This window comes from Ammospiza nelsoni, chromosome 3 (assembly GCF_027579445.1).
Source record: "Ammospiza nelsoni isolate bAmmNel1 chromosome 3, bAmmNel1.pri, whole genome shotgun sequence".
Classification (NCBI taxonomy): Eukaryota; Metazoa; Chordata; class Aves; order Passeriformes; family Passerellidae; genus Ammospiza; species Ammospiza nelsoni.
In genome coordinates this window covers 31,889,539-32,167,574 of record NC_080635.1, presented here as the reverse complement: position 1 = coordinate 32,167,574, position 278,036 = coordinate 31,889,539, and the positions used below count along the sequence as shown (strand labels likewise).

Below are 278,036 nucleotides of genomic sequence, written 5' to 3'. Positions count from 1 at the left end.
CCAGTATACTCTGTTCTTCCCTACTTGTGTTATGTCAGTATAAGTATTTAAGTCCCACCTGCTACAGAGTGATTTTTGATATTGTTTTGTGTCCAAGAAGAAGCTTGCTCCCCTGCTATGGAAATATTTGGAAGTTTTTCCATTCTTTTCCGTGAGCTCTTGGACTAGGTTCACTCGAATTTTCAGTTTACTTGTCTTATCTTTAGTGCTGAGAGCTGGATTACTATTGCTGGCAGGTATGGAGACCAGACTACATCCATAGCACAATTGTCTAGGAAATATACATTTTAAAGTGTCTGCTTAGAAGCCAGTGAGAAGGAAAAGTAGGAGTGGGATGAGACTGGTAAATAAGAGTAATACTGATGTTCAAAATCCCATCTGTCTACTGCTAATGAAAATAATTGTTCACTCATTTACAGGAGCAAGAAACACCACGTCTCACATGCTGGGAAGAGAATGGCATAAACTGCCTCTGGAGACAAGACTGAGATTCAGTGAAAAATTTTGGGTAGTGAGTCATCATTTGTTAGTGAATTCTTTTGTGTATCATAGAGACATAAATATTTCATCTAAAATAGTAAAACACCATCAAAATACACCAAATACTTAATAGACCACAAAGGAAACTACTACTTATCATTTCAAAGCTGTGCACTCCTGCATGGTGACATGGAGAAAGAAAATGCTCTTGCCCCTAAAGCAGAGGTGGACTACAAGTACCACAGCAATGCCCTTGGGATGCTGATGGATAAATACAATTCAGGAGAGCAGAGGTGAAGCTTCAGGATTGGGAGAGAAGTCCTAGTCAAGCTGAGCATGTGTTTAGTTGCAGAGGGTGGAATGAGAAATGTTGCTTATTAGGAGAAAGTTCTTTATCTCTGTGCAGAAGCTCTTTGCTAGGGGTGAGGAGCAGTTGCACGTCTGGAACAAGGCAGACTGTTGAGAGCTTGTCTCTTGACACTCTTGCTCACAGGGTCTTGTGAAGTCAGGCTCTGCAGAGCACAGGCTTCCCTCTGGGTACTACCTCTGTATTCCAACACAACCAGCTGATTTTGATTCAGCAGTGGTGGCTTCCAGAAACAGAGGAAGCGCCCATCCATCTCCAGACAGGTGCTGAATAGAAAAATGAAAGAAACTCAATAAAAATCCCTGGAAACAGAGATGGTGACAGCAAAAAAGGGGAAAGTAACTTTGTTACTCATCAGACTATTACCTTTGGGAAGGAAACCATGTAATTTAATATTCCTCTGGACCATTCATCTTCATTCTCCTAACTTGATATCAATAGCTGCCAGGTGGTGCCTGCAGAGGCCATTCAAATCAGATTATGTTATCATAGTTCTCCAGTCATCTCCAAGAGCAGGATCATGATCATGAGGAGGAAATCTAGTTATTCAGGTACATGTTACCTAATTAAAAGTTTGAGCAAAGTACATTGAACCATTATAATGGGATTAGGGTTTGAGTTGTGTTCTCAGGGTTGCCATGACTATGTGATTTTGGTACTGTGTTGTGGGGCTTGGAGAGAACAGCTCCCCTCTGGCCAACCACAAATAATCCAGACCCAGCATCACAGAGGAGTGGACACCAGCATGGACTGTGGCCAAGAGTTTGAAGCTTGTAGAAATCAGATTTATCTAGTTAAAAATGCCTGAGTCAGAGACTGAAGGAGAGGTGTGGAAGGACACCAATGCCTACTCACACTTAGCAAAGCAGCAATCAGGGAGAGGAAGAAGAAACAGCTTTGATAAACCTTCTAGAGTGTCTCTCAACACCCATTTCCAGCCTTTTCCTTCAGTATAAACACGACGCTCCAGAAATCCAGTCATTTCTCATTAGTGCCACTTGTTCTAATAGGGTATGAAAAACAGTTTTTACTCCATCTGTCAGGAGTTCAAAGGGTTTGATGTCCTCCTTCACATTCTCAGTGAACAGGAACCCACATAACAAGAGGCACTGAAAGGTGCTTCCCAGATATAGACAGTGAAGGACAAAAGCAAAGGCAAGCAGGAGCAGACTGCGACAAACATCAGCTTCCTGAGCTGCTTTTACAAAGAACTGTCCTGCTCCAGAACCAACAACACAGCATTTTTTAACACTGCTATTATTTGAATAGAACTACTACGGAGGTGAGATTCTCTGTCTAGGATCTATTCTTATAATTCAGCAACACACCGGCTTACCCAAGAAATATTATTAGCGATGACCCATGGACAAAATGGCCAGATTCTCAAAAAATCTTGTCTCAGTGTAGGGTGCAGGTCTCTCAGTGAGTCCTGAGTATATTTGAAGACATATGCCTTTTATTTTAAATTTTGGCTTTTAATTTTTCTGGTCCCACCAGACTTAAAATGGTCACTCCTCACGTTTTAGTCCTGTGACTGGTGCATAGCTAGCACAAGAGACATTTCCAACAACAGGGAAAGCAACACTTCTTTTCCAGCTACTCCTGTGCCTGGAATAACACTGACATTTTGGGACCACTTAGTAGGTTCCTATTCTTAATCTCCTGACAAGGAGTCAAAAGTACCTTGTCAAAACTGACAAGGGGTAGTTGTGGCCCCTCAGAGAATGGCCAAAGCTGACACGTCTCCACACACACTTTCCCAGGAGGGTTTATGGCAGAAGCTTCAGCCCTTTCCTGCTATTCCTGCAATCCTAAACTCACATGGCCAGCACGAGCCCAGATGTGTGCCTTCTGGCCATTCCCATCTTTTGATGGTATATATATATATCACTGAATCCCACAGAATCACAGAATGACAGGATATGCTTAGTCGGAATGTACTCACAAGGATCACTGGATCTAGCCCCTGGCCCTGCACAGGACTATCCCCAAGAGTGACACTGTGTGCCTGAGAGCATTGTCCAAATGCTTCCTGAATTCTGACAGGCTTGGTGCTTGACCACTTCCCCCAGCTCCAGTGCCCAACCACAGGTAAGAAAAAAGCAGTTTAAAACACCTACAAAATCCTCCACATTTATATATGCAACTGCTGGGTAAGGAAATGCTGTCAGAACAGCAGTGCCCTGGCAGAGAACAGAACACATCCCTACCCCTTCTCTGATTCACTAAATATGCAGAACACTTTCTCCTGACCTATCACTCCACAGCAAAAATAAGTGTGACATGTACTGTGGCAGAAGACTGCTCCCCTCCTGAATGAAGACAAACTCCTACTGTGCATCTGCAAAGTGCTCTTGGACCTGGGATTAACTCCTGGAAAACAGTTACACACTTAAAACCTTCATCTGTCATAAAGCCTTTTTTACACACTGCCACCCTGGATTGTTCTCCAAACCTGTCATGTGCTCAGGGATAAATCCCTTGATGAAGAGATTTACTTTTTTTTCTTCTTCACATTATTTTAGTATATTTTATAATCATTTTAGTCAGCATTTTTTCTTTGGAAATGCAGATTTTAGATCTTGGAGTGGTGAGAACACCCATGCATTCAAGAAAAGCAATAATTTGTGTAATGGGCTAAATGGGTACAAATATGCAGTGCAGATTTGCCTAGGACAGGACAGGATTCCCCTTTCCTGGGGACCCAATGACTCAGACAACAAAAAAAAAAGGCAAGGAGCTGCCCCACCCAGGGTCTTGGCATCAGTCCAGGCTCTCCCGAGGGATCCATTCCCTAGAGGTGTGTGGTGGAAAGAGCAGGGCAGTGGAGTCCTATGGAGATGGCTGGAGGGTGACACTCATCTCCAGTGGGGAAAGCTGGACCCATTAGGTCTGAAGAGACATGCAGGCTCCTGCTGGCTCTCTGCACAGGGCACCAGCCACAGCGGGCTTCTTTGTATGAAATCCTGGCCCTGCTCACAGACTACCATGTGTCCAAGAAAATCCTCTTTTTTTCTCATCCTCTCTCTCTCCACAAAAAAATTCTTCCACAGAATTTCTTAGAATCCCAGAATGTTGGCCATTTAGCTGAAGTTTCTGGCCGCAGCACAATTATAATTGGTCTCTCATGGACAGGCTCAGCACTGAGGCCAAAAAACTGCAAGGGTTATTAATGACTGAGTTCCCTTCTACTTCCTAACTACCAGACAGGCAGGAAAGCTAGAGGGGAGCACTTGGGGCTGAGCCACTACTCTCCTCTCATACGCACTGGACTGGTGCTCCAGCGCCTTCTTGCAGACACAAACCGTCTGCAGCACAGACACCAGATAGCACTGAGAGCTGTGAAAAGCAGGTCAGGCATTCAGAAGCCCCTCTGGCGCTCAGAGAACATTTTGGGGGCCTTCTCCCTGCAGGTGCAATGCGCATGAGGGTGCAACCTTTATAAAGGCACCTGGTGTGCCACAGGCAAGGCTGGAAGGATAAAGAGACACAGCTAGAATGGCAGACTGAGAAAACAGAGTCAGACAGAGATCCTTCTCTCTCCACCCCTCAAATAAAAAGACTGTCTCAGGAGAGGTTCAAACTGAGCAAGAATCATATTATTACAATTATTACATTCCCATTTTACAACAATCACATGGCACAGTGCCAGCTGGCACTGGGAAGCCATTGCTGCTTCGCCTTCCTTGCCTGACAAACACCGTGACAAGAATACAGTCCTTGTTAGGTTGAGAAATGAGAGAGGAGAGGCCAAAAACACCTCCTTGAACAATCACTGACAAGTAAACAGAGCTGCACTTGGGAAACACATATTTTAAACATATCTTCCCTGAGGTTTTTGGGGAGGGAAGCTTGATGCATGGGTTGGGAAGGCGAGCATGTTCACACCCAGGCATATTTCTGTGGTGTCAAGCAGGCTAGTGGCAGCTAAGAGAAGAGTCCATGATGCCTTCATTTCACAGGGGAAGATAAAAGTCTATGAAGCTGAGAATTTAGGGACTCATGCCAACATAGCAGCTTGGGTAAATTTGGACTGGCACTCCACGCTGGTCATGGCTGTGCTCAGCCTTTGATAAGGGTTTGTCTCACAGGAGCTCCTAGCAATCTATGGTCATTCCAGCAAGCCATTCTCTTATCAAAGGTCATGTCAAAAATTTGGAGGGAAGGTGGCCCAATAAATACAGATGGCATAGGGCATTGTTTATTCATGTTAATGTTCCTAAAATCATATCTCTCACTGACAAAACAACTGCATGGAAGCACTGGGGGAAACTGATGTTGTTTCATCAGCAAAATTGGGCATGTCAGTTATTTTGAGTAATTTTATACTGAGTTTTGTACAGAGGAGCTAGCACTAAAGGTTTGGAAGTAGTGGATTTCAGAAAGACTTGTGCCTAATCCTGAACATGAACCACTTGTACCAATAAAACAATCTAAATGAATTCTCACCACTGCACAATTATTAGGTTTGTCCAAATGTGCATCCTTTTCCCTGCCAGTCTGCCAGGCCAAGACATTAAACTCTGGTAGCTGAAACACTGATTTCACCCAAGCAACACTTGACCAACCTACCTGAGCAAAGCAGGACAAGATTTGGCCTGTGCAGTCTCTAGTTGGTTTGATAAATAAGACAATAGTTGTGTTCTTGTCCTGCCCTAACTTTCCAGGGCTGGCCAAGAGACTCTGTAAGGGGATGTCACACAAGGGACATTTATGTATCAATGTTTGGCATCTCCTCCCTAGAAATAATTGCCCAACTATTGTCTCTCACTGCAGTGAAGGTCCTACATTTGGCCCTGTTTCTGTTGCACTTTTTCTTTGACCTTTAGCAAATCTCTTAATTTCTGCTCCATCTGAGACAAGTTCAGCTTCATTTAAACAGGCTGGGGCTCAGATGAAGCTTAAACAGGCTGGGGCTCAGATGAAGCTCTGCCAGTCTCCTCAGACAAAGACCACTGACTGCTGTCTCTTGAGTAGCACTCCCTGAGAGAGCAGCAAACCGAATCAGTGTGCTGAAAGTGCCATGGCCCTTGTGATCCACATGCAGTCAAAAAGGCACAGACCAAGAAGGAGTCCACATCTCATTTCTAGTCTGCAAGGTTCAGGAGGCTGGTACAGCCTCCTGTATAGCTCTGCCTCTCCTTCTGTCCTTTCTTCCACATGCGACTGATTCAGGAGAGTAAAAAGGTTCTATGAAACAAGTAAATGAAAGAAAAAGATACCTCTGATAAATGTCCAAAGGGATCTGTCAGCAAAACCATTTTAGTGGCCAGTTCTGCCTCCACCATCCTCCCCAGGACAAGCATCCTTATAAAAGGGCTGCAAGCAGACTACAAATAGCAGGCCTAAGATCACAGCATGGTTGCTCCACAAAGCATGAAAGTGAGAGCAAAACGGGAAGGGAGGGTAACAGCTAATACTCTTCAACAACGTGTCCTCCTATGCTTTAGTAAAACTGGCACTGTGATTTTGCCAGGTAATAAGGAAGATAGAGTGATCTGCCACCATCCACCCTGCGCCCCTCCTATGGTAAGATTTAGACTGAGCTGTCAGTGACCAAACACAGCTGGTGAGACAGATGTAGCTCTCTGCCTGGATCTATTTTGGCCCCTCCTCTCTTCCCAACTTGCATTTCCCATATGTAATTTTGAATTATTAAAAATCAAATTTCCTTGGTGATGGATTTGCATTAATCTTGGGATATGTTTGCATTGGTATTACTCTTAGTTTCTTGTCTTCCTCAGAGATAAGATGGATAGAGAATCATTTTTGCACATGGATAGAGAATCATTTTTTCAGGCATGAGATTCAACCCAGGTCCAGCTGAACTAAAGACATTATTTTTATCAGAATGCATGTAATGGCTAGGTCACAAGTAAAAGATAGCATGGGAGTAGTGGGAGGTTGTCCAAAGCTGGCATGGGCTGAAGCCCTTTCTCCAAGCATCATAATACTCTGCAATGTGTACCACTCAGGTGGATTACACAGGGAAAGTGAGTGGCTGGACAAAAGGCCAGCCTTCAAACATGCAATTGTGGCACTCTCCTTTTGCAGCAGGAATGGCTGGTATGAACAGCTGGTTATTGTAGGCAATGTCCCAGCTTCCCAGTCTCCAGTCAAGAGTGCTGCACGCCCCAATGGATTGGCCCTGGTGACCATGGGAGAGAAGTGCAGGCTTTCTGAATGACTGGGGCTTTCTGGGTACAGCATATATTTGAAGGGTGTGGATAGAATTTGATAGTGAAGAACCTCACTTATTCAGCCCCCAGTTTATCACCTTTGCTGAGCCCACACCAAAGCAGCCGCTTCCTGTTCTACCTATGCCTGTGTCTCTTTTCCTGGTAACCAATAAATACCCATCAATAACAGCACTTACTGCTTTGTCACATGCTCTGCCTACTAACCCCAGACCAGAAAATATTTGACCCTGAGTGATGTTTTCTTTCTCCCCAACTGTACTTTGTAGTATCAGACTTCAATCTACGGCCAACTCAAACTCCAGCTAAAGAATGTGTTATTGCTAATGTATAACCAGGGAGTGTGAAGCTGCGTGTGAGAACAGCACACACCACCAGAGTGAGAACAACAGCAAGCACATTGTGCTGCTGCAGAGCATTGTTTGATGTACTTTTTGCAGGACTGTGTTTGGAGACCTCAAGTTGAAGCTAGCCCCAAATGCAGCTGCCTGCCTGTTCCGGGGCCGAAGCACATCATGGAAGAACTGAAGACTCATCCCTTCTAGGTGTTTGGTTTTAATCTGCACTGCTCAAAGATGCCTAAAATCTGACTAATACCAAATCTGTCTCCTGCCCCATGCCACACTGTCTGGAGTCTGTCTGGGAGGAGATTTAACAAGCTCCCTGCGTCTGTGGACCTGGCATCAAACCTTGCCTCCCCAAAGCTTGATTTGCTAAGCCTGCTGTTGGCCACATCCCATTCATCCCACATGCAAAACTTCTGCTGTGTGATGAGCTGAGAGACATTGAGGCAAGGGAGAAGCAGCTTCCAGGATGACTTCAATGGTGTGTTATGCACAAAAAAGGCACTTCCTACATTTAAGGATTTCAAAGGCATATGTGTAGTCATTTATCGGGAAGATTTCCTGCAGTCCCACAGAGAGCATGTATGTGAATGCACTGCATTCCCTGGTGCCAGCTAACATCACCAAGGCTTGACTAACTGGCACCTGCTCACAGTGGGCAAAGGTGGTTCAATTAAAATTCCCTTGGATCAGCTGAGACACTCCAGTTTGGCAGCTGGCATGGTAGTTGTGGGGCCAGTGTGGGTGAGTTGCAACAGCACTGCTGCAAGCAGCACAGAGGATCTCCCAGGCAGGAGAGGCTGCATAAGCCATGTCAGAGCTGCCTCCTGCAGCCACAGCAACCACCTCAGATGCACTACATGCATTTTCCATCCATCATGGAACATTTCCTAATACCCTCTGACAAACCCAGCATGCTGCCGAAGGAGAACAGAGTTTGCCTGCAGCTAGAGTGCCCAAATCCAAAATATGTGCCCCAAGCCGGCATGTGTGAGACCAGGCAGAGGCAGGGAGATTTTCCACAGTGTATCCAGAACAACCAGATGGGACAGTTTTCACTCAGAGCAGAGTGAAATTATGGCAGGCCAAGATGTCTGATGGTGAATTTGGCCCTCATACAAGGGGAATGCAGCAAGAGGAACCAGCCAGGAGCACTGAGCAAGGGTGTCAGAGGAAATGAGAATTAATTTTGTGGCTCAGGTGGTCCTAGGAGGCATCTCAGGAAGTATTCAGAGGGAGCAGTCTCTGTCCCATCGACTACTGGTGAAGAGACATCTTGCTATATACACTTGACCACAGCGCACGGCAGGAGTCCTGCTGCCTCTGCCAGGTTTGCTCTGGTTCCAGACTGTGCAGGGACTCTCTGCAGAGACTGGGCCTGGAATGGGCTCAGACTTTGACAATCTACCCAGGACAGGATGTCAACCAACCCCTCACCTCCCCATACTGCCAATTTTGGAGCTCTTCTACAGGTCAAGCCAAGAAGGGTCACACCCTGAGGTGCAAAAGGGCTCAGGCAGCAACCCTGCTGATGACTGTGGTGTCTTCAGGGCAGACAGGATTGCTTGGAAGAACTTGTATGTGTCATGAAACCACCTGTGGCACAGCAAAACACTGCTACTCTCGACACCTGGCTTCTGTGCCCATCTTTGCCATGGCCTTCACAGGGTGATGATGGGCAAGTCATATCCCTCATCTCTGCCTCCACCTGGGAAAATGCTGCTGCCTTGAGTTAGAAGGAGGATAATGAGGACAGATCTTTGGGCCCCAGGGCTGAAGGCTCCCAGAAGATTCAGGCGGAGAAAGGATGAGAACACCATCTTTGCCTGACACATCACCAGTGTGTGGTGTCAAAGATGACATCATGGCATGGCGTGGCATGTCAAGCATTTACCCTCAGAAAGAGAAAATAGCAGAAGCATGTGTAATCATTTGCCTTTCATGCCAACATACTTTTCTCATGCAAAGAGAGGCTCTGGCGGCCCTAAGGAGGCTGAGAGATGCCCGTGATCCCCTGTGAAGGTGGAGCTATCAGGCAAGGATGCCAGGCTACCCGCCTGGGTAAATTTGTGCATGCACTTCATGTTGTAATAGACTTTAGTATCTGATAACAGAGCCTTGCTGGAGTCTGGCATGAGGACAGAAGGAATCAAAGGTCATGCCATGAATTCCAGTTATGCTGATAGGCATCTATAGTCAGAGGAAGGAGCTCAAGAACAGGAACTGCAAACTGGTGGGGAGGGCTGGAAAACAGAAGCTGGAAACAGGAATGGGTCATTTTGGATCCCAGCTGGACATTTGGTTGCCCATGTTTGCCAGGGACGTGGGATGGTGTTTTCCCTGATGGAGTGAACATGAACTCTGCCATTACTAGTTTAACAAACAGACTAAGCACACAGCAATAAATGCATTAAATAGCTAGCACATGTCCCTCCAGAGGCCTCTCCCTCATGGAGAAGCTGATTCATGACACAGATGGGCTGATCAGCAGATAGGTAGCAGATGCAATTATGCAGTGTGTACCTTGCACCAGGGGAACTGTCTGCACACGGATACAGCTGAGAATGGATATGATACACTGCCTGCTTTTGCCTCATGAGTCTGACACTACCACTCACCTTGTGCCTCACTCCTAGCAGATGCCTGGTGGCACACTGCTCTGTGATGCACACTGGGGGCTGAGAGAGTTCACACAAGGAGAGAGACTCTGCAGCTCTGCACAGAGATGGTTCAATGATCCCTGCACAGCTCTGCGCTGGGCTCTGGAGGCAGGAAGAGGAGTTTTAAGTTCCTGTGGTACCCAGAAGAAAAGGATGAGATGGGATGGGATGGGATGGGATGGGATGGGATGGGATGGGATGGGATGGGATGGGATGGGATGGGACAGAAATGAAGGATGGGGAAACAGAAGAAAAGCTCCTAGCAAGTGACTGACACTTCTAGTTGTATTGCAATAATTTATCTTATTTGTTTCTTCTTATTCTTCAATGAAATTACTCCACTGTTTTCACAGTTTCACAACACTGTCCTCCAGCCTTGGACTTGATGCGCTCACTCTGCCTTTGCTTTTCAAATCATTTTCTGTTTCGGTTTACCTGCTTCATGGCTGTTGCTTTTTGCCTCATCACAGGTACTGACAAAGGCTTTGATGACAGTCTAAAGTCACTTTTGAGATGGGAAAGAACTGGCAAACAGGGAGGAGGTTGAAATAGAGGTGCAGCATAGGCAGGGACAATGCAAACTGTTAGCACATGTTATCGTCAGAGCATGTTTTCTCTTTGCTCCTCGGCCTGTTAGTGGAACACGTCAGGCAGCGACAGAAGCTACCCATGAGGAATTGCACAAGGGCTTGATTTTTAGCAACTGAGTAGTCACAGATCCAGACCACTGAAAGCTGGTCCCAGACTCCTGGAAAACTGATGGGAAAAATCTGATGGAGTTCAGGGAGGCTTGGCTTCAACTTCATAGAGAACAGCCTGAAATTGAAACAGTGGGTGTATAAAACCTCACCCATTCAGTAACTACAAGGAAACTGGACTAAAACTGATAAATTTGAGCTTCAGTGAACAGATTAAATCACCCATTTAAATTAGTAAGCAGGAGAGCTTATTTTTAAATATTAAATAAAACCTTCTTTTCCAGTTATCCTTTTAATTATTTTCCATAAAGAAAGGTTCATAGTCATCAGGCTGTAACCAGAAAGACTCTGTTGACTTAAAACCACATACAGTCTATCTACTTAATTACTGTTAACAGCAGACAATTTTATCTACACATATTTATTTACAGCTTTACATGTTTCTATTAAATCTTGATTATTACAATTTTCTATGCTGGGAAATAGTGAATTATGTATTTTTAATTTGTTATAGGATGACTGTTTATCTTTAGAACTGATTTATATCAGGCTGCAAATGGAATGAATTTGAATCCATTAAAAATCTCTAAAAACATTTATATTAAACTCTTTTCTTATTATTTATATAAACCACCTTAATTGCAAAACATAAAATAAAATTCAATATTCAACAAAAGAAGTTGTATCAGTGGCTAGCATTAAACAGGTTGTTCCAGGATACCATATACCCCAATATCGTAGACCTGCTGAATCTTTTTGCTCATTCTCATTTTCCTCATAGGTCAGAGGACAAAAACAAGCTTGTCTGTTTTTTTTTTTTCAAACTTCATTAAGTTTCTTAAGTCTGAATAAGCAAGTCACTGAATTTAAGTTGTTGAGTAAACTGAAACAGAATAAATAGTCGTCTTCTACTCATGGAAGAGCATTTGGTCTCAAAAATGGATTTATCGCTTAGGCAGTCTTGGTTCAGCTTTCTGAAATGTTTTGGCAGGAAGCATGTGTAACTTGATATTTAAACAAATAATCAAGACAAAGAAATACTTTTTATCAAATATACTAAGCATCCAAATACAGATGGCCATTGTTCCACGTTTAAATAGCTCAATTTCAAATGAGAGAAAATATATTGAACTTATAATTCTTAAAATTATTAAAAGTCTGCCATTGTTATCATAAGTCATCTGCAACAGATGTTAAGAATAAGATGGAACTTGCATTTCCTACACAGTGACTGGTCTACCTTAAGCTACTACTAGGGACTGTGGATGGCTTCAGCACCACAAATGACTGCCCCAGAGACAAAGTATCCACCTGGGAATTACAAGTATCCTCCAGACAGAGCTGCCCAGAGCTGCCAGAGCAGTCATGTCCACCTGGGTTTTTTTTCCTCTTCCATTCAGCCTGTTTTTCCGGTTACAATCCCAAAGGAAGTCTTTCTATACCGCTTACAAGACTGGAGGAAGACCCTAGATAACATGAACAGAGCATAAAATTGATGCTGATATGAGTGCTTGGATTGGAAAGGCACCTGAAACTCCACCTTGAAGATTCTGCATCCCTGGCCTCTCTTTCCACCCTAGGAAAGTAGTCTAATAATGTGGGAAAGGGGCGGCCACTCCACGAGGGGGTTAGTTGTGAAAAAGGCTGACACGTGCTGTCCTAAAAGGTCATGATAATCTTCTGTTTTATTGCCTGTTTTATTAATTTATTGGCATTAATTAATTGGCTACTGTCTTCTTTGAGAATTGTCTCAACCAAGCAGTATCTGTTTGTGATTAATACTTGGCACTTCCCTCATAAAAGTTTTTCCACTCTAACTCAGCTTGAGCAAGACTTGCCTCTTCTTCTTCATGCCAGCTTCACTGAAGTGTCTCATCTTCCTGCTTCTGCTTCTCTTTGTACTGAATGCCATGGGAGATGCAATTGGACAGTCTCTGAGCCAGTAGCCTGTCTGCTACTCCTCCATCACCAGCACTCAGTCTGTCATCTTCCCTGGTGGCAACAAACACATCACTTTTAAGAGGAATTGTTTCAGGGTCAGATGCTCCTAACCTTCAGCTTCACTGCCTTCAGTGAGATGACTCTGCGTTATGCCAGCTGAGGATCTGCTCCTTCAGGAAAACAAGGCCTATCAGAAAGGCTGCACAGGGAGGAAAAACAGAGTTTCTTAAAAGGTTAGCTAACACTGCTTTAACTAAAGCCCGCCACAGCCCAATTTCTGCAGGCTTATGGCACGTAAATCTTGGATTAACTCAATATTCAGTAGAGCTTTGCAATGCACTCGTAACATTTTCCAGTTCAGTGTGAAGAATTGGGCCTCTCATGAGCCTCTTTTCAGCATTTCTCCAAAGCTCTGGATATCCTTCTCCAGTGAGGGATTTGGAGGGGATGCATTATGAGCAGGACACTAATATGCTCCTCACTGTGGCGTGTGAGGAACAGAATCTCAGATGGCATCATACAGCATTTGATCCCTATTTCGTCCCTAGGGTAACCTGGTGGAGAACCAGGTGGTGTGCAGCCCTTTCAGCCCAGATTCCACTATTTAACTGCTAGAGATGTTCTGGTGTCAAGTTTTCACAGATGATTTTAGGTGGAAAAGTATATCTAGCTCCTAATTAAATTGAGTAGAGAAGGCAGCTTGCTGTCACTGCTGGAACACTGCTGTCAGTCATTGCTGTTCAGAAATTTTATATACACCTCAGCAGCCATGATAGAGAGAAAATCTGAAGCTCAGTCTGTTCAGGAATCATGGTGCTCACATTTTTAGTTTCCAGGTTCACTCTTTTTTTTCTTTTTTTTCTTTTTTTTAATGCCTGAGAGGTCTCCTGTTTGCAATTCAGTGCAGGCTTCTGGCTGCAAGAAACAATTAACCATGCCTCCAATCAGGACGGAAACAGAAAGGTACGGAGAGAAGATTAAGATCAAATCCCCAAACATAAAAGGAAATAAAAAGCAAAAAATTGAAAAGTGGAACGGCATGCTTCATCTCTATCATTGATAAAATATTTTGCAATCCTGGAAAACTTAATAGCTTCTTTGGCATAATCTTTATGACCTTAAAGGGGTGATAAGGAAGGTTAAAAACTGTTTCTGAAAGGTTATGCATTTTCCTAGTCAACTCAGTTTTTCCTTCTCACCTCATTCACCTCAGGCTAACATTCAAAAGGAAGTTTGACACGTGGGTTGTGTCGGAACTTGGAAGCTGTTTATTTAGCTCCTCCCAAGATATTACCTAGGGAACCTTGCAGAGCAGGGCAAGAAAGGGAGCCCTGTGAAGTGGCAACGGCATCAGAAAAGTGAAGGGTCCGTAGCTCAAATCGCTCGAGTTTATTAAAACAAAATAGGTCAGTGGAGTTGCCCAGAGGGGTTACATAAGGCAGAAAGTAGCACTCCACAGCAGAGGAGAAGGGAGCCTGTTAAAAGGCAAAGCCACTCCAGTTTGTTTATGGCCAGAGATAACTGTCTTGTGGTGTGTCTGTTCTCCATAGCTGACAGAGTAAATCACACCCTTTATCTGCACAGCAGATGAGAATTGGGACTGGGCCGTTGTTTTGTGAGCTGTGGATTAAAGCAAATGGGGCTGTTATTTATTATTATGGCTAGCATTATTATTTTGTTCTTGCCATCTCTGCATTTCAGTCTTTATGTAAGGAATTTCACCACAATGGTTTCTTGCAGGGCATGTTAGGCACCATGATAGCAGTAAGGATAAAAGCTTGATCCACCTGAAAAGAAAGGTGGCTTGGCAGTTGTATACAGGCAAGGGAAGTGATCAAATGTCCTTTGAGATCATGACATTCTCACTCTGGGCTGGAGGTCAGCCCCAAGTCAGATATGACATCTGGGAACATGGAAGTGCCTGTGGCCTGCTGACACATCTGTCCCAGTACCAATTTCCTTCTGTTCTGACTGCTCCTCCTGTGCCAGAAATCCAGCTTCCTATCTTAAACACTGTCCTCTGTGCCCCAGTTCCCTGGTCCTTGGCATAGACAGGCATCTCTTGCAAAGATGTTAGGAACCCTACAGCTCTTACACCTCAGTAAGGGTATTTTCCATTTCAGGAACCCAAATCTCAAGTATTTATCCTTCAGAAGTGGAAACCTGCTGTCCCTCTCCATTCCTCCTCTTTGGGTCCTGTGGTACATTGCTCCTTCCTTTCCACAACTTCAGCTCAGTAACGGGGCAGAGTCACTTGTTCTGAGAGCTCTTCCCAAAATCAGGCAGCACCCAGGTCCCACTGAAGCTCATACGATCAGAGATCACCTGATACCACAGAAAACACAAGTACTATTTTTCATGTTTTCAGGTCTGTAAGAACAAAGAGGAGCTCTTTGCTAGTTTTAGACTGATTGATCCAGTGACACCTACTGAGTGGGCCATGACCTAGGAAGCTTTCTCAGCAGCTTTAGGAACAGGTTCCTGGGAGGAAACATGAAACACATGCCTTTGAGCCATTTGCTGGGAGCTGGTCAGAGGAACAAAGGAGCTTTATCTTCCATGGGAAAATGCTGAATCATCAAAATCCACATTTTTCATAGGGGCACATCAATTTTCATGACATTTTCAGGAAAAAGTTTCTCTAATGCCAGACAGAAAGCAGAAGGTTCTTTTTATTTTCATTTTGGGCAGAGATTTGAAAGAGACAGACAAGGATAAAAGGCTAAAATCATATTCAGTCTACTGGACAAACAATGGGAGAGTCAGTTCAACTTTTGCTCTGCCCGTTCTAGAAGCAGGGCTGGATCTGCTCTGAGCAAACACCTGCGTGCTAGAGAATAGCTGGAGGAGACAAGGGTGTAAATGTCTCTCCTTGCTTAATTTTTGCAAGATACATTTTAAAATGCCTGGGTCTGTCCCATGTCAGAAGAGCAATTCTGACACCCTGCAAACATCTGTACCTGAGGATTTGGCCATCCCAGCCAGATGGATGGTTTACATTCTCCTACACCTCGTCTGCATCCTTGCAGCTCACCAAGCCTCAGCAGCATATGTGCCACGTGTCAGGGTCACATCCCTACAGGACAAAAGGGGATAAAACCTGAGCCCCCTCCTTCACTCCGAGAACTGCTTCCTTTTTATCCTGTGCAGAAACTTTTCTCCTTATCAGCCAAGCTCTGCCACGCCAGCATGGAATAGGGTTTTGGCTGCGAGAGCCCTGGCTTCTTTCATGCTACACCTACTTACCCGCACAGAGGATCAGGGGCCCTGCAACACAACAAGGATGCTCCCACCACAGCCCTTTCTGGAATAACCTCACAAGAGCACTGCACACTTCTCTCCTGATCTGTCAGAAAAGCATCAGCTCCTCCTGCAATATCCACCTGGACAGTAATGCTGCTCTTTAGGGTCCCTTTTTTCCCCCACCAAATCTGGCCCTGTCTTGTAGGATCTTGCTGCTGGGTGAAATGCATTTTCTTTTGGCACACAGATGCCTTTGTTTGGTTGTATATGCTCTTTTTAAGGGATCACCCACAGCCCATGCAGCTCTCACCCTGAGTTCTCTTCCTTTTTGGGGCCCCTGAAAGTGTGGCCGTTTCTGAATAATTTGCACCAAAGCTCAATTCAAAAGGGACCTGATGTGTGTCGTTTTTAGTGGGCCGGGCTTTGACAAAGAACAATCATTCTCAGGTGTGGCAGCTCTGTTGTCCTAACAGGTAGGCATTTCCACGACTAGTACAGGTATTCACTCCTCCTCACGTGTGGCTGGGAGCCTTAATTTCTGGGAGGGAAGAGCACAGCGTGACTTGTATGATCCATAGTGTTACAGGCCTTTGAAACTGCATTTTCTAGTCCTTCAGCTTCTCGCTGGCTCCAAGAGGCCAAAATTTAAAGCAGGTCTGTGCTCTAGTGAGTAACTGATGTAATTACGCTCACTTGTTACAAGGAGAAGCTTTCACAAGAGGGGGAGGAGGTGGCCCCACGCCAGGAGGTGTGTCCCCGATGACAAGCCGCGGAGCCAATCACAGCCCTGAAAGATCATCACATTCATACCAAAAAGAAAAGAAACCGCCCCAGGGTATTTATATTGAGGAAGGAAAAAAAAAAAAGAGCTGGCAAGAAAGAGAAAAAGAGGCTGAGAACGTGCAACTTTGTTAACTAACTCTGCAGCTGAATTGAAAAAGGCCAGGCTGGTCCCCCTACAAATCTTGCTTCCTATCCCCTCCCCTCTCTCAAGCATCTCTGGAAATCTGTCTGTAAACCGGAGTGAAAAGTTCAGCTGCTTGGAGCGGTCCCGCTCTCCCCCCGGTGAGCCGCTGGCTGCCTGTGGGGCTGCAGGGCCGGGCCCGAGCAGAGCGGGCCCCGGGAGGGCCGGCCGCGGCCGGCGGGTGGGCAGCGAGCCCTTGGTCCCAGCGGGGCAGGGAGCAGGGCTGGCCAGGAGCCCCCGGGATTAATAATTACCTAGCACGCTGGCATGGGCTCCCAGCTGCCCCGCGCCTCTGTTAAATAGCTAGGGAAAGAGAAGGCGGGTTTAGCTTTAACCAAGGGGTAAACGGTCAGCACTTACAAATGCTGAACCACCAAAAACCGGCCCGCCACAGGTTATTTATTCCACTTGCACAAGAGAACTGTGAGGTTCAAAGGATGAGAGGGCCCGTGGCAGCCTACAAACCCCATTTTCTGCCCCTGGCCTGTTGGATGAACCAGGGTATAAAAATGCTTTCCCTCCCCGAGCGGCGTTTCTTCCTGCCCGCCCTCTCTGCTGCCTTTCTCTGTTCTGACTGCCTGTTCCCGGGTACAGACTGTCTCTGACCGCCTTGTGCGGAGCCTCGCACAATGGGGCTGTAATATAACCTCAGCGCGAACGAGCTGCCATTAATAATAATAATAAAAACGCCCATCACACCCTACGGCAGCTGCGAATAGGGCCGAGCAGCAGCCCCGCTCCCCCGTGGGAAACCGGTGTCCCCCGGGAGCCCGCAGCCCCCACACAGCCGCCGCTCTGGCTGCCGGGGGCAGGCGCTGTGCTTTGCCGGGTCGGGGAACACAAAGGCTTTTCCCCGCCCGGGAAGCTCCGCAGCGGGCTGGGCGGCCGGGCCGGCCGGGCCGGGCCGGGCCGGGGCGGGCCAGGGCGAGGCGCGGGGCTGCCCTGCCACCTGCCGGCTGCGGGGGCTCCGTGCGGGCCGCGGGCACGGCCCCCACCCCACAGGCCTGGAACGGGGCCGGGCTCGGCGCTGCCCTTGGGAAGGGCACCGCGCCGCGGCCTGGGTCAGAGCTGCGGGCCCCGGCGCTCTGTGTAACCCTGTCCGCGTCTGCCCAGCCTGCGGGGCCGCACAGCTGCCGAGGGCAGAGGCGCTGGGGCAAGCGGGGGCCTGGAAGGGAAGGGACGTGGCCCGCCCCAGGCTGCAGGGGCAGCGGTGAGGAGAAGGCTGAGTGTTGCTCTGCTATGGTTGGTGGTGCCGCGCTGTCAGCGCCGGCTCTTTGTTCCCTCTCCTCCCCACCTCCCGCACAATCGTCTGACTGTTTCAGGCACGCACGGCTCTGGCTACTCAGCCCCTCCCCTTGCAAAAAACAGGAGACCGAGGAAACTCCTCTCCCATCCGCATCGTGTGAGAAATGGGGAGGAGACCTTTCCCGTGCCGTACGGGGCTGTCAGTGGTAGTTCTCCGTGCGGCTGGAGAACCTCTGTGACTCCGAAGCAGGCAGCGGGCACACACTGTGGTCACGCAGTGTGGTCATCTTGGGCTGGCTTTGCTGAAACACCAAAGGGCTTAGGGGTGGGGAGAGGGGACAGCAGAGTGGGCACATCCCGGTGTGGGCTTTCAGTCAAGCAGGAGGCCTTGGGGGCTAAGTGCAGTGCCTTCTCTTTTGACAGGGGTGATGACCTCAGTGGAAATATGCGGGATCAGTCTCAAGGTGCCCATCTTGTAGCAGCTCAATAGAGAGCCCGCACTGTGGGGCAGCCATGCCAGATGTCAGGCTTGCTGTCACAGGCACTTTGCCAAAGGTGGTGTTCTGAACACTGCCTCTCTGCCCTGCACCACAGTCCCTTCCCTCTCTCCCCATTAGGAGAATTAGGATTTTTCGGCTGCCTCCCTTTAGCATCGCTCCTCCCTTCTCCTCACACTAACACTGTACCTCACTCCCCTTCTCAGTAAAGACCACCCATTGCCATGGTAACATTGCCTCTTACAAAGTTGCAAGCAGACACAAAGATATGTTTCTCCCCTGCTTTATAGCCCCCCCCATCCCTTCATCCTGGTTAATAGGTCAGGACTTGGCTTGTAGGGAGGGGATGGAGGGCTCTTGCATTTCAGTTTCATTGAGGAGGGAGAAGGTATTCCAACCCCTTTGCTCCACAAGTGCTGAAGCCTCTGGTCACTGTAGGGAAAGAGCTGTCATTCACGGCCCTCCTGAAAGCCCTTGAAGGCAATGGTGCCCCAGGTGGATACTGGTAGTGCAGATACTGATCCTGCCCTGGGAAAGGGGAGCTGCCAGTTAGAGGGGACAGGGTCCATGGAAGACAAAAGAGGGAAATGAAGACCTCTATTTCATCCACTCTGAGCAGAAAAAATCTCTGCTCTGGTTGTATTCTGTTGCTGCCTCCCTGAGCAGCTCTGGTTCTCTTCCCAAAATGATTTTTTCAGCTTATAAAGCTAATTGGGCTGTGTCCAGGACTGCTGGCACCCCTTGCTGCCACAGCCACACTATGAATAATGGTGTGTGCTACTTACATGGCAGTAAGCAGGAATTTAATACTAGCCTGGATGCACCCATGGTTCACTATGACTGCACTGTGGACAACAGCTTATATTCATCAGTCTCTTGCTCACTTTTCCTTCCCTTCTTACTTATATACATCTCCCTCTTCTCTCCCAGTGGATTTGCCCCAGGCCTTTGCAACACTGAATAAAATTTTTCTTTCATCCTCCTTTTTCTTCTTCTTTCACTTCTTTTCACTTCTTTTCTTCTCTTTCACTTTGACCAAGATGTTCCTTCTCCTTGAAACCAGTGAAGGCTCTCCCACATCTCCTGACCTGTTTGTCAGTCTGATCCCTCCCAGTTTATAATTTTTGTTTTATAGTTGGTATATTGGACTGTCACATATTCTCTTACCTCCCTTTAAGTACTCCATAAATCTTCACCTCTTCCACAGCCTCTCCTCCCCTGAGTTCACCTTACCACCATCACCACTGAACTTCTCTGCCCTGACCAGTCTGTTTCACCCTGCACATTTCTCTAGGGGTGGGCTTGCACCCACAGTGTAAATCCTCAGGCCACTCTGCTGGTGTCAAGTGGTGTGGCTTGTCACATGCTACTGCAGTGCATCTGTGCCAGGCTTTTGCACCACAGCTGTGCAGGAGAGCTTGGTGTGAGCATCAAGGAGTTCCCGTCAAATTCTGTTGCTTGCAAATGTGCTGCTGAACCTGCTGACTGCCCCAAAGCAGGAGTGTGTTTACAGCACCTGAGAACTGGCTTTGAACTATTTAATGCAAAGGTGTTCTAATAAAATAACATTTTTAAAAGGTAGCTGGACTAAGGCGCAGAAGGATTGGTATCAATAATGTTTATGCTCTGGCAACCCTGAGAGAGAAAATGGCATGGAAAGGAATTATGTCTCCTAATATATTTTGCAGCAAATGGAAGACTCTGAGGGGGAAAAAAAAACCTGGTGCCATTAAAGTGAAGAAAAGTAATAGAAACCATTCTTGATACACAATCTGGACTCATCCCAGCATATTTCAAAAAAATAAAAATAAACATGTAGGCAATTCCAGGCTTTAATTAACTTTGACAAACTCCACTGTCAAAGTCCCTCTGATCGACTGCAAATTTTGCACCCTTCTGAGCATGAATGAGAATTAGGAGGAAAACTACAGTAAATGAGGCTGTAGCAACAATGGACTTTCCCAGAGGCTGAAAAAAGTCCACAGAGAGGAAAATCTGCCAAGCCAGAAGTGCAAAGGCACCCCTGACCCAACTGCTCTCGTCCCTACATGTTCCTTCCTCAGTGAGGAAAACTGTAAACTCAGCAGCACCCATGACAATCAGCAGGGTCAAATCCAAACATGATTTTTGTTTTCAAGTCAGAGCTTGGCCTAAATCCTTCTACAGTCCACCCATGTTCCAGACATTGTTCTAGTCCAAACATTTAGCAGTACTCTGCTCTAGTCTTCTGCTTATTCTCATGGTCCTTTTCTCTAACTTTTCTTTCCATTCTAATTTTTCCTTGAGATTTTGCCAACATTCCAACACACTATGTCAGGAGCATCCACTCCATGCTAATTTTACAGTCATGATCTTTTCATTACTGTCTGGTCTCCTTCACTCTGACATGGAAGCTGGAGCTCTGGCCTTCCTGCAAAACTCAGGTATTTGCCATGCCAGCTGACTTCTCCTAGGGAGAGCTCCTCCCATGGGATTTTACTGGAATACTTTGCCTGGGATACAGAGTTCTAGTAAGCACCTTCTGCCCTCCCTGTAGTCACAGGGACAAACACACACACCTCTACAAAAAGACAGACTTTAGTTAATCTGAGTATTTCTCTGGATGCTCATCCCTCTTCATTGACTACAAAGTAAAGCCAAGGGTTTATGACCCCCTTATTTTGTGAGCTGGAAAAAAAGTGAGCTGAATTCAAGATTTTTTGGACACACTATTGTTATTTTTCCATAGTAGTTTTTCTTCTTCATAACAGATAGGCCACGATCCTGTGAGAAAAGCCTCCCAAGAAAGAGAATGCTTTTTCTTCCCATCAAATGCTGTTGCTTGGCTCCCTAGTGTAGGCAGAGCTCTGATAGCTCTTGCTCTCCCAGGGCAGTGAGCCCAGCAGTGTCCAGCTACAGTACTAATGAATTTTAGGCAGGACATACAGAACATATATTTAATTTTGATGAGCTCCTCCACTCACCAGCTAGAAATTCCTTAGTGTAATCCATATTGCCCTAGAGTCCTGGGATACCTCTTGCATGTACAGAGGACAAACCTACATCATGCAGTCTGAGCCTGGATATCACAGGTCTCTTTCTCAGTTAGGATAAACCAGCACAGTTCCAGAGCCTCCAGAGAGGCTGTGCTGATTCACACTATCAAGACATGAGCCCCCTCGATGCAATGCCAGCCCTAAACTACATAACACAGATTGTCTGGGCTGTTTGGAACACTCCCTGTCCCCCTTGGGCTGCCTCCCTCACTTCTGATTCCTTGTGAGGCTGTTATGGCTGGAGGAAAATCACCACTATGAAAAGGCACATAGTACCACACAATATTCTTTCTAGCTTTGACAAACTTGTCCCCTCCTATGTTGCTCAAACAAGCTCCCAGACGTGACAAGACACTTTGGCCTCCTCTTTCAGCTTTTTCAGAGCTACATTGGGAATCTTCAGAATTGCTGGGTAAACAGCAACATAAAATATTCAGTCATCGCTGGGCAAAAAACGCTGTTCTGCCCTGCAGGAGAGAAAACATTCAGGCTGTTTATGGTAGCACCCCAAAAAAACATGGGTAGGCTGCACATCCAGCGCAGGAATACCTGTTCAGAAGAGCAGTGTTTAAAAGACCCTGATTTCTGATCCTTTTCTTTATCACCTCCTCCCATCCTGTATCACTGACTCCCCCAGAGCTGCCTTTTCTCTCTACCTTGCCTTCTTTTATGCACAGACCAGGAAAAGGCATTGGACTGTCCAAGAGTTAATTCTGTAACTCGATCCTCCAGGATAGATCAGATCATACCTTTTCCCTGAGAATAATTTTTACTGGTTTGTAACATAATCATTTGGCTTGTTCTGATCTCAGTGGCAGGTGCATTTCTGAGCAGCATGAAAAGATTTCAAGGTTGGATACTCTGATACTGCTTCTTCTGGGCTCCTCTTCACATTGAAAAAGGCCAAAAGTGCCTTTCTGTTCCCAGGCATTATCTCTTCAAATACTTAATTATGGAGATTAGGTATTATATAATAATGGAGACTTTCCTGAAGGTGTACAGCAGAAGAACAAGAAGCAACAGAACAAGTTGTAGCAAGAGAAAATATAATTAGATATTAGGAAACATTTTTGCACAATGAGGGTGGTCAAACACTGGAACATGCTGTCCAGAGATTGTGTAATGTCCAGCCCTGGAGATCTTCAACTGGACAAAGCCCTGAGCAACTAGATCTAGCTCTGAAGATGGATCTAATATAAAGATTTGCCATGCTTTGAGCAAAGGCCTGGACCAGATGACCTCTAGAAGTGCCTTGTAACCTAAATTATTATATGAGTCATGAATTTGTAATTGCGGGTGCAAGCTGTGCTTCCCTTTGTCACAGTACCCTACGCAGCACCCTGCAGCAACCTCAGAATCTTCTCTGCCAGTTCATGATGCCTCAGCCTTGAATCACTAGGAGACCCTTATTAAAGAAGCTCTGGTGACCCAGTAAAGCAGAAACTTAAGAGACTGCTCTGACAGTTCTCATTGCACACCCTCAAACCATCTGAGCAAACCAGAGCAGGGAATGATGGAGTCTGGATTGACAGCACGTCCTGCACAGAAAAGCTGTGTGGGTCATGCTGCCCATTCACACATCTCTTCAAAGGGACCACTGACCTGCATCCTTTCCTGGTGAACTCCTGTGACACTGTACTGTAGTGTTTTAGAGGCTTCTCTTCACAGGAAAGAAATGTTTAACACATGGGACACCAGGTCTCAGAGCTACCTCACTCTCAGGGTTATTTTGGAGGCACACTCCCTGATAGCAAAAAAAGAGAGGTAAAAGACAAAGGCTAAGAGCTCCATAAGTGACCATGTGGAAAATCCCTCCCAGGTTGCTCTTTACTGTTTGCCTAAATCTACTCCTCTTTTTTACCCCTCCTGCTCTTCAAAAAGGAGCCAGATCACCCCGGAGAGTTATAATGTACTACATCCCAATGTGCCTCGGATTTGGAAACCCTTAGTACCACATTTTGCTTAGGCTGCCATGCTGCAGTAAAAAAAAAATATTGTTACCCTCTCCTCAGTGTCTCCAGAGCACTTCTCTCCAGGAGCAGCTGTAGAAGAGCCAGGAAAAGTGGGGAATGCTAGATGCTTGAAAGGTTCCTTGGGTATGGGAAGCATCTACCATTTGTGGTTTGGACATGGATGCAGATGAACACACGTATGTGCAGTTATGCGTACACCCCATTTCCCAGCCAGCAGCATGTAGTACGTTTCTGCACTGCAACAAACATCCTCCTGGAAACTGTGGGTGCTGCTAAGCCAGCAGTACAGCCCCAGATAGATTATTGATGGCAATTCATAGAGGGATGTAAGCACCTAGCAGGCTTTCTCCATGGAAATTGCCTTTTAGCCACTGGCTTCTCAACCTGATCCTCAAGGAGATTCAAAGAAGAAGCTGGGGCTAGAATCCACAGTACTTCTGGATGGCAAAGCTCATCGACTCCACAAATGCACTATTGTATTACACTGTATTTCTTATTTCTCACTGCTTCTCATCCCTCGCCTTTTTACAGGTGCTAACCACCTTTTTTTCAAACTGCCCAGTTGATTACCAAACCCAAGCTAAATTCAAAACATTTGTTCTCAGCCAATCATTTCCAGGAGTTTGCTGTTTGTTGTTCGAAATTGAAATGGAGGTTTTGTGCCTGTAAGTTTTCCCGGTTTTTTTTCAAAACATGTCACTGTGTCAAAAGAAATTGGTTGTCCCTACAAGCCTATCTGCTTCATGGCTGGTAGAGCATGATGGTTGCACCAGAGCTGTTGCTAGTGCCATGGAGAGGCTGTGCTTGCCAGAGGAGACAGCATGACTCAGCTGCCACCGAAGGCAGATGAGTGAAGAAAACCTTATTTTCCTGATCAGGCCCAAAACTGTAACTCAGGCAGAGATGCAGACACACAGTGAGGAGGGAGCAGGCAACTAGGGCAAAGGAACTGCCAGCATAATCACACAACTTGGGGAAATGTATGCTGTGATGGGAATTGCTTCAGAAACAGAGGCCCTTAGCCATTTTCATCCAGCCCTCTGCCAGCTAAACAGATTATGATGGAAAAAGAAGATGACACAAATGTCCAGAAAGAAGTAAATGATCCCTGAGTGGGATAAATGAGCTGACTAAATTGTTGATGCTGTGGGATGCAATCTGTTCAGATCTGACAGAGATCAGCTCAGGGATGCCATTCAGGGCCTCCTTGCATACTGTAGAATACCAGCAGATACTAATGGGAAGTTTAATGGCTAACGTGAGATGAGCATATACACACACACACACACACACATATAATACAGCAGGACAAAAATCAGAGGTGGTGTCTGCTGTAAGCATGCACAGCTCAGAGAAGAAATCAATACATTCCTGCCTAGTCACACAATGCTAATGGCAAGGTCTCAGTACATGGTAGTCATGGAGGATTTTCATTACCATTCCTGCATGTCTGCTGGGAAATGCACAATGCTAAACATCATCCAGCAGGAACTTTCTCAAACAGCTTGAATACCATTCTCTGATTCAAGGTACTAGAAAAACATGCTAGGGTGATAGCTAAGTAGGCCAGTAATGGGACATGGAGCCTTTCACCTCGAGGTCACCTTCTAGTGACCCATGGTTATTACCATCTGATTGCTGTTGCCTGTGTGAAATGAGGTGAGGAGCTTCGACCAACTCCTCATGGCCAAGTGCCTCTATCACACAAGACCTGACACTGAGGTTGGTGCTAATTGGCCCTGCTGGTCACCAGCCTCTCCGGGAAGGCTGGGGATCCTGGCTCCCTCCTCCCTGCTGGGGGCATCCCTATCAAAGACATCAGCCCAGTGCCCCCCAGGGCTGGAGCTCCGATGTTTGGGTAGGCTGGAGCTCTTTGAGGGCCCTTTCCAGGTGGCTAGACTCCCTGGGAGGAGGGCAATTCCCTCTTTGTGAAGGGAGGGTTTAGGAAGGGCTTTCTCCTTTAAGGCAGGGAGAAGCCCTCTTTCAGCAGCTCTCCCAGCTGACACACAATGGCTTGCCACCTCCTCGGCTGCACAGAAATGATAATCAGAGGTTCAGCTAACAGGAGAGAAAGGGAGCTGCTCCCTGCCCTCCCAACCCCCGCCATCGGCGCGATTCGTGTCACACGAGATGAGGTGGCAGATGGGTCGTTAGGGCCGCTTTGGCTTTTTTAACTCCTTCCTCCCCCACACAGCCCACCCCCAGACGGATGTGTAGAGGCACACACGCAAAGCAAGGAAACCCCGGTCCAAGGGCTAGTTTTGCCTGGCGAGGAGCACAAGCTGTTGGCACGGAGGGCCACTCTGTATCATATCAATATCACAGTGTTATATTAGTTGCTTGTCTAAAAGATGGTATCTGTGCTCAGTGAGGTATTTGCTTCCATCCCATTTCAGTCAGCAGTTCTTCCAGGCTCCCACATCCAGACAAGGGAGATGTATCTGAGAGGGATGTGGGGCATCGGCACATCACAGAGGGATGGAGAAAAAGGAGTGCCTTCCAATCCAGTGGCTCCATGTCCTTTACCTCATGGCCATTATTCACACAGATTGGCAGGGACAAGCTCTCCCCCACCACCTCAGCATGGACTGCCAGTGTCTGCTTAGCCAAGTAAACTTCACTGACCTACTCCTGGTGCAGGACCATACTGTGAAACTCCTCTGGGTCTTTTGCCACCGCATTTCTTCCAGGACGCTCTGAACTCCAGCAACTCAAGGAATGGCTGCAGGAGGAAGCACCTACCTGCTATGTGCCTATTTTTGGTGGTTTCTTTTTTTCCAGCAGTGGTATGTGCTGTCAAAAAGAGAGAGCCTGGCAATCCAGGCTGAGCTCTGCTACTGATTACATTGCTTCAGTCTGATCCCATTATCCCTGACTTACAGGGACCTGGAGTTATGCCACTGTTTATTACCAGACATTATTAACATTAGAAACAATAGTTCCTGGCACAGAGGTTAAGGGGGAGTTGGGGCATCTTCAATGAATTCTGCAGCATTTCCAGCATTTTTTGGGAGTGCGATATTGTTGCTCTTTTTTTATTGTTGTGTCACATTTATTATGTGTGTGCTGCTTGTATTCAATCTGTTTGGCAATTTTAAAAGGCCACACCATGCATAGGGAGGCTGCCCAGGAGAAGGCCATGTGTGCTCTGTTAACACAGCCAGTGCTTTGCTTCTGGAGATGTGTTTGGTATAGCATTGTGAGCCATGGTTTTGCAATACCAGTACCATCACGAACAGCTGCCTTGCAGCCTCCCCACTAGCCTAGTCCTGGCCCTACAGCTCTACCCTACTTGCTCCTACCCCACAGTCCCTGCTATGCCCTTCCTCCAACTCTGCCAAAACCCTCTTCTCTCCATTGCTATAATCTTATTCAATCACAAATTCCTCATTTTTACTAAATTAATGCATAACATTAACCCTTGTCTCTTACAGCATCATCCACAAGAAATATCTGTCTGATTCTGAACAAAAAATACTCATGTCGAGTGTCTGCTTAGAAGTAGAAACCCAGCAGCATGAGGTGGCAGTTAGCAATCTCTGAAGGGCCACATTCTGCACTGTAGTTCCCATACTAAGTTACCATGAGCATGCAGTTACCAGTGGCATCTTACCCTCCGTGGGAAGCAGCAGGTACCTTGTTCCTGTTAAATGTTGAAATAAGGAGAGCCCAGGAGCCCTGATCTCTCATGGGTACAAGTTCAGTGTAGCAGGCAAAGTTTGCTGCTTAATGTGTTTGCCTGGTTGGCAGGTTGCCCCTGCTGCCTCGCATCAGGAAAGGGCTTTCTTGCTCACCCACCCCTCACTCTTTTTCTCCCCATCTGATGCTGACATGAGATATCATGGATTGAAAAGCTGCTCCAGTTTGGACAGGAGGGCCTCTCAAAATTTTGCTGTGATTTAGGACTCATAGGTAGTGCCTGCATATACCAGATGTGTAATTTCTTCCTTCATGCCCAGCTTCCCAGAATTAAAAACACAGAATTCAGGAAAGCAGAGGCTGTTCTTCATCCTTAAAAAGTTCCTTGATCTAAGCCAGTACAATCCTGACACAGTGAGCAATCCTACTGAATTAACAGACATCAGTTTTCCAGAACCTCACACAACCATCCATTTAACATACCAGTAGTATTCTTTTGCTCATAAAACCTGACACTGCCAGTGTTTCCAATCCAGAAAAGATGTGTGGGCTCAAGAATCCCACCTGATCTCTGCAGGAATCTCCACAAACCTCTGCAGCCACTGGACTGTGCTTTGAATGAGCCAGAGTCTTGTGCTTAAGGAAAATATAATGCTCTGTCTGCTCTTTCCCTCTTTCATTTGGGAGAGAATTCATCTTGGTTGGTGAAATCTTGAGACAGTAGCTCCAGCTGCATATAGGGTTTTCAATCCATTTTCTGCTCATGCAGCTTCTGTGTGAAACTGCAAGTCCCCATCAGATCATGTCATGGCTCAAAGCAGAGCAGGAGTCAGGCTTGGGTGCTTCAAGCTGCCAGCACTGCATTGGGGGGTCAGAAGCAGGCCTGGGGGTTCACCAGAGGAGCCAGATCTAGTGGGCACAGCCATGGCAGTGCCAGGTTCACAGGAGAAGGAAAGTACGGAGGCTTTCCCCTTGGGGGAGGTCTGTCTGGTGGTGATGTTTGAGTAGCCTGAGCCGGGCAGGAGTGCAGGAAAGCCTTCCTATTATCCTCTTGTGACAAAAAGAGCCTGTGAAACAGATGTGCAAAACCATTCTCTTCAGGATGCAGATTGCTCCACAGATTTGAGCTGATCAGTGAACCTCCTGCCCTCCTCCCCATCCGGCTGTACATGTGTTTCAAACGACAATTACATTTGTATTTTACAAAATACGCTGCTCATAAGAGGAGGGGAAGCCATGGTGCTCCCTGCCTCCACTCCTCTGGGCCCCCATTAAGTCTTTTTGCCTGTGATTTCTTCCAAATGACAGAGCCAGTCTGTTAGCAGTTAAGTTAAACAGAGCTTGTCCTGTAATAACCCCGTCCAGGCTGCTAATTGGTACCAGTACCTACTCCCTGCCTCCTCCTTGCTACTGGCAGGGCTCGGTCTGCTGCTCTCCTGCCAGGCCAACAAGAGCAGGGGGGTCACCTGCTGGCCTTTGCTCTGGGACAGGGCCTCTTGCCAGGGCACAGGTAGCATTGGCATGGGGAGACGAGCAAGGATGGGAAGGGCTTTTCCAGAGAAAGCAATGACCGCGTACCCACAAATGTGCTCTGTTCTCCGCCGCTGAAATTGAAGACAGCAGTTGCTCTGACTGATCTGGCCACAAAGTCATCCTAATCCTCTCCTTATGACTTTGAGTGCATTGCTGTTCAAACAATAATGACATCCCAGCATCACCACAGCAACATATGGCTTCACAGCAGGGAAGGCAGGCAAGGTACTGCTCCAGCTGGACACAGCTATGCAGTGCTGATCCCATAAGGTGCACAGCTTCCCTGGAAATGCAGCTATTGTTACTACCAGAATACTTAGGATTATCTCAAAAAAGTCAGCCCTCATATAGCACCATGCACTAGGAAGAATTCAAGTTCAGCAACAGGTGAAAATAAGGATCCTGGGAAGGAATGTTCTTGCAGCACTGCCCAGTCCCTTAGAGAACACAGATGACTGGGCAGAAGTCAAGGTTTGTTGTTTGGTGCTCATAGTACTTGGGTTCAAATCCTTTGGATGACTTTTGGGAGTATACTCTTTCACTTCCATGAGAAACTGTATTTTACTGCTCAAGATACTTCTAGCCATCACATTTCAGTCCCCTGCACAAAATAGGCAAAATAGAATTATTTTTGCAGTAGTTTGCCTCTCAGAGAACATACCTGCCCAACTGCTCAGGGATCAGCAACATCCTTTAGATGTGAGGAGCCATCCCCACTAACACACACTGAATTTCAAATATTTGCTGACAAGTCACAGGAAAAGAGATGACCAGATGTTTTCATTGATTAAATCAACAAACAAACACAAGAATGCAGGAAGAACACAACTTCATAGCGAGTGCTGTTGAGGAAAAGAATGAGAAGGCTGAATCTGACAGGCTGCTCATTGTGAAATATTTGTGCCACTCCTATCATTATTAGTCACTTGTTGTACGTTTCCAAAGCAGGTAACTCAGAAACCCTCACAGGGCCCATGGGAGGAAGACAGTTGTTGCCCATTAAGTAAAAACCCCGGCTGTCAATGGTACCAAATATTTTGGCTACATGAAGACTATCGGAAAAGAGGATGCTCTGAATTCTTGGAAAGTAGGGCTTTGCTAGGGCAGCACAAGATCTTAGAAGTTCTCATTTTGTCTGTATCCAGAGTCAGAATCGTCTGCCTGCTGCCACAGAGGCCTGCCTGCAGTAGTGCAGTGTTTCCAGGCATTGAAGGAGTAATTTGAGCCTGCATCCTTCACTAAGCACCTTTGGTAAGATTGTGCAGAGTGGTCTCAGGCCCCTAACAGAGCATCTGAAAAGCCTGGTGCTCTTCCCAGTAACTCCTGGGAATGACAGGAGCAAAGGATCTTTATCCTGAATATTGCCACATCTTTGTGTTCACTCCCCACAGAAGCAACTGGAAGATCATCCTCAGGCACTGCAGCCCTGCACAGAGGGGAGCCTGCCCAGCCCTTGGCCCTGCATGGCCTTCCCCACTAGAGTTATTCAGAGATCAGGCTCCAAGATCCCACCCTGAACACATTCTTGGGAAGAAAAGTCTCTGTTCACTGACCCAGTGCCAAGAAGTGTGTTTGTGCAGCCCCTTCTTTGAGAACAGTGTTTGATGCTGCTCACAAAGCCTCCCTCGTCCCCATTAGGCAGGGCTCCAAGCTCCTCCAGTCTTGCCCAGCTTGCAGCTCCTTGGACCTGGAGCTATCCATGGTTTGTGCAACACGCCCAGTTCTAATGTTCTTTCTCATTGCAAACATCTGACTTCATGCACAGTTCCTGTTTTGGCACCATAGTGTCTAAATCATCCCATCACATCTCAAAATTGTTCAGCTCAGAACAAGCGGCCTCAGCATTGACCCACTTTAAGATCCACCAACACCACAAACATGGAGAAGGGAGATTGTTTGTCACAATTTCTGAACTGACATTTTAATTTAAGGAATTTTAGGAATCTCTTCTGAGGAGATGAAGATCAGAAATGAGAGATGCTCTGGAGAGATACTCTTGAGCTTCAGGTAGTGGAAGAAAAACTTGATGAATTCAGGAGGTGGCAAAGACTGCTGGTGTGCGAAACTGTTCCAGAGAGTCCCAGGAACATCTCCACACAGAAGTGGTCAATGCCCTCTGTGGCTGGACCAGAGGGAAAGCAGAAATCTTCACTGGCTGTGAAGTCCAAAGTTTTTGGATCTCAGAAGCAGAAGCTATACAAAACAGCACTTTCTGTGTCTCTGAGCTAGAGGAGTAGTTTTAAGGACCTTGATACCAAAGACAGTGAGAACTCGAAAGTCAAATGGTTCTCGTTAGTGGCTCATTTTCTTGGTGTGAGGGATAAAAGCACAGAAAGAGTTGAAGCATCTCCCAGCGTTTTGGTGGTGGAGAAGAGAATAACTACAGAAGATCATCCTTTCCTCAGGCAGTGACTCTAGAGCTTGGCATGACATTGAAGCAGGGCTGTGTTGCACCGGAGAGACTTGGGCAACAAAGGCAAGGATACACCAGCTGTGCTTTGAAAAGCCACATGAGCATGGTGTTTCTGGAGCTTGTAGGCTTGTAGGGGTCTCCTGGTTTTCTGGAGATTTCTTGGGGAAGCTGATATGCCATGCTTGAATATAACCAGCTGGGAAGCATTAAAAAAAAAAAATATATATATGGGTGTGTATGTGTTTGTGTGTGTGTGTGTAACAATGTTTGCACCCATTTTCTTGAATTTTAAGAGCTATCAACCTGCCATCAAGTCAGTGGAGCACTACTGACTGAGCTCTCAGATCAGTCCTGTAAACTAACAGCCATTAGCAGGCAGTAGTCTGAACTTTTAGTGTTGAAGAACCAGCATAGCAAATCTTCACTGGTGGTAGAGAAAAAACTCATATGTTTAGAGCAGCTGCAAAACAACTGGCCACACTGACCTTCCAAATGATAGTGAGAATTCTCTGAAATATCTGAGACTCCTGGTGCCCTTGCATCCAGCTGTTTGCATGCTTAGGGCAGATCCACTGCTTTGGGACCCATCCACTTGAAATCTTTACTGTGAGGGGTTTTTCGCTCTTCTGAACACTTGCATTTTTTTGGAAAGCAAGGTGCAGCCCACAGAAACAAGGTCTAGTCTTTCCAACCACAGCCCTCTTTGAGTCCAGCTCACAGCTGTGAGCCATGACAGATTGTAAATCTGCAAGCTGGAATGGGAGAACATCTGGGTGGCCACCAGAGAGGGCTGGGGGGAGCTGTCAGGGGCACTGCCTGGCTTTTGATCAGCCCTAGGAATTGGAAACCTTCCAATCCAACAATCCAACGTTCCAACGTTGATCAGCCCTAGGAATTGGAAATTAGCAGGCGCTAATCCACTCTTTCACCAATTCTCAGCAATCAGCTTCCTGTCACAGCTGAAGGAGGGAAAAGGTACTTGATCACAAACCTGGTGTTGAAACATACCTTTAGCTTTTTTCTGAATTTCTTTAAATTATAAAAGAGGAAGGTAGGAGGGAAATACAAAGAAATATACACCAAATATTCACTCTATAGAGTAGGACTCTGGATTAACTCATGGTACATTTTCAAACAGAGTATTTGTCTCTGGGGTTTCTGCTTTCTTGAGATTTCACATCATTTGGTGAAGGGATTTTAGTCTCTTGAGATCATACAGGCAACCATCAGGATAGTCAACTGTGGCCTCCTTCTGCTGGAGGCTCATCCAGCCTGTTAGATAGCTTCACATTTGTGTGCAGCCTTCCCATATAGAATGGATAGAATACTGTTCCCTTCGTAGAGACAAGGAAGCTGAGAGCCTCAGCTCATGCTGCAAAGCTGTGGCTGAGAACTAGATCCAGATCCTATGATCCCAAATGCCTCAGCTGTAAGAGTTTCATTGTGAAATCCTTTGTTTGAGCTGTCTTTTCATTTGTATGGTGCTGTTTCTGCATTTGATGGACCACCCTAGAACACATGTTGTCTCCTCAACCCAAAAGTGGACCTATCATTTAATTACTGTCAGAGCATGAACTCTATTCACTTGCTGGGATCACAAAACTTCCTACAGAAACGCTCGTTGGCTGCAGAGAAAATGGTGCCCAGTTAAAATTTAATTCAGAGATGGGGAAAAAAAATCCTCTGAACACTGACCATTTGTATCACAGCTGTCTTGAGGGGAAGAGAGACTAGAGACTTGCTGTGCTCTGTACTTGAAGCTGCAGTCAGTTCCTAACTCAAAGATTTATTGCTCAGGCAGGGTCCCACTGGAGGCTCAGCACTCCCTGGCCTGTATGATGTGAATGCAGCCACAAGTCAAGTGGCTTTCCCAACATCATGCTTTGAATCCAGCTGGTTTAAGTGCAAAACTGAAAACCTCTGAGCTCTGTTACAGTTCCTGACTTGTGGGATAGCCCTGCCTCTCTGAATTTAATAAGTCTTTAAATGGGACCAGGTGTGCAGCCTATGCTAAAAGAGTCCAAGGGAAACCTCTCACTCACTGGTAGTCACAACCATGTTCTGTAGGTCCAACCATCAGTGTCACAAGGACACATAGAAATGTTCTCTGCTACCAAAGTATGTGTCACTGTCCTTGATCCTAAACATACAATCTGACTTTTAATTAGCAACACACGGGCCAGAAGAATGACAAGATGTGTCTGAATTTACCTCTATCTTAATTGCATCAGGAAGTTGCCTTCTGGCACTGATCAGCTCTGAAACTCTTGGCACATCTCATGCTAATGGAGTGAGGCTACAGCTGGCAGCTCCTCCCAGGCTCTCCCTGGGCTCTTATTCACCAGCCTCTGAGCAGCACCTGCTGCAGGCGAAGCCTCCTGGGAGTACCAAACTGGTCCAGTGTTCCCATGTGGGAGAATAGGATGCTGTACTGAGCCACCTCAGCGCTGGCAAGCAGAGGAGTTACAAGGCTGCAGTGGGATGGAGAAAGGGTAATTGAAAGGGTGGGAGGTTTATACAAGGATCATCCACAGGGTGAATCCCACGACTGGATTTGTCGTAGAGAAATCCCACTTGGTTATTCCAAATTATCTTGGTTCCAGTTCAGTTCTGTGTGGGTGGAGATGTATGCAAAAGTGAATGTGATACGTGTACAAACAGAGCACAGCCAGACTGACACCTCTACAACCATCTGGCTTCCCTCACACTTGCTACTGGCTCCGCTGTGCCAGGGACTGATGTGACCCCACTGATAAGCAGGCACAACTTGTCACAGCACAGCCCATTCTGCCATCCTTAATGCTGAATGGAATGCAAAATGGGAATAAAGGGATGGAGCACATCCCTTCCCCACCTGCCTACTTATTCCAGGAGGGAAGATGGGCTCTGGGGAAGCCCTGGCACACACCAGCCCCACTCCTCTCTCTCTTCAGGCTTGCTGTATTTCTTATCTCTGCCTAATTTCCGTGTGAGGGAGTGTGGCCAGCCTCACTTTCTGTCCCAAAGCAGATGTGAGGTTTGGGACTGCAGCTCCCAGGGAGCTGGGCTATGCTGTCCTGTACCAAAGCTGTGTGGCAGCCTTGATGTTGCAGCACAGAGTGAGTTCAAAATGGCAGGGAGGTACTTGTGTTGAGCACATCTCCCTTGTTATGTTATACTGGGTGGCCCAAGCCTGCTGACAGCTTTAATTTAGGAAGCTGATGGTGGCTCTCTGCACATCGTGTCTGCCTGTTGGTTTGACTGAGCTTGAAACACATCCCCTTCACTCCCCATGGCACAGCCTATTCGGGGTCACAAAGTGCCTCTGCTACCATGGGAATCACACATCCACAAGCTCCCCTCCTCCACTTGCCCTTTTCTTCTCATGTTACAGCCTAGAGAGCTTCGCAGAGAAGTTTCTGAGGTCTGAGAGCCTGGCAGCAGCAGGATGACAGCATCCCTGCCTGCAAGAGCTTCAGAGTTGGAGGGTGATATCCAGTGGCCTTCATGGAGTCCATAGCCCAGGAAGGAGGCAGCAAAAAGGTCTGCAGCTCTCCAGACAGCCCTTAGTACATGTGAACAGCCCTACTCCCCTTTCCACAGACCGGTTCCTTGGACGCAAATGTGCACTGTGGCAGAAACAGGGTCTGTGTATGGGAGAGGCTGAGCTGAACAGGCACTGGGGCTGAGACAGCCTCCTTGGCGATTGCTTTTCTTTATTTAGTACCCACTGCTGGAGGGCAGCTTAATCCTAGCACTTGCCTGTCTTCCCACATTAAATGCCATTGCTCCGACTCTCCACACCCAGGTGCTAACAGATTAACAAGATGAAGGAGCAGGGGGTGTATAATTGTGATACCAATATAGCACAGCTTACACAGCAGATAATCGGTGTGTGCCAAAAAGGCAGTGGCAAATGGCTCTCGGAGGAGGTTTCTCTCTAGAGGAGCAGCATTTCTCACCCCCAGCCTCTGTAATGAGGTGAAAACTACGCATCCTTAGTCCCAGGGATCCTAACATGAGGTGTAAGCAGGCGGCTTAGCTGTGCTGCGGCAGCCCTCAAGCGCAGCAATTTGCCTTACCCGGGGCAGTGGATACACCTCGTGCTTCCTCAGTTTGTTTTTACGCTCTTCTACTTCGAGACCGTATTTAGAGGAAAGAAGTGAGTAAATTCTGCCAAACCAAAGCGTTTGACGTTTGATTGCAAGTTTTGGGAAGAGAGATAAAACGTTTTGTTTTTTTCTCAGACATGACCACTTAGAGTTTGGTTGACACACTTCTCACCACGACAGTGCAGTCTTTCAGAGCACGCTGCTTTCTTAAGCCATCTTTTTGGTTTGGGCTGTGTGGGTTTTGTGGTGGGTCTCAGGTTTCCTTGTCAGATTTGGGAGCTGTGTGTCTGTCCTCAAAACCGCTGAGCATGTCTCACAGGCCCCCTTCCCTGCACACGTAAGTGAAGAGTTGGTTTTTAGGTATTGTTTTCTATTGCTCAGGGGCTGAGAAAATGCCAGTGAAATAGGGCAGAGCTTGATGGAGAATGAATTTCTCTGGAGGAAAGAGAGAACCGCAGACGCCTGCCCTTCTATTCCTGTTTACCTTTGCTTTCAGGAGGTCAATTAAATTGTGGGCATAAACTTACATTGTGGTTTGCAAACTGATACTCACCAGAAGGTGTTCTGGCGTCACAGAGCATTTTGTGTTTCAGTTTCTTCTTTCCCAGCTCCTTTATGGCTTGGTAATAACTTGCAACACATGTATCACAGCAACATTATTTGCACAACATTTCTGCAGCATCACAATTAAATTTAGTTAGCAAAATTCCCATGAAGATGTTACTCATGTGGAATGACCAACAACCCATTTCGAACTCGGACTTTCCCATTTTTATTGTGTGGTGCAGCTGCAGGATTTCTTCATAACCTGTGATTGAAAGTTTTTGATTCTGTGTATGTTGAGAAGGGGTGGGGGGTAATGGTTCAGGCTGCAAACATTCATTTAGCCTCCTACCCACTCAGTTATCCCCTTTCACATGGGACATAACCACCCCATGGAATTCATCGCTCCAGGATATTGTGGAAAACAACCATCTCAGTGGCTCAAACATCACAACAGATGATATGAAGCCTCTCATGGTCAAATACAGTGGTCTAGCCAAATCTCCATCTCTGGATGTGTCTGCAATGCAAGCTGTCAGGTGCTAAAAGGGTGCAGAAGGGATAAGATCCCTCTGTCAATGCCCAGTTTTTATACTTCAGTTGCTGTCCAAGCTAGGAGAATGAACTAGGTGGACTTTTGATCTGATCCAGTATAGCACTGACTTCAGATTTACATTGGCTGGGAGTCAAGCCTGGTTTCTATCACAGTGTGTTGTGCAATTCTTCTCTCATTTCCAGTGTTGTTCCCCTCTGCTGTATCCCACAGAGGTCAGTGAGTTTGTATCTCAAGGAAAAGAGAGTATTTTCTGACTGCAGTCACATTTTTTACCGCCAGGCCTTGCCCAGTTTTTCTTCTGAGTTCTTACTCAGACAACTGCTTGCACTTACTTCAAAGAAAGTGCTTACATGCAGCTGACTTTAACAGATATCCTGGAGTGAGGTTTCATCAGCGCTCTGTCCATGTGATGGCTGTCCCCTCATTTTATCATCCATTTTCTCGGTACAGGGCTCTAACAGAACCTCTCTTAGGCTCTCCCTTCCCATGGATACTGTCCTGACACAGAACGCAAGAGCTGCTATCTTAGTCAGGAGGAGCTTTTCTTTGCTGGACTAACCTAAGGAGAAGAGTCAACTAACTCAAGAAGAGCTTTCCAGCAAGAATTAATGGCATATAGTGTGTTTTTCAAATTCCCTTAGTAAAGCCCTGAAGTCAAAGGCAGAGGCTGGTAGATCTGTCAAGTGGAACTGTCTGGGCTTGTTGGGATTTCTGTCCCCTCATCATCCAGGCTTTTCTACAAATCTGCACTGTTGCATTTGTTGGCAAGTCTGTCTTTTTAGCATCTTGAGATCCCTTACATTATACAATACTCCGGAATTTCCCTGATCCTGGTGTTTAGTGTGCTTGCACCAAACCTGATAATTCTTATGCTTCGTTCCATATTCCTCCCTGGCAAGGCTCCAAAGCTGGTCAGCAGCCCTTCTTCACTGCCATGTGCTGATTGCTTTAATGATCTAGAAAGGAAGATATACAATAATCCAAGAAGGATGTGTAATGAGGTAAGGAAGATATATAATGAGATAAAAGAGATGCAAATGCCTCCTGGATAAGAAAGGACTTGACAAAGCTTGGGGATAACACCTCAGTGGTTCATGAAGAGGGACCCCTTTTACAAGAGAAAGTCAGGGTGATGAAAACAAGTAAAGGTACCCTGGAGGGAGCCCATGTCTGACATGGACTTTATGGGGCTCTAGGTGATATTAGCAATGCTCAGGGAGGAGGCTGGCACTTGTAGTCATGATGGGACCACTGCTGAGGTCCCAACACCTTTGTATCAGCTTCTGTGAGCCACAGGTCTGATGCCCCACCCCCATGGGAGATAACATGGGAGTGATAGTGGCAAGACCCTGAGCATTCCAGAATGAACAAGGAGAAAGGGAGTCATCAATGTGAGTGTGCCAGTGGTCTCAAAAGGGACAGTTGGGGACACCTGCCTTTTTCCCTTATAAGCACAAAAGTGATGGAGGAAAAAAAGTTCAGGAATGGGGAATTCCAGTGGAATACACATATTTTAACACCAGCCATAAACTCAGCAGTACTCAGAAAGGGCCTGGGTAGCCAGAAGGCACAGGGCCATTGCAAATAACAGTAAGTTATGCAATTTTTCTTCTCATTCTTGTTGCTGGCTTCTGAGAGTTGGCCTAGGGAGTTTCCCTCTCAGGGAGCAGGGGAATGTCTGACTTCAGTTATCTCTGTACCATCAGGCCAACTTCTACAATTTTGAAGGCAGTCAGCAAGGCTCAGAAACACTGCAAATAATGACCACTTGTCAGAAGGAGTATGAGTTATCCTGCTCCAGGACCTGGCTTTGGCTGCTCATTGACTGAGCTGCTTAGCTGGCAGGTATACCCATGACAGGATGAAGAGCAGAAATATGCTTACTTCACACTTGAGCCCTCCAAGCCCTGACATCTCTTCTAGGAAACCTGGTGCTGGCCACTGTTGGACGTAGGGTGGAAAGAGGGATTCATTCCATGTGTGTGTTTCCAGTGGTCCCCTTTCTTCTTTTTTCTCTGGTGCTGCAGTTTCAGGCTTTGGCTCCTGCACCCGCCATGACCTCCCATGCTTTAATGTCTGCAGCACCTGTAGAGAAACCTGGAGCATCCTGCATTTGATTGCCTGATTCCACCAGCCACAAGTCTGGGGATAACCTGGCTGTCATGGTGACAGCCTGGAATAGCACCTGAACCTTCAGGGTGTAGGAAGAGGGTTAGATAGTGTCAGAGTGCTTTGAAAGAGAGGCAAAAGATTGTCTGCCCCATAGTCACTGTGGGTTTTGTGTTGAGCCAGCTTAGTGGAATCAGCAGTTCTCAGGATGCTCAAGACTGTCATACCTCACCTGTCTGGGGACTCCAGCAATACTGAAAGCTGGCATTTTGCTTTATTAGTCAAGTGCTGTTTTCTTGTGGCTTTCTCTTCACTGCCGTTACAGCCTGTCTAGTCATTAGCAGCTCCAGGCTGACACACAAGCAGAGAGAAGACTGCTCACCATCATCAAATGCTGAGCTTGTATTTGCATGCTTTCAGTTTTTGTGCAATTTTTAAAAGTGCAAACAGATGTCATGAGATTTTTATCTCATTACCTTCATATGGTTTTTATCCCCATTAAACTTTCAGAGGAATACTACATGCCACCACGTTTTTGGTCCAGTAACTCTAAGAAGCCCCATGCAAAGAGCAGCCCAAAGCCAGGTTACATAAAAAGCCTAAATACTCCAGGACTGAAGTGTTGTACAAACGGGAGTCTTAACAGCTCAGACTGATCCAAGCTACAGAAAACTCTCTTCCTTTTTCACATGCTCTTCTTTCAATTACAGCTCTGAACATCTTGGTATGAAACTCCCTCCTCTCTCTTCGGATGCACTGCTTGCCTTCAGTGCACGTTGTGTCAGCCCAAGACATTGTCTCCTCAGAGCAGTCCTTGTGGCTGGAAAGTGCTCTGGTGATGTGCTGCAGGCACACAGAATGGGGTGGCACCCCAATAGACTCCCCATCAGGCATCAAAGGGTGCCTGGTGAGTCTGGTGTCCAGGCACCATGCCCAGCCTTTGCTGCCTGCTACACAGCCCGGTGAGGATTTGAAGTGGACTGGGGGGTCTTGTAAGAGTAAGTATGGGAAGCATAGAGTGCAGGCATCATAAGCTTGGCTTCCTTAACTCTGCTGCTCCCCATAGGTTTAACTTTGCTTACTGGAGCTCATGCCTCAGAGCAGCACCTGCAACTTTACAGGGGGCCATGCTGGTGCTTCTCTTTCAGTAAAAATACCTCCTGGGTCTTTGAGGTTGGAATTGAACAAATCTTCCTTCAAGCTGCTTTATATTGCCTCTAGTCCAGGCCATCAGCAGGAAATACTTCTGCATTTCTGCATTACTGTACCAGAAACCAGGAACTGCAGCAGCATCCCAAGGTGAGGTCTGATCTCTTCGCTCACATCATCAACTTTTACAACACCATAAAATGGTCCTGAGCCACAACAGACAAGGGGGCAAATCAAGACAGACCTCTCCACTGTTCTGCCCAGGTGACAAGCACTATTCATACAACATCAGTCTCTATGGGCTTTGACTGAGCCACACAGAGCCTCCCACAAACAAAGGGGATGAGACAGAATCCGCCATGAAGCACTCAGCATGTAAGGAGACAAAAGAGTGATGGGATCTGAGGGGAAACAAATAAAAAAGCTTTTTTTTTTCAAGATCACAGAACAGGTCAGCAGCATTAGGTAACACAGTGCTGAACTAAATACCAAAGTGCAGGTGCTTCCTGTAGGACTCCTTCTGTAGATAATTTAGTCTATTGAGCAGGTTTTGTTAGAGAAATATTTAGGAAGATGTTCACTGCTTTGATTTGGGTTCACAGGCACATCAAACATGTTGCAGCTGTGTATGGTTGGAATTGAAATGAGCAACTGACAGTGTAGAATGGGCAAATCTGTCAAACTCATAAAACCCTTTTTGATTCCCATTTCTGGGAATAAAAGAAACATTTGTGCAATTGCATGAACTGTTAAACATTCTCGCATTGTTAGGCTGTTAACTTCCTTCTGTACCAGATGGAGGAAAGGCCATTAGACCTTTATCCAATCTGATCTTTGATAAGATTCTTTGAGACCCCTGTAAATCTTGTCAGAAAAGATTCATTTGGCATTACAAAAATTGCTTAGGCGAGAAATATGGAATGTGGGGTGGTGTTCTGCACAAAGAGCCTGCCCTCCTGGAGCATCCACTCTGTGCTCAACTGTATCTGCCAAGGCAATTCTGACAAAACAGCCCCATTGCCCAGTTTCCAAAGAAAATATCAATTAAAAAATCTTTTTCTTCAGTTTTACATTCCACTAAAATATTGAGCTGGAATATTGAGAAGGAATGCACAGATTTTGCTCTGGTTATTTGCAGAGCTGTTTCACATCAGGATCACTGTTTCATCAACAGAAATGTAAATCACAGCTGAGCCAGTAGGAAAGGTAAAACAGCTAAGATGGCAGGAATCCATTGTTTCAAGCCTTTTGCTCAGAAAGCTTTTTCTATTTCTTTTCACCGACATCTCATATGTTGTTTTTTCTATTCCTTTTTTTTCTCACAAAACATAATTAACTTAATCAGATTTTTGTTAAAGAAAGGAGCCCAGAGATAGACTGAAGCCTCTCCTAAGCGCCTTTCTGTCTGGGAGGAATACGAGTCCCAAATATTGAATGTTCCAGTCTGGCATGCTGAATGTCATACAAATATCAGCTGTAGTAAAAGTGAAATGCTTTGGTGAATCACTGGACAGTGCCTGAGACTGCTAACAGTTCAGTCCCATCCTATTAGCAGCCCTGTTAAAAAAAACACAGCCTGAAAGTTACCCAGTGTAAAAATATGTAGTAAATTAATTTAGTGAAGTCCTCCTAAGATTAACAAAACACACCCTTTTACTTATTTTTGTAAACATTTGTGATCACAACTGGCCTTTTTAGAGGGTTCAGAATTTTCACCCTGGATAGGGAACTACTTAAAAAAGAAAAATTCACTGAGCTTTTTCTATCCAGACTTTATACCTAATCCACTTAGCTGCCGAGGTTTTTTTCTGGGAGCAGAGGCATGCACTACTTTCATCATCCCACAGCAAGGCTCTCCCCACTCTCCAGACATGGAGATTCCTAGGGAGAACAGAGATATCTGAGGCGACCAGAGATATTTTAGGCTGTGGACCTGTCTTCTGCTGAGCAGTAAATTGCAATATCATCTTCTCTAAATGAGAAAATATCCACTCATGCAACAGCCAGATGAACTACACTCCCTCCATAAAGGGGTGCAAATCCCACTTGTTTAAAAATCCAGAAGTGTTTATCATGCACTACTCAAGAAAGAGAAGCAAGTGTCAGGTTTAGACCTTACTGCCTAAATGACCCAACATGAAATAAAAGAAACAGCCCTTTTCAGAAAGACAGCTATCAGCATGGGTGATAATTTGGAATTTTAAGGCCAATGAGACCTACACAGTTCATGACACAGACCAAAACACCAACTCAGAAAGCAGGAGCTCAGTTATAGCCATACTGTACAGAATCTTGTACTGTGTTGGCAGGTAAAATGAATTTAAATAAGGGAGAGGCACATGGTTGGTGTCTGCTTGAGGCTATAAAGCAGTGCTTAAACTCGCAAGTGAGAAAATATAAGCCTACAGGAGAAAAATATGAAGCTGACACAGCGAGGTGGCTGCAGTCATGGCTCGTGTAGCAGCAGCACAAAGGCCATGTGCAAAAGAGTGGATGATGGAGTGAGGCTCAGTGGCACACGGATGTTTTTTTTGCTCACTGCTTGTTCAATTCATTATTCCATGTTGGCTGGTGTCACCTATCCCAAAGATTTCCAGGATGCTCCTCTGTCACAGGTTTCCAGAGTGGTTTCAGCTGTGGAGTCACTGCCCACCTTCACCAAGCAGCCACAGCCACCAGCCTGCAATCGCCTGCAACATCTGTGTCCCAGCCAAACTCCTCCATAACCACGGCCAGCCAGTCTCTTTGCTAAGCAGCTTCCCCCTGGACCCACACAATGATCATTTCCCCACATCTGTCATGCCTTCTAGCCAGGGGCCCACAGCTGGAACAGGGCTGCCCTAGCTGGGACCAGGGACAACAGCCACAGCTGGTGGCACAAGATGAGGGGTGGTGCAGACCAAGCCAGTGAAATTGCTGCAGTTCACACCAGGAACACAGATCCAGTCCTGTCACACTTGAGCTCTGTGCCATACTTTGGGTGTACACCACCTCTTTTCCCATCTCAGCATTTCTCCCACATCCATTACAGCACAGGCTTCCCCAGCTGGCCTCTGCCCTCTCAAACACCTCAAGCCAGCAGCACCCTGGCCACAGGCAATATTTTTCATTAATTTTTTGTTTGTTTTATTAAAATACTGACAGTAAATACATTAATTAGTAAGATAGAGCAAGTAGGAAACACGAGGCAGGATGGAAAGGTTTGACCAGCTATAAATAGCAGATAGAATAAACAGACAACTGTGAACCATGGGCTGTGAGGCTGGATTTCACATGGAGCCAGCACCTGCTGCCGGGAGACTTCCACCAATTTGTTTGTTTGCTTTTACAACAAAAATTATTTACAATGATGGACTCTGGGCTGAGAGATTTGCCACTTTCTGGGAAAACATTTTTACTTAGTCATCACTGGCAGGTGTTTTTTTACCTCCTGTGCACTACTTGACCCACTCTGCATGCCAGAGGCAAGGTAGGGGTTTTGGCATGGACTTCCCTTACCCCAAAACCTTGGGATGTGCTGGCAGCCTGGGCAGCTGCTTGCAGATTAGCGGGATGGGTCACAGCACATCAGCTGAGCCTACGGGGGGCTTGGGATATTTCACAGAAATGGAGATTTTGGGAAGAGAGGCATGGTTAGACAGGGCACCACATGGAGGGCTCTGCCCTAGGGGCACACAACAGGAGGGGATCCTGAAAGGTCTGAGGGAAACATGCACTTGGATGATATGGATGAGCCTTGGAAACATTTCTGAGTGGGGGAAAGAAAGGATGCAGAGGACTGTCCTGAAATGTTTGCAGAGCCTTCAGAGAAGGGTTTCCCAGGGAGTGGGGATGGTGTGTCTGAGCAGACCTGGCACAAGCTGGTGGGAGCACAGATGGGGTGCAGAGGCTCAAGCTTTTGACTTTGCGAGAAGACAGGCTGTCAGTAGGGCTGTCAGAGGGATCACCCATCTCAGAGTGGCTGTCCCAGGCCCATGTGTGTGGCAGTGGCATGTTCCTGCAGTCAATGACTCCTCCTGGTCTCTGACTCCTCCTGGCCTCAGGCTTCCACTCACAGACCACTGCCTGCAGCTGCTTCCACACAGACTAATCCTGCTTTCCCCAGGCAATAAAGGGATGCACGCTTTTCTCAGCCATGCAAACATCAGAGCCCCTTAAGAAGGTGACTGTCCCCACCACCACTCTGGGAGAGGTCCTTCGGTGAGTATGGTATTTTTCAGTCAAGTCTCCGCCTGAATGAAGAAAAGGCAGGAATTCTTACCCTGACTAATGCTCTGCCACTGAATTTCAGCCATCACTGCAGCTGAGCTCAGTAACTTGTTTTTATCTCCCAGAAAATCAGCCTGTCTGGACACCAAGCCATTAAGAGATGGTGAGCCCCACACAACCTCCACACATGCTCTGTTTCAATGTGTGCCAGCACCCCCTGTGCAACATGCCTCATTTCTTATTTACATTTGCCAGCCTTGAAACTGCAACCCCTGTTGCTTGTTATGCCTCTCTCTCCTAGATTAAAGAGCCCTAAAATGTCACCCTTTCAGTGTTATCATCTGCCCTCTGCTATTATTGCCTCTCAGTAAATAAAAGGGACTTCCCAGTCATTATTTTATACCCCACAAGGACAGTGCTTTTTCAGATCAATTAGTTTTCACTCCTCTTATCTGCATTCAAGCCTCACCTCCCTTTCAGTGTTTCCATTGCCTTCTCAGGGACCTTTCCTGTGTCTCCTCTGACCTCTGGGAGAGGAGCTGAGCTGACTCAAAGGGGAGCTTGGTGTGAGGACATCCGATCTGCTTAGGGACCAGCCAGCCTAACGTGGAACACAGCTGATGCCTTTGTGCATCTCTGAGCCCCTCACTGCACATCCTGGGCAGATAATGATTGCTGGCTTGCCTGTAAAGTTACCTCTCCTTTAGCACCATCGGCTTGCACAAGACACATCAGTTTTTGTGACTGGGTACTTATCTATAAGGACTTTCAGTGCCCAATTAGCTTTCAATAAGAACCTCTCAGTTGAAATCATCTTATTTTACACACTCTCCCTTTCTATCCTGAAATATATAAAAACATCAGGGCAAAATCTTTTTCTGCAAGAACTAACTTGTCTGGGGGTGCTTTTTGTATTTTCTCCCTTTCTCTTCCAAATTAGTATTTTTTCATTCTGGCAAGTACCCACCCTATTCCCACCCAACACACAGAAACCAGAAACTAATCTTAAGTGGGTCAGACCAACTTCATTGTCCATCTTGAGAAAAGTTTAAAATGTAAGCTGTCAACAGCACATAGTTAAAAAGCACATTGAAAGCCATCGAAGGCCAGCTTGGATTACATGACAGTGAAATCTCTTTTAAAGGATGGTACGGAGCTGTGTTTAGCTTTTAAATATAGCTTTTCAACCCCCTGCTATGGTTTTACAAAGTAGGAGCAGCATCACTGTTCCCCAAAATATCCTAACCACATCATGTTAGAAATCGAGCTTTACTACTTCACTTTGTTTCCTAGCTACCGACATTTTTTTAGCTTAGTAGTAGAGATGAGCAGTGAAATTTGGCATTCAGACTGCAACTTCATAAAAGCCTTAAAAAACCTCATGCATATATACATATATATCTATATATACATCTGTAACAATTACAGTTGCTACCATAGCTCTCTTTTCAGAAATGTTTCGGTTACTACTGCCTCCATCCTGGTTATCCACTCATTCCCGTCCTGGGGCCCCTGCCAGCCCAGTCCTGGACACCCCCCAGGCCTGCCCCTGCCTCAGAGCCCCCTCCATCCCAGCCCCCCAGCTCTGCCCTACACCCTTTTCCCACCCCAGCCCCATCTGCTGTCAGAGCATTCTCTCTTCCCTCCTCTCACCCTTTCCAGCTCTACCAGTCCCTTTACATTCATCACATTAAAGAAAACATTTCATGGTCATCTCTTTTATCTCCTTCAGTGAACAGTTAATCAGAAAAAATGCTTTCATGTTGCTAAATCAGGGCCAGTGGGCAAAGCCAGGCTGACAAGAGACATTTTCCTCTGCTACTAACCTGAGCTAAATAGTATTAATTACAGAGGCTGGGCTTTGATTGCTGGAGTGTGGTGGGGCTGGCGGAGCTGCCTCCTCCCCCTCCACTCCCTCCCAGCACAGCCCCACACTGTGCCTCCCTACCTGCCTGCCTTTTGCCAGCATCCCCATCCCATGTCACAGCACAGCTGCAAGTGGGACCCCCCAAATCTTCACCTGGGCTGCTCAGACAGTAGCTCTGGGAAAGTCAGGTCCCTGGGCTGGAGGACCAGCTGGGTGGTTGGGGTCCCTGTCCTTGCCTCCCCCATGCTTGTCTGCCCAAGGCAATGTCTTTTCCAGGACAGAAACTGCTTCTTTTTATGTGTTTGAAAGAACCTGAGTCCTGGGAGGCAACTGAGTACACATCACCCCACACAGTGCTTCTCAGCCTGTGGTCTGTGGGCCACAAGTGCTCTGTCAGATGTCAAAGGGACTGCAAAATGACTGCAGACAATTTCTTGGGACAGACATATCCATCCTCACACATGCCACAAAGGAGCAAAGACAACAGGCAGTGGGAGCAGAAAGCAAACTGAGAACACTGTGCTACAACTCAGTCCTCCATGGGGCGCTCCAAAGGTGTTTATTGCTCTTTCAAAGAAAGAAATAAAAAACCAGCCAGACTAGCCCCACAGACACAAGAGGCCCATCTCTGCACATCTCCAAGGACATGATGGAGGAAATGACTGTGCCCCAATCTGTGTTGGTAATAGTATCCCCCACATCTCCCAGGTGGAAGGCACGGCCTTCCATCCCAAAGGTGGCATCTGCAAACAACCGGTTACCAATTCTGCTGAATTGGCTTCCCACAAATTAGCAAAACAGGCCAAAACCCCAGACAAAATGAATCACAGCAGAAACATTCTGCTTTTTAGAGACAGAATGCCACTAACTTCTTTCCCCAGCCCTCTCTGAGCTGAGCAGGACTTTACAAAAGTGACCACAGGAGGAATTTTCAGGGCGGTCACTCTCTGTTTCAGAGACCTTCCCTTGGGATGGGTGGCACAGCTTGAGGCCTGAGTCAAGCTTTGGTTTAAGCTGATTAAGGTGACTGTCTCTGGTGACCCATGGTGCCAAGCCCTGATCCCATGCAGCTTGTGGGCAGCATAATGGGAGCACAGGACTCCAGGAAAAAGGCACCTTCAGATTCACTGCAAAGCTCATCTGGAGCAGCCAGGCAGGACAATATTTTGTAATGCTTTTTAATGTGTTTGGAGTGTTTGTTGCTATGTATGATGGGCTATTTCTCCAGCCAGTATGAGTTGGACTATAAGCCCAACTGGATGACCTTTGAAAGTTGAGGTTCCACATTTCCATCCTGATACTGAAGACCCCATGTCCTTCCTACTCTTCCTCATCCTCCTCCTCTTCTGTGCTGCATCTGATTTCCACAGGCTCGCCCTGCCTCCTGAGTCGATGCTTTGCTCTACCCTGCACAAGCACAGAGGGAAGCAGAAGGGGCAGATCTGGCCCATTTTTCCCCAGTCCACACTCTGATCTTCTATGTGCTCTTCTCAAGGACACGTGGATCTGGTTTTCCCAGACAGCAACAGTGGGTTGGAGTCTCCACCAGGGCAAATCAGCACAAGGCCTTGGTGGTCTGCCAGCTTGGTCTAGCCTCTTAGACACATTTCCTCTGAAAAGCAAAGAATAGGAGATTTTGGAAAACACCTGGTGTGATCAGGGCCCAGCAACCAAGACAAACCTTGATATAGCACTATCTTGCATGGATCCAGATGCTCAGGAGAAGTTTACTCCAGGTTTTTTGGGAACAGGGTGCTTTGGACTACCTGGATGTCTATGGCAAAAGACCTCAGAATTGTCAATAGCTTCATTCCCACCTCCAAATTACAGTGTATCACATAAGAGTATGAGAAACCCAAGTAACCCAACTGGGTAGTTGTCCCCATGCTACTCCTCTCTATACTAAAATGTGTTTTAAGCTTACAGTGCTGTATTTATAGAATACAGCAGTTTATAGATACGCAGTTACTGCGCAACACCCTGAAAGAGACGTTGAGGAGGCAGAAATAGGCATTTTGCTGTCTAGGAGGGCAGCACAGAGCCTAGGGGATAAACAGATCCTCAGGCAGCATGCAATAGTGAGGGAAGCTAAGGCCTGAGTGGCCATTGCTGACTTTAGAGTTAAGAGCCTGTTGATATGAGTGACAGCTCAGAGGCCTCATTGCAGCATAAATTCAGGCTACAAACAATGCAGGGGCTTTTTATATTAACTTCAGATATTTAGGGCTCTCTTCATTTAGGCCAGAAATGTGAGAAACTTTTTTTATTTTTTTTTACAGTGAAAATATAGGAGATAAGAACAGCCTGGATCAAATTAAGCCTCCATCTCGCCCAAAGTTTTCTAGCAGGCTGGTTTTTGGTTGCCTCTGAGAGAAAAGAAAGAAGCTTTGCATCAGTAGGATAATGTGCTTCCAAAAGAGTTTCTTCCTCAGAAGTTGTCTCTCTTGCTCAGAAGTTGTCTTCTGCCTTGAGGCAGGGTGGTTTCTGTCCAAAGCTACTTGATTTAACTTTGTTCTTTGTTTATTTTCAGCTCTGCAGGCTGTCACTGTGAATAATGGGTCTTTGGTGCTGGAACACAATTCTCAGATGAATATTGTCCTCCATGGTAAATTCCAGGGCCGCTCAATTGCAGAATAAATCTTACCTTCACGGAAGGGGTGGCTGGTGCCTTTGGGGATGGGACAGGGTGCCTGTACAGCACCTCCCTGCCCATGTACAGAAGTCATAGCTCCTTGCTGAAGTTCTGCCTGCGAGGGCCAGGCCCTCCTGCAGCCTGAGCTATGAGCTGGGCCTGCCTGAAGCTCTCCTGAGCTCCACACTTGGGAATCTGCTGCCACATGGTGGCATACACTCTCTCTTCCCGGCCCTAGGAATCCCTCCTTGGCTTCCAAGAGGTAGCACATGTGGAAAGAGCACTTCTGAGCTCTGCATTGCCACTAGCTCACTGAGTTTCCAGGCACCCGTTCTGGAGCTGCTAGAAGCTTTTCCAAGAGCACTGTTTCCTGTTTGAAGCAACACAAACGTACGAGGAATGCTGGCAAAAAATCTGAGAGGATCTCACATGCTTTGGGGTCAGCAGGTAGGATTTGTTAGTCAAAGACCTTTATCTAACCTGAAAACACTAGCAGTGTTTCCACCAAGCAGACCAAGGTCTGCATCCATCTCCTTGAATTTCTGCTCTGCAGCAGATGCAAAGGCAACAGCAGGCAGGAAAAGAAACTATAGAGGTCATTCCTGTTCCTGACCAAGACTGATAAGCAGAAAGGTGATTGTCACAGGAGTTAGTGGAGAGCATCACTTGCTCTGTGTGCAGCACTGTCAGTTTTCAATGCTGTGCTTCACTCCTTGAGGCCACAGGTTGCTTTGTCCTGGCTCAGGCAGCTGCATGCTAGAGGATGCATTTGCAAGGCAGCTGCTCAAAACAAGGCTGACTGCTTCCTTCCAGAAGGGTGGTGGCACCTGTGGGTGGGAAATCCCTGGGAAGTGCCCTGGGGCCACCTCTGCACTGCAGGCTGTGAGGCAGCACGCTCAGAGCCTGGTGCTCACAGGGTGCCCTGTGCACGGGGCTGGAGACGGCAGCTTGGCACGGCAGGCTTGGCTGGTGGGACATGCAGGGAGCCATGCAGCCAAAGAGGGAGGGTGGCAGAGCAAGGCACCTGACCACAGGGTCACCTCAGCACAGCCACTTGGTTTGAAAAGAACTTGGGGGAACTGGGCCCAAACCAATAATGCCTGGAGTCTGCAACAGAAAGACTGATGCCTGGCATTGACAGCATTCCTGCTCTCCTCCACATCAAGACAAAGTTGAAGTCCATCCAGCAGCAGCTCCTGGAGGCAGGAAAAATAGAGATGCAGTGAAAATGGTGAGTTGCCATGGACCTTCCTCCCATCCCACCACAACCCTTGACTAGTGGTAAAAGCTGCACCTATTTCTTCTTCCACTTATTTCTTTCTTCACCCTCGCTGCAGTCCTCTGACAGTGGGAATAATGCAGGGAGCAACACAGGATGGGCACAGTGACACTGGGAGCAGTAAAGTGTGAGAAAATAAGGATGGGAAGGTGTGGCCCCTAGGGAGGGACTGTCCAAGAAGCAGAATGGAGAAAGAAAAAGGAATAAAGATGCTGTGGGCAACATATTAGGAAACTCTGTGCACTGTGGTGGGATCTTTGTGTGGGCAGGACACTGGTGCCCAGAGGCACTGGGTACTCAGACCTGCAGAGCAGGCACTGGAAGAACCATCTCTCCTGCAAGCCTAGGAGATGCCTTCATGACACATCACAGAGCTGCCCCACCTTCTGCTTCTGCTGTTCCTCAGCTGGCTGAGCTGTAGGAGAGGAAGGGATGGCCAAGGAAGGGGATTTTGCAAATGGGACAAAATGGGCAACAAGGCTGTTAGAAGCTCAGCCACTGTCATTCCATATGGTTTGATGTGGTATGGCAGTACATGTAGACAAGAAGGAGGCTTCAAGATTACCAGTATCCAGCTGTGGAGCATGCCAGCAGCCAGGAAGAGCCCTGGGACCAAGCCATGGCTGGCATGGCAGCAGTCAGGCCACTTATTGTCGGCTGTGCCTCCCTTCCTCTCCTCATGGAGAAGGACTAGCCCTCTGCCCCAGACCCTCTGTCCTCATTGCTGCTCCCTGCTCTTGCCTGCTGCGTTTTGTTTCATGGAAGAGGATTCACTGTGTGGGGCAGAGCCCACGTGTGCCCCGGGAGAGCTCAGACAGCCGGGTAGCCCGCCTGGGGGATGAACGGTGCTGGAAGGTGCTGCCGGAGGGCTCGGGGTGATTGCCCACCGAGGCACTGTGTGAACCGGCAAACACATCAGAGGGTGTCTCCCTTTCATCTCCCTGCTCCGAGCAGACGGCCGCGGAGCATCTCTTCCAAGGACAATATGGGCCGAACTCTAATAACCTCGCGGAGCGGAGCCGTGCCAGCGCTCCCAGTGGCCGCTCCGGCGGCAGCTAAAGGGGCGCCTTCTCCGCTTCCACCCTAATTGCCCTTAATTGGCTCCTGCCTGCTGGCAGCAGAACGGCGAGGGCTCTCCAAGGATCACTGCACCACAGTGACGACGTTTGGAGAAGGACTGCCGGCCCCTGCCTTCCCCACCTCCATCACACTCTTCTCCGCCCACCAGAATACAATAACCTTTCCAAGCAGGAGATTTTTCTGTCAGTACATATCTTTTTCCTTCCAGGCCCTGCTGTGGAGGGGCCTTGCCAGGGAGCTGGGGCAGGGAGCAGGGCAGGGTCTGTGTCCTGTATCCAGAGGAAGGGGTGTGTGCTGCCCTTGGGCTAAGGGGAATGTAAGCATTGTCCTTCATACAGCACTGTGGCCATGGTGTCCAACAGCACCTGAGTGCAGTGAGCCCTGCTGCTCTGCTGTGTGCCAGGGCTTCCCAGGCAGGTGACCAGAGCTCTGAGGTCCCCCACTGCAGAACCAGCTCACAAAATCCCCATTTTCCTAGAGAGAGGTGCTGCTGTCCCAGGGCAGCCAGGTGGGAATGGGGCTGCATCCCAGTGTGATCTCCTGGCTACGGCCTGTACGGTTATCTTGGAGATGTGGGGAGCTGGTTGGGAGGGCTCCTCACTGTCCCTACTCACTGTCCCAGTGCTGAGTGAGGGCACACAAAGCAGAGGGTCCCCTAAACTCCCATTCCTTAGGAAGGGTTCTCCAGGACACGCTGGCCCTTGGCTCATCTAGCTCTGGTTTCCTGTGGCAGACCACCCTGCACTTTCCCCTCTCTGCCTGACACCCACACAAGCCATCCCCTCATGACACCAGGACGATGGGAAGCCACAACACAAAAAGCACCTTGTAGCTCTGACCAGGCCCATCCCTATCAGACTGCCTCCCTGCTCCTGCTTCCAGCCAGGACAAACCCTTGCTGCAGCAGCAAAATGTAGCCAAGCATTTCCCAGTCCCCCATGGCTGCCCGCAGCCCAGCCAGAACCAGCATCTGCAGGCAGCGGGCATCACATGAGCAACACGTTCCACGCAGGCTGGCAGGGGCATGGAAGTGCAAACAGGACACAAATTCAGTTCTGATGGAGGGAGCTGCAATGTCTTTCCCACTGAGGTTATTTTTAAACTGTTTATCAAAGGCTCACTGCTCTTGGCAGGAGGGTGGGCTATTTTTGGATGCCTGCTTCACCTCTCCACGGAGATATGCTGGCTGGCAAAGGCTTGCCCTTCTTTTGCCTGGCACCCTCAGACCGCCCGTGGTGTCTGAGGTTTGCCCTGCTATGGTCACTGCTGTTTGCTTCCTCACACATCCAGGGACGTTTTAAGCAGGAGGTCTGAGCTCAGGCACAGCCTTCTTATGAGCCCTTGTTAGCAGAGCCCCTCATCCTTTCCTGCTGTCAGTGGTGACACTGCTGCTTGGGTATGGGCAAAATACACACTTGTGCCTACTGCTCTCCTTCAGCATTGGTGGAATTTGTCCTGACCTCAGCCTGGCACCCTGGAGCTTTGCATTCAAGTTTTTTTTTTTCTCTGCTACTGGCTTTCCACTTGTTGCTGCTGCGTCTCTTTGCCCATCTAGAAGAGCAAGGCCAGGTTTCCCTACTCCCTGGGATTGCTGGGACAAGTAATTGGGACAGGGTGACTGAAAACTTAACACTGTCCTCACAGGGCTTCTCCTCTATGGATGGATGAAGGACATGACAAGTTTCACTGAGGTGCAGCATTGGCAAAGGTGGTCTGGCGAGGCAGGGCTCAAAGCAAGGGCAGGGAGGCAACAGGGGTGCGTGGAAGTGCAGTAGCTGGGTGTTGGAATCAGTGAAAGCACACACTGGAATGGGAATGCAAAGCAAGCCATCAGGCTCTGAAGTTAATAATAGGCTGTCTGAGTCTTGACTGTGTAAAAGAAAATCAGTCCTTAAAAGAAGCTCACTGGCAGAGTGCTTGGCCCTAACAGAATTATCCACAGGAGCCCAAACAAATGACTGGCCTCATTACCGACCCGCAGCCTCGAGCATGGCTTGAGACACGCTGGGCTCTCATAAAGAAATCAGCACTGTCCACACTGCCCCTGCAGTACCAGAGAAAAGGACTTGGAGAAGTTTCCCAAGAACATCAACAAATTCGGGGATTTCCTTTTGTTAGCAAAGCACAAACCTTCTGCTGAAGGAAGATTTTCTTCATTCAAATATGATTTTGGAGAGCCAAAGGTACATGCAGGCCAGGAGATTCTCCTCCGGGAATGAGGACAGAAGAAAGGCAGTGCTGGCATGTGCAAGGTTTGTACGCATTTGTGAGATCTGTACTCAAAGAGAACGGATGTGTCCTTTCTTACAGGAAGGGACTGGATGAAAAGGTGAAAACCACTTTCTTGGGCTGGTTAGAAAGCTTCAAGCTATGCAAGCACACATAATTGTACTCTCCAGCCCTGAGAGTTAATGGTCAGACTTCCCTGAAATGAGAGACCGGCCCAGGCTTAGGAGAAAATGAGGTGGAGCCCATTGTGATCTGTGACATCCACCACTCAGTCAGCTCTGTGGCCTCACTGGTCACCATCTCCATGGGCAAGATAGTCAGAGGGGACTGGAATTGCTGCCAGACCAACAGCAAAGAGCTCAGGGGAAGCATTCTCGGGGTAAGGAATCAAGGGACAAATGCCAAGGGGCAAACACAGGTGAGGGAAGGGAGATGCACCTCCACACTGCAGACTCACAACTATATCCAACAGCACCCACAAGTGCTGGAGTGTGTGTAACACTGCTGTGCCAGCACAGGGCAGTGTGTCTGGGAAAACGGGCATTCTGATTTCCAAGCAAGTTAGGAATAAAATGGGCAAGGTCACCGAGCAGCTCCTTCAGACACACACCAGGGGAGGGGACAGCAGCATGTGGGGGCCAGCACAGTGAGCGTGGCCAGGACAAGCTGCACAGGGAGCTCATGCTCATGGAGTGAGTCCCGCTAGTGCACTGGGGCTGCTGGCACAACATGGATTGCTGGCATGAGGTCTCACTGAGACAAGTTGCCCCCTGACCTCTGTGGGCATGTGGGATGTGAGCAGACATTCCCGTGGCGAGTGAAGGTGATGCCATGGGGTACAGTCAGAAAGACACTTTCACCATGAGATGGTGCAAAGAAAAAAAAACCATACCCTTGATCTTTTCTCCCAGTAACAGGGAGACTCACTGTGAGCAGTGGGATGATTGGGAAGTCTAGGCCAGGCCATGAGAACCTGAGCCTGCCTGAATGAGGGATGAGTTCACTGATGGATGAGTTCACTGTTCCCAGCCAGAGAACTCAAGAGGACAGTTTCTGAAAAGGAAATAAATGGAAGGCAAAAATGAAAAGAAAAAAGTAAGAGTATCTCATGCTGTTGCTTGTGGCAGCAGCTCTCTGGCCACAGAGAGCAACACGCAATTTTCCCAGGCCTTTCTGGGAAGGGCTGTGAGAAGAACAGAAAAGAATGATAAATAATTCTTATCTTAACCTGCTGCACCTGTCGTTGTGAACATGTGGAATGTGTTATGGAGATTTGTTTACCAAAGGGTGATTTCTTAATTAGCCAATGGTGATGGTGTTTTAATTAAAGGACCAGTTAGGTCCAGGTGTATCGTAACTGTCTATAAAAGCAATGGGTTTCTTAATAATGATATAATATAATAAAGAGATTGATCAGCCTTCTGTGAATCATGGAGTCAATGCTAATTATTACCTGTTCAGGGATGCCTGGCAGCCACAGTCCCTGTAAGCAAGATTCACAGATTAGTGAAAGCAAAACTCATAGATCCCCCTCAAGCCTGGAGTCAAAGTCCACTTGGCTGCCTTCTGCCCTGGGTCACCTACAAAGGAGAGACGGAGAAAAATGCATCAGAGGGCTTTGCACAGTACTATGGCCAAGAGCCTGCCATAGTACCTTTGCCTTTCTGAGGCCATAACATTACAGGGGTAGATTTCCCTGATATCAGTGCAAAGAACTCAGGCTGGGGGAAAATAACTTGGTGCAAGGTGGAGAAGAGACAGGAATTCAAAGGAACAGTGGGGAGAGGGACATTGTCCTGGATATCACAGGGGACACTAACAAACACAAATTTAAGCACCCCCTGCACACTACTGTTGTGCAGAAGGGTCCTGGTGTGTCCCTTTTAATCCTCCATCCATCATTTGAGTTGACAACATACAGACCCAGCATTTAGGCTAACATCTGACCATGTTTCTGTCACAGAGCTCCTCATCACCAGCCACCACTGTGTTTTGTACAATATCTTGATGGGTCAGCCACCTACCCTAAAATCTGGGCCCGGCCACCCAGCCCTGTGTGTCACAGCAAGACCCTGATGTGACACAGGGGAGGAGGGGAAGCAGTGACTTAGTCCATGCTGGCAGAGGCCCAGGGGTCCCAGCCCCACCTGGCAGCAGAACACTGGTGCTCCGGGCAGTGGGAGCCGGGACAAAGGCACAGTGGCAGGCACAGCAGCTGCTGGGAGCACGCTGCCCCCCCATGGGGGACGTGCTCCCTGCCTGGCACGGACACCGTCCGCTCCTCCTTTGTGGCCTGGAACAAAGAGCAGAAGGAGGGAAGGAAGTGACTTCTCTGGAAGCGATTGTGGCGGTGGGATGAGCACCCATCTCCTTCCAAACAGACCGAGCAGTGATGCCCGGCCCTTCTCTCATCCCCTATTGCCTCCTATTCACTGCTGGCATCGCCTCTTTCTGCGCCCTCCGCCTCTCCTTATGCAACAGGGCGAGTGGGGAAAAAAGAAGCGCAAAGAAAGCCGGAGCGAGGGAGGGAGGAAGCCGATGGGGCACTGGCTGGCAGGCAGACAAGGAGCGCGGCAGGGGCGGCCGGGAGCCCGGGACACGCGGCCCTGCCAGCCCTGCTGGGCTGCGGGCACCTACGTGCGGCCGGCAACGTGCGGCCAGCGGGGCCGGGCACACAGAGCCCTGCCCGAGCCCGGGCCGGGCTGGCAGCCGCCCTGCCCTCGGCCGGGGCTCCCTGCACCAGCCCCGGCCCCGGCGGGCAGCACGGCAGCTGGGGGGACAGCGGCTGCTCGTTCCCGGCCAGCCCCAGGGAGCCCGTGTCCCCGCACACATCCCCGGCCGCTGCCATCCAGAGGCTTGCAAGTTCCCAAGCGGGCAATGGGGTGTGCGGCTCTGTGTCACCGGCCGGGCACGGGGAGCTGTGTGTCCGTGTCATCGGCCGGGCAGGGGGGGCTGTGTGGCTCTGTGTCACCGGCCGGGCACAGGGTGTGTGTGTGTGTCTGTGTCACCAGCCGGGCACAGGGTGTGTGTGTCTGTGTCACCAGCCAGGCACAGGGGTGTGTGCGTGTGTCTGTGTCACCGGCCGGGCACAGAGGGGTGTGCAGCCCTGTGTCACCGGCCGGGCAGGAGGGTGTGCGGCTCTGTGTCACCGGCCGGGCACAGGGGGTATGCCGCTCTGTGTCACCGGCTGGCCTGCCAGCCGTGACCTGAGAGGGAGAAGTGTGACCTCCGCTGTCCCAAGGCCACACGCCTCCTCCCGCTGGCCCGTGTGCGATGCCGTGCTGGGGATCACGCTGCTGCTGCTGCTGCTGCTGCTGCTTGTGTCAGCAGTTTCAGAGCGGTTCCCAGCCTGGAACAGCTCCCACAGAGCACCAAAGCTCCTTCTCTCCGCTCAAACCCCTGCATCCTGGCCACCTCCTGCACCCTACTTTGGGAACATCCTGCCCTGCTCCCACTTCTCACCCACCAATTCGGGAGCAAAAGGAAGTCACACTTTACCCCTCACTCAAAAATGCCTCCCCAAATCACCCAACATTCATATTTCACACTCACACACAATTTCCCCTGTATTCGAAGGGAAGGGAAGGGAAGGGAAGGGAAGGGAAGGGAAGGGAAGGGAAGGGAAGGGAAGGGAAGGGAAGGGAAGGGAAGGGAAGGGAAGGGAAGGGAAGGGAAGGGAAGGGAAGGGAAGGGAAGGGAAGGGAAGGGAAGGGACTGACACAGTGAAGCATTTCAGAAGACATGGTTTCTTCGTGTGCACCTCTGTGCATTATGTCACAGGCCAACTGGGAGTGAAGTCTTAGTTTCCTTCTTTTCCTCATCTCCTGAAAATGGATGAGGTTTCCAGATATTTTGGAGACTGTTGGTGTGCCATACCCGTGAGTCAGCAACTGTCAGTAACAGCTCCACACACGTGGGTGACACTGCTGGGGTCGGAAAGTCCCTGGAATATCACACACTGGACAACAGGCACGTAGTGACTTGATTAGCCAGCCTTGGCACGACTGAGAATATCCCAACGCCACAGCCAAGGTGTCCCTGCGTCCCGGAGAGCACGTAGCACTCCAGCTCTCCAGGGAGGTGGCAACAGTGTAGCTATGCAGGGATAGACAGCTGCGGGTCACGGCTCTGCTGCCAGAGCCTGTCAGCTGCATTTCTCTGCCATTTCCATCTCCAGCTGCACACTTTCGGGATATCCAGCCCAAACAACTGCTCCTCAGAGGGGACAGGTTCCATCAGCTGAGATCCTCCGGGAGAGATGTTCACCCTGCAGCAGACAAACCCAAGGGGAAGGGGCAGCATAGGGGCTTGGGGGTAGCTGGTGCCTTTTCAGGGTACTGGGATGCTCCTGGGCAGCAAGGGACCTCCCGTGCTGGGTGTCACTTGCAGACCAGCCCAGTGGGCATTGTCACAGAGCCCGGGGTGTTTGCCAGAGGAAACACAAAAGACTGTGGGCAGGGAGAGGCAAATGCCATGGGTAGGCAGGAACACCAGTTTCTGAGCTCACATCAATCGTGCTTGTAAATATTTTATTCCTTTCCCAGTCACTCACTGTAGAAAGTTACTATCCAGCCCCTGGCTATCAGAGAGCAAAAGCATTTAAGAGCATTAAGTGTATAAGCAGGCCTGACACGTAAAAACTGCTGCGTGAAGGCAGCAATTTTCAACTTTGTGTCCTCACTGTGGCTTTGTAGCCCAGCCCTGAGGCCCTGGCTCTGCCCTGAAGCATGCCTGACTGCCACCTAGCACATCACGTACAGAGCAGATTTACAATTCATACTTCTCATCACAGCAAAGTAGGGGGTGCCAAATAATAACCCAGGTTTCTTGAACCAGATGAGTAATTATGTGTCTATAAAACTGGAAAAAGCTAGATTGGCAATGGGCTGCCACCACATTCCCTTCAATGGAGGCAAATGAGGCAGATCTAATCACATCCTTCATTCACTGCATCCTTTGCAGTGAGGAAGAGTGAGCCTTTGCTCCGGGTGGCCCAAGCAGAGCAGCTAAGATGGATAGATGTGCAACCAAGGTCCAAGCTCCTGGGTCCAAACCAGCTCTGGAGAGCTCTTCAAATGTGGGCTGTTCAGTTCTGTTCTTCTAGTGGAAAGGCATTTGGCCTGTTGGCCAAGGCATGGCAAGGTCCAACATAACCATGTTGGTCTTCATTCCAGACCCCTGGGCACAGGATTGGGTGACATGGCAACCTCTCTGCCACCAGGGAAGCAAGCAGGTCACTGTGGAAGGGGAAGAAGAGGGGCCAAGAAGTAGCAGGTGGGAAGCTGGGATGAGTTAAAAGCAGGTATGAAAAGTGTAGGAAGTGCTGTGGTCAGATAAGGGAAGGGGCAGAAAGAAGAAGACAAGTTAAGGGATAAACTGAAAGAACCAGAAGTGAAAAGGTTGTTCAAAGGGGATTACAGGGGTTGTTTAAACTGAGAATTATCTGGACCAGAGACTCCCTCCATGACTGCCCAACCTCTAGGCCTGCATCCCAAATGAGCAACAAATTACCAGATGAGAGAATTTAAAACAGATTTTAGAAGGGAGATGAATGAGTGGGAATTACCAGCATTCAGAAAACTGGTGGAGACATCCAGACCCAGAGAGGCAAATGTAGGAAAAAAGCTGGAAATGCAAAAACAGCCAGGTGTATGCCCTGAAATCCCTAACACACGGGGGGAATAAACAAAGGAAATGATGAAGCTGAGCTGGCACACAGGGAAACAGCCTGGCCCTGCCATGTGCCACCAGTGCTGCTTCAGAGCAGCTTAGCACTGGAGCACTCTGTTAGGGAAATGTCGCTCTGGAAATAGTCTAGTTGGTGGTGAGATCATTCATTCTTCTCAGCTGGAAACCTGACCCTGTTGCCAAACTTCTTTTCCAGGCTAGAAGCTGATGCTCATGGAAAACTTTGGCCCTGAGGCCCAAATAGAGATCCTAAGCTCGTCAGTGCCAGTGCTGAGCACCCAGCAGTCTGCACAGCCATCTCAGAAGTGTCCCTGGCCACGTTGCAGCTGGGTCAGTGGCTCAGCTGGGCAAGATGAGCACAGCCAGCATGATGTGGTGGCACGTCACACTCCACACACTGTCACCAGCGCCCAGGCAGCCATGTGTTGGCTAAATTTGGGTTGGCATGGAGTACTCATTGCATGACCTTCAAAGAGATCTTACAGAGGCAAAAGCCTGGCAGTCAGTGGCAAGGGTGTAAGAGGGCTCAAATACCTGGTTTGATACTGGGTCCCCTAGCTGCTGTGAAAGGGAGTTCATTTCTCCTGGATCTCTGGCAACAGGAGGAGAAATGTTTTAGAAGCCTTTTCTGGCTCCAAGCATCACATGAATGAGTGTGGATATGACAAACTCTTTCAGCCATGGCTTTTGTCACGAAGTCATGACTGCCAAATCACCATCCTGCATCTGAGGTTTCGGGCAACTCACACCATGCCACGCCAGGGAAGTGAGCCATTGCAGTGGCAGGGCACTCCCCCAGCCCAGCTCGGTGCTACCTGCTGGCCGTGCTGCTTCAGCTGCCTCTCCATAAGCAGTTGGCCTCCATCCAAAGAAAACAGCAGCAGTGGTGCCATGTGGGTGCAAATGTCTGTGGGAAAGCCAGGCCTGCCGCGGGCAAGCAGTCTTCATGGACCCGGGGGGAGGCTGGGCACGCTCCAGGCCCTGTGCCTGATATTTGCCGTCGCACCCAGATAATATTTGCAGGCGGCTGGCAGGTGCTCACCTCGCTTTGGCTGCTGCAGTATTAGAGTGTGTGGTGAGGGTGTGAATTATACCCTGTTTCAGGCACTGTGGAGCACTGAGGGATAGCCAGGGGTGCAGGCATCTCCCCTGCCTCCAGCTGGGGTCGCAGGCAAACTCCTGCAAAGCCCTCACCTCCCTCCCTTGCCTTCCCTGCAAAAAGCACTGGCCGGGGGGGATAGGGCAAACCAGGAGCCCCAAGGCACTTCGGTCTCAGGGAGAACCAAGGGACAGCACCCCTAAGGAGGAGCTGAATGTGGAGAGTCAGACGCACATCGTTTGGGACATGGAGTGAGCTGAAATGCCAGGTGTCCGGATGGAAGGGTGGGAGCTCCGAGCTCCGGCCGGCAGTGCATACCCATTAGCCGGGAGCCTACAAAGGCCGCTGCCCGCGGGCAGACGTGATTGCAGGCACAGCCTGGCTCCCGTGCTTGTGGGAACCTGGCGGAAACCCTCCCGCTCTGCCCCGGTCCCGCTCAGCTGCGCCGGCGGATTTGCATTGGCAGCAGGGCGGCGGGGCAGCTCGCCCGCCCCTCGCCCCCACGCTGCCAGCGCCGGCAGCCTCTCGCCTCTGTGAACTTTTTGTCTCCTGTGTGAAAGGGGAGTGCTCGCCAAAGGGATCGTTCAAACAATTTAAATGCATCTTCATTAGAAGTGGGCAAAGAGACACAAGGAACCATACAAGGAGCAATACCTCCAGCTTGGAAGCACACCTTTGCCCGTGCACTCCTCTCTCACCTACAGACATCCCTCCTTTCCATCACAGGTCCCTGGGAAGCTCAGCTGGCGAAGTACCCTGGCAGGCTCGGTGCCCTACAGCCCCAAGCTGCCCCAGCCCAGCCGCATGTCACGATACTGTCACGACACGCACGACTGGGTCCGTGCCCCGCCATCCCCTCTCCCAGCCTCCCACTGCTCTCCCAGCGCCAGGACCCTGCCCCCTCCCTGCCAGCCCTCGCTCCTGACCCTGGTGTCACCTATAGCTGCAGCAGCTATTCAGCCTATATCCATTACCAAAAGAAGAATCCTCTGTCGAGCAGCAGAAAAGCCCTGGCTGTACAATGTGCGCGGAGTGAAAAGGGAAGGCTGTTAACACCACTTGGAAAGGGGCCTGCATTTGACAACAAACACAGCCAAGTTTCGAGCTCCTCACTAATTAGTCTATTAGCTGGATGAGCAGAGAAAGCCTCTCACCATCCAGCGCCGCTCCACTCCCTGTCCCCTCGGGAATCCTGTGCCCCATCTCCGTGGTGCGGTGCTACGTAGGCATCACACCAGCGACTGGCCACCCGCCTGCGCCGGCACACAGGAGCCAGCCAGAGATGGCTCCTTGCTGCCGACCTTCTCCAGCGGACAAAAGCTGCCTAAGAACTGGAGCCAAAGTCCCAGGTGCTGCCGGGATGCCAGGCTGCGGAAGAAGAGAGCCCCCTGCAGTAACCCAGAGACCTGCACGGCTGCCAGACGGACACCCCCAGCCCCATGGCGCTGCCAGGAGCCACTGGGAACAGCCCTGTGAAGGTGTTGGGGACAACCCATCCTCCTGCCAAGCAGCACACTGCCCAGTCACCTCCTGTGCCTGCAGAGACATCAGTCCAGGGAAGATGTTGCTCCCTGGGGCATATTTGAGAAGGGAGCAAGCAAAACCATTGTTATTCGCCCTGGCACACACACCTCTGCACGCACAGCCTTTCAGCACCTTTCTGACAATCCAGCCAGCCAGTCCAGCAGAGAGAGGTTCCCAGTGCATCAGCAGCAGCTGGGGAGCATCCATCCATCCATCCATCCATCCATCCATCCATCCATCCATCCATCCATCCATCCATCCATCCATCTGTCCATTTGTCCAAGGAATGGGTTAAACAGCCTGTGCCCCACCCTTGAGGCCAGCCTGGGTTTCCAGGCATGGAAGGGAGAGGCTTGCAGCTGGGGATCATTACCGGGCAGCCATAAGGAGGGTGGAGGCCTTCCTCCCACACTGATCAGAGGAGCTTTGCAACTGTATGCCCTGGAGCCAAGGGATGAGGTCCAGGGCTTGTTTACCTCCTTCTGTGAAACAGGGGAGTTTTGTCCACCCTAAGGAGAACACCAGCAGATCCCACCATGAACTGATGTGTTATGTCCTCCCCAGAGCAAGGGGACCACTTGATGACCACCCAGTCTGCTCCAGTTGACTTCTCCAAATCAGAAGGCCCTGAGTTGGCTGGCCTGCCTTGGGGTATTTATTCATCTAATATTCTCCTAATATTATCCCCAGGAGGGGATATTGTGTTCCCTAACCTTTTACTCCTGCTAACAGAGCCCATTGACAAGTCATGGGAACAGATACACCTCTGCTGCCTGAAATATGGAGCAGCAAAACATCTGATTCTGTCCTGCCCTGTGCAGAACTTGCAGGAATCAAAGGAAAAGGACAGGCAGCCTTTCTGACTTGAACACAGTGCAAAACCTCCAGACACTGAGTGCTCTCTGCTCAGACTGTCCAAAAGACTTGGAGAAATTTAGCAAAATCCTAAGGGATGAACTAATAGCAGAAGAACTAAGCAGCAGCCATTTTGTCGTGGGGATGGCAGGTTGCCTGGACATCCACAGATGAATGGGAACCCACACGCCAAGGGATGCCGGAAGCACGGCCTTTTCCTTGGAACGATGGGGAGCTCCACATGAAAAGTGGATGACGCAGTCTCCTGAGCACCGCAGTCAGGCAGGGAGGGGAGGAAGTTGTGGTACTCCTCCAAGCTCAGCCCCTTGCAACAAATTTGCCAGATACAAGAATGAGACGTTATGAGGTGTTTGGCTGATGTGGCCGTTTCCCTGCTTCGTGCCCTCAAGCAGCAAAGCTGTGCTGGCTGGTAGAAATCAACAGTGTAGACACAATCTACTCAGTTTCCAACGAAAGGCAGGAATGTCTGGAGGGCCAGTCGTAGCTTCTGAGGGTTGAATGGATGTGTATCTCTTCATCCAGCAGAACTGAACCAACTGCTGGGCAAGCTTCATCTTGGCTAAGCAGGACATCCAGAGAAGGTACTTTCCAAGATCTAGTTTGTACTATGCACTGTGACCCCCTTGTCCTCCCTTCCAAGCACAGGGGATTTTGTAATCTCTGCAGGATGGCCTTATCAAATACTCTTGAGCTGCAATATAACATCTTGGAGGAAGCTATTCCCCTTGATTTCATCCTGCACCTTACACAAGTGTGATTCAGCCAAGGAGTTTGCAAGAATTATTTATTAATGGGTCATGAGATCACTTTTCTTTGAAATCACTGAGAAGCAGAAAACAGATCATTGCCCTCAGGTCCTTGAAAATCAAATAAACCTGTGGGGAATGTCTCTGCTGCAGATCTCATCTGCTCTTGACAGATATTTATACCACAGTGGCCTCTCTCATATCAGAGCTGTAATCCAGACAACAGTCAGCTCTGTCATTGCAAATGTGCCTCCATTACATAGTGTGTGGTGGGCTGGCTTTTCTGTGTCAGCCAGCTTTAGGGTCTAGTTTTTCCATGCAGAGTCCACCAGCCTCTAGCATGCTCACCCTCTAGCAGAGGCACCCACTGCTTGAGCCAGCTTTTACAGAGAATTTGAGTTTGAAGGAGAGGTTTGTGCACTTCAGCACCAGGCTGAGCCAGCACAGACAGAAGAGGACTCCTCGGGAACCAGCCTGTGGAAAAGGAAGACAGCTCAGGTCTGCTCTGGACAGCCTTTTGCAGAAGTCTGGCATGGCTCTGAAGGACTCCAGTGGGTTCACCTTCACACTGCATCCCTGGAGGACTCAGCAGCTTCATTGGGCTCTCCTCCCAAAGGGCTGCTGTGAGGTCTAGTGGAGACTGAGCCCCCTTTCTCCTGCTGTCACAAAACTTCATTCAAAGACTGTGGTTTACTCCACATTTGCAGCTTATCTTCCATTAGTGAGTTAACTTCAGTCACCACAGAGGGTAGGCTTCCTCCAGCTCCTCTAGATCTTCTCTTGTTATCCACCCAGCACCAAATGAGGACCTGTTCAAGAAGTCTTCCCATCTGATTCTTGTACACAGGAATGATGGAATAAGCCTTTCTGCTTGATTGCAAATTTAGGAGCCTCCACAGTGCAACAAAACCACGGCATTTCCCATGAAGAAGGGATAGCAGCTTGCTGTCCTCTGTCAGCTCAAGGGGAGGTCTGTCTGAATGGCAGGTTAAGCCTAATTTAGGCTTCCTGGTGTTGTGCCATGTATCCTGCAAGGCTATCCACTTTTTGAAACACAGACTATAGTGTGGTGTCTAGAAAACGTGGCAATGTGGGGAGAATCACTGTTATGCCCTTGTCACCCTGCAAAGACCAGGTGTGTTTTACCATGTAATGGAGCAGGATCTAAAACAGGGCACCTGAGACACCATCTAGCTGTATCTCTTGCCAAGGACAGATATCACTATCGAAGCAGGCCTGACAAGTGTTTGTAGCATCTTGGTTTTGGAAATTTCTCAAGAAGGAGACTGTGTTGTTGGAGTTGGAGCATCTGGTTGGAGGCCCCACCAGTGGTGTCCCCAGGGTTCCATACTGAGCCCAGTATTGTTTCACAAGTTCATCAGGGACTTGGATGAAGGAGCAGATGCCTCCTCAGCAGGTTCACTGACAACACAAAGCTGGGAGGAGTGGCTGATACCCCAGAGGGCTGCACAGCCCTTGAGAAGGACCTGGACAGGCTGGAGAGATGGGCAGAGGGTAACTGTCTGAAATTCAGCAAGGGCAAATGCAGGGTCCTGCACCTGGGGAGGAATAACCGCAGGCACCAGCACAGGCTGGGGGCCAACGTGCTGAGGAGCAGCTCTGAGAAGGACCTGGGGATCCTGGTGGACAACAAAGTGTCTCCTGGGGTGCATTTGGAGGGCAGTGCCAGCAGGTCAAGGGAGCTGATCCTGCCCCTCTGCCCAGCCCTGGTGAGGTGCACTTGGAATGCTGTGTCCAGTTCTGGACTCCTCAGGACAAGAGAGATGTGGAGCTCCTGGAGTTTTACCCTCCTGGAGGGTAAAAAAAGAGGATTAAGGGATTGGAGTGTCTTTCTCACAAGGAAAGGCTGGGGAGCTGGGCCTGCTCAGTCTCAAGAAAAGACAACTGAGAGGGGACTTCATCAATGTCTGCAAGTATCTGAAATACCCCAGAGGGTATTTCCAGGCTCTGCTTGGTGGTGTTAAGCAACAGGACAAGATGCAATGGGCAGAAATTGATACACAGAAAGTTCCACCTGAACATGAGGAAGAACTTCTTTACTGTGTGGCTGATCCAGCACTGGAACAGACTGCCCACAGAGGTTGTGGAGATTCCATCACTGGAGGTGCTCAAGAACTGTCTGGACATAATCCTGTGCCCTGTGGTCTAGGATGACCCTCTTAGGCAGAGATGGTGCACCAGATGATCCACTGTGGTCCCCTCCAACCTGACCCATTCTGGGATTATGCAGTCTCCATAAAGAACTCTGTCTTAGAAGAACAGGAGCCCTTAACGAGCTGAGAAGTTTTTCTGGATGTCTAACCTAGTCTAACCTCCTGAAGACAGAGAACAACTTGTTTGGTTTCTTTTTTAGACATTCTTTATGAATCTGAAGGTTGTCACGTTTTCCCTTTCCTTCTCTCATAAGCAGACTAAACAAATTAAGTTCTTTGAAACTTCACTCATAGGTCATGGTTACTAGGCTGCTGATCATCTTTCGTGGACTCTGATAGGCGTAGGCATTTCTTGAACTATATTGCCTAAGCTGAATATACTCAGAAAGTGTGAGGCTTTCCTAATACATCAAAAAGTGGAATGATTGCAGTATGACTGATGCTTGTGGCACTTTTGTTTATATAGCCTAGCAGCAACCTTTGTTTTTCTTCACATCTGTGTTTCATCAAGTCACTCACAGTAATGACACCCATTACCTCAATGATATCCATGTCCCTTTCTGAAGGCCTTGTTGCCCCTTTGTATATGCGTACAGCAAATTATCCTGCAGTGTGTGGCTTGCATTTGCCCTTATTGCAGAATTGCATCCTGTTTATATCCATTTCACCAGTGTCACACCCTGCCTGAGCTCCCATCCTGAGCTCCCAAGTGCCTTCAGATCAATGTCAGCAAAAAACTCACCATGAGCCAGCCATGGGCACTCACAGCCCAGAATGCCAATGGTGTCCTGGGCTGCATCCAAAGCAGAGGGCAAGGGAGGGAATTCCACCCCGCTGCTCTGCCCTGCTGAGAGCCCACCTGCAGTGCTGCAGCCAGCTCTGGGGTCCCAGCACAAGGAGGGACAGGGACCTGTTGGAGCAAGTCCAGATGTGGAGCATAAATTTGGTAAGAGAACCAGAGCACCTTCTCAACAAAGACAGGCAGGGGAACGTGGGGCTGTTCAGCTTGGTGAAGAGAAGACTGCATGGAGACCTCATAGGAGCCTTCCAGTATCTGGAGGGGGCCTACAGGAAACCTGAACAGGGACTCTTCATCAGGAACTGTAGAGATAGGACAATAATTGGCTACAAACCGAAAGAGATGGAATTTAGGTTAGATATTAGGAAGAAATTCTTTACTGTGAGCATGGCGAGACACTGGAACAGGTTGCCCAGAGAGGCTGTGGATCCCTCACCCCTGGCAGTGTTGGATAGGGTTGGGTAAGGCCTTGAGCAACCTGGTCTAGTGGGAGGTGCCCCTGCCCATAGCAGGGAGTGTTGGAATTAGATGAGCTTTAAGCCATTTCAACCCCTTAACATTCTGTGATTCTGTGGAACGTAATACATATCTTCGAAACCAACAACCGGGTTGGTCATACAAGTAGATCTCAGAGCCATCTTGCTAATCTCCAGCCCTGTTGTAGAAGGAAATTAGGCTGTTGCTAACCCCATGTGGACTCTTACTTCTCACCTTGCTCTCTTGGTCAGCCTTACAAATAGAGTCCCTATTCCAGGGCCCTTGCTGTTGCTGAAGGCAGCCTGAAAGTTCTGAAGTCCTGTGACTCCATTTCCTTTACTCCTTTTATTCCCAAATCATCTGGAACCTCACTCTTTCTTCCTAAGCTAATTACTACCACATTTAAAACCATTCCAGCCAGGATTTCTGCAGGGCCAAGTAATCTGAAAGGAAGGGAGACACATCTGAGGTCACTGACAGAAGGATGAGGAACCAGTGACTCTGCCCCATCTGTGGGGCACGTGGCTCCAACCTCTCTGCCTGCTTCAGGGAGCTGCAGGTGCAAGTCCAGCACCTCCTGTGGCACAAGGAGTGTACGTGAGCCTGCAGACAGCATCCTGCAGCATCTGGCCTGTTTACATAGCAGGGAGCTTTTGTTAACATCAGGAGGTTAGCCAACGAAGGGAAATTTTACAATTACACCACACAGCTCTGTTGACTCAAAAGGAAGAGTTAACTTCAAAGCTCCACGTAGCCAGGCGCACGTAGTCCAGCCAGCTGCACAATGGGACGTTTCAGTAGAAGGCTGGGAGTCTGCTGGATGGATGCAAGACATTCACAGAGGGCAGATAGCAGCTCTCGCTAGGCAGCTGGCAAACGGGCAGCTCCCAGGAGCCAGAGAGCGCCCTGGGAACGGGGCAGGCAGAGCAGGGAACAAAGGCCGCCGAGCGGCTGCGGGTGATGCTGAGCAGCATCCTCTCCATCACGCTGGGGCTGGCAGCTGCCTCTGGGCACCCTGGATGAGTGGGCCACTGAGTTCCCAGGCCCCTTGAGGGGTGCAGCAGCAGTTTCACAAAGTGCAGCTCTGAGCACCAGTGAAGGGGCTGCCCCAGTGTTGCCCCCCTGTCCCGGCCATGCTGTTTTTCCTTTCTTTTCCTAGACAGGACAGGCCCAAGTCTTTGGGGAACCTTTCTGCCTTGTCCCCTTACCTTTAGCCATGAATGAATTTATTCTTTGCCCTGTTCTTGGTCCAGCAGTTTTCCCAGGCAAGCCGTGAGTGAGGCAGGCGGAGGGAAACCCTGCCCCCAGCCCTCAGTGCCCTCTGCCCTGCCCGCCCAGAGCCAGGCAGCCCTGCACACCAGCAATTACTGGGCATGGAAACGCCCCGTGCCCAATATCCGGTGGGCCTGAGTGATGACAGCCCACTAATCATTCCCAGAATTTGTGACTGGGATTAAAGGGCTGGGTTTGCCTTCGGTGAGTGTGGCAAGGGCAGCTGGGGGAAGGGACCGGCCCACCTTTAGGTAGGGAAGAGACAAAGCTGTGCAGAATATTGCTGTGCTGCTGCACTGGTTCAAGCTCAGAGGTGATTTATGAGTTTCTAGGACAGAGACAGATGTCCTGTGGGACATCCCATGATAGTGAGTGGTTATAGCTTTGCTGGACACCAGTCTCCCTTCCCACTCATCACACACAGCACCTCCACTTCCAACAGCTTCATGGTCCCTCCCCACTTTCTTAATGCCTTGGAGGGAGTAGGTCCTGCCTCCACTCTGCCAGCCCTGCCAGAGGATCAGTTCTGCCTGCTGGCCTGCTTCCCCAACAAGCTCCTGCCTGCTCCCTCACTTCTCACCTGCTTGTGTCCAGGAGAAGCTTCCCACACATCTTCTCCAGATCTCTTTTTCCACTGTGCTGCTGGGGAGCGTAGACCGAGATCAGCCACTTGCTTTATCCCAGCTGTGATCCTGCCTCGCTAAATTTCCTGGTCTTCCTGTATCCCTGGGGGCTGGTGCCAGGGCTGTTGCTTGGCTGCCTGCTCTGGGAGAAGTACATCCTTGGAAGGAGCCATCTTTTATAGTTTTGTGTCTCAGCAGGACCCAGCAGCACCCCAGGGGCTCAGCTTGCAGAAGGTGTATTTGGTTAAAAATCAACTCCTGCACTCCAGACACAAGGTATGGCCCCAGTGGTACACAAGGTATGGGCCCCAGGATACCAAAGGCAAATAAAGCCTTTTATTATTACCTATAATGAGATAATAATTATTACCTACCATGAGATCATCGCTCCAGAAGAGAAGCAAGATGTGCTTGCTGACCTGGCTTGTTGCTTTGAAGCTCCACATCCAAAAGCAGCCCCAGGAGGGTCTCTAGGATGCTGCCCAAAGAACAGACCTGTTTTCCCCTGGGAACAAGGCAATGCCCAAACTTTCTCCCATGCTCCTTCTAGGGGCTTCTCTCATTTTTGTCTGAAGGTATGGGTCTGCCCTACAGGGTATGAAAAAACCCCCCCTGGTCTTTCCATATATCCCCATCCTGGGCCCCAGCTATGAAGCTCCTCTGAAGGGAGGCTGGTGGCGAAGTCCTGTGGAGACAAGCTGGAGAGCGCTATGGAAATGGAAGCCAGCAAGAGGGTGGGACGCCTGGAGGGCTGCAAAGAAACTTTTAAGTAATTGTTTCAGAGGAAGAAGAGATTGGGCTGTGGAATGGAAATTAATGAGCTGTCTGCAGCGCCTGTGCAGGACAGGCAGGACGCCCTGGGACACTCCTGGAGCAGGGCAGCCAGCTCTCCAAAGAACAACATCCCATGCAATACCCTCGTGTCCATGCTACACACAGAGCTCTGGCAGCATTTGTATTTTGGGATGAGCCTCACTGCCTGATTTCCAGATAAGGATTTTGCAGAGATTACTTGCTCCCAATTTCAAACCACTGCAGATGTAACATTTCCAAGCTTCAGGTGGCCACTTTTTCCCAGCAGCTGCAGGCAGGGCTGGGACTTCCTTCAGCAGAGATCATCAGAGCAGGCAACCTTACCTGTGTAGCCTGCTATACGCTGAGTTTGACAACCTTCTGCAGACCCTGCCTGCCCCAGCTGGGTGAGGAAGATGTTTGCAAAGAGCCTGGGATGAAATCACAGTCTGGGAGGTCTCTTATTCCTCCTTACAGCCTCGGAGTCAAGCTCAGTGCCCTGCTCAGATCTACTTTATGAGTGCTGCTGTTCGATGTGAAATCTCCATCCTGAGTTCAGGGCTTGAGACAGACACAATTAACAGGTTTCATGGAGTAACCCAGATGAAGAGGGATGCTGCAGGATGCCAGGCCAAGCCCTGCCCAAGATCATGCCAACATACACATTTGGGAGAGCAAACATGTATCAGGAGTGTGAATTAATTACCCAGGCTCATTTATCACCACCTCTCATTTATCCCTGCCTCTCAGGGAGACTCGCTTCCCGTGTCAGTGCCAGGCTGCACGTACAGGAGCAGAGCTCTGGCTAAGGCTTGCCTAGGAATCCCAGGCAGCATGCTCCCATCTCCACAGCCTGGCTGCTCCCTCCTGAGCCTGGCAGGCAGGGCAGAGCTGTGGGGCCAGCCAGGCAGGAGGGTGGCAGCAGCAGCAGCCCACATGTGCCTCTCACCTGCTCCCGTGGGCCTTGCTCCTGACTGGTGCCAGCTCCCTGCACGGCACCATCTGGGGGGCCTGTCACTGGCTAAGGGAGCCAGAGAGCACAACTGGGGGATGCTGCAGCGCTGGGGCTGTGCTGCACAGCTTCCATAAGGGGAATGGTATTTGTGGAGGGCCTGGGTGACAGCGGGGTCTTGGCAGCTGATGTAGGGGAGAGAGGACCCAGATCAGCCCTTCTCAGAGGAAAAGTAAAGCAAGGAGAGACTCCAAAGACCAAGGTGTGGCATTACACGTCAGGCATTGGGAAAGGCCTGCAGCTGCATCCTGAGGCACAGGGGCGCATTGAAACAGGGACATGTTTGCTCTGCCAGGGCCACACTGAGGGAAGGTTTCTCCTTCCAAAGCCTTTAGTCCCACTTCAGTACATCCCTGAGCTCACAGCAGAACTGGCTGCCCGAACGAACAGGACTGTGCTCCTCCAAAAATGGAGTTGGTGAGGGCTGGGAGAAGCCAGTCCTGCCGCACTGCAGGGATCCTCCCCCAGGCAGCCCCATCTCCTGGGCCCTCCCTTGGCTCCTGATGGGCTGCATCTCCTGTCACCCCACAGGCTGCTCCTCCACCATTGGCCACCAAGAGCTGGGTCTATCGGTGGTGTTTGCATCAGCCAGCCGAAGCCTGATCGGGCCAGGGATGTTACTGGGGGACTGGCAACAAAGAAAACTCTGAACCACTGCCCAAAGATCCCCCATATGCTTCAAGAGAAAAAATCCCTTTGGCTTGTAAGGAAGATGCAGACAAGGTTGTGAGCTTGTTCAGCAGACAGCACCCCGTGTTCACCCTCCCACTACCCCACCAAGGGCTAGGTCAGTACCAAAATGAGAATGTAGTATGTCCCCAATGCCTAAAGAGCCCCACAGCTTTCTGAAAGCCCTCGTGCTCTGCATACCCCACAAACCTCTGCAAGCACTGGCCACACTGGGACTGCAGCTTGCAGAAAAAGAGGGCTCGGATCTTAAGCAGAACCTGAACAGTGTAAAATTTGGGGAGACAGAAGACCAGGCTTAGATGTAAAATTATCCAAGGAAGAGAGAAAGTTTGTAACCAGCTCAGAGAAGGAAGCTTGTGGGAGGAGAGAAAGTGTGCTCCAAGGGATGTCATGGTGCAAGGCCTGCACAGGCACAGCAATTCCTGCATGCAGCGAGCTCTTGGAGCAGCAGCAGGAAAGGGATTCAAACAAGAGTCAGGTGCCTCTTACTGAGAGGAAGGGAATGGTGTAGGGGACAAACACCAGCCAGGAAAGTGGAGAAAAGGGCCTCCACCTCCTCTCCTGAAACATCGCTCTGGCCCTCACCAGGGGCTTCTGTGAGAGGAGCCAGCAGCATCCCCTAGGAGAAGGGATTTGCTCCAACTGCCCAGCTCAGAAAAACAGAAATGGGGCAGCTCCTTGACACTCTGGGTAATAAAATACACCAGCAGCCCAGGTACTCAGCTTGAGAACATGTTCTGAAACACCCAGCCCACCACACATCCCTTGCCCTCCAGTGACATCCGTGTGTACTCAGCACAGCCACAGCAGGCAGCCCTGATGGTGGGCAGTGTGAGGCACAGAGACGAGCCCTGATGGTGGGCAGTGTGAGGCACAGGGACAAGCCCTGATGGTGTGCAGTGTGAGGCACACAGACAAGCCCTCATGGTGTGCAATGCAAGGCACAGAGACAAGTCCAGGGAGTGCAGCAAGCTGGTGAGCTGCCCAGCGCAAAAAATTCCCTGTAAGAATTTACTGCAAATTTCTTGACTGCTTTGGCATCTCCCCCAAACACACAGCAGGGTACTGATGGGAGGATGGCTCTTGGGCTCAGAGGATGCTTGTCCCAGAGAGCGTATGTGCTGTCCTTGCAAATGGCATAGCATGCTGCAAAGGACTCTCTATCAGTCCTGAAGGAAGAACCCAATCTAGCATTAAATCCAGCTGGCTTGAGTGCCAAGAGCAACAAAGCTCTGTCCCACAGACTTCAATATGAGTCATTTACCCCCAGCATGGAGCCTGGACCATGTCCTTGTGGTGACTAACTATTGGCCTTGCTAGCTCAAAGGTGTCTATGTATGTTCTGTACCTGCCCAGCTGCTGTCCTTTCCTAGAGAAAAGTCATCCCTCACACGAACAGCCCTTGGGCTCTGCCACCAATGCTGTTCTGCACAGCTCCTGTCCTGTGCTGCCTTGACTGGTGGGCAGCATGGCTGGTGCTGTGGCTGCCTCAGCTCTCCCTTCCCTGGTGCTGCAGCCAGTCACAGGATCACGAGCCTGTAGTCAGTGGGAACAATGGTGACAGCAGAAATCCTCATAATGCAGTACATACAAGCACTGATGCTGGTCACTACCCTCAGTTCCAGGCCTACAACACTTCTCCTTTCCAGGTCCCCAGCACTTTGTTTTCCCTGCCAGGGCAGACTGTGACAAGCTTTGGTTATTAAAGAGACTCACCCCCAGTCAGTACAAGGCTTCCTTGGCCATCCCAGTCCCACTGGCTGGTGGGCATCTCACACAATCAAAGCACAGAGTATTTGCGGCCAGCCCCAAGTCCTGAGCAGGATGAGCAAAGGGCTCTTCTCCAGGGGCTCTCTGGTGGTTTCACCCTCCTTGAAATAATAACCCATTGAAATAATAACCTGCTGGGAAATAATAACCCATTGAAAAAGCAAAAGAATAAGTCCCCGTGTTCCCTCTGTGAACAAACCAACCCCAAAGACCCCAACCCCAGAATGCAAGACTCCAGGGGACCCCTGGAGATTCACCCACTGGAGAGAAGCAGCACAAGCGATCTGAGCCCTGCCGTGGCTCCCCAAAATCTTCTTCTTTCCCACCTGCTTCTCAACACCCCTAGCACTGCTCCAGGTCCCTTTCTGGCTCGCTCTGCCAGGTCAGCCCGCAGCTGTGCTCACGGCGGGATGCAGTCACTTCCTGACAGTCAGCGCTGTGCACGGTGACCAGGAGCAGATGTGAGCAGATGTACATAAGCAATCAGAGGAGACGGGGAGATCTAATACCGCAACCAGCAGCACATGGAGAGCGTGTCAGGCAAGGGAAGGGGGAAAAAAAGAAAGAAAAAAAAAAAAAAAGAAGGAGAAAAAAAAAAAAAAAAGAAGGAGAAAAAAAAAAAAGAGAAGAGAAGAGAACGAGAGAAGGGAAAAATGAAAAAAAAAAAAAAAAAAAAAAAAAAAAACTAAACCACAGACGGCTCAATACTTTCCATGTGGTGCCGCTAAGGAGGAAATCGCCTCCATTAGCTACGTGCAGAGCCGGGTGTCCGCACGGCGGCGGGAAGAGAAGGGAGCCTGTTTCCCAGGTGGGGAGGAGGGGCTGCCGGCGGAGCTGCAGCGGGAGGAAGGTGCCTCCCACAACCACGCGGGACCAAGGGGTGGCGGGGCCGTGCCGGCCTGGCTATGCTCAGGGACACGGGCCGGGGCTCCCGGGGTGCCCGCTGCCCAGCGCGGGGTGCGCTCCGGCGCTGTTCCGCTCGGGAATGCCGCCCGGGGCTCCCGCTCCCAGCGCCAGGGGCTGCGGGACACCGGCTCCTTATCCTGCATCCTTATCCTGTCCTGCTGCTCGGGCTGGGGTGCCGGCTCTCACCCCCCTCCCTCCCCGTGTGCATTTTCCCATCGCCCAAAATAGAGGCCAGGGGAGATGAGGACAAATTTCCCAAGCCCGCTGCGTCCCGCTGAGCAGTGTGGTGGGTGGGACGGGGGCTGCAATGTCCCCCCCTCCCTTCTCGTGACTGCCCCTCTGGCCTCTGCACCCACCAGAGTGCTGCCAGCCTGCCCGGCAGCTGCCTCTGGCTGTGCCCTGTCCCTCCCCGGGCCTCCTGCCCAGCCCAGCCCAGCCCAGCCGCCTCTGGGAGCTGCTGCCCCCATCCTTCATCCCAGCCGGCAGCCATTCCTGCTGCGGCAGGAGAGGGGAAGGATGCTCCTGCCCATGGTCCCTATCTGAGGCACGCCCAGATGCTGCTTGCGGGATGATGGCACAGGATGCAGCACCTGAGGACAACTGAAGTCCCCCTGGAATTTCGAGGGCTTATCCTGTGAGGTGCTGAGCACCTCAGAGGATGGGGAAGTCCCTTCTCTCCAGCTACTCCTCACTTCCACCATCACCACCAACACCACAGCTACCCCTTCTTCATCCAGACTTGTTTCTGGGCTGGTGCCACAAGGTCCCTGCTCCTCTCCTTGTCCCACAGCACAGCTGGACATGCTGCAAAGGCTCCCCTCCCTGCCCAGCACCAGGACCAGAGTGGGGCACACTCATTGTGCCAGCCTTACTGGGCAGGGAGCGCCTTGGGCTGAGGGGTGGCACCACATCATCTCAAGCACTCGGATCAGGAGGCAAAGTCCCTGATCAGAGATCTGCCACAATCACACCTGGGCTTTGCAAGCCAGGGAAAGTCCATGGTGTGCAAGATGAGCAAGGTCAGGTTGAGGGAAGGGGCTCAGCCTGGCACCAGGGCACAAGAAGCCCTTTGCCTCTGCTGTAGGCACCTCAGGGAAAAGCTGAGAGGTGTTTGCTGCAGCCTCACTGCTCTCATGTCCAAGCTCCTGTCCTCCACAGTCCACAGAGCTCATGGGCTTGACATGGGGAGACACATCCAAAGCATTTCTCCAGCTGTGAAAAGGGACCACCAGAAAAGCTGGGAAAATACCTCCTGCTGCCTGCAGCAAACACCTCAGCTGTGAACTGTAAAGTCAGCCTGGTTCCGGTCCAGGCTGCCTAAACACCAGCCCAGACCCCCTGAGTGCCTTCCCCATCATATCTGCAGGATCAGAGCTGCTAAGGAAGTTACAGCCCTCCCATCCCCTCTCTGGGAAGCCTTTGCTCTGTCCCAGTTTGACCCATGTCACTGGGGCCTCGCCTAATCTCATTTGCACGGGGGGGAACCCTCGTAATCCAAAGATCTGCATTCATGCCAGGTAAAGCACAATCAACCTTTAGGCCATTGCTGTTTCCTGGGAAAATACAGGATTAACAGGGCCAAGTAATGGGAAATCCATATGGCCCAATTTAGAAACTGTCTGCTACAAAAAAGGCTCTGGAGGGGAAACAATATTTTGGTGGCTGTGGAATCTTTTTCAAATTCATCAGCCATAAAACACAGGGGAGTCAGACAGTGTGTAGCACAACCCATAACATTTTGGCTGGTCCATCACTTTTCCCACACTCCTGCTCGTCCTCAGAAGACCCCATGTGATCAGTGCCACGACCCATCACGGGTTTTTGTGGGGTGCACTGGGGTACAGATCACTTGGCAAAGCCTTCGAACCTCCTGTGATATGCAGAGAAAAGCTTCGGACTGACTTACACAAGTCTCCAGCTCCCCACTGGAGAGAGAAGGAAGTTGTTCTCAAAAATGTCACTCAGTTCACCTCCTGACCCACAAGACCTTCTGGCAGTTATGGTGTCTGTAGGATACCACAGGAATCAGGATCCTGGGCAGTCCACCCCGAGACCCTCCCCAACCTTTTGCAAAGAGCAGAACTTACCTCCAAACACCTCCTGACACGTGGGACTCTCCCCATGGGGATGTCTCATGGTTCCCCTGCAATTTGTCACAGCTGGAGCCTTCCTGGGCACCTTGTGCAAAGAAGAGGGCTGTCAGGTGGGGAGGCTGCGTCCCAGCTCTGCAGCTGCCAGCCAGCTCCCGCTGCAGGGGCTGTGCAGCTCTGTACTCACCACTGTGCTTTAGCAAATGTGCATGGGCAAGAGCTGATGCTGCCCTACTGAGGAAGGTCCAGTCCCTCTGCCTGCAGGATGGGTGACCTCCTCATCACACACAGAGCTTGGAAGCAGCCCCAGTGCAACTGGGTGCAAAGCCATGAGACAGTGGCTTGGTTTTTCCTGGGAATCAATTCCTATGGTGCCCATAGGAGCTAACAGTCCCCCAGCAAAGCACAGGGACTTCCAACAGGGACCCCAGCTCATCTTCCAGGAAGGTGTAGGGAGACCACATTTTCTCCTTTCTGGTGGTGAAGGCACAGTGGGGATGATCCCACACCATGCTGCCCATGGGCAGAACACCCACTTCTACTGGGTATCTCTCCCTCTGTTGGTTCATTAATTTATTTTTCATTATTTTCTACCCCCACCCCCCGCTTCTTCCTCCTCCTCCTTTCCCCCTAATCCATGAACAAGACTCTCAGAGGTAGAGGAGAGGAGAAAACCAGCACAGCTGCAGCTTGGATCAGAGGCATGCAGGCAGGCAGGCACGCACAGCTGGGAGAGGGGAGCACGCTCTCACACACACAAAGCAGCACCAAATGGAGCCCGTGGAAGAAGGCCAGGGCAGGCCAGTGACTCACATCCCTGGCCTCCATCAGCTTCAAACCAAGGAACACCAGTAGGTGACCAAGGCTGGCAGGAGATAGCACAATGCTGGAGCCGTGCTGAGCACCCACAAGCCACCCAAGCAAAGGATGGACAAACTCTTCTGACCTTGGAGCTGCTCATCCCATCGTGGGGGCAGCCAGATGCAAAGCACCACATCATCTTCTGTGGATCTGAGTCTAAATATTTATTCCCTTGTCCAAACCCTGACATGTCCCTCCTTTCTTCTTCATTTGTCAAAAGTGTCCGTATCACCAGTGGCAAGAAATACTTAAATGGGAGAGAGATGGCACAGACTCAGCAGATTGGCAGAAAGGAAAGCACGGCTTGCTCTTTGCTGAGCACCCAGGAGATGTGGAGAGCCCTTCCCATGGCAGAGGTGGAGAGTAAGGAGAATGTTGTGGAAATTGCAGCTGCACCATGAGTTCCTGCTCTCCACCTCTTGGGTTATTCTCTCCCCTCCCCAAACACCCCAGTGACACAGCAGGGCCCGGGATGACTGCCAGATTCTCTTGCTCAGAGGCTATTTAGTCTCCCAGAGAGGAGAAAGAATGCTCATGGGGAGCTGTCAGCAGAGCAAAAGCAGTACCTCTGAGGACACACATCACCTTTGCAAAGGGTTCCCAGCCCTGTCTGCACCCACTGCAGGGTCAGCTTCTTGCCTTCCCTGTCTTCTGTGACAGCAATGGCCTGTGCCAGGGCACAGCAGGGGTGCAGGAGAGAGAGGAGGGAACAGGGCCCTGAGCTGATGCAGCATCTGCACTCACCCCTCAGTGCACGGTGTTTCAGCAGCTAAACAAGGACCTAAGGCTTCTGCCATCCTCTGCAACACCTCCACTGCTGCAGGGCAGCCCTCTGCCATTTGCTGTGGCCCAGCTGAACATCCCAGGGCTGGTCTCCTTGCAGTATGAGTTCCTCCCAGTCCTTGGCAGCATCACTTCTGCTTGGGATGCTGACTGTCCAGCTTGACAGAACACAGACGCAGCACAGACCACCAGAAGAGAAGCTGGTAAAGCACCATTTCATCCCCCTGCAGGAAAATGGGAGAGGATACTGTACTGCCCTGAGTGGTGGTACAGCCTCATCCAGCCCTGCCTGCCCCAGAGCCCCCATCTTCAGCCATTTCCTCTTACTCATCTGCACTTCCCAGCACACGCTGGTCTGTGATGCCTGGCTCTGCTCTTCCCTCCCATCCTCGCCCTGGGATAAGGATCACACAGCCTCCTGCTGATGCAGAATGTGATGCAGGACACACCATCACTCAGAGCTGCCATGAGGTGCAAGTTTGAGGTAGCTGGAAAGCACTGGTATAAGCTGACCAACTCTACTGTGCCTAAGAAATCGTACTGTCTCCACTCAAAGTGCCATCGCCGAACCAGGGCATACCACTCACAGCTTAAAGATTGGGCACTGTCATTCTGGCTTGAAGGAGAAAGAAAATGAAGGCAAAAAAGGATGAAAGTTTAAGTTTCCTTCACCCTGACCAAACATTATCACCATTCCAGCAGATCTTTGAAAGCAATGACACAAGGAATAGGCATTGCAGGTAAGTCTGCTCCTTCCCAGTGCTGTGGACCTGCAGTCACTCTTCCCATGCCAAGCGCTGTTATTCAGCTGGTTTTAACTAGGCCATGCCAAAATGTTTGGGTTGAACTTCATCTTGCTGGTTAGCTGCCTAATGCTGAAGTATCTAAGCAAATAGAGTTATAAAATATATAATTTCAGCCAAAATGATTCATCTGCTTCCAAGAACATTGTAAGGGGAAATGCTTTGGTTTCTCTTGCTTTTGTTACAGAGAAATCTGATGACCTTTTCTTTGAAGAGCTCTTCAAGCTGCATGTTTTTGGCATGCAGACTTGAAGTTTGGCAAAAGGAGAAGCAGGGAAGGCCTTTGGTTTAGTCCAGATGGACCCTTTGCTGCCGCCAAACTTAGCCAAGCCTTTGAAATGTTCCGTTTCACATGTGCTCCCCTAAGGCAGCCTTATAGAGCTCACCGGCCCAATTCCCTGAAACTTTTCCCCTTTCAGGATGAGCTCCAGCCAGGGGCTGAGCAGGATTTCCAGAGAGGCAAAGCTATGGATCACTGCAATCCAAATCACAAGCCAGGTCCATCCCTGAGATGAGGCAGCTGCTGCCACCTCACACCTTGCCCCCTCCTGGCTCAGACAGAATGAGCAGTGCACGCACAGGCATTTGGGGAAAGGTGCTATGGGACCAAGAGACAAACCCAGCAACTGCTGTGAGGAGGGAGGATTTGGGATGGGAATTTGACTGAAGGGAAACTGGACTGAATCTAGGAGGGAAAAGGAAGCTGAACCTCCATGAGGGCTCAGCATGAAGAAATGCAACCAACTGAGAGCATAGGATGATGATGCAGAGGATCCTGCAAGGCTGCAGCCCTGGAGAGGGCTGAGATATCCCAAGAAGAAATACGGAGAGGGGCAGGAGGAAGGGATAGCCAGCAGCTGAATATTTCCAGCAATAAATGAGGCAAACACTCATTTAAACCAAGAGGTGTTGGACAGCATTGCAGGCAGAGGTGACAGCCAAAAGGTGTGCAGGGAGCATAAGAGCTGACTTTGGAGGTGTCAGGGCAAGACTGCATCTGCAAAAAGATTTCTTTTAACAGGAGGTATGGAGGGGTAGCTGCATGTCATGGAAATACACTGTGAGTGCTCCTGCTGGTAGGGGGTGACTCAGTCCTGCACCGTGATGCCCTGCTACTGGAAACCAACAGAGCCCTTTAAGAGTGAGCTGAGAGTCTATGAGAGGTGTGCAGGCTCCCCTCTCGGAAGACAGAGGAGGGAATTCACCAGAAAGTAATAGACTGGAAATCAGGACAGTGCTCCCAAACAGGGAGGGACATATCCTGCATGCTGTGGTGCAAATGAAACACTCCAATGTGTCTGAGGCTCAGAATAGCACTATTTGTTTATTTATTTATTTTCATTGTGATGGCTCTGGTTTTGCTTGGAAGCAGCTGCACTGAAGTCTTCGCAGCTCTGAGGTCTCCAACCTCAGCTGTAGCCCAAAGGAGGGCAGAAGGTTTGGAGATCATCCAAGAAAACATTTGAAGCTTGTGAGCCTTGCTTTGCACTAGCATTAGGAGCCCCCTTCACAGTCATTCTTCATTAGCTGCAGGAACCAGTGCAAACAGACTTTAGCCTTTCCTGGAACCACTGTTCTCCATGAATGAGCAGTCAACACTACCAGTCTCTGCTTTTGCTTTGTTTTTTCCTTAAGGAGGAAAATTTTCCTACCACTTTCTTAAAAATAAAGACCTGCAAAAGCAACACACATTAAAAAAAAATAATAATAAAATAAAAGGCAGTGCTTACCCTCATAAAGCAGCAAAGCCTTTTCATTTTTCTCCCAGAATCCCACAGGAAGCCCAGAAGAAATCCAGTCACTTTTTCTTAGGAAGCACATCTCCTCTTCCTGATCTCATACCTAGGTAAGAGCAGGAAGTCTGTATTTGGGCTGTGTCAGCAGCATGCGGGTGGCTCATCCATCTTCCCAGCCTAGGTGCCAGCCAGTGACTCATCTGCCATGGAAATCAGGGTGCTTGAAGCAGAAGAATGGAGCAAGCAGTGGTCCATGTCATTCCAAGTGCATCACTTTGCCAGGACATGGGGTCACAGGTTCTGGCAGGCCTGATAGGCAGAGCTGGACCTCAAGCTGCGGGGAAAATTATGAGGAAAATTTGTGCATGTGAGGGCCTTTGGGAAAGGGAGCATTGGTGGGCAGCTCTCCCATGAAAGGCTTTCTGTATGGAGTGGCTGCAGAGTATCTCTTGGAGCTTTCTCTTTGTAGTAGAATATCTTGAGTCAGAAGGGACCCACAAGGATCATCAAGTTCAAATTATAAGTGTTGAGTATTGAATTTTTTATTCTGCTGTAATAGCAGGTTGTGTGTTCTGCAGGGCTCTTTTACCTTTTAACACAAACCTGAACTCCTGAAAGCTGGGCAGTCTGGCAAAATGCCCTCCCTCCCCGAGGCCTTTCCTGTGAAGAACAAGGGCTGCCTCCTGGTCCCCAGGAGTGCCCTGCCAGACACTCCCCTGCCATGGAGACTCCCATTCAGCACCACAGCCATGCCACCACATTTTGCTAGCAGGGCATTGTGGCACACAGAGGGATCAGTGCTCCAGCTAAGGTGCTGAGCCTGCAAAAGGACAAGATGGACATGAGCTATCTGGACTGTAGCTCCCAGGAGACAGAGCAGCATTGATACCAGGTCTGTGTTTTAACCTCTCTCTCTGAGGAAGGCTGGGCAGGCATCCAAACTGGGGTAGTCCTCAGGAACTGCACAACCCAAGTGGCTTTCACAGAGCATTTGGCATCAGAAGGAGGACTACATGAGATTTGGCTGCTGAGGTCCTTCTGCCCTCAACTTCTCCTCCACAGGGCAGCTCCTGCCAGCTGTTTCTCCATCTTTTCACCACAGCACTTTCAGTTTTGGCCAAGCCGAAAGATGAGCCTTTCCAGCCTCAAAGCTGGTAATCTGCCGAGGGGAGCTAGACTTTAGCAGAGATCATTTGCCTCACAAATTGATCTGAGAGCTCCTCCAAGGGGCATGGCACTGCTAACCCACCAGTTCTCTCCCCCTGCGAATCCGCAGGTGTCTGCAGAGCTGTCAGACCTGTGATGCTCAGCAACCTCAGGCATCTGCTCCACTTTCCCTGGGAGAGACAGCCAGGACACTTTGCTGAGCTCGAGCAGCTCCCACGCAGCGGGCCAGCGCTCGGTGCCAGGGGATGTGTGTGCAGAGCCAGCCGGAGGTAGAATTTGAGCCTGCTTTCTCTGAGACACTCAGGGCCAAGTGCAGAGGAAAAGGCGAAGAAAGGCTTTGCTGTCAGAGTCAGGGTTTACAACCAGCCGTAAATGGCCTCGGTCCCTAAAGTTCCCATGGTGACAGCCCTGATGGGAACAGAGCTGTCTCCTCTGTCCAGTCCCCACCAGCCCGTCCCAGGTCAGGGGGTGCAGCTGCCTAGCACAGCCTGGGTGAGCTCACCCGACTCTGGTACCCCTGAGATGGGGAATGAAGAGCAGCCCCAGCTCCAGGGCAGCAGCAGCCAGGGCTGCTACTGTACAGCATCTCTCTAGATATGAACTGCAAATACAGCAGCTTTGGGCCTTGATGCTTCTCCTCCAGCTGAGTACAGGGTCTGGTATTCACCTCCTTCCACTCAGGTTCCAACAGGCAAGAGATTGGAGTCAGCAAGGGATGGACCATCTCTCCACTGGACACAGGCACAGAAGACCTTCCACCAAGGTCAAAAGCAAGCTTTCTCCTGGAGAGAAAGGCTGTTTGCCACACATGGTCTTTGCTACAAGCTTCTCTTCATTTACTAGTTAGTTTTCTTTGCTGGTGTCTGGCCAACTTGACTTATAACTCTTCCCAAAATATGATATTCTCTTGCTTGTTATATCAATTTGCTTACTTAATCAATTCAGAAGGAGGAGAGGCCCTGCAGAGACATCAGTGTGCAGTGCAGATCTAGGTTTGCCCCCAGGGAAGGCTCTCTTTGACCTACTGGGAGACCATGGGTGAATCACTTGGTTCTTCTGTGTCAAAGACTCCTGTGCATTAAAAGGAGACATAGCTTTTTGGCTGCTCTTGCTCTGTCTTCCATGCTGTTAGAGAAAAATCTTGTGGAGATAAATGGATGGATGGACCACATCCCACCATGGGAGCTCCTCTAGATTCCCAGCAAGTGTGACTGGTCCCAGCAGACTATCCCTGCTGTGGACACTGCTGCCTGAGCCTATTACCCCTGACTCCCCACAGAGCTGATGGGAAGAAAAAGCATTTTTAGGACTTGACCGAGAGATCCTGTTTGATTCATCTACTTGAGGATGAAACAACTGATGCCCTGTAAGTGCTACTGGCTGCTCATGAGGTCCAGGACATCCTGGTGACATTAGGTGTCTCCACTGCAGAGCCTGAGACGTGGTCAGACAACTCACGCTGGCCATGGCAGCTGCAGTTAGGATGCACAGATGGTGTGGCTCCGGTGAGTGAAGAGCTGACTTTCCCCAGTCATCTCTCTGTGTGTAATTCCTCTTAAGGCAGAAGGCCTTGCCTTGGCTGGTTATGGCATCACTGTGCAATGAACATGAGTCACTGCTCTAACAGGCTGAATTACGACTCCTTGCTCGGCCGAGTTTAAAACAGAGGAAGGCAGCTTAAGCAAATGGAAGGGCCTAAGCATGTGAAAAATGTTCCCTTTTCAAAACTGCCATTAGCCAATTGGAAATCTCTGTATTTGGGTTGCAAGTCTATGCCAAGTCTCTGTCTGAGCTCAGTTCAAACACTCAGGCTATATAATCCCTTCCAGTCTGGGCTCATAATGGAAATGCCAACAGACCGTTAAGCACAGGGGTATTGCCAGGTTTTGCTATAATTAAACACACACAGGAAAAGGTATAAATAACCAGGTTAAATTAAGGCAGGGGGCTGTGACTGAAGGGATCTCTGGGAAAGCCTGAAACCTGGTTGTGCCTGTCTGGTTCAGGGGTGGTCGACAGGGGACTTGGGATTTGTGCCTGGCTCAGGTGAATGCTCTCTAGCAGATGCTGCGTATTAAAGTGAAGTCAGCTGGCAACAAGCCCCTGCAGAGCATGATGTTGCAGCCCCCAGGTCTGTGCTCCTGCCCTTGAGGAGCAGCTAAGCCTTGTCTTACAGAAAGCCAGGTGAGGGGGAAAATGGGAGCCTTGCTGCCTTCTGAGTCACACTCAACCTTGCTGGGTTTATTTGCCCTGTTGGGGGCCCATGTTTGTTGTTTGCCACCTTGTCCTCATTTCCACAACGACCAGATGAAGTGGCCTGAGGAAATTATGATGCAGGAGCCATAGATAGAAAAAGTTAAATAAATAGCAAAGAAAGAGTGGCAGAGGAGGCAGAGACCTCCTTCTGGGATGTTGGTTCCTGCAGACCACTTGGCATACAGCCTGCAGGTGCCCCAAGGGAAGCACCTCTCTGCAGCACGCAGGCATCGCAAAGTGGCCAGCAGAGACACGGCAGGATCCGCTCCCTCCTCTCTGCAGATTGTTCCCACTCTGCCATCCCAGCTGTCTGGCAATAAACCCTCCTGTATGTAAATGCTTGGGAAAGGGGGAACACCCCCAAAGGGGACACTGGATTAGGTGTGCCAGCAGACAAGTAAAACTAGAAAAAGGGCAGATTCACAAGAGAAACACTCCCAAGCCAGCCTTTCTCCTTCTGATGATGTATGTAAGTAACACCACAGGAATGCTGCAGGACTCTCAGGGAAGGCAGCGTAGGCTGCAGAATGCAGCAATGCCACTGCACAGTCCCATCCTCACTTGGGGCAGCAGTGCCACGTCCAGAGCTTTGCAGCAGAATTAGCTGCACGCACACATCCCTCATAGTTTTCCTCTTGTGACTCCAACTCAGTTTGAATGAGTTTTCTGGGCCAACTCTTCTAAATTTGTATCAGTATCCAGGGAGCTTTAGTAAACAGCACAGTAAATATTTGTTTTTGATATTGGTATTTCAAAAAGACAATGAGGCAGCAGCCACGAACCAGGACACGGCCACGCGTGCGACCTCAGGCGATCACGGAGCTCACCCCGCGGCCAAACACCGAGGCTCGCTTTTCTGTCTAAAGAAATAACTTCCCTGGGACTAATGTGAAAAAGGCCCCCTCCACTGAAACCAGATCCATGCATGTTCTAGCACATACACATCATTGTGTATGGTCGTAGATCTTTCTGACCAGAGTCGTCATGCACCAAATCTTGCACTTTCCAAAAAAAGAAAAAGCTCATTTCCAGCCTGCAAGACCAACTCTGACCTCAGCTTGTGCTTCCCCAGCTGAGCTAATAGCACTCCCAACCCCCAAAATATGGAGGCAGCTCAGAATGGAAATGTTAAAGAGCCGTAATTCCAGAGGATGTGAATGGCTAATTCTGTACATTCAGATGAAACAGAGGGGAAATATACTGAATGGAGCCCATGTATAAGATCATATGAAATGTAAAAAGACTTGTTGTTCAGCGCACACACTGCCTCTTCAATCTAGTTCTGTTTAAATGCCCATTCTTTTCGTTTGGCATCTCCTTGTCCCTCGATGGCTGAATCAAAAGAGGAACAAAATAATGACACAAAGATTTTTAAAAACTCAGCTCCAGCTGCAGCAGGGAGAAGCCTGAAGCGAAACGTGAGAGCGTACAGCTCTTTGTTAAGGCTTCCTTGGCTATAGAATATGGTATATGAAACGCCTGGCGGATCCCATTTGGTCCTATGGAGGGAGAGCTCTTAAGGTGGCTCTCTTGGGTTTGTGGAGGATTGAGGGAAGCCTTCCCCACATTTGCAGGCAGCAAGCGTCCCACCTGCAGAGACCCTAGGGCCCAGATGGCTCCCCCTCCCAGCACCCCGGGGGCCCAGGGCACTCTCTCCCCTGACAGTGGGTGGTCCAGCCTTTTTTTGTCTTTTGCTTCATTGTAGCTGCCACTTTACATCGGGAAACCAAACTCAGCACTTCTTGTTGGGAGATGGTTCCAATTTATACAGATTTCTAAGAAATAAATACATTTTATTCCATGCCTCTAAGGTATTTTTGCATGCCCAGCTGGCAGAGCCGCACATTCAACTGCTACAAAGTGCTGGTGCCAGTGGAGAGTAGCTCACAGTCCCCGGCCACAGCCTTTCCCAAACTCTGCATTTGGAAGGTGGCAGAACAGTCGATGCCCTGCAGGGACCCCAGTGTCACCATCCCAGCAGGGCTGGGACTGAGCTGGGACAAGGCTCCTGTCACCTCCGTATCTCCAGCAGCCACGGGAATGTTTGGCAGGTCCTTGCACCAGATGCCTCACCACGGCCTCCTTGCAAATGCTGCTTTCTGGGACAGGGCATCATCCAGAGCATCCACTTCTGGAAAGGAAAACCACCATGGCCTCAGCCCTCTGGCAGAGGAGAACCCAGAGAGAGATGGTGTGGTACAGAGGAGGAAGCTTCCAAGGATGGGGCCAGCTCTCCCCACTGCCACTCAGTCCCCTGACCAGTGCCATGAACAGCAACACCAAAAAACATCCAGTAAGTGCTGCGGTGACCAGCTCCCCACAGCTGAGAAACCTGGAGCCATATTGCTTAATCTAAACAAATGTTTCGTGAACATCAACAATAATTCATTTTCCATGGGCTGAATACTTTTCCTCTCCAAGGCTCTTCCAGCTGCTGTGGCTGATTTCTGCTTATGCCCACATGCCTTCCCCAGGACCCCCCACCTTCATGATGATTCCTAGCATGTCCACTCACAGACACCAGCCCTTGGCACGTGCTGGGAGTGGGCGCTTTCCAGGGGCTCCCTGGGGGACAACCCAGTGATGCTGGCATGCCCTGAGCTAACATCAGCACTGAAGGCCCAGTATGCAACCCGTGCACCTGGACAGGTATGAAAATCGCTCCTCAGAGAAGGATTCTGTGTACTCTGTGTTACTTGGGAAATGCAGCCCCTGTATATTGTGCCTACCCCACCTCTCAGCTGCTGGGGCAGCACGAGCAGAGTGCCATGCCTGGACAGGCAGCAGGATGCTTCCCTGCTGCAAGGACCACAGGTGTTCCCTGCTCAGCTCTTTGCCTGCCACGAGGATCCTTGCAAAGCACCAGGGAGAAATTTCCAAAGGCATTTGGTCACCTGAGTGCCCCTGGCTATCTTTGTTGAATCCCCGAAAGGAGGGGTGCCATGACCACTGCTGCCTACTGCCAGGGCTGCTCCCTGGCCACGTGTGCAGCCGGGGGACATCAGGAGACACGCCACCTGCCTGTCCCGGCGGCTGGTGAGGAGCAGCACGCTCCTCCACAGCCACGGAAGCCACCTCATGACGCCTGCACGCGTGGCTGCCAGAAGGCTGTCATAGTGCAGGGGAGGACAGCCAGAGGGGCCATGTGATCCCCTCGCTGCTATTCCTGGTGCCCCGTGAGGCTGGAGGACTGTCACACGGAGTGAGGATCACCCGGCTGCAGCCTACAAGCCAGGTGAGTCCAGCTGTGGTGACAGCAAATTCCTAATTCGTTCATTACATCAGACGGCCAAACACTCAGAGTCATTACCCGAGGATGGCCTACGTGCCCGGCAGGGCGTACTCCCCTGATCCCTGCTTCCCAAAACAGGACTGGGAGAGCCAGACAGCTCACCCTGGAAAAGGGACATGCTGTGTGGTGTGCCCAGCAGGCCAACAAGCTCCAGGTCCCGCAAACCACATGGGGAAAACCCAGGGAGACAAAGTTCCAGGCACGCAGCAAATGGCCTGAGTTTGGCTGTGTCCTACAGGGCAAGGTCTCATCCTGCCCTAGCATGGATGTGGAGTGGGTGTCCCCGACAGCCATGGGGACCTGAGCACGGGATGGTGCCCAGCACACCCGCTCCCATCCTGCTCTCCTCCACCTGAGGCTGCAGGCAGGCATTATCCTCTCCTTTCCAACCGCTGCCTGAGGACAGAGGTCTGGGCACGCATTTGGATGCCCCTCAGCACAGTGGTATCAGGGCAGCTCCCTGTGTGCAGGTTTGCAGAGGGATCCTCTCCCTGTGAGCTCAGCCAGACACCGTGTGAGTGCTGATGGTGGGTCAGAGCCTGCCACACACCCACTCCTGCAGCACCACAGAGCACTGGCACTGCTGCCGCCGAGGTAGCACAGGCAGGTTTGGCAGGGATTTATGTATCTTGGAGTAGCTTTCCCTGTGGTGGTAGCTGGAACTGATTCTGAATACTTAGCTGGTTTAATATGAAAACAAAAATCCCTGGATTGACAGCTTGTCCGAGCAAGGCACTGTTTGGGCTCCTGGCAGCCAAGCAGTGAGAACTAATGCTGATCACAGGGTGGAGGTAAGAAACTGCAGGCCCAGCTGAGCAACTGGGCTCTGCTCCATGCTTCATCTGGAGTTTAGATGCTCTTCTTTCCTCGAGCCAGGCTAACACAGGGTGGCAAGGTGTGCCCTCGTCCTGCCTGAGCTCCAACAAGGCCTGTGATGCCAGTGGCTTGGAGGTGCTGCAAAGTGCAAAACCAGGCAGGGACCTCCTGCCCACCACAATGTGGAAGCATCTATATCACTACAGGCTCTCCTGTCCTCCTCCTGCATCCCCTTGCAGCCCCAGGGGCACCTCACTCCACTGGATGGAGAGTTCTCCTCTTGCCTACTCTCTGGATGAAGGATCGTGCAAGATGCAGGATGCCACTGAAGCATGGACAACTTTAGAGTAACCACCTCCCAGCACACAGCAATCCTACCTAACTGGTTCAGACAAGGGGTGATGAAAAGCCCTGTGTCCTGCTGAAACCACTGTGGGATTTAGGGCAGGCAGGTGGGATCATCCAGGCTAGAGCAGGACCAAAGTGCCCGAACTGGTGCCCAGACAGTTCCAAGGGCACCACCAGATCTGCATGACACCATTCCTGGGGAACAGCTGGCTAAGCTGAAGGGGTCAGTGCTGCAGCACCATCCTTGCCCATCCCCTAAATAACATGAGTGCTGCTGAAAAATGGAGCCCAGCCACTGCAAGCACTGTGCTGGCACTTTCTGTGGGGTCCCTGGCCCCACGCCTCAGGACAGCTCTGCTCCTGCATAGTGGCATGGGGTGGCACATGGGTAAGTACCCCCAGCAGGAACTGGGTCGATGGGCTCTTTGGAAACGCCATGTTAGACCTCCTCTCCTGGAGAAGAGCTTCTCTCAGAGTCTCATCCAGAGCTCCCCTGGAGTAGCTCTGCACCTCCAACACTCCCCAGAAGGAAACCTCACCAATGCAGGCAGACAAAGCTGCCTCTGAAGGAAATTTCATTCCCCATGTGACAGAATGAGCAGGGTGCATAGGAAGGCAGTGATTGTCCCAGCTCAATCCCTGCTGGGAACAGCAAGGGCTGGCTCCTGGCACATTGCTGGCACTATCCACACCTGCCCCAGGGGGAGAGGGAAGCTGTGGGGCTGTGCTCCGTCACTTCTTCCGCTCAGTCACCCGCCCCACAGCTGTGTCAGCGAACCTATTGTCCTGGTCCCTACAGTGGGAAATCCCAGACCCAGATGGAAATGACCAACACATAAAGTCCCAGGTGAGCCTCGGAGGCCCCAGAAACGAACAAAAAAAAGGGGGCTTTTCCTCTCCTTTTATCAAGGCACCAAGCAGACCTCACTTCCTGCCTCTGCCAGGAAATATCAGGGAGTTACTCAGCTGCTTCTCCTGGCTTTCCCCACCAAAGGGGATCTCTGATGCAAGTGGTGGGTCACTGGAGAGCAGGATGTGGGGCTGTGAGCACGCCCCAGGGCACAAAGAAGCTGCAGGAGAAGAGGATACCCCGGCACTGCCCTGCGAGGCCGGGCATGGGAAAGGGCAGCAGGGACTCTGCTGACCGCACGGGGCGGCTCTGCTCCCCAAAGCCCAGCCTGCTCCCGGCACCCCAACCCTGGAGTGCCCACAGGGCACCGAGGGGCCCGTGGAGAGCAGCGCTGAGCCACGCCGGGGTCCGAAGTCGCGGACACGGCGGCAGTCCGACGTAAAACCCGCGCGGTCCCGCTCTCCCGGGGCGCGGGCAGCCGGGCGGTGCCGGTGCCGGATCCATATCCATGTCCGTGTCCATCTCCTCGAGGACACCTTAACGGCGGTGCCCGCGGGCGCCTCCCGCCGCCCGCCCCGCTCACTCCCGCCGCTCCTCGCGGGAAGCAGCTGACTCGGGGCGGCTGCCAGCGCTGCTGGCTCCTGGATCCGGCCGCGGCAACGTGCAGCCCGACATGTAAACCGGGCAGGCCTATGCTAATGGCGGGGGGAGGGAGCCTGGCGCAGGGGCGAGGGGGACGGAGGTGGAGGCCGGAGCACAGCCAGAAAATTCCCCCCCCTCTCCGCCCCCCCGCTTCTCCTTCACCACCTCCCCGTATCCATCTGCCTCCCCTCCTCCTCCTCCATTCATAAAATCCGGGCGGCACTGCCACCTACCGTAGCTGCGAGGGCCGGCCCGCCGCTCCGCTGGGCCCGCGGGCAGCCCCCAGCCCAGCCCCCGGCACCCAGCCCCCTGCCCCGGCACCCAGCCCGCGGCTCCAGGCGCCACCGCCATCCCCCGTTCCAGCAGGCTCCCCAAAGCCCACACCAGACTTCCCACGGGGCATTGTGCGCTGGTCCCTGCCCTTAACACCAAGTTGGGGTCTCTCTGCCCAGCCCAGCCTCAGGTGTGCCCCGGCTGTATTTGGGGTGGTCTCCTCGCCACCCTCGGGGTGAGAACCGCCGAGAGCTCAGCCCCACCGCCGCCCAACCTGCTGGAAATCGAAAGACAGAGACGGCAGTCTCCTACCTATGCTGTCTGCTTTCCCACCCATAGGGAAACCCCCAGCTCCTGTTTCCAAGCACCTCCTTGAAACCACAAAGCCCTCTCTCGGCACGGGGGAGATAGAGCAGATAAAAGTCTGAGACAAGTCATGGGCCTTAGGTTTCAAAAGAAGAGATTAAAGTAGCACATACCCGCCAGGAGAAGGGTGAGTGAAGCCGTCAGTCATAGTCCCTGCTCAGGAAAAAAGCCTCCCAGGGCCGAGCAACCCTCCAGGAAGAGACACTGAGGGGCAGCCCCTTTTCCTCGGCAATCCCTTTCCAATTCCCCGCTGGGGAGGGTCGAGACTCCCACCGCCCTCTCCTTCCTTTGTAGCGTTCTACTCTCCCTTCTCAGCGCACAATGGGGCAATCCCTGTTTGGGTCTGATTCCACATCCCTTACCCCAGCACCCACAGGAATAAACTCCTGTGCCTTCCCACACCAGGGGACTCTTCCCAGTCCTGCATTACTTTCTTTTCCTTCCTCCCTCCCTCCCTCTCCCCTAACAAAGGATAGACATCCCCAGTCAGTAAAGATGGCAACCCCACAGGCCAGTGGGAAGTGAGCAGCCCTGCAGGGCAGCAGGGCCGCACCTCCAGGCCCGTGGGCACAGGAACAGGAGCAGCAGGCACTCTGGCCAGGTGTCCCCCCTGGCAGCATTTCAGCTCGCACCAGCCTCCCTCTTTGTTCAGCACAGTTCCCCCCACCAGGACTAAAGCCTCGATGAAGTGGGAGAAGGGACAGGCCCAACAGAACCTGCACGGGGGTCAACGTGTGCAATGCCTGTGCAGGTGGAAGACCTTGTGCTTGAAGCTGAATGGGGAACACTGAGCATCTCTACAGGGAACAGAGGGAGGGAGGGAGAGAGGAAAAAAAATCTTGTGAGTGCAGAGTTTGCAAAATGAGCTGGTGGTAAATAGCTGGAGGATAGACAGCGTCTCTGTACGTGAGGCGCAGCACGGAGAGCTGCACCTGAGCGAGGCTGGGCCACTGCTCGCTCCAGCATCACACGTCACTCACTGATGCATCCTCCTCCCCAGCCTGCTCTCTCTGCACCAGCTCCCCCGCCTCCACCACGAAATGCAGTGGGGAAAATGGGTTCCCCCCACGCTCAGTGCAGCCACAAAGCAGAGCTGGGAGAAGCACAACCGAACTTGATTCAAGGTCCAGCAGGAGCCTGTCAAGGGAGGTTCAGTACCACGAACCTCCTGATCACCTTTTCCTGCTGGGAACCCACAGCTCCTCGGGCTCAGTGTCTCCCCACGCCCCCGCTCAGCTGCTTTCTTCCCCGAGCAATGGCAGCCGTGTTTGCCAACACTCCCTGCTCGCTAGTGCTGCTATCCAAGGCCCTTTGTTCCCCTCGCCGTGCAGCCTTCCTCCGCATTCCGCGGCCAGACGCTGAGGCCCGACACAACTCATCTCACCTGGGGTGCTCCAGACGGGAGACCACCAGCTTTCCCCTCCCTCCTCTGAAAGACCAGGCAAAACTCACACAGCCCCTGGAAAACGCGTCTCCCTCCCTACGTGGGAAAAGGAAGAGCAGGCATCCTTTCCCTGGAGAGAGGGGCGCCCAGGAGTGTGGGTGCCAGCGCACCGTGCCCCTGTGTGCCGCTTTGCGGGGCGCGCTCCCGGGCGGGCCGGGGTGGCCGGTCCAGGGCGGCAGCCGGCGGTCCCGCCGCCCGGGGCCGGGGAAGGCAGCCCGGCACCCGCCTGACACCCTGTGGCCGCCTGCCGCCTTGCAGGGACGGGGAGCGGGACGGGAACGGGGATGGGGATGGGGATGGGGATGGGGAAGCTGCGTGGGAAGGGGCACACAGGGTCTCTTAGCGGAGCAAAGCTGACAGGAGCAGGGAGGAACCGCAGACCGAGCACATGCCTGGCTCTTGCCACCCGCCATGCAGGGATGAAATGCTGCGTAATTTAATAAAGCGGCACACACGTGTCCCAGCAGTTTCCATAAGTGCCCATGGATTCAGCCCAGCACGTCCAGGAGGAAAAGAATTCCAATTTACTGCTAGATGATGCCACAGGCTCATATGAGTGTACAGGACCTCTTGCACTATGCAGCGTGTGACAACGGGGGCTGCTATAATAATGCCCCAACAGATGGGAGGCTCCTAAGAACATCCACATGGGTTTCAAGCCCCTTAGAAAGTCTTCCCTAATGCACAGCAGGGCTTTTTCCCTGCTCCTCCCTGGCTTCACTCACCTCCTGCCGGAAGGATGAATTTTTACTTTCCAAAGCACAAGGGCTGGGGTCTCTGCAGGGGCTGCAGTAAAACATTGCTATTGGCACACCACTGATCCCACAGGGCGCCCTCTTGTTGCATCTACATGTGAAGTGTGAGGGTCACAGTGACCACGTGTGGCATGTGTCCTGCCCAGGTCGGGATAGGGGACAGCCTCGTGCCAGAGTGCCACCCCTGGCAATTCCCATTGCTCAGCACTGAGCCTGCAGCAGGGTTGAGGCAGCAGCAGCAGCTGTGCCGCTGCAGGACCGCAGCCCAAGGAAACTCCTGCAGCAGCTGTGGGTGGAGCTAGCACTCACCCTTCTTAGGGAAGTGGGAGGAATGGCTCCATGTGGTCCTCCAGGGGAGTTACTGATACTGAGCAGCCTCCTCTTTGCTCATCCCTGGAAAAGCTGCCAGTACACTGGGGGCAGGGGGAGGTGAAGATGCGATTCTTGAGAGCTAAGCCTCCTTGGAGCGGGAGGCCCTTGCTCCAGATGATCTCCTAGGTAACCCAAATGAAGCCCTGCGACCTTGATAGGAAAGCTTGTCTCCATTTAGGAGGGAATCCTTTGTGTACTCTTACTAACCTGCCTCCGTTTTAGAAACCCCAGTGGAGGTCCCACCCGTTCTCCTCTCAAGGCCTTGAAGGGAGTCCTCCAAACCCCACAAAGCATGGCACATGGCTTGTTTCTCCTGCAGGAACATCAGCTGCACCCATGGAGCTGGTGATGCCTGCTCACGGCATTCATCCCTGGCCTCCCTGGGCATCCACAGCTCCGCAGCCTCTGCAGGAGAACAGCCATGTCTCATTCCCAGGCCTTCCTGGGGCAGAGCTCCCCTTGCTGAGCACTCATTGGCAGCAGGGCAGTGGAGCCATCGGCTGCTTTCTCTGCCCTGACTTTCTGTGGCTGCAGCCTGGAGAGATTCTGACCCGATACTCTGCCCTTGCATGTCTCTGTGGCTGGAACCCAGCAGGAATAAGCGGAGACATTCAGCTGATGCATCGCAGGGGAGCCATTTTAATTAAAAGTGATGCTTTGGTCAGCGGGGTGCGGACTTCTTTGGGAATACAGGGAGGAGAAGTGAGCAGGGTGAGCAATGGAGAGGGGGGTGGAGGAGATGTGCCTTGTCAGGGTTAGCTCTGAACTCAGCAGCTTGGCCAGGGAAGTGGGAAGTGGCAGGGTGAGCTCAATCCTCGGAGGCCTTACCGTGGGGCTGGTGCTCTTGGCAATGCTTAACAGTGTCCTGGAAGCCTGGTGCAAACTGGGGTATGCCCTCCCCCCAAAACTCAAAGCATTTGCTGCTCCCCAAACACCAATCCCTCTCCCAGCAGAGAATGGGGATGCCTGTGCACTGCTTACAGATGTTTAGGGGCACAGGGACCTCATGTTAACTCTCTAGCTCTGCCAGAAAAGAAATCTAAAACTCAGCAGGGCCCTGCACCAGGTGGATTAGGGCAGCAAAGTGGGGAGGCACCGCAGCCACAGGCACCTCCTGTGGGTGGGAATCACCACAAGGCCCCATGTCCTGCTGCAATCTCAGCTGCTGTGCTCACAGTTCTGCTGGCAGAGGGGATCCCTCACTGCTGGAGTGTTAAGACAGAAATTACTTGTGAGGGTGAGTATGGTTTGAGGAAGAATTAGGCAAGGGGACTCTTTCTCATGCAGAAGTGAGGAATCCCCAGGGACTGGGAGGCTTGAAAGAGGGCCAAGCCCTGGTGTCCATCCTAAAAAGCCTCTCTTAGGCTGGTTTTCTAGCTAGAGCCTAGTCCACCCTGGGCATCTTCCTGCCTTCAAATAGGATGCTCTGGGAAACACTCCCAGACACCAAACCACACAATTCTAAATTACCAGGAATGTTTTCCCATTCAAACACCCACTAGGTCTGTTTTCTACTCCTGGGATAGTCATGGTAAACCACATCCAAGCCTGCAGGCTGCACCTGCCCAGAGCCATATCCCTGGAGGAGTCAGAGGTGGAGCAGCCTCCAGCCTGGCAGAGAGGCAGGTGCCATGATGGTGAGAAGTACCACACTCCTATCCAGCAAGGATGTGTCCTACCACCTTCCCACCTTGGCTAGCAGTAGCCTGGCCATGTGGCCAGCACTGAACCCACCACATAAACCACAATTACATCTCAGGTAATGTGGGGAGCATTTCCAGCCTGCACTGCTGGTTGCTGTGAAGAGCCATATTTACCAATCAGCAATAGCAAGACAGAGGGAGCATGGCAGGAAGATGGGTGGCATAGGATGGAGGTGGGGAAGTTGTGCCACCAGACCATGGCTGGTGAGACAGCGAGGAAAGGGTGGAGAGTGACTACGTGATGCTTCTCAGGGAGAACTGATCTTATTAATAAAAGCTGCTCCTTCCCAAGGCCTTGATAATCTCTCCTGCTGCAGATTATTTACAGCTGTGGAATTTAATACTCCAATGAACAAAGCTCTCTGAAGCACAGAGGGAGCAAGCAGACTGTTAACCCTTCTGCATGGCACCAGGGGCTTTTGGCTCAGGTTTGATGTCTCAGTGTAGCTGAGCCACAGGCTGCCACAGCCCCAGCAGATCTCAGCACCTATGAGGCCAGCACCAAAACCAGGCTGAGACTTGGTAGAAAGTCAACCCAAAGGTCATTCAAACTCCTGGATTCTGTTAATTAAAAAGGCAGGCCAGTGAACAGTGCTCGGAGGCAGAACTTGGGCAGGGCTGGGGGGCTGTGTTGCCAGTGAGGTGCTGCTACATTGCACCACCAGGTAAGCACTTGACCTTACAGGTACTGGGTCAGTAAACTCAGCCTCCAGGGTGAGGGGATCCCTAGGTAAGCTATCCACCCCTGATGTTCAGTGCCAGGTGTGTGAGACCTGGGAGCCTTGCTGCGTGTCTGCCACATTGCTGGGGACACAACTGCAGCACAGCCCTCCTGCTGCCTTCCCTGGGACCACAGAGCCCATGGCTAAAGTAGATGCATTAGGATATGCTCTGCAATGTAACCCCTTCCTCAGAGTGTCTTGAAATCTGGTGCATCTCAAGAGGAGGGCATAGGAACCATCAGACTTGGCTTATTGCCTGAATGGCCCCTTAAACACAGGTGATTTGGAGGGGGAGACAATAAGGTGGGCTTGAGGCACAGCCTGGCGAAATCAGAGGTGAGAGGGATGCACAGGAAGGACTGGGTAATCTTATGGGCTTGTCCCACCAGTGCTTGGACATGGTTTGAGTGTGTGCATTGCTGAATGGGATGGGCACAAGACAGCAGCTGGGGTAAGGGGTGGGCTGACAGATGGAGAAAAAAAAGGCAAACACCAGCCTCATATGCTAAAATCCACTGACCACCCCATAACAAAGTGGCAGGATTTGGAGCCATGACTGCAGCCTGGGTTTAGTCTGCACCTCTCTTAGCATGCCTGTTCTTCAGACATTCCCCAAGGACCACACAAATTGTTGGTCTAGTTCTGCATAGCATCCTTTAAAGGGTCACAGTAGCATCCCTGCCATAAACTAGGAAACTATAATCTCTAGACATGATAAACAGCCCCTATCCAACCCCCCTAGTCCATGCAGGAAAAAGCAGAATTCATGTGGGATCTTTTGTCCCCACAGTCAGTAAAAGCCTGGCTGCTGAAGTGCAGGAAACACAGAGCTTGTGCACCAGCTCTGGAGTCCCTTGGGGTGGTAGTCCCTTTATATCTCAGCAGCACTCAGCCTTTGCACAGCACCAGAGCAGCACAGAACACCTGCCCTAAAACCTCCCAGCATTTGCCTCCCAGGTTATGCAGCCCCATTGCTCTGAACTTGAACCCCTCTCCCTGCCCTGTGATGCCCTCTGCCAAGGATTTCTCAGGGCTCTTCCCCATCCTTCAACCACCCACAAAAGAGTAGCTGGAAGTTGTAGAAAGTATTTTAGCTCAGCCTCAGGTGACCCAAAATTTGCTCAGGACAGCCCATCAATGCTACATTACCCGATTCTTAAAAGTCTTAATGTTTGTTCAGCTTCCCCCAGAAGCACAAGGTACTGCCTGCAGCCATCACTCTGCATTGGCAGTGTTTTGCCCTCGAGTTTCCCTGCAAGCAAGGCAGGCTGGCAAAGTGAAGACACCAGTGAAGGGAGCGCAGGGAGTAGGGGAAGGGTGGATCCTGCCCCCCAGAGCCTGATGGGTGTTTGGAGATCCTCCCCTGCAGGCAGGAGGGCAGCCTGGCTTCCCTCTCCCCTGGGTTCCACTGCCTGAGCTGTCAGGCCTTCCTGAGGAACCTGCCTCTGCAGGGCTGCATTTGATGCCCTGGAGGTCCCCATGTCCTCAGCCCACCCCACTGCAGGTGAGGCCTCTTGGGAACATATTCCTCCTCCACAAGGCAGAGCTGAGGCAAAGTGTGGGACGAGTGAAGCCAGTCAAACCAGCTATTTCCAGATGTTAGCATTACAAAACACGGATGGGAGGCTTCCTGGAGCTGTCTAGAGCCTCTGGAAGAATGTCCAAGATCCAAGAGTCAGGCCCTGGAAACAAGGGCAAAGATAACACCTACCACCCTACCACTTCCTCTCCTCACTTTCTACTTCTCCGAGCAGAGTTTTCTGCTGCCAGTGAAGTGGAGCCTTTCCTACCCTTCTCCAGACACCCACAGGGAATCTTGAGCATTGTTCTGAAGAGGAAAGTAAATATGATTAGGAGTAAAGCTCAGGTGGCTGGGCAGCACACAACCATTGTCTTTGCTCCAGTCAAGCACAAATACAAAACCCCAAAAGCTTGTCCTGCAGAAGTAACAGGTCCTGCTGCACTGGAGATGGGCACCACCTTCCCAAGCCTCCCGTGCATCCCAGGCAGATGCTTGGGGTGAAGTGTGAAAGCTCAGGACAAAACAGCACCTGAAGGCCCTCAGCAAGGCTCCCTTAGGGATGGCCTGAAGCACAGGAGTAAAAAATACATTCTGGTCTGTTCAGCTTTGCCATCCCTGGCGAACCTAGGGTGGTCTGGTGTTGTCAGTGCCTCCAGGGAACTGCGAGTGCACCATCAGAGTGGACTGGGCATCACTCAGCCCACTGTAGCTCTCTGTGCCCCATCCCAACATGTGGTGGCTGTTTAAGTGAGCAGCACCAGGCTTGGCAGGACCAGGACATCAGGGAGCACCTGAGCTCCTCCTATCCCCTGAACACAGTGGGTGAAACATGCCCCTCAGCAGTATATGCCACCCCTAATGTTTGACTGCTGCTTTCCCAATCCACATTACTCATTTTGGAGCCAAGAAGGGAGCACCATGACTTCCAATCACTGCATCATATTCCATCCCCCAGAAATGTGAGGAAGATTTACCTCATCCATGGTCACATCCAGTCTTACAAGCTAGAGCAACAAATCTTTTAATCCCAAGAGATGTATCTAATATGGGAAGCCACATTGTGGTGCCATAGTCACAACTGAGGGCCATCAGAGGAAGACATTTTTGTCCATGTCCTGGCCTTGGCCCTGGGGATTGGTCACCAGTGCCCCTCATACTCCATAGCCATAGCTATGAAGAGCAGCTCATTTGAGCTAGAGGGCGGGCTGGATATGGGGTGCAGCCTTGTAACAAAAGACCTTGGATGTCCTTCACAGGCTCTGCCTTAGGCCATGATGTACCTTGGGGGCTTGCATGTTTATTTTTACAGAGCTGCATTTGGTTCATGGAGTTTACAGCCAGCCTTCAGACACTTGCAAAGCAAGCTCATATTTCCAAGGCCCAAGGGACAGCCTGTCTTTGGTGTCTATGCCACAATAACCAGGCACATCACTCCCCAGTCTTCCGGGTAAGGTGTGTGTACTTTTCACACTGAGCACACTCACTGTAGCCAGCATGGAGGTGAGCATCCAAATTCATTTCGAGCTCTGTTGAGCAGTGAAGCCCTGGGACAATGAATTTCATGAGGCATCTTGTGTTTTGGGTGAAAGGAAAAATGAAAAAAAGGTAATTTTATTTCCTCCAACAGCCTGTTTGATTGAACACTGCCTCTACTGCACTTTCACAGAAGGTGAATGGATGTGCCTGATGCGTTTTCTCCACATCCTTCTTTTTATCCTTCTGTCATGAGCCCTCATTAATCTTTCTTCTTTCTAGGGTAGACACTCCTGAGCTTTCCAATTCTATTTTCTTGTTAGAGGGTGTATCTGTGACAGGCCTAGGAAAATTTCCATCCTCTATCCTTGATAAGTTCTGAGATAAGCTGACTAGCCTGGCATGCTCACTTGAGGCTCCACCACTGCAACAGCACTCAGACTAGATTCAGTGTCATTCAGCACCCGATTTCTTATGCTGTAGAACAGGAGAAACTGCTCAGAAAATGAGGTGGCAATGCTGTAGTTGGTGCTAGTGCACTCAGGGGAGAGCCCTTTGGACAGTGACCACACAAGCTGTAACTTTGGGACCCTGTCCTGGCAGCGGTGCCAACCCCACCCCCCTTCCCTCACTCCCAACTCTCTGCCCCCTTTACCCCCTCTGCATTCCCCAGTGCAAGTGTCCAGCCCATTGAGTTTCCCTGATGGACGCTCTTCCCCTGCCCTCATCTATCTTGAACAGCAGCCGCAGGACATAAACAAGTGTCCAGCTGTTTCCCTGTCCTCTTTGCTCTTCCTGGGTCATGTCAATCCTAGACAGCCCAGCCTCATTCAGATGAGATGCAGACACTTAAAAAAATGACAGCCCTCACTTGTCTCCTCAGAAGGGCTCAGCAGGGTCCTGCTGCTGCTTCTGTGTGCGGCTGGGTGGAAAATGCTGCTCAGACTGCAGTCTTGAGGCTCAGCATGCCTTCCCATCAGGGAAGGGGCTCTGGCATCTATATGGAAGACCCTAGCAAGGAGTGACAGTGCATTCTGAGGGCTTGTTTTGCATCAGGAGAGCGGCCCAGCTCAGGGCTTCGCAGGAGAGCCAGGCTGTGCCTCCCTGCTGCCCACCCCTGACTCCTGTTCTGCGGCCCCCTGCAATCCATGAGCAGCATCCTGCTGCTGTCCCTGCTCTTCCCAGCCAGCTGCCAGCCCCACGGCAGTCAGAATGCTGCTTTGCACACCGATCTTCCCAGTGATCTTCCTAGACCCTGACGCCCCTGGTTACCCAGCAACCTTCCGTGGAGACAGGGCTCAAGGGCAGTGAGAATTCCCTGGCTCTCCCCGGCTCTTTTCCCGAGGGAGGAGGGCAGGCTGGGTTCCCCCCGAACCTTCCCGCGGCCGGCCGGAGCTGCGCCGCCCTGCTGAAGCAGGGGGGATTCTGTGCTGACCCAGGGGGATTCCGTGCCGCCAGTGAGGCTGAGGGCCCGCGGGGCACGGGGCAGGCTGCCGGGCACACACGGCCACATTGCCACCTAGCCTCCCGCCCGGGAATGTGCAGCCCTGCCAGCCGAGCCTGGGCCCGTCCCCGGCTGCATCGCCCCCAGCCCGGCTGGGGTTTCAGCTCTCTCCCCCTCCTCCCAGCCCCAAAGTCACCAGCTGCTTCCCCCAGCTCTGGGGTCCATCCGCGCTGCTGGCACAGGGCCACAGCCGGAGCTGCCTGTCTCCCAGCCTCAGTCTCCAAGCAGATGGAAGACATCAGCTCCCTGCCGCATCCCTCCACGATAATCTGTCTCGCCCGCTTCCTTCCAGGGACACCTCTTCTCACGGCCAGCAAATCCACAGTGCTTGCCTGTCTTTTTCCAGGCCCCAGCCTCATTACGTATCTTTCATGGGTAAGCATCTTCCCAAAGGCCATCTCTCCCTAACCATGCAGGATGCCCTAAAAAGGACACCTCTTCCCCAACTCCCATGGAAGAATGTCTGGGCACAAAGTCCCCACCTTCACCAGCAAATAGGCACCCTCTTGGGAGTTTCAGCTGATGCAAATCCTATATCCAAACACATGGGAATGTACAGTAACCCAAAGACCCAGTTGGAACTGAATGGAGGGCACATTTGTAATGAGGCAAGAAGACTCCAGGACTCTGCCTTTGGCTTCCCTTTGCAGCACGTGGCAGCTCCCCCAGAAGCTGCACAGGAGATGAGAGAATTCTTCCTAAGCATGTGTCACCCTGGAATTTTTTTTTCTATTGTTATATAGAAGCACGTTAATGCCAGAATACTAAACAGGGACCAGGGGAGAAAGTGACCTTCTGGCAGCAGCTGAGATAGGAAGTGTTTTGGTTTTACTTCTCTCCTCTGAGGAACTCATTCCACCTGCCTGTAGCCATCCTGTAAGAAAAGAACCTGCAGGAAGAACTGCTACACAGGGAGGAAATCACATCTGCTTTCCTAGTAGGATGGATGCAAAAGGAAAAGCCTCCCATTTGGAGAGAGTTCAGCTTCAGTGAACCCCAAAGAGGGATGCCCCAAGCCAGAGCCCAGGAAACCCAGCAGCTGCTCCCAAGACAGCACTGGCTCACTGCTCAGAAGACTCTGGAACAGAGCAGAGCACAGCCTGGAAGTTGAGAGCAAACAGGTATTATCCCCTGTGCAGAAACAAAAGAGGGGACCTGGAAATGAGCATCCTTGAGCAGGGTCTGCTCAAAGGAAAAGATGGAGAGCCTGGAGAACCCACATCATCCTGGGCAAGGCTCCATCCATCTGCCCCTGCCTGCACAGGCTCTACTGCCAGAGCTCACCATCCTGCAGCCATGGCAGGGCCCAGAGCACTGGGATGGGTGGCAGCTGGCTATGGGCTCATCCACAAGCTGGACCCTTTCCCCTCAGAGAGATACTGCTACAGGCAGCACCCGGAATTTGCCAAGCACAGAGCTGTCAACATAGGCCAGGGATTTCTGCTGAGACCATATTCCTCATCAGGGGAGACAGGTAAAAACTGCAGGGGATGCACTATGAGATATGCTTAGCTTAGCTGTCTGCATGTCTGCTTATTAAGCTCTGAGATTAAGGATTTAGTTCCACACGTCTCAGTTTACTTAGAACTAAAGCATCACTTCACATTTTAATCTCAAGTATGCTGCATTGTCTTGCCCGCTTCCTCTCGTGCCCTCTCCCCATGACCTCTTCCTCAGCAAAATTCTGGAAAGTTATTAGCAAATATTATGTGAAATGTTTAATATCCAAACAGCAGGGTCTGACATCCCATGAGAGATTCATAGCCCCTATGGTCAGGACAAGAAAAACAAGGATTGTTTGCAGGCGCCCAGGTCCTGCTGGTTGATGCTTTGAGGCTGGAGTTGTTGTTAAGCAAAAATCTCACAGTAAAGTATCCCTTTAGACAAGTTATAAACCAGGCTAGGCAGGAATGAGGTATTCAGCTGGGGTGAAATCCACTTTGGCTCTACCCACAGACTGTGCACAGAAACAAAATACCCCCTACAAGTGCTACTTCAAATGCTATTCTCCAGCACTGTGTTAGTGGAAGGTATTTTCCTCTTCTCAAAAGGCGGAGCTCCTTTTGCCTGCAGGAAGGCCGGGACAGACCTGTCAACTTGCTTATGATTTATTAAAAAATTATAGAAGTATTTGTTTAGTGTTTATCAGGGTTGGAGGAGTTTCAAAAGTTGCAGAAGGCTTTCTAAAGCAAGACCTTAGAGCAATTGAGTGGCATAAACACTTACCCTAAAATTGCATAAAAGCATATATCCTTTTTCTACTCCAAATATGATCCAGAAACAAATCTAACCATGAAAAATAAGGGCAATGGACAATGTCTGAGACATCAGGCTGTGCCATGTCCTTGTGACCCTGAAGCAAAACCCACCCAAGGGAGGGAGGCCAGTCACACTTTTCACTGTGACTGCCACGCAGAGTTTGTTCACTGTCCCACTTAGAGAAACAGCATAAACATCTCTGAGCACACAGAGTTCCTCCTGGAAGTTGACTGCACTCAGATTGACTGGAAACACTGACTTCAACCAGGCGAGCATCTGCTCTGCTCCTGTGCCATTGGGCACACACCTACGGAGGAGGCAAGCCCAGGGCTTAAAGGCAATGCCCATGGGGCACAGAGGACTTGGACCATCAAACCCAACATTCCCCAGCCCCCAGACAACAGCAAACAAGGAACATGCTGCCAGCAGCATGATTCTGCTTTCCCACAGAACTGAGTTCACAGGGAAATTTTACTTAATGGGACAGTGCCATTACTTAAAGGTTAATATTGAAATTAAACCTATAGTGTAATCTTTTCTGTGATACCTGGAGTAATGGAGTTGGAGGGGGTCCAGGGCTCACTTTTTCCAGGGACAATGTGGATTTCACAGTGAGGACCATGGGGCAGATACATCTGCAAGGAGTAACTGGAGTGTGCGATAGCTCAGCACTGCATTCTTTAGACCTTCACACTGAGGCAATGCAGAGCCAAAGCAAGGAGCTTTCCCAGCATAAGAGGAAGAGGAGGCAGAAGGGCAAGGAGCAGCCAGCCACCACTGCCACCCGACCTCTGAGGAACAGGCCTAACTGCTGCTGACTGTGCCCCCTGCACCCTCTTCCCCAGCACTGCTATGTCTACGAGTGCTCTGCACTGATGTCCCTTCACCAGTCACCAGCACCAAGTTTCTCTGCTCAGCTCCATAGAACAGCAGCTCTTTGGCTCCTGGATCCCAACCAGTCCTGAAAGCAACAGAGTAGCATTTGCCCATTGCTGTGCCTAAGCTTAGGAAACTGGACAACAGCCAACCTCACCAATAGCCCACCTCAGATGATGTCTGACAGTTGTCCCAAAAAGCGGTCCAAAAGGAAGCTTCTTTCTGTGGTCCTTTCAATCTGAACCCAGCCCTTGCATTTATCTGAGAACACAGTTTTCAGGGGTCGGTCAGGTGGAGAACACAGGCTGCATCTCAGCTCACCCTCTGGCTCCCTCTTCAGCTCCCTTTCCTACCTACTTGTGCTTCCCAGTCTCTGGTATGCCCTGTTCAAGCACACACCACTGAAGGGTGTTGCAGGCCACCGTGCCCTCATTCTAATTGTTCCTAAATATTTATCTTAGGCAAAGAGAGAAACCAGTCCTTTTATTTAATGTGCCCAAAGCACCCATAATTCATTATGTATCTCTCTTACTCTACTACTTGTGAATCCGTTTTGTAGACCTCCAGTATCACTGGGCCAGGGACTGAGTCTTATTCCTGGGGAACTGGGAAAGGCAGAAATAGGGAAAAGAGAACATAATCAATACGGCACAAGGATTTTCACAGTCTCATTTTAATGATAACAGACCAGATTAACACCACAGGAGGAATAAGGGTGAAGGACTGTTTCCCAAACATACTGCAGGTGTTCTGTGAAATAAATCAACCTTCTTTTGGAGAAAAAGAAAATATTTCAATATTTAAATTAGTTGCTTGAAATTCTTAAAAGGGAGGAGATATTCTTGATGAACATCAGCTTTTTCATCTTTCACCGGCTTCTGGAAAAGGACCAAGGAACAGCTACTGCATGAAAAGATATAGAAGGGTTGCTGAAGACCTCTCAGCATTCATACAAAGTTGCGGGCAATGGCCAATACTTTGGAGAACTCGCCTTCTCTTCTTCTCAGTGTATAGGGTATTGGTGTTCTTATTCTAGTGCCTATTGGGTTCCCATTATCTTCTATGAGTACCACATTGTTGGAATCAAATCTAGGCGTCATGGTGGGGCCTGGCATCTTGTGCCCTACAATTAAAGCCTTCTTCTTTTCTCCTTTGATAGCCAGAAGGATCTTATCTCCAACTTTGCCAACTCCAGTCTTGTTATACACGTGGATACATTTTGGTGGCCGGTGGTAGGGCGTGTTCCCCAAGGCGCTGTTGTCCACCACTCGCACGCGGGTGAGTTTCTGTATTGCTCGGCACGCTCCGGTGATGCTACCAAAGACAGGAGAGAATGACAGACACATCTCCTCAATAATCCGTGGGGAGCAAAGGCAAACCCAGAACAGAATCTTGTCACTACACAAACCACTCAAAAGGCACCAACAACGAATAGATACCATATGGGTGATACACTGACTGCATTCAATGTGCTCTTTGAAAGCCAGATGCTACTTGGGGCTTTGCACACTCTTTACTAAATGTCAAATACAAAATGACCTTTCTACTCCAAAACACAACTAAAGATGGCACGAAGAGTGGCTTGCATACCATGGGCTTTTTAGCAACTGCAGATGATGATGCAGCATTAATCTACAAGCTACAAAAATGTGCTCACTTCTGTTTCAAAAAGCCTGCAGGAAGCTAAGACTCAAGTCAGGCTCCTTCAATCTTGCACACAGTACCCAGCACTAAGAACTTTTATGATCCACCTTCCTTTCACCAAAGTCTGTGAGTCTCACAGTTTATTTTGTTCTCAGTAAGACATCTGAGGTCCTGCTGTGGCTGTCCTAAGCTGTTCCAAACTAGAATCTAAGAGATCACCACCATCCCCAAGTAGAAGGAATCCAGAAAGACAGTCTCTTCTGTATGCTTGCTTTGTGGAAGTAAGAAACAACAAACTGCACAATACTAGTTATTAGGTCCTACTCTGAATATTCTTGGGAACAGCAGGAACATACTACCTTATAGAAACCATTATTCTTTTATTCAGTGAACTCAAACTCAAGGGATTTGTTGCTTGTCTTCAAATGACACCCAAACACAGACCATTGGAAAAGAAGGAAGATCCTCTCTGCTGCTAGACAACTGCTTTGCAATGAGGTACTGGAAACATGCTGGCCAGAGCAGCAGGAATGCCAACCTGCTGCCAGCCGAACTACTCAGTGACAGCATATGGAAGCAACCTAACCATTCATCTCGTTTTTCAGAAGTGTGCAATGTAAATAGGGACCATCATCCCTTCTTGAAGAGGAAAGGCCTGTATTTGCAAAGCTACCTAAAAGAAGAGCACGCACACCAAATGTGGTGTGGATGGACATCAGCTGAAGCAGGAATTTTTACACACAGTGAAGAAGGACGGTGGAGTCAATCTGCACAAGTCCAACTGCTCCAGAGGTCAAGCTCTGCCTTTCAAGATCTGTTTCCCACAGCAGAGGCCTAGTTTAGCTTTCCTCTCTCTCTCAGAAGTCACTAATCTCTGCAACCAGCCATGCCATCCCATCTAGTTCCATCACATCCTCTGGCAGGGACTGTGGTACACCACACTCTCTCTCCTCTGCCCACCATCTGTGGCTGTACAACAGGGAAAGCAGAAGGCAGGAGGCTGGAAAAAGAGAAGTGCTGTCAGAAGAAGGAGCAGGGAAAACTTTGGTGGGACCAAGTGTACAACACAGCAGTAGCAAAGACATATGGATGTGATTGTCCAGGAACCACTAGACAAGAATAATTGCACTGGGAGAACTTTTTCTTTCCCTTTTTTCTTGATTTCTGCCACAGTTTTGGAGGAATACCCCACAAAGAAAAGGTCTCCCCATTAAGTTTTCTAAAGTCCTGTTCACCTTTATGGACTGGACTTCACCTCCCTGTCATTGTCACTTATACATGCTTTAAATGTATGCTGGCCAGTGCTCTCATGCAGCCCACTTAAAGAGAAAGCCAGAAACACCTGGATACCTCCTTGAGATAGCTCCCAGGCTGTGTATCACACAACCTAGCCCATATCCTAATCCGCCCTCTAGACCACAATCCTGGGAATGACTATTCTCTCCTTTAAACTGAAGCCCTGACCTTTCAAAGAGTTAGAGATTCCCCAAATTGGCAGAGTGTACTGTGGGATTAAACTGTAAGATTTGTGCAAAGCATTGTAAAATATGAAGTACATAAATTTAAAACTTAAAATGCCTAGAGCCCGGAGCAAGAAACAAAAGAAAAATAACAAAATAGACACTGTTAAAATATGAGAAAGTAATTTTTCAGATTATTTTTATTCTAAATAAATAATAAACTGTTGAATAATTTTGAGCATTGTAATTGGCTCTGCATCAGCAGGGGCTTGTTGTTGGTTTTTTTTGCACTTGCATGAGAAACACAGACACTTTCAACTTCTACTTGCAGGCCCATGAATGGCTGTCAAAGGCCTAAAAGCCTCCTTACACACATATGAAAATGCAGAATGCTAGGAACCTGCAAATGGAGTGCCTGAGCTCACTTTTCAACCTATGAAAGGACAAGTGTAAGATTTAAAAAAAAAAATTATTACCCTTTTGAAATACAAATGCTGTATCTTATTCTTGATCAACTTAACAGCATCTCTTTCAACCATTAAACATTCTGAAGAAAACAAAAGCAAAATCTGAAAGTTACCTGAACTGTCGTTGGATCACAGCACTGCTTAGATGGGTTAAGGATAAACCAACTCGTTTATTCAAGAGAGCCATTTGGTAGCCAACCCTGCAGAAGAAACAAAAGAATTATTAACTCTGGAAAATTGACAGAATTTGGTTTGCTTTTTTTCCTTTACATGAATCACAAACTAGGGCCTCAGCAGCTATTTAGATGCTGCAATCCACAGGACACACAGAGTGGTAGCAGCAGCTGCACCACACCACAAGCAGATCTACAACCCCTGCCTGAATTCCCGAGACAATGTAATTCATACACATATACTACAAAGCTGGATTCAGTATCACTGCATTGCAGTTTCCTAGACACGGAGGTAAGGGCCCTTCTGCGTGCACTGTGAATCACCTAACAAGAAGCAGGTTTGAGAATTTCAGATGTGAACTGGTTTAGAGGCTGCAATGCCCAGAAAAAGCCACCATGGTTACTTGTAAAAGCTACCAAGGTTACCTACAAAACCAAGCAAAAGGCCAAACAACCTACAGACTGGCATCACAGCTTCAGCAAGCAATTTGCCAGGCAAGAAACAAGTCAGAGCTCCATTGGTGAGGGCACACTCTCTCTTGGCATACAAAGGTGTTAAGCAGCCTGTTACAAGACACAGTCATGCTGCTGCCAGTCTTGCCCTGTTCGGGCTGCCCAGAGAAGAGCTCCCTGTACCATTGCAGTGCTCACTCCAGCTGCTGTACACTGCACACCACCCTGAGTGCAGCAGCGCTGGGTTACAAGGGTAACCTCACTGAGAGCCACACCCTCCTCCGTGCCTACGTCTGTGGCGGATCCCTAACCCCATTCTGTCAGACTGACTGGGACCAGCTTGCTACGCAGACACAAAGGCTTATCTGAACCCAGATCACTTTCCCAAACATCATTAGGGAGCCATGACCCAGGTGGTTATGCCGGCAGATCCAAGGGAAGGAAGGAAACAACACAGACCTAGAGCCAGGCCTCTTTCAGGCCAGCTCAGGTACAGCTAAGACTTTCCACCTGACTGCAACTACCAGCATGTGACACAGCTCGCTGTGACCTTGGCAGTGTAACCAACACGTGCTCTGCTTCTCTCCTTTCAAAAGCAAACACTAAAAATCCATTGACCTCAGCTCTCTCTGACAGTTCTGATGAGTTTTGGACCAAACTATAGTAATACACTGTAAAGCCATTTTTTTAACCTTCATTTTTAAAATAAAGCTGAGTTAACTTCTCTAGGGGAAAAAAAATACCCACAGAACCTTCAAATAGACAATGCCACAGCTCTTAATACAACCAAGTCCAGCCTAAATCTTAACTCCCTCTTTTATTGCTTTTTTCTCCAATGTGTTTGCTTACCTGGGGATGTGTGTAAGTTTTAGGGTTTGTAGCTGTTCTACAAAGCAAGTGTTACCTGAGAGCACGACGAAAAGCACAGGACATGTGCACCACAGCAGTTTTGAGTGGTGCTACCTGAGCAAAGCACAGGTGCCAAACCAACTCTGTCAAACAGGCAGGTTTGGAAAAGAACAGCAACAGCCAAAGCTTACATTTATTTACTTAAAAAAAAAAAAAAAAAGCCGCTTTTCTGCGGGGTAGATGATCATCAAATGAGTTGAGGGCTTTCCCACAGTCTCCTCTCTGAAATGTGACTCCAAAAAGGCTGTGTTTATGCCACATGTCCTTACCTGTGTGATCCTAATGCCTAATGACAGCAAGGCCCTGCTGCATTTACAGTGCTCCTGGCAATCAAGGTCCAATACCTGGCCTTGCTGCTGCTCAGATTTCTAAGCAAGTTCAACTATGCTGACTTGCTTTAAGCCCACTATCTGCTTGTATCCTCTTCTGCATGTGAGTGTGCTGTCTCCCCATGTGAAAGAATCATAATGAGCCTTTGGATGCCTCTACAAAACCCAAAAAAGCAGCAGCAAGTTGGCCTCTCTGTTGTCTTTCATGGACACTTTTTGGGGAATTCAGAGAGCATTGTCACCCCATCTCTATTTCCTAGCAGGCATGGTAGCCTTGGTGGCTAGTGAAGGCGTGTCTGCTCATCCTCATCACTACATAAGACCAATAAGAGAGGTCTGTGAGCTCATGACAAGGCAAGCACAGCTGCAGGCTCTGCCTGCTGTCAAAGGGACAGCAGCACCAGGACCAGCATAGCCAGATGTGCTTAAAGTACATCTACAATGTGCTGAAGTGTTGCATAAACTCTGAAGTCACTCATCACTCCTGGGACAAGTCACTGTTTGTTTCTACCCCGTGGCAGCAGTGAAGGTTTGAAGTTACAAAACTACCAGCGGAAGCATCAACAGCATTAAGTGTCCAAGGACTGTTTATTTCTTCAGATGACTCAGTATCCCCTTCTCAGCTAAGAATCATTCCTCAGTACATTAAGATGTGTCACAAGCTAAGAAATTTCTTATGATTGATTATTTGGTATGAAGCATCCTGTTAGCAACTGAGTAAACAGGGGGGATGCTTCCAATTAGCAGGAGGGTTCAGGGTGGAGAGAAAAGAAGAATGCATCCATGGCATGAAGAACGGCATTCAAGGGTACAAGTGTGTTCACACACTTGAAGAGTGAATCACAACTTCAGCTATTGTAACATGCCAGCTTCCTTTCTAGAAAGGAACAGCCAGTAGTCCTGGTCTGACTCCAGGTACTCCTCAACCAGATCCAGTCCCAATTTGATCCCTCTGTGGCTGTGAACTTCATCTCTCCTGCCCTCAGTTTCCCCTATGGAGCTGCTAATTACTAAACAATTAAGCTTTGAAAGGCACAGAACCCGTTCACTCTGGCACACTTGGTGCTGCCCCATGAACACTCCCAAGCTGGTGCCACAATTGAAGAGCTGCTATAAATCGATGACAGCCATCAGCCCCAGTGTCCCCAGCACTTTTCTCCTTCCCAGCACACATTGCCTCACACCAGGACGCCTTAAAAAGGCTCAGAGGAAGCTGCACTTAGGCACAGGGAATGTATATGATCCAAGTTTGCTTCTGAAGGTGATCTTCTTCGCAGATCACCAGGTTTCAGTGCTCCCAGGTGTATGGGAAGAGTAACCCCATACCCTTCAAGCACAGCAAAATTTGTAGGAATTCCCAGAAGTCTGCCATTGGTACTACCCAACTGATACAGGCAGGAGCGCAGTGCAAAATAACCTGGACAGACAGAACACCACCACTTGCTTAGTACTTAGTCACTAATACACCCCTGACCAAGGATTTATCTTCAAAAAGGGTTTTGGAGGTCATCTAGTCCAATCTCCTGCTCAAGCAGGATTAATTTCCAAGTTTTCCAAGCTAGGCAGGAGCAGTATTTAAATAGACACTATCCTAAAATGAGAAGCCTCGAAGGCAACTATTGGCATAACACTGACCACTCATAGCTGCTCCAAAGCGGCAATAAAGAATCATGCAGAGGAATCTCTCACTGTTTCTGTCCTGCTGCCCCTAATTTCTAGTAGTGGCTCTATCTCATGAAAATCACAGTCATAGAGACACTTTGCCCCTCTCCACATGTCTGTTAAAAGTTATCACAGACCTCAGACAAGAGCTCAAAGTAACATTCAGAAAAAGGCGAGGAATTTGTTAATCAAATATTCACTAAAATGACCCTATTTCTACTTCACTGAATTACTTTTGAGCATGCAGTAACCTGCTGCTGCAAATACTCTTCTCAAGGACCCTTCAGCCCTACCCCAATCAATGCAAAAGACACACAGAATTCCAGCACTGCTCAACAAAGAAACTCTTCACCAGTTATAAACATATGGAAGTTATTTATCCACTGCACCATTTTCATGTGCTCTAGCTATCACCTTCAGTGGTTTTCTTTGATATTAAAGAACTAACTTGTATTTGCTGAAACCTTGATTGCTGAAATCTTTTGAATGGAGAAATTTGGAAAGTTTCATCCCAGCTAATAAAATCAGAAAACACAAAAGATACATGTACAGCATGAGTAGACCACCTCAGGGAACTGAAACAGAGCAAGGACATGTGCCAGACAAGGAAGAGAGGATTACATACTCACTTTAAATGAACATCAGGGCACACAGCACCAAGAAAGGAAGCCCTGTGTCCCTCCAACACACACTTCCATCACCTCCCTTAACCTGGCTTTAACACTTACGTAAATCAGTTTTCAGCTAGCTCAGCCTGAAGGCACTGAACCCTGCTGCAAGGCAATGTGGAGCAACACAAGACTGGGACTTCTCCCACTGGCAACCCAGCCTTATGTGGTGACAGTATCTCCAAAGAAACACCAGGAGACCTGGACAAGAAAAGAATCTCTTGTTATTTCAGCAAAAACGTTGGTGCGCTTCACAAGAATGGTCTGCATGAATCTGCTCTGCTAATACAGCCATGGGAGCACTGAAAAGGTCTGCATCTGAACACTCCAGAAGCCAGTGCAACAGCGCTGAGACTAAGGTCTTATCAGTGGTGTACACCCTAAAAAACAGTCCAGGCACCATTCTTACCCTGCCTGCATCCTAGAGTAAACGTAATTCTAAAGAGTGCTGTTACCTGGCAATCCAGGAGTACTTTCCTTTTTAAGTTTTGGAACTAACCCCTCCTCCCTATATTCCCAAGATCTCTAATTGTATAATCATTCAGCTTTTCCTTCCTTCTGTTGGCAACTCATCCACACAGACAGGCTCCATGGAAAACCAATGGATGTTGCAAAGCAAATCCTAAGGCCAACTACCCAGAGACTGCTGTCAAAGCCAAAGAAACCAGATAAAAATATTCTCACTTTTATAGCAGTGACCTGATCTGCACAGTCAAACAGTGGGGACCAACATCACCTTTATTCTTTTAAAAGATCAAAACACACACGCTCCAGGCAGAATAAAGATTTGAACTGCATCTGTCATCCAGCATTAAAACACAGGAAATAAACTCAAGGCAGCACATGCAACGCAAATGCCTAAACCCCTACTCTGCCACTGCAGGTCTATTTATAGACTGTCTGCCACAGTGAGCTGCAGGAGCCAACTGTGAACTGGGGGACTCAATCTATTCACAGCTCTCCTCCTAAAGGAAACAATGTGATTAAGGGCTGTGTGTGTTAAAAATACACAAGATATTCATTACCAAGTCATAATTGGTTTTATATTAATGACAAAAAGACCAGGATTCACACAGAGGAATTAAGTCTTTTTAAAATCAGTTTATGAGTAGGATTAGCTATTAAACAGGATATTTACTGATCCAAGCTACCAACAGAAACTCATTACAGGTATATCTGTTACAATTTTGAAGCAAAACACACTAAGCTCATTTTTCTAGACCATGATCAGGAATGGCAGATAACAAAACAGCTGCATAAAATAAAACTTACTTTTGACATTTTAAGTATCCAGAAGTCACAACTCCAAAGTACTTATGGTACTTACTGTCCTAATATCAGAACACCTAAAATCATCCCATATATTTATATTCACAGCATTGTACTAAAATAGGGAGGGGTTATTCTCAGTGCACCAGCAGAAAATAAAGCTACAGAGAGGACAACTATCTGTGCGAAGTCAACAGAAATGAGCAGTAGGGCAGGTACTGGACTAGCCCCAGAAATTCCCTGTGGGGTTTGAGGTGAAGCCAAGACAGGTCTTTCCCCTGCCTGTGCCTTTTGGGAATCACATGTGAATTCAGAGAACTGCCCACACCATTGCAATTTTACACTGCTATCACCTCTCAAAGGTCTCTTTACCGGTTTTAGAAGTACTGAGGTCCCAAAAGCAGGACAATGTGGAAAGCAACATGGCCAGATTTGGTTCCCAGCCCTGACCCAGGTGGCCAGCCCTCAACCAGTAATGGAAATCACAACCCAGACAGCAGTAACCATGCTGGGGGGAGCTGTGGCAAGGACAACACACACAAGAAGGAAGAGAAGATGTGTAGCTGTGTCTCGACCGTGAAAAAACATCAGGAACAACTGACCTAGACTAGCTGTTGGCAGAACAAAAAATGATAGTGGCTCTAGGTCTTCCTGATAAAGCTGTACCAGAAAAGGATGCCTAATGCTGTTGGAATTCAGGCTGAAGAGAAGCATGACCTGGAGACAAAGGCATGCTTGCATCACAAGGTAGTACAGAGCTACCTGTAGCTTTGGTGGCATAAGCCTCATCTCTTGCTCAGAAACTTCCCTTAACTCAGTCTCTCTCTGTCCAAAGAAGACCCTCTCAGGCAAGCCTGGAGAGCTCTGGAACCAGAGAAGCCTACAGAGCTCAGATGAGCATCTGTGTCCTGCTGTTAAAAAGGCTGGCTTGCCTACCTGTTTTTACTACAAAGATTAAGTTATTCATACTTTTAAGAAATATGTCATACAGCCTTTTCCCCCAATTGCCTCCCCTTACTCACTGGACCTCCGAAAGAGCTTTCTGGAGAATAACCAGGAAAGCACAGACGAGTGCCCACACTTCCCGAGTCCCCATGACACACGCGAGTAAATGCCACGCTGGTCAGGACACAGGAATTTTGGTCTAACTTTGCTGCATGACTACTCACACCCACAAAAGCCTAACCCCAGCATCGCAGCCCCACGCGAATTCTGAGCAGAGAAACTCTCTGAACATGCAGGAACTTCGGAAGAGTGTTTTCCCTCTCTCCCATGCTACTCCAGTGGGAGCACAGTGTGCAAGCGACACAAAGGCTCCAGTTCCCAGCTGATTTAGCGGGATGTCGCCACCCTGTGTCGCGCTGCGTGACACTCGGACTCGCGCCGCGCATCTTCGGGGACAGCGTGTCTCCGTCCCTGCAGAGCAGCAGCTCATGCTCAGGGCTCACACCTCCCCAGCCCTGGGCACAGAGCACCAGGGGCACCTGCAAGCGGCTCCTTCCAGGGCATGGGCGGCAGGGCCGGGAGCCAGTGGCCGGGAGGGCCCGACTGCCCCCGGGGCCCACAGTTGAGCACGGCAGCGGCACAGCCCCAGCGCTGAGAGGGACCGAGCCGCTCTGAGCCGCTCGGCCACAGGGCCGTGTGAGGGGCCGGCGCCGTCCCCAGGAAAAAGCCAGCGTGCCACGAGCAGGCCGGTCCAGCGGCGGGGCAAGGCCGGCTACCGGCCCTGCTGGGCACTGCGGTACCGATCTAGGCTACCCTGCGCAGCACTCCCAGCGTCCGTCCCGTCCCGTCCCCGTCCCGTCCCCGTCCCCGTCCCCGTTCCGCCGCTCGCGCCCCAGGCCCCGCCGCGCACCCCCGCGTGGAGCGCGCGCGCCCTACCGCCCAGCGCAGCCCCCGTGCGCACGCGCGGCGCCGCGGCCCCGCCCCCCCGCCGCTGTGCGGAGCCGGCGGCTGCGCGCCCCGCCCACTGCCGGGGCCCCGCCCCCTCGCCGAGCGCAGCCGAACCCAGCCGAACCGAGCCGAACTCGGCCGAGCCCAGCGGTCGTCGCTCGCTGCCGAGGGCGGCGGAGAGCAGCGCGGTACCGCAGCGCCCGGCCCGGCACGGCCCGGGGAGAGCCCGTCCGCGCTTGACACGGGGTAAGGGGCCGGCGGTAAGCGGGTGGGAGCTGGGGCACTGCGGGGCGCGGTGGCCGCGGCTCCTCTAGGCCCGGAGGGTTTTTGCCGGGGGGATGGGGGGGGTCCGCGGTGGCGCCGTACTGAGGGCGGGCCGGACCGGACCGGGCCGGGCGCGCGGCCGTTGCGCCGAGCCCGCGGTGGAGGCGGCCGGGCCGGGCCGGGCCGGGGGCGCCGCTGCCATCTTGGGGCGGAGCGGGGCGGGGGGCGCGGTGCCCGTGCAGCGGCGTGGGCCGCCCGCCGCCCCAAGGCCGCCCGGGCTTTCCTGCTGTCCCCCGGGCGCCTGTCCTTTGCCGTCCCTCGCCTCGGCTGCTGTTGGGTAACCGGGTTTGTGCATCTCGGGGGTCGCCGGACCCCCGCCCGCGGCGCGCCCGGTTCTTCTGCGGTCGGCCCTTTGTGCGTCGCTCCTGCAGGCACCGCCGTGAAGCAGAGCAGCAGGGCGGCAGGAGGGATGTTCCGAGGGTGGTGGGAGTAGCGCGGAGTTTTCTGATCCTGCCCTGCTTATCCTCCCCTGGAATACTCGACAAAGGCTGTCGGATAGAGCTCATGTCCATGGCCAGATAGCCAAGCAGTCCCTTTTTGCTCTTGTCTCGGTCGCCAACCGCTCCACATCAGTAAGCCATGTTTTTTTCCTCCTGCTGTAGAGTGCACCCTTTATGTTGCTACCTACTGGAGGGGGCATCCCTCCTGCTGTAGAGTGTACCCTTTATGTTGCTACCTACTGGAGGGGGCATCACGCCAAAAATCTGCAATGTGGCTGCAGTTACACCGGTGTTCTCAGCAGGTTTGGTAGCTCTCAGCTAGATGGAGAGCAGGTGTTTTGGCAGTTTGAGGTTCTGGGCACCTCCCTCCCTTGCTCATCTCGATAGTAGAAGTTAGAAACAAAAAGCTTATTTATCAGTGTGTGCTCAGGGTGACTAATTTAGTTGTGTATATCCTAGAGGAGTCCCTTCTCTCCTGGATTTGTCTGTTACTGTGAAAGTGCCTTGCTCCATAGTGTCGTTCTCTGGAGGAAGCACACACGGAAGGCCATGGGCTGTGGGGCTGGAGCATCCGATTAGCGGCGGTCACAAAGCTGCCGAAGGGTTGCGAGGCTCAGGCGCCTTTTGGGTGGTGCCGCCGATGCCCCACCTGAGTGTGGGACAGAGCCTTTGCAAGTGCATGGCGGGGACCAGTGCCCTCCCCTCCAAACAACCACACTGTACAGCCCCTAATAGCTTTTATTACTCTTAATGCTTCTGAGAGAGGCAGAGCTGACTACTCAGCTCTAACTGACTCCAGGAGGACTCCATTCAACCAGAAATAGCAAAGCATTACTTCTAATGACTGCAATTAGCTGGTATCTACCGAGGAAGGCCTTTTTCATCTTGAGCCTTTTAGTAGTAGGAATACGCTATCTTTATGGGGAGAGAAGTCCATTCTGCAGTCTTCACCTGGATACCAAAAGAGCAAAATAAACATGAAAGAACGTGCCTTTGAGGGGATTGGGAAGAGGCTCTGGTTTGACTCATAAGTATGTTTTGTTGCAATAAGTTTGCTCTATTTTTGTCTGTTCCTGTCTTTGGTAACCTTGGAAGGAACTGAAGCTACTGTATTTTCTGGGGGTGTCAGTTTTCATGTCAAGAAGGCATCGCCACGAGGCTTTCCAATGCTCCATTTTCTTACCCTTTGACCAGAGCATAGTGTAACTGTCCTAAATTGTTCTGAAGCCATGAGTTGAGACAAGAAAAATCCTGAGTGTACTTTGCTTCTAGTTTCTGTGGGGGTCTAATTTTATTTTTTCTTTCTGGGCTTAAAGTATCCTTGGTTATATTTTTCAGCTTTCTGCAGTAATAAAGTCTAGCAACTTGCTTGGAGGGGTTTTTATATTGTTTACATGGAAAATAAATCTTCACAAAATCTCTTCATTCTGGGAACTAGAACTTCCAGAAAATCCCAGGTAGCCTGAGATTTCAACAAAACCTTGAGAGCTGGCAGTGCCCAGGCCCTGTTTTCTGTCTGTTGCTGATGACACTTTGTGTGAGCCCCCGGTCACCGGGGACCCACAGCGTCCTGCTGGCAGCTCCTCTGCCACCCGCCCATCCACACCGAGGGGCAAGCCCAGCCTGCCTCCTCTCCTCCTTTCCTGTCCTGGAGCTCTGAGTGCCCCAGCTCCATCGTGGTGGCCAGGGTGAGGCTGTGCTGAAAACCCAAGGGCTGCAGGCAGCACCTCCCGCTCCCACCCAAGACAGTTGGGACCCGTGTCATCTGACGTGAAGCTGCGCAGCGTGCGGTGCTTGGGGAGGGACGAGGCCCTGGGTGTAGGGTACTCCGTGTGTGCTGTTAATTCCAGACAGCGCTGGCTATGGATCCTGTGGCTGATTTGCATATCAAAGCATCTGAGAGCTCTGCCGTGGGTAGGGATGGGGAAGGATGATAAGGCTTGCTGGAGGCTGGGGCTGGATCTTTTCTGTGGCTTTTTGTGGTGCACAGATGAGACAAGATGATGGGAATGTTTGGAAAATGGAGTTTGTATCCGTGTCCTTGAATGACAGATCCATAAAGGCTTTTTTAATCTAGCAGCTGCTTTCCAGAGGGTGGAAGCCAGGCAATTCTTGGTGACAGTTCCTTAGGCTGCTCCTTCCCTGCCTCCTGCTGCCACTGAGAACTTGCTGGGTAACCCACAGTGTGGAGCCCTGCAGGTGCACACACACATCCCCCCTCCCCATCATCCAGCAGCTCCTGCAGCAAATGGCCAGTGTGCCAGCCTGCTGCTTGTTCTCCACACTGCCTCTCACACAAGGAGGCAGAGGCCCTGCTTGGAGCCTCAAAGCAAAGGGGCAGATTCCCAGCTCTGCAGGGTCATTCGGGATAGTTGGTGGGGGGCGAAACAGGGAATGGCAGAACCTTGAATGGGCCATGGCCTCTGAGATACTGAATGAGTCAGAGGAGGGTTTGGCTATGTCTGGTCTCAGTAAAGCTGTCTGTTCTTCATCCTGGCTCTGGAAATGAACCTGGGGACCTTCAAGCTTGTTTGCAGGCTGAGCTGGAAATTGAAATGCAGGTTTCCAGGAAGGGAGAGAGGTGGGGGTCCCTGTGTCCCTCTGCCACTTTGATCTCAGCAAGTGTGCTGCTGGTGCTGATGCTCCAGCCCCAAAGGACCACACCATGGGGGAGGTGGCCTGTCCTGTGTTCATTGTGACAGTGCCTGCTGCCCAGAACTGCAGTCCTTGTCCTCTTTCCTGTGCCCTGTACAGCTCAGGCTCTTACTGGCATGGACCCCTCACCTTCCTGTCCATAGGGCAAGTTGATTTGTGCAGGACCTGCCTTGAGCACAGCTTTCTCAGAACACACCTTTCTGCCTGCATCCTCATCTGTCAGGAGCATTCTGGCGTGTCCAGGGTAGTGAGCTGGGGGGCTGGCCTGATGCATTGCCTAGAAAGTTGGTTAAAAGAAGAATAAAAATCAAGAAATGAGAAAGAAATGCATCTGTATGTATGCATTCTGCAGCAGAGAAGGTGAGATTCATGAAGTCACTGCCAGGCTTGTAGAGCAAAGCCTTGCGGTATAAAATGGCTTTTCTCTGAGCCTGCAGGCCTGTGGTTGGCACTGCCTTCTCACTTCATGTCCTTCCAGCATGGAGCTGGGTGTCTGCCCTCTGCTCCAAATACAGATTAGCTGCAGGAAGCCTGAGGCTGGCTTGCTCTGAGAGATGGAGAATACTTTCCTCTGCTTCTCTGCACAGTGCTCACTGCCCTTTACAGGACTATGTTTGCATGCTCCCTATGTATTCCTTGCACATGATTGCTAAGCAGTCCTGGAAAGGCTCCCCTTCTCCCCATGGCTCTTGCATGTTGAAATTGACTGCCTGCCATTCTCCCTCTTCTGTTTTCACTTCCCTTCCTTCACTCCTTCTTAAAGCCAGGTTGGGGAATGGAAACAGTTTCCTTGTATCCCAATGCTCTTGTCAGGCCAAGCTCTTGGAGTGGCTACATAGTTTATATGGGCAAAATAGCATCCTGCTGGCATAGCCCCCTACATCTGAGCAAGGTCTCCAGTTCTTGATGTGCTTTGGTCTAACTGTTGGTGCCAGCAGCCTCTGCCCACATGGTTATTGTGCTGGGAAGAGAGAGAGCTCTTCTTTTATGCATGCTGTTTTTCCCCAGAGAAACTGGCTGTTGGTAGTACAGGTCTGGCTTAAAGCAAGGTTTTGAAGATTTCCATTTCTGTTGGCTGTTTGTGCTGTTGCATTAAAGAAAGGGCTGGATCTCTTAAAGAACTGTGTATTAGAAAGGCAACACATTGCATCAGCACAGGAAAAAGCAGTCGCAGGCAGGATTCATGCTGCCTGTTTTCAGTGTGTTCTGCTATTGCTTTTCTGAGCCACCACAGCCATGCTACCTCTGAGCAGCAAGCTGAAAAATCTTGCTGCCTTTCTGTGTGTGGAAGAATGACTGCTGCAGACCTTTCCTGTGTGTCTCTTTGCCCTCACTCCCTGGAAGGACTGTATGCCCCCAGAGCTACCCACATCCCTTCCCTGGGTGTGCTCATCACCTCTACCCCTGTAATTTTTTGTGCAGAGAAGTTGCTTGCTTTGACACCCCCTTCACAAGCAATACTCTCTCATGTTTCTGTGCAGGTCTCTGTTCCCGGCCTGTTGCAGAGGATCACTCTGCAGACAGCTAGCTGCCACCAGTGATATGACCTCTGGCTCTGATGCCATGTGCTGTTGCCTGTGGGGAGGTGTTGTGCTTTCTCCTGTTGACCTGCATGGAAGAACTGTTCTGTGGGGCTCCCTTAAATCATCCACCTGTCTCCTGATGTGTTGCTGACATGGGTCAGGAGCAGTGTGCTATTCTTACAAGTGCAATTTTGCTCAAGAGCACATTTGGTGGGAGAACTGTGTGCTAGCCTGGCCCTGCTTTTGCCAGATAAACAATGGCCTTTAGGAGACTTTGTTTCAGAACCCTTCAAAGTCAGAGACAATCTTGGCATGATCTTGTACTTAGAGGAAACTCAGATGGCAGCAGGCCTTGTCTTCTGCTTGAAGTAATTATCACATCTGATGATTTCTGCTGGAGGGCAGAGAGCACCTGGCAATGACAGGGGCTGGGGAGGGTCTCTGAAGATGGCCTCAGGGTACTTGTGCTCTTGAGACAAAAATTTAGGGCCTTTGGATCCCAAGGAAAATCTTAAAAGGGATTCATCCTTCATCTCCCTGTGCTTATGGCCTACAGTCCCTTTATGTGAAGCTGTTGAGTTTTGGAGGCTCTCAGGTGATGCTGGCAAAACTGACATCAGGCATATACAAGTTGCTTTTCCTGGGCTCTAACTCCATGCTTGAGGCACAGACCTGGAAGTGAATTATTGTTGTGTGTCCGCTGAGCTGCGGTTGCTGCCCAAGGGCTCACTATTACTCACAACACAGAAAAGGCAGCTTGAGTTGGCATTAGTCACAAAGTTATAAATCTGGGAGGAAGGAACTGGGTTTGTGGTGGATGTGAAACTTGGTGTGAACTCCCAGCTATGGCAGAAGGAGCTGATGCAGCTCTTGGATAGAAGGACTTAGCTCCTGCAGGCTGTGGAAAAGAGGAACAAATAAAATGTGACAGTAAGAGCTCTGTCTTCACCTTGCAAAGAGGATTAGGGGTGATGAGTTAATTTTAAAAACAAATCCAAGGACTAATCAGAATAGGAGACAAGACTGTTTTGGTGAATTAGATGTGGTCATATGGACAAAGCCTTATGAAATTTCCCTGACAGTACTTCCAGACTAAGGCAACTTTTGCATGGTGAGCAGCCACCAGAGAAAACATCTGGTGAAGGGACCATCCAAGGTTTGATCCCTTGAAATACAGGGGAAAGGAATGGGACTACATCCAGCCTGTCTTAATAAGGTAGAATAAACAGTTAGTGTTTATTCTGGTAGGGAGGTGGGAGAATATGCCAGTTCAAAATCACCAGCATCCGTTTGACTGGAACGTAGTGCATCAAGTTGGTCAACGCCCCTGCCTCAGAGGATGGCCTGCCTGGTAGGTGAGCGGGGGCGATGGATGGATGTAATAGGTCTTGGCTTAAGTCAGCCTGTGTCAGTGACCCAAGTGTAAGCCTTGTAACACATGAGAAAGAAGTAGGAGATGGGAAGCATGCCCCATGTGGATCCTCAACTACTGGTAAAGCTGTATTCAAAAGAGTTTCTATCTGATAAAGGGACCCTAGCTAGGCAGGCAGGGGAAGATATTGGTATTGCCAGAAGTTGAGGATTGAGGATTAGTGCTCTTCTGGGGAGCAGGAAAACACAAGGAAAGCCTTGTGCCAGGCTGTGTAAGGAATGACAGCTCTAAGGTGCAGGAAGCAATTAGTGCTCTCCAAAGCCTTGTGCCAGGCTGCATTAGGAGTGAGCCTCTGAGGTGCAGGAAGCAATTAGTGCTCTCCTGAACAGGGATGAGGTGTTGCTGAAGGGACAGGCTCAGACAGAGAGACAACTCTTGGAGAAGGATGTGCGCAAACAAGAGACTATCCAGCAAAACAATAGAAATTAAGGTCTTTAGAAATATGATGTGGGAGGAAGGATGAGAAGAACTGTGAGAAGGGCTGTGTAGCCTGAGTAAGAAAAGGTGGAGGAGGGAACTTCGTGGTCTTTAAGAATGTACAGCAATGTACATTTTTAGAAAACTGTAGTTGTGATGAAGATGGGGCAGGAAGTCACTTTATCTGTAATTAGGGAGTTCAGACTTGATGGTTCCCTGTAATATCAGTTGGGATAGTGAAGCAGGAATGGAGGCTATATTGAAGGGCTTGTTGGGGAGTTGGGGTGTATATGTTAGTTTTGGAAGTAATTAGCTAAAAGTCTGCAGATCTGGATGACTTGTAACTGGCTGTACCTCAAGTAAAGAATCTTGAGAGGTGACTGTTAAGGCCCCTTCAAGACTGCCAGTTGTAAGAAACATTTTACACCTGGAAAGGCAGCAATGAGTAGTCCTAAGAATGAGACTCTATTGCCATAGATAATGCTGGGGAGATTGATATTGCAATACACTGTCTAAATCCAGTGTTGGTGCTCAGAAAAGGCTGCTGAAAAATTGAAGAGAATGAAGAAAAGTTACAGTATTAGTCTGAGGTCTGAAGAGATAGATTTGTGGTGAGGAACATAAGGAGGTGAATCTGTTTATCTAATCAAGGTGAGGCTTGGTTATCCTGCTTAAGCATAACATATCTTATGACTATGTATCATTAGCTTGGTAGAGTAGAAATGCTAGGCTATGAAGAGTGGCAAAAAAACCTGTGGTGACATGCTGATCCATGCAGCCAACTCTGCCTTCTCCTCTGGTACATGTGGAGGTCTTTGCCTGTTACTTTTTCAGTGCACCTCTGTTCTCTGGGTTTCTTCTTCTCCTTGCCTGTTGCTCCCTAGTGTCTAAGGCCTTTTGTTGTGATTCCTCTACCTTATGAGGAGATAGCTCCAGTGAAACCAAGAACTCTCCTGGCCCCAGCTTATGTGGAGTGATGCCCTGACAAACTTACACCCATTCTCTGTGCATGTGCTTCTGGGATTGTTCCCTACCTCTCCTTGTCCCATCCTCTTGTCTGCCTCTGACTGATTTATAGCATCCCTTCTCCTGTGGTGCCCAGCTGCTTTGCCAAACAGGTGCTTGGGAACAGCCAGCACCTAACAGCTCTCCAAACTCAGCACCCTAACTGGTGAAAATGATTAATGAAAGCAAAGATGACCCTTGCCTCTGGTTCCTGGCAGTGCTTTGTCACTTTGAGCTACTAGTTTATTTGGGGTCATTATGCCTGTTTTCAGTCCATAAGTGATGTTTCTTCCTTAGTCCAGTGAACAAACCTCAAAAGGGAGACTGAGTGAAATACTGCAGCAGATGGCTCACTAAAATCTTGCTACATCCACAATTTCCCTTTCACTCGCTAACACTGTAATGCTGTTAAAAATAAAAATGATCCAGTGAGCTTGACAGGATGTATCCCTTGTAAATCCCTGCTGCATAGTGCTCCTGGAATCTCATGCTCTCTATCTTCATGTTTTATTACTGCCTGGGGTAGGAGGGGAATTTCAAAGCTAGTAGATAGCTCCTGACTATGGTTTCAAGTCAGGGAAGGCAAATGCTTTGATGTGCTTTAAGCAACAAGGGGGGAAAACCCCCAGCATTTCACTTTTTTTATTTTGTTTTCTTCAAAGCTTTGTTCCATTTGATGAGAGCAGAGCTCTGGTTTGTAGGGAATAATGCCAGTAAGCCTTTGTGGTTTCATCTGGGGAGTTGAGTGCTACTGGGTGGAACAGCTGAAGTTGCTCCAGGAGAGTCTTGAGTAGGAGCCATAGCTGAGCTTTCCCCTGGTGGATATGGAGTGAGGGATGCACCTTTGCAAATCAAAGCTTTAAAACCATGGGATGGTGGCAGTATTTGAACGTGGTCTGGGCCATGTCTCTGAGGTGCATGAGGGGTCTCCTCAAAAACACCGGCAGCTTCTGGCCTGCTTGATGTGTAGGACTGCCTGTTTTGACAATTGCTCTGCCAATTATTTTAGCATAAAATGCTCCTGCTTCTAAAGTCTGGGTTTATTGCACCACCTTAAAACACCAAGAAGCAGTTTTGCCAGTATAACTGCACCTCCATCAGCAGACTTATGCCTGTGGAGACATGTTGATTGCTTGGGTCTTTGCCTCTGTGTCTGACACAGCTGTGCTTCCAGATGTCTCTGGGGGTGGCTAGATGTGAAAGATCAAATAGAATCTTTAGATGGAGCTTGCAAATCTGGGCAAGAGAAGAGATGGGGTAATTTAAGTAGAGGAGGTGGGCAGTTTTGTTGAGCCTCTTTTCAGAGTACATGGGAGTGAGTGGAAGTGTGTGTCTGGTAAACAGAGAACAAAGCAGGCTCATTCTGTCATTCTTACCATGCTCCATCCAGCTCCTCCTTGGAGCAGGAATTGGATAGAGCAGCATTGGCTGTACCAAAAGGAGGGAAATGATGCTTTGAATTTTAGCTTTTATATTTTTCAGATTCTGTGCTGCTTTAGTGTATAGTTCTGAGCTTTATATTAAAGTGTTAGTAAGCTGTCTTTACAGAGTAGCTAGAGAAAACAATTCCTTTTCTAGCTTAGGACCAAGGACAACCTATACAAGTTTCAGGCCCAAGTGCATAAACAACAATGAACTGAAGAGAGAAAATAAGAAGGATGGGTCTTCATAATCTGAAGCTGTAATTAGACAATTAACTCCAATATACAAATGGACCAAACTTATAAAAGTGTGACACCTCAGGACCAGTTGTCCATTTTGTGACCATTTTGGACACATCTTGGGTGTAGCCTTGGCCAGGCTCTTGTACTGCCCAAGGTGTATCCATTGAGGCCTTTTAATAAATACCTACTTTATTCTTTAACTCTGTCTGGCCTCTGTTCTGGGTCAGCCTTCTCAAGGCATCAGGAGAGGCTTTGCTATTTGAATAACAGCATGTATGTCCTGTCTTGTATTGTTTGCACTGCATTTCTTGGAGCAAGAAAAGAGATTTTTAAACCCTTTTGGTGAAAGTAAGCTCCAGCCCTTCCAAGCAGTGGTACAGGTAGGGCTGCATGTTGTAGCTGAGTAGGTGTGTGGGCTGGAACTCCCAGCCTAGTCCTGAAAAACTACTGCAGGGTGGTGAGCCTGTCTGGCCTGCAACAGAGATGCCCACCTGCTCTTCCCTCTGTTTCCTTCTCTTCCCTCTGGTTGTCTCCATCCTGTCAGTCATCTTTATCATCCTCTAATTGCCTTGCAGCCCATTCTAGCATATCAGAGCATCCTTTGACTTGCAAGGAACATTTCTGATTGCAAAACCTGCCCTTTCTACCAACTCCTCCTTTCTGAGCTGGCTCTGGAGACTCCAAGAGCTCTGGGCCACACTCTCTCCTCATATCCCAGCACCAGCACTTTGCTGCCTTGTTATTCCTGCTCTGCCTTCCCATGTAGACAGGTGTACATTTTCATAACTTTTTTGCCTGCAGGAGTCTCATGGCAGGTGGATTTCAGGATAAGAGGGTTTGAGATTCAAACGTGGCTGGAGAGCAGTGGTTTGGTGTTGGGACTTTTGTTTCTTGAGCTGTTTTGTTGGGTTTTTTTATCTGCCTGTACTTCTTAAAGTATGTGTGTTAGAGATGGCAGGACATGAACAGCTGTCCCATTGCTTGTAAGTGAGTGGGCAAAAGAAGGCCCAGGAGGAAGACCTGCTGGTACATGTTGCTGCCTGCAGTGCTGGGGGAGGAACCTCCCATTGCTTCCCATCCTGAGGTACCAAAGCAAATACCAGAGGGAATAGTCAAGATGTGATTTCCACTCTCCTGATCTGGTGGCTGTGAGTGCCAGGTGAAAAGAAAAATGGACAGGCATATGTGCTGTCACTGTTGACATCCCCCACAGAGCTGGGGACTGGCCTTTCCCTAACATAAAATTGAACCCTACCTCTCCAGGCAGGAGAGAACTAAAGGAGAAAATGTAACAGTGAAGACAGGTGGCAGATAGCAGGAGGAGACACTTAATAGCTGCTTGAGGTGCAGAATGAAGAGCCCATGGATGGGGAGTGGCAGCTGGGGGCACTGGGCAGGGCAGCCTTGCTCCAGCCAAAGGTGGAGGCTGCCTGCAGACAGGAGAGGCTGTGCAGGGGCTGGCATGGGGTCCTGTGACTCAGGCTAGAGATGGATGGGGAGTGTTTTATTTCCTCTTTCTCAGTTTTTGTGTTAAACTTGCAGCTTGGTGCCACTGCATGCTCCCTGGAGGGCAGAGAGATACCTGGTCCTGGAGAGCCTAAGCACTGACCTTGGATGGAAAATTAAACCAGCAGTGCAAAACTTCACAAGGTGCACTGCTGCCCACCTGGGCATCTCACTGTCTGCTTGGAGCTGACCAAGCTGGCAGAGGCAGTGTGAAGCTTTTCTCTTGCAGTTACTCTGTCAAGCAGATGGGAAACCATCCAAAAACCTCTTTGGTTTTAATCCGGTGGCTAATTCCAAGACAGGTGTTGCTTATCCAGGATAAGGGTAAATTCACAAGCCAGAGCGGAATAGGGGACAGCAGGGCAGTGACTGCTCCCTGCTGCTTTCCTGGACCTTAGCAATGGGAGCAGAGGTGAAGATGTACCCTTCACTTCTAGTAACTCAACAGGGATTTCAGCTGACTGTAGGGGAGAGTGCAGGCAGCAACAAGTACTAGTGTGCTGCTGGTATGTATCACCTGGAAAGGGAATTGTCTCTCCAGGGGCTGGAAATAGGCTGTGTTATCTCCCTGGGAGGAGCTGCATGTGATTCTGCTGAACAGAGGCATGGGGCATATCAGCAGAACACCTGTAGTCATGCAGCTGTTCAGGGTGGGATGCAGAGCACAGGCAGGTTCTCCTGTGCTGTGCATCCATGCTGCCTCACTGCTTCTCTCCAAAGCAGTGTTGGCTCCTCACCCTGTGTCTCTGGAGGGGATGCCAGAGGCAGGCTGGATGCATGGTTGGTAGCAGCAGGGAGTGAGTCACTGCTGGGGCGGGTGAGTCGGTGCTGGGAGGAGCAGGTGGGCAGGGGTGAGGATGGCCAGGAGCTGCTACATGGATGTGTGGGCAGCTGGCATAGAGTGGGCACCCAGCAGTGGGTACAGGGGTGAATCAGGAGGATGAAGGGAGCAAAGGATCATCCTAGGCATGGGCAAGGTTACTGGTGCCTTCGCCTCTGGTGGTGCATGGAGTGCAGAAGCCTGCATCCCTGTTGATCTGTGCTGAAGGGATGGTACGCAAGCGTAAGCTGAGTTGGATGGCTTATAGCCAAAACTTGTTACACAGTTGTCCAGCAGTTCCTGGACTGTATGTGTCACAATGTCCCGTGCTCCAGTCATGCCTCTGGACTCCAGGCCTTGGCTGAACATGCACTAGAAGTCAGCTGAGGCTTTCTGGTAAAGCCCCTGACACCAGCCCTCCCTTGCCTGTTATGAAAGGTTAAAAACTCAGAAATTGATCCAGCCCCTTAATGTAAATTTGCATTCCAGTCAGCCCGTTTGGGACTGGTAAGTGCAGTGGCATAGAAGACAAATGTGGGGAAGGGAGCCAGGAGGTCCATTATGAGTTTGGTAGGGTGGAAGAGATGTTGGCTATTTGAGGGCAGGAAAGCAATAACTTTCTCCAAGATGGAGAGGAAAATGTGAGGTTCTGAAGATTAGCCTGGCATCATGAGATGGCTGGATGCAGCCAGGAGGGAAAAATGGAAAATGCGGTGGTGGCTCTAGAAAGAGTCAGGGTCTGGCACTGATTGTTTTGCCTGGAGGGGCTTCAAGAATCTGATCTGCCACCATATGGGTGTGCAGTTCAATAACATTATTTGGGATCTGTTTCCAGCCATCTAGGATGGGACATAGCTTGGCACTGGAGAAAGTCTGCCAAATTCTAGGAGCCCTAGAAGGCACTCATTTCTTTCTGAGCCTTCTCTTGCTCAGGAGCATATTCTTGGACAGTATTCCAGGTTTGAGATGGTGCCTTGGGGAGCTGGGGCTGTAATCCCTTCCCTTCCCCTACCCTGCTTTGAGACCCATGGCGAACCTTGTCATGCTCATCTCTGTCCACAGCTGGAGGCTGGTGTCATTGGTGCCTCAGCAGGCAGATGTCCTTGTAGATCTTCCCAGGGGCACTGAGCAAGTGGAATAGCAGAGTGACCATCCAGAGCAGGCTGGGCAAGGATGAGCAGTGGGGGTTGCTTCCCCACCACTAGCTGGAGGGGTTGTGGTTCCTCTGGAGATGGCCACTGCCTTAAGAGGTCCTGTCAAAGCACTGTAGCAACCAGCAGTGCTTTATTGAGCTTCAAGAAGGCCCCAGGAACTGTCAGAAGGTTTTCAGAGCCTTCATTTTAAATTGGTGCTTCAACACCTGCTGGCACTTAGTGCTTGGAGTGCCTGGAGCAGGCTGCAAGAGGATGCTGGCACACTCCTTTGTGCTGAATCTGATCTCACACTTTCACAGGAAAGTGTTCCCAGAGCTTAGGAGTCTGATGTGAAAGAATAAGTGTGCCCTTGAGTCTCCTTGCATTGGTGAGGGAAGTGCAGGTGATCAGCTGATTCTGCAGCCCCCATCCCTAAGTAACCCTCCCACGATCCCCTCATCTTCCCATGACAGAAGAAAGTTCCCTTGCTCATGCTTCCTTGACTCATCTCATCCTCCACTTCCAACAGGAGTGTGTTTGGTGTTAGTAAACATCATGTTATAAAGAGGCAACTGATGCTATATTGGGAGGAGTTTTCTGTGGTGAGCACAGGCTTAGTGAGACCTGGGCCTGGAAGCTGTGGGTACAGCTCAGCCATGCAGGGACATTAGTGACCCCTCAGCAAGGGGCAGCTGTGGATGTGACTGAGGGGATGCTTCCTGAGCTCCAGCTTTACCTGGCCCAGAGATGCTATCCAGAGCCTCCCACCCCTACCAGCCCTGCTCAGCTTCTCACTCCAAGGATGTTGAGCTGCTGGAGCATGTCCAGAGAAGGGCAGTGGAACTGGTGAAGAATCCAGATCACAAATCTAATAAAGAATGGCTGAGGGAGCTGGGAATGTTTAACCTGCAGAAAAGGAGGCTAATGGGGAACACATGTACCTACCTGCCTGAAATGAGGTTGTAGGCAGATGGGGGACAGTGTCTTCTCCCTCCTAACAAGTGGACATGGATAGGACTTGGGACATATCTTTAAGTTGCGCCAGAGGAAGTTTAAGTTAGATTTTAGGAAGAATTTCTTCACTGAAAGAGTGGTCAGGCATTGGAACTGAGATATGGTGGAATTTCCATCCCTGGACGAATTCAAAATCCATATGGATGTGCCACCTGGGTACATGGTTTAACAGTGGATGCAGCAGTGCTGGGTTAACAGTTGGACTGGATGATTATTAGAGGTCTTTCCTAACATGAATGATTCTGTGAATCTGTGATATGTAGATTGATATTAGGTAGGTAGGATTGAAAGCAGGTAGGATTCAGGAGAAGGAATGAGATGCAAGTGGCTATGTTGGGCTAAACTTAGCCGTGAGGGTCTGCCTCTGTTCCATGTAAGGACTAAAGTAACTGCTGGCTGGCAGCAGTGGAGTAAAACTGGGAACTTGGTAGCTGTCAGCTTCCTTCTATTGAGAGACGGTCCCTGGCTCAGCAGAGGGTGTACAGGCAGCATCTGTGTGACTCTCAGATGAGCAGGTAACTGCCCTGGGGTGCTTTGCAGTGTCCACTGGGTTGCCGAATAGAAGGCACCAAGCAAGGGACATCTCTTTGTTTGCCGAGGAGTCACACATACACATCCCTGTGCCACTCGGAGAGCAAGTGTTGACCCTAAAACAGCCCTGCTGGGGCTGTGGATTTCTGATGAGCTGCAGTAAATGAGGCACACGCCCAGTGTGAGTGCATGAGGTGGAGCCCAGCAGAGATGCATGTGGGAAAGTTGACTGCAGAGCTCCCAGTGTTGGCTCTGACAGGACATGTCCCTGCCACCCAGGCCTGGCAGTCTGTCCCCAGCAGCCAGGGCTGGCACCACAGCCTCAGCAGAGACCCGATTTCCGTATGTGGGGATTCTTGAAGGCTTTGACTGGGATGCCAGTCAAGTGGTATAAGCAGAGGGCAGGGTGCCAGGTGTGAAATTCCAGCCTCCTCACTTACAGAGCTGTGGCAGGATTCCTGTGGCACATCTTGGGCATGAACAGGTGGGCAGGGCAGCAGCAGTAGCAGGGCTAGCCACCCAGGACAGGAGGCTGCAGGAGTTGCTGCTCTCCTGCAGCCTTGTGCTTTCCTGTTTCAGGCCTGGAGGAGTAAGCGTGGCTGTCAGGTTTGCTCTTGGGGCAGCTGGGCACTGTCCTGGCCTGGGATGTATGTTTCCAGTGCTAGCAGTGTAGGGAGGAGAGGTGATGTACCCTCCTCAGGAGGCTGTGGTTCAAGGAGGAGCTGTAAGTTGGCATGCCTAGATGGACTTAGTTAGGGGACAGCTGACTTTGCAGCTTCCCCCGTACTAAATATGAGGGGGGCTGGGAGAAAGGAGCAGCAGGCTCCCCTGGGAGCTCTAGGGAGGGTATGATGGTGGATTGCAAAGTGCAAACTGAATCTCAAAGCTCTCCAGTTTGGGAGGAGGAGGAGGAGGCTTTGCTTGGTCTGCTGCTCAGGTAAGCCGTGTTGTCTGGCCTTACTCTGCATTGTCCAGGTTGTGTTTTAAGCCCTGTAAACCTAATGCTGCCTAGGGCTTTCCTGGGCTTCCTCCTCAGAGCTGATTGGGGTGTGTTGGAAGACGCATCCCAGAACAGCCTGATTGGCATGCAAAATGCAGCAGTGTGGCTACACTTTATCCATTGATAAAAAGCAAAATGTGCTGCGAGAAGCTTCTGCCTCATGTATAGTGTGTAGCACGTGTCCTTCCCTGCCATAATCTAAAAAACAAATGTTAGGAAGCCTCCATTATGCATTAATGGAGTTTGTCTCTGCCCTTGGTAGGTTGCCTGCCCCAATAAGAGTGCAGGAAATTCTAGATCCTACAGCTGCTTGGGATTACTCTGAGGGAGCTTGAGTGCTTCAGTGCAGGAGACCTTTTCAAAATGCCCTGTAAGATCAGTGGAGGTAACAAAGGTTGTGTTGTGTGTTTGCATTTGCCAAGAGCTGATTGGCAAGCTGATTGATGTTGATGATCCACAGCAAGTCTGGTAACAAGGTTCAGGTGTTTCCCACTGTGTAAAAATGGTACAACTAGCATGTCTTAATGTTTGTTGGTATAAAGGGGAAAACTGAAGTTCTCCTTGTAGCGATTGACACTTATCAAAATACTGTGTTTATTTAATTTTTTTTTTAATTAGAAGATAAAAATAAGCCTTACTTTGCCCTCCCTCTGTGGACAGTTGGGGCACCATGGGAGGCAGCTGTGCCAGAAGGAAACGGGAAGTGAGAGGACAAGCTAGGATGACAGAGTACTGGGATAAGTGTTTATTTGGCCACGATGTGACTGAAAGAGAACCCTTTGGCCTGTCAGGCTAAGAATGGAAAGGAGTTGTGTTGCAGAGCAAGGAGGCTGCAGTACCACTGTCCTCTGGCTCTAGCCCTATCTTTGCTTGGGCACAATACATGTAGAAAGATGCTGACCACACAGAGAGACATCAGCTGTGGAAACAGTCACACTGGAAAGGTGTGCTTGGAAAAATGACAGGTGTGCAGACTTTAGCTTGAGGAAAGTGGAGGCAGGTAAGAGATGTCTTCTGTCAGCAAGAGATCTTCAATCCCCTTGCTGAGAAGAGAATATTTTTGAAGAAACAGTGAGAAGCAGAATGAAATTTAGAAGCAGAATCCTGAGAAATGGCATGCTTTTCAAGCTTGCCAAAACCATTTCCCCAGGAAGAGAAGAAAGCCTTCTGGTCTAGGATCATTTATTTAGCTGGTTGCTATGAAGTGTATTGCAAGAACATATTTGTCATCATTAAAGAAAAATTCTACTTGAACTTCTTGGTCTTTGCTGCCTCTACCCTGAGGCACCCAACTGGGGCTAGGTTGGTAACTGCTGCACATAGCCAGAGTCCAGAGAATGGTCTTGGAAAATATCTGGTGCTTGAAGCAGAGCACAGTACTCAAGTCTGTCCCTTTTTTGGGTAAACACTTTAATTCAGCCATGTACTTCTGATGACTTCAGTAAAAGTGTTTCAAGATAAGTATGTGCTTGGGAGCCTTCCTCATTTCTTTTGCATGAAGATCGTTGAAGAGAAATATCTTAACGACCATTATCCTGTACCGTTGCCAAAGATTTGCATTAGGAGAAATACTAAGCAGTAATCTCATCTGGGTTATTAATTAGTAATTTATCTCAGAAGACCATAGTCTACTAATCAGGGGATTTTTCCTCCTGCTCTTGTGTTGTGTTTGGGAAGGCCAAGCAAAGTTCATGCCTTTAAAGAAAATGCCTCAGCCACTGCTTTAATGGTTTCTTTTCATGCAATCCATCTGGTCTGTTGTCCCCATTCAGAAATGAGGTATGGAGCAGCATGTTCGCCCCTGTGAACCAGCAAAGAACAGGGGGTTTGTGTCTAAGTACCCTGAACCTTTGGAGTCCACTGGCTCCTTTTTATTTGGGTGACAGCCCCTCCTGCCCCCCTCTGTGAAGCTGCACTTCACAGCAGTCCAGCCAGCCAGATGCCTTTTCCATAGAAGGTGAACAGTTGGGAATGTGAATTCTTCATGGGTAGAGGCCCACAGCACGTTTTAGTGCATCCTGGCAGTGTTGTGCTGTGTGCTGGTAACTGTGCCCAGCAGAGGCTTAGGGTTGTGTGGGGTGACCATCAAACTTCAGGATATCACATAAGGATGGAGTCACAAAGTCAGAGATGGGTGTCACCTCAGGTTTGGGGCACATCCTGTTTTCTTTTGACATTAGAAGTCATCTGTGGAAGCAGAGAGATTGAAGGGCTTTAGGAGGGAAAGGTGGTCTCAGGAAATACAGCCAGAATAAGGATTGAAGCAGAAGGGCTTAGCAGGGCAGCAGATGTGATGGGATCACCACCACAGCTCTTCTGAGCATGTGTCTTTCAGAGCTAACTCCTGCAGTTATCCCATTAGGCTGTTCACCACTGCTTTTCCCTCTTTTTAGGGCAGTGCTTTCCATGGAAAGCAGCCTCCATATGTGCAAGCTGGCTTACAGCAGCTCCAGGCTATGAGGCTTAGCTGCTCCTGGGTGTTCAACAAACTCAAGCCCATGGAATGCACCCATGTCTGTTTTCCTTTCAGTGCCACTGCCTGGAGCAGCAGAGCCCAGGAAAGTCTGGCATGCCTGAGGAGGTTGTTAGGTGTCTGGTCTTAGTCCTTCTGTGTAATTCTGGTCTGTCTGGGCTGGAGGGCCATTCCTGCCTTCACCTCCAGCAGAGAGCTGAAGGCAGGAATGCCATAGTCCAGTGGTTGGTGTGCTCCACATTGCTTCTTGAGGTGACCTCCAAGCCATTTCCTTCATATGAAGTTAGGATTTTGGTGGTCTTAGTAGAGGTGAGCACCCTGGCTTGAGCTGAGGCTGTGCGCAAGAGGAATCCGGGTTACTAAACTGCAGTTTTAATGGAGTCTCATAGGCTTGATATTTGCTTGTGTGGAGCTGTGCTCCATGGATAAACAGTGACTCAGAGCAGCTTTATCCAGTTAAAGCACTATTTCTTTGTTTGCCCTAACATTGAGATAGAGCCTGCACGACATGAGGCTCACACTGCTGTGTCTCACAAAAAATGCAGTGCCCTCCTCCGAGCCCAAACAGCCGCCTTATCTCGCACGCCCTTATCAGCGGGTCTGGGAGCCAGGCTGCTCACCTTGAAGTACCACTTCAGTGCTCCTTGGTCTCTGCTGGATCTCAGTGCCCAGCTGCCGCTCTGTTCCCTGTGTTCCCAAGCCAGGCCCAGCTCCTCTTGCCAAGCCCAGTGGGGTGGAGCGAAACCATTGAAAAGAAGAGCCCAATCAGCATCTCTCAAGTGCTAGTGACTGGCTGAGGGCCAGCCTGGTGCATGCCAGTGACTCCTGCCTGCAGACCCCTGGCCCAGCAGTCAAAAGCAGGCAGAGCTGCCCTGAAAACTCAAGAAGAGGTAGGTGTTCAACAACCCTCATTTTTCCCAGCAGGTAGAGGTTGTTGGGCACTTGTCTCCAGATTAGATCTCTTTGGCAGCATCAGAGCAAATATCACGTAGAGAAGGAATTGGGACATCGCTGGGTCCTGATGTGCTGAGTGAGGTCCAACAGATCTCTCAGGCTTTGGAGCAAGGACAGACTCAATGCTCTGTTTAATGTCCATCTACCTCTGCTGTGACCTTTGTTATTTATTCAGGGCCCAGCAGGAGGTCAAAATTGGTCTCTTATAACATCTGTCTCTCTTACTGGAGTCCAGTAGCTGCTGGGACAGAGTGCAAAAGGGGAACTGTGCTGTAGGGCCTCCAAGTTTTTCCAGTGGCACAGTTGTCTTGGTTTGGACATGTTTGTAGCCAAGGTTGCCCTGCTGCACTTGGTTGTAATAGGTGCCATGCCAACCCTGTGTGTAGTGCCCTGGTGCCATGGGTTGGCTTGGCCGTGCTGCTGTTGCTGGAAGCCTGACTGCTGAGATTTTCCCAGTAGATGCAGAAAGCAAATTCCTAGATGGTCTCCTATAACTGTCCTGGCTTGCTGGCCACATCCAGACCTCTTGCTGTGAGAGCCCTTTGCTGATATCTGCTGTTGTTGAGGAATAATTGAAGACTTTTCTCCTGCTGTGGCTGCCAAATCTCTTTACAACTCAGCATGAAGTCATAAAGGGAGCTCAATTTTGCTTGCTGCAGGGCTGTGATTACCTTGACCTTTGGCGTTCAGCTGTGCTGTGGGTCCTTTGTAGACCAACTCTGCAAGGCAAGCACTATCTTAGGAATGCTTCAAGGAAGGTGGGAAAAAGTAAGAACATCCTCAGCCTGCAAATTGTAAACACTTGAAGCTGCAATCTGCTGAAGGACCTTGGAAAAGAATCAGCTTTTATCTGTTACAGGAAGGGTGCCGGTGCCAGGATTTGAAGTAGATGTTCTTGTTTTAGGAGCAGTGCTACAGCTGCTCCTGCTGAAGCTCATGCAGTACCCTGGCAGCTTGTCCCTCAGTACCCATGAGGGAAGAGGGTTCCCTCTAGGCTTCCTGGTTTGCATTCTGGGTGTCTGCTACTGGATGAGGGAGCCAGGCTGGTGGGCCCTTCCTTGCCAGTGCCAAGCTTCTTCACCAGTATGTGAAGGAAGGTTTTTCTATGTGCCACCATCTCCAGGGATGCTGCTCTGAGCACATGGACCCATTTTGCCACTGTTCTTGAGTTGTTGCGTGGTTTCAATTTTCACATGTCCCTGTGGAGCAATTGCTCTGGAAGGGTGTAGATAGTTGACACTGCCTGAATGCCAGGCACCCTCCAAAGCCACTCTCTTGCTCCCTTCCACAGCTGGACAGGGGAGAGAGAATATAAGGAAGAGTTCCTGAGTTGAGGACTGGAGGAGAGCACTCATCAAATACCATCACAGGCAAAACAGGCTCAAATGAGAAATATTACTTGATTTTCCTGCTAACAAAATCAGAGCAGGATAGTGAGAAGTAAAATAACACATTAAAAACACGTTCTGCCCAGATCTACCTCCTATCCCAGTAATGCGGGAAGACAGGAAATGGGAATTTAGGATCAGTTCATCAGCTGTTGTTTCTCCTGCTGCTTAGGGAAAGGAGTCATTCCCCTGGTCCACTGTGAGGTCCCTCCCACAGGAGACAGCTCTCCATGAACTTCTCCAGCGTGGGTCCATCTCATGAGCAGCAGCTCTCTGTGAGCTGCTACTGCTTTGTGAACTGAACTGCTGCTGTGAGTCCATCCCACAGGCAGTAGCACCCCTCAGACTGCTGCACCGTGGGTCACTCTTCCACAGGGTGCAGTCCTTCAAGGACAGGCTGCTCCAGCATGGTTCCTCTCTCCACATACATCTTGCAGGTTCTCAGCCTCCTCTCAGGCATTCACCTGCTCCCGTGTGCATCACCTCCATGGACTGGAAGATGATTTCTGCATCCCCATGCTCCTCCATGGACTGCAAGGGGCACGGTTGCTTCGCCATGGTCTTTACCACAGGCTACAGAGGAATCCTCGCCCTGGAGCCTGGAGCATCTGCCCTCCCTCGTTCTCCACTGGCCTTGGTGTCTGCATAGTCATTCCTCTCACATGTTCTAACCTCACTCTTCTTTGACTGCAATTACAACTGCACAATAACTTTTCCTTTCTTTCTTTTTACATATGTTATTGCAGAGGAGTTACCATGATTTCTAATTGGCCCAGCCTTGATCAGCTTTGGAGCTGCCAGGGATTGGCTCTGCTGGAAATGGAGGGAGCTTCTGGCAGCTTCTTACAGAAGCCACTCCTGTAGCATCCCTTCCAGCACCCCCATTCCTACCAGAGCTTGGCCATGCAAACCCAATAGGAAGGGGCATGCAGCTTTTCTGAAGTACCATCCGGGAGAGGTAGTGCCTCAGTCCTGTGCATGCCTAGTTTGGGGGTGTCAGCTTAGGGCAGGAGGACCGGGCAAGAGAGAAGCTCACCCCCAATAACTGCTGGCTGCTCAAGCAGCTTTCATGCTGCAGAATAAGGGATATAGGGATGCTCTCAGGGTTGATCCAGTAGGGTGTTCTGCCAGCCTCTGGTGAGCAATCAGCTGTGAAACCCTGAGAGGTGGCTTGGACTCCTCAGAGAGATGCTCATTGCCACCATTTGGTGACTTGCATCACCAAGGAGTTTCCTTGGTGGGAAGTGCTGATCATACTTCATAGGCAAGGGATTGTAATTGCACCAGTGAACAGAATTCTTGTGTCTTTGAATACTGTGCTGCAAGGAGGTAAAGACTTCTGTCATGCAGAAGAGAGGAGGAGGAGGAGGAAACAGTCAATGTGACCTTGAGAGACTAGATAAAAACCCAGTGTTATGAGAGACACACACATTTTTTGCTCAAGAGGAAAAGCTGGATGTAGATGAGAATACCCAGTCTGTGACTGGCAGGAAGCAGATATGAGGCCTGAGGAAAGATGAATATGTGGTACTCCCCTCTACACAAGGGGATTAAGATCAGAGCTTTATGATGAGGTGAGGCTACTAATAAACAAAAGAAAAAGGAATGAGAGCTGCAAGAGTGCAGAGCTCCTGCTAAAACACGCCCCTGTGCAAAAGGGACAAGATGGCATTTAGTCACTTGAGAAATGGGAGAGACATGGAAAAATTCAGAGTAAATATGAAATCACCAGGGAGATTGGTTTGTGTTTATGCCAAGCCAGATATCTTGCACCTGAACAGCTCTCCTTAACAGTGCTTGAAAACCAAAGTGGTATTTGTGCAGTAAAGATCCTGTATGAATAGTTACTCTCACCTAAAGAATGAAGTGTGGGAGAGCTAGCCTGGGGCAGGCCCACAGGTTGTAAGGAAAGTGCAGGCCATATGCAGGTAGTATAAATGATGATAATAGTCATGCAGGAGATAATCAAGATGGCAACCCATGAAGAACAGCCATTGTGCCAATGGAATCCATAAACTAGAAGCTGAAAACTACTGGTATTGTGAGGTCATGACATCTCCATCCTTGTCTTTGCTAAAAGTCTGCTGGGAATTGGTGAAGTTGCTGCTGCTGGGGTGCTTAGTGATAGGTGAGGAAGCCCTGTTATCTGGGACTTACTCCCAGCCATATGATTTGGTTGCCATATGGCCACTCTCTGCAGAATATACCGTGGGCAGTCCAACACCTCATCGGTCATGCTGCTCTGATGGTTCATTGTGTTTATTGGATCACTACCAGTGTATGCCTGCAGGAAACAAGGAAAGCCAAACAGGAAGTGGTATTCCCTTATAAAGCACAATCTGGCAGACAAACCTGATATCTTTCTGAGATTTATAGCCTAGGAACTTGAAGGGAAAGTGACAGGTAGATATGTTTGTAACTTAAGTGTTTGATTTGGTAACTAATTAACACTCAAAATTTACTGTAAATCAGGGTGGCTGTGATTCTGCAGTGCAAACAGAGAGCTGATTGATGTGGATAAGTGTTTGATAGATTGGGCTTTCTCTTGATGGCAGAGCATGAGTCCCTTGCCGTGAACTGGGACGCAGGGATCGGTTCCTGTGAGACATCACTGAGGGTGTCTATGTGGCATTGAGACTCCATAGTGTTTGTCAGTAAGCAAACAAGATGGGACTGGAGGCCTCTCCTTCATGGTGCAGGAATGCCAGGTACCATGGCCATGTTGTTCCTTGTAGCCAGGTGGAGGCAGTCGAGCTGGCTCGGCAGCAGAACTGCATCATGCTGTTGTGTGGTGTCACTGTTGCACCAAACCTCTTTGGAGGGGAAGGGGCCATCCTCAGCCCTTCCTTGGTGGCCAGGCAGGAACAGACACTCCTTGCCCAGGAGCACCAAAGGAAGTCCAAAGGGATGTGAAAATTGAGGCAGGAAGACAGCAGTGTGGGATGTGCAGCATGGGGGCAAATTGCAGAGCCAGAGAGACCTGATTGCCCTTAGGAGAGGACAGATTAGGCAGCTCTGATGTGAAGAGCATGCACCACAGCATACCAGGTTTCAGGCTGTGGTGCAGCCCTTCTTGGCGTGGTACATTATGTTCAGAGCACCATATGACTCGAAAGCACTGCCATCAGATTGGAGGGAGTTCCTGTACAAAAGAAACATAAAAAGGGCCTATCTGTTTGGAGCTCAATCCTTATCACTTGGCAAGAGAGTTTCCAGTGGGTGAAGACAGCAGGAAGTGTTTTGCTGATGTTCAAAGGCAAGGCTTTTGTGATTATCCTGGGTGATTTTGAAGGGGACTGAGTTGTGAAGTAGACAGGTTCCTGACCTTCATGAAACTCAGATCTAGGTTTTACATGGATCCAAATGCTCCCCACTGTTATAGTCTGCTACCATCCGTGCCAGGCACCGTCCCAGCTCAGGGTTACTTTTGTGGTCTGCAGTGCTTACAGTTGTGCTGGGAGCAGGAGCAGGGGTTCCTGAGCATTGGGATGTACACGGTCAGCAGTGTGCAAGCCACCACAAAATGGTGCTCTGAGCAGTGTGGGGTTAGGGCTGGCTGTGACAGGGACAGTACCTGCCAACACCAGGGCTGGGAGCTGATGTGCACTAAAGAAAGGTGCGATGCCCTTTAGTGGTAGATATTTGAGGCCTAGTGCAAAGCCACTTGGGAGGACTTTGGACCCAGGGCAAAGGTGCACTTAGTTTTTGCTTTGGAGAAGCCAAGCCTGCCAGACCAAAGCTTTGTAGGCCTGGTGTCTAGTTGGCTAGTTCATACAGGTGAAGTGTGCAGGGAGCTTTGTATTGACTGGAGGAGATGGAAAAAAGACAAAGAGTTGTAGGGTTTTGGCAGGCCCTCCTGCTTTCTGCTGATACAGGATCGATCCTTGTTGTAGGCTTGTCAGTGCTTTGCCCAGGCTAGTTGGAAATGCATCAGTAGCACATTTGCTTCTTGATGCTTTTTCCCTTGGCCTGCAGATCACGTTTCTCCTCCCTGCACCCAGCACATCAGCACTTCTCCAGCCCTCAGCTGCCTGAATGCTCTGTGCCAGGTCTGAGGCATGGTGCAGGACAGCTTTCCCACTGCTGTTTCTGCACCAAGAGTGGTATTTTCCCCGTTTAACTGTTGTACTCTGGGAAAGGCTTTGAGCTAACTTGTAGACCCCTTGCTCCCCATCTTTGCTGAGGCTATTCCCTACTTGCTTAACAGAGTCAGACTGTTGTTCCTGTGGTCTGCTTGTGGCTGCTAGCAGTTTGCTCAGAGCTCTGCTGGACTTTCCCACTTAGGTGCAGGTAACCTTGGTGGCTCTTTGAGGGGACAGGAAGGCTCGCTCAGCCTTGGGTGCCAGCTGCTGCATGAGGGTCCCCAGATCCCCAGTGCAGGCAGAGACTTAGGGTGGCACATCCTCTGGGCTCAGGTCCCTGGGGTCACAGTGTGGGTTACTGTGGTTCTTGGGAGAGACCAGGGGAACCCCAGAAGAGCAGATCTGAAAGATACAGGCCATGTCTGAGAACCGAGGCACACCTCACCTCCCTGAATGCCATTCCCAAGAGATTTAAGAAGGTTTGGGTTTCTTTTTTTTTTAGTCTGGAAATTTGGTATTCCAGCCCCGGACCTGCTGGTTTCCGGTTGCCTGTCTCTGCACCTCCAGCCTGCTGTGAGACTGTCACATTTCCCTAAATAAATGTGTCTCTACTAGAGCACAATCCAAATGTTCTAATTACAGATGGAGTTATTAACATTTACTGGTGAGAAAACAAATGAATGTAGCTTGTGTGCTTACGTCGTTCGGTCGGTGAGCTCAAGCATCCGCTTTATTGATTTATATTTTTCTGCAGGCGTTTCTCAGGTCACCTCCTTGTGTCTGGCTGACATCAGTGGTGTGGCTGGAAGGACACAGACACTTGTCTGTGTCAGTGCATCTGTCTGCCTGTTAGCTGCTGTCCAGTTCCTGCGTCACTCCTGCCTGAGTCCCAGCACAGTGTTTCCTCTATTTTCTTTCCCCCTGGTGCCAGGGGTTTGGCAGAGAACCTGAATGCTGGGTATGTGGGGCAGAGACTTCAGGGTGAGCTGGTGAGAATGGGAAATGCTGTTTGGGAAGACCTGCAGTGCTGTTTATATTGTCTGCCCTGGCCTTACAGTGCTGCAGCAAGAGTTCAGTGTGGGACAGGCAGTCTCCTCAGCAGGCACTTCCCAGACCCCTGCCTGCAAGTGGGATAACTCCACAAGCATCCTGATGCACACTTTGCAGCCACAGTCATAGCTGTGAAGGACCAAGGCATGTAATCTTGGCCTTCCCAGCCTCATCCTGCATTCTTTCTTCTTTCTCTTTGCAGTGGATAGATGGGAGCATAGAGGCTAGCCTGGTTGCTGTTTGGGCCCTCATTTGGGTGCTGACCTGCAGGCCAGGGACAAAGACGAGGAGGAGCAGTCCTACCCTGCCCTGCTGAGGCCACCAGCTCTCAAGAACAGCAGTTCTCAGGGCTGTGTTTGCACAGGGCTGAACAGGCAGGAGCTGGGGCTGCAGCACCAGGGGGGATGTGCTTTAGGGACTTCTGGCAGGAAGCTGTATGCCTCTGCTCCTGACACGTGTTGGTGAAAGCAGGGGACACTGTGGCCATGCTGGTCCTGCTGAGGATGTAGGGGCTATGCAGTGGAGCAGGGAACAGGTTTCTCTGTGGATGGGAGGAGCTGCCTCTCTTCCTCCTTCCTGCTGTTAATAGAGAAGGAGATGGAGTCCAGTATTGCTGAATAAGAGTGGAAAATGCCTTTTGGCAAATCTGTCTTTGCTGTTTTGAGGAAGTCAGCATTAATTATGCAGAGTGCAGGAGGGGAAGCCTCTGGGGCTTGCATGGAACCTGGTTTGATGTCCTGCTCTTACTGTGCCTTTGGCCCCACTCTATTCTGTGGTGACAGGCCATGCTTGTGGTCAGGAAAGTGCTTGCATACCTTGAGCTGGTTCCCACCACTCCAGCCTCACAGCAGCTTCCCACCAACTCCCTGCACATTGTCTCTTGGTGCTCAGGAGCTCATGCTGATGTTAGCATCTCAGCCCAGGCTGAACCAAACTTGCCCTGACCTACAGCCTTTAAGGGGAAGGAGGGACCAGCAAAGGCACCTTTAACCATGTTCTGGTGCAGCACAGTTTGTGTGGTCAAAGATGCTCCTTTACCTGTGGTGGCAGCATAAGTTACAAGGAAACATGCAGGGTCCTTCCCTGGAGGGAGACACTGGGATCAAAACAGAAAGCTTTGCAGAACTACCTCTGCCTTCATTGTGTATTTGAGTTGGGGAGAGCAGCCGTTGCTAGAAAACTCCCCTTATCCCTCCCACACTGCTGGAAGGGATTTCCTTTCATAATTGGGAGCTGTGCTTCTGTACTATAAGACTGTGCGTGCTGCAGGAACCACCTTTCCTCCCTGGCTGTGCTTTGAGTGAAACACCCAACATCAGCTGCCTGCAGGGCTGGCCCTGCACCTTGCAGCTCAGGACACATTGGAGCATCCCTGCCTGGCTGAGGGTGGGGGCAGAGAGTCCCCTGGAGTGAGCATCTGAGACCAAGGTGCAACCAAATGCAAGGAAAGAGGTATTGCCAGGCCCATGGATTGCACTGTGCCTGGGACCAGCTGAAAGACTCCTGGGAAAGGCCTTTGGTGAAGCATACTAGCTAGGCACTATTGATAAAGACTGCAAAATTGGTTGCCAGAGCATTTTTCTTAGTTGCCTAAATGGTGTTGTAACCCCAGAAGAACCTTGGTAATTCTTACCTAAATTGATACAATGGCAGGTCACTTCTAGCCTGCTGCCAGATCTTCTTGCAGCTGGGAGAACTAGAAGGGCACAAGTGCTCTAACATTCCTGTGAGCTTTTCCCAGCTTCCCACACACCTGAAGCACCTCTGTCTCCATGGGGAGTTCCCTGTGCTTACCAGCTGGGTGGGAGGTTGCATAACTAAAGATGATGTGAACTGCTTCTGTGCCTCTTGACTCAGCTCATGAAAAGGCAGTGTAAGCCTTGGGCACATGCCACATCTTTTCCACTGCTGGGTGTTCTGGCTGGGTTACTGAAGAGGCTGGGAAGGTTTATATCCAGTCCATCCTCTGGGCTTCACGGGAAAAGTATATCTCTGGGACTTGTCTCTCTGAAATGTGTCTTAAATTACCTATAGGCTTGCAGAATTTGTCTTCAGTATGTAATGGTTTGTATAAATAATGTTTATATAGGATTGTGGGCAATCTGAGCATATGAGCCTCATTTCTTTTAAGAAAGACAACTGGAAATGGGGCTATAAAACATACAAGAATGAGGTAGATAGTTAGGTGTCTGCAGAGGAAAATCAGAGTTCCCTGATATGTTGCAAGTCTTTCAATACTGTGGTAAAACAACAGCATCTGGCAAACTTGTGTAACTTGCTTGAATGTTCAGAAAACCTCTGAAATTTCTCACAGAAAACTGTTAACAAAACTGTCTACTGGAGGAGATGTAGAGTTCTGGCTCAAAAATCAGCTGAGGTTCCACAAACAAAGTCAAGGGGTGAACTAGCAATTTCAATGTGACAAGAGCAGAGGGATGAGGTCCTTTGCTATTAATGACCCAGAAAAGGTAATGTGCAGCAAGGTTCCTAGAATCTGCCAATACCCTGGAGTCATTCAAGAGGAAGTGATTCCAAAGTGGCACCATTTGTAGTGAAGTGCTGTGAGAAGCTGAGAAGCATGCAGCCAGGTCTATTGGAAGGAGTGATTTGCTCTGGGACATGGCTGGCTTCTAATTTGCCTTAGCTACTCTGGGCAGTGGGATTGCAGGCTGATGACAGAGATGCTTTTCTTCAATGTGCAAAGATGCCATCAGAGAAGTAAATCGTGCTCAGCCATGTGAGGAGCAGTGTAAGGAGAGATGCTGAGAGCATCAGAGTGCTGTTCTGGCAGTCAAGGTAATTTCCCTACCCAGGATGGAGTATGTGATGGAGAAAGGTTCTGGTCACCTTTCCACAGGGTCAGAAGAGAGAATGTGTTAGGAATGTGTGGGTGAGTGGTTAGAGCTAGAAGACACCTTGTGTCCTCTAGGAAGGAGAGAGCACTTAGGAGTGAGCTTAGTAGGTCTTGAAAAAGCAAATGCTTTTCTTCTTTGTCTTTTTTCACAATAGAAGAACTCAAGGCTGTGGTGTTACAGGAGAATTGTCATCTTTACTCAAAATCTGAAACTCATTGCTAAAAGTTTACAAGATTCCCAGAAAGAGGGTTGAGAGACATTTCTGTTTTTCAATCAGTTCATCTAGATTGCACTTACCATTCATGCTCCAAAGTGTGTGATATTCCTTTGAGTCTCATCCCAACATTTTTTCCCATCATTCACCTAGAGCTTCCAACTATCTAGTTAATTCAGCCAGGAGGAGTTATCCTGTCTTCCTGATTTATTCCCAACTGTGATCTCATGTCTTGGCTTGTTTTTCTCCTGCTATTCTGCTCCCTTGTTCTGCTCTAGGCAGCCCTGCTCCACCTCTGTACCTGTGAATTACGTCTTAACAGGCTGCTTTGTGGCTTTTCCAATTTGGCTGACCCCCTCTCAATGCCTGTACCCAGCTGGGCTTTTGCTCCTCAGGCTGCCCTTTGTCATGGTGCTTCAGCTGGTTTGCAGCTGTGCACCCCTTGGAGCTGAGCTGGGAGGGTCACTTTGTAGCAGAGCTCTGTAGGTCACCGCAGCAAATCACTTTGTGGTCCTTATCCAGCTAGCGTTGTGCTGCCATGCTGATAAATCTCTGCAGCCAGGCAGGAGATGGCCAGGATTATACCTGTGAGCTGGAGGTAAGAGCCCTGCATCCCCTCTGCTAATGTCACCAAACAATGCAAAGCTTGAAGGACAGTGGTGCTGGCAGCTTTCTCATCCTTTGGGCATGCCATGGCTCTTTTGCCTAGCCCTGAGGGATGGCATTTCTGGGGAGGAAAAAAACCCAGGCATTGCCCAGAAGTGATACTGTGCTGTCCATCCTTTCTGTATGATTCATGGCTGTAGTGAAGGATTTGGGGTGGTTTGTGGATGCTGGATTAAGAGGAATGGTTTAAGGATCAAAAGCCTGTATAGATCTTCCTGTTATCACTGTTCCTTTTGCAACTGATGGGATTTTCTCAGCCCTTTTCTGTAAAGTGGTTGTGTTTCTGCTGTCAGCGTGTCCCTCTCAGAGTTATTCAGTTCTCATTTATCCATTGCTACTGTAATCAATCTCTGTGTTTCTTATGGAGCTGCTGTGCACAGAAGGAGGACCTCCCCATGTCCAAGCAGTGATGCTGACCTGCATGGCACTGTGGGTCTTGTAACAGTTTGGGGAAGGCACTGATGTAAATAAAATATTTGACCAGCTAAATAGTAGAGTCTAAGCCAGGAGGCTTATTCTACCCTGTGTGCTTGCATCTAAATGGCCTCCAAGTCAGAGGAAGGAGAAAAAACAAGCAGGGGGTGTGACCAGCCCCTGATGGGTGCCCTGGGAGCTGGAGGCTGAGGCCCGCAGTGAAGAGAGGGTGATGATTCAGCCTAATAAAGCTAATGGCTTTATGCAGCCAGGCAAAGGAAATTGTGGGAGCATGATGCAGCAACTGTCCTATAGCAGTTTGTTTCTATCATCCAGACGTGACTTCATGCCCCATCCACTCCACCCTTTCACTTTTTGCTGTACCTAAATGCTTTCCCTGCTGAGGAGGGAGAGCTGAGACACCATGTTCTCAGGAAGAAAAGCAGTCTGTGAGACAACTGCACCTAAATGGTGTGAGAGTGGACAAACAAGGGAGTTCTGGGACTCCATGGTGGGACAATAGCTGCTGAAGCATATGGGTTTTTCTGGCACCACCGAACTCGGGCTTCTCAAATGATCTTGTCCCTGGACCCTGATCCCAGGAAAATCCTGTAGCACAGAGGAGCCCAAGCTGGCAGGCAAGGTTGGCCCCCAGCTCCAACAGGGCTACGTTGCCATCGAACTGGCATGTGTCTAACTAGCTCTTTCTCTCCTTTCCCCAGGGAAGACAATGAAGCTGTAGAGATGCTTCCCTACGTCATCGCCACCCTGGGCTCAGTAGGGGCCCCCTGCAAAACTCCCACATGCAACAACAACAACAGCACTACCAAGGACTACTGCTACAGCGCACGCATCCGCAGCACTGTGCTGCAGGGGCTGCCCTTTGGTGGGGTGCCCACTGTCCTAGCCCTTGACTTTATGTGCTTTCTCGTAAGTCTGCCTACTGTTGCTTTGACACATTCTCCCCTAATTAACCATGAAACGAGGATGGTGATCAGATAATTAGGCTTCAGCGCCCCAAATGCTATCCCTGACTTTGCCGCTGGCTGGCATTCTGGCCCTGATCATGTCTCTCAGACACTGTGGGCTCAGCCACTATTGACTTAACTCCAGTAACACCACACTGAGCCCCATGGAAGGGTGTTGCAGGATGGGGGTGATGTTGGCTGAGTCCTGCATCCAAAACTCCCACTTATATTGCTAAGTCTCTGCAGCTTTATCCACATAATGGTTTGCATTTTTCTGCTTAGAAGCTGTGGGACCACAAATCACATAGCCATAATTGTGACTTACAGGAACCTCAGGGCCTTTTGATCCTGTGGGGCTACCTTAGCTATTGTGTGTTGCATCCTGGACCTCTGTCTCCCACAGCTATCCAGATAAGCTGATTTAACAGTCCTGGGGAACTTGTGCTCCTAACTGAGGACTCTGTCCCTTCCTACCCTCCTTGTTCCTGTGGCTCTGCATGCAGAGCACAAGGACAGAGTTGGACAATGCCTTTTCTCACAGCTTCTCTTTTGGTCTCTTTCAGGTACTGTTGTTTTTCTTTTCAATTTTGCGTAAAGTTGCTTGGGACTACGGACGGCTGGCCCTGGTGACTGATGCTGACAGGTAAGCAAGGGAGAGTGGCAAGGGAATAAGATATGAGTAGTACCCCTCCTTGCTGTGAGGCAGAAGAGATAAATCCCATTTTGTGTGCCTGACCTGCTGGAGAGGAGAGGCAAATGTTCCAGTTGCATCCCCCGAGCTCCAGGAATAGGAAGAAATCCCCACTTACTGGCTTTTTTGTTACAGCATCGTTCTCCCAACACATGGAGTGGTCCCCACTGGCTTCATATCACTTATGGTCCCTTCAGTGACAGAGAGATGCAGGGACCCTTACAGAGGAACAGCAGATGGAGGGAGGAGAGGAACAAGGGATCACAGGAAGGGTGAGGGCTGCCACAGTAAAGGCTTTGTTAACCCTCTGAGGTGTCTTTGTGACTCTGCTGGATGCAATTCTTGTTAAGAGCACTTGACAGTAGTATGCTGCTTTTCCAGGTGTGGTACTGCTGTGCTGATGCCAGCTTAGCTCTCATCCCAAATGCTGATGAATTGGTCTGGGTGTGGATCCTTCCTGCCCAATGCGTTTGTGAGCTACAGTGTCCATCAGCAAAAGCCGGGGCCCATTGAGGATAGCAGCTCTACAGCAGAGGGAGCATTCCCTGCACAGCAGTGGAAAGAGTTGGTTTTTTTCCAGCATCAAACCAGGAATTCTCCTAGTTTAAATAGGTGATCCTGGATAAGGTTAGGTAAGCAGCTGAGTCCCTGTGGCTCCTCTGCCCATCATTTCCTGGTCTGGCTGGGGAAATCAACTGTACAGAGGTAGTGGAAGGGAAACAAGGAGAAGGAATAATGATAGGAGACTTCAATAGGGAGAGGGCAGCAGGGTTAAGCAGTATGGATCCAGATGCTGGCAGGGAGCCATGGGAACTGCATAGCTCTGTCCTCTGGTGGGGAGGGAGGGCTGGATTTTCTGAGGCAATGCTTGAGCACCTTGGGTGCAAGGGAGTGCCAGCAGTGGTGGTAGGCAGAAATGCAGAGGAGTGCCAGCTGTTTGGAGAGGAAGTGCTGGTGAGCACAAGGAGAGTTGCTGTGGATCAGTGAGACTGCAGTTGCAGGAAGGAGCCCATGCTGCTTGGCTCATCCATGGGATAGGATGAGATTTTCAGGAGGGGAATGCATGTGTGTTTGTTGCCTGGGTGGGGAGCAGATCTATGGAAGGGGAACTCAGATGGCAGCCAGGCAGTCCCTACAGTCTGTCCTACTCCCCGTCACCCAGGAGCTCCCTGCAATCTCCATCGTCTGGAGCCAGGTCACCTTCCCAGTGAAGCCAGCTTCCCATCAGCTGGCAGCAAAGCATTCTGCCCCTGGACCAGGGGTTATTCCAGTTAAGTACAGTTATGCTGTAACTTGAGGTGTTGCTGGGCTCTGGAAGGAAGGTCTTCTCCAGCCTGACCATTGGAAGGTGTCTTTCCTTCAGGATGATGGGGAGCCATGTTGGATGCATTGTTCCCTGCAAAAGAGGAGAACTCAGCACCTACTCCCATGGTTGTAACCTGTCCCTTTCTGTTTCTGTGCCCCCAGGCGCCGACGCTGGGAGACGGAAAGAGAGGAGCGGGAATAGTATGTTGTTTTTTCAGGGTCTCGTCTCTTCTCTCTTCCTTGCTCACAACCTCTCTCTCCTTTTTTCTTGCAGCTATCTTGCTTCTGAACTAATCTAAGTGGCTGGGAGTTTGGGCATGAATTTGTGTCTCTCGGTGGATTTGTGCTCTTCTTTCCCTCCCCTTTGTGTCATCCGCTACCACAGCTGAATTCACCCTGGTTTTCCCCTAGTAGCCCTTAAATGCTCCTTGAGAGCAGCAGTGCCAAGGAGCTCTCAGTCCTTGGGCAGAGGGTGCTGTATCACATGCCCTGCTCACAAGGATATCTGCTTGTGTCCAGATATCCTGCCTTATGATGGAAGTAAGCAAACTTGCTTGTCTGAGCCCATAGTACACTCAGGTCACCCAGGTGCAGGGGAGGCTACTTTGCCTGGTCCTTCTTGTGCCAGGTTGCCACAAGAGCTGTTCCCTCACCATCTGCAAAGGTAGGCAGATGCACAAAGAGGATCTGGCAAGTGTACTGCCTTTCCTTTTTATCTGCGAGGCTGCTGGCACCAAGGCAACCTTTGGCCCTTGTCCCTTGCCACCTAAACCCACACCCAGCAAGGAAGCACCCTTGATTTTCTCTCTTCCCTGCTGGAAGAAACCTTTTGCCTCAGTGCTGCTGGAAGCATCCTTTGTCACCTTGGCCTGGTGATGCCCATTAAGCCCTGCCATGGACTGTCCTCCCTGTTCTTATCTCTTTCTTTCTGCTTTTGTGCCCAAGAAAAGACCATTGCCTGTGCCTTGCTGACTGTTTGGGTGGTATGTGCTGCAGAGAGGATGATCAGCTGGCAGTGCACAGCCTGCCATGGTCACTCCAGCCACACTGATTTGTGTCTGAGGCCAGGGCAGCAAGCTGCAGCCTCCTTTTCCCACTTGCAAAGCAGGGGCCTGCTACTGCCTTAAAGGGGTACAAGAATCTGCCTGATTTTTGCAGCTGATCCTTGTCCTTGGGAGAAGAGCAGTTGAAGTTGTTAAAACAGAACTAGTGGTCACTGTGGTACATGGCACAGAGGGGACCTCTTGCTCGTGCTTGACTGCTCCACTAGTGGTTGGCCCTGCTTCAGGTGTGTCTGGAAACTTTTCACTGCTAACATCTTGTGGGGGGAGTAAGGCAGAGGTAGTAGAGCCATCATGCTCTGAGGACTTTTTAGGGAGCCACTTCGTTTATCCTCACATTTATGCTTGTCTCTCTCCAGGGGGTCACTTCTTCCTCTTCCTGTTTTGCATTTGAGCTTGGTGGAGCCATCTGCTCCATACACACCACACACACCACCCCTAAAGCTACTGCATGAGCTGGGACAGTGTTAGCAGCCAGAAACCTCCAAAAACCTGCAGAACTCAGTAAGGAAGTCTCATTCTCTCTGTGCTCTTTCAAGGCCTATGGCACATTGCCATCCCAGCTGTTCTGTGCTGGGGAGTGCAGTGACAGGTGATGGGTTAGGAACACATATGTGTCACCTGGTGCTCCCAGCCCCTGAGTGTACAACACTGCTCTTTGTGGGAGAGGGCATCCTCCTCTGATGAGTTCCCTTTCCCTTAGAACCAGCAAGTGCCCTTGTCCTGTGACTTGTCAGAGCTTGCAGTAGCCATTAACAGTCTCAAGTGGCAACTCAGTCTGCCCTGGGAGATCATAGCAACCCACTTGCACCTCTGTGTATGAGGGAAGTGATCACAGAGCCCTGTGGGGCTTGCACCCATGCAACCACCTCCAGCTTCACACCCCAGCAAGCCCTTTCCACAGCATGCCTGGCCTGCTCTCTTGGAGCCTGTGATTCCATCAGCCTGAGGCTAGCTGTGCCTCAGATCCTGTATTTCTCCTTTTCTGGCAGGGCCTGCACCAAACTTGCATCATGCAGGATCCCACCTTAGTCTTAATTTGGGGAAATCTTGCTTTCACCCACTTGCACTGTCAGTGCTTTGCTTTAAAATGTCTCCATCCAGGTGCACCTGCTGTTGGAGCTCCCTATTCAGCTTTCCATCTTTGGCAAGGTTTTGCATCCTCTGTCTTCTAAACACTTCAGGTCATCTTGTTTATTGTCACTGCATCCCTCTGCACAGAGCTGAGGTATCCTGGTTGTCTAAATGCTTATGGTGTCAGCATGCTGGGCTTTTCCCAGGACAGAAATTTCTCTTCAGCAGAAATTCACCCTTGCTCCCTGTGCCCAGCTGCAAGGCCTCTGTGATTATAAAGAGCTGAAGGCTTGGGAGCTGGGTCAAAGCTGTCTCTGTCCCTCCAGCAGAGCAGACTGTGGGGCTGTGCTGTGGTAAGGCTGCACACCACTGTCTAATCTGCAGTAGTCCCCTGACCTTCAGCTAATCTCCTTTCCCCTGTCTCTGTTACTTCCAGCTAGAAACTGGAGACTCAGCAGGTGCTACTCTGCTCTAAGAGAGGCCACGTGTCTCATCCACTTTCCTTCCAAATGCTCATGAGGATCTCTACTTGTTCTCCTTCCCATAGTGTCATCCACCTCCTCTCTAGCACTTGTCTCTCAGCAGCTGTTTCTCTGTGTTCTTGCCCATCTTACCCTCCTTGAGCCTGTACTGACTGAAGGGAGGCCATATTTTCATTTGGTTTTTTCCCATTTGTTTCTAGCCTTCAGATCAGTCGTGTCTCTTCTTGCACCTCCGAGATCCCAGCCTGCAGTTGTCACCTTGCAAGTGCTATTTAATTTAGATCTCTGGGCCTTCTCTTGCCTCCTTTTCCAGCTGCCCTCTGCCTCTGTTTATAGTGGGAGCTGTTGAATGCTTCTGCTGCGGGTTCTTCATCTAGGTCCCTGCCTCTAGCTGGAGTAAAGCAGTTTTGTGATATTCACCCCTTTTGCTTTTCTGTACTTTAGCATGGAGACATTCAGTTCTAGCTGTCTGTCCTGCTCAAGGGATTTTCAGGCTGGAGGCTCAGCTGAGGCTGGGAAGCAGGTTGCACTGAGCCTGGCTTCAGGCAGCTGAATTTTTCCTCCTGCACTGAAGCACTAAGGGTGAGGAGGACTGGTATAGCAGGATGCAGCCCACCAGACTCCTTCCTTCCACTTCCTGAAGATGAGTGAGGTCCTCCAGGACAGGGGCTGCTCCCAGTGCGTCTCCAGCTATGCCAGAGCCAGAAGGGCTGTGGCAGCCTCCAGTTCTCACTTCCTTTCTGCTTTCTAAACCCTGTGCTAAACAGACCTCACCTCTTCCTCTGTGGCAGCCTCTGCCAGCCTCTCCTTGCAGGGACTGCCACATAGTATTGGGTGCCTTTCAGAAGGTGCCTAACAAGTAGCATTCATGGGCTAAGCCCATGGGCTTTTGCCTGGCTCAGCATGCCATCTGAGGAGGGTTCTCTCTTTACTGCTACCTCTGATCTTACCTCTCTCCATCTCGCCGGGTGCAAACTGACCTGAATTAACCTCTCGTCTCCTGGGTGCTCGTGGTTCCTGGCCAGGCTGCCTCTTCGCATCTCCTAACTTTCTCCCTCACCTCCCACTTGTCATTTTAGCGTAGCCTCCGCCCTGCATTCTGACAACCATGACCGCTACGAGCGCCTCACCTCCGTCTCCAGCTCTGTGGACTTCGACCAGAGGGACAACGTGAGTAGCCACAAGAGTCAAACACTTTGCCTTTGGGGGGCCAGGCACCCACAGTTTGGCTCAACCAAGGGCTCTTCAGGAGAAACACTTCTGCCTGTTCCTGGGCCTTAAGTCCCACATCTTGCAGTGTGTTGTGTGAGTGTGGTATAGAGCTCAAGAAACTATGCAGCTCTTAAACACATGCTTCAATAAATAGGCTCTAGATCACTGTGGCTTAACAGACATCTGTCCAGCCTATAATCTCAGCATTATAAGCAATACTTACTTGCCAGCTCTTCCTCACGCTGGCATCTTTCTCTACTGGGTTTTTCCTTGCTCAAGGGGAGGATAATAGGTGTGATGGAGGGGGGGTGAAGCTCCCCCAGGTGTCCTTTGAGGAGCACTGCCTTGGCCCAGCCTACCTTCCCAGTCCTTACAGAGTTTCTCTTGTCCAGCATGATGGCTGAAATACCTGTATGCTAAATTTTCTGGGTGTTCCATGGTAGCCAGGAGCCCATGGGTTGCCTTGAAGGTAGGGCTACCAGTTGGTAGGGGAGAGCCACACAGCAGAGTCCAACCTGTGTTGTGCTTCATGGAGTAGCACTGTCACCTCCTTCACCTTGGCCCTTCTGTGGCTCTGCACATCTGGGTGCTTGTAGTCTGCCCCCAATACCCCCTCCCAAGCCAAGTAAGTGGAGGTGCAAGGACACCAGCCTGGTCCCTGGGACCTTTGAAGGAGGGAGCTGGGATAAAGGAACACAGAGTGTAGTGAAACTGTTCTGTTTTCTTTTTGTACAGGGTTTCTGCTCCTGGCTGACAGCCATCTTCAGGATAAAGTGAGTGCCCCAGGACCTATGTGGGGGACCCACATGGGGAAGGAGGGGCAGTGCAGGGTTGTTGGGACACCCAGTGCAGTACCAGCTTCATGAAATCACTGCCCTTGCTGCAGCCCCCTCTCTGAAGAGCACAAGTGAAATTTGTCCTCTGGAGAGGACAAGCAAAGACAGGACTATATGAGGAGTCCTAAAGCCAAAATAAGGTCACAGAGTGAGTCTGTGACAGAGGAGAGAACCCAGGCCCATGGCTGCCCTACCTCAGTCCCATCTCAGAAACTGTCCCTGCTCTGCAAAGAAACTCATCACCCTGACACTCTTGCTAGAGGCTCTGCTGTCTCAGGGATGGCTATGAGGAGAATGCAGGGAGACTCCCTCAGCTTGATGAAACACAGGAGTAGTCTCCCAAGCACTTCTGTTCAGAATGCTGTGGGACAGCATCAGCATTTAGCAGTATCTTAGCAGGGAAGGCAAGGCTCACCTGGAGGGGTATAAGGTGTCTAGTTGCCTCTCCTGAGGGACAGAAAGCAGGGCCATGGAGTGCAGGGCTGGGTAATCATTGCACAGGCAGGTTTCTGCCCAGGCTGCTTCAAGCTGAGTGCTGGGCTCCCAAATCCAGAGTCTGGCTACAGCTCTGTAGGGCAGAACAAGGGGTGCTGTGTGTGTTCAGATCAGGAGGGCAGCTGCAGCCCTGTAATTTTCCCCAGCACTTGAGGAAATGTAGAAAATTGTCTGACAGCTGTTCTCTCCTTGGCAGGGATGATGAGATCCGCGACAAATGCGGGGTGGATGCAGTGCACTACCTGTCCTTCCAGAGGCACATCATTGGGCTGCTGGTGGTCGTGGGTGTGCTTTCCGTGGGCATCGTCTTACCGGTCAACTTCTCAGGGGACCTGCTAGGTGAGAACGAGGAGCTTTTGGCCAGGCTGGGGCATCTGCTCTCAACACCATGCTCCAGACCATTAGGTAGCAGTGGAGGGCAGGACAGGACTAACGCAGACAAACCCTAACTGCTGTCTCACTTTGACTGTAGTGCATCCACAGGATCATCCTGTGTAACTTGGGTTTTTAGGAATTCTGCAGGTGATACTCTTGCTGTTGCTCACTCTAGTGATGCTCTGTCCCACTCAGTATAACTGAACACATTTGTGTCTGCCTCTTTCTCTCTAGAAAATAATGCCTACAGTTTTGGGAGGACAACTATCGCTAACCTGAAGTCTGGGTATGTTCGGGCAGGGCTGGGATGGGTAATTGAGGCCCTCAAGGGGCATAAATGTTCATTTGCTGCAGAGCCTAATCTCCTTTAAGGTTGTATTTCTGCCCTTGCTGTGAGGCTACTGTCCCTGCTCCAATTTCCAGGCTGAGCTCCTGGAATTTGGTTGTAGGGCATCTGTGTGCTATGCTGAATACACTCAAGCCCCCAGTACTTTCAGGGCCTGATCAGCCAGACACAGACTTGTAGTGACAACCTTGCAGTGACCTTTGTGGTCTCCCTTGTGACAGGAATAACCTGCTGTGGCTGCACACCACCTTTGCTTTCCTGTACCTGCTGCTGACTGTGTACAGCATGCGCCGGCACACTTCCAAGATGCGCTACAAAGAGGATGACTTGGTGAGCCGGATCTGGCTACTCTCCCAGACACGTTTTCCCATGCCCTGTGGTCAAGTCAGGTAGCCTTGGAGACAATGCTGAGCACCTCAATTTCCACAGCAATTTTAGTGTTGTCATGTTTTGGCTGATTTTATTCTGCCTGGCCAAAGGCAGATCACCTCCAGAGCAGCAGCTATGACTGCCTATGGGGAAACTGGAGAGGCCTGCACTGGGTAAACATGTGGAAGGACCCCATTCTTCCTTAGGGGTTGTTCCAGCTTCTACCTTCTTAATTTCTGAAGGGTAGCTGTATTTGTGTTCAGGCATCTGCTGTGTAAGTCCCTAGCCTGTCAATCTGCAGTGCATCTGAGTGCAGAATGACTACAACCAGCAGAAGCACAGGAGAAGGGGAGCCCTGGTAGCTAGAATTGATGGAGCCACCCTTTTTCATCACTGACACAGGTCTTGGGAGGGGGTCTTGCTGCAATGTGGTCTTTTACACCATCCACACCTACCTGTCCTCTCCTTTCTCTCTTCTTTCCAGGTTAAGCGAACTCTATTCATCAATGGGATCTCAAAATATGCTGAGCCAGAGAAGATCAAGAAGCATTTTGAGTAAGTCTCACTGTGTCTCTAAAGACTGTTCTGTAATTGGGATGTTTTTATTAGGGTAGTACTAGTGTTATCTGGAATGGCAAAAATACATTGAGAGCAGAGAGCTAAGCAAAATCAGTGAATACCTTTATTTTGGGTCGCTCACTATTTTTCTGCTTCTTATTGGAATTTGAAGTATCCTTTGTTTTGTGCCTTGGGAAAGGCTCAGCAATCTCTTGCAGAGCCATAGGGGGTCATTGTGGTAAGCAATGATCAGGGCATGTCTTGAGTTGTAGTTAAGTTCACAGATGAGATAGAGGCAGGAGGTGCTGAAGCAGTGACTGTGGGATGTTGTGCTGCTGCCCTGATCACAGTCCTTGTAGAAAGTATGTCTGTTTAACAATAAAATTTAATTCCTCTTCTGTCAGAACCTCACTGTCAGGACCATGTTTAGAAGCACCATGGTGGAAAAGAAATGCTTTGTACCCTTTGGGAACCCTTCTGCCACTTTCTGACCACAAGCCTGTGAAGGCAGAGGGGGGAGGGTGGGGTCAGAGAGACTCCTAGCTGCTATAGGGTAGAAGTCCAGAAAGGCTCCTTGTTCCAAAGCCTTAGGGATGTAGCATTTGCCCTGTGTTTTAAGTCAGCTGTAAGGGACAGTGTGCAGGCTCCCCTGCAAACTCGTGGTATGCATCACTATGCTCAGCCCAGGACACTCTTCTCAGGGCCAGAGAGAAGTCTTGACCACTTGGAGTTTGCTTGAGGGGTACCTGTGGTGCCAGCTGTGATGAACTGATGTTTCTCACCCACAGGGAGGCCTATGCCAATTGCACTGTCCTGGAGGCCCGTCCCTGCTATGATGTTGCCCGGCTGATGTTCCTTGATGCAGAGAGGTAATCTCTATTTTTGGAGAAAAGGCAGAGTGGGCTGATGTTCCTGATACCCCCTCAAGTCTGGTGCCACAGAGCTTTTATGAGTCACCCTCTTTCTTTCCTTTCTTTTTTCTCTTCCGCTCTCGTGTTTCAGGAAGAAAGCTGAGCGTGGACGAATCTACTTCACCAACCTGCAGAGCAAGGACAACACCCCATCCATGATCAACCCCAAGCCCTGTGGCCACCTGTGCTGCTGTGCCATCAGGGGCTGTGAGGAGGTAGGGTAGTGCTAGAGGTGTTGGGCAGAAGTTGGGTGTCCCGTGGCTTGGGTCCCCACATCATCTCTCCTCTGACCTCTGTCCTCCTGCTCAGGTGGAGGCTATCGAGTATTATACCAAGCTGGAGGAGAAGCTCAAAGATGACTACAAGCGGGAGAAGGAGAAGGTTAATGAAAAGCCTCTGGGGATGGCCTTTGTCACCTTCCACAATGAGACCATCACAGCCATGTGAGTGCAGATGGTCCCGCCCTCCCCGAGAAGGTGACTTGTCCCAGCCTTTGCTTTAAATCAGAACAGCAGCACTAAGGCATCCCCTCAGCTTGTGCCTGCCAGCCTTTTGTGTCAGCCTGTCCCTCTTTCTCTTGTCTAGAATCCTCAAAGATTTCAATGCTTGTAAGTGCCAGGGCTGTGCGTGCCGTGGGGAGCCCAGAGCCTCCTCCTGCAGTGAGTCCCTCCATGTCTCCAGCTGGACTGTCAGTTACGCTCCTGACCCACAGAACATCTACTGGTGAGCAGCTCTGTAGGGTTCAGTGGCCCTGCCAGTGGGAAAGGGGAGCACCCTCCCTTTCTCCCTCTCCGTCTGCTCCTCCAGGAGCTGAGCGAGTTGTTCTTGCTGAAGCCCAGCCTGGCTGAGCTAGAGGTCTGATCTCACTGGGAGGGAGAAAGCCTTGGGCTGGCACCCCAAGTGCTGTTCACCAGGCTGGGCTGTGGTGTGCATGCAAAGCCTCACACCTGGTATTCTGCCCTGTACAGCCATTCTGATGTCCTCTTTCTCCCTCTCAGGGAACACCTCTCCATCCGGGGCTTTATATGGTGGATCCGCTGCTTTGTGATTAATGTGGTCCTCTTCATCCTTCTCTTCTTTCTCACCACTCCTGCTATCATCATCACCACTATGGACAAGTTCAATGTAACCAAGCCCGTGGAGTACCTCAATGTAAGGACTTTGGAGACAGGTGCAGGGTGGGTAACCAGGAACCACCCCAAGGCACAACATCCCCTGCAAAGCTGGGGATAGGGAGAAAGATTGTCATTGTTCCTGGGTCCTGTCAACCTGAGGCTGAGCCTGGATAGGGTGCAGTGGCATTCACAGTGCTGGGGCCTTGGCATCAGCAGAGGCAACTGTACCTTTGCCTGGCACAAGAGCTGGTTCACCATGTAACATGTGATTTCTTCTCTGCCTTGTTGCAGAACCCAATCATCACCCAGTTTTTCCCCACCCTGCTGCTGTGGTGCTTCTCTGCTCTTCTGCCCACCATTGTATACTACTCTGCCTTCTTCGAAGCACACTGGACCAGGTAAGGACAGCCAGCACCTGTTCTTACCTTCTTAGTGTGCTGATTGGCTGCTAGACGCTTCTGACTACATAAGCTATAGGCTGGATCTTTTGCTTGAACTTCTGTCTTCCACTCCAGCATGGTGTTATGTTGCACCTTTTGGGCACCTGGGGACTGCTGTGGACAGTTGTCCTGCCAGTCTTTAGCTGCTGTTGTGCAGCATGGTTGTCTGAGCAGAGCTTGACAGGTCTACAAGAAGAAGAAAGCTGGGAGGAGTTGGGGCTGGTCACTATGAGAAATGCAAGTAGCAAGGGAAGTCTTGGCTCAGGTGAGCCAGGCAGGGGTGGTGTGCCTGTATGTGTAAGATGTAGCAATTCCAAGGGAAAATCATTTTAGCTGCTCTGGTTTCTGGTCACAGAGAAGGCACTTGAAGTGCAGAGCACTAGAAGCCTGCTGCTTGTGAGACACGTTCCCTGCAGGACACTCAGTGTAACTTTTGTTTTCTGGTCTATGTTGCCCGGACTGGTGGGGGAGGGTGTCACCAGCTCTCGGGATTACAGGTCAGGGAAGATGATTGCAGAGCCTGTGAGACAAGGGGAAAGGAATGGAGACCTGATAACGGATATCAAATATGCTGGAGGAAAAGGGGATGTGTACTAGGAAGGGACAGGGTGGGATTTAGATTAGACATTGGGAACTGCTTACTGATGGAAAGCCATTGGAAGCGCAGTTTCTAGTGGTGACTGGTGGGGTGAAAGGTTAACAGCTTCTCTGTCCTCAGGTCTGGAGAGAATAGGACAACCATGCACAAGTGTTATACCTTCCTCATCTTCATGGTCTTGCTGCTACCATCTCTGGGCCTGAGCAGGTAGGAGTTGTGGGAAGGCAAGTACAAAGTTATGGAGCACAGGGAGGGTTGAGGTGCACACCTGATTGTTCTTTTCTTTTTACAACATCCTTTCCTCACTGCACTGGTGCTCTGGCCACCATCCCATTGGGAGACTGGTATTTAATGTTAGTTGAGGGAGAGCAGGCCAGACCATACATGACTGGATCTCTAGGACTTTACTGACTCAATCTGCAGATTGACATGTGCCATGATGTTACAAATAATGCAGCAAAATTTGGCATGGTAGATGAGTACGTGTGAAAAGTCTGCTTGACATCTGCTGGTGAAGGAGGCATTCTCCACCTCTGTCCTCAGCGTGCAGTCCAAATTTTGCACAAAACTAGTGAATTCCTCCTTTAAGCCAGAACTTGAATAGGTTATGCTGCTTGGCTGGGTGGGATAGTTTGGTACAGAAGTGCTCATCTCTTTGGGTGTATGCTTCAAATCTTCCTGCACTTTAAATATTGTTCTGTAGGAAATACTGATGCATCACCTGCCAGCCATTGTGGTGGGCTCTAGCGCTGAACAGGGGCCAAGTAGGAGAACAGTGTGAGAAAGAAAAAACTGGGGAGTGGGTGGGGGGCAGGGAACTCTAACTGTGCTTGCTCATTCTTTACACATTGTGGGGTCAGGGATCTTTAAGATCCCACCTAAATTCCATATTTGAGATACACCCTCTCAGTGGTGATGTCAGACAAATCCTGAGAATAAGACAAACCATCTGATAGTGGCAGAAGAATAGTCCTTCATCCCACTGGGTGACTACAGTGACTACGTGTTTGCAACACAGATTAATAAAGCCTTCTTGCATGTAAACTTGCATCTTAGGCAGGTGAATGGTCTCAGAGTGTTTGCATTTTGACCACAAAAGAGACCACACTTCCTTCTGAGGAGTCAGTCCCTCTGCTGTTGCCTGTTGAGCTCTGCACTCCACCAGTGTCAAAAGATTGGATAGTTTTATATTGAAAAACAAAATTGAGAAAAATGGGATTTGTTTCTTCTAAGGGATTTCTTTAAATCTCTTGTTGGAGGGTACCTTGTATGTAACCAATTTCTTCTGTAGAGTCAGTCATCTGTTCCTTATGTGGATGTTGCACCCAGACAGAGGAGAGAGGAGAAATATTTATAGGATTAGAGTAAAGGGATAAAAACATACATGAATAGGAAGCTTTAAATCCCTTTTTGATGTTGCATTGTTTTGTTTAGTTTTATTTTTTTCTAATGTCCAGTTTACATAATTGCTGGTGACACACTCCACAGGGAACAACACAGTCTATGGTCAGAGCTTTGAATCTCCTAGAGCAGCTTCTACATATGTGCATTTCTGTCTGTTGCTGCTTCTGATGGTTCATCTTTTCTTCTTGCCCTCTTTCCCCACAGCTTGGATGTATTTTTCCGCTGGTTGTTCGACAAAAAATTCCTTGCTGAAGCTGCCGTACGATTTGAGTAAGTGGCGTTGAGCAGAAAGGCTTTGTTTACAATGGGAGGAGGTTCTTGTTGGCATCCAGAGGTTAGGGGGACTCCCAGCTGCTGCCCTGCAAGGAGGCAGCACCCCTTGCAGCCTGCTCTTGCTGCATCTCCCCAGGTGTGTGTTCCTGCCAGACAATGGGGCTTTCTTTGTCAACTACGTTATCGCCTCCGCCTTCATCGGGAACGCCATGGACCTGCTGCGCATCCCTGGTTTGCTCATGTACATGATCCGACTCTGCCTGGCCCGCTCGGCGGCCGAGCGGAGGAACGTCAAACGCGTATGTAGCAGGGCTGAGGGATGGGGTGTGCCCGCACCCAGGGAGGGGAGTGCTGCAGTGGGGCCCTGATGGATGGGGCTCACCCGGTGCTGTGCATAGAGCTGGGTGTGTTGCAAATACCCACTCAGCTCTCAGGGTTCTCCTGCTGATGGGTCTCCGTTCCCTCCCGCAGCACCAGGCCTACGAGTTCCAGTTTGGGGCTGCTTACGCCTGGATGATGTGTGTCTTCACTGTAGTCATGACATACAGCATCACCTGCCCCATCATCGTCCCTTTTGGTAAGCCATAGCCCTCTGCCCCCGGTGCCAGAGATGGAGGGTAAGCAAGAAGGCTGATGTGGGAGAGATATTTCCTCTGTCTAGCAAAGAGGCTGATGCCCTACTTGTCTGGCTTTCTTCTCCTTCTCCCAGGGCTCATGTACATGCTGCTGAAGCACCTGGTGGACCGGTACAACCTGTATTATGCTTACCTGCCTGCCAAGCTGGACAAGAAGATCCATTCAGGGGCTGTAAATCAGGTAGTGGCAGCCCCTATCCTCTGCCTCTTCTGGCTTCTCTTCTTCTCCACAGTGCGCGCAGGTGAGCACTGGGCTGGGATGCCAACCCTTAGCCTCCTACTGAGCCACTTCCCTGGCCAGGCTCTGATCCTGGCAGCCTCCAGCCGCAGAGCATGGTCACAATCCTTTTGACACTGACATTGGTTTTCCTTTGCCCCAGGGTTCCTGGCCCCCACTTCCATGTTCACCTTTGTGGTCCTCGTGATCACCATTGTGATCTGCCTGTGTCATGTCTGCTTTGGGCACTTCAAATACCTCAGCGCTCACAACTACAAGGTGAGGCAGAATGGCTGGGTGCAGGACCCTCCTCCTTGGTAGCACAACTCAACCACATAGCAGCAGGGGCTCTGAGGGGTCCCAGCCTGCTCTTTGGCAGAGCCTGTCAACCCTGACTTCACAGAGGGGATAGTCCTTAGGCTGTCTCTGCTGCCTGTATATTGCTGAGGTGGGACAGCAAGTATGTTGCCCTGGCATTCTCAATTTCTCCTTTTCTCTCCAGATTGACCACACAGAAGTGGATGCCATAGACAATAGGCAGAATGGGAGACCTGCCACTAATCTGCCGGCTCCCAAATCAGCTGTGAGTCACTATCCCCACCTCTGTGCCCTGGCACACTCCTTGCCTCTGTTTGGAAAGGGGGAGGTAACTCCCTGTCTGAGTACCTCACTCCTCACTTTTCATTTTTCTGAGTCAGCACCTGGATCCTCCCAGTGAGGGTGGGAGGCAACTGCTGGGCACTGTGCCCCTCACCTGCTCTCGGTGATGTGTAACCCCCACACACACACCTCTTTCCCGCTGCTCCTCAGATGCTGTGCATTTACTTTCCGTCTCTCTTTCGGCTGGGACGGTGAATCCAGCCGGGTCAGTCTCCCTTCTCATTCTGCATCTTTGCACGCTTGCACGCCAGCAGAGGCTGTCACCCACCAGGCTTGTCCTAGTGCCAACACAAAGGCATCTCTGTGGACATTGCCTTGAAGGCCATGGAAGTGCTTTGGGGACTCTTCTCTCCCCTATCCAACGTTCTGAGACCCCCAGAGTCGGTTTTTGGAACTTCACCTTGGCTCAACTGTCTCACTCCGACTGCTTCCTTTCACAAGGTTTTTGTAGTGGGGATCTATGCAGGGCTGCAGAGATGAGGTAAAGCAGAGCCTCCTGCTTCCTCAGGAGAGCAGGGCTGGGGTGTGCACATGTAATCCAGGCTCCCTCCTAGGCTCCAGACAGCTAAGAGCAGCAACATTTTGCCAAAAGGAGAATCCTTATAAGAGGTAGGCAGAGCTTTAAGACACATGTGCTAGCAAAAAAGGAAGTGCAGCCTTCCAGTTCACAACGGCTCCAAAGAGCCTGAGAAGCCACATTCTTTCCTAGCCCAGATGCCCTGTCCCAGGCTGCTGGGGATTGAAACACATCCAGTGTTTCAGGGCCAAGCCTCACTCCTGGTATATTCCATAGAGTCTGGACTCTTCCTTGCCCTCCCAGCAAATCCCCATGCTCAGCCTCATGCATGGTGCTTAGTGTGGTGTGCTCTGCTTCCTGGAGAAGTTCCCTGGACTCAGGTGTGTTTCTGCTCTCTCCCTGCCCCTTGCCTGCCCCTGACAGAAGTACATCGCCCAAGTGCTGCAGGACTCCTCGCCGGAGGGCGAAGTTACAGAGTCGGAGGAGCAGGGATCGCAGGATGAGGAGCTCATCAACGCAGACGGCATGAATGACACAGATTTCCAGTCGTGTGAGGACAGCCTGATAGAGAATGAGATCCACCAGTAGGGACCTCAAAGGGCGGGAGGGGAAGGAGGCCCAGGAGCAGGGCAGGCTGTGCGCACGGAGACTGGGAAGAAGCACCTGAGGGTGCTGGCTGCTGCCCTCGCCCTCCCGCCCCCAGGGCTGCTGCCTTCAGTGAGGGCAGGGGCCCTGCTGCAAGCTCTCCATCTCCCTGCCCCTCCTCCCCTGCGCCAGCCCGGCTGCTCGGCAGGCATGCTCTTTACTAGCTACCTTCTTCAATGCATCCCTGGACCCCAGACTCCCAGAGGCTGGGGAGGAGGGGGCCATAACCCCCGCGGTGCTGCCCTGGACCTGCAGGGAGGAGGAAAGCTGGGTGCTTTGTGGGAAGGGGCATAAGGGGAACATTTGGGGTCTTCTGAGCAGGCAACTGTATCCCCTGTCTTTCTGGTGAGAAACACTAATAATTTATTAGATTTACAGGAAGGTGATGAATGAAAAATTTCAGTCAGTTTATTGGAAACCCCACCCAGGGTGGGGTTGGCTTTTGTTGCACCTTCTCCCTGTGCCTGCCTGTGTCCTTTCTCAACTGCTTCCAGCATCCAGTTGGTGTGGCATCCCAGGAGCTGGTCCAGGCCCAGGGGTGGGGACAGGCTTCCCCCTCACCACAGGGATGGTGATGCTGACCCTGACTTCGTGGTCAAGGGTGGCATCACACCAGGGAAGGGGCACTGGGTTGACATGAGCTAGATAGGCCCTTGCAGGATGAGGGGTGCTGAGGGCATTTCTCGTGAGCAGGAGGAGGCGCAGGCAGCCTCTCCCCCAGGTCCTGCTCCCTCCTCTCCCAGGAGCACAGGCGGGGGTTTGCAGCATCATTTAAAGTGGCATTTTTCTTTGCACATTTTACTCCCCTTTCAAACAAATCAACCTGACCCCCATGTGGTACTGCAGCCCCCCTTTTGCTGCCCTATGTCTGAACAGCAGGTTCAGGCTTGGGGGTGGGGAGGCTGTGTGGGGGTCTCCTGGGTGCTAGGGAGAGGGGAGAAAGGGTCTCAGGCTACAGGCCCTCAACAACCTGCCTAGATCAGCACTGCCTCATTGCAATGAGGCCCCATGGGCTTCCTTCCCTGAGCTGCTGCAGGGCCTTCCCCCAGCTGAGGTGGTGAGAGAGGGAGGGAGCCCTGGGAGAGCAGCCCCTAGGAGCTGTCTCCAGCCACGACCACCATCTTCAGGAGCACGAAAGCCTCATGAGTCTGTGCTGACTTTCTTCACCTGCCCTGACTGGTGTAGGCTCCCCTGCCACCACCCAGCCTGAGAAGGGGGGTTGTTCCTCTCCTACCTCTTGCTCTTGCCCCCTCCCTGTTGATAGCTGTGTCCCAGAGGCAGGCAGGGAACAGGATGGGTGGGAGAGGTGACTGGAGCCCCTGGCACATGGAAGGACTGACCCTGTTTAAAGACATTTTGTGAGGTTGTTTCTGGTCAGTATCAGTTGCCCTCAATTGCTTCCCCCCTCCCCTTGTGTAAAATGTAAAGGAAAATAATAAATCCCTCTGCTATTTAGCTATATTTATTTCCCTCAAACCCTGCCACCATCCTGTTTGGTGCTCGTTGCGGACACTATCACCCTCCCTTTGCCTGTCATCGTGGGTGCTGTACCAGCTCCCTGGGGCTGTACCCTGAGGGGCCAGGTGAAAGGGGACGGTCATTTACCTTGTCAATCACCCATGCTGGCCCAGGAGCTCCAAGCACTTTAATCGACCAGAACAAGTGAACTGTCAGCCCTGCCCACCTCAGCTGCCAGGAACAGTGGTCACATCTTATGGCTTTTCTCCCCTGTGCCTTCCCTAGAGGAAGGGAACCAGACCCACAGAGAGCAGGTGGGGGGCTGCTCCAGGGAGGACATAGCTGCCTTTCCTACAAGACTTCTATAGGAATCCCAGGCCTGGAGAAAAGGGTGGATGGAACAGAAGAGGTGTGGGTCTTCAGTGCATGGGGAGGGCAGGTCACACCAGCTTCCAGGGCTCAGCTGGGGCTGGAGCACACATGGGTGTGAAGAGGCATGGTGAGAGTCGCCCGTCCCTTCCAGGTAGCGGCCAGGAATGAAATGAGCATGTGAGCTGAGAGTTCCTGGTCCACTCGCAGGCTGGGGCACGGGGGATGTTGATCCTGCTTCCCTTCTTCTCACACCCACCTACTGCCCTTGCTCCTGGTCCAGCAGGTGGGCTGGGGTGCCGTGGTCTCTGTAGGTACAGCTGTGCTCCAGGGCTGCCTCTGTGGCTGGCAGGGCCCTACCCACAGAGAGCTGTGTGTTCTGAGTGGCACTGTCTGTAGAGATGTGTATAATACCCTGTATATATTTGTGTACAAAAGAAAAAAAGGAAAAAAAGGAGCTATTGTTTGCAGTCTTTTCTTTGTGGAGTGGGCTGGGACCTGGGAGGAGAGGACCCCAGCTGCTGCAGGGCTGCAGGAGCATGCGGGGTGGGGAGTAGTGTGAGCACAAGCCGTGCCCTCCTGCCAGCAGCTCAGCCGTGGCTCGCAGGCTCTCGCAGCACGAATGGCTTTCCCTCTGACTTGCAGAAGCATCAGGGACTTTGCTGCTAAAAGCAGGTAGATGGGGAGCTGTGTGTACTAAGGCTGCAATGGAGGAAGATGGTTTGGAAATGATGTGGTAGTGGAATTTCACTGGTAGCCTCATGCCACGTGTCAGCCCACCCCCATTGTTCCAATAGCAAGTTACACAGCCTCTCCTGCACTATCCATTCCGAACCTGGACACCTGGTTTGGGTGGACAGCTACAGCCTTTGGGAGCCTGTGGGGCATGCTAAACCCCTGGAGCACAGAGCAGCACTTTCCCAAAACATGACGCTGCTCATGTGTCAGCTGTGCCCTGAGTGCTGGGACAGACAGCAAGCAGCCAGCCCCCAGGATGCTCCCTGCTGCTCCCTGTGCAGGCTGGATCTGGCATGCTTCCCAGGAGCCTGCTGCATGCCATGCTCCTTACGCTGTGCACAGTGGCCGTTGCTTGGAGGGTGGCACAATGGAGAGGCGAGGCCTGGCGGGGGCTGGCCGGAGACGGACAAGTGACCCCAGCTCCATGCCCGCCTCACTATGATCGGGCTTCGTGTGCCACCAGTGCAGCACCAGCAGGGGACAAAAGACTCTCCTGCCCACAGCCAAAGGACAAGGGAAGAGGCAATGCCAGAGAACAAAAAACTGAAGACGGAAAGAAGAACTGTGCTTGCTGCCAAGTCCCTGCAGTGATCACTGTAAAAAGGAAAGCTTGAGGGAAGGAAACAAAGAAATTGCAGAGAGATTTTGCAGATGTTTTAGGGAAACGGCTTCCAAGCATAAGAGGAAGGACATGGGACAGCCTTTGTGACAGGATTATTGAGGAGCTGTCTCCTGTCCCAGGAGAAGGATCTGTGAAAGCAGCTTTGGAGGCCACTGAAGGGTAATAAGGCAGGAGCTGAACAGGACAACAGCGCCACAAGGATGGGCACAAACCCAAAGCAGGAACAAGCCCTGGCCCGACAGGCCTCTTGCTCTTTGAAAGCACAGTGCTGCCTGCAGTTCCTGCAGAGCTAAATAATGCCCCCCTTATGCAGGGACCCCCTTATGCTTCCAGCCTGTGGCAAACCTGCCTGGGAAAAAGATGGAGCAGTCCTTGCAACAGCCCAGAGCAGGGCACCCCAAGGCTGCCTCTGCACTAGGATGAGCAAGCAGAACAAGCTGCCTGTAACAGAGTCCCCTGTATAGGGACAGGGCAGCTCCAGTGGCTGCTGGCCAGGACTGGACTGGTCCTTTGTGCCTGCAGCAGCAGGACCGTGTACAGCTGGTTTAAACGTCTGGGTTGCCCTTCCCTCAGGCAAGGGACATGGCTCCTGGCCCCATGTGCAACCTGGTCCCTGCTTAGGAAGGATTTACCCCTGGGGCAAGGTGGGGTGAGGTAGAAAGCAGGTGCCTTGTGAGGCCTGGGCTCCCACAGCTCAATGCCAGTGCTGCAGTGGGTCTGTATGGGCACAGCCTGCCCAGCTGCAAACAGGTAAGGAGAGGGATCTCCAGAGCTGGTGACACCCTTTAGGTTCACCCTGTTCAGCCCTGGCACCAAAAGAATGGCACTACAGAGCCTCTGTCCTGGGATGGCGTGAGCTGAGCTGCTCATGCCAGGCCAGGCCGTGTCAGATATGCTGGGCTAAGGCACACCAGGCCAAGTTGTGCCAATCCATGCTGGGCCATGCCATGCCAGCCAAAGCCATGTTGAGCTACACAGGGCTGCACCGTAGGGTGCCAAGCCCTGTGTGGCCATGCCCGCTGGTAACAGCACCACCCAGCATAGCTGCACCATGAGTCACGGAGGGCACGCAGGGGCAGCCCCGTGTGGCTGTGGAATACCCCAGGGCAGTGGGACCTGCCCGGGGAGGGCCCTGCTGGCAGCCAGCAGCGAGGGGCAGCTGGGGGTGGGGGTGCCAGCCGGGGCACGCAGGGAGCCCGGGGCAGCAGTGATGCCCATGACCACCTGGACCACTGACTGAGGTGCTGCGGGCACGGTCCCCGCAGGCAACAGGGAAGGGAGAAGGGACACAACAGTCTGGGACATCCGGCGGCACCACCGTACTCAGCCGCGGCACTGGAAGGTCAGTAAATGCTGGGGACAAAGGTGCAGTTCAGAGCTTCACCCAGCCACGCTGGGCTGCCGGCAGTGTGGAGCGGTCACCCTCAAATCCATTCCTAGAGGAAAGTTGCTTCCTCTTTTCCTTCCAGCCTCAGTTTCCGTGCGGACCCAACCCTTTCCTCAGAACAATGGTGGAAGGAGCACGCCCATCCCGGCGGAACCCCTCCATCCCTGGGAGCTGGGAGAGGGTGACAGCAGACAGAACCTCACCACCAGCCTGGATCTATAATCCCCTCCAGTGTCTGTAAACTGTCACTGCTCCTTTAATTCCCCCTCCCACTGCCCTCCCGGCTTTGCTCGTACATCCTGCCCGCCGAAACTCCACCTTCCGCGGGGCTGTACTGAGCCGGGCTGGGCTGGGCTGAGCCGGGCTGGGCTGGGCTGGGCCGGGCCGGGCCGAGCCGAAGCGGGCAGGGCGGTGGCGGCAGCAGCTTCCGTAAGTCCATCACCCCATCCTCCCCCTTGTCCGACCCCCAGCTTGGGGTTAAGCACCGGGGGGGAGCCCGTCGCCGGGTCCGTCCGTCTCCCCCTCCCTGGCTGCTTCCTCTGTTTTCTGAGCTTATCTAAGCATGCCTACCCCTCCCATCCCTTTCTGTCTGCGGGGATTTTTGCATTACCTAACGCATCCGCAGAGACCCAGAGGCTTCCCAGTCGGGGCGGCGAGTAAACTGAATACCGCAGCCTCCCGGGATGCGCTACCGACCCCAAAGCCAAGCCCGCATCCGTCAATGGGATGCGGTAACATAAAGGGGAGCCTGTGGGAAACGAGGATCTTTGTCATCTGGAGGGCTGGAAAGGGCCCGAGAGCTGCTTGAGCACTGTGGGATGCCATGGGCAGCTGTGATGCCTTGCCCCGAGCTGAGTATGCAGCAGGATTCGGTGTGTCAGGGCTGATTTTGAGGAAGGGAACTCCCCACTTCCGTTGATTTGCAAGAGCAGCTGGCAAACCAGAGGTCTGCAAAGATTTTTGGCTGGACTTCAACAATGATGCTGCCCAAGGGTTTTGCAGTAAGAGCTAAAGTGCGCAAGGTGTCAGGGACCCTGCAGGAACCAGTGTGTTTTTTCACTCCCGCCTGGGAGGGATCGGAGGTGCCTCAAGTACTGGAAAGCATCATATTGGAGTTGGATGTCACCTGTGGTGGAAAACTGCCCTCGGGGCTTGGCTTGTCTCATCAACCCCTTCCTCCTCCGTGGAGGACCTGCAGTGTCCGTCAGCATAGGCCTGGGGAGTGTCTGTAGCTGCCCCCATTGCTTTAGAGACCCATGTGGTTCCTCTCCCATTCTGGGGTCTGAAATGCTTTCCTTTGCTCTGCGCTTGCGTGACCTCCGTCTGCACTGAGCACAGCCTGCCCGAGTATTTTGAGCCACAGAGCTAAGAATAACTCGTACGGTGCCTGTGTCTGCAGAGAGCTCCCCATGTCTGCAGCCATGGCCCGTGCTGGTACGTGGGGTGGGAAAGGGTGCAGGGAACTTGGCAGGGGCTATGGGTAGGGGAAGTTCCCTGGCCACTGGCAGGTTGTGGTGTGAGTGCCGGGGAGGTGGTGAGGTGGGATCTGGGGGCAGTATGGGCAGCTGTACCTGGGATCCCTCCTCCCTCAGGGCCCCTCAGTTCTGGCAAGTGTCTGGGGCTGGAGAAGCCATCCTGCTAGCTCTGTAGGCACCGACTGCCTTGCCCTGGGAGAGACTGCCAGGGTGCGGCTGTGGGGCAGGAGTCGTGGGAGGACCTCCATAGATTTGGGACTGTCGTAGAGGAGAGAAGGGCTGGCGCTTCCCTGGAGAAGGGTAGTGGGTTTAGAGCATCCCAGAGCAGGCAGAGTCATGGGAAAGGGTAATTTTTTTTCTTCTGAAAAGCTTCTGGCTAGGACAGCCGCATGGGTTAGCAGCCAAGTTTATGCCCTGTGTATGTGCCAGGAGCTTACACCCTATTCACTGTTGCCTGCCTTCCCTTTAGCTGTCACAGCCCTTCAGGACAAGGAAAGCCGCCTCTTTGGAGCCAGGCTGTGTCCTGCTCCCCTGGGATAGGGTACTGGGGAGGGAGTGGGCAGCACTGGGATTCCAGTTTGCTGCTCTGAGTGGGTTGCTGGCTTCTGGCTTATTTACCCAAGGACTAGACCTTACTTTCTCACATGGAGAAACCTCTGAAGTATTCGGCACCAGCCCAGCCAAGCAGGAGCTGAGATTGCTGGGGAGGGGGGCAGGATGAGCCGCAGATGCCAGTGGGCTGGGGACAGTGGCACCATGGCCCTGCTGCAGGTGACGCTGCTTGCGTGGAGGCTTGGAGCAGCCGGAGCCAGAGGCCCCTTGCAGCTTGGGCGGTGCTGTGGGTGTGCGTGCTGGCTGCTGCCATGGTGCCTGGACAGGGCTGAGAGCAGCTGGACGCCGGGAGGGGAGCTGGGACTTGCCCACCGCAGCGGGCGCGGTGGGGCAGGGCTGCGGGACCAGACATGCCTGGCAGCTGTGCCAAGCTGGTTCGGAGCTCCTGGCCGTGAGCTGCTGGTCAGAGCCCCGGGAGGATGGCCAGGCCAGGGGGAGGTGCGGGATGGGGCTCTGCGGTGTCTGTCCTGCCCCACTCTCCTAGTGCCGGGGTGCCCCGCTGAACTCCGCAGTCCCTTCCCGGTATCTCCCTGCAGGCTGCTCCTCTGGCGGTCGACGAGCCTTGAGTCATCCTCCCTATCCACCCTGTGTGTGTGTGTATGCCGTCCCGCCTCTTCCTTCCCTGTCCTTCTCTGGCCCCATAGCTAGAACTATCTGCTGGGCTCCTCCCTACCCGGCACTATTGACTCAGTGCTCAGGCAGCCGGGCCGGCTTTCGGAGAAGAGGGAAAAGGAGAGGGAGAGGCCCCTGGGGGTGGGAGAAGCCGCAGGCAGCCGCTGACGCCCTCCCGGCCGAGGCGGGTGAGGAGGAGCCGGGACGAGGGAAGAACCCGGAAAACTGCGCCGGGAGGAGAGGCTGACGAGGTTGGAAAGCGTCTGGAATTCCTCCGGGCTCAGCCTTTTGGCATGGCGGGGACAGGACAGGACCCATGACCTAGGTGCTGGGGACTGCCTTCTCTCAGCCCGCGCTCAGTGCTGCTTTGCCCCCTTGGTGTCCTCTAAAGACAGCAGGGCTGCAACAGCCAGGCTGGAGGACAGGGCTCAGAACGGGGCTGCTGCTGGGGATGGGGCCTGGGACGTTCTCCTGGTGTGTGTGTGCCCACCCTGGGGTGCTCCGCTGTCACTGGGCTCACTGGACCAGGCATTGCTGCTGGAGAGGGTCCCTGCTGTGGGAGTGGTGGGGAACTGGGGATTCAGCCTCCAAGCCTGGCTCTGTGTGATGGCTGAAATCCCCAGGGGAGAGCAAGGTGGCAGCCGTGCCTCAAGGCGGCCGTGCCCGTTCTGTTGCAGGGAGTGGAGCGGGAGGCAGCGGTGCTGGTGCCGAGCTATGATGCCCTTTGGCGGGATGGCTGCTCGTGTCGAGAGAGACCGCCTGAGAGCCGAGGGGCTTGGCCAGCACCACAACGCCATCAAGTACCTCAACCAGGACTATGAGGCCCTCAAGCAGCAGTGCATCGAGAGTGGCACCCTCTTCAGGGATCCCCAGTTCCCAGCTGGCCCAACTGCCCTTGGATTCAAGGAGCTGGGGCCACACTCCAGCAAGACACGGGGAGTGGAGTGGAAGCGTCCGTCGGTAAGTGCTGGGCTTGCTTTTTCTGCAGGGCTGGCGTCCCTGTCCTGCATGTCTGCACTGATGTGGTGTGCTGAGCTGCAGACTGGCCTTGCTGGCACCCCTCAGTGCTTGGGTCCCTGGAGTGCTGCAGAGCCACTTTCCCAAGGGCCCAGGGCCGTTCCCTATGAGTGTCTGCTCAGAAAAGTATTGTGTCTAGCAGGCACTGCTTCCTCTGGGAAGCAGACTGTGGGCTTCAAAAGAAGGTGGTTGTGTTCTTGCTCCTAGGTGCCATGGCATGGATGTGTCACCCTCAGTAGCTGGGGCTTTTGAGAGTGCATATCCCCTGGTGCCATGAGGGCGAGGGGAATGTCATTCAGCCTTGTCCTCCCATAGATACAGCAAATCTTGCCTTGCCTTACCGTGATGGCCTTGGACTTGCAGTCAAGCACCCTTCCCTAGCTGAGGGCAGGTGGGGTACATCTCACAGGGACCATATACCATTTCTCTCAAGTCAGAGCTGCAGTGGGTGCCAGCCCTGCTAAAGCCCAGGCCCTGCCAAGATCCAGCCCCAGCATCTGGTTCTGTCCTTCTGCAGGAATTAGTGGATGACCCTCAGTTCATCGTTGGCGGTGCCACCCGGACAGACATCTGCCAGGGGGCTCTGGGTGAGTGTTGAAGCTTTGTCCCTGGACCTTGGTCCAGGCAGCAGTGACTGGGGAGGGTTGGGTGGCCCTTTCTAGTCAGTGAGGTGGAAACTGCAAGTCAGGGGGCATCCTGTGTCTCCTGGTAGCTCTAGGTTAAAGCTCCACAAAAATGAGTTGATGTGTGCACAGCTTGACCGTGCTGAGATCAGTGGAGATTCTGGGTGCATCCATGCCTCACACATGCTGACAACAATGCCAGGAGCTGCTCCAAAGAGCTCCCTGCTTTGGTAAATGGTGAGGGATGGCAGCTGCATGACAATAACAAACTGAGCTGCTGCTGCTGGTGGTGTTGAGAAAATGCTTGTGAACAAATGTGGGGTGGCAGAAGGGTATGGAGAGGTGTACAAGTGATAATTTGTCTTTTCTCAGGGGGCGTCTCCCAAGGCAAAGGCACTGAGGCAAGGAAAGAAGTGTGAATGGGCTGGGTAGGCTAGCAGAGTTGAACCACAGCTGGGATTTTGTGGTCACCAGAAACAGATCCTGGTACCACAGACAGTGTTGTCCTGACTGGGGGCAAGTAGGGCACTTGATTGGGAGTACTGTATACCTTAGCACATTTAGCATGCTGTTTTCAGGGCTGACTACATTTAATATACCCAGTAATTAGGACAAACTTGAGGTGGCAATTGGAGTGCATAACAGCCCAAAGCGCTGTGGTAGTGTTCACTTGGTCATTAAAAACTCGGAAATGGCATTTTGTCAAACCACAGCCCAGCTACAGGTTATCCAGGCTTGAGGCTAAGGTGTGAAAGGCTTCAAAGGTATAAAAGAAAAGAGAATTAAGTCAAAGAATTTAAAGCACATTGGCCTGGAGCAGCACTTGTGGTTAAGATCACTCGGAAGGAAAAGTGCGGTGGCATTGCTTGCAATTTGAGAAGCTGGGGCAGCAGCATGAAACCGCTCGCTTGCTAAAATGGCTTCTTACATGCAAAGTGTAATTGTGCTGCAGAACTGCTGTCTGAGACACGGAGGGCAGTCAAATGAATGAGTTACAGGAGGGTCCAGATAAATGGCTGCAGGAGGGGGCTGTTGGTGCTGACTGTGTGTGGTGGTCTGGACACAGGCTCCAGGTGAAGGAGGAATGTTCCTTGTTGCCTTGAGCTAATCCTTCTCTCTGTGGGCAGGCTGAGCAAGCCTGAATCACTGAGTTCTGCTTGCTGGACCTTGTCTGGTTTTTCGGTGGACTTTTTGAGCTGGGTAGCCACAAACATTTGCAAAGAGAGCGCACCATGGGCTCCTAAACATGCATCACCTACCCTCCCAGCTAGGGAGGTGATGGGTACTCATACCAGCTTCCTCTCCTTCCCCAGGTGACTGCTGGCTGCTGGCTGCCATTGGCTCCCTCACGCTCAACGAGGAGCTCCTGCACCGCGTGGTGCCCCATGGACAGAGCTTCCAGGAGGACTATGCTGGCATTTTTCACTTCCAGGTGGGCTGGGAGCTTTTGGCCCTCTGCAGCTGGTGGGCTGTGGCAGAAGCGAGAGTGGTGGGTTGAGGCCATCCCTCTGGGGGAGGGATGATGCCATGTGATGCTCTGAGCTCACTCCACTCCCTCATCACCCCCCAGATCTGGCAGTTCGGCGAGTGGGTGGACGTGGTGGTGGATGACCTGCTGCCCACCAAGGATGGGGAGCTTCTGTTTGTGCACTCGGCGGAGTGCACCGAGTTCTGGAGTGCTCTGCTGGAGAAGGCCTATGCAAAGTGGGTATCCCCATGGTGGGCACGTGGGTGGGCATGTGAGGGGTGGAGGGAGGGGAGTCTCCTGTGCCGCTGGCCCTGCCTGTGCTGGGTGTCAGGGCAGTGCAGTGCGCTACCTGCTCATCTCCTCACGCGCCCCTCAGGCTGAACGGCTGCTACGAGTCACTCTCGGGGGGCAGCACCACCGAGGGCTTCGAGGACTTCACGGGCGGCGTGGCGGAGATGTACGACCTGAAGCGGCCGCCGCGCAACATGGCGCACATCATCCGCAAGGCGCTGGAGAGGGGCTCCCTGCTGGGCTGCTCCATCGACGTGAGTGACGGGATGGGCCGGGATGGGCCGGCTCTGCCGCAGCGCTGGCCACAGCGAGGCTCACAGCCAAGGCTGGGTCAGCACTCCCCTCACTGGGACACCGGGGCAAGGTTACTCCTTTGCCCTCCTGCCACAGCTCCCTTTCCAGAGCCAGCGTGGCAGCCCTGTGGCACAACACGTGGCTCCTTTGGATGGAGCGGGATTGTTCATCTCCAGTGCAGGACAAGGCACTGCCTTTAACTCTGGCCATGCTTTGCATCAGCAAATTACCTGGAGCGGGGTTTTTAAATTCTGAACTTTGGGTGGTTCCTTGATGGATCTTTGGTGTGCTAAGGAAACTGGCTTTAAATTGTCCCCAAGCAGCAGTCTTTGAGCACAGGGAGCTGCTACCTGCTAGTTCTCTTGGCTGGAGCAGTGCGAAGCAAGGAGAATTCTCCACACAGTGGAGGGAAGGGATTGGGATAAGACTATATGAATTCAGTCCTATTGATTTGAGCATTACACATTCTCCTCAGATCACAAGTGCCTTTGATATGGAAGCAGTGACCTTCAAGAAGCTGGTGAAGGGCCACGCCTATTCTGTGACGGCCTTCAGAGATGTGAGTCACCTAGGTTAGGCTTTAATAGCAATATCAGCCTGGCTAGTGGCATGGGCTCCAACTCCTGTGTCTGGTGTCTGGCAGGTGAACTACCGGGGCCAGCAGGAGCAACTCATCCGCATCAGGAACCCCTGGGGTCAGGTGGAGTGGACTGGAGCCTGGAGTGATGGGTGAGCAGGACAGAAGGGATGGCAGTCTCGCTCTGTCAGGCCAGTGAGCACTGCACACGCAGCAGTCAAGCATGGGGCATTGAGGGGAAGCTCACAGTGTGCAGAGCCCTTTGCATCAGAAAGAGAAGAGTTATAGGCCAGCTCTGAACTCCTCTCAGGAGTCCTTATCTAATTGTCTCTCTCCTGCTATTCCAGATCCTCTGAGTGGAACAACATTGACCCTGACGAGAGGGAAGAGCTGCAGCTGAAGATGGAGGATGGAGAGTTCTGGTGAGTGCTGGAGCAAAGTGCTGCTTTATTTCAGCAGCCTGTCTGGGAAGGAGCAGAGGAGCTGGGGAGAGATCCTGCAGTCGTGCTTCACCTGAAGCGCATGACCTACCTTTATGAGCTGGCTTCCCAGCACTGGAGAGCTTGCCAACATTTTCTCATCTGATCTAGTTAATAATTTTCCTCCCTTGAAGGAAATTCAGGCCAACTAAATGCAAAACAAACATGTAGGAAGAGTAAACATCCCAAAACCAGCACAAGGCTTTAAATAAACTATAACTCTTTAGGGTAAAAGATTTTACTGTCATTTAATTCTCCTAAAATGTTAGCTGGGTCCAGAGCTACTTGTGCTTTCCTCCCTGCCCACAGCAGTGCCCTGGCCTGAGCCCCTCCTTGCCTCCCACAGGATGTCGTTCCGGGACTTCATGAGGGAGTTCTCCAGGCTGGAGATCTGCAACCTGACCCCCGATGCCCTGACCAAGGACGAGCTCAGCAGGTGGCACACACAGGTGTTCGAGGGCACGTGGCGCCGGGGGAGCACTGCCGGGGGCTGCAGGAATCACCCAGGTACCTCTGGCCTCCACACCTGTGCTCCTGGCAGCATGATGGAACCAGGCATCTCATCCATGCATCCCCTTCCTCCCAGCCACATTCTGGATCAACCCTCAGTTTAAGATCAAGCTGCTGGAAGAAGATGATGACCCTGGGGACGACGAGGTGGCCTGCAGCTTCCTGGTGGCTCTGATGCAGAAGCACCGGCGGCGGGAGCGGCGCGTGGGAGGTGACATGCACACCATCGGCTTTGCTGTCTACGAGGTAACCCCTGCCCGCCCCCAGGCTCCTTCCCTGGGACAGGCTCAGCCCTGCCAGTCCCACCTCAACCCCAGCCCTCAAGAAAATCTTTCCCACCAGCTTTGGCCAGCTGTGGGCTAATGCCCCCCAGCCTGTGCTCCCTGCAGCTGTAAGGGATGTGGCAGGTGCTGGGATTCTGATTTTTTTCCCCTCTTCCCTCCTATCTGCAGGTTCCTGAGGAGGTATGATCTGAGCTGTCAGAGCCTACCCCATCTTGGAGGGAAGCACAAGACTGGGCAAAAATGGATTGCTGCATCCAGTGGCATGGGAGCTCCACAGCACTGGCTGTGGCTAGTGTGCCAGTGGGAGCTGGGCACCTCCATGTGGGAGGGAGGGAGGGATGGCCCCTAGTGGATGGGCACGGCAGGGCTGTCCTACCTGATGTGGCCCGTGCTGGTCCCACCACTCCCTGTGGGTGCTTCCCGTTGTGGTCCACAAGCACATTCCTTCCCCCAGGCCCAGGGCATGCAGAATGTGCACTTGAAGAAGGACTTCTTCCTGCGAAACCAGTCCCGGGCACGGTCTGAGACCTTCATCAACCTGCGGGAGGTGAGCAACCAGATCCGGCTGCCCCCCGGCGAGTACATCGTGGTGCCCTCCACCTTCGAGCCGCACAAGGAGGCCGACTTCGTCCTGCGGGTCTTCACCGAGAAGCAATCGGACACAGCGTGAGTCCCGGCCCCCTGGCAGGGACACCCCGTGTCTGTCAGCACTGGGGTGTCCCCCCCTGCACCTTGCCAGCTCCCCTGCTGGCTGGGAGATTGCTCATCACGTTGTTTTCCCCTCTCTGCCCCAGGGAGCTGGATGAGGAGATCACGGCAGACCTGGCAGATGAGGTAGGAGGCGCCACTTTGGATCGGCTGGTGCTGAGGCTCCGGCACTTGGGAGGGGGAGGCTGGAGTGTCAGTGTGGCTGGAGAGGGGCTGGCAAGGTTGGCGTGATGGAGGTGTAGGAATTAACAAAGATGAGAAGAACAAAGAAGAGCTTCCTTTCCAGTTGGCATTTATTGAGCCTGGAAGGCAGGGCAGAGCCTGGGTTTGACCACTAACCTCTTCTTTCTGGTTTGCATCACCCCAGGAGGAAATAACTGAGGATGACATAGAGGACAGCTTCAAGAACATGTTCCAGCAGCTGGCAGGGGAGGTGGGTACGGCTGCACTGAGCTCTGGAAAGCCCTCTGGGGAGGGGAGGGGACAGGACTGAACCCCTGGCCGTGGGAGTTCCAGCCCACCCCACCTCACTCAGTCCCATCCTGCAGACAAGTCCATCTTTGCTGTGGCTCAGCCCAGCTGCCCGCAGGGATGGTGTGATGACAGGGGCAGATTTGGGGAAGAGCACCCAGCTGTGACCAAAACACTTCTGTGTACAAGAAATGTAATGGTATCTTCATGTTTTGTGACTAAGGCAGAGATGTTTAGGCAGGAGGGGGACAATGGCCACAAGTGGGGTGGAGAGCAGGCAAGGGGTGATCCTAACTCTGCTTCTGTTCCAGGACATGGAAATCAACGTCTTTGAGCTTCGGACTATTCTGAACAGAGTCATCGCAAGACGTAAGCACTACTCTTCCTACCCCTGCTCCCTGCAGCCCAGGTTGCTCAGCAGGCTGGGTTTTGGTGCATGTGCTCAACCTCCTCCTTCCTCCTCAGACAAAGACCTGAAAACGGATGGGTTCAGCCTGGACTCCTGCCGTAACATGGTCAACCTGATGGATGTATCCTCCTGGTGCTGTGGGCCAGGGCTGGTTTTTGTGGTGCTCAGCCTGCAAGAAACAAGACTTGTCTCTTGGAGCTGGGGCTTGGCTCTCCAGCAGTGCTGAAGCTGTTTAACTGGGGGAAGAAAGGAAGGGTCCTTATGGCTTCAGAGCCACCTGTCCTACACCCTTCAACTTCAGCAGCAGGTTTTTTGGCAAGGGCCATCACTTCCCCTGCTTGCTTGGGCCCTGGCTCTGCCACCAAAAGCCCAGCACGGTCCCACCCCATGCCTTCTACTTTCACCTCCAGGAGGAAGTTCCTGTGTTTCACTTCCCATGGGCTCCTTAGCCTGATGTGCTGTTGTGCCACCCAGCCTTTGAGGCACTCCTCAAAGGAAACAAGGACTGTTGGGTTTCTTTCCTCCAAACCATCCTGCCCAGCTGCTGTGGATGAGTCAAGTGACAGGAGCCATGGCCAGTGTCCTGCTTGTACAAGGACATGCAGCTGGGGAGTCTGGCAAGGAGCACCTCTGAGCCCTTCTCCAGCCTGGCCCTACAACATTCCTTTTGCTGCAGGCCAGCCCAGCTTTGGTCCAAGGACAGCACAGCAATGTGCTTCCTACAGCAGCAGCACAGCTGCTCCCAGGGAGTGGCAGGGCTGCTGGTTCAAGTCTTACCCTTTCCTTGCTGGGTTACAGGCTTTTATTTTGTTGATGGGGGAAGGTTGGGGGAAAAATTGGACAGGCCAAGTGTGTCCAGGCTTTTGTCACCTCCTGTGGCTGGGATCTGGTAGCTTTGCCTTTGTACCCTCCCCTTTCTTGGCTGCTTTGACCTCCTTGACCCTCTGCCTCCCAGAAAGATGGCAGTGCCCGCCTTGGGCTGGTGGAGTTCCAGATCCTGTGGAACAAGATCCGGAGCTGGCTGGTGAGGAGGAGAGGGGGCATGGTGCACTGCACAGGGGTAGCACCCCTCCTGAGGCAGCAAGGAGGGGGGACAGCCAGCCTGGAGGCCACAGGAGAGCCCTCCCTTCATGTCTCCTGTGATGTTTTTGCAGACGATCTATCGCCAGTACGACCTGGACAAGTCAGGCACCATGAGCTCCTATGAGATGCGCATGGCTCTGGAGTCAGCAGGTAGGTCTGGAGAAGGATGGGACTGGGCTGGAGGCTGGGCAGGGGACTCCTGCTGTCAGAGTCCTGTCCTAAATAGCAGGAGAAGAGCGTGACCAGCTTATATTGCATGCTTGAAGCCAACCTGTTGTAGTGAGATGCGGCCCCTGTATGCACCAGGCTTTCTGCATCACAGCTGTGCCAAGTGTTGGAGCCTGAGTTGGAGATGCACACAGGATGGTCCCAGCCTCTGGCTGCTCTGGCCTGCAGAATCCCATGCTGGCAAAGCAGAGGCTGGGGTGGATTAGTGAGCTAACTAGTCATATATGGCTGCAGGGAGAGCATCCCCTCTTCCTGCTGAGGCTGGACACAGTGCCCTTCCTTGGGCACTGGATTGGTGGACCCTTTGTGTGGATGCATGGACTTTCACACCTACACCCTGCTCTGCTGCCTCCCTGGGGGCTGACTGCTCTCTGCCTTGCAGGTTTCAAGCTGAACAACAAGCTGCATCAGGTGGTGGTGGCACGCTATGCAGACAGTGACATGGGCGTGGACTTTGACAACTTTGTCTGCTGCCTCCTGAAGCTGGAGACCATGTTCAGTGAGTGATGGCCCTGGGGCAGGCAGGCAGGGCAGGGACAGAGAGATGTGTTGCTCACTTTGCTTGTGTTCCTGTAGGGTTCTTCCGTAGCATGGACCCTGATGGCACTGGCACTGCTGTCATGAACCTTTCTGAGGTGAGAGTTCAGCCCAGTGAAAGTTGGGGTGGGAAACAAGGGGACACAGCATTAGGGTGAATGGGGCACCTGGGGTGGGTGATAGAAAGCCCTCCAGCCCCCTGGGTAGGGAAAGAACCCATAAAAGATCAAGGTGAGTAAACAGGACTGCTGCAGGCTCTGTGTTTCATGGAGGGCTGTTAAAATTGACTTATGAGGACACCAAAAATGCACCCTGCTCATTCCTTCTCCCTCTCCTTCCCAGTGGCTGCTGCTGACCATGTGTGGCTAGGAGTTACAACAGATCTGCTGCAGCTGGGACACCCCGATGGGCCACGCCCACTCCAAGTGCCTCCCCTTGGATCTATGGATACAGGATACTCTTCCCCCCTTGCTCCATGCCACTGGTGGCTGAGCCACCAGCCCTGCCTCCCAGCAAGCCTCACACCATCTTCTCCAGTGGACCAGGGGTCAAGGCAGGCAGGGGATTCCCTTCTCCTCTTCTGGGCTGGGTTCTTTCCACATGCCCTTGCTCCCTCTCACCCCAGAGGAGGAGGAGGGCGAGCAGCACGGGGTACCTGTGAGTCCCTGCATGGTGGCAGGCTGGGGCCAGCTGCAGAGCAGGAGGGGCAGCTGCTGGGGCACCAGGGGGAGGACACAGGTATCGCCTGCTCCAGTGCTGAGCCACCCCTCCAGCACGCCTTGCCTGTCTGCACCCACACCTGGCAGCAGCAGCACATACTGCCGTGCTCAGGCAGCATGTTCCCAAGGGAGCCACAGGGGCCTTCTGGGAGGAGGGATGGCCACACTGGCTGTCATCAAGCCCTTGCACCATTCTTAGCACTCCTAAGCACGACCAAAGCGTGGAGCCTGCTGGCTCCTTTCTGCGTGGCCTTCAGCACATCCCTTCCACCTCCATGCCCTAAGGGCTGGCCTAAGCCCAGCACTGGGTCAAGCTCTACAGCTCAAGCACTGAATGTTTTGGGGCTCCTCCATCATGTGTGCACATGCAACCCTGTATTGCAGCACTGAAGCTCCTCTTGTCCATGCAGGCACAGCCGTGCCATCACTGTCACAGCAGCCTGGCCTCCTCTCCCATCCCTGGGAGCTCCTGGGACATCTGCTGCCCTTGGTCAATGGCCCACAGCAGGGCTAGGGGGTACAGCACCCAAGAGGCAATGCCTTCCTCCAGAGAGCAGGGGGTGGTGGTTTATGGGAGTCTTCAGCACAAAGTTGGGTTTTTACTCCCAATCCCTCATCCTCCCATGCTGTAACATTCTCCTCTTACCTTGGGCTCCATCTTTGCTCTCCATCAGAGCAGATGAACTCCAGTGCCAACATATTTGCACTTCTCTGTGCTACTCCATTTGCCTCGCCTTCTCCTGGGGTGGTGGGGTGGCTCCAGCCTGGCAGTGGGCCAGGGCCTGTCCCCTGCCCTGTAGAGGCAGACAGGCAGTTTGCTCCCCAGACCCCTGTTGTCACTGGAGGATGCAGTGACCTGCAGCAATAACCACTGCTGCCTGCCCAGCAGCTCTGCTTCCTCACCCTGCTCACTGTGCTCTCCAGGAATAAACAGATCTGTTAGACCTGTGCTCTGGGAGGTGTCCTGGGGTCTGTTACACCTGTGCTCTGGGAGGTGTCCTGGTGTCTGTTACACCTGTGCTCTGGGAGGTGTCCTGGGGTCTGTTACACCTGTGCTCTGGGAGGTGTCCTGGGGTCTGTTACACCTGTGCTCTGGGAGGTGTCCTGGGGTCTGCGTCCTCCCTCTGCTCGCTGTGGGCCGGTGCAGAGCCAAGCCCAGGTCACTTGGCTGCTTGCCCAGCCTGGAGCAACACCATCAGGACAGGACTTGCTGTGGGGCTGGAGACATCCACATTCCCTAGGATTTTATGAAATTTGCCTCTTCCTTTGCACAGGTGTCTCAACACTTCCACATGGAGCAGCACCATGTAAGAAAGGGGGAAGGGAGCACTGCTCTTCAGGAAAGGTGTCTTGTGGAGGCTAGGGAGGGGAAAGAGGATAGGATGGAATTAACTATGGAGCTGGTGGAAGTGGAGAACGGCCTGGAACTCTGGACCCTGGAAAGGGACCAAAAAAGTTTTATTTCTTCCCTGGGTACAGCCTGTGGGAAGTGAATGTTTTCCCCTGCTCCCTTTGAGGTCATGCCAGTTATAGAAGCCCTCCACAAAAATGAGAGTGGAGTGCTGGATGCTGGGGCTTTTCACAGCGTGGCTCAGAGCAGGACTGCTGTCAGTGCATCCTGCTCCTTGCTCACACTCCAGAAGGACACTGCAGCCTGGATGGCCAGGGGTGCTCAGCATTTGTAAGAGGAGTGACCTTGTGTACTTCATCCATCCCAGCATCTCAATATCCCTTATATGGGTGTCCCTGGCACCAGCCCAGCTCTCTGGGACCAGCGTTCCCACAGTGGGGCAGCACCCAGTTCTGGGCCAAGCCAGCCTGGCTCAGAGCACAGACAGGGGCTGAGGTGTGCTGGCAGCAGGAAGCAGCCCCCAGTGCCTCACAAGGCTGCTCTCTCCTGCAGAGGCTCGCCAGGCTGGATGGAGGTGGGCTACTTGTGCTTGTCTCTTGACTACCTGTGAGCTGAGCTCCCTCCCTGTGGGCTGGGAGCTCCTTAGGGCCTGCCAGCCCAGGCTTTCTGCTCCTCCATGCAATTCCAAATCCCCTGCAAAACAAGGCTCGGGTGCAACAGAACAGGGGTGCAGGCAGGCAGAGCTGTCCTACCTGCAGGGCCTCATCAGGCACACAGAGGCCCAGTTATAGGGCATGGTGACACCCTGGCTTTGGGATGACAGGTGCCCCTGGCGTAGCCTTACCAGAAGCCCCCTCCCTCCCTCCCTCTGGGTGCCAGCTGGCAGATCCCTTCCCTCCCCAGCCCTGGCAGCTGGCAGGACAGTATCAGCAGGGGGTTGGCAGGTGGGACTTCCCCAGCTAATGCCACTAAAAGTAGCCTGGCTCATCCCCCTCATTGCAAAGGGGACAAGGAAGATGCCCAGCAGAGGCCTTAAATCCTGAGGTGAGCTGAGTAGCAAGGGGGCCAGGTGTGACCAGACCTGCTCCTGGCTTTGGGTTCTCTTGGCACAGGCACTAGCCAGCACTTCTGCCTTTCCCACACCTGCCCCACAGGTGTGTGCGGGGTGGGCCAGTAGCGACCATGGATGCACAGCACCACTGCTCCTGCTCCCCAGCATCCCAGAATTTCCTGCACCTCATACGGCCCTGCCTCCCCCAGCCCAGAGCTGCCTGCCCTTCCTGGGGGTTCCCCTCTCCCCCCAGCTGCTCATGTCCATCCCCAGGCACAGGAGGGGGCCAGAACTGCAGCCCACCCCACCTGGCCCCAGCAGCTGCCCCAGCAGCTGGGCTGGGCTCTGGCATCTCCCTCTTGGCCAGGCTTCAGTCTGCCCGGGGCCCACGACTTCAGGAATGTCATTCTGTGGGCACAAGGGGCCTTTGTGTGAGCAGGGACGGGGTGTGGGGGCCCAGCCCAGCATCTCAAGCTGAGGCTGGGGACAGGCACAGCTGAGGGCTCGTGGGTGGGCAGCAGCTGACTCCAGCATGGCCCCACAGCTCCCAGCCAGGCACAGTGCTGTCCTCACTGCTGCAAGGGGTGTCAGGGAAGAAAGCCCTCTCCTCATCCTCCCTGTCCCTCCAGCACCAGCAGCATCCTGCAGTCGCCGCTGGCTCAGCACCAGTACAGAGCCTTAGTACCTGTGCCACTAGATGCTAAGGTCTCAGCCACCCCCCAAGGGGAGCAGGAGGGCTGGGACTTGGGGCCAGGAGCGCCTGCCAGCAGCTGCTGGATTTGGCCTTTTTCAACAGCTGCCGTCTCAGCGCCAGCAGCAGGGAATGTGCCTGGGCTGGGGCTTTCCAAGGCCCGGCCACAGTGCATTAAACAACCTATTTATAGCACTTGTGTCCCTCCTCAGCAGGAATGGCCTGTGATCCTCCTGCACAGGGCTGGGTGCTTGGGTGCCACCACTGTCCCCACCACCAGCACGCTCCAGGATCCCTGCCAGAAGGGTCAGGTTTCCTAAAACAAAATATTCTTGGCCTTCCTGACTCTCATCTTCCTCCTCTGCCACTTCTGAGAGCTCCCAGTACTGCCCAGAGCAAGACTCGCACCAAATCTCATACATCTATTGGAGATGCCCTTCTTCCCATGATCCCTGCTGAATCCTTTGGAGATTTTATCAAACAACAGAGCAGAGGTCCTGTTCTGGGAGCAGGCTGAGTGCTGGCAGGTCACTCCTGGGGTGGCCTGTGCCAGACTGGCTGTTGTGTGATGGGACACAGGTCTGCTCAGAAGACACTCTCTCCACAGAAGGGAGTTGTACTAGGAGGTAGCACAGCCATCTCCTGCCCAGATGCTGGCCCAGCACACACCCATGACCCTCCAGCCGTGCCTCCTCTGAGGTGGTGTCCCAATGGGTCCATCCTCTCCCAGAGGAGATGGAGTTGGAGCTGGCTGGCTCCAACTCCCGGATCTGCCCAGAGGATGTGTGGGCTGTGAGCTCACCCAGGTTCAGCAGCAAGAAGGAAGGGGCTGGGCTTTGGGCAAGCTGAATTCTCAGGGGTTTGGGATGGCAGGGAGGAGAAGACAAGAGGACAGCTCTATGCAGTCCTGCCACCACCCTAAGGATAGACCCCTGTGTGGGCTGCTACCAGCCCTGCTATCTCACCAGCATTGCTCCACTCCCAGGCTTACCAGAAGCCCACATCCTCCTTGTGCTGCCCAGGGCAATCTCCTGCTCCTTCTTCCCTGATGTCAGCTGTTAACTGCTCATCTGTGAGAAATAAGTACTATGGAGGGGTATACAGTCCCTGTTGAGGCTCGGGAAGTGGATCTCAGCCCTTCCCATCAGTTAATAGGGTATACAATAAAGAAAACGGGTGCCTGAAAGAAAGAAGTCTTGACACGTACCCAGCCAAACATAAGCCAACCATTTAGTGAGGAATTTTGAGTACCCTGATGAAGAGGGATGAAACATAGACCAGTAAAAAGTGTTGGGAGACAGAGCAGTGATTGCAGGACCAGAAAGTCCTCCATGGATCAGAGAAGTTGCAGCAAGGCTCTAGGTGCTTTGGCCTAGAAAACACACAGACAGGACTCTGCTGCCCTAAATCTTTGGTTTCAAAGTAGATACTGTTGCGATTTTGTTTTCTTTCAAGGTTGCATTCTCTTCCCAGCTGTGGGCTCTACTCGACAGAAGATGAAGTTTACATCCCTTCATCTCTCTGGGCTGTACTTTTGCCCAGTTGGACCCACACCTTCCAGATGGGGGAAGCGACTCGGAAAGATCTCTGCATTTTTGGCAAGGGACAAAAATCTGCCTTTCTATGAGTCCCAAGAGCTTGGCAATTAAGCCTGCCCCACCTTCTTCTCAGTGCTGGGATGTTGCAAGCATCTGGCTCTCAAAGCAGGGCGAGAGCCTTCTGCACTCCCTCCCTGGCAAGGAACAGGTTTCTGCAGAGGCCACACACTACAGCCCCTTTGTTCCCAAAGAATTTTCCATCCACTCCCTTGTGTATCTATCTCAGCAACATTACACTCAGATACAACCTAACACTCAGAGGCAACGCTCCCAGGAATGTGTTGCAGCATCTCTGCACCTGGTAAACACCTCCCTTTCCCCGTGGGACTGGAGGACAGGATTCCTCCAGTCGGGATGGCAGGAAGATCAGTTCCCTCAGCCCAGGCAGGGCTTTTCCTAGGAAAAGGCTCCCTGGGGAATAAGATGTCCACTCTCCTCTGTTACTGTCATCACTAACACTGACCTGGGGTGCTGCATTTTCATCCCAGGTCCCCAGCCTGCTCAGAGTGCTGCAAGTGCCCTCTGCACAAGGAGAGGATATTCCCAGTGGAGCTGGACAGGGGAAATCAAGGCACTAAGCAAGGCTGATCCAGCATTGGCTGCAGCACAGCGAACCCAGCAGTCTCAAGAGCAGGCCAAGCAATGCACCCACTGCCTCCCTGATGTAGGGGAGATGCTCCTCCTGGGGGAACACAAACCCTGACAGAGCTGCAGCAAAGCTTTGGCTCCTGCTTCCTTTGTGGGAGCTCTTCCTGCTCCCGGCACGGCGGCCAGCATGGAGCCCTGAGCCTGTGCCATGGCCTCTGAGCACAGCAGCCCACCCCGAGCCCGGGAGCCTCAGGCCAGTCCCACGGGGCTGACGTCAGCCCTGCTCCTTGAAGCTCTGGGGCCATCGGGGAACTGTTTCTGCTTTCAGCACATGGTGTCCCAGCCTGCTTTCCTCATCCATGGCTGACTGCCTGGGAAGAATCCATGGGGCTGGGAAAGGTCACCCTTGCTGAGCTAACCACCCTTGGATGGGACTTACTGGGCAAGGGACAGCTTACAGCAGGCAGGCAGGGAAATAGAACAGTGGTTTTTGGTCCCTCGTGTCTGTTCATTCTCCTAAATTCTTCTTGAGCTAGAGCCAAAAGTAGGGCCCTGGCAGGGTTTTGGAAGGAAACAAGGGGAGGAAATAAAAACAGACATCCAGTAGGAACAAAACAAAGGTCTGGCAGAGGAGGGATGTGGAAGGGCACAGACATGACCATGGACCTTCCTGCCTGCACTCTCACTCTGGCTAACTTGTGCTCCCCTGGCTGCTTGCCCCAAGCTAGCTCAGCTTGGGAACACTGGAACACACCCGGAAAGTGCAGGACATATGTTACTATCCTGCTCTTGAACCACTCATGGAGCCAAATTAAAGCTCTTTCTCAGGGCAGTACCCAACTGCTCCTCAGTACATTACGCCTTGGGCCATCCCTTGCCTACTCTCCTTGCTGGCTCACCTGGCCTGCGTTCCTGGCCCTTATAGGAGCAGGTGACAATTGCTGGCACTGGCAGGGAATGACAGGCAGGCATATTTTGGACTCAGCTGTCTGCTCAAGGGCTATGGCAAAGCCTTGCAATGAAACAGAACCCCACCCTGCCAGCCCACATTTCTGTGGTGGGCAGATGTTGATCGTCTCTTGCCCCCCTTATCTCCCCTACACTGCCACCCCGACAAATGGGGCCTCGGCTGTGAAGCAGTATCACTTTCAGGGAGTGTGTGTCGGGCCTGGGAGGAGGGGGCATTTAAGTGAACAGCTGGGGGTTTTTTGTTGTCCCTTGCACTGGAGCTGTTCCTGCCATTTGGGCTGGTGGCAGGTTCACGCTGGGGAAGCCGAGCAGTCCAGGCTGCTCCGGGAGAACGAGCTGAGTGGTGTCCCGGAGCAGCAAGGCTCCCAAAGAGGGTAAGAGCAACCCAGGCAAGAGGCGGGAAGGAGCCCCATCCAGCGCTTCTCCCCCGGGCCTGCCCCAGGCAGCCCCCGCTCTCAGGGGCGTGCGGACCCCCAACTTCCCGCTCAGCTCAGACGTCCCACAACGTGAGGAGCTGCCGGACGCCCCCGCTCCCGCAGGCCGGCCGGGGCTGTGCCGCTGTGCCCGCAGGCTCGGGGGCAGCATGCCCGCCCCTCCGCTGGCCGCCCCGCTGCTGCGCGCCCTGCTCGCCCGCCTGCTGCCGCTGGCCCGCCGGCGCCTGCTGCCGCCGCTCCGCCGCCTGGGGCGCCGCCTGCGCTCCCCGGAGAGCCGCCAGGCCCTGCTCACCTGCCTGCTCTGCCTCCTCAACCTGCGCAAGAAGGCGGACGACTGAAGCCGGCCGGCCGCGGGCAGGGCCGGGACGGGACGGACCCGGCAGGGCGCGGCGGCTCCTCCCGCCCGGCCGGCCCGCCGCGGGAGGAGGGACCGGGCAGGGGAGGGGACGCGCCCCGGCGGGGGCGGAGGGCCCGCCCAGGCAGCCGAGGCCGGACGGCTGCCCGCGCCTCGCCGCTCCGGCCATGGTCGCTGGGCCGCCCCCCGCACCGCTGCCCCCCGCCGCGGGGCCGCCCCGCCGCTGAGCGCCCCCGCCCGCCCCGGGCACGGAGCCGGCGCTGCCCGGGCCATCTCCATCACCCGCTCTCCCGGGCGGCGGCGGCCCCACACGGCCTCTTCACCCCACGGTGCCCGGGCCGGGACCCCCAGTGCCCGCAGCGGGCAGCGGGGAAGGCGAGGATGTCGGGCAGCACGGCGAGGAAGGTGCAGCCCTTCACCATCAGCACCCGGCTCTCGCTGCCCAAGTGCGCCGCGGACTTCCCCGGAGACGCCTGCCCCGGCATCGCCCTCGCCTCGGCGCTGGACAGCCACCGCGGCCTCCGCCGCAGCATCAACGAGCGCATCTCCCTCTACCTGGCCCACGCCCGGGCCGGCCCCGCCGCCACCGCGGGGCAGCTCCGCAGCCCCAGCCCCGGGCAGGACGGGGGCCCCGACGAGGAGCGACTGAACCGCAGCTCCCTAGCCCGCTCCATTAAGAAGATCACGCTGTCCAACTGGTACGGGGACGCTGGCACGGCAGAGGTAGGAGGACACGGGGACCCTGCCCGCGCCGGCGGCGAGAGGAACCACAACAACAACAACAGCAGGACAGGGAAAGCTCAGTTCAAGGTAAGCGACCCCGGTACCCTGTGCCCTGCTCTCGCCCTGTCTTCCCTGCAATTCCCCATTCCTCGCTGCCAAGGGATGGATAGGTCCCGGGGAGACTGCGCCCATCCCTGTTGCCTTTTGCCCGTGCCGTCCAGGTAGCAGTGTTTGCAGGGCTCCTGGGGTAGTTGTTTTTCCTGCCATGTGCCCTCCCCACGCACTTCTCTGTCCCATCAGGCTGGAGGGCAGGAAGTCTTCGCGGGTGAGCGAGATGAGCTTTCCCCGGGGCTGAGATGAGCCGGGAAAGCCCTGCCCCAGAGCCTGGCTATGGAGGGCTCAGCTTTGGAGATGCCTGTGGTGATGCAGCTGAGTGCAGGGAGCTGGGAACTCACTCTCTCGTTCACCAGAGGGGAAACGGAGGCTGGGAGAAGGGAAGTGACTCATGAAGGGCCACACAGCCAGGCAAAGCTGGGACAAGGCTAGGATCAGGACCCAGGGCTCTCGGCACCCCGCCCTCCAAGTCAGGGCGCTGGCAGGCACAGAGGTGCGAATTCAACAGTGCCAGAGCCCAGGAGAACCCCTGTGGGTGGGATGGGGAGGAGGGCATCTCGGAGACGTCGCAGTTTCTGGCAAGGGCAGGCAGGAACTCCTTGGGATTTAACCCTGACCTGCAGCAGCTGGTTTCCCGGCAGGATAGTGCTGGGGAGAGCCGCGCAGCCCACTGCCAAAGCCCTCATCTTCATTGCCAATAAAGGCCAGGCACAGCCTCGCAAGAGGTGCCTCTTCCTCCGGCACGCAGTCAGCTCCTCGCCGGGCGGCGGAGCCTGCGCAGCCCGGAGGGCATCGGCGTGAGGGCTCCCCTCTGTCAAATAAGGCACCACGCTGGCCGCGGTGGTGCGGGACTCCCGGGAGCCTGCCAGGATCGGCCCCTCCTCCCTGTCCATGAGCGTGTGGAGCGGAGAGAGGTGGGCAGGCTGCAAGATGGAGCTTTGGGAGAAAGAAGGAGCTGGGGGGCTGGGGAAAACGTGTGGGATGGCAGCTGGAGGAGAGGAGGGACGCTATCTCCCACACAGAGCACGGCAATGCTTTCCCAAGCGTACCCCGCAGCCCGTGGATTTGCCCTTCCCTCCTGCCCCGGGGCTCCTCCGGGATGAGCACAGTGGAGGGTCTGGCCCCGGCTCCTCTTGTTCGTGGGAAGTCACTGGTGCCCGTTCTGTGGGAATGCGGCAAGCATATGTGCCGTGTTAATTTTGCTTTTCGAGGGGGAAGAAGTGTTTGCAGAGGCGGCAGCTGAGGCTGTTGTGCTCATTTCACGTGTGGCTTTGCTCGTGTCACCGAGCCTGGTGTCCTACTAGGGAATGTTTAGCACAGCACTTCATGGATGGCAGGAGGCAGGCTCAGCTCCTTGTCCCGGACTTTGGTTGCTGAGGAAGTTTGTTGTTTTGCCGGATCGAGGACCCAGCTCCAGCCAGAGGGACCGAGAAGGGGGGGCAGTCCCGGTGGAGCAGCTCTGCGGGAAGCATGAAGTCATCGTTGTGCTGGCAGCCCTGTTTTCCTGCGGCTGACGGATCGTGAGACAGGGACTTGAAATAAAGCTCCCGTGTCACCTGCAGGCTTGTCTCCCACGCTGAGCCCTGGGGGCCAGCCTGAGACATTACTGCATAGAGCTTTCTAGGGTCTTATGCCTCACAGGCACTTCACATTTAGCTCCCTATCATTCCCTAAATATGCATCCAAACCTCTCAGGCCCATAGTCAGACAAGGAGGTGCCTTCTCCTTCTGATACCATCCTGCTGAGTTCTCACTGTGCCAGCTGGGCTGTGATTCAGCCTTGTACCCTGACTGTTCTTCCTGCTTGGGATGGGATGCTGTGGCATGTGGCAGTGGTCTGTCCGCTGCAGCCATGGGCCAAGCTTTGCAGGTCCTTGGAAAGGTCCAGTGGTGCTGTTCTCCTGCTGGGCTGTTTGTAGGGCTCTGAGACATTTTGGTGGCAGCAGCTCTATGCTGGGGGCTGCCACTCATGTCAGGACTCTTCTGCAGTGCTGAAGAGATGGTGGGAAGCCATGTTCTGTTCAGGAAGGGAGTTCTGATTTTCCTAGGTTCATTTCCCTTGGTCAGTGTCCTCAGTTTGGAGTGGCCTGAGCAGCAGTAGGCTGGCTCTGGCTGATCCAGCACCCTGTTTGCAGCGATCTCAGAGGAGGGGTTGTCAGGGCAGCACACATTGTCCACCACCCTGTTTCTGTTGCCCTGTGCCTGCTTGGATGGCTGTTACAGAGACAGCAAAGTGGCCCCAGGAAAGGAGTGGAAGGAGATCCCTAAGTTAGCCTGTTATATCCAACAGCCCAAGAAAAGATCCATCTGTAGAGGATGAGGCTTAATGCCCTTGGGCACGATCCAAACAATCCCACGCACCTCTCCTCCTGGGGCTGTGCTGCATCAAGGATAAGGTAATGTGGAGTTCATCCTGGACATCCTCTCTGTGCCTGGCTGCAGTTCCTGGACTTCCTTCCTCCTGCCTCTCCTGCTTCCACCCTCACCCCTGTCCTTTGGAAGCCCTTCCCTGCAAGCCAGCTGCCCCCTTAACTCATCTCCCAGCTAGGCTGAGATCAGGGAGCAGTAGCTGAGAGGATTCAAGCTCATGATTTTGGAGCTAATATCATCATGTGCCCTCATGCCTCTGCCCTGCTGTTCTGGAAGAGGGCAGGGGAGTCTCACTCTGAACATCCTTAGATGACCAGGGACCAGTGGTGATCACTAAATGGGTTTCTGCTGGCTTTGGAGTCAATTCAAGGAGAGAAAAGGGTGTTGGGGGTACTGGGAGCTAAAATGTAGAAGGCAGTGAGCAAAGCAGGCTTAGGAACTCTTGCCACTTGCTGAACACGTGGTGGGAGCTGTGGATGCTGTTCGGAGAAGCATGGTAAGAAGAAGATGTGTAAGGAGGGATGGGCAAAAGTGCAGCCAAGCAGTGTCTGGCCCAGGGCAGGGGGGTGGGTGAGTGATCCTCTGCCCCCTAGGCTGCCAGCACAGTACCAGGCTCACAGCTGTGCCTTCCTGCCTCCAGGTGTTCCTCAGGAAGGATGTGGATGTGGAGGACAAGCAACAGGAGCCTGGGAGTGTTCAGGCCAGTGTTTTCTGCTCTCCAGTGGACAGATGTTCTCCCTTGTATGCGGTATGTGCCCCTGCCCTCGACATTAGGGGGGCATGACATGCAGCTTGGAGCTGAGCATGAGGCTGGTCACTGGTGGTGTGCCCAGGTGTGGATGGAGCCTTGCCTCTTGCAGTGAGTGCAGGAACAAGCTGGGCGTGGTGGGGCCAGGAATCAGCCCCCCAGGAAGCACCCAGGGGTTTTACTGCTTCCAAGGAAGCCAGATTATGGGCTCCTCAACCATGGCTGAGTCAAGAGACTAAAGGTCATGAAGTCATAGGAGGGCCTGAGAATCTGTGTTGCTATTAAAAAAAAAATAAAATAAAGACAGAGGATTTCTGTAGTTCTTGTGGTTAAGTAGAACAGGCATTGGAAAGTGAGTCCCATGCTGTCAGCAGGGCAGCACATGCCAGAGTGCTTAGAGAGCCTGAAACAGTTGCCCAAACCCCACTGCTCCACAGGCTCCTGGAAAATTGCTCCCTGGTGGGCTCGGGGGCAGCTAAAACCCTGTGGGGCTGCTCACACCCAGCCCTCTCAACGAGGAAGGGCTGTTCCAGGCTAGCCCCAGGAGCAATTTTTGCCTGCTGAGAGGAGGCAGCAAGCCTTGCACCTTTGGGTTCCTCCTGAAAATTCTGTTTCCTGTTTGCCATGAGTTAGTACGCAGTCAGATCCCCATCCCTGGGCAGAAGGGTGGGAATTAAGTGCCCGGGTGATGGTGCTGTCCCTTGGGCAGCATGCAGCTGGGCCCAGGGCTGAGTTTGGAAAAGGGCCAGCACTTTCATTGGCTGACCTTTGCTGTCAGCCCTGGCAGAGCTGGAACCCTGACAGAGGGTTTCGTCAGCTTTGGCTGCCTACAAGGCCAAATCCCAAGGGAGATGCTGCATTTTCAGCCCCCTCCAACCATTCACCAGGGATGGGGGTCTTGGGTGCCACCAAGGAGGCTAGAGCTTGCCAGGAACCTGCCTCATGGCCCTCCATCCCATCCCCTGGCAGCATCCCCCTGTGTGACACCAAAGAGACACAAATGCTCCTCGCAGGGATGCACTGCCTGAGGCTGGAGAGGCAGCAAGCACTTCATCCATCTCCAGTGTGGGTGCCAGGACCAGTCCAGGTGCTGAGTGCCATCCCAACAGCCTGGAATGACCCAGGGAGTGACCCACTTGAGGGACAGGCCAGCAACCCCCTGCTGGGGTTGCAAAAGCCACCAGTGTGGCCTTGGTAGAGGGAAGTGGCACCTCAGTGTGCTGGCGGAGAACCCCAAATATGTCAGGGAAGGAGTGGAGTTAAGAATAAGGCATGCTGACCTACTTCATTTGGGTTTCTGAAATGCTCCTGGGAGGTGACAGGGAGGGCTCCCTGGGGCAGCACTCCTGACACTCCCCAACCCACCTCTGCTCCCCACAGCTGGCAGCACCCCCGGTGTCATCACCCCAGAAAGAGAGCCCCAAGGGCAAGGAGTCTGCTGCAGCGCCAAGATGCAGCGGGCGCAGTGGCGTGGGAGCAGCCCCTCTCCTTGACCTGAGTCCTCTGATAGCCCAGTTCAACCGGGAGATGCTGCAGGTGAGGCAGCTGGGCCCTCTTCCAGGGTCTGTGTGGGAAGTGCAACGGAGGGCCACCGGCAGCCTTTCATGTGAGCTCTGGGGTGGGGTGGGGTGCGCAGCAGGGAGGGTTGAACTCCCAGCCCGAGCACAGCCATGGTTGTGGCATGAGATCATGTTTGGCTGCCTCTCCCTGGCTGTCAGCCCCAGGGAGAGGGGGTCAGCCCACACCAGGGCCCTGCTTCCTCTCCATGTGCGCATGCTCCTTCCGTGCCCCGTTCTCCTCCTCCTCCTCCTCCTCCTCCTCTCAGACCCTGTCCCTCCCGAGCAGCATGGGAACTGAGATGGTGGGAGGGCTGCTTCCATGCCATGGTGGGAAGAATGCATGGATGTTTGCACTGGGGAGCAGGGTGCAGTGAGGAGAGATGCTTTGTGCAGGGATGTTCTGTGCAGACTGGCCTGCTTGAGCAAGCCCAGCTTCTCCTGCTGGACTGAGAGACCCTGGAAAGAAGTGAAGTGCTACACACCTTCACACCCCCATTGCCACAGACGCTGTCCTGAGTGCTGTGCTGGCCTGTTGATTCCCAGAGCTGAAAGGGTGCACTCCAGTCCCTGTCACAGCTGGGAAGGTTTGGGTTTGGGTCCCAGTGCCGTGTCCTTGAGGCTCTGGTGGAGGCCCCAGCCACGTGGCTCTTGGTGTGCTGCAGGCAGAGAGCTGGGTGCGAGGCAAGCTGCGGGACCTGAAGGATGGCTGTGACCTCCAGGACTGGGAGGAGGTGGCCCAGACCTTGCAGCGGGACATGAAGGATTTTGAGAACACCCTGATAAAGCTCAATCAGGTGGGGCCAGGCAGGGCATGGCATGGCATGGCCCCCGTTACTCACAGCACCTGTGTCCCTGCCTTCTCTGCAGCAGAGGGTCCCTGGGAGCCCCTGGTGCTGAATGGGTCCCTTGGCCCCACAGATGGGCGAGCAGCTGATGTGGAGGGCAGGCCCCAGTGCAGAGGCCGTGCGGAGGCAGCTGCTGGCCCTGCAGGAGCATTGGCAGCTCCTGAAGCAGACGGCTGCCAGCCAGAGCAAAGCCCTGGGCGGACTGCGGAGTCTGCAGGACTTTAACAGGAAAGCTGAGCGGCTGGAGGCATGGATCAAGCACAAGGTTTGAGGGATGGGAAGCATGGTCTGGGGAAGGGGATAGCTTGGCTGTCCCCCCACTTCCTCACACCCTTGCCTGGCCCAGGAGGAGAAGCCCTCTCTGGCAGCCCTCCTGCAGGAAAGCCCGGATAAGATCCAGCTCACTCGCCGCATCCTTGACTTGAAGCAGGTGAGAGGTGCTGGGGGACTGCCAACTTGTCAGGGACCCCAAACACCTTGAGGCTGGGGCATGGCACAGGTCCCTGAGGAGGGATGCTGATGTCTTTCCTCTCTGCTCGGATCAGGAGGAGCAGCAGTTCCAGAGTCTGCACAAGGAGCTGAACAGCCTGGCCCAGAAGCTGGAGAAACAAGGCAAAAATGAGAGCAGAAACATCTCAGCCCGGCGCAAGCACCTTAACAAAGCGTGAGTGGTGTGAGGACACATGGGCTGAGCAGGGCTGAGCCAGGCACCAGGAGCTGACCAGATGGGAAGCAGGACACCCCCAAACTTCCTGCCATTCATCTTTCCCCTTTCACCTGCTCAGGTGGCTGCGGCTGCAGGGGACCCTGAAGGAGCACCACGAGGCTCTGCAGCTGGCCCTGGAGGTGGCCTCCTTCCTCCAGCAAGCAGATATCCTGCTCAGGGTCATCCATGCAAAGGTATCTGCACTGGAGCCAGGGTGACCCTGGTGTGTGGGGCTGTTGCATGGCCTGAATGAAACTTGGTGGGCAGCACCTTGCTCTTGTCTCCCGCATGGAAGCTCCTGTGGTCCCAGTACTCTCAGCCTGGGCTTTGGGGAGAGAACCAGGGGATGGAGAGAGGGAGCCAGGCTGGCAAGTGCAGTTTTGCACTGTTTCTTTCCGCTGGAGCTGGGAGCAGGGCCCTGTCCTCCTCCCACTGCTGACCGTGGCCTCTTCTTACAGCAGAGCAGCATCTGCAGTACAGGGAAGCCAGGGGAGGGCGAGCCTTGCCAGGATCGGGATGTCAGGGACATTGCCAGCCAGGTGATGGTGAGTGAAGACTCTGCCTCGTCCCCTGAGCCCTGGGGAGCATCCTGACAGGGGGAATGTCAGCCTTCCCAGGCCAGCTCTGCCACCAGCAGCACTGTGGGCTCTGGGAGCCCCCCACTGTGTGGGTGGCTGAGGCTGTGTGATGGATGGGGCAGTGTCCTCGGGGCAGACAAGGACTGGGATACGCACTCACTGCCTCTTCTGCCCCCAGAGGGCTGGCTGTCATCCCATGCCCCGCCCGTGGCCATGGTGGTTTGTCACTCCTGAGCCCCGTCTCCATCACTTCCCTGCTGCTCTCTCTTCTCCAGATGCTGGATGTGACAGTGTCCCAACTCCTAAACTTGCAGCCCAGCCTGGCAGCCCGAGTCACCTCAAAGCACCGAGACGTAAAGGAGAGCTGGGCACAGCTCCAGCAGGCACTGAGGTAGGGCTTAGCTGGGTCCCAGCCCTGACCTCCCAGCACTGGAGCCAGAGGCTTGGGAAAGACCTGGGTTAGCCCCTAGCAGGCTGTCTCTGGGGCACCAGCTCCACTCAAGGTCTCTCTTTATCCTTTGCTCCCCCGGGCTTCCCTTGCCTTCCTTTCCCAGGACAGGGAAGGCTCCAGCACGGGCAGGCAGTTCCCCGGGGGGCAGAGCTGCAGCTCCAAATGTTGAGCCTCGAGGAGATGACAGCAGTCACGGGGCTGTGGGTAAGGAAGCAGCAGCCAAATGGACAAGAGGACTTGGCACCATGGTAAGCACTGGCTTCCTCCAGGCATCTTCAGCTCCTCTGCTTCGAAAAGACAAGGGAGCCTAGGAGAAAGGGGTTCAGGTGTTGGGCAGAATCCAATCCTGGATCTGGTCCCAGCAGTTATGGGAGGTGATAAGTGCCAGCCCAGGGCAAAGCAAATGTATGCTTTGTGCTGGCCAAGGAAGAATGGGAACCTTTGTGCTGCAGGTACCAAAAGATGTGCTGGAGAAGATGGCAGAGAACAAGAAAGGAGAGGAGAGCAATCCTGGCTCCCCAGCAGTGGGACAGTCCCCTCATGCAGGGGACAACAAAAGGTACCATCTTGTGGAGGTGGCTGTGGGAGCAGGGCAGAGTCAAAGGGAACAGGAATAGGGTTCCCCTGTGCAAGGGGGAGCCTTGCAGTCCTGACTGTCCCTCTCCTCTCTCTGCTGGAGGAGGAGAGAGGCAGAGGCTGAGTTGGGGATGCGGCAGCTGGAGACCCAAGTGCAGGACGTCTGCCAGGTGGTGAACATGGTAATGTCCCCCCAAGAGTCCCCTTTGCTCCCTGCCCATCCACGAGGAGACCATGTTGGGGAAGGACTCACTTCCCTAACCTCCTCCTGCTGCTCGTGGGCATGCAAGCTTGTGCCCACACGCCTGGTCTGGGCACTAACGCAGCATGTCTCCTGCTCCTCAGCAGGATCTGTCCCCGTACAAGGAGAGTGTGGCTATGGGAGTCCCCCCATGTCCAGCGGCGAGCCTGGAGGCAGCACGGATGCAGCAAGAGCCCAGTGCCAGGGCTGTGCTCCTGGTGAGCCTGCCTGGATGTGAGGTGGGGGAGGACACCAGGTGGGGCCCATCCTGACTGCCCTCCCTGCCTCCCAGGAGGGCCCAGCACGAGGGAGGCCTCATGGGAGCCCTCAGGTGGAGGCCATGCTGCGGGAACTGGAGGAGTTGTGGGAGGACCTGCAGAAGAGGCACCAGGAGAATGGCGTGGTGCTGCAAGAAATCGATAAGGTACGTGGAGTCAGGGCTGGGAGGGCACAGGGTGTGCTTCAAGTGGAGCAGCTTGTTGGGCATCACCAAGTGAGGCTGGCACCTCTGGGGCCTGGAGATGCAATACTGGCACCGACATCTCCGGCTGGCCTTGCAGAGGGCACACTTCTCCCACTGTGCTGCCTGTGCCCCAGGTACCCCCAGTGGGATGCCAGCATGGCTCCTGCCTCCTCTGGGTGGCTCAGAGCCAGGCTGAGGGGTTCCCTGCTCTCCCTGAAGGCCCTGAGGCTGGTGGGGGAGCTGGACCAGGCTGAGAGGTGGCTGCAAGACGTGGCTGGGTCGCTCTTGGAGCCAGCTGCCATGAGAAGCCCGGCGGAGCTGCGCCAGGACCTGGAAGAAATGAGCCGGCTGGAGAAGCAGCTCCTGCTCTGTGGCCTCAAGCTGCAGGCACTGCGGGAAGAAGCAGCAAGCGAGGCGCCCACTGAGCACGAGGGGGCAAGGAAGATGCAGAGGAAAGTGGAGATGGTGGAGGAGAAGTGAGTCCTGGAGGAAGGTGCCTCTTCTCTGGTGCCCAGGTTGAGTGGGGAGGAGGATGCTGTCCCTGAGGAGGTGCAGAAGCTGCTGGCACCTCTGATGAACACCCATCCCCACAGGTTGGCACACGTGCAGGCAGCACTGCGGCACCGGGCAGCAGATCTGCGGGACTCCCTGGTGCTGTCTGAGTTCCTGCAGGACCTGCAAGAGGAGGAGGCACAGAGCCAGCAGGGATCTGCAGCGGTGAGCAGAGTGGCCAGGCATCCCTTGGGATCACACAGCACCTGGGAATGGACCAAGGGTTGATCTGCGGTTGGCATGGGGCCCCTGTTGGGTGCTCCCCTCCAGCCCAGCTGCCTGGGGTGTCACTCCCCATCTCTCACATCTGGTGTTTCTGCTGGCTTCAGCCAGGGAGTGGGCGCTGTGGCTCGCAGGGGTGTTTTCCCCCGCTCTCAGCCCAGGCTGAGAAGTCTCCAAGCAGTGAGGACATGAGCCGACCCTTGGGAGAGCTGCAGGAGGCTGTGGATATACTGAATGACGTGGCGAAGGAGCGGGAGCGGGTCATGGAGGTGGCAGCAGAGACGGAGAGCCTGGAGCGTCTGGTAGGGAACGGAGGCTGGGACCTGGGGATGCATGCAGGAGGTTCATCTGCAGCCAGACATGCCAGCTGATTGGACAGGGCACCCACTTCAGCTGTCCTCAGTGGGACACAGGGACATTGGGATTCATGGGGACTGCTCTGTGCAAGGCTGGCATCCTTGTCTCTCCCATGGCTGGCACCTGCACTTTGCAGCTGCATGGCAGGGTGTCCCAGGCTGGGGTGGGCTGGGGCTGTGTGGCAGGTGGGGCTTCCATCCCAGGGCTGATCTCCCTCTGTGTCCCCTCCTGCCCATCCAGGTGGCAAAGATATCCCCACAGCTGGAGGCCCTTCAGTGCAGAGCCAAGGCGCTGTCTGAAGACATTGCCCTAGCAGAGAAGAGCTTCACCACAGTGAAGAGTGAGAAGGACCTGCAAGGGCTGCAGGGCTTGCTAAGCTGCCAGCAGGAGATGGAGGTGAGTCAGGGGAGCACTGCCAGGGAGGTGTTCCGGCTGGCTGGGGCTGTCCCAGTGAGGCACTGGCTCCCCTCCGGGGGCCCAGGTGTTGTAAGCCTTGGCACACTGTGACAGGGCGGGATGGAATTTTCCAGTGGAGCTGAGACCTGCCTGCTCTGCTCCCCTCTGATAGCATGGGCCAGGCAAGGGGACAGAGCTTTTATCAGCTCCCACATGCCAACACCCAGCTGCCAGCACCTACTCATCTTCTCTCTGGTGGGGAAGCGACTCATGCACACAGGGCAGGGAAGCCAGACAGCTCTGTGCTCTTGCTGTGCTCCCCACTGAGGATGGCTCTACCCATGTACTCTCTGCGCTCTTGCTGTGCTCCCCACTGAGGCTGGCTCTGCCCATGTAGCAGCATCCTCTCCTCTGTCCCTGCATCTCAGAATGCAGAGGAGTGCAGCCTGGGTTCAGAGGGGTTGGATGCATCTCGAACATTTCCTGCCTTGTGATCTTTAGCATGCAGTGTCCCAGACCCTGCAAGGGCAGCTGGAGGAGCTGGAGAGGGCGGCTGCCCGCTTGCAGGAGCTGTGTCCCGCTCGGCAGTGCCCTGTCAGCCGGGAGCTGCAGGAGACGCTGTGGGCCTGGGCAGGGCTGCAAGAGCTGCTGCGGGAGACCCGGCTCCGCGTGCGGCAGGCCAGCCAGCTCCGGCACTTCTTCAAGGATTACTTAGCCATGATGTAAGTGGCAGTGAGCTGTTGGGGTTGCTTCTGTGGGGGTTGAGGGGGAGTTGGCGAGAGCATGGCATTGGCAGCTATGTGGGCAGTGCTGGAGCTGCAGCCAGGCGTGACCATGGGGAGCCTGGAATGCAGGGTTGCACCACAGTTGTCTGTTGTGAGGCAGCCCTGCAGCATCTCATCCTGCCCCAACAGCCTGGCCACAATCCCAGGGAGCTGCTTCCAGCTATCACTAAGCATGGGAATGGCTTTCCTGGGGCCTGCAGGGCTGGAGAAGTGTTGGGTCATTCCTCAGCCTGTCTTTCACATGCTCACAGCTCCTGGACTGAGGACACCCGGGCTCAGATCTTTTCTGAAAGCCCAAGCAGCTCCAGTATCCCGCAGACCCCATGTGAGGAGCTGGAAAGGAGAATTGAAGAGAAACTCAAGGAGTTTGAGGCACTAGCAGCAGCAGGGCAGCAGCTGGTGTCTGAGGAGCACTACCTGAGTGCAACAGTAAGGACAGGGGAAATGGGGTTTGGGGAAAATTCTCAGCACTTCCTGAAACCCTCTGGGGACAGACCATGAAAGAAAGAGCAAGGTGTGGGTGCAGAGCCCCAGTAAGTGGGATGGGGACAGCTATGCATCCCTGGGGCTGCTCAGAGCAGGAAGAAGTTTCATCCAGTGGATCCTGAGATCTGAGTTGATGTGGCTATGGCTGTATCCCACTCACAAAAACCTCCTAGCTGCTCTGCTGTGAGATCTCCTGGTAGGGTCAGTGTCCCTGGGCCAGAAGTCCTTGCAGGCTGCCCAGCATCTCTCCTCCCATCAGATAAAGGAGCGCTTGGAAGAGCTGCAGAGCATGCTGGGCTGGGTGCTGGTGCGCTGGCGAGCACAGAGGCATCAGCAGCAGGATCTGGAGAGCAGACAGAAGGACAGGAGGGAGCCGGAGAACCTCTCAAGCACGTCCCCCACTGGTCAAGTGAGTACCCAGCCATGCTGAGACTGCCAGGGAGAATGACCAGCCTTGAGGCTGAGGGTAGCAGAGGCACTGGATGGAGAGGGTGGTGCAGAAGGTGGGGAGGGATACATGCCAATACCTCTGGGAGTCGCTGGGGTTCAGGCAGGGCAAAGGGAAGGCTATCCTGAGAAATTGCCTGGTACTCCAGCAGCCCTTCCTTTATGTTCCTTCTCTTGCCTTGCTCTGCAGGAGCAGCATGCCTCATGTATCCCACCCCACCTGGAAAGCATCCACAGCCCAGGGAAGTTCATGCCCTCCTCCCTCCTCAAGCCTGTGCAAAGATCAGAGCCAAAGCTTCCGGAGAAAAAAGCCATCTCCCCACCAACATCACCCCTCTCAGATGCCCCATCAGGAGTGGGGCAGAGCTGGGGGGAGCCCAGCAGCAAAACAGCCCTTGATGTGGAATCCCCCAAGGAGGCTGGCACCTGGGATCCTGCTGAGACCTCCACGCTGCTGCTGCCACCACGGGGCTCCTGTGGTCTCGGGGGCACGGTCAACCTCATCCTCAGCATTGGCAAGAAGGGGGAGAAGAAGAAGGCCCAGCTGCTGGCCAGCAGCGAGCAGCCAGGCGAGGAGGCACTGCCAGCGGTACGGGGGGAAGGTGGGAGGCTTTGGCAGAACCATGGGCAAGCAGCCACACAGCCAGGGCAGCTCTCTGGAGCTGTGCTCCATGAAGACTGGGAGGGTGGCGGGGTGATCCCCAAGCTGAGACCCCTCTGACCATTTCTAAGTGAGCTGCTGGCACTGTGTTGGTCTCAGGAGAGGGGCCTTTGGCCATGCTGATGCTGTGTGATGCCTTAGGGCTGAGGCCGGCTTGCGCCACCCACTTTGCCTGTGCTCTCCTGCTGCAGCTCCTTGCCCACTCTGTCCTCTCTGTGTGTCTCTTTCTCTCCCCTTGCTCAGCTCCCCGCCACTAAACACTCAGGCTGTAAAACCTTTTGGAAGCGTTGCCAGGGGCTTTTAGGAAACACTTGGGGTAGCTTAAAGCGAAAAAGAAAGCCACCACGCCAGCTGGTGGAAGAGGTAACGTCTCAGGGGAGGCTGCATGCTGGGCAGAGTGGCTGCATGGTGTGAACCTGCCTGCCACCAACCCTCCTGGCCAGGCCACGGTGCCCTGGTGGCAGCGGTCTGCTGGGAGAGGGAAAACCCTTCTGATGCTGTGGGGTCCAGAGTGTGGGTGCTGGGACATGTGAGGAGGGGACTGAGGCAGGGCTTGCTGCAGTTTGGCCCTCCATTCAAGTAGTTTTGGTGGCCGTGGGAGGTATGGCTAGCTGGTGTCCAGTGGGAGAGCCTCCCTGCTCCATTGCTGGGGGGCAGGAGCAGTTCTTGTGTAAGCCAGCTGAAGGGGACAAGGGTGGCTGGGGCTGTCTGAGGTGCTCATTTTGCTGGGGATCTCACTCCAGGTTGCTTGGCTTGTAACTCTGAGGTGGGAGTTGGAAATGTGTAGGGGCTCACATCTCTTGTTGCTCCAGAGCCTGTGCAAGAAGGTCTGTATGTGAGGAGCCCTAAGGGCAGCCTGGCCCAGTAGCCCAGGGGAGAGGGCAGAAGGACAGGGAGGCTGGAGGGCACCGAGGCAGGATGAGGGGCTGCTGGGTTGCCAGGAGAGTTTTGGTAATGAGCACCGTCCAGCCTAATGGATCCAGGGGGACACTGCTCCAGCTCCTGCAGACTCTTGCAGCTGTGGAAGCCCGGGAGAAGGGTCTGCAAGGAATGGAAGGGGAGGGGTTTGCACTCAGTCCCTGCCCTTGCATTCATTGCTTTACTGCCTGGAGCATGCAGGGCTGCCAGGCATGGACTGCAGTGACTGCTTTCTCAGTAGCCACGCAAAAGTGATGGCTTGGAGGTCAGCAGTGCCAGGGAAAAGCTGTGTGGTAGTCAGCCCCAGCTGTACCACACCTGGGGGACTCCATCATGGGCAGATTCCCTTGTCTGCCTCTACCCTGCCTGCACCCGTGTGGGTGCAGCCCTCAGGGGACTGAGGTGACGCTCGGTCATTCCCAGCACTGCATGTGCTGCTGGTGAGCATTTTTGTCTGCCTGCCCTTGCAGCCCCCTGCTTTCCCAGACGCAGCATGGAAAGGGGGGAGCTGGCACAGGATGGTGGAAGCTCCAGCGATGGGGATCACGCCTCTCTCCTTCTGTTTCCTCAGGTGCAGGCGGAGGCCAGGAAAACCTGCACGGCAAAGCGGCCGCCCGCCGTTGTGCGGCGCCTTGCAGGGCCCGGCGGTGGCATGGCGGCCGTGTCCCACACGCTGCCCAAGGCCGGCGCTGGCTGCCTCTTCAACAGCCTGCAGCGGCGGGAGCAGGCCCGGGCAGAGCAGGCCCGGCTCCTCACCCTGCGGGGCATCATGGGCGACAGCTCCCTGCGGCCCATGCCCGAGGAATGCCACGGCCCCAGCAACACATGGCCTCAGAAGTGTGGCTGGAGGAAGGGGGGACCGGGGGCAGCTGCCGCCGGACCTCAGCTTGGGGAGCTGCTCCTCTACGTCAGGAACCCGCTGGTGCAGGACATCGATGCCGAGTGCGGGGCGGCCCCTCAGAAACTCTGCCTCCCTCACCCCAAAATCACATGCCCCCGTGTTTCCCTGGGCTCCGTGCTCAGCCTGGAGCTGCCACGGGATGCAGTGGTCCTGGGCTGCCGCCGAGGGGCTGAGGCACGGCAGCAGGAGGCAGAGGGGCAGGAGCAGAGGCAGGATCAAGAGGTGAGGCCGTGGAAGCCCACAGGCACACATGGAGTTGGATGGCAGGAAGATGGGCACAGTCTCCAGGGGCCCAGCAAGAGGCTGGGGATGTCCCCCAAGGGCGAACAAGAAAGGTGGTTCGAGGAGGTGAGCTTGAAGCCCAGCTGCAGCCAGCAGAGAGCACACCGTGCTGGGAAGGAGCACTGGAGCCCACAGCACCCCAGCAGCACCAGTAAAGACCTTCTGGACTTGAGGCCGAGCCGGCTGTCCCGTGTCGGCATGGGGGATGAGCTGGGCACCGACTTTGGCCCGGATGACAGCCCCACTGCCTCTGGCAGGGCCAGGCACCACAGAGCCGCTTGGCTGGAGCTTGGATCATCCCCTGCCAGCACCCCAGGCAGGGCTGGAGCCATCCCCAGCCCTGCCTGCACACAGCAGCCAGCCAGCAGCAGCCAGCCCAGAGGGTCCCCGGCTTCCCCTGCTGCCCCCACCCAGCTCTCTGTCTTTGAGTGGGCACTGGGCTCTCCACAGCCCCAGAGCCCTGCACTGGGCACTAAGGAAGTGTGCCACCCTGCCCACAGGCAGTTTGAGGAAGAGGAGGAGGAGCTGCAGGCCATCTGGGATGGGGCACAAGAGTGCCAGAGCTCACCAGGAGGCAGCTGTGCCAGCCACAGGATGGACAGCAGGGCGGGCAGCTTGGCCAGCCCCAGCGCCGCTGCTGGCGGGCCCCTCATCCTCTCATCAGCCAACAACGTGCTAGTGGCCAAATTCACCCTTCCCACTGCTGCCCAGCTGCTCCACAGCCCCTCGGGAGAGCAGAGCCCCGGGGTGGTGCACAGTAGCAGTGGCAGTCCCAGTGGGCTCAGGGTTTCCCCCCACGAGGAGGAGCTGGTGCCTGCAGCCCCCTTGGATGCCTCCAGTGCCTGGGATCAGCGGAGGCATCAGCAAGAGGAAAACAGCAAGGTGAGATCTGCAGGCCAGGGATTCTCCTTCAGGGTCAGGTAGGGGCTGGGGAACAGCCAAGGCAGCAGCTGGGTTATCCACTCCTGCAAACATAACCTGTATCTGGGGACTCCCTGACGCCAGTGGCCCCTTTTCTTCAGCTGCTGGGGAAGGGCTAGGTGTGGTATTTGGGGTCCCTGCAGCACACACACTCCCACCAACCCATAGCCTCAGCAAGGTGGCACTTCACCCCTAAAGCTGACACACAGCTCAGCCCCTGGCCAGGTGAGGAAGTTGTTCCTCATTGTAATTCCACTCCCACTTTGGCATCGCTTACCAGGGATGGGTCATATAGGCCTCATGTGCATGGAGGCTGAGCTGGCACCACCAGCCCTCAGAGAAGTTTCTGCTCACCCTTTGTGCCCTTGCAGGTCCTGCCTGGTAAAATGGAGTTTCAGATGATGGAGGGGACACTGGAAAGGAAGCACGTATTGCAGACAGGAGGGAGAAAGGTACAGACATGGCTGTGGGGCTCTTTGGGACAGGGGTGCTGGGACATGGCAGGGGGTGGAGAGAAGCCAGGGATGTTCCTGGAAGTGCCACAGCAATGCTGCTGGCCATTCTGGAAGGGCACAGCCTCAGAGGCCCTGGGCTGCATTCTGAGTGCCATGAGACCATCTGTGTTCTTCCAAAGCTGTTGGCATCACAGCTGTGCCCTGCTTGTGTCCCACAGGCCAGCTGCCGGGCCTGGGGCCTCTTTCACGCCGTGCTGATGAGGCAGACACTGTGCTTCTACCAGGACCGCAGGGACAGCCTCAAGGTGCCCTGGGGACGTTGGGGTGACAAGGGAGGGGGCTGGTGGCAGGGTGGTGGCTCTGGGCCCCGTGGCCAGGGAAGGCAGAACCATCCAATCCTGCTGTTGTCCTTGCTTTCCCTTGTGCTGCAGAGCTCCGTGGTGGCCCTTCCCCTGAACCTCTCCGGGGCAGTCTGCACCCCAGATGCTGAGTACACCAAGAAGACCAACTGCTTCAGGCTTCAGTGAGTGCCCCATGCAGGGCAGTAACCACAGCCCTCCAAAGAGTGTCCCTGCTGGGGCAGACATACCAACATCCCCGGGCAGGACCAGCTCAGTGCTTCGATGAAGATTTCCTTCCTTCTTTCTCACCTCTTTCTCTTTAGTGGTCTGGTGGGGGCTGTTGTATCTGCACCCTACATTGTTCTTCCCTTCTCCCTGCAGGCTGCAGGATGGCTCTGAATACCTCCTGAGGGCCCCCACCCAGCCCCTCATGAACGAATGGGTCTCAAAGCTGCAGCAAAACTCAGGTGAGCAGCCCTGGCAGGCAGAGCAGGGGCCCGGCTCTCTGTGGTTACCATGTTTGTTCAGCCCTCACTGAGCCTTTTGATACATGGGGGGTCAGAAGAGAAGCAGCACAACATTTTACTCTGATTTATGCATCCTCCTAGCCTGCCTTGGGAACAGCAGTTCTCTGCCAGGCAGGATTTGGAGGCTTTGTTTTCACACCACATACACAGCTATAAATCAGGAATAGCACAACTGACGTCAGTGGTGCTTCAGCAGCAAAAAGCCAGTGTCAGGAAAATTATAATTGTGCCTTGGTCTTCCTCCATATCCGCTGGGCTTGGAAATGCCTTGCTTGCCCTTGAAGCAAGGAGACCTTGCAATACTGAGGTCTTCCTGTTGCTGTCCCATACCTGAGGAGTTCAAGCCCTGCTATGAAATCCTAGGTTGGTTGTCAAGACCAAGAGCAGGTGCTACAGCAGGAGGTTGGGGGAGCCAGCCATGCAGCATGGGAAGGCAGGTCAGGGAATGGCTCTGTGTGGCAGTCCTGTGCACTGCCAGCATCCAGAGGATGTTTGCTGTGTCCCTCAGGTTTCCCCAAAGTGGATTACTTCCAGGCAGCAGCACAGTGTGTCGAGAGCACTGGTGGTACTGGCAGGTGAGTAGCCAGGAGCTGGCCCGCTGGCTCTTGGTATAACTCTATTCCACATCCCCCAGAGCGTGCTGCTCCAACAGGACATTGGTGGGCCAGTCTGGTTTGCTAAATCTCTGCTGCTTTCAGTTTCAGCAAGGTCTCCAGCACTGGGACCTCCCACCTCCAGGGACATCACCAGGTCACCACTCCCAAGAGCCAGGAGATTGTGGTGTTACCCTGTGCAAGCTCACTACTGCAGAGGCCTCTGGGCAGCCAGGATGGCCCACTCGATGGGACTGTGACAGCAGCAGGTGACTTTCCTGTCTGGCTGGGTTGCCACTGTCCCCCAGCTTCTCTCCCCAGCCCAGAGAGGTACATAGGAGACAGCTGAGGGAGGCTGAAGGCTGTTGGTCAGTCCTGAACGTGGTGGTATCTGGGCTAGTAGGCCCAGGGCTTGGGACGTGGGGAAAGGAACATTTACTTCACTTCCTGGGATACTGAGATAGTCATACATTTCCCTCTTCTTTCTGGGGCTGACACAGAGCTGTCCTGTGATGGCCTTGCCTTGTGACATGTCTCCATTCTGCTTCAGAGAATGCTCAGGGGGCTGGGCACAAGGAGCAGCAGTGGCCATCCAGAGCGTCCCCCGGGCTGTGGGACAACATCTGCCCAGAGGATGACTATGGGCTGGTGGCCAACAAGAGGAGGTCCTACTCCTTCACCTCAGGTACCGTCCTGATTTCTCTGTCACAGCCAGGAGGTGGCACCACTGCCTCTGTCCCCACAGACAGCCAAGGACAGATGCGATGCTTCTCCAGCACGCACCTGCTCCTGCATGCCTGTGCCCTTGGCTGCAGCCCCCATTTGGGGAGGGCTCTAGGGGGCTGCCAGGGCCTGCTCCTCGCGTTGAGTGCTCCTTCTTGCAGCCACGTACCAGAAGCTGAGCCCGCGGGCGGTGCCCCAGGAGGCGGCGGGGGCCGGGAGCAGCTACTCGGTCACGCTGTACATCGGGGAGCAGGCTGTGCCCCGGGCACGCTGCCACTCCTTCGTGGCACCAACAGGGAGCCCCCGCGACGCACGGGGGGAGAAGACCACCAGCCCCCCTCGCACCAAGAACAAATCTGTCTTCAAGAAGTTCTTTGGGAAGAAAGAGTGAGTCCCAGACAAAGGGAGAAAATGCCCTAACCTGCCTCTTATCCTCCTCTTGGGCCGCTCTGACATGGTCTCTACTGTCAGCAGCAGTTCATGGCTCACTGCCTCCCCAGGGGCAAGGGGCTGTGCCAAGGGGCTCTGCTTCAGCCAGCCCTGAGGCTGCCCTGTGCCCCAGCCACTGCAGCCCCCAGCCTCAGCCTGGTGCTGAGCACCCCTCCTGCCCAGTGCTCTCCCTGGGTGCCCCTGGCTGCCCAGGCATCCTAATGACACACAGCACAAGCAGAGGGGGGTGGATGATGGTTTCTATTAAAAGATAAATAGACACTTAGTGTGGAGCTTTTTTGTCCAGCAGCATCCATCAGCACAGGAGGAAAGGAACTCTCTGCAGGGTGGTCCTTGCTAAGGAGTCAGGGGAGCTTCAGAGGAGGAGGGCCCTGCAGTGAGGTTCAGTCCTGCTTGAGGAGGGAAGCCTGAGCTGTTTGGTGCCTTTCACAAGGATGCTTTGTCCCATGCTTCCTCTGTGCCTGCACTCAGCTCAGCTAATCCCACAGGCTATCTGGGCCCCTTTTCCCTGCCCTGGGAGCTTAGCAGGAAAGTCACTACCTACAGAGTAAATACTCCTGCCTGCACAGCCCTGCCCAGCCTTGCTCTCTCACAGGATGGCTGCCAGCCTAGGTCACAGCAGGTGAACACTGCCTGACACAGACTGGGGCAGGGGTGTGTGGATAGACCCCCATTCCTACAGCCCAGATATTTTTGCAGTAACTTCACCAGACCGTACCCATTTCAACTGCCCCAATTGCCACCTGTACTGGAAAGGGGAAAAAGCAGCTGGTCCAACCTGCCCTGAGCCTGTACAAGCCCTAAGGGAGAAGGGGAAGTTTCCAGCGATGTAGGTAGCAGGGCCTCTCCCTGTCAGGCCGTGAGACTCAGCTGTGCACACCACTCGCCTCCTCAAACACATTGTGGGGCTTAAAATAGAAGTGCTGGCTGCAGCCCAGCTCTGCAGCAAGGGCTGGGAGAGCAGAAATACTCCTGCCACCCCATCTCCCTCCTGCAGTGCTCCTGGGACTGGAGACAGGCAGTGAGGTGGAGGTGGGCACACCAGGGTTACCAGCCTGGACTTCCTCCAGGTTCCCAGCAAGGGGTGGGGAATGCCCTGGTGTGGGCAGGGGGTGCTTTCTGAGCTTCCCCTGTGTCTTACCACCCCCCTCCTTGGCTCCATCACTCTTGGCTCTGACACCTGTTTTCCTCCAGCACCAAAGCTCAGCTGCCTGCACTTCCTTAATGGGAAAAGACAAGCAGGATGGTAAGGCTGGGAGGGGAGATGCCCTGGGCAGGGGCCAGGCTTGTCCAGACCAGCGAGGAGGTCAAGGCACAACATTCCAGCTCCGGCTGTGCATACCAGGAGAGCAGCTGGTGGGCTGCTGCCAGTTCATTCCTGAGCAGCTGCGGGGCCCGGCACAGGGGCAGGGGGTGCAGGGTGCTTCACTGAGGGCCCCCTGCTGGCCCCAGGGCTCGATACTGACCCGTGGGACCTCAGCGAGGGTCCCACCATGGCCCAAGTCCAGCACAGGAGCACGGGGTGACATGTGTCACTCAAGAGATAACACCATCCCAGGGATGATGCTGGCACCTGCAGCACCATTTTCAGTCCCCCCTTCATACAGGCTTCATTGTCCCCCTGAGGCTGCTGCCAACCCAGAGCCTCCCCTCTCTCCTCCCCTGTGCTGGAACTTGGCCCCACAGCAACCCGCTGACGAATCCTGCCTGGAGTTCCTATGGCAGAAGCCAATTCCTCCCCCCCCACTAATCTGCCCGTGCATGCAGCCTCCACCTGCTGAGCCAGCGGAAGCCGTGCTCAGCCAGCCCCAGCCAGCGCCAGGGCTCTAAAACCCACTCTGGCTGCAGAGCCCGTAGGGTGGCAAAGCCTTTGCACCCTGGTCCTGCTGCTGTGGGAAATCCCAGTCCTGCTTGGCACCAGGCAGCGAGGAGTCTGCAGGCAGCATCACTTGGCACCAGGAGACTTGAGCTATCAAGGTAAGGGCAGGGTGCAGGCAGGGAGGTGACCAGAGTAAGCACTGTCCCTGCCGTGCCTTGTTCTGCCAGGCACCAAGGAGAGGGTCTGGTTCCAGCCTCCCGCGCTGAGCCAAGGTCTTGTCCCCCCTTTCGGCAGCTCGGCGGTCCTGCTCAAGGTCACCCTGCAGGCGGGAGCCTGTGCTGAGCTCTGGGGCCGTCACACAGAGGGACCCCAGCCCGGGTCCGAAGCTTTCTAGTCCCAGAGCTGCAGGGAGGGCTCGGAGCCTGACCCCGGCGCAGGCGGGACTGAAAGCGGGGAGCAGCAGTGGAGGGGCTGCCTGCCGGCACCCTGCCCTCCTTGCCTAGGCAAAAGGACAGCACGGCTGTGCCCCCTCCCAGGGCAGCAGGGCCAGCGGTCTGTTCCAGGAAGAGGGGAGACACTGGCGGAAAGCCAGAGCACCGGACATTCCTGTGCCGGAGCTGCGGTAGCGGGGCCACCCCAGCAGCCTCCCGCTCTCAGGTGCGGCCGGTGCAGCTGGGAGGTCAAAGCGGGGTGCGAGGGGAGGGGCACGGGGCCGCAGTCCGGCGGCCGCGGGGCCGAGGGCAGTCCCGGCCCGCCCGCGCGGTGCCCTTGGCGGGCGGGGAGCGCTAGGACCCGGCCTGCCGCGGCCGCCAGCGCTGGCACCGGGCGCCGCGGGACCGGACCGTGCCCTGCAGGCGGCGGCGCCGCGGGAAGGAGCCCGCAGCCCCCGGGGAAACGTGTAAGCGACGCGGCGGTGCCCCGGCTGCCTCCGGTGCGGGTGGGTGCTGGGGCGGCGCGGGGCCACGGCAGCGGCAGCGGCGCTCGGGGCAGCCCCGGCGGCCGTGAGGAGCGGCCGTCCGGCTGACTGTCCGGCCGTCCGACCGGGGCTCCGACCCCGGCGCGTTCGGCCCCGCTCCTGCCGGGACTGGGTGCTGCTGCTTTCCCTTCCCCTCCCTCTACAGGACCGCCGCGGGACCGGGGAGCCTGTCCCGGGAACGCAGTACCGCGGGGCAAGAAACGCTTCCCCTTTCGCCATCCCCTGAAACAGCCACCTGGGGACGGTGTTTGGTTACCCTGCCCATGGGGATGTCACCCGACCACTGGCACGGCCACCGCTTACTGGCCCCGTCACCCTTCTGTGTCAGTCCCAGCTTTCTGCGAGTGCTGGCTCCCTCCCTGCCCCGCCAGTCACACGTTCCTGTATGGCCTCGGGGGTGCCTCCACCACGGGGAACACCTCCAGGGAAACCTCCCCGTTCTTGGGGTTCCTGGGGCTCTGCCACCGCTCACCTCCCTGCCAGAACAACTTCTATCACCCCATTGGCCTCTGGCAGGCCCTTTGTCCCAGTAGCTGGGCACTGTCCCATGACCCTTTCTATTTGTCGGCTGACCGCTGGGAGCTTGCCCTGCCCGCTTGCACCATTCCCCATGCAGGTCCTTTCTCCCCAGGCACCATTCCCGGGCTGCCCTCGGTGTGATTTGGCCCAGGGCAGAGGTCCTGGCTGCATTCTGAGTCCAAGGCATGGCCCAAGGCTTGTTTGGAGGAGCCTGACCTCGCGTGCAGGCAGAAGTGAGGTGAAGAAACAGACAGAGCAGGGTTTGTAGCATGGCTCTTGACTCACATCAGTCCAAATCAGTGGTGCCTCTCAAGGTCAGGGCACTGCACTGCTGCCCCTGTAAAGGTCTTAGTGCAAGAGGTTAGAAAACAGGGTCCCCATTGCTGCTTTTTGTCCTTATCCCTTCAGTGCTCTGATGCTGTCCTGGGAAAGGAGGGAGCAGGTGCTGTAGGGGCTGAAATGGATCAGAAAATGTAGGGAGTGAGGGAAGCTGGCACAGCTGGCTGGTAGGAGATAGTGAAATTTATTAATGGTCCTCAGGCTTGTGCAGGGGAAGTGATGGAGGAGCACCAGCTGTGCTGCCCTGTTTTCTTCACAGACATATAAGTAATCCTGCCATTCCGTGCCAGGAAAAGCTCAGAGCATCCCTGAGGGCAAGCTGGGACCAGCAGGATGGGAGAGACCCGGCAGCAGTGGCAGAGAAGCCCGTCCTCCATCTGAGCAGGCAGCCCTGCCCTGAGCTATTACCAGCAACAAGACCCTGTAGGGCTCTCCAGAAAGCTAGCAGCTCTTTTCCTTCTTGAGAAGCCTGCTTTTTTGCAGGGAACCCAGCACCTCTGTGACTGCAGATGCAAAGCAGGGCCAGCAGCAGCACTGCTGGGAACTGCATAGCAGCTCAGCTCTGCTGTGAAGCTTCCCAACTTTACCATACAAGACACAGCCCTAGCAAAAGTCAGAAGAGACTTTCCCACCTGCTTGCATCCTCTGGAGATGGCAGATCCTGTGTGGAGAGTGGAGAAAGACAGGGGGTTGGTGATGTCTGCAGCTCCTCCCCAGAAGAGGGATCTTTGTGGGAAGCCAGCCACCCCTATTGTCCAGGCTGACTTTTGTCATCTGGCTTGCCAGAAAAGAGATTTACTGGGTCTGGGGCAGTGTTAGAAGAGCAGGCTGTTTCCCTGGAAACTGAGTCCCTATCAGCTGAGGATGGATATACAGGATAAAGCCTGAGGCTCTGAGTCCTTGGGAGGGTAGTGCCAGGAGACCCTCTTGTCCCTGAGGCATTGGGTCCCTGGCACAAGGCTGCTCCTGGATGTCTCACAGCCCAGGAGCAAGGAGAGAAGAAGGCAAGCTGCTTTTTGAAAAGTAACCTATGCTGCCTTTTGAGAAGTAACAGGTGCACTTCAATCCTTTTCCCATTCCATCCCTGTGGAACTTGGGGTTCTCAGCAGGGGACCAGCCAGAACTCCTTCCTCTGTGGCCTGCAGCTGAGCAGCAAGCACAGCCCTGCAGGACAGCTACCGTGCTCAGGGTGACTGTCACAGTCTTATGTCCTCATGTGATCCATCCTGGCCCTGAAATCTGCTTCCCAACACTATCCCTGCCCTTCTGCACAGTGTGTTACCTGTAGGCAACCTCTGCTTCTTTAAACCACCTTCAAACAAAAAGCTCCTGCTTCTGCCCTCGGACTTCCCTGCTTACTCCCAGATTTCCCAGCTCCCACTCATCCCCAGTCCTTCCATGGGTTAGCACAGCACACACAACAAGCCTACACTTCGGGGTGCCCTGTCCCACTTTGTGCACTTGGATCCCAGTGCCATTTATTCCCCCATCTCCCTGCTGCCGCTCACTGCCTCCTCATCCTCATGGAGGATGAGGATGCTCACCCTAGTGCTCAGGGCCGTGCCTGCCCTCCCCGAGGGGTGGCTTGGGATGCCTCTCCACCGTGGAATGCCAGACCCTCTCCCACCAGCCGCCGGCTCGCCAGTGCTGCCCTCCCTCCACGCTGCTTCCCCACGCTGGCTCCCGCATTCCGCGGAGCCGCTTAAGCCCGCGCCCGGCTAATTCCTTCCCCGTGCGCTCCCCGTGCGCCCCCCGTGCGCTGCCCGTGCGGTGCTCCCGGAGCGCTCTCCCGGTCACGCCGCCAGGCGGCAGCGCCGGCCCGCGCCCGCCGATGAGTTTGGGGGATTCAGCGCCGAGCCGGGGCGGCCCCGGAGCCGCTGGGGATGGGGCGGCTCTGCAGAGGGAGTGGGAAGGGGCCCGACGCCAGTGCCTCCCCCAGGGACAGGCGAACGCTGCCGCGCTCCCCGGCAGCACGGCCGCGGGGCACTGCAGGCTCCCAGCCCCTCGTGTGAGGGGTGCGGGACGCCCCGAGGTTCCCTCCTCCCTGGTCCGTGCTAGAGCATCCTCTGCCCACCGGTGGATTCTCGGCTTTGCAGAGGGGCTGAGGAAGGGGGGGAGGGCAGTCCCAGCGGTACCCTGGCAGCTGGGCTGCTGGTCATGGGTTTGGCCTGCCCTTCTTTTGATGTCCCATGTTTGTGCTCCACTGGGTGGCCTGGGGGCCTGGTTTCGGCCTGGGAACCCGCGGAAGCATGACTGGCAAGGAGCAGAAATGATGAACGGCTGGTACTGTTGGAAGCTGTGGGAAAGGGCCCTCCTGGAGACCTCCCTGGGGGATGTTTAGGAGCATTCAGCCGCAGCTCCGCTGCTGATTCGCCCAAAGGGGAAAGCATGACTGGATGGACTTAGTCTCCAGACAGGATTTAGTCAGCCCTGCCAGACATTTGCACAGAGCAGAATTCCGCCATGCCAGCCAGCAAATGTCGGGCCAGGCATGGACCAGGGCTGGCATGTCTGGGAGAGCTCCTGGACCTGGGTTTGGAGCCCTCATCTCTGCAGGTGGCTGCGTGCCATGGTCCCTGTGGTGCCACGGAGTGACCACAGAGACTGCCCAGGGAGCAGGCTGGCTGGGAGAACAGGCAGGCACCTGGGCCCTGCCCTGCCAGGCAGGGTGAGCACACTCTGGCTGCAGCAGCATCCCCCAAGAGCTGGAGCATGGCTCTGTCTGCTGCTACCAAGGTGCCTCGGGGAAGCTGATGGGGAGCCATGGCTTCCATGGATATCCTCCAGATATCCTCTGGATATCCTCCAGAGCTGGCATTCACCCATCCTACAGAAAGCCACTCTGTGCCTTTTAGATGGCTCTCAGAAACCCTGGGAGTCACTGGGTACCTGGATCCACTGGGCTGTAGATGGACTTTGTCAAAGAGGGACCTGGACCACACACAGGTGCCACCCCTCTTCCTCTCACCAGGTTCCCTGGTTCCCAGCAGCGCACAGCTCCCCTGCAGTGTTTTACAAGTGTGGCTGAGTGCCAGCCACTTCTTTCTTAATGGCTGTGCTCCATCGTGGGAGACTGGTGCTGCCAGTTAAGGAGGAGGATATGCCCCCGGCACTGCTTCAATGGGCCAGATGACCTTGGCTATAGAGTGGCTCCCTCTGCCAGCACCAGCTCCATCCTCAGCCAAGGAGACCTGGAGTGACACCATGACAGGGTGCTTGGAGTGGTCTGTGCCCTGAATGCCACAGGGTGTTCCTGCCTGCCGCTGAGCCAGGGGTTAACCCTGCCTCCCCTGGTACAAGTGGGAGCCTGAACTGTGTGTCTTGAGTTTATCCAAGTCTCAGCTTGGGCCCTGGCAGGTGGAGACTGCCTGCAGTGAGGTAACACTTCACCCTTGGCCCTTGGCGGCACAGCTGTCACTCAGTAACTAGCACCCAGCAGCTCAGCTGCTAATTGGTACCATTAGTCAGTATTTACTCCCTTAATGCTTGTAGGAGAAAGCAAATGGGCAGCTGGAGCTCAGGAGAGGGCAGCAGCAGTGCAGGGAGGGAGGCAGAGGGATGGGGATGGGGATGGAGGAGGGAAGGATTGCTCGTGGAAGGATTGTGCCCAGGAGATGGTGAGGATGGGAGACCCTCAGAAGTGATTTGGGCAGAGGGGCTCGTGTCCCCCTGCCTGACAGCAGGGAGATGTCCTGTGTCCCAAAGATGCTGCTGTTCCACTGGGCAGGCTGCCCCCGCCTCCAACATCCTGAGAGGGGGCTGGAGCTTGACTGGACCCCACTGTGCATGCCAGGTCCCAGGAGCCCTGTAGGCACCATGGGCCCCTTGCTGAGCTGTGTCCAATCAGTGGACAATGGGATTTGTTTCTGCTTGCCCAGCTGGAAAACACCCATGGCCCTGCCACTGGGCTGGAGGCGTGTGGAGGCCCTTCCTTGTCATGTCTCCAGACCATTTGCTCACCAGGGCTGTGAACGCTTCAGATGTCACCACATTGCAGCTCAGTGCTACCAGCGAAGGGCGATACTTAGCATGGGGAGGTGGCAGGGATAGCAAGGGCCTCTCTCTCCCTTGCCTTTCCTGGCAGGGTTTCACCCAGGGCTGCTCTGCTGCTGCTGCTGGCAGCGAGGTCCTGCTGCCCTCAGGCCACTAGTGAAGAAGTCACAGGCAGCTGCCTGACTTTATCCCTGCAGGTCAAGCCGTGCAAGGAAGCAGAGGGAGGACAGGATGCTGGAGGTCTGCGTGGCTCCCTGCAAGCAGTGATGTGCCAGCTGGATCTCTGTGCCACAAGCAGAGTTCAGGAGGGTACCGCAGCCCACTCCTTCCCCAGCTCATCCCAGCAAGGCTCAGGCCAACAGGTGAGCATGACCTCATCACAAAATACAGGGCAGGTCACCAAGAGCCCAGAGATCACCGTCAGGAGTCCTGCAAGCAATGACTGGAGATCTCCCACCCCAAAAAGAGTGCCAGCAGCTCTTCAGCCAGGATCCTGCGCCAGGGCCAGCCAGGACCAGCAAGGGAATAGCAAAACTAAAATGATCAGTCCCCAAGCCATTCGCTGACCTCAGCAACAGGCTGAGATGCTTTGTTGGCTATCAAAGCATCCATGATCACTGCAGTCTTGTTATAACTGGATTCCCAGGAGCCTGTAGTAGTTTTTTTTTTCCCTCATTAGCTAATAGATTAATAACCTGCTGACACTTGACAGAGGTTCAGCATCTTCTATGTTTCCCTTCATGCGACTAATTAAAATGCCCCTTTTCCCCCTTTCCCCGTGCAGCTGCCTTGTCACACATGCAGGCAGTTGGATACAGCTGCTAATCTGTTTGCCATTCCACTCCTGCCTGCCTGCTCTGCCTTTCAGACATACTGGCTCTCTGTTTCTCTGCTCTGGGGCACCGAGGGCCAATGCAGAGGCTGTATGAGCTGACCTGCCCATGCCTTCCTGTGGAATGGGGCAGGCAGCATCCAGTGGAGGAAAATGCAGTCGGTGTGGATCATGCTTACAAAGGGAAGGGTGCTTTTGCAATAGAAAGGAGAGCTGGATGGCATGCAGTTCCCTGGCCTCAGCTCTGCTGCTGGCTGATGGTCTTGCCATGCCTCAGTTTACCCTGTTCCTAGCACAGGCACATTACAGGGAAAGGGAAATCTCACTGCAGAGGAGGGCTGGTGGGTTAATTAATGTATGGTTGCAAAGTGCTTGCAAATCTCCAAGGAAAACGGTGGACGTGGGTGCCAAGTGTAAAGGATTCTGGAAACATTAAGTGCCTGCAAATACTGCCTAGCTCCTCAGGCCCTAAAACTCTAATATTGCCCAAGAGGCACTAAAAATATTCCTTTAGCTCTTATGATGCAATAACCTCTGCCTGGAATAAATCTCCCTTTTTGCTCTTGCTTTCCAAACCAGCTGTTTGTTTGTTTTCCCCTTTTTGGATTTTACAGCTTTAGTTAAAGCAGGGAATTGCTGCAAGGGAGAAGGGGGGGAAAAAAAGCAGCTTTTGTGAAAGGTTTGGCGTGAAAGCAAGCGTCACTGAAGGGAGAGCTCTTTGCCTGTTTGTTCTGCCTGTCACAAACTAGCTGTGAGCAGAGCGTACAAGCTGGGCTCCAGGTGATGGCATCGCAATGCCTGCAGTGCATGTTTGAGTTTTCAGAAAGAAAACTCAAAGGGCTGGGCTGCTTCAGCCCCTCCAGCATGTCCATGGGACTCCCAGCCTTATTTATGTAAGGGAGAGGCTTTGCTGGCTGCCTTCCTCCCTTGCTTTCTCCCTTTGCTCTGGGGAGTGCAGCCATCTGCCAACAGCAGCAGCGTGTTCTGGCACTGAGCTGCTGCTTTGGGGATGGAGAGGGTGGGAACAGTGCAAGCCCCTGGGCCCCACTCAAGGCTGCCTTTTCTCCTTGCCCGAATTACACACAGGAGAAACACCCAGCTCTGTGGGTCATCCAGTGGTGGGCCCAGTACCAGGGCTGGGCAAAGCACAGCTGTTTCCAGTTTGGAGAAGAGGCTATTTTCGTAGCTGTTTGCTGTTTCTAGGAGGTTTGTTATTGTACACACAGAGGTGAAGATGATAACATGACAGCCACTAGGGAGCAGAGAGTTCTTCAAATGCAACACCTTTGCCAAGATGAAGCAAGGCCACTTGGCCCTGTAGCAAGAGCTCATGTTTTTGGGGCAATAAATGAGTTGTTATTGGCTGTGCAATTTGTTACCTTCCCATGTACCGTAGAGGAGGTGTCACCCCTCTGAAAAAGCATGCTGCTATTGACATTACACAACCCAAGGACTTGCATTGCTCTTGGGAGCAGCTGAGCTCCCTGAGGGGCTAAAGTGCCTCTATGGAGAAGAGAGCTGTGAGCGAAATGTCTCCTGTCCTGCAGCAGCCAGGGCTGGATTTTAAAGGACACTCACTCTCTCCCAGACTTAGCCTGCTTCACCCCACGGTGTCTTGCTCGCTCCAGGTCTTCTGGCTGCACAAGAGAAGACACTGTTAGACCCTGTCCTGAAGGCTGGTGATGGGTGGGGGCACAGGTCTCTGCAGGGCAGCAGCCAGCAGCTGGTGCTGTGTGTAGGAGCTGGAAGCCGCCCCTGTCCGTACCTCCCTGGGGTCTGTCTGTCTGTCTGCTGGCCTCCTGTCTGCCTGTGGTCACCAGCGGCTGGGACACAGCTCAGCGCTAATGGATTTCATCCCCCATCTCCAGTGAGAGCGTCTCTGTGGAGAGAGGTTTGATTCCGGTGATTGGGGAGTGGCTGTGCAGACAGGACCAGAGCTGCAAATTAGAGAACATTTAATCCTGTGCTTTGGTGCTGGTAAGTGCTACAGCCCTGCTGCTGAAAGCCTGGGGTGAGGCAGCGGCTGCACCCGCCCTGTCCTGAAGGAGAAACTTCCTGGAATATCCACTCAAAGGTAAATTTTGTGGTGTTTCTCCTCCCGATGGGGTCCGAGGTTATAATGGTTGAGGCTGAGAGCTTTGTCCTGGGTTCTGGAGCCACAAGTGTCAGTTTGGCTGGGCAGCACCCGTCTGGACCCTGGGCTCAAGTTCCTGGGGGAATTGGTTCTCACAGCTTTTAGTCTGTGCTAAAGTTGGAGCTTATTTAGAAAAAAAAATTGTAGAGATGCTCAAATGTTAGCTCATGCTGCTGAGCAGCAAGTGTGGATATCACAAGGAGAAACACGCTGCCCAAGCTGCTGTGGCATTCATGTTCCAGGGACTACTAAGGGGGCTTGTGGGGCTCTGTGGGTGACAAAATGGCACATCTCAAAGCTAGAGAGGAGGTGACATAAGACATCCCAAGCGGATGACCTTGTGTTGATGTTTTGTTTGGATTTTGCAGAGAAGAGGGGAGATGGGAGAGGAGAGAAAAGATGAGGCAAGATGGGGAGAAGAGAGGTCTTGTCTCTGTTGCAGCTTACCCAGAAGACTTTCCAGATCAGAATGGCTTACAGAAAGGGGGCTGAGAAAAGGCAGGCCCAAGGTTTGGATCTGTCATTGCCTGGGAGATGCAGCCTGGGAGCTTTAATTGGAGATGAGAGCTTTTAAATTTAATTTGATCTGATATGGATCTTAAATTTAAGGAAAGAGCCTCCTGTTGTACTATCTGGCAGCATTGTCTGCGCTCTCCTCATGTTGTTAGGGTACCCTGCTACCTGCTCCCAGAAGCCCATAACCATGACAAATATCCATGGCCAGTGCAGAGGGAGAGAGCCAGCTGCAGAGGCTGCCTCTGAGCAGATCAGCGGAGAGGTCTTTTCCTCAGGGTGAGACTCGCAGTGTCACTGCTGCAGATCAGAAAGCACCGGTAGCTGTCTCAGCCCTGTTACCACTGCCTTTTTCTTGGGCTTTGAGGACTTTTTTGCTTATGTGGTAATGTTTTGTAGGTCTGTCTTAAAATACAAGCTTGGTGCTTGGATCTTGCAGGAAGATGTGTGTTAGGGATCATCTTGCCGAGAGAGCGTGAGAACAAGAATCTGCCAGAGCTTTTGGGGGTGTTTTAACTTCTGGTTTTAATTTCTAACCCAAAATGATCACCATCTGCAGAGAATTTTCTGAGGGTGTTTATTAATGGAACAAATATTTTTTTTGCAGTCAAAGCTGCTTCAAGGACTTTCTGGTGCCACTGCCTGTGCCTGCAGAGCACAGAGAATGGAGAGAGCCAGGAGGGCCCGGTTTTCCTTTAAACACCCAGCTACATAAAAAAAAAAAAAATTCTGTCACTGTTTAACTGCACAGATATAAGGTTAAATTCAGGTGCATTCCCCTCTGCTGAGGGACAAAGTACCTGGGGAATCCTCCACGTTTGCACTTCAGCTGAGCAACATATTGTGATCTCAGCAGAGTAGATATCAGTTCTGGAGAGATAGGAACCTGGAGGCAGCAGCCATAAGAAACTAACCTTAGAGTTTGTGCCTGCCCTTTGGATACTGAGTACACCCAGTACTTATAACCTACAAATACAGGGGATTGCTAAGGTGCACAGGGCTCTGCCCATTGCCTGCAATGCTGGGTAGCACCACCAAGAACACACAGTGCAAAAAGCTGTCTTCAGTCCTTTCTGTGACTTACAGAATCATAAATGGTTTGGGTTGAAAGGGGCCTTAAGGACCATTAAGTTCCAATCCCCCTGTCATGGGCAGGGATGACACCCACTAACTCAAGAAAATAATTTTATATATATATATATATAATATACATATTTATACACACACACATACACATGTGTGCAAAGGATCTTTCTGAGGCTGATGTTACAGCCCTTGGTGCTGAAAATAAGGTGCCTTTGCATATATATATGTGTGTGTGTGTATAAACATGCATATGTATATTTTTGTATACAAATATATGTATATATTATGTATACACAAATATGTATAGCTATATATGTGATATATATGTATATATATCGCACCCTTATGTGGTGACTGCCAGCAGAGTGTTTTTGTCTGAATTAGAACGCAGCATAGGGCACAAGTGAGGAACTGGGGGCCAGTTCACACTCCATTTAGAGCCGTAATTTAATGCGTGGCTCCCTTTAGAGCTGTAATATCGACTAACGCACGGGCATTGAGACAAGCGCGGTGCTGGGTGCGGCTCGGGAGTTAGAGGGCGCTTGCTTTGCGCTCCCTCCCCGAGGAGCAGCGGGGCGGCCCGGAGGGTTTCCCGCCAGTGCAGGGGGTGGGGATGGGAGGCGCGGAAATGGGGGGAGCCAGGGCGGGCGGGCCGCGCTCGGGGACGGCGGCGGAGCGCCGGGCGGCGCGGGGAGCGCGGCGCAGGTGGGTTCGCCCCGAGGGGCGCACGGCTGCCGCGGGGGAGAGCGGCTCTTCTCAACCCTCTTCTCCCGGGGGCCCGGGGAACGGGGAGCGGGCGGGAAGCGGGAAAACCCGCCGCCTCTCCCACGCGGGAACCGCGTGGCGCTGAAGGCGGAGTTTACAGCGAGGTTCGGAGGCGGCGGGTTTCCATCCGCGCCGGGGACAGAAGCGGAGGCAGGCAGCGGTGCGCGCTCCAGTTCCAGGTACTGGGTCAAAGTCGCCGAGCTTTTGGCCACCCAGCCCGGCTCCCTGCGAGGCTCCTGGCGGCGTTTCAGAGCTGCCGGTGCGTGGGGAACCTTCAGAGGGAGCCGGGGGATTCCCCGAGCGCAGGACTCGGCGGCGCAGCGTGCGGGGAGGCGGCGTGCGAGTCGCGGCTTGGGGCACCGGGCGAGGGATGTGCGATACGTAGATGCTGCTTTTCGGGGAGAGTCCTTCCTGGCTACCTTGCACGGCAACTACAAATCCCCTCTCGCAGTCACTGCCGCGGGGAGAGCATGTCATTTTGGGGATGCGGAGCGGCCGGCACGTGGCTCTGGGGATGCGGAGCGCAGTGATGCTCTGATACCTGGGATGCAGGACTGCACCGAGGGGATTGTGCCGCGGTCCTGCGGCTGCAGAGGTGCACATCCCTGCCGGGGGATGCGTGTGCACGGCAGTGTCTGCCAGCCTGCCTCAGCCGCGGGTGTGGGGGGACCCGCTGGCAGGTGCGTGGGCACGGTGCCATGTGCTGCTGTGCGAGAAGTGGGGCAGAGCCCCCTTGGCTGACAGAAAAACTGCTGGGTCGGGGTTGCCCCACGTCCTGCTCAAGAAAATCCTGCCTGTGGGATGATTTCAGTGAGTGTTTCTTTCCATTCCTGAGTAAACCGTCAGCGTTAATGGAGAGCGGGTCCAGGCAGAAGTGCCAAGAGCTCCTGTGGAGCCCTTTTGTGCTGTCCTCCTCCTCACCTCTGTAGTTAAATCTGAGGCTCACACCCCTGCTAGATGCTAATAGTGCCAGACCAACACAGTCCCTGCCTGTACTCAGCAGCGCTCCCATCTGCCTCTCGGGAATGGGCTGTGGAATTGCAGACTGTGTGGGAAGGCAGCAGCAGCTAAGCCCTTGAGCTGTGGGATCGCAGACAAGTAAAGCCTGTGTCCTTGATCCCAGGGCTAGGGGCTGCAGGAGGAATTTGTGCAGCTGTTGGCCACAGCTGGATGCACTTCCCGACTGCTCCGAAACAGAAAACAACCCAATGGCCCCTCAGTTGCCTGTTGTGAGCAGACATAGTTGAGGGACTTGTGTGAGTGCCGACATGGGAAATCCCACTCCCCTTCTGCACTGCATCCCAGCTTGGTGACATTGTTCCCACTCACCAGCACCTGCAAGCTGCTGGACAGCCTCAGGCTCCCTCAAGCCTGCCTTCTCTACAAAGCTGTCTCAGGATGTGACTGTGCAGGGATGCTTTTCCCTTGGGTTCACTGGTTGTCTTTGTGCAGCTCATGGGCCACTGATGGTGTCAGTCCAGTGCTGACACCACACATATGCCCCCCAAAGCACTCCTGCTCCTGCCATTGTTCTTTGCTCCTGGAAAAGACAGGTAGGCTTGCTCTTGGCTCACCAAAAAGCTTTTCAAAGAGCAAAGGCACTTTCTTCTCAGCACCAAGGGCTGTAACAGCAGCCCCAAAAGATGCTTGGCAGGATGACTCGTCCCTCCACAACTAGAGGTAGAGGCTGTACCAGATACCTGGAGTGAGGAGGCTGAAGAAATTCATTTCAGCTTAAATCAGCAGATGTGGCACCAGCAGACAGGACAGTATGGTACCTCCGTCCTGCAGTTGGTCCTCTTCTCCTCACCAAGCTGCATAATTAACTACTGGCATCAATTCTCCAGCATGGCATGGCTGCTCTCATTATCTTGGGCTGGGAGGTGTTAATGAGCCTCTTCCTCTTTAAAGATGAGCCATGGGCTTTGTTGTTGCCCTGGCCTGACCTGTCTTACTCTTTGTTGTGGTGTGGGGGTAAGCCAGGGTGCGGAGGACAAGGCACGCGTTCACCCGCTCCCGTGCTGCACCTTCTTCACTGCCCAGCTTCCAGCTTCATTCCCAGTTCTCCTGGCAGAGGCACGGCCTAGGGACCAGCCCATTGGGAAAGAGGGAGACCAGGATCACCTGTGTGTCCTGTCCAAGTGGGAAGGCACCAGCCGCTGGCTATAGGAAGCCAGCAAAGAGCTTCTGGTGGTTTCCATGGGACACGTGTAGATCTTGGTTGTTTTTGTTCAGTACAGCATTCAGGCCCTTGGCAAATGTTACGGAAGCTGCCAACGCCCGCTCTCATCCAGGGAATTCTGTTTGCTTGTGGTCCTTGCCAGCTCCATACTGACCCCACAGTGTAAAGCTTGCTTACATTCCTGAGTCTTCCCAACTCTGAGCTCTGGCCTGAGACCCCTCCCAGCCCAGCCCAGCACTGCTTGGAGCTGCAGGACTGCCAGCTCTCAGAGTCTCATCTCCATGCTGACTTGTGCTCAGCTGCCAACAAACTGAGGCCCAGAGCACTATGCAAAATGAGCTACAGGCATGAGCTGGGCAGGAGTCAGGGTTTTACTTACCACACAGCTATCTTTGATTAAGCAGCACTATAAAGACTAATTGCTTCTTAGGTTAAAAGTGTGCAAGACGTGAGATGGGGAAAGAAGTGTGCAGAGTAGGGGCAGAGCTTGGATGGGTTTGGTTACAGCAGGATGTGTGGTCTGGAGGGACTCAGTTCCCCAGCTGAGGCCGCAACACATCTTCCATTCCATCTTCCGCTCCAGATTCTGTGGACCTAGCTGGGGGGTGGGGGAGGCTATACATGATCTCTGGGGTCCCTGTGTGACAGAAGAGCTGTGATGCTGCATGAGGAATGCATCTGAGGATTGTTGTTCCCGTAATACAAGGGAAGCTGTTGCGTAGGAAGAACGCTAGTATGTTCTTTGTAATTTTGTTGCTGATGGCAATGGTCTGAGAAATGTCCCTGTTGTGACCTTTGGGTCCTGCTCTGGCTTGGAGCAGGCTTTTTCCTGGTTTTGCCATTCCCCAAGAAAGGGCAAGCTTAAAGCTCTGTGTGTGTAGCTGTCATGCACTAACTATGACACAGATTGGGGAGCCTGGTATTCTGGGTGCAGTGCTCAAGGCTCTCTTTCAGCCTCTTGGTTAAGCTGTGGGAGAGCACAGTCAGGCTGCATCTCCAGCAGACGGACTTTCCCTGGGGCCAAAAGGGAGCAGAGGCCCACTGGCTGCCCATGGCTCGTGCAGAAGCTGTCAGCAGGAAGTCAGGCACATTTCCGCAGAGCCCGCTTGCTTCTTCCCATCACACGACTGCCAGCGAGACTTGCCTTAGTTCATTTCCTTTAGGACTAGTCTGATAGGAAGGCACCTCGCTGTGAAATTTCCAGCTGGAAATTCCTGGAGTGAGCAGACCAGGAAGGTGCAGAGGGAGGAGGTGAAGAGCAGGGCTCGGAGGGACGTGACTGGGTGGGCAGCAGCAGTGGGACTGGAGGGTTGTGCCAGCCTGCTCTAGCCTGGTACTGAGGTTCAGTCACGGCAGCAGGACTGTGTCATCAGCTGTGCTGTGCCAAGGGCAAGCCAACCATCCACCTGAATGTCTATCTGTGGCCCCAGACTGGCACTGAAGTGGCTCCAGCCTCCTGCAAAGCTGCTGGAAAGAAGGGTTCCTGCCTGGGTTGCCCTGCTTGGCGTCTCCTCTGCTGCCCAAGCTGTGGCTCCAAGCATGGTCCTCATCCCTGCCTGGTTCATTTTGCCCAGCACCTCCAGCCATGGACACAGTTACACCTGTGGCTAAGGGCTGTTCACCTGGTTCGAGCCCGTGAGTGCTTTGGAGTTTCACTGGAGTTTTTGTGCATGGTCATAGTAAACCCTTCATGAGAGAAACTCCCCTGTTTTAAGCTTGGGGATAACTCCTGGAGAACAGCCAGGGAGGAAGGAGGGTCTGGTGGCAGATCTGGCTTCTCAGTCCTGCCCGAGGCTCAGGGTTGAAGGAGATGCCAGCCTTATCTGTCTTGCCTGCTCTGCCTGTGACAGGCAGTGTAATTTCCTGGCCTCAGGACCAAGTTGGAGGCAATTGAATTTTTTATCCTCCCTTAGTGCTGTACCCTCATTTCCCTGATGATATTTGCTCTGGACTGGACTTCAGCCCCCACAGGAAGACCACTGCTGCAAGAAGCACACAGTGCATGGTGCTTTCATCCCATCAGGGTTTGTAGGTGTTGGGCTGTGGCTGAGGTTGGGTGGGTCTTGATGGCATCCTGGCAAGAGCACAGGAGTGTTATCCATTTACCACAGGAGGATGCAGACCAACAGCAACACAGCCAAGCTATTATGGAGTGATCCACCCTACCCTGCAGCTTCTTCTTCCCATCTTCACACCCTCTCCTCGTGGCAACACACACAAGGCTGGCATGTTTGTGTGGTGAACCACGTCAGGACACTGATCTGCTAGCATGTTTCTGAATAGGGCTGGAGGCAGCAGCTGCGGGGTGCCCACGTGGTGTGGGTCAGAATCTGAATCCATGCCTTGCAGGGATATGAGGAAGGTGCAGAAGAGCACTGCACTCCCCCTGCCTGGGCTCTGCAGCTGGGCTTGCTCCAAAAGTGGAGCCTTTGACCAGAAACTATGCCCAGCATCAGTAAATAGCCTGGCAATTGATCCTCAACACACAAGTCTGCTGAGCCTCCCTTCCTTCCCTGTGGCTGTGAAGGGGATGCAGGGTGTCAGAGGGACTGCTCCAGCAAGGCTCAGGCCCTGGGCTCCCTATCACCTGGCATCACTGTGGAGGTACCTCAGCATCCACCCAGGCATGCCCTGACACCTTGCCAGATGGCCAGCTCACCTCAGTGGAGGCTGCTGGAACCTTGGGTCTCCCAGCTGGGTGTCTAGAGCTGCCTTCATCTCCTCTGCTCCCTACATTAATCTGGGGAGGCTCAGAGGCTTCTGGAGCCTGCCAGCCTATGCCAGTGGCTGCAAAGTGGCATTTCCACAAGAGCAGAGCACTCAGTGGCTCTCATGCAGAGTTTTTTGTGCTTCCCTGAGACATCCTGAGGATGCTCAGGGTGCCAGACAGGCTGCGATACAATGGCTGTGGCACACTGGGCGGTGGCTGTTTGCACTGACAACATAGCAGCACAGGCTGGGATTTGGAGGGGATGTGACTTGCTCTTTCCCAGCTTGTGGCTGGGCTTATTATTGTTGGTTATGTGTGAGATTCTGTTCTATGGCATTTGGGCAGACACGGCAGTCCCCACCTCCTGTTTGCTCTCCCCGCCTGATCCTACTTGCATAAAGATTTTCCTGTTTGCCGCTGTTTAGCCAAGGCCAGTGCCAAGGGTGGGAGGTTTGGGCTCTGACTTATTTGCTCCGAAGGAGGTGTCTGCCTCAAGTCTTGCTTTGGCTCCTCATGTGAGACCTCAGTCCTGCCAGGCTGTTTGGGGAAGCTGAGTTATTCAGGGAAGAGGGTGCTGGAGATGGTGCTCCTGCCCTGGCTGTTTGCTCCAACTCCTTTGCTCCCACCACATCGCTGCCTCCCTGCCTTTCCGCTCCTCGCTCTACAGATCGTGTGTTGAACTCACAGCTCTGCTGTGTCTGCCACAGAACAGGGATATGAAAACCCAGCTCTCAGCAGGCAGCATCTTCCCTGCTGGGAAATGTGCAGGTGTGTGTGGCTCCTCTAGTCCCTTCAGCTCCTGGGACTTGTGGGGACGGCCTTACCCCACTCTTTGGAAATGGCTGCAGCTTTGGAAGTGAGTGGATTTGGCACAAGCAGACCCACATGGGGCATCCATCCCTTCTCCTTTTGTTTCTGGGGATTGTGGGGTGCCCCTTGGCTGGCACAAAGTAGGTTTTTGAGGTGAGGGCGTGTTAGACACTCCCTGTCTCTTGGAGTAGAGCCAGTGTAAAATAGCTGCATTTAGCATCTGAAGCCACTTCGGGATTTGTAAGATGCTGTGGCTGTCTGGGCAGGGTCTTGGCAGGACAGGTGGCTGACAGACTGCACAGGACCCTGACAAGTCCCAAAACCTGCTTCTGTGCTCATCATCCTCTTTCTCAGTAGGACTGAGACTTTTAATGCCAAAAGCAGCGGCCAGGGCCCCTCTTCTGAGCTGGCCTGCAAGCAAAAGGCCCCTTTGGTCTGTGGGGACCCAAAATAGCCCATGTATTTCTGTCCTGGCCACTGGGACATGCAGAGGACAGTGCCAGCCTCGACTCACCACAGGCCAGTGGTGGTTGGCTCCTGCACGTCTGACCCATCCTCTGCCAAGGTGCCTGCTGCTCAGTGGGGAGGAATTTCCTCTCTGAATTTTGGAAGCTGGGGAGACGGTGACACCAAGGGAAGATTGTGTTGTTCTGGCTCTGGTTTCGTTTCTCTGTCCTCCACTAAATTGGAAACAGCTGTGCAGCCCAGACCAGCCTCCAAAAAACTGAGGGGGAGCAAAATGATCTCTGCTCCTGGGCCAGTACCCCAAACAGGACTCGCAGCCTTCTGCTGGGCTCTCCAGGTACAACAGCAAGGTTCACTTTGCCCAGCCCTGGGGATGCTCTCCCACCTTCTTGGGGGGCAGCAGCTCAGCAGCTCCCACTGGGTTTGGGCAGCTCTTGCCTGCTGAGGGTCCTGCCAGTGCTGCACCTTTGAATCTGGCTCCATAGAGGAAGGAGCCAGAGCTGGAAGGACAGCTCTGTCCTGGGAGGTGGAGGTGCCCTGGGGTGCAGGAGGTGGCCAGGTGGCAGTGGGCAGGGGGTTGCTGCAGGCAGGTGCTCTCACTGCTGGTTGGCTGCTGGCTTTTCCTGCTCTTCTGGAAGCATCCCTGTTTTGGGGACAAGAGGGTGAGGGCTCAGATTCTCCTTGGGGAAAGCAGTTCCTGTAAAGTACAGGATGGCATTTGGGGTGGGAGAGTGGTTGAGCTGAGCCCTCTAAGCCCTTTCTGCCTTGCCCCTCACAGCGGGACTGTTTTGAGGGCCTCTCAAACAGAATGTAAGCTGTCCCCATCCTTCTCCTCCAGACCCTCACTGCAGGTTTCTCCATGCTCAGCTCCCTTATGTTGTTCCTGACCCGACTCCTTCCTGGGTCTGCCATCTCTGAGCTCAGTCCTGTTGGCAGCAACATGAAGCAATGAAGGGGGAATCATCTCCACTCTACATCCCAGCACCCTAGGGCTGCCAGTGGCAGGTCTCCTCCTGCAGTCCTGCTCTTCCCCTCTGGTTCTGCTCCCCAAGCAGTGACCTTGGGGTAGCCATGTGTTGTTGGTAGACATGGCCCTACCGAGCCCAGGAGATGGCAGGCTATGGAAAAATTCATCTCACCCCTCTTTCATTCCTCAGCTGTGGGATTCTATCCACTGGGTTTCCTCCCACACATTCAGTGAGTGCTTATCTTCAGACTTGTCTGCCTAAGAACTGTTTTGCTCTCAGCCTGTTTTGCTGTGGGCTCCTCTCTCTGTGTCTCACCTTTGTTCCCCTCAGCTGCAGACAGGAGGGGGAAATGGGACATGGTCCTGTAGGCTCAACCCACCCCTCTGACCTGCTTTAGCTGCTGCCCAAGGTGTGGCCAACCAAGATGCTATGGTGCAGACAGAGACAGGGATTCCTCTTGAGCAAGCATGAAAGCAGGGAGAGGGAAAGCTGCTAATGCAGAAGAGGTGCATCTGACAGCCACATCCCAAGGGGTCTTACCTAAGTGCTGTCCCAACCCACCAGGGAGCATCCCTCCTCCCACCTGACTGGGTGGAAATAAGGACCTGCCTGTGGGCAGGCAAGAGCCATAACTGTGCCTGGTGTTGTGCATGGTTGGGATTGTCCTCTGTGCATGGCTGTCCTGGCATGTGGTGGCCTGTGCCACTACTGCATCAGGACCCAGGCTCCTCCATGCAAGGAGGACCCGCTCCAGCTCAGGGCTGCCTCTGGCTGCTCCTTGTGCCCCCAGATGAATTTTACATTAATGATATCTGGTTGTTCTCCCCAGGTGCCCTGTAAGGTTTTCTCCATTTAGAAGCGGAAATGTGCTTTCCTGCCATTGTGCTTCTTCCTGCTGCAGCCCCCAGATCGCTTAGAGGGAAGTACCCCTTCCTCCAGCACTTCCCTTTCCCTATGGCCCCCAAGCAGCACCTCCATTGACAAGCCTGGCATCCCTGGGGACTCGGACCATCCCTGCAGACATGGGCTGTGAGGGTCTGTTGGCTGCAGAGGATTGCTGGATGAGGCTGAAGGTCTGGGGCAAGGCATCCCCAGGCTCCCCCCAAACCCCTGGTGGTCCCTCAAGAAGCCATGGTTAGGTGTTGAGAGCTTGGTGAGCTGTGCATGCCCATAGTGAGTCACTCTGTGCCCCTTCCCACTCCTTGCAGCTCCTGGAGGTGCTGAAAGCTGCCTGGAAGCACCATCCAGGTGCTGGAGATGGTTTCTGCCTGGGCTTGGAAGCCTCTGCAGCTGCCCTGAGTGAAGCCCTGAGCAAATCCCTCCCTCTGCCCTTGGGAGAAAGGGTCTTTTTTTTCTAAATTTCCACAAATAGAGGCTGAACCTAGGCCTGGAAAAATGTGTCTCCTTCCACAGCCTCCCAAGAAGCAGGTTGGGCTTGTGGCTTGGAGGGCACAGTCCTTTCCCTGGGGAGAGCAGCCTGAGCAGGTGCCATCAGAGAAACCAGCTTCTTGGAAGAATCCTGTCTCTGCAAACAGTTTCCTGAGATCACCTTATCTCTCCTCTGCTGACGCCTGCTCATAAATGACGTTTCCCCCTGCTCCTGCCCTTCCCCAGGCGCTTGTATCTCCTCCCGCATCCCCAAACTGCCGGCCCTGGAGCAGGCAACACCTCAAATATTTGTGGGGCTTTTCCTACCTCTGCCAAGGCTGCACTGTCCCTCCATCGTCCTGTGGCTTGAAGTGACAAGGAGCAAGGGGCTGGGGCCGCCCTGCCCTTCTGGTAAGCTTGTTGTGGTGACATTGCCATGTCCCTCTGCAGCGTTTGTCCATCTCTGCTCCTTGGGGGGATTTCTCTGGCCAGGGACCAGATTGCACCAGGGCTTGGGCACTCACTGTGTGCTGAGGAGAGAGGTGTGTGGGTTCATCCTGGGGCTGCCATCGATGGGGTTTGACCAGTATTAGTCACAGCTGGGAACCCTCTCAGCTGCCCTGCTGAAGAGGTGGATATTCAGGACTTCCTGGGACTCAGTAATGGTCTGACAGGGATAGTCAGACAGCTGGGATAGTGCCAGCTGTGCCAACTGGGGTAGTTTTAAGACTGGCTCTTCCCTGTCACTGTCCTCTGCCCTCTACTGGCTGGGAAGCCCTTCAGGGAGAGTGCTGGAGTTGCTGAGGAATTTACTGCCCAGCCGGATCACTTTACCTGCCTGGGGCAAGGGCCCCCAGGGAGCCTCTCAGGGCTCCTTGAACTCTCCAGATAAGGAACTTCAGCCTGGTTGGTCTGCAAGTTCAAAACACACCAGGGCTGAATGCTCCCCCTGCGCCACCCGGCATCTGAGATAACAGCTAGTGCTGGGAGCAGGGTCAGAATCCACAGCTGCTGCTTGGTGAGGAGTTTGTGGTGGCTGCTGGTGCAGCAAGCCCAAAGGCAGAGGGGGTTTAGAGGTGCCTCTTCTTTTGTCCATGGAGGAGCAAAGGGAGCGAGATAAAATGGGTCAGAAACATTGCCCAGGGACCCTCATTGTGTGGGGTGTGGGTGCTGCACAGAGCACCTGGTAAGAGGTTTTTTTCTGCTGTCCAAGCCCTGGCAAAGCAGAGGACTTTGTCTGCCGACAGCAAATCAAGGGAGAAAGCAGAAATACCTGCTCCCTCCTGCTCCCCTGCTAAGCTGTCTCCTCAGGACGCAGGCACGGAGTAGGGCTGGAAGAGCAGATGGCATCACAAGGCTGTTTACTGAGAGGCAGACAGGACAAGAAGAAGAGGAAGTGCTATGATGGGAACAGCCAAAAAGCACTCCAGGACTAGGAAACCTGCTGCAGGATATTGGATGGATGAGGGATCAGTGGAAGAGAGGCCATAGCAGAAAAGACAGATGAAGCTTTTATCTCACTGTTAGCTCTGCAAGAGCCTGAACAGTTTCTTCCACCTTTCTTTGGGGAGCTCCTCAGAGCAGGGGAAAGGTTAGAAAGCAAAGGTAAACAGCAACAAGTGTCTTGGGTCAGGCAATGTTCCCCAGAAGGAAAGGGAGGGTGATGTGGCTGGTTGTGACTGTGGCCCCTGGTCATTCATTTGCAACTGCTCCAGCCCCAGGGACTGGGAGGAGGGAAAGATATGACGTTATTTTCTAAGAAGGGCTGAAGGAAGTTCAGGGAAAGCCAACTGCTGAATCTGCTGCATGTCCTGGGTGTCTGTGCAGGGACAGGTCCTGTGGCAGGTGGGGAGGCACCCAGGACTGGAGCAGCACTTCTTAGGGAGTCTGGGCTCAGAGTGCCCACACTGCTTCCTCCAAAAAAAATCCGGCTTTCAGCCTAGTTCTTAAGGGAACTTGCTGGTCAAGAGGGAAAGTCTTCACTCAGCTCCAAAATTAGTACGAAAACAGGAAAGAGAGTGTAGGAGTCAGCAGTCAGTTTTTCCAGAAAAAAGAGATCTTTGCATTGGTCAGATGTTTTTTCAACATATTTTTGAGTGACCTGGAAAAGAGAATGAGCAATGAGATGCCGGGCTTTGCTGAGGTGATTGGATTACTCAGGTTCATGGGGACAAGTGCCAGCTAGGAGGAGCACTGACAACCATTACACCAGGCAACTGAAATTCAGTTTAGATAAATATCAAGTGATAGACAAGAGGGGGAGGGAAGAAGCCCCAAATCCACAAACAAGATTATACACTGAGCCAGCCATGAGCCGGCCACAGCAAGGCCTAGGGCGATTTCAGATAACTCAGTGTGTATGAAAACACATTGAATCATCTTTCCCAGTTATAAAGCAGAAACAAAGCAGGAAAGCTTTGTGCCACTCTTCAAATTGGTGTCTCACCCCCACACAGTCCCTATATGCCCCCAGCACCAGCATCTCTGTAAGGATTGAGAGGAGCCAGGGAAGATTTGGAGAAAAGCAACAAGGAGGACTAAAGGAATGGAGCCATGCCTGAATGACTAAGTGAGCTAGAATTTCTGTTTGAAAAATGTGCTGTTGGGTGGATACAATCCAGGTCTGTAAAGCAGCCACTCCAGTGTTCATCCACCCTTTGATGTTGAAGGCAAGGGAGCCCTGGTGAGGCCCTGCATGTGGGGAGAGCTGCTGCCCTCTCTCAGGAGCTCCTGAGCTGAAGGGGGAAGCAGAATTTCACAGAAGTGAAACCCACCATGGCTACAAAACACATTAACATAATCTCCCTTCCAGCTCCGAGGCTGGGGAAACAGTTGGACAGTTAGTCCACACTCATGCCACATTTACTCTTTCCTAGCATCTGCTTTTGCACTCTGATGGAGACAGCCTTTGAGCTGGACCAGCCTCTGCTTTGACTCAAGGCACCTGCCTACCCTGGTTTTGGGAGAGCTTGTTTTCATCTCAGCCCCACAGCGGTGCTGCGCAGCTGCACGCACTCATCTGTCTTGTGAAATACAAGTGTGTGTCCCCAAGGTGGAGTTGCCTGCAGCCCAGCACAAGGAAGGAGGATCCCCAAGCAGCGTGGTCAGAGTTCAGGCACGCATATGAAATCTCATGAAACGGGGCCGTTGTAAGCGTTTCCTATCTTCAGCTGAGTCATGGCCACCAAGGTTTCATGTGACCTGCATACCTGTGCTGGGCTTGTTCTGTGCCTGCAGATAAACCTGGAGGGGCCCCTGGATCAGCCTTCCTGCCAGGAGAACTCTGGTGTAACCCGGTGGGCGAGCGGACATAGGGGATGGGGTGAAAGACTGGTGAGGCAACTGGTCCTGTCCCATCTTGGCCGTGCTTGGAGGAAGTACTGACATTATCCCTGCAAAATAATCCCCTGACAAGTGGTGCCAGTAGGACACAAGGTGCTTCCTGGTGAATCTGCTGGAAACCCCTTGGCTATGGACTGCCAGGACACTTCTACACTTGGTGTGGTGTAAATGGCTTTTCTTTAAAAATCTGGTGTTTCTGGGTACAATTCCATAGTGCCATAGCATGCCTACATGGCATGAGGGAATTGCTCAAGTGGGAAACTAAGCATACATAGTGCTCACCCTTGGTGAAGGCAGCAGGAGAAGGTGATGTGGGGAAAGGGAGAGGTAGGGAAGTGTCCAACGCCAGGTGACAAATGGCTGCCTGCAGGTGTGGCTGTCCTGCAGTGCGGGTTTTTCTGCAGAGGTTAGGCAGTTTTGGTGACAGTTGGCCCTGCTGTCAGCTCCCTGGGCTTGCTGCCAATGGGGCTGCACATGGCCGCTGAGGGCGTCACTCAGCGTCTGTCACAGTCTTTGTGTGTCATAAATGGGCAATTAAAATTGTGCCATCTCCTGTTTGTACCTGCTCAAATGTCCTAGCTTATGGTTTGTTAAGCCCACTCTTTGTGATCTTGCTTCTTCTGCTTAGACATCACTTCCATGGGGTAAGACAAATTGCTCTATGCCCAGGAAGAAAAGGGATGTCCTTACGCCAAGGCCCCACATTTCTCCTCCTTTTCTGTGTCCCTCAGGATGTGCAGCCACCAAGCTGGTGGCTGGGCTAAACACCAGCAGACTCCTGCAGGGGGCAGTTGGAGCTGTGCTGTGCCAGCTGGAAGAGTGGCATCTGTTCCACATCCCATGGGCAGCTCTCCCCAAGTGGGACCAGGGTTGTCACCTGTTGCTGGTGTTGGTTATGTAACATTTCTGTTTGTTGTAGGGTTCTTTGTGACAGCCAGCAGCTGGAAGTGTTTTCTGCTGTAATGACTGCTGCCCTTGGCAGGCACTGTCTCTTTGTGGAAAAAATTAGAGGAGGCATTTAGGAAAGTGAGACAGAAAACAAACAGAGCAGGGCAGGAGACTGCAGGGCTGCCAAGGAGGCTGGGCTCCTGACACAGGGATGTGGGCACCCTCCGGACGGAAGCAGGAGGTGGTGGGAAAGCAGCATGGTGGAGCGCCCTGCCCCAGCACCCCGAGAGTCCTACTCCCTACTGCCTCCTCCCCAGCACCCCCGGCTCCTGTCATCTCCTCCTCAGCACCCTTGTGTTCCTCCCCTCCCTGGATGGTTGGGCAGCAGGACCTGGGCGGTGTGCCAGCTCTGGTACCCGATACCTCTTCTCCTCCTCCGCGGGTGCCACTGAACCCGCGGGGCTCCGGCCCCCGTGACTTGAGCCAGGCCTGCTGCTCGCCCCTAAGGGCAGGGGGTGTGGAAGCAGGGGACACACTGCCTTCAAATACTCCGAACACAGGGCTCACCCTGACTCTGTCCTCTCTCCCAGGTATGTCTATGGCGTCAGTCCCTGCCTCTATTTCTAGGGACAGCAGTGTGACCTGGTGGGGGCTGGAAGGGGGATCAGCGGCTTGGCTGGCAAGGGAAGCATGTTGGGGCCTGCTGGGGACCCATGGGGGAAGCTGAGTTTCTCTTGCCTATTTTGGGTTGAGATCTGTTTGCTCGGAGACAAGCAATGGCCCCGGTGAGGTTTCTGTGTGCGAGGGGATTGCAGTCGTGTTTGCAGATCCCTCTGCTAATCCCGAGTGAGGATGTCTCCTCCCCGCAGAGGCACTGGCAGGCTGTCAGGAGGGGATTTTGGGATGTTTTCTCTGGAAGGCCGGTTGGCTCACAAGGGCAAGGCAGGAACTGTCATGCCCCCGAGCTGTCTGTGTGGGAAGGCAGGGGAGCGGTGCTGCAGATGGCTCCGACATCAACAGGGTGGCACCTGCCGGGCTGGCAGAGCTCTCGATCCTTTGCGGACATACTGTTGTCCTGCTCTGTCTTTCCCAAGCGGCCCAAGGAGCTTCCAAAATCCCTCTCCACATCCCACCGGCTATGTTTTGGCTCCATGGTAGCTCAGGTTCCCCAGCCGTCAGGGTCCTACCGGAGGAGGAGGCGAGCTCTGCCCAGAAGCCCACGGGCACCTGCGCCAGGGACGTGCTGCGCTGCCTCCAGTGCAAGCCGGGGCTCGCAGGGACTACAGATCCCAGCATGCTGCTGCCTGCCTCTTCCTCCTCGTCCTCCTCCCCCTCCTCCGCCCTACCTGGCAGGGCGCGGGCAGGGATGCTGCAGGCGGCGTTGGAGCAGGCATCGGTGGGGCATGTCCCGGGCGGGCCGGGGACACTGCGCCGGCAGCCCCGCTGCAGGTGAAGCGCTGGGACAAGTGCAGGAGCAGCCCATGCTGCGCCGCCCCGACTGGAAAAGGACAAGGCAGGCCCGCGGTTCCTCCTGGCGGCTAATCCCACTCTGCGCCGGGAAAAGGGGGTCACCGGGGAGGGAAAGTCCCTTCTCTGGGCTCTGGGAGCCGCGTCTCTGGGGCTCTCGGAGCGGTGCAGCGCCTGAGCAGGTGGTGACGGGGAAAAAGGAGCGGTGGGTGCCCGGGAAGCGACAGCAGTGCCGGGGACGCCCTTGGCTTTTCAAGGTGACCCTGGAAACGGCTGTGAGAGCCCCAGGGAGGTGGAATTGAAAATGGGAGATTTGCTGGTTCTGGCCGGAGAGGCTGCTGAATTAAATGTGTGTTTTGTGGCACCGAGCCCTGGGCGTTGGAGGGAGCTGGGGCGGGCAGGGTGGGCAGACACAGCCCACTGCACACACGCTTCACTCACAGCCCCAGGATTGGGGACAGAGAGCTGCAGGCTCACAAATCCCTTAAGAACCTGCTGCAAGCAGCTGGGCAGCCAGCATGAGCAGCCTGGTATCTCAGGAAAGCAGTTTCCTTTCGGAGGGAAGGCTTACTGTGCCTGGCCAGCAGAATAAGACTGTGTGCCACAGCCTCTTGGCTTAAGGACTCTGAGCTGCAGGTTTACAAAGCTCCTGCGCTGTTCTCTCGTCATTTTCTGCATTGGTGTTTGGCTCCCAGTACTGTGGAACACTTACTGGCAGCATGGGTTGGGGTTAAAACCAGTGCTGCCCCTGCCTGGCATGTGTCGCTCACTTTCCCGTAAAATCTTCTGTTTGTTTTCCAGACGTAGAGCAGCCATAAGACTTGCTGGGACCTGTGCTAACTCTTGCCACACAAGATGACAGCAAGAGACGGGCCCCAAGATAGGTAATGATGGGTTCTGATGTAGCTGTGGGGACACATCCAGGATACCAGGGGGTGATCGGCCAGAGGGACCCAGCATCTGGGAGACTCCCTCTGCTGCATGCTGACTGGCCTACCAAGCTGTCCCTTCTTTCTCAGCTTTTTCACAGCAAATGGGCTGTAAACTGTAAACAGTCCCCTGTAAACACACCTGGGGAGCCTAACTCTTTCCCAGACCTTGTTATGGATGCTGTGTATCTGGGTGCCACATTTTGAGGAGCAGCCAGCCTCTCCCTGCGTTCATAGCCTCCTGGGGAGGCCCTCCCACAGCCCCTCTGCAGTGCAACACGTGCAGTATCTCTGGCAGCCCAGACTAGCAAGGACTGGGGCAGGGCACAAAATATTGTCTGATGCCTCCCACCAGTCAGAAGCAATACCCAGCTTCTGCTCCATACCCACTGTGTTCCCTTCACAGGTACAAGGCTGTTTGGCTGATCTTCTTCATTCTCGGCCTGGGAACGCTGCTGCCATGGAATTTCTTCATGACCGCCAGGGAGGTGAGGGCTTTCCTCCTGCTGTTGTCCATGACAGTAATTGTCCCCGTCATGTCTAGAGACCATGGTGTAGATGTGGCAGCATGGCACAGCATGTGTGACCTGGGTGTGATGAGTGGCACTGAGGCAGCAGGAGGGACGGGCATGGGTCTGAACAGAGAATAAGGGTGGCCTTGGAAGGCCTCACAAAATCTCAGCCCCACCAGGCTCCTTCCTTTGCAGTATTTCATCAGTCGCCTTGGGGACCCAGAGGAGACGAGCCATGTCGGGAACCAGACTGTCACACCCTCCTACCTGCAGTCCGTGTTTGACAACTTTATGACTCTCTGTGCCATGGTGCCCCTCCTTCTCTTCACCTGCCTCAACTCCTTCATCCACCAGCGGTGAGCCTTGCTCCGTCCTTGCCCCTGCACTCCCCCATAGGGCCACCCTGCCCTGGCCTGTTCTCCTGTCCCAGCACTGAGCCAAGCTACAGCCAGCTCACTCAAGTCAAAGGCAAAACACCAGTCTCCTGTCTCAGGGTTTTGCTGGGATTCCCACAGTTACAGCTTGGTCAAGCCCCAGGTTTTTAGGGGGTTGGGTTTTCCTCACTGAGACCTTCTTTTGTAGGATTCCTCAGCAGATCCGCATCTCAGGCAGCCTGGTGGCCATTGGGCTGGTGTTTCTGGTCACTGCGATCATGGTGAAAGTCCCCATGGAGCCTCTTCCCTTCTTCGTCTTTACCATGATCAGCATTGTTTTCATCAACTGTGAGTGAAGCACTGGGGGAAGGAGAGGGACACAGCCCCATGGCTAGGGCTGATCCCTCTGGGAGAAAAACATGAACCTCACAGTGGGAGAGCCAAGGGGGAGGGGGACTTGCTTTGCCTCACAGGGCAGGGGCCTTGGCTCCCTGCAGAGGTGCAGTCCATCCTTGCCTTTGGTTTCTCATATCTGCTCATCCTTCCCCTTTGCAGCCTTCGGCGCCATTCTCCAGAGCAGCCTGTTTGGGCTGGCAGGGCTCCTGCCTGTCAGCTACACGGCCCCCATCATGAGTGGGCAGGGTTTGGCAGGCACCTTCGCTGCTTTGGCAATGATCTTCAGTATTGCCAGTGAGTAATCCCCGCCTTGCAGGTGATAGGGCCTTCCCAGACCACTGCTGTCACAGCATCTGCCGAGGTCATGCTGTGTGGAAGATGGCAGCAGGGCTTTTCTCCTCTCAGCTGTCATCATCTTCCTTTCCTCTCCCTTCCTGTGCTCTCAGTTGGTGCCCAGCAACCCGAGAGCTTCATCGGTTACTTCACCACGGCCTGTGTGACAATCGTGCTGGCAATCGTCTCCTACGTAATTCTGCCTCACATGGTGAGACTGCTGTCCTGGTAGGGAAGGGCTTGGGGACGTTGGACCTTTGCACATCCCAGCACAAGAACCATGGCCCAATAGCAGCCTCCACTTCTTGTGTCAGGGCAGCTTCTCCTGTTCTCCCTGAGCACTTTGGGATACTTCCCACCACAGATACCCCAGTATACTTGGGGTATCTGAGTCCCTGGGTAAGCAGGAAAGCATCAATATCAGACATAATTGGAAGGAATACTCTGCCCATATTGCCCATATCTGCTGTTGTCACACAGCCCCTGGCAGCCTTCTTTCTGCACGCATGAATGAGTCCTCCCTGCTGTCTCTCTGCAGGACTTCTTCCGATACTACTACATGAAGGACAAGACAGAGTACCGTGTGTACAATGCAGAGCTGGAGACCAAGAGAGACCTGATTAAGAAAGGTGAGGGGCTGAGAGAAGGAAAAGAAAAAAGAACTTAAAGAAAGAATGAGATAGAAGGACTGAATTAGATCTCGGCTTTCTGGGGCCTGCTATGCCCTACTTGTGTCTCTCCCTGCAGATGAGAATGGGATGGAGCAGAATAACTCAAAGATCATCCCTATCCACAACCCTGATGAGCAGCCCTCTGTCGTTGCTATTTTTAAGAAGGTCTGTGAGTTTCCAGCGAGTTTGTCCTGCCCTTCCTTTTGGGATGGGCACAGGTGTAGGAGAGCATGGGGAGAGGAGACCAGCCCTGCACCGGTCTCTTGCCCTGTGTTTGGTACCAGCATTTTTCTTTCATCTGCCTAGCTGTGGGTCTTGGCTCTGTCTGTCTGCTTCGTCTTCACTGTCACCATCGGCATCTTTCCTGCCGTCACAGCTAACGTGTCCACTGTCCTCGGAGAGGGAAACAAATGGGGTAAGTGTGCTGGGGACGGGGGTGAGGTAGGGAAAAACTGAGAACAAGGTACATGGGAGAAAAGAAGGTGGGGCTTGAAGGTATGTGTGATGGGGTAACCCTGTCTGGATGCCAGGTGCGCACCAAAGCCACTCCAACAGACTCAAACTGGGGAAAATTATTTTAACTTATTTATCAGTCAAATCACAGTAGTGCAATGAGAAATAAAAATCTTGAAACACCTTCCACTCACCCCTCCCTTCTTCCCAGGCTTAAGTTTATTTACGATTTCTTTATCTCCTCCTTCTGCAGTAGTGCAGGAGGACAGGGAATGAGGGTTGCAGTCAGTTCTTCACACATTTCCTCTGCCATTGCTTCTTTCTGAGGGGGAGAACACCTCTCACTCCTCCCCTCCTCCAGCATGAGGACCCTCTCATGAGAGGCAGTCCTCCTTGAAGTCCAATGTGAGTGCTTCCCATGGGATGCAGTTTTTCATGAACTGCTTCAGCCTGGGTCCCTTCCACGGGACAGAGTCCTTCAGGAACAGACTGTTCCAGCATGGGTCCCCTGCAGGGTCAGAAGTCCTGCTGGCAAACCTGCTTCAGAGTAGGGTGGTGTTCACAGGCAGCAGGTGGATATTGACTCACTGTGGACCTCCTTGGGCTGCAGGAGGGCAGTCTGCCTCACCATGGTCTTCACCACAGGCTCTAGGGGAATTTTTGCTCTGACATCTGGAGCGCCTTCCCCCCCTCCTTTTCCACTGGTCTTGGTGTCTGTGGAGCTGTTTCTGTCACATATTCTCACTTCTCTCTCCGGGTACAATTGCACATGTTGAGATTTTTTTTTCCCCTTTTCAATATGTCATCCCATTGGCCCTACCACTGTCACTGTGGCCTTTGCCAGTGGTGGGTCCGTCTCGGAGCTCTGTCAGACCTAGGGGTGCTTCTAGCAGCTTCTCTGAGGAGCCACCCCTGTAGTGCACCCTGTTACCAAAACCTTGCCACACAAACCCAATACAGAATGCTGGAAGGGAAGAGGGAACCATTGTGCATGATGGTTTGGATGTGGACACCAATCGGGCTGGGAGACCATTCCAGGCCTTAGTGGGAAACTGGTAGGACCTAGATCTGAAAGACAGTCTCTGTGCAGTGGCTAGGAGGGATTGGGGCACATTTGGATTCTCACTGACCATCCCCTTCTTCAGGTCTCTACTTCATTCCTGTCTCCTGCTTCCTGCTCTTTAACGTCTTTGACTGGACAGGACGGAGTCTCACTGCCCTCTTCACATGGGTGAGTATGGTGCAGGGAGCAAATGCCAGGCAGTGTCTATCCCTAGGTCCTTCAGCCACAGCTCTCACTGGAGCTGCCATCCATGCCTTGGAGCAGGAAGGAGGTGCAGAGATAACTCCTGCTTTAAGCTCTAAGCGCAGATTTATGGGTCAGAGCCGAGAACCACAGTGTTGTTCTGTCCTCCCACCTCTCTTTCAACATGGCTTGGATGAAGGTGCCTCCTCCATTTCAGCCTCTCTGTAAACAAACCTTCATTCCAGCTATGCAAACGACGAGACAGGATGGCGACAGGGATAGAGGGTGAAAGACGGGGCAGCCCAAAATAAAACCTCTGCCCTTGGCACAGGACACAGCTGCTTCAAAGACCCTTGTCCTGGAGCAGGGCAGGGCCATGCCATGTGGGTCACAGAACTGTCCCCTGCCACATCCCCTTGCTCTCATCTCCTCAGGATGGGCAAGGAAAGGGGCTTTCCTGTCTGGGTCTCTTCCTGCCCTTTCACCCACCCCTGTTTCCCCCTGTATTGTTCAGGATGTTTGTTTGGAGAAGCTCCTCAGGACCACATGCCCCATGGGGTCTGCCTGGGCCTGCCTTCCCCGTGGCCTGGAGCTGCTTCTCTGCTGGCCATCACTGCTTGTTGCTTTCAGTCTTGGCCATGAGCCGCCTTGCCTGGTGTCCAGGCCACAGCCTCCATGGTGGGATGACCCAGCAGGAGATGTTTCCAAAACAAGGCTGTGTGGAAAGTCTGACTGCATGTGGTTTAGGCCACATTTCCCTGGTTGGGGCCCCGCTCACTCTTTTTCTCCTCAAGCAGGAGAGGCAGCTGCTGTCTCCAGTTTGCCCCATGGGCATGGCAGCTGGCCTAACCTCAGTTTCCTCCTGTGTTCATGGAGTTTCCTGTGGCCACGCCAGCCCAGCTGCTCCCAAGGCAGCTGTGGTGCTTCTCCTCACCTCAGACAAGTGAACCCTGGCACCTCACTGAGGGGACAAGGTCTGTCTCAGTCTAGGGGCTGCCTAGTCCCAGTCCCAGCTGCAGGGACAACACAGGGGGATGGCACCTCCTTCTTTGTCCCAGCCTTAGTTGCTTGGGAACTCTGGTAGGACTTAAGGAGACTGTAACTCAGTCCATGCCTTTCCCAGCACATTCCAAAACAGCCCCAGCATAATCCCTTTCTCAGATTGCTGGATCTTGCCCTGCTTGCAGGGGATGGTGTAGGACACTGAAGAGCTGGCTAAAGCCGTTTGCAGGCGCTGAGGCACCAGAGGGGCTTTACCTCAGCCACGCTGGCTCACTGCATGAGCTTGCACAAAGCTCTCTGGCCTGCCTGACTATTGCCAGCAGGGGCTTAACAGTTGTCCACAAGCCTGGCTCAGTATTTTGGCTCTAGTGCTGCTTCAAGTCACCTGCAACAGGGCTTTCAGACCTAGAGCCTTCTTATGACTGCAGGTGGTGATGCTGAGATTTGTTGTGGCCAGGAAAGTCTCTCAGCAGTTTTGCCATCTCTGGCTCCTCCACAGCCCTGGTGCAGTAGGGACAGCCCTGCCAGCATGCCATGGGATGGGGAATGTGCAGTTCTCAGCCGCTCAGCAATCTGTGTTTTTCTCCCAGCCCGGGATGGACAGCTGCCTCCTGCCAGTGATGGTGGTCCTCCGTGTCATCTTTGTCCCTCTTTTCATGCTGTGCAACGTGCAGCCCCGTTACTACCTACCTGTTGTGTTCTCTCATGACGCCTGGTACATCATCTTCATGATCTTCTTCTCCATCTCCAATGGCTACCTGGCCAGCCTTTGCATGTGCTTCGGGCCAAAGTGAGTGCGAGCTGGGGACAAGGGAAGGGTTGGTTATGCCCCCAGATGCCAGCCCTGGAATGACTTGTGGAGTTTAGCTCTGCCCAGCTCTGGCATCTGGAGAAGAGGTCACAGGCACAGAAGGGAATTGTCACTACCCACAGTGTCCCATCTCCCAGGCTTGTGCTTCCATATCCTAGGGATGAGGAAGCTGTCTGGGCTCTCCGTTTCCCCACCTGTCACACAGGGGAAGGGGCTGGGTGCAGCGGGGATCTGGAGGGGAGCAAAGCATGGCACAGCACCCACAGCAGGGTGAGCAGCCTTGCCCAGCACAGGCAGCACAAGGAACCCCACAGGGGTCTGAGAGGGATGTCCCTGGTGCCAGGACCTTCAGGGTGGCCTGCCTGATGCACTTTATGAGCCAACAGTGTGGAGACTTGGAGTTTTTGTGGCTCTGGAAGCCAAGGGGGATTTCTTCTTGCCGTTCCTCTGCTGCAGACTGAACAGCAGGGCACTGGACACGGATCCTGAGGATGCATCTGACACTTGTTTCTCCCCTAGGAAAGTGCTTGTGCACGAAGCAGAGACAGCTGGAGCTGTCATGGCGTTTTTCCTGTCTCTGGGTTTGGCCCTAGGAGCTGCTCTCTCCTTTCTGGTCCGAATGCTCATCTAGCAGAGGCACACAGAGGGTGCAGGGACACCACGAGATGGCTCCGCATCCTCCACTGAGGGCCTGGACACCTCAGCACTGTGGGGAAACAACAGCTCACACCTGTCCCTGCCAAATCACACTGCCACAGCACACCCAGGGATGGTTCCACTCCCGCAGGCTTGGCCTGGTTCCTGCCACGCTCGGCTGTGTGATGCCTTCAGGCCTATGTGCCTTCTCCTTCCCCATGCTGTGTGTGTTGTAAGACCCCGGGATCTCCAGCTGCCTCCCACGCTGTGTAACTTCCCTGGCTCAAGGCCGAAAGCCATTTTCAGCCTCTTTCTCTCCGAGAGAGTGAAAGGCTGGTAATTAGTGTTACTCCTTCTCTTGCCCTTGTCTCCAAAGCACCTGAGAGATTCTCTCCTCTCCTCCTACGGGGCCTGGTAATACCCCACACCCTCCTCCTGCTGGTAGAGTTGTGAATGGGGAGGAGAGCCCCAGCCAGCCTCCCATCCCTGCTCTCTGCTATACGCACATCCCCCCAACCAGTGTGTCCCTAAAGTGTAGACGTCTGTGTCCCAGCCACAGAAAGAGCCAACACCGTGGCTAGGCTGAGGGAGGAGGAGGTACCCACACCCCCCTTCTTCCCCTCTCCCTGCCTCTCTTCCTTTTTTTTGGTGATTCTGACATTGTGTTTTTTTCAGCCTCCTGGTTGTGTGACAGGAGGTTTTACTGTGGGTTACAAGAGGAAAAGCAGCAACTCCCTTCCCAACGAAGCTGCCTTCTCTACCCATGTGTGCTACAAGGGAAGGCTCACCTTTCCCTTGGCTTTCCTGTCCCTTGTTGTGTAAATGTGTTATACAGTTGCCATTTTCTATAAAAAGGACAAAATGCTCCTTTGTGTGTGTGTGTTTGTCTCTGTCACCACAGGGGAGAGGGGCTGTGGAGGGTCAGAGGTTGAAGTGAGAGAGCCCTGGCACTTCCTTACCATCCTGTAGTGCCCTGCCAGCAGCATCAGAAATGGTGGGAATGCTGTGTGCATGCCCTGCACAGCCAGGCCCAGCTGAGGGACACAGCAAGTGTGGGAAGGGGATCGTGGAACCATAACATCAGAATGGTAAGGTTGCAAGGAGCCTCAAAGATCATCCAGTTCCAAACCCCCTGCCATGGGCTGGGACAACTTCCACTCCACCAGGTTACGTGCAGCCCCATCCAGCCCGGGGTGGGGCATCCACAGCTTCTCTGGGCAACCTATTCCAGTGCCTCACCACCCTCAGTAATAAATTTCTTGCCCAACATCTAAACCTTCCCTCTGGTTTGAATGGTTTGAAACCATTCCCCCTTGTCCTGTGACTACATACTCTTTGTCCCTGTCCATCTTTATTGTGGGTGCCCATCAGGTACTGGAAGGCCACAATTAGGTCACATCAAAGCTTTCCCCAGGCTGAACAATCCAAATTCTCTCAGACATCCCTTGTAGAAGTGCTCCATTGCTCTGATCATGTTGCTGTTCCTCCTATGGACTATCTCCAACATGTCCCTGTCCTTCCTGTGCAGGGGACCCCAGAGCTGGATGCAGCACTGCAGGTGGGCTCTCACCAGGGCTGAGGGGCAGAAAACTGTCCCTTGCCCTGCTGGCTGTGCTGCTTTGGATGCAGCCCAGGACACCACTGTTTCTGAGCTGTGAGTGCACGTGGAGAACTCATGGCCAGCCTCTCATCCACCAGCACCCCAGGGATGCTGCCCTCGAGGTACACCAAGGGACCACTGACACCTCGACAAAGAGCAGACGCACCTTCATATTTTGAGGTGCAGTGACCTGCAGCACTGCATCTGCGAGCTTTCCTGGGGCCTGGGAACAGCCAGAGTGCCACCTCCTGCTCCTGGGGTGAACTACACCAGCCTGCCAGCGGGAATCCTCTTCCCTCTGTCCCACTTCATTCACTGCCATTACCTCTTTGCACCACCAGGCACCAAAACCCATGTGGGAGCTCTCCTCATCCCACTTCCAGCTTCCTTTTCTGGTCAGGGCTTTTGTACCCACGGCTTCAACACAGAATCACAGAATGGTGAGGCTGGAAGGCACCACAGTGGATCATCTGGTCTACCATGTCTGCTTAAGCAGGGTCATCCTAGAGCATAGGCACAGGATTGTGTCCAGACAGTTCTTGAGCACCTCCAGATTGGTCTCTCCACAATCTCTGTGGGCAATCTGTTCCAGTGCTGGGTCACCCACACAATAAAGTTCTTCCTCATTTTCAGGTAGAATTTCCTGTGCATCAGTTTGTGCTTTCTGCCTCTTGTCCTATTGCCTGGCAGCACCGAACAGAGCCTGGCTCTGTCCTCCACACCCTCCCTTGAGATACCTATAGGCATCCATGAGCTCCCCTCTCAGTCATCTCGAGGCGGAATAGGCCCAGCTCCCTCATCTTTTCCCCTTAAGAGAGAAGTTCCTGTTCCTTAATCATCTTTTTTACCCTGTGCTGGGCCGCCTCCAGGGACTCCCCTGCCTCTCTTGTCCTGAGGAGCTCAGAGGCGGACAGACTGCTGCAGATACTGGAATGGTAAGGCTTAGATTGATTTGTATTATTATTTCCCTTGGACACTGTAAGGGCAACGTCTCCAAACACTGTTTTGCAGCGGTGACACGGGCCTGCCATACACTCCGGCCCTGACACCTTCTGTCCCCGCCCCTCTTTCCGCTGGTGCTTAAGTTCCACGCAGCCTCAGGCCGGCAGAACTACGTGGCTCCCGGCCTCGGGGGGAACTGCAGGCTGAAGCTGGGGCAGTGCGGTTCCCGGTTCCCTGCTCCAGCCACGGAGCCGAGGAGGTGCCGCCGTCCCCTCTGTGGAATACTCTGGAAATGGTTTTCTGACCGCGGATGTATACCTCCGCGGCGGGACGCGGAAAAGAGTTCCTCGCCGGGGCTCCCCGTCGCCCCTCGCCGTGGCTCTAGGAGGTCCCACTCCTACGGCCCTCCGAGCGACGCGGCGAAGGGCGGCGGGGAGCCGCGGCTGGCGACCGCAGAGCGGCAGTGTGAAGCCGACCATCCATTGCACGCCCGCCCCCGCCATGGCCGCCGCTAAACGGCAACGCCGGTGCCTCCCATACACCATCGATCTGTGGTTCGCTGACCAAGACCCCTTTAAGGCGGAAGGATACAATGTGCCGTGAGGCTCCCCTTCCGTCCGTGCCTATAAAAAGCTGCCGGGGGGGATGTAGCTCTTTCGCCGGTCCCCCACGCCCGAGACGGTAGGGACGGGATGGAGAATGGGACTGGGCCTGATGCCCCCACCGCCCCCTATCTGGCTCTCATGTCCTGAAAACGCACTGAAAACAGGCATGTGTTTGTCTTGTAGATGCCCGAGAAAGTGCAGCACGAGGAGGAGGATGCGGAGACCTTCGCCTTCCAGGCGGAGATCGCCCAGCTCATGTCGCTCATTATCAACACCTTCTATTCCAATAAGGAGATCTTCCTGCGGGAGCTCATCTCCAACGCCTCCGACGTGAGCCCGGGCGGGAGCGGGCTCCTTCCTGTGCCGGGGCGTCGGGGTCGGGCTGGTGTCCTTGCAGGGGTGCCCGGGGAGAGGCCGATTCCTGGCTCTCCGGGAGGGCTTGTGCGGGGAGGGTTGGAGGAGGCCGTGTCGAGCATTCCTCTCTCCTCTAGGCCCTGGATAAGATCCGCTACGAGAGCCTGACCGACCCCTCCAAGCTGGACAGTGGGAAAGACCTGAAAATTGACATCATCCCCAACCCCGGGGACCGCACGCTGACCCTGGTGGACACTGGCATTGGGATGACAAAAGCAGACCTCATCAACAACCTGGGCACCATTGCCAAATCTGGGACCAAAGCCTTCATGGAAGCCCTGCAGGTGGGTTGCCTTGGGCTGCATGGGTTCCCTGGGTCACTGGCTGGCACTGAATGTACAGATAATAAATAAACAATAAAAAGGCTCTCCTGCCTTGTTTGCCATGGGAAATGTTGGCCTACTCAAGTGTGCTTCCCCCACCTTTCCAACACCAGGGAGGAGCTGAGGGTAGAGCTGGTTGCCTGTTGGCACTTGCATGTTTTTCTCTGTGTGCTTGACCCAATTCTTTGCTGCTGTGAATCAGTCACAGACATTTTCTACCTCCACCCTGCTCTTAGCAGCTGCTCTCTGCTTTCACAGGCTGGCGCAGACATCTCCATGATCGGGCAGTTTGGTGTGGGTTTCTATTCTGCCTATCTGGTGGCTGAGAAGGTGGTTGTCATTACCAAGCACAATGATGATGAGCAGTATGCCTGGGAGTCGTCAGCTGGGGGCTCGTTCACTGTCCGAACTGACCACGGTGCGTATTGTACAGAAAGCCAAGCATGTTTTCCTGCCAGCAGCTCCCCTTTGGCTGGTGCTCCCCAGGGCCATGCTGCACTGTCAGTCACACTGGTTAATGCTGGCTGTCACATAATGCTGAGGCTGGAGGAGCTGGCTGATGTTTCTCTCTCCACGCTGCAGGTGAGCCCATTGGACGTGGCACCAAAGTGATCCTGCACTTGAAGGAGGATCAGACTGAGTACTTGGAGGAGCGTCGTGTGAAAGAGGTGGTGAAGAAGCACTCCCAGTTCATTGGCTACCCCATCACGCTCTATGTACGTTAGGAAGGGGCTGTGGGGGCCAGATGGAAAGCTGGAGGTAGGGGTGGGTGGTGTTTGAAACAGGAGCACACAAAAGGCCCAGTGTACGATCCCTTTTGGTCCCTTTCTGTAGTTCCTGGCTGCTGGGCACTGGGCAGTGGTGCTCTCAGCTTCTGTGGCCAAAGGTGGTTTGAGGCTGGGGGCTTACTGGAGGTGAAGGAGGTGGGTATCCAGCCACAATAAAGGCCTTTGATCTCTGCAGCTGAAGATCATCTTAAATCAGCCATGGAAAAAGGAGAGTTCCTGCCACTTTTCTCAGACACAGCTTTTGGTTGTGCGACAGGGGGCTTTTGAGGACTGGTTCCAAGAGCTTTCATTCCAGATGATACACTTGTTTGGCTTTGGAGGATACCGTTTTGCTCATCTGGAGCTAAAGGGTTCTTGGTAATTTCAGGCTAAACCTGACTATTGCTTGTTTCTTTCTCCACAGCTGGAGAAAGAACGTGAGAAAGAGATCAGTGATGATGAAGCAGAGGAGGAAAAAGATGAGAAGGAGGAAGAGTCAGTGTCCAAAGATGAAGAGAAACCCAAAATCGAGGATGTAGGCTCTGATGATGAGGAGGAGGGAGACAAAGGCAAGAAGAAAAAGACCAAGAAAATCAAGGAGAAATACATTGACCAGGAGGAGCTGAACAAGACCAAACCAATTTGGACCCGCAACCCTGATGACATCACCCAGGAGGAGTATGGCGAGTTCTACAAGAGCCTCACCAACGACTGGGAGGACCACTTGGCCGTCAAGGTGGGTGCTGGGCTACCCTGCTTTCCAGGGAGGCCCCTTTCCAGCCCTTATCCAGAGTCACCACATGGTTGTCCCTCTGTGGGACTGGGCACTCTCAGGCCACTTGGTGATGGAGCAACCTGCACCTTGACTCCCATGTAGGTGGAAGGATTGGCAGTGCCAGTCCATCAGACAGGAGGATGTGGGGTCTCAGAGAAGCACTGACATCTCTGTCCAAGCCTGCTGTATGCCAGAGAACCTTGGCACACAGGGGATAGTGGGCCTCAGCAGGAGGAAATACAGGCTGCTTGGATGCTAGAGATGTTGCTGTGCCCCTTTGCCAGCCCCAGTGATGAAGAGTGGCAGTTCAGCCTCCCTGCTGTGGGAGCTGGAGAAAGGAGAAATTGAGCACCCCATCAGCTGTCTTTTTTTCCTGGTTCCACAGCACTTCTCTGTGGAAGGGCAGCTGGAGTTCAGGGCCCTGCTTTTCATCCCACGCCGTGCCCCTTTTGACCTCTTTGAGAACAAGAAGAAGAAGAACAACATTAAGCTGTATGTGAGGCGGGTCTTCATCATGGACAGCTGTGACGAGCTCATCCCTGAATACCTAAGTAAGAGCCCCTGCCTCAGCCTCCCAGTGCAGAGCTGGGATCCCCACAGCCTGTGGTTCCACTTCCAGTACAGAGGGGCTGGATGAGGCGCTGGCTGGTGTGGGTGCATAGCAGTCTGTGTTTTAGCTCTTTTCTTGCTGTGTTGAAGCTCAGAATCCTTAACCTGACAGCTGTTTTCATTCCCCCTATGCAGACTTCATCCGGGGTGTTGTGGACTCAGAGGACCTTCCTCTGAACATTTCTCGTGAGATGCTCCAGCAGAGCAAGATCCTCAAAGTGATCCGCAAAAACATCGTGAAGAAATGCTTGGAGCTCTTTTCTGAGCTGGCAGAAGACAAAGAGAACTACAAGAAATTTTACGAAGCTTTTTCTAAGAATCTGAAGGTGAGTTGGGCACCCTACCCCTGGAGGAGAGAAGGGCCCATGACCCATCTGCCTGAGGAGCAGTCTTGTTGCTATGCTGTGTCTCCTCTGCATGGATATTAGGATAAAGGGAGTGGGTCTTGTGAATGTCTCGTAGTGGGCCCTTTGTGGGCACCTGTCCCCTCTGGCTGCCCTAGGCCAAACACTCAAATGATCAGGAGCTGGGCAGATGGCTGTGCCTCAGGGGCAGCCAAGTGCATCCAAGTCCTGTCCTGGAGACTTCATACATCTCTTCTGTTCCCAGCTGGGCATCCATGAGGACTCCACCAACCGAAAGCGCCTTTCGGAGCTGCTGCGGTACCACACGTCCCAGTCAGGCGAGGAGGTGACTTCGCTTTCGGAGTACGTGTCCCGTATGAAGGAGAACCAGAAGAGTATCTACTACATCACAGGTGAGCCAGAGCTCCTCTGAGCCTAGCAAGGCAGAGGCAGGTAATCTGTATACAAACCCTAATTTAAAACACTTCCTGCTGCCTTCAGCAGGTCACCTCTGCTGAATTACAGCTCATTCCTGGGGGCTGGGGAAAAGCCACCATGCCAAGAACCCTGGCTGCTGCCAGTTTTATTTTAGGGGTTCCAAGTGACTGGTGGTGTTTGTCCTGCTGTAACCAGCTCTTACCTCTTGGTGATGTTTCATTTCTACCCTCCACAAACACAGGGGAGAGTAAGGAGCAGGTGGCTAACTCAGCCTTTGTGGAGCGCGTGCGGAAGCGTGGCTTTGAGGTGGTGTACATGACAGAGCCCATTGATGAGTACTGTGTGCAGCAGCTCAAGGAGTTTGATGGCAAGACCCTGGTATCAGTCACCAAAGAGGGGCTGGAGCTGCCTGAGGACGAGGAAGAGAAAAAAAAGATGGAGGAGAGCAAGGCCAAGTTTGAGAACCTGTGCAAACTTATGAAGGAAATCCTGGACAAGAAGGTGGAGAAGGTGAGAGGGGCAGGGAGCTTAGCCCTGCGCTGGAGGGAGGAGGGCTGGGCCCTCCGTGCTGCAGGTGAGGGCCCCTGCTCAATGCATGCCTCTCATCTCCTGCAGAGGAGCCGCTAGAGGAGACTGGAGGTCCCAGCATGCACCATCTTGCTCTAAGCAGCCAGGCTGCAGGCGAGGGGCACTGACCCAAATACGTGCATTGATGGGAGAGGGTAAGTGTGGGAAACATGCAGTGGGTGCTCTGAGTGCTGGCTGAGCTGTCCGAATTAGTCTGCAGCAGTCCTGGATCTGCTTGGAGCATCTCTGCTTGCTTTGGGGTGTCCCCAGGTGAACCAGGGGCAAAGACTTAGGCTGTAGTGTGCTGTGGCTGGGCCCAGTCCAGGGCTTAGGGGGGCCTTGCTCAGCTGACCCTTGGCTATGTTGGCAGGTCACAGTCTCAAACCGGTTGGTCTCGTCCCCCTGCTGCATTGTCACCAGCACCTACGGCTGGACAGCCAACATGGAGCGCATCATGAAGGCTCAGGCACTGCGGGACAACTCGACCATGGGCTATATGATGGCCAAGAAGCATCTGGAGATCAACCCTGACCATCCAATCGTAGAAACCCTTCGCCAGAAGGCTGATGCTGACAAGAATGACAAAGCTGTTAAAGATCTGGTGGTGCTGCTCTTTGAGACTGCTCTGCTGTCCTCTGGTTTCTCCCTGGAAGATCCCCAGACCCACTCCAACCGCATCTACAGGATGATCAAACTCGGGCTTGGTGAGTATCCATGCCACTTCTCAAGCCTGCAGCAGGCCTGAAAGCAGGTTAACTGGTCAGGCTGGTGTCTTGGGGCAGGGAGAGGCCACTAAGGGAGCCATGCTGCTATGGTGTGCTGAAGTGGCTCTGTACATGAGGTGGCCAGGAGAAGGTGTAAACCTGGAACAAGGTACTTCTGGAGGGCTCAGGACTCTGAGTGGACTGCCCTGTCCTCCACAACACCAGGAGCCACCACCAGGATGTTCAGATGACAAGCTGAGGCTTTTTATTCCTTCAGAATAAATGTGAAAAGTCTGTCATGGATTATGTGACCCATTTGGAAAAACAGCTTGTGCTTGCACACAGCCTTTTCCTCCAAATTCAGCTAAAAATGTAAGTCAGAAGGTGCTGTGGCTTGGCACAACTAACTTGGTAACCCTGTGCTGCCTAGTCTCAGTAGGAATAGGGTGTTTTGTTAGTCAAGCTGCAGGTAAGGGGAGTGTATGGTAGTAAAATTTTCTGTTCAGAGTATACCGAAACAGCAACCTGCAGGGTTTGAAACTGATGAGCTCTAGAATCTTGCAACTGCTTTAGTTGTGACTTGACTGGATTTACTTCATTTTTCTCTAGAGAAATGCTCATGGCTTAAACCACATTCTCCTGGCTTAAACTCCAGGCTTTGTGCTGCTAGGTGACAAATCTTTTGTAGTTAATCTTAATTGGCTAAGGAGTGCACTCTAATGGCATAGGTAGTATCCATATAGTAGTGTAGATGTTACTGGGAAGATGCTTCTGATTCAGGATTAGTGCTGGAGTTGACAATTACTAGTAAGAATGTTGACTTGCAATTATTAGTTTTTAGCCTGGAGGAAAGGAGACTGAGAGGTGACCTCATTGCAGTGTACAGCTTCCTCACCAGGGGAAGCAGAGGGCCTGCATTGGTACCTTCTCTGTGGTGTCTGGTAACAGGACCTGAGGGAATGTCATGAAGTTTTGTCAGGGGAGGTTTAGGTTGGATATTAGTTAAAGGTTTCTTACCCAGAGAGTGGGTTGGCCAAGGAACAGACTCTCCAGGGAAGTGGTCACAGCACCAAGCCTGCCAGCATTCAAGAAGTGTTTGGACAACACTCTGAAGCACACGGTGTGATTGTTGGGCCTGTCCTGTGTAGAGCCAGGAGCAGGACTTCAATGATCCTTGTGGGTCCCTTCCAAATCAGAATATTCTATGATTCTGTGAACTATTGGATGCTAATAGTATCATTCCTCAGGCTGGGGGTAGGAGCCAGGTTTGCTCTGGGAGAGGCTGTGCATCTGGGATTAGGTGTCATTTGGAGGCCTTACCTCTTCCTTTCCTCCCCTCTCCCAGGCATAGATGAAGATGAGGTGGCTGCAGAGGAGCCCAGTGCAGCTGCCCCTGAGGAAATCCCCCCTCTGGAGGGAGATGAAGATACATCCCGCATGGAAGAGGTAGACTAAAGGAGGAAGGCTCTTCCTTCACCTGCCAGACCCCTGCTCTATCATGTTTGCTTAGATGATGGTCTGCTCCCACCAGCTGCTACTGACTTCTTGGTGGTGTCTGTTCTTTTGGCTCTGTTTGGTTGGGGTTGTTTTTGGCAGGGTGCAGGAGGGCATGATTCCATTTGTTAGTAGTGATTCAGGTAGCCTGAGGCCTGTCTGTTCTGTGTCTTTCTGCTTGTGTAGGAACAGCTGATGGGGAGCGGAGGTGTGAGGAGGCATCAGGCTTCCCTCTCTCCCCTCATGGAGTGTCCCATGTTACCAGTAGGCATCAAACTGTCCTTATTCCACTGGGGTGGGAGAGCCCTTCCTCCAAACTGCTGCCTCCCCGAATCCCCAGGATAGCATAATGTATTTTGGTTGGGTTTTGTTTGAGTATTTTTCTGGATTTTTGTTCTACTGAAATTAAAGAATTGATGATTTACATGGTGGGGTCCCTTGTGTTTCATGCCTGCTCTGCTGAGGAAAATGTCTCAGCCTGTTCCTGAGGGCACTGAACTCTGCTGTGTAGGTCTGTGCCCTGCTTTAGGAGATCTTTATCTCTTCCATGCCCTGGCAGGATGAAGTGGGTGGAAGGACCACATGATCTGCTGTGCAGGTGGGGTCATCTCCAATGAGCAGTGGTTCTCCACCTGGAGAGCTGCATGCCCCCCAGCCTGGGAGCAAATTTCGAGTCTGTGTGGGACAGCTGGCTGAGCTGCTGCTGGCTGGTTTGACCTGAGCACTCTGGGGCAGGACAGTGGCAGGAGCCATCTGCCTGTTCCATTGCAGCGTGGAGCAGGGTGTGGAGTGACAGCTCAGGACTGGTGTCAAGCTGCCTCTCTTCAGCTGTTGGGCCAAAGACTCAAATCCTTTCCTCCCACCTCCAGCCTGCCCTTTCTGGCCTTCTGCAGCCATTGGATGTTGGGAAGTATCTGCCTTCTTTCTATCTATGTCCTAGAAGAGAAGCCTGGGACATCACCTCTGACTGAGCTGCCCTTTGCACTGAGCTCCCACTCTGTGAGGTTTGTCACCCCTGGCCACAATGGCCCTTGGGGTCTGTCAGAGAAAAGTGACACTTAACTTCTTGTGCTGCATTAAGTTCTCTTGCTGCCCACATGCCAGCTGCCACAGGCACAAAATGGAATGGACTTTAGCAAGTATCCATCTTCAACAGGGAGGCAGAGCCTGCTGGAATCCTTTGTGCACACCCAGACACTGACTGTGCTGCCCGTGTGGCAGCTGTGTGGGTGCAGCCTGCTAGGGCAGTGGTGGAGCTGAGCTAGCAAATTGCTTAAAACCAGGATTTCTGTCTCAATAGCAAGTATTGCCAAATAGTGAATCAGTCAAAATTAACTTCTTAAGTTAATGTCCTGGGTTTTCTTTTTCCACTAATGTTTTGTTTAAATCTACATTTAAATTATAAAGGTTATCTCATTGTATCCCATTCCTAACCTGGCAATGTGGGTTTTTGTTGTTTTGTTTTTAATCAAAGGAAATCACATTCCATTTTCAGTCTGTCAGCAGATGGTGAGTGCAGACATTTGGGTGAATTTGTAAGGCAGGATGAAAAGCTGTGAGGTTGTACAGGCACCTCTAAAAGCTCAGAGCTAGAAAAGGAGCACTGGTAAAACTGCTGGAGAGCCAAGTGCTCTGAAGCCTGGGCTGTGCTCAGCACCAGCTCTGGTATCCCTCCAGGCTCAACTACATCACCACTGTTCCTAATCTCCTCCTCTGTTTCCCCTGCAACCCTCACCTGCGTGTCCCCTTTCCCTAGCTGTGTTAGGCCGCAGCCCTGTCTCTGACCCCATATTCACCCTTGCCCACACAGTTTTTCACCAGGCCTCCCATACCAGGCCAGGAGGATGGACCTTCCACACCTCAAGCCTCTCCTGGCTCTGGCTGCAGCAGTACAGCCCACAAAGTGCTGCAGCACCGCCTGCCCTGGTTGCCATGTGCTCAGCAGGCCTCTGTATCACCTCTGGGTAGCTACACCCACTGGGAATTCTTTAAGTTGCACCATGCAGAGAGAACCTAGGACCCACACTAGGCTCAGGTTAATGGCTCCTTCACCTGCCCCCCAGCACAAGCAGCATTCCAAGCCTGGCTGTGCTCCCCAGTTGAGTGTGCAATGATCTCCTGTCAGGCCTTGCAGCTTGGAGTGCAGCCAGCCTTGGCAAAGACAGAGAGAGGCACCTGTATTTGGAAAGACAACTCCGCTGTCCCAGAGAGACTAGGGACACAGGAAGAGTTGGAAATCTCTTCCCTGCTTCCAAGTACATGGAAAAAAAACCCAACCAACCAAAAAAAAAAACCAACCCACATTTACACCCATGGCACGATATGCAGCATATTTTTAATTTAATAAAATAAAAAGAGAAAAAAGTTGCCTTGCAAAAGTACCAAAACCTGCTGGTTTGTCAGTCAGGTTCTGTTGATGAGAAAAGGATTGACAGATAAAACCCAGGCTTGTGGGGAGGAACAGCTTTCACTGCTCCATCCCCGGCTGTCTGTGGAGCAGGAACAAGGTACCGGCGAGCGGGCTCTGCCCCGTGTCCCAGCCCTCCAGGCACAGACTCTGGCCAGCCCCTGGGAAAAAAAGGGCCAGTGCCTCCAGGTGGCAGGAAAAAGGGCTTGTTTGTGCTTGTCTGAATCGCAACTGCAAAGCCCAGAAACCACGGCACTGAGGGAGCCCGAGGTGCAGCCTTTGGCCTGTAGGAGCAGCAGATGTAACCAAAAAGCAACCTCAAAGGACTCAGCAAGCCTTGGGAACTGTCCAGCTCAGGTGCTGCATAAAAATCAGCCTGGGCTGAGGGGGAAAGAAAAGTGTCCTGGAGCAGGGGTAAAGAATTGATAAAACCAAACTGGGAGGTACTGGCTTTCACTGCAGTGCCCTCCCAGAGCAGATCCCAGGCCTAGGGTAGGACAGGCTGGGAGTCCTTCCCTCGCCTGTGCCTGTACTACCCAGAGCCCCTCCTGGAATGGAGAAGAGCACTCCCCACCCTTGGATGGGCTCAGCTTGGGATTTGCCTCACTCAGAGGTGTTTCAAAAAGAAACCTAGTGTTTTGCTTGCCCTTTCCTCCTGCCAAGCTCTGTAGTACTAACAGAAATGGAGGAGAGGCAAGACAGTGCCAGGGAAGAGTTCCCTTGTTCATCAGTGACTTTGGGGAGAAGCCACAAGACAGAGGTGGGGCAGAAATACCAGCAGCCCCATGCTGGTGTGTCCCCAGGCCTGTGCCTTGGCTGAAGTCTTTAACCTATTAAGGCAAATGGAAAGGCTTGGAGCTGCGTCAGCCCAGAGCGTTTCCTGGGCTTGTTCCAGCCCCTTTCCCAGGAAAAGCAGGTGGAAAACTGAGTCACTGGTCCTGCCTATCCATACCCCACTCTTCTTCTCAGCGGGTTCTGAGAAAATCCAGCAAATGCCCTTCAAGTGGAGGCAGGACAGCAGGCATGGCTTACATGCCATGGCCTCAGCTTCCTTAGACCTTCTGAACAGCGGTCTCGCCCGGCGGGAGCTTCTTGCTGCGCTTCTTCATGCGGCTGCGGGCGTAGACACGCAGGAAGAGGGCCATGAAGACAACGGCTATGCCCAGCCCACCCACCACAGTGACAGTGTGCCCGTAGATGAGGCAGGAGAGGAGGATGGCAAAGGCCTGCCGCAGTGTCATGATGATGGTGAAGACAGCTGCCCCGAACTGGTTGATGGTGTAGAAGATGAAGAGCTGGCCACAGGCGGAGCACACAGAGAGCAGCACGGCGTGGGCGGTGAACTCCGAGTGGCGGGCCATGAAGCGCAGCGACTCCAGCAAGGCACCCTGCTCCAAGAGCGAGCCCACGGTGAAAAGGCAGGAGAAGACGTTGACACCAAACATCATCTGCACGGGAGACATCTTGTAGGTGAAGAGAGCATCCTGCCAGTTGGAGGTGAAGCTGTCGAAGATGATGTAGCCAGCCAGGAGCACTATGCCAGAGAAAGTGGTGACAGTGGATACCGTCCTGTTAGGAGCGCTGGAGAGCAGGAACATGCTGACCCCCACGGAGATGAGGGCAGCAGTCAGATACTCCCAGTACTCATAGCTCTTGCGTGACACCAGTTTGCCCATCATCATCACTGGGATCACTTTGGAGGCCTTGGCCAGCACTTGGGTGGGGAAGCTGATGTATTTGAGTGCCTCATACTGACACCAGCTGCTGAGGATGTTGGAGAGGGAGGCAAAGGAGTATTTGTACATAGGAGCCCCATGGCGTGGCTGCTTGGTCAGGGCGCAGTACAGACCAGCCACTGTGAAGGCCAGGATGCGGTTCATGAACACGAGGAACTGGGAGTCCTTGAACTTCTCTCCAGGGTCTGTTTCAGTGGCACCATATGTTCTCGTCATCACACGCTCCTGGAGGACACCCCATGTGAGGTAGGAAATCTGCAAAGCAGCAGGAGTACAGGCAGAGTCAGGACCCACAACAGCAGTTGCCAGCAACAACAGGAAGAACAGACCTCAGGAGATCCTTGCTTTCCCCATGTTGGAATTCAGGACATCCCTCTGGCTGTCCTGGATTGCCTGAACCCCTGCCAAGGGGCTCAGAGACCTTGGCACAGAGCCCAAGATGCCTGTGACTTTGATTATAACCCATGGAAAAAATTATCAACCTTATATGAGGATCTGCAAGCCACGAAAGTCTAAGTAGAATAATAATTAGTTTGTCACAGGATGAAAAATAGATTTTTTTAGGTTTTTAGAATGGGGGTTCAGGAGGCAAGATGGAGGAATCTGGGCATGTCCAGTCTTTCTCCTTCTTCTTGGACTCCATCTTCTGCTGTGATGCTTTTGGATTGTTTTAAGGTAGAAACTCACTGTCTAGCATAGGTGATAGGTATTGGGAAGTTATGGTAAATAATGTACATGTAGCTTTTAGTATAAAAGATAACACTGCCCCGAGGGCAGTCAGTGTGCCTCTGTCTGACCTGCTGAACGGACCTCGGCGGGTCAGAGAAAGAATTTTATAGATAAACAATAAACAACCTTGAGAATGAGAACAGAAGAATTCTGACTCCTTCTTTGACTGCCAGGCTGGGAAACAAGACTTTCTAACGCATCTCAGGGTCACTCTGAGCAGCAGAAGTCCTGAGATCCGCAGCGTTGCTCACCCTCTGCATGGCAATGCTTCCCGGAGACACTGGGAGACAGGACCACCTCCCACTCCACCCATCTGAGCCAACCTGCTGATCCATGTGGTTACAACCAGGAACATCCTGTTCCAAAGCACACTGCTGCTCAGTGGGCAGGGGAGAAAAGCCCACAATGCAAACATCCTGGTGAGAGTGAGCAGTTAGCTCTGAGCTGCTTTAAGCCTGTGGAACCAGACTGACCGAATCAGGGAACACCACTGATAAACAACTGCGGTTTTGGTGCCAGCTCCCTGCGGCAGGTCCTGGCACTTTTCCCAGTGGGCTCTGCATTGGTTTTCACTTCCAGCTCCCTAGGCCTGGTTTTTACATCCAAATCAATTCTAATTTCAAAACCAGCAGACAAAATTGTCCACGAGGGATGATCACTGTCGTGGTTGTCATCTCCACTACTTTTGGTGCAACACCAAGCCTCTCACAGAAGTAACAGACTTCCTCTCACCACACATCTCCCAAGAAAGTAAGACACAGAGAGACGGAAGAATTTGGTGGCCAACAGCATGTCTGAAAAGGCTGGGGGAGTAACCCAGAGAGTGAATTGTTTCCTGGCTGCAGGACACCTCGGTTTTTCTATCTCACTGCCCACACTGCTATTTCTTGTCCTCATAGATCAAAAAAGTTGCCCTTCCTGATGATGCTCAGGCTGTGACTGAGACTTGGGGAATCTAAGATTTTAAATTCCTGTTTATCTGTAGCTGAATTAAGTATTTTCTCTCCAGTACTCAAATTCAATCCATCAAGGCAGAATGCATCAGCCCCAGACAGTGACCCATGGGAGAGCCTGGGATAAAAGAGGGCACAAACTATGTGCTGATCTGACATCAGAGCCAGAACAAAAGCAGCCTTAACAACCTGCTGAATCACAGAATTTTCAGAGGCTCTAGAGGACTGTGATCAGACAGGATCCTCCAATCCAAATGACAAAAGCTCAACGGACCTCCACAGCTCTTGGAGGTGGAATGTCCTCTCCCATCCTCCAACCCTGCCTTGATCAAGGACAGCATTGCATGCTCAGTCTCCAAGGAACTGACAGTCACTGGCCACTTCCTCCTTGCAGAATGGGACAGCCACACATGCACAGGACCCCTACCTGTAGACCAGCAGCACAGAAGAGCAGCTTGAAGACCTGTCGGGCTGTGGAGGACTCTGTGGGCTCTGCTCGGGGTGGCAGGGAGCCATCGTCCTGATGTACAGACTTCACCTCAGAGCCAAACACACAGGATTTGATGACAGGGAAGCAAATGCCTCTGCCTGAACAGGATAAAAGAAGATGGAGACATAATTAACCAAAGTCTGGGCACCACATGCTGTACCAGCCTGACGTGAAGCCTTCCTCCTCACTAGCCTCCAGATCTGCTAGCACGGGGGCCTCAGAGAAATTTGTTTCAGGACAGCATCTGGACAGCACTGGGACACAGCTCTGTGAGAGGTGAGGCTGAGGAAGGGAAGCTCCTGCTCCTACCTGTCTCCAAGTAGTTCCTTCTCTTGAAGTACTGGATGAGGAGGAAGCCCGGTACCACAATGCTGGCATAGCCAGCAGCATTAACAAAGAAGCGGAAGAGCCAGAAGTCCCCCCACGAGTCCTGCAGGGCAGGGGCGATCTCTTCACCTGCAGCCATCGCAGGGAGGGAGGCCAGCAGGAGGGGAATGCAAAATCTGCGGAGAGAGAAAGAGGCAGGTGGTGGGCTGCTGGTACATGGGCAGCTCCACTCCACATGCTGAAACACCAGCCCGATCCTCATCACCTGTAATACAGCCACCCAGACCCACTGCAGTGACAACAGTGATGCTGGCAGCACACAGAGCAGGAAGAGCCCTCTGGAGCTGAAAAGCATAGGCCAGACATCTGTGTTTGCTTCTGGTAAGGGTCGTTGCTCTGGAACATGTGGACTTAGAAACCTGGGTTCCCAGGATTAGAGAGAACACTGCTGTAACCATCTGGTTTTGACTACACTCTTACTCCAAATGTAAGGAGCACCTCACACCTCACCTTTACAAGTTAAACTTTAGCACAGCTTTTGGGTGGAAAAGGAAAAGGTCACTGAACAGAAGAATTTACTCCTACCTAAAAGCTCATGTTTCAAGCCTGTGGCAATGAGCAACCTTTCTCTGGAAGCAAACAGTTCAGAGCTTTCCCCTCCAGCTACACCAGGTGAATGGATGAGAGGCAGGGTTTGGGGCTGCCACCCTCCCTCACCTCCCCATGCAGCCCTGGAAGTGTGCCAAGGCATTCCTCACAGCTCAGAGGAAATTACCAGGGCTCACCCATTTGACAAAACACAGCCAGAAAGCAAGACTGGAAAGGAACTTTCCTACCAGCTGTCTGGTTGGGATTTTACCAGGACTATGCAATGAGGTATAGATGATATTCTTCAGCTGTAGCTGTAGGAAGTGATTTAGCCAGCTTTAAAACAGCTTCACTAGTCCTTGAAAGAGTTCTTCCCTTCACTGTCCTCTCTCTCACAGAGGCAAACCTGCAATATTCAGGGGCACCAGGTACTCAACAGAATGAGCAAGCAGGCAACAACTTCCTACACCCAAGGCCACCTGCATCCCCCCTCACAAAGCAAGCTGCAGATTCCTGCAGCAGGGTAGAACATTTTCCTGGTCCGTGCTACATCCCTGCCCCAGTTCCCTCAATTGAAAAAGCCTCCCAGTTCCCTGGGGACCAGCTGTGGGCTGGCGAGATAAACACACACCTGAAAAGCTCCTGTGACTGAAAGAGACACAGATGTTAATTCCGCCTCCATCTGAAACAAGCGAGTCAGAGGAATTAGGCCCTATTTAGGGGTGTACCTGGCCCCAGTGTTGTATAACTGTGACCTCTAGTAGCCCCCACACGAAACTTACAAACAGAAATTTACAAACTTAGGGACTTTACTTAGAAAATTACAAACTTTAAGGACTTTAAAGGCAAGAAAGTCCCCTGCCATTTCATGAGCAAGCACTCCCATCAACCTCTTGGGAAAGACCTCAGGGACTTTTCTCATCCTCAGCTACTGTGGCCAGGCCCTTGGAGTTCAATAACCTGACCAAAGCTGGGGCTGTGTTTCACCCAGAAAACTCCCTTCTGTGACATAAAAGACAGAAATTCCCAGACCAGGAAGAGGTGCACGTGGCTAGGGGTGGATTTCTTTGCCTGCTTCCTACTCCTCTGTCTCCCCCCTCCCTGGAAAAGACAGTCTGACCCCTCCACTCAATCACTCCTGCTGCAGGGGCACCACCGCAGGCTGTACAGATGCTCCTGGGTTTGTCCGCATTAAGTAACTGTGGCTGGCGGTGGGGTGCAGAAACACCGTTCACTTTTGCAGAAGTCGGATATAAATGACAGGGTCTGTTGCCACATTTGCAACTTGAGAGGGACTATGCAAGCTCCATTCAGCACGACTGCGCCTGCTGTTACCCCGCCAGCTCCTGCAGCGCTGCCATGGGCGGAGAATGAGCTCCGCTCTCCCACAGCGACCGTGAAGAGGAGGCTATGGAGGGACAATGGCTCTCTATGCCTGCGCTAGCAATTCCCAGGCCCTTAGAGCTGACTCAGTACAGCAGCCCCTGCCCTCTCTGCCCAGGCTGGGAAGGAACAGGGACGCCAGTGTTACAGGTAGAAAGCGGGGGGGCCGAGCAGGGAGCATGCTGAGGCATGAAAGGAGCCTTATTCTGCGGAGCAGCCCAGGAGCCGAGACAACGGAACGGGCCGCTGCTCCCCTGGGCACTGCAAGGGCAGCTCTCAAAGGCACCGCTTCAGAGCCGGGCTGGCACCCAGCCCGCTGCCTGGCATGGACAGTCTGGGTCCCGGCTCTGAAAAAGATCCCTGCCTACAGCCCTGATACTCTTCAGCGCGCCTCCAGCGCCTGGCAGGGCTGAGGTCAAATGCAAGCTTGGAGCTGACAAGTCCATACTAACATCTCGGCATCTCCCTGTCCCTGCACGCAGCCGGGTCGCAGGGCTGTCTGCCCCTGTCCCCCCAGGGCGGACCGCCGCCTCTGCCCGGGGGCCACAGCAGAGGCACGGGTTCCCCGCCGGTCCCCGCCGCCCGTGGGGCACCCCCGCCCCGGGCACGGCGCGGGGCTCCCGGGAGGGGCGAGCCCTACGCCTGCCGCTCCGGGGCTCCTCTGCCCGAGGCTGCGGTGGCCCCGCGGGAGAAGCAGCGAGCGGCCGGTTGCGGGACAAGCGTGGCCCCGGCGCCGCCTCCCTGCCCGGCGGCCACGTTCGCAGCGAGCAGGCCGGCAGCGCGGCGCAGCCTTCGCCGGGAGCTGCCGCCCGCGGGCTGGCCCGCCCTCCGCGCCCGCCCCGGCCTCGTTACCCACCTGCGGCCCGGCCCCGGCCCGGTGTTGGCCGGCTCCCCTCGGCTCCGCTCCCGGCGGCGGCGGCGGAACCCCGCCCGGCGGGCGCGCTGCGCGCCCCACAGCGCCCCTGCCGCTCCGGAGGCAGCGCGGCCGGCGGGGCGCGGCGGGGCGGGGCGGGCCGCGGTCACGGGAGCGCAGGATCAATCGGGCTGGAAGAGAGCTGAGATCATCGAGCCCAAGCGGTGAGCGAACACCACCATCTCAGCTGGACCGTAGCACTGAGTGCCACAGCCAATCTTTCCTTAAACCCTCCAGCGAAGGTTACTCCACCACCTTCCTTGGCCTGTCTATTCCAATGTCTTATCGCCCTTTCTGTAGAGAAATTCCTCCTACCTAAATCTCCCCTGGCACAGCTTGAGGCTATGTCCTCTTGTCCTGGCACTGGTTGCCTGGAAAAAAGGCCGATCCCCACCTGGCTACACCCGCCTTTCAAGGAGGTGTAGAGAGTGACAAGGTTCCCTGTGCCTCCTTATCTCCAGGCTAAACACTTCCAACTCCCTGAGCAGCTCATCATAGGGCTTTTGCTCCAAACCCTTCCTTCACCAGCTCTGCTGCCCTTCTCTAGACATGCTCCAGCACCCTCTTGAAGTGAGGGGCCCAGAAGTGGACACAGGACATGATGGGAGGTCTCACAACTGCAGAGGGATGATAACTTCCCTACTCCTGATGGCCACATTATTCTTGATCCAAGCTAAAAGCCTTCAAAGCTGACCCCCAGGCCGATTCCCGCCCCCTGTCTCAGGTTTGCCCTGCACTGGGCACAGCCACAGCTTGTCCCTGGCACAGGTGCTGCCCAGGGACTGCAGTCAGTCTGGCACCTACTGTAGCCCTGCTTCTGAATCCCCTATCCCAGCCCCAGGCATGGATGCAGGGCTGGCTGGAGCCAGCACGTGGCCACCCAGTGATGTTTTACAAGACACCTTTTTAAAACAAATAGTTTTATTTTAAAATAATGAAACAAACAAAAAAGTGCAGATGACTTGTTTCTGCCTTTTCCCTTTGCTCCCAGCTACAGCCCTGGGCACACCATCCCATACTGCCCCGCAGCACCAGTCATCTCTTCTCTGGGCAGCCTGGAAGTGCCTTGTGTCCCTTGTGAAAGATGTCCTTGAAACAGCCCCATGGGTTTGCAGCAGGGTTGAGGCCCTGCCAGAAGGCAAGAGGCAAAGATTCAAAAGAAACAGAGCAATCCAACCGTGGACTCCTGAGGAAACCAGGCAAGGTCCCGAGGCCTGCGGGGTCCTTATGCTGCTTTCCTGACAGGGTTCCCTTACAAGAAGGGAGGAAGAAGACAAGAGCTAACTCTAGAGCATCCTGGTCGATTGCACCATCCAGTATTTGTCCCAAACAAGAGCAGCTGCTCCCAGCAACAAGTGGGGAATTTTCCTGGTAAGTCATCTGTGCCTCCATTCCCACAGCACCTTTGGCTGATTTCCTAATGCATTGCATGTGCTCCTCTGGCTGGAGAAGTAAGTGGCAGGGAAGGGTGGTGAGCTGAACAACAAAAGGGATGGGAAGATAATGCTGCCACCTCTTCCACTTTTGGCCTGGGAGGATCTAAAAGCCAGGGAAGACCCATACCCTAAGTTTTTTAACCCCCTTCCAAGGAGGAGAGGGGGCAGGATCTTCCTGTCCTCTGTGAGAGAGGAAATGACAGCACCGTAAAGCAGCAGGGCATAAGGCACAATGGCAGAAGCAGAGAACCACAACCTGGTCTTCAGCATCTCCTGTGCTCTTTCTTCAGGCCTGCAGGCAGATGTTTGGCAAGACAGCATGGTAACAGAGCACTTTGCTGGGATCCCCAGCCTCCCCCGAGCACTAGAAAGGCTCTGCAAGAGGGGAAGGCCCTGTGCTCCCACTCGCCCTCTGCGATGTGAAGGGCTGAGGGAGCAGGCAGACTGGGGAAAGCCCTGTAGCCCCGTGTCCCCAAGCCCCCGCGGTGATGCACAGCCTCCTGACGCTGTGGGGTGTGTGGTGGGTTACATCACATGAGACCTCTGGTGCCCACAACAACAAACGTTTATTAGAGTGAGTGTTGACTCTTCTCACCTCACACTTACTCTGATGGGGTGCCAGACAATGCTCTGTCCGGCCCAGAGTGTGAGAATGAGTCCTCTCCTGCTCCTTCCCTGTGTATGCTGGAGATCCCCACAAGTCAGACCCATGGCAGGGAGGAGAAATTCAGTCCTGCTGCAGTGCACAAATTCTAAAAGAAAAGCCTCCCCTGTGTAGTGCTCATAATGCTGCCTTCTTCCATCTGGGATGGCAGCCTGAGGCAAACAAAACTTTTCCAAAGAGGGGAGGGGCAGTGGGATAAGTCTCCCAAAGTGTCTCTGCTCCCACTGAAATGCAGGCGGGCAAGATCCTAGTGGGCAGCAGGGCAGCAGCACAGAGGAAGGAGGCAGCCCAACGGGCCAAAGGAGTCCATCTGCTCATTCAGAGCACACAACAGGCTTCCCTGAGATCTTCAGGTCATCGAAGGGCAGCAAGGCAAGGAGCTGCAAAGACCAAAGGTATGGACATGTAAGCATCCAGGGCTGTGTCTCCACCAAGCTGGGGTAGGGGCCCAAATCTTCCCCCCACCCAGTCCTCCAGCCTCCCGCATCCCCAGGGAAGTGCCAAGAAGCCCTATCTAGGCTTTTCCTAGGGCTCGAGGCAAAAGGCAGTTATCCCACACATCACAGAGCCAATGCTTACAACATACAGGGAAGGACAGGAACAGCTGGAAACTCCTCCTAGGAGAGTCCCTCTAATCATCCAACTCCTGCACCCCCTGACACACTTGCAGAGCCACAGGCTTCCCCCCACAGAGACTCACATCATCGTTGCCATCAGCCAGGTCCTGAGCTGTCTCGTTCTCCATGTTCCTCAGCAGGGTGTCAGCCCCGGAGTGCGAGAGGATGGCGGCGATGGCAGCGTCCCTGCGGCCCACGGCCAGGTGCAGCGGAGTGCACCCGTTGTACATCTGCGCATCCACGAAGGCCCCATGGCGCAGCAGGAACTGCACAGCCCTACGGTTGTGGCACTCCACAGCCAGGTGCAACGGGGTCTTCCCACTCGTGCCCTCCTGCAACCCACAGATCACAAGGGTGTGGGTGGGGGGGGGTCCCCTCAGACCTCAGATGGGCCCTGCAGCACCCACCCACACCCCCTTGAGTGGGTGCAGAGGGCAGTCCCCACCCTGATTGCTGTCACAGCACCCAACAATCTCTCAAGGACCTTTACTCTCTGCTCCCTCAAAATTCAGTGCTCCCAAGCCTCATACGGGCTGAAGGGAGTGCCCAAAGGAAAGACCCACCGTCCCAGCCTTTACAAAACATCACACCATGCTCAGTCTTACCCGAACATCAATGTTGGCACCACTCTCCAGCAGCAGAGACATCATAGGGATGTTCCCTTTCAAGGTACTGATGTGCAGACAGGCCAAGCCTGTGATGGGGAGGCAGAAGAGAGAGCCGCAGTCAGCCCAGACCACCCTGGGGCATACCAATCCCAGCTGCATTCCCATTCTGCTGTGCTCCTGGATCCCTGCATACACATCTCATGGTCTCTGCCCTAATCTGGCCATCACCTCTGCCACTGTGCTGCCCCCAGGTGTCACCTTGCCAGTTCTGGAGCTGCAGGTCCTGGTGGTGCCCACGGGGCTGAGCAGTGCCATCCGCTGTGGCTGTGCCCTCCAGCAGCTGCTGGGCACACTGCAGGTGCTGCTGCTCGCAGGCCAAGTGCAGCGGGGTGTTGCCATTGCGGTCCTGCAGCCCGGGGTTCACTCCCTTGTGGATCAGTGCCTGGATCACGCTGGGCTGCTCCAGGTACACAGCCAGGTGGAGCGGGGTCTGCAGAGAAATTAGAGAGGGGAGAGATGTCACAAGGGGTCTCCGGCTGGGTAATAAGTGATATAGACTTTATCATTTATAGAAGGTTGATTTTTTTTTTAATTTATTAAGAAACCCATGCTTTTATAGACAGTTATGATAGAGCTGGACCTAACTGGTCCTCTAATTAAAATACTATCACTATTGGTTAATTAAGAAACTGCCCTTTGGTAAACAAATCTCTGTAACACATTCAACATGTTCACAATACTAGGTGTAGTAAGTTAAGATAAGAATTGTTTCTCATTCTTTTCTCTGATCTTCTCACGTCCTTTCCCAGAACAATGCCCGGGAAAGTAGTGTTTCTCTGTGTGGCCAGAGAGCTGTTGCCACAGGGGAGGATGCCCTAGGGACAGGAGGTGTGCTGAGCCCCAGCAGTCTCCAGGAGCTAGCCTGGCAGCCAGAGCTGACTGCCATACAGGACACCCCCATCCCTGTGGTGACATTACATGTGGCTGGCACTGGTGGGGTCACACGGCTTGCTGTTCCCCTGCACCTCAGCTCACGCATCACCCATGGAGACATCTCATTCTCCCAAGTTATCCACCCTGCCACATTCAAGCCATGCCTCTTCCATGGCTGTCTGCAATGTCCTGGGGCCTTGCAAAGAAACTCTTCCCCCCACAGTGCTGGGAGCTGTCACACTTCTCTCTCAGGGTATCTCCACCTCCCTTATTCCCCCCCCTGCAAAGAGGCTGCACACACAGGACCTTCACCATGCTCTGGGGGAAGCAGGTGTGGGCTCCTGGGGAAGGGACAGATGGATTGAGCAGCTATGCAGGGAACAGCCTGTGGCATTTCTCTTCCTCCCATCTTCTGCCTATCACAACAGCATACCTGGAAAAGATCATTTTGGATCTCCAGCACCTCCCTGGGTAGTTGAGCGATGCAGCAGAGTGCTACAGCTGGAACACAGTGGATAATGGCCAGATGAACCAACCTATAGAGGGTTAATGGTGACAGGAGAGAAAAAAAAGAAAAATAAGTCCCAAGTGCCATGCTTAGGAGCAGAGATCCTTCCCTGCTGCATGAAGGAATAATCTCCCTGCTTCCTCCAGTCTCCTTCCCTCCAGCTTGGAGGTACTCCATCTTGCCCTCTCTCTGGGGAAGCTCAGCAAAGGGCCAAGGCAGGAACATGTTCTGAGGCTCCACGTGGCAGTCCTTCACTCTGATCCCCACGGGGAACAGTCCCTCCTGTCCCTGCTAAGCAGCACAGGGTCCTCCCTCAGACCTCACAGCATGTGTAGAGTTTCAGTCTGGCACTGCCCAAAGCCAGGCCTCAAGCCTTTGGTGTAGGTCCAAAGAGCCTGGGATGTCTTTCCCAGAGTCCAGGAGCTGGGTTTGGTGCCTGTGGGGAGAGGTCTGGGCTCTGGCAGCTACCCAGGGAATTCCAGTTCCCTGCAGCCAGCTGCACACTGTACTTCTGCTTTCCCTCCACAAAGGCAAACAGCCAAAGCTGGGCAGGAGCCCAGGGCTGGTCCAAGATCACCTGCATAGCACAGTCCATATGGCAGGCGATCTGCCGGTCCCACACTGATTTCCTCTTCTCTCCCCCACATCCTTCCCTTTCAGCACTGCCATGGCAGGGCTGGCACGCAGCCCGCCAGCACAGGGGACACCAGGAATGCAGCTGTCAGAGCTTGGTGGCAAGCAGGGAGCTCTGGTCCTCAGGACTGTGGTCCCCACAGCTATGGGGTGGCCAGATACCCGAGTCCCCCAGCCCAAGGACAGGTCTGGTTTCCAGACGGCCCCTGCACAGTCAGAAGAGAAGTGAGAGCAGAACAGAGGCAGCGCTGAGAGGGAATTTCCAGCCTCCCCTGCCAACCTCCTGTCTCCCAGCTCCCCCACACTGAAGGGCCCATCCTCCCACCACAGGGCAGCCCCCACAGGTCAAACCTGGCCACCGTGGTCAGCAGGTAGCATCTCCCACTCTGCACAGCAGGGCAGGCATGAGCTCAGCCTCCTGACCCTCACCACTGCACCAGAGGCCCTGGGTGGCCTCCATCTCTGGAAAGAACCAGCTCCAAACTGAAGGCTGGGCTCTGCCACCCATACTGCTTTGATGGAGACTGACAGGGCCAAGAGATGGAGGGTGAGAGCTGTGCCAGTCCTGGCAAGACACCCCACTCTCCAGACAGCCCAGCTTTGGGATGCCACCTGCAATGTGGGGCGTAAAGAGCATCCCTCCACAGACAGGAGAACAGCACCTGGCCCTAAAGAACTGCAGATGAGAAGTGGGACTGGGGCTGTCTTTTTGCCAGTTGCACTGGGACATGAACGTGCTGAGAAGCTCAAAGGCCAGTCCCCAAGAATGTGTTTTATTGACCTCTTCCCAAGTTCTGCTTGAAGATCAAGCCAGCATCTGGAACCCCAGGCATCTTCAGCTGAAACCTGATTTTGAAGGCAAAGTGCACTTTACAGTTTCTAAAGGCCAGTTCCTCTCCACCTGCTGCCAGGGACAGGTTGTGCCCAACAGGAAAGGCTTAGTCCCTGGGGAAGCCCCAGGTTATGTTGCAGCAGGGAATTCCCCACTGGAAGGGGAGGCCACCCACACTTGCTTGCCTCTGCACAACCATGGGGTGCCCCTCACTGCCAGCACTCCCAGGGCCATGGGCAGGGTCTGGCCACCCTCCATGGACCATGAGGCAGAGCACAGCCAAGGGGCCCAGCCCAGGAACAAGGCAACCAGCCGCAAGGACAGCGCTCCCCTCATCAGGCTTTTACTGACCTAGCTTAGGTGTGATCTGAGCAGGGAGCTTCCCTGCTGGCTTTGGCATCAGTCCCTGTGGTAGCACCTCAGCTGAGGCGCCCTTTGCACACTTGCAGGGACAGCCCGTTTCTCCAAACCTGCTCCCAGGGCACCACGTCCGGGAAGAGGCTGCAGGATCTGCCTTCTTCAGGTACAGCAGAGTTAAGGCTGCTCAAGTAAGGGACTTTCCAGGGCTATTCAGCTTGAACTTTAAACCGCTGGTGCTTTCGCTTTCCAAAGCCTCGCTGGGCTCCCAGGGGGGAGAGCAGCGCTCATGCTTGTGTCCCACGGCCGACAGCCCTGGTGCCCCAGGAATCCCCCGGGCCCCTGTGTCACTGCCCACGCCACACTGCACTGTCATGTGGGGACGAGCGGGGCGGTCACCCGGGGGAGATGGAAACCCCCGAGCAGCCTCTGCCCCTGCAGCACCTCGCTTGTCCTGGCTTGGCTGCCTTTGCAGCTCAACAAGGCTCAGGGCTGGGCTGACATTGCGCTAGTTTGGGCATCCCTGCTGCAGAGGCATCGGGGTGACCATTCCCCTGGGCAGAGCTCCGGCTTTCACCTCTCAGTGGGATGCGCCTGTTTTGAAGGATTGCTTTCCCCCTCCCCCTTCCTTCTCCACCCGGATGCAGCCTCCTCCTGGGCTTTCATTTCTGCATTCGTTCCCGCCTTTCCTCATTATCAGCCCTCAACTTCCTGAAATGGCTGCAAGAACCTGAGCTTCTTGGGGGAATCATCACAAGGCCAGTGGGCTGGGAGCAGCCCACTGTGCACTGAGGAGCCCACTGTGCACTCACCAGGAGCATATGTGCACTGAGGCATTCTGTGCCACCGGCAGTGCTGCCAGCCAGGAACTGGGACTGTCTCCTCACTCAGGAAACCTCTTACACCCAGGAGACCCGAGGGGCAGGAATAGTGCCAATCTCCACTTTCTTCCACCTCTCTCTGTGTCACAGCAGCCGCGTGGTCCAGCTGCTGATGGGCTGCTGTGTGCTGGCACACGGTGTGCCAGAGCCAGGGCATGGCAATGGAGAGACCCACTCGCTGCCAGAACCCCTCTGTGCCCAGCCACAGCAGTGTGCCCTTGCCAGAACAAGCCCTCTGCCCTACCATACTCAGATCCTTGCCCATACCGGGCTGCCTGCACATCTCCCCTCTGCTTTCCTCCACTTGCCTGCCCCCTCCTTCCCATGCTCTTGCCTGCAGTGCTCCTGGCTGCAGCCACAGGGCTGGGTGCCCAGCAGGAACAGTCAGAAAGGGCAACAGGGAGTTTTGAAAAGGGCACGGATGGAGGAGCTGCGAGCAAGGGAAACACAGCAGGAGCACAGGAGCTGGGTTCATTCTCAGCTTTTCCACTTGCTCACCAGCTCTGTCCTGGCATAAGGGGACTCAACCCTCTGAATCACAAAGGCACAGGACATCCTCGGCACAAAGTGATCTACCCCGGCAGCAGAGAGGTTGGGGCTATCCCTGGGGATATCCCAGGGAAATGAACTTGCCATGCCAAAGTGATCCTAGCTTAGGCACAGGAAAGTATCTATTTCCACAGTGCTGTCCATCTCCAACTTCTGAGTGACCTTAAGTGTCCAGCAGGAAAAGTTTCCACACATGAGGACTGGAGGCAGGAGAACAGTGTAAGGAGTGACACCCAGCTCTGACACACAAGCTGAACGGATGAAGTCTCACCAGTTCTCTGGCTATCCTTTTCCATCTCTCTAGAAAAGGAGCTGACCATGCAGATCCCCCATCTGCAGAGCAAGACACCTTGTCTACAAAGTAGCCTCACCCTTCACCATATCACCCCAGAAGCACCTTAATCAGGAGACCCAGCATTCAACTGAATTTGTTTTGAAAAGTTCTTTCTCTCTCTAGATAAGGTCCCTGCCTGCAGCAGGAACAGCTCATTCCCAGCTCCTTGTTTTGGCTGAGTGGAGCAGTAGATCATGCAAACAATTCACACAAGAGAAACTTGTTCAGGGGAGGAAATGGCCCAGCAGCAATAGAAAAGAGAAAAGGGAGGAGGAAAAGAGCAGGGGAATTCCAGGCTTACCCTGCTCTCCTGTTTCAGCCCTGTAACCTGCACTGCTAACCGCTTCCTCAGCCACCAGCATGAACCTCTGCCAGTGGCTTAGCAAGCACAGCTCATCCTGCCCTGCAGCCCTGAACCAGCCCAGCCTGGCTCCCTTCCTTCCTCCCCACATACCAGTGCAATGCTGCCCTGCTCCATAGAGCTGCTCCAGCTGCCCTCTGGCAGCTCCAAGGGAGCACTGATCTCAGCTGCCTTATCCCATCTTCTGTGCTCCTGCCCTGCAGGTTTCATCACCCCTTCCCTGGGAAAGGCAATCCTTGAGTTTGAGTGGAGGGGGGTTTGGGATGGGACTGGAGGGAGGTTGCAGCTAGAGGGATGCAAATCCCTTTCACCTACGTTGGGTTCAGCATTCCTGATCTCCAGTCTGGGCAGCAGCTGCTTCCCAGCCTGCTGCTCCTGGGGCCAGAGTGAGGGGTGAGAACTGAGAGGTGAGCAGAGGAGACAGTCTCACCTTTCCTGGCGTGCTCTGCAAAGGGTCTGGTCTGAGTGCTTGAGGATGAGGGAAGCTGGAGGCTGACAGGCAGGAGAGGCAGAAGGGCTGTTTTTCAGTGAGGTGGGGACAAGAAGGTACCCTGACCTCACAACCTCTAGATTCTACACCCACACATTTCAGAGTTTTGCTCCATTTCTGAGCAGATGGTGGCTCTGGGATTGCAGAAGCACTACACATCAGATGCATGTGGGCTGTTCCCTGCAAAACAAGGGGCCTGTCCCACACTACTATCTAGGCACAGATGGGCCAAGCCAGAAAACAGGTCAGCCCACCCAAGCAGGGGCCAGTCACCATCAGAGAAGCACGATGAACAACTTCAATAAAAGCAGCAAACATCCCAAAAAGTCCATTGACTGTGGACAGTCCGTTTCAAACAGAGCAAACTCACACCTGACTCCTTGGGAGGTAAATAGATTCTACAGTTTCTGTACACAAAGAGATATCTTGAGGTCAGGAGAGCCTCTCACAAGAGGAAAGCGCCTGGACTTTGCCAGAGCCTGTACAACACACCCTAGCAATCATTTACAACCCCACAGATATCCTCACTGGCTCAGGATTTTCTTTTAATGAGGCACAAGCCGTGGGTCTAAGATGCCTCAGGGCCCCCCTTCAGCTCTGGATGTGCCCCAGTCAGAGGGGCTTCCCAGCTCTGTGACAGAAAGCATCCCACACAGCCCACTGATAGGCACACAGCAGCCACTCTCACAGCTCACAGCCCACAAGCTCTTCCTACACAGTCAGGTCTGACTCCTCATTTTTTCACATTGCACTGAAAAAACCCAAACTCAAGCCAATAAAAAATAACAAAATTTTGTGTTTAATTAGCTGAGCTCAACCCTGTCCCAGCAGCAGTCAAGCCTGCCTGCAGAGTGCAAGGACCTGAAGCCCTCTGCACCTTGGCTGATCTGTTACAGCCAAGCTTCTGCATTCCAGGACACAGAAATTTCCAGCCATTCTTTCCTCTCCTCTGTGCTGAAGTTCCCTGTGTTTGTCCCCACCTCCGAGGCAAACCTAGGCAGGTGGAAAGTTTGAAGAAACTTCCTCCAGGCCAGGCTGAAGTCATCCAAACAGGGAAAAAAACCTCCTGCCTGCACGAGCTCAGAAGGCTGCAAGGACTTACCCACTTTACTCCAAGGCTGGATGTGTGTGACCCCTGCAGCAGCCAGAAACTTCTGGGGCATTCCAAAGCAACTTGTGCAGAGCTGCCTGGCCTTGCTTAGAGGGACACCAAGCTCTCCTGTTTACCAAACTCCTGAGCACACACAGAGGAAGACCTGAGAGTTCAGGGACAGGGAACTGGACACAGGAAAATCTCCCTCCTGGCAGACCCATGTTAGGATTCACTTTCTCCAATGCCCCACAATTAGCAGCATGCTAGGGAATAACTTGGGATGGACTTGAATCCTGGCAGTCAAGCAAGGTTTCTGAAGACTCTGGTAAAACCAAGAGCATCTCCACTTTCCATGTGGCCATCCCACTGCTGGGCAGCTGGCAACAGCCCAGCAAAGCAGGGGGACTCCCAGCCTGACCAGCAACAAGGTGTGCTCCCTGCATCTGGCTTCTTTAATCCTTCTCCTAAAACGGAGTCTCTCCAGTCTTCTGTTTCTTTGTCCTTCCTTCCCTTTCTTTTATCTTTGCTGTCACACTCTGAGCACTCCCCCAGGTGCACAGGGGTTTGGCAACACCCTCGTACAGCGGGGCAAGCAGTGAGAAAGCAGCCAAACTGGAGCAGACAACCTAAACGGGAACAATCTCTATTCCCCTGCTCAGGGAAGATCTCCAGCCCAAGACCACATGACTGGAGAGGGTTATGGTTGGCACATGCCAATGAATGGTTAGAAGTGGCTCTTGGCCCCTTGAAGATGAGCCTCCTGCTCAGTGACAGCCCGTGCAGGCAAGGGAGGCCCCTTCCCTACCACCATGTGAAGAGTTCAGAACAGCAGCTCCCATGGGGCCCTGATTTTACACGATTAACTGTCCCCAAGCCCTGGTTAAGGCATTTCAGCCCACGAATCACTGGCACGTGATTTCTTATCAGCAGATGGAGCACCACTTGTCTCTGGTGGAAGGAGGAAGTCAGGCTTCCTCTGCTCTCCTCCCTCCCTGAAACGCACACCCAACCAAAACCATGCAGTCCTATTTTCCATCTCAAGGAGGCCTAGGTCTTCCTTCTGTGATCGATCTGGGGTCCCTCAACCTTCACCCCTGCAGAGGTGCTGCACTGCTTTGCATACAGAGTCTACATAAGACAGTCACTCTCCTGCAGAGGCACAGTCCCCAGCCTTTCCATAACCACCACATCAGGTACAATGGCAGAAAGTGGTGTGCGGCCCAAGGACCAGGACGGGCAGGAAGGAAAGCATGTTTTTAAGTTTAAGATAGACTATACAGTCCTAGAGAGAGGAAACTGTGCTTAACTTCACACTCTCATGAATCAACTCTGCCTCTCCAGAGCTGGCAGAGGCTGACATCAGCCCAAGGAAATGGGGAGGTTTTTTCTTGTGCTGGAACAAAAGCAGATGGTCCCTTCACACCCCATTTCACCTCCAAGGAGCTGGTCCCACACTCATCCTTTTCCCAGGATGGCGGAATTGTGCACCTGCCAGGTGCGGTTGGGAAGGACTTGGTTTCCTCAGTGAATCCTCACAAAGGCTGAGGTGGTCTGGAGGCTGGGGCACAACAATAAATCAGCCTGCAGTCCCCTCAGAGGCAGCCAGGCCCACAGCTGGAAAGCCACTATCATTCACTTCCACACAGAGCAGTCCCATCAGGACTCAAGTCAGCAGAAAAGGAGTTTGTTTACATGGAAGAGACAGGTATTAGGAGCTATAGGTCACAAGATGGATGCTTGGAGGAGACCATTTGAGTTGGAGTGCACAGGGATTGTTCTCCACCTGCCCACACGATAAGCAGGATACAGATCACTGCCCAAAGTGCACCCACCATCTTCCGTTTGCCACCCCACTCCTCATGCTCGACTTCTCCTGCCCTCACAGCTGAGCCACACTCTCTTCTTGGGAACTGATGTGCCTTATTACTGCAGCTTTGACTTCCCTGAGGCAGAGGGGCTGCCAGTGGCATGAGGGAGCCACGAGAGGATGACATTTGGGCAAATAATTCTTGGAAGACAGCACCCACGCATTTCACTGGTCATTATACCCCGGTCCTTCCTGTTACCCAATTTCCTTCCTGCCAAAATGAGACTCCTTCTAACTTTGGGCACAAGGAGAGACAGCTTTAGCGCCATTGCTTCATCCTGCTGGCTCTGACGCTCCTCTGCGGAGGCAGGCAGGCAGGCAGGGAGGCATCAAAGCAGGATCCTGCTGACACTCCAACCACCCAAACATGTGCTCTTCACCTCTGCCTCCACCTCCTGTTTTCACCCCACAAGTGCCAGGCTGACAAACACAGGCACACCTTGAGATGGCACAGGTGGGTAAGTCTGAGGGAGCCATGGACAGTGAAGATTTTCGTTAGATGCAGAGGCAAGACTTTTGCCAGCTCCCTTTGTGCAAGCGCAGTGCTCCTCTCAGCTCAGTACCAGCAAGGGCATCTGGGGAAACAGGAACTATTTAGGCAAAACAACCCCTGGACTTTTTGTATTTTCAAAATTACAATTACAGGAAAGTGTAGTTGCCCAAGTCTTCTGAAATAAAATTATAGTAGGATTTTCATTCTCTGCCTGGAGCTGTTTTGTGGCAGACATTTAAAAAAGGCACACAGGGAAACATGCTGCTGACAGAGATGAAAAGAAGAAATGAAGATGGGTTTGTCTGGCTGGATGGAAGGGATGTAGCCTGTGGCCATCTGATCCCTTCTCTCTAGGGACCTTCTGTCACTGGATGAGCAATTGCACCATAGACTTTAGCATTACTATCAGCCCTGACTTGTTTTCACATACAAAACCGGTGGCAGTTCAATGAGTTCCTGGGTGCTCACAGTCCCCATCTGCAATGACCTGAGTGGTGGATGTTCAGCACTTCTAAATATAAATGCCACCTACCTCTGCCGCAGGGTCAGGAGCAGAGACGAGAATAGCGGAGGCAGAAATCCACAGCCTCACCACTCTAACCACAAGAATAGTTTTTTTTCCCAGCAGTGGGAGTAGATCCCAGGAAAGCTGTCTCCTGTGTGGACATGGTGAGCCCAGAGCTGTACAACCAGCAGACCTACAGCTCCCTCCCTCCGTCTTAACAGATTTCCTGTTCTGAAATGCACTGTGAGGGAGAGAAAACAGAAGAGCAAAGGCAGCCTCTGAGAGCCTCTCCTGCCTACAGTAACCAAGGCACCACTGATTAATGCTTCCCTAGTTAATAAGATGTTTGCATTAGGTCTCTCCAAGCAAGTCTGACAGGCAAAAGGCTTCAAGCACCAAACAAGACAGCCTCAAGCACTAAAAGCATCTCCAAGCAGCTGCATCTATGGGGCTCACTAATAAAATAGCAAGCACGGAGCCCTGGGCACACCATGACAGACAAGCCTGGGGGGAAGTGTTACTTCCACACCTCATTAAAAGAGGCCTGGCTCTCTCCATGGGCACCTTGGCTCTAGTGTTACAGCTGGGAAAACTGGCAAAGCTCCTCCATTCTGAGGAGCCACAGAACCAGCCTGTAGATAGGGCAGCACTAGAAAGCCTGTCTGGGGAGTGTGGGAGGCTGGGTTTAGTGTAACTTTGCTTGCCATGAGATTTCCAGCCAATCCTCAGAACAGATCCCAGAGTCAGCATTAATGAACTAATTAGCAGATGCACAGATTCTTTCCTAACAGGGAAGTAAACACTCAGGCTGTCTCCCAGCTTCAATCCAGATGTGCTGTGCCAGGCAAGGACAGAGCTTTCTTGCTGCTCTCACTACTGCTTGATCATGCCAGTGCCTCTAAGTTTCTCTTCCTCTTGCACCATTACTCAGTATTAAACTCTAGCCTGGTTTTGGGGCAAAGCTTCGCCCTCAGCTGTGAGAACACTTCGCTCACGCTCTGTGTGTACACTCATGACGAAAACCTTCCATCAAGGGAACGTACAACAGGAAAAAAATGCTGTGATTAGCTGAAGGTAATTACCAGAAGCCAAACCAAATAACTGGCGTGATGCCTCTGCCCTTGAGAGGGCTTTACAGATGTGGGAAGCCCCCCACGTTAAGAGAAACACTTGTCTCTGTCACAGAAGCTCAGGAGGGCAGCCCCACATCGGGATGTGCGTCACAACTCTGCCAAAACCCGCGGCTCTGCGGGCAAGTTGGCAAAGCAAGGCGATTCCCACCTGAGAACAAATAGTTCTTGCGTTGCTCGGTTGAGCAGCGTCTAACACGGCCATCGCAAGGTCTTGCCCTGCACGGCTGATCTTGCTTCAGGACTTGCTTACATGCCCTCTCACGCAGCCAAGCCTTCCCCATTGTAGAGGAAACGGTGCATTCTCTGGGGAAGAGGGAGTGGGGGAGGCTTGATTCGCTCTCCCCTTTCTTCTAGTTGCTAGCAGCCCCATGGCAAGTGGAGGTGGGCTTCTATGGTGGGTCCATAATGGGGTGCCTCTCTTCCTGCTCACTCCGCTGGACCTGCCTCAAATACCTCTCAGGGTGGCTCTCACACCTCAGGAGGGTCAGAGGGGTCACCCACCCAAACCAGGATGCCAAGCATCCACGCACACCAAGGCAAGGCGGGAGGCTCTGAGGACAGGGGCCCGGGGAGACCTTAACAACACGGCTGAGCGGATGCTCCTCGGGGGAGGGCTGGGGACCGCGGCAAACACAGCCTGGCTTATCTCTGGCTCCGGCTCCCCGCCGCTGCCAGGGGAGCAGCCGGGGCCGGGGGACAATGGCTCGCAGCTCCCCGGGGGTCACTCACGTGTCTCCGTCCTCCGAAAGGTAGGTGAGGGCGTCCAGCTGCTGCCGGCTGAGCCCCTCGGGCCGGGGCGGCGGCTCCTCGGGGCGGCTCCCCGGAGCCCCCGGCAGCCCGGGCAGAGCCTCGGGCAGAGCCTCGGGCAGAGCCTCGGGCAGAGCCTCGGGCAGAGCCTCGGGCAGAGCCTCGGGCAGAGCCTCGGGCAGGGCGCCGGAGCCGTAGCTGGAATCCAGCCGCTCCTCGGCGGCGGCGGCCTCGGCGAGGGTCTCCTCGGGGGCGGCCGGGGGGCCCTCGGTTGCGGCGGGGGTCTCCCTGCCGCCCGGCAGCGAGCGCAGCGACTCGATGCCCGAGTCGCACTGCCCGTCCTCGCCCTCCCAGCCCGCCGCTTCCTTGCCGCCCGCCGCCCGCGCCATGGCTCAGCGCCCGCCGTCCACCCGGCCCGGCCCGGGTCCCGCTCCCCGCCCCGCTGCCGGGGGGCTCATGGCCGGAAAGCCGGGCAGCGGCGGCCGGCGCAGGGTCTAAGGCGCCACGGCTCCGCCTCCGCCGCCGCCTCCTGCCCCTGCCCGCACTGAGTCAGCCGCGCCCGGCCCGCCCGGCCGGGATTCCCCCGCCGCGCCCCGCCCCGGCACAACCGGGGCCGCTGCTCCCGCCCTGCTGTCCGGGGCAGCGCACAAGCGCCGAGGGGGAGGAGAGGCGGCGGCCGCGGCAGCGGGGCCGGCGCCCGGGGTGCGCGGGGCACGGAGGCGGCCGCGCCGCGCTGCCCTGGGCCGGGCCGGGCCCGCCGCTCTGTCCTCGGCCTGCCTCCCCCTGCCCGGCCGGTTTGGGTTCTTCAAACAGCAGGCAGGTCTGCCAGGGCAGGGAGCGGGACCCTGTCCGAGCAGGCGGTGTGTGGGTGAGGATGCTGCAGCCTGTGCAGGTGCTGGGTGAAGCTCAGGCTCCGTGGGAAACAATATGGTGGATGTCACTTGCAGCAGAGGTGCAAACAAGGCGTTCGCCTTTCCCGTGTGCGTACACCAAAGTGTTCCACCCACCGAGACACCTTCTCCCTGCCTTCACAGGGAAAGCCAGGACGTCACTGTAGCTGGCTGCACAAGTCTCTGGGTCCCGCCGCTTCTCATCACCGCTCTGTGGGGCAAATAGAAATTCTTTCAAAGCCCAGAGTGGCTACCAGGGCTCACAAAAGAGCAGCCAAGACATAGAGAATGAAACTGAGAATAGAAGGTCGAATGAAGGCCCAGCTCACTGCCTGTGAATGATTGACCAGACTGGATTCCAGTGCTCTCTTCCCAATGCCAAAACTCCTATGGATTTTACATCTGCATAGATGTAATTACTTTCCAGTGTCCCAAGCAGTGGACTTTCCTCAAAAGACAAACTAGATAGCTCTGAACACAGCTGACACTTTAAAATCAGTTTCACTTTTTGCTTTTATTGCTTGAGAGGACTTTCTGTCTCTGCAGGATGCCCATTTTTCCAGTTCATCTGAGCAGGAGGGGAACAATCTCCAGTGAGGAAGCTTACCTGGGAAGAGCTTGGTGGTGGATACTGGATGGGCTCACAGGAACTACATGCAGAGTGACAAATATTTCCCTATCCCACACTGCAGCTGTTGCTTTGGGTTTGTAGGAAGAAAGGTTTTGGGGTGTGAGGGCAGCAGCAGGGAGACAGATAAGTCTCTTTCGGCTTCAATTACTTCCAGTCACAAGTTTTCTTGCCATGCTCAGGATCTGTTTCAGTGTCTCCAGTTGTGTTTCTGGCACTGTGTCACTACAAGATTACAATTACTGAGGGAAAGGAGCTTCTCCCATGCCTGTCAGCTCTGTTCAGTGCAGTATGGGGATCTGGGCCATATATCCACGTCACTCCCTCTCACACCCTGGTGGTGGCTGCATCCCAGCTCCACCTCTAGCTGTTGTTCCTGATCCACACACAGAATTTCTATTCTTTCAGCTTTCCATACCCAACTACTACTGGCTTATCCACCAGTTGCCTTCCTAAATGCCTTTGCCATTTTCTCTAGTAACATACTAGATGCAGCTCCATCATGGAATGGTTCCTTGTACACTTTCCTGTGGATAAAGTGGTCAAATCAACATAAATTTGTTTGGTGATACACAAAGAGTTAATTTTTCTGTCAGATAATTGCAGCTTATCTTTGCATCAAGCATCAGTCTCACCTTGATTATATTGCCATGTGCTGTTCCAGTTGGGAAATAGGTGTGGGTCCTGATTCCAGGACGACCACGTGTCCAGGAACAGGTCAGCCAAAGCACAGAACCTGGAGTAGTAAGCCCTGGACCAGCTCTAGCAAGGAGGCAATTCAAGACCCACCACCAGGGACTCCACAGTCCAGTCCACTGCAAGCTGTCTACACCTCTGGCTACCAAGTAGCTGGAAGTGGCGTCCTCTGCTGCTGATGTGAATTTATCTGGAGGTTGTGATCTTGCAGCTTCCTTAAGGTGAGCCTTGAACTCCTTTCTCTGGCCAGTGCTGTGGCAGGGCTGTGTTGCTGTGGTCAGCTGCAGCTGAGTGGGGAGACCAGGCGTGCCCCATTGCCATCAGCTATGCCCCCCAGCATCCATGGCCAGCCACCTTCTGCTCTGACCTCTCAACTGCACCCAGCTCAGGCACCATCTCCTGCCACCCCTCCTGTGACTGGGTGTGCTTCTATTAACCTTTCAGACAATTTTACTGGAAAGTCTGAAAGAGGAACTTGGCCCCTTTGCCCCATTATTTGCCTTCTGTTACTCATTCTGTGAGGGTTGGGTTCCCTTTCATGCTGTCTTCCTAACAGAGAACTTTTCTGCCTGGCTGTGCAAGTTTTGGACTTCTATTATTTCCAGAGGCTTTAAATACAGAGAGATACACATATGCATAAATATCTATATATAACGTATTGAAGGCAATGGTAGAGGGATTAAAAATAATTAAATATATTATGAGTCAAATCTTGATGTTCTGATTTAGTTTTGAAGGTTTTAAAAAACGAAGCTCTGATTCTTGGGTCTCTCCAGTCCCCTTTAGTATGTCACTTAAAATGGTTAAAACTGCAGGGGAAATCTAAAGAGAAAGGGATCCATTCCCACTAGAGGTCAGTGCCAGCACACAGTGTTCAAGGTAGCAGCGCTTTCCCACCACACCGTGCTGCAAGGAGCATCAGGTCAGAGCATGGACATGGGAAGGAATCCCTAGGGTACCCAGACCCCCGGGTGTTGTCCCTGATAATGTCCTGTCCCCAAGCACAGCCCTCTGACTGACTACATTAAACGAAGGCCTGGCCTGGCACCAGCATCTTCTCTGTTCTTTGTGCTGTTAACTGCATAAAATAAGTGAAATGCAGCTGAGAGAGATGGAGAAAGGCAAATTATACCCAGTCTGTGTCTCATCTGAGAAAATATAATGGCCCTTTAATTACTGGCTGTGGTCCTGTCATTTGTAAGCAACATGGGTTACCTGAAATTGTGAGAAGCAGTTACTGCCACAATAATTCACACCAGGCAACGTGACTGGTGCTACCTTCCCCCGTGCAGACTGTCCACTGCACAGTTTTCATCCCACAGGAGCACTGAGCTGCCCCATTGCCTGGGGATGCAGCTCTTTTCCCTCATCCCCAGAATCAGAAATGCTGAGTCCATAAGAAAGGTGTTAGATCCCCATTTGAGGACGCTCTTTCTGCATTCTCCTCACCAGAGATGTTACTGGCACCCCAAGCAACAACCTGGGCCTCTGTCTGGAGCTCCAGCTCAGAGAGCTCAGCCTGTGAGCTGGGTATTCAGGGGAAGCAGAAGCCTTGGAAGAGGATCAAAGTTTCAGGAAAGACAACAGACTCTCTGCTCTGACTGGTTTCATATATCTGACAGCAAATCAGATATGTGTAGTGCACCAAACTGAGTCGCTTCGCTTTCTGCCCCAATAAAGGAAAGGAGGAACATGACTTTTCGAGATTCTATGCCCAGAAGCAAGGCCAAGCTTTCCAACAGAGCAATGCAATGCAGGTCCTCCTCGGGTACCCGTTTTCTGGGGTAGTCAGCCCAGAAAGCATTGGCTGCCCTCTCCTGGTAAGTCTGGCTGAAGTCACAGAGTCGCTTTGAATTGCTCCAGGGATGCTGCTCTGGGCATCTGCTTGCTTTTTTAATATGGGATTATTTCCAGCCAGAATTTTTCTCCTTGCAGTCTGTTGGATGCCTCTCATACTTCCATTGTGCACTCCTGGAATGTATGGGAGCCATCGTGCCATAGTGGTGACACAACCCAGAGCAGATCAGGTTTGTCCACATGTGGTAGGTGGTCGGCAAGTTGCCCAGCTAACGCCCTTCCTGAGGAGATTCCCACTGTTGCTCAGAGTCTCGGTGAACAGGGAAGTTTCTACCTGCTTCTGTTGTTCACTGTGTGTATGATGTGTAGGAAGTTGGACAAGAGGATTAGTTAATCCCTTGAATGGGGATCATACCTAACTCACTCCACTCTCAGCATTCACTTCCACAAACAGAAAGTGATTGGTATAAAGATGCACTAAAAATCCTCGACCTTACAAAGCAAATGAACAAAACCCCATGATATTTTAACAAAACTTCATTCTAAATTATATCCCTCTTGTGTAGTTCCTGTCAGCCTGGTGGCTGCTGCAGCAACGCTCTCTGCTTGCATCTGGGCAAATGCACGGCTCATAAGACTTGCTATGTATTTATGTGTGTCTGTGCTCAGAGCTCTCCCAAAGGAGATGGCAGATGTGCTTATGAATGGGGAGGGAGTGGCAGATGGTCTTGGAGAACTGAAAATAAAACCATGCTTAAATAGATGGTGAAACTGTGCCCTAGGTGAGAAATCTTGTCACCTGGGGCTCTCTTTATAGCTAGTGATGAGACAGACTCACTTCAGAGGGTGGCTCTGATAACCTCTGTCTGGCCACATCACTCTAATGAAGAATGCTCCTCCCTCCCCATGGAATAGCTGTGGAAGACAGTGCTCCATCGAAGGGCTATAATTTATTCATGACTCTGTAAGTACAGTTCATCTGGCAGAGACTACCTATGACAAAACAAAAACCTCAGCCCACCCAAGCATCCCTCAGCTCACCTTGCCAGAGAGCACAGGACAGATGCTGCCAGTGCTGCTCCTGAGCTTCAGCACTTCTGCACTGGACCTGATAGCTGGTAGAAGGGAGCATGGGTTAACTTTCATTTTTGAGTTGATTCTGTTTGAGCTGCTTTCTGCATCACCTCAGCCCCTCACTGCAGCCTTGCACCCCCACTAGCCCAGTCCCTGTATCCTAGCAGTGCTCCAAGTGGCTAGGTATTACTCAGGCAAGCTCGGCTCTGCTCTCAGGAGAGTTAAACCTCCCAGCTGCCAGACTCAATTAGGGCTTGTGTCTCTCCACACTTGCATCAGAGTGAGTTTGGAACAGGCCTGGTGGAGCCACACTACTGAAAATAAGTGAGGAGTCCAAGCAGGGGCAGGGAGAGAGGGGTGAGCACGGTGACAAGGAGGGGAGGTGAGGATGAGTGAACTGTTGGAAATATTTAGGTGCTGAGCAGGAGCAGGTGGCCATCCCATTGGACAGAGCAGTTCTGACACTATGAAAAAGTGATGGAGCACACAGAAAGCAGGATTGCAGCCATTCCCCAGGACCTTGGCCAGACTGACAGACCTAGCCTGTACAATGACCGCTAAGCATGCGGTGGGTTTTAGACCTTTCCCTAGAATAGCAACCTCTCTGCCAGCCAGGTCCATGGGGAGACTTTGGTGGGACAGGGATGCTTCTCCAGGTCAGGGTATGTCAACTCCTACCCTTCAGTGTGGGGAAGGCAAACTGCAACAGAAACCTATTTTCTGCTTTTAGGGAGGTGACTCCCAGGACCGTAACTAGAGATAGACTAAATTCCCTGAGCCATTAGTTTCCGTGGTTTATTCCTTCTTGGGGGTGATGGGCCAAAAATTTAAGTGAGAACAAAGCATTTGGCAAGGG

At 52.7% G+C, this 278,036-nt stretch overlaps 8 protein-coding genes across 22 annotated transcripts; 5 read left to right on the top strand and 3 right to left on the bottom strand.

Annotated features, from left to right (window-relative positions):
• Positions 1-102,991: 102,991 nt before the first annotated feature.
• Positions 102,992-113,302, bottom strand: MRPL14 (mitochondrial ribosomal protein L14). Of its 5 annotated transcripts, none has more exons than XM_059469169.1 (4): positions 113,250-113,271; positions 110,160-110,300; positions 106,019-106,105; positions 102,992-103,648 (listed from the first exon to the last, which is right to left on the bottom strand). In XM_059469169.1, exons 3-4 carry the CDS (start codon positions 106,090-106,092, stop codon positions 103,282-103,284), a joined length of 441 nt encoding a protein of 146 aa, XP_059325152.1. In that variant the 5' UTR covers positions 106,093-106,105; positions 110,160-110,300; positions 113,250-113,271; the 3' UTR covers positions 102,992-103,281. The 5 variants fall into 5 exon arrangements, with proteins under 5 accessions (XP_059325152.1, XP_059325151.1, XP_059325156.1 ...); XM_059469168.1 differs by lacking the exon at positions 113,250-113,271 and adding an exon at positions 113,224-113,241; XM_059469173.1 differs by lacking the exon at positions 110,160-110,300 and having other exon boundaries at positions 113,250-113,302.
• Positions 113,303-113,356: 54 nt separating this feature from the next.
• TMEM63B (transmembrane protein 63B) lies at positions 113,357-162,292 on the top strand. Of its 2 annotated transcripts, XM_059468536.1 has the most exons (24): positions 113,357-113,507; positions 143,544-143,751; positions 144,353-144,432; positions 145,948-145,986; positions 149,482-149,572; positions 150,350-150,387; positions 151,142-151,284; positions 151,555-151,606; positions 151,888-151,996; positions 152,520-152,590; positions 153,382-153,462; positions 153,596-153,719; positions 153,814-153,947; positions 154,090-154,227; positions 154,503-154,656; positions 154,911-155,017; positions 155,778-155,864; positions 157,266-157,331; positions 157,471-157,633; positions 157,806-157,911; positions 158,044-158,211; positions 158,350-158,465; positions 158,689-158,769; positions 159,787-162,292. In XM_059468536.1, exons 2-24 carry the CDS (start codon positions 143,566-143,568, stop codon positions 159,949-159,951), a joined length of 2,499 nt encoding a protein of 832 aa, XP_059324519.1. In that variant the 5' UTR covers positions 113,357-113,507; positions 143,544-143,565; the 3' UTR covers positions 159,952-162,292. The 2 variants fall into 2 exon arrangements, with proteins under 2 accessions (XP_059324519.1, XP_059324520.1); XM_059468537.1 differs by lacking the exon at positions 145,948-145,986.
• A 2,669-nt stretch (positions 162,293-164,961) lies between these two features.
• Positions 164,962-177,928, top strand: CAPN11 (calpain 11). 3 transcript variants are annotated; one of them, XM_059467821.1, is made up of 22 exons: positions 164,962-165,011; positions 167,959-168,241; positions 168,816-168,885; positions 170,235-170,353; positions 170,492-170,625; positions 170,766-170,934; positions 171,450-171,533; positions 171,618-171,703; positions 171,899-171,973; positions 172,377-172,537; positions 172,617-172,786; positions 172,993-173,004; positions 173,279-173,490; positions 173,619-173,658; positions 173,900-173,965; positions 174,315-174,372; positions 174,469-174,533; positions 175,368-175,436; positions 175,567-175,645; positions 176,106-176,222; positions 176,300-176,358; positions 176,603-177,928. In XM_059467821.1, the coding sequence occupies exons 2-22, from the start codon at positions 167,996-167,998 to the stop codon at positions 176,627-176,629; spliced, it is 2,118 nt and encodes a 705-aa protein (XP_059323804.1). In that variant the 5' UTR covers positions 164,962-165,011; positions 167,959-167,995; the 3' UTR covers positions 176,630-177,928. The 3 variants fall into 3 exon arrangements, with proteins under 3 accessions (XP_059323804.1, XP_059323805.1, XP_059323803.1); XM_059467822.1 differs by lacking the exon at positions 164,962-165,011 and adding an exon at positions 165,897-166,016; XM_059467820.1 differs by lacking the exon at positions 164,962-165,011 and adding an exon at positions 167,588-167,606.
• A 6,241-nt stretch (positions 177,929-184,169) lies between these two features.
• Positions 184,170-203,668, top strand: LOC132071564 (spectrin beta chain, non-erythrocytic 2-like). The gene is made up of 32 exons (XM_059469206.1): positions 184,170-184,826; positions 187,864-187,971; positions 189,352-189,507; positions 190,193-190,324; positions 190,449-190,640; positions 190,722-190,805; positions 190,921-191,039; positions 191,161-191,275; positions 191,540-191,626; positions 191,935-192,050; positions 192,214-192,358; positions 192,563-192,669; positions 192,790-192,868; positions 193,032-193,145; positions 193,220-193,351; positions 193,610-193,866; positions 193,984-194,107; positions 194,272-194,466; positions 194,762-194,917; positions 195,419-195,639; positions 195,954-196,131; positions 196,448-196,597; positions 196,826-197,224; positions 198,786-200,279; positions 200,690-200,770; positions 200,992-201,078; positions 201,205-201,296; positions 201,496-201,581; positions 202,150-202,216; positions 202,340-202,503; positions 202,785-202,919; positions 203,119-203,668. Exons 1-32 carry the CDS (start codon positions 184,398-184,400, stop codon positions 203,346-203,348), a joined length of 6,231 nt encoding a protein of 2,076 aa, XP_059325189.1. The 5' UTR covers positions 184,170-184,397; the 3' UTR covers positions 203,349-203,668.
• Positions 203,669-205,205: 1,537 nt separating this feature from the next.
• Positions 205,206-238,813, top strand: SLC29A1 (solute carrier family 29 member 1 (Augustine blood group)). 6 transcript variants are annotated; one of them, XM_059469162.1, is made up of 14 exons: positions 205,206-205,384; positions 211,251-211,415; positions 231,385-231,467; positions 231,919-232,000; positions 232,220-232,380; positions 232,607-232,746; positions 232,954-233,088; positions 233,241-233,338; positions 233,666-233,756; positions 233,875-233,963; positions 234,105-234,213; positions 235,397-235,482; positions 237,090-237,289; positions 237,830-238,813. In XM_059469162.1, the coding sequence occupies exons 3-14, from the start codon at positions 231,439-231,441 to the stop codon at positions 237,939-237,941; spliced, it is 1,332 nt and encodes a 443-aa protein (XP_059325145.1). In that variant the 5' UTR covers positions 205,206-205,384; positions 211,251-211,415; positions 231,385-231,438; the 3' UTR covers positions 237,942-238,813. The 6 variants fall into 6 exon arrangements, with proteins under 6 accessions (XP_059325145.1, XP_059325150.1, XP_059325149.1 ...); XM_059469167.1 differs by lacking the exons at positions 205,206-205,384; positions 211,251-211,415 and adding an exon at positions 213,844-213,862; XM_059469166.1 differs by lacking the exons at positions 205,206-205,384; positions 211,251-211,415 and adding an exon at positions 213,907-213,959.
• Positions 238,814-240,793: 1,980 nt separating this feature from the next.
• On the top strand, positions 240,794-247,952 carry HSP90AB1 (heat shock protein 90 alpha family class B member 1). Of its 2 annotated transcripts, none has more exons than XR_009418100.1 (12): positions 240,794-241,169; positions 241,277-241,423; positions 241,585-241,791; positions 242,089-242,248; positions 242,413-242,546; positions 243,022-243,333; positions 243,758-243,923; positions 244,117-244,307; positions 244,591-244,738; positions 245,005-245,273; positions 245,379-245,485; positions 245,701-245,927. XR_009418100.1 is itself a non-coding variant. In XM_059468961.1 (12 exons), the coding sequence occupies exons 2-12, from the start codon at positions 241,277-241,279 to the stop codon at positions 247,487-247,489; spliced, it is 2,178 nt and encodes a 725-aa protein (XP_059324944.1). In that variant the 5' UTR covers positions 240,828-241,169; the 3' UTR covers positions 247,490-247,952. The 2 variants fall into 2 exon arrangements, 1 of the variants encoding a protein (XP_059324944.1); XM_059468961.1 differs by lacking the exon at positions 245,379-245,485 and adding an exon at positions 247,380-247,952 and having other exon boundaries at positions 240,828-241,169; positions 245,701-246,034.
• Positions 247,953-249,851: 1,899 nt separating this feature from the next.
• Positions 249,852-258,813, bottom strand: SLC35B2 (solute carrier family 35 member B2). Its single transcript, XM_059467659.1, has 5 exons — positions 258,093-258,813; positions 256,998-257,083; positions 254,153-254,346; positions 253,781-253,941; positions 249,852-251,926 (listed from the first exon to the last, which is right to left on the bottom strand). The coding sequence occupies exons 1-5, from the start codon at positions 258,483-258,485 to the stop codon at positions 250,988-250,990; spliced, it is 1,773 nt and encodes a 590-aa protein (XP_059323642.1). The 5' UTR covers positions 258,486-258,813; the 3' UTR covers positions 249,852-250,987.
• Positions 258,814-259,037: 224 nt separating this feature from the next.
• On the bottom strand, positions 259,038-272,567 carry NFKBIE (NFKB inhibitor epsilon). Of its 2 annotated transcripts, XM_059468283.1 has the most exons (7): positions 272,269-272,567; positions 272,078-272,232; positions 261,746-261,848; positions 260,638-260,869; positions 260,377-260,465; positions 259,855-260,103; positions 259,038-259,534 (listed from the first exon to the last, which is right to left on the bottom strand). In XM_059468283.1, exons 1-7 carry the CDS (start codon positions 272,482-272,484, stop codon positions 259,469-259,471), a joined length of 1,110 nt encoding a protein of 369 aa, XP_059324266.1. In that variant the 5' UTR covers positions 272,485-272,567; the 3' UTR covers positions 259,038-259,468. The 2 variants fall into 2 exon arrangements, with proteins under 2 accessions (XP_059324266.1, XP_059324265.1); XM_059468282.1 differs by having other exon boundaries at positions 272,078-272,567.
• Between the last annotated feature and the right edge of the window lie 5,469 nt (positions 272,568-278,036).

Bases quoted from the DNA above. Each gene is read 5' to 3' on its own strand.
- SLC35B2 (XM_059467659.1), bottom strand. From the start codon at position 258,485: ATGCAATGCATTAGGAAATCAGCCAAAGGTGCTGTGGGAATGGAGGCA. The intron at 257,084-258,092 runs TGACTGGTGCTG...TGGGGCGCGCAG, and splicing joins CAGGCTGCCCAGAGAAGAGA to CGCGCCCGCCGGGCGGGGTT. The intron at 251,927-253,780 runs GTAGGGGTCCTG...GCTGCTTTGCAG, and splicing joins TCTGTGCTGCTGGTCTACAG to ATTTCCTACCTCACATGGGG.
- MRPL14 (XM_059469173.1), bottom strand. From the start codon at position 106,092: ATGGCTCTCTTGAATAAACGAGTTGGTTTATCCTTAACCCATCTAAGC. The intron at 103,649-106,018 runs GTAACTTTCAGA...TGTCTTTGGTAG, and splicing joins GTGATCCAACGACAGTTCAG to CATCACCGGAGCGTGCCGAG.
- NFKBIE (XM_059468282.1), bottom strand. From the start codon at position 272,484: ATGGCGCGGGCGGCGGGCGGCAAGGAAGCGGCGGGCTGGGAGGGCGAG. The intron at 261,849-272,077 runs GTGAGTGACCCC...AACCCTCTATAG, and splicing joins CTTTCGGAGGACGGAGACAC to GTTGGTTCATCTGGCCATTA. The intron at 260,104-260,376 runs GTAAGACTGAGC...TGTGGGTTGCAG, and splicing joins GTGCCAACATTGATGTTCGG to GAGGGCACGAGTGGGAAGAC.
- CAPN11 (XM_059467821.1), top strand. From the start codon at position 167,996: ATGATGCCCTTTGGCGGGATGGCTGCTCGTGTCGAGAGAGACCGCCTG. The intron at 173,966-174,314 runs GTGGGTACGGCT...CTTCTGTTCCAG, and splicing joins TCCAGCAGCTGGCAGGGGAG to GACATGGAAATCAACGTCTT. The intron at 176,223-176,299 runs GTGAGTGATGGC...GTGTTCCTGTAG, and splicing joins GAAGCTGGAGACCATGTTCA to GGTTCTTCCGTAGCATGGAC.
- HSP90AB1 (XM_059468961.1), top strand. From the start codon at position 241,277: ATGCCCGAGAAAGTGCAGCACGAGGAGGAGGATGCGGAGACCTTCGCC. The intron at 242,249-242,412 runs GTGCGTATTGTA...TCCACGCTGCAG, and splicing joins CACTGTCCGAACTGACCACG to GTGAGCCCATTGGACGTGGC. The intron at 243,334-243,757 runs GTGGGTGCTGGG...CTGGTTCCACAG, and splicing joins AGGACCACTTGGCCGTCAAG to CACTTCTCTGTGGAAGGGCA.
- LOC132071564 (XM_059469206.1), top strand. From the start codon at position 184,398: ATGTCGGGCAGCACGGCGAGGAAGGTGCAGCCCTTCACCATCAGCACC. The intron at 193,146-193,219 runs GTGAGCCTGCCT...CCTGCCTCCCAG, and splicing joins GTGCCAGGGCTGTGCTCCTG to GAGGGCCCAGCACGAGGGAG. The intron at 202,920-203,118 runs GTACCGTCCTGA...TCCTTCTTGCAG, and splicing joins GTCCTACTCCTTCACCTCAG to CCACGTACCAGAAGCTGAGC.
- TMEM63B (XM_059468536.1), top strand. From the start codon at position 143,566: ATGCTTCCCTACGTCATCGCCACCCTGGGCTCAGTAGGGGCCCCCTGC. The intron at 145,987-149,481 runs GTATGTTGTTTT...TTGTCATTTTAG, and splicing joins GAAAGAGAGGAGCGGGAATA to CGTAGCCTCCGCCCTGCATT. The intron at 151,285-151,554 runs GTGAGAACGAGG...CTTTCTCTCTAG, and splicing joins CTTCTCAGGGGACCTGCTAG to AAAATAATGCCTACAGTTTT.
- SLC29A1 (XM_059469162.1), top strand. From the start codon at position 231,439: ATGACAGCAAGAGACGGGCCCCAAGATAG. The intron at 233,339-233,665 runs GTGAGACTGCTG...GTCTCTCTGCAG, and splicing joins ACGTAATTCTGCCTCACATG to GACTTCTTCCGATACTACTA. The intron at 233,757-233,874 runs GTGAGGGGCTGA...CTCTCCCTGCAG, and splicing joins GAGAGACCTGATTAAGAAAG to ATGAGAATGGGATGGAGCAG.